General features: G+C 52.1%; 7 protein-coding genes across 17 annotated transcripts in view; 2 read left to right on the top strand and 5 right to left on the bottom strand.

Moving 5' to 3' along the window:
* The window catches only part of SESN3 (sestrin 3), a 21,881-nt gene extending 8,474 nt beyond the window's left edge, over positions 1-13,407 (bottom strand). The window contains exons 1-5 of one of the 3 annotated variants that reach the window (XM_055133458.1): positions 13,188-13,407; positions 5,225-5,337; positions 3,419-3,616; positions 2,083-2,265; positions 295-531 (exon numbers count right to left, since the gene is read on the bottom strand). In XM_055133458.1, the coding sequence (XP_054989433.1) occupies positions 295-531; positions 2,083-2,265; positions 3,419-3,526 (528 nt within the window). In that variant the 5' untranslated portion in view covers positions 3,527-3,616; positions 5,225-5,337; positions 13,188-13,407. The other 2 variants (XM_055133457.1, XM_055133459.1) reach the window with 2 other exon arrangements.
* A 76,436-nt stretch (positions 13,408-89,843) lies between these two features.
* On the bottom strand, positions 89,844-107,474 carry FAM76B (family with sequence similarity 76 member B). 2 transcript variants are annotated; one of them, XM_004604820.2, is made up of 10 exons: positions 107,258-107,474; positions 106,871-106,935; positions 105,739-105,793; positions 104,351-104,506; positions 102,677-102,873; positions 100,246-100,293; positions 99,815-99,895; positions 99,036-99,171; positions 96,378-96,479; positions 89,844-91,132 (listed from the first exon to the last, which is right to left on the bottom strand). In XM_004604820.2, exons 1-10 carry the CDS (start codon positions 107,342-107,344, stop codon positions 91,043-91,045), a joined length of 1,017 nt encoding a protein of 338 aa, XP_004604877.1. In that variant the 5' UTR covers positions 107,345-107,474; the 3' UTR covers positions 89,844-91,042. The 2 variants fall into 2 exon arrangements, with proteins under 2 accessions (XP_004604877.1, XP_054989439.1); XM_055133464.1 differs by having other exon boundaries at positions 99,036-99,168.
* A 448-nt stretch (positions 107,475-107,922) lies between these two features.
* On the top strand, positions 107,923-127,717 carry CEP57 (centrosomal protein 57). The gene is made up of 11 exons (XM_012931945.2): positions 107,923-108,215; positions 112,452-112,608; positions 116,171-116,350; positions 116,670-116,791; positions 118,567-118,683; positions 119,247-119,324; positions 120,508-120,615; positions 121,034-121,111; positions 123,924-124,162; positions 124,918-125,062; positions 126,147-127,717. The coding sequence occupies exons 1-11, from the start codon at positions 108,192-108,194 to the stop codon at positions 126,375-126,377; spliced, it is 1,479 nt and encodes a 492-aa protein (XP_012787399.2). The 5' UTR covers positions 107,923-108,191; the 3' UTR covers positions 126,378-127,717.
* On the bottom strand, positions 126,147-157,343 carry MTMR2 (myotubularin related protein 2). Of its 3 annotated transcripts, XR_008629354.1 has the most exons (17): positions 157,146-157,343; positions 147,988-148,093; positions 145,366-145,441; positions 142,472-142,566; positions 142,022-142,132; positions 140,241-140,342; positions 139,758-139,841; positions 137,357-137,506; positions 136,280-136,468; positions 135,665-135,850; positions 134,624-134,830; positions 133,679-133,771; positions 131,603-131,716; positions 130,839-131,015; positions 129,690-130,594; positions 128,946-129,163; positions 126,147-126,282 (listed from the first exon to the last, which is right to left on the bottom strand). XR_008629354.1 is itself a non-coding variant. In XM_055133455.1 (16 exons), exons 4-16 carry the CDS (start codon positions 145,409-145,411, stop codon positions 130,433-130,435), a joined length of 1,716 nt encoding a protein of 571 aa, XP_054989430.1. In that variant the 5' UTR covers positions 145,412-145,441; positions 147,988-148,093; positions 154,801-154,878; positions 157,146-157,285; the 3' UTR covers positions 129,648-130,432. The 3 variants fall into 3 exon arrangements, 2 of the variants coding, with proteins under 2 accessions (XP_054989430.1, XP_054989429.1); XM_055133455.1 differs by lacking the exons at positions 126,147-126,282; positions 128,946-129,163 and adding an exon at positions 154,801-154,878 and having other exon boundaries at positions 129,648-130,594; positions 157,146-157,285; XM_055133454.1 differs by lacking the exons at positions 126,147-126,282; positions 128,946-129,163 and having other exon boundaries at positions 129,648-130,594.
* Positions 157,344-167,066: 9,723 nt separating this feature from the next.
* On the bottom strand, positions 167,067-256,264 carry MAML2 (mastermind like transcriptional coactivator 2). Its single transcript, XM_055133763.1, has 5 exons — positions 255,205-256,264; positions 184,382-185,680; positions 172,774-172,935; positions 170,704-170,815; positions 167,067-170,100 (listed from the first exon to the last, which is right to left on the bottom strand). The coding sequence occupies exons 1-5, from the start codon at positions 255,472-255,474 to the stop codon at positions 169,064-169,066; spliced, it is 2,880 nt and encodes a 959-aa protein (XP_054989738.1). The 5' UTR covers positions 255,475-256,264; the 3' UTR covers positions 167,067-169,063.
* Positions 256,265-259,953: 3,689 nt separating this feature from the next.
* On the bottom strand, positions 259,954-275,885 carry CCDC82 (coiled-coil domain containing 82). 6 transcript variants are annotated; one of them, XM_055132952.1, is made up of 9 exons: positions 275,826-275,870; positions 274,427-274,637; positions 270,801-271,465; positions 270,056-270,281; positions 266,662-266,754; positions 266,089-266,213; positions 264,199-264,369; positions 263,395-263,580; positions 259,954-261,543 (listed from the first exon to the last, which is right to left on the bottom strand). In XM_055132952.1, exons 3-9 carry the CDS (start codon positions 271,449-271,451, stop codon positions 261,475-261,477), a joined length of 1,521 nt encoding a protein of 506 aa, XP_054988927.1. In that variant the 5' UTR covers positions 271,452-271,465; positions 274,427-274,637; positions 275,826-275,870; the 3' UTR covers positions 259,954-261,474. The 6 variants fall into 6 exon arrangements, with proteins under 6 accessions (XP_054988927.1, XP_054988929.1, XP_054988928.1 ...); XM_055132954.1 differs by lacking the exon at positions 275,826-275,870 and adding an exon at positions 275,714-275,781; XM_055132953.1 differs by lacking the exon at positions 275,826-275,870 and adding an exon at positions 275,439-275,637.
* A 49-nt stretch (positions 275,886-275,934) lies between these two features.
* Positions 275,935-278,995, top strand: JRKL (JRK like). The gene has a single exon (XM_004604818.2). It carries the CDS (start codon positions 276,490-276,492, stop codon positions 278,047-278,049), a length of 1,560 nt encoding a protein of 519 aa, XP_004604875.2. The 5' UTR covers positions 275,935-276,489; the 3' UTR covers positions 278,050-278,995.
* The last annotated feature ends 5,445 nt before the right edge of the window (positions 278,996-284,440 follow it).

Genomic DNA, 284,440 nt, shown 5'->3' with positions numbered 1-284,440 from the left:
ACGGTTAGTTCGTGGGGGCAGCCCTGGCTGAGAGGCCAAAGGGCACCAGGCCTGGAGCCATCCTCTTGGGCGCCCAGCCCTCGGAGCTGTTGTCTTGGCCCCAGGTCTTTCTGCTTCCAAAGCCCCTGGGCACTCATTCTACACTGCAAGGGCAGGCTGCACTGGAACAGACTCCTGTTCTCACGGCCGCCAAAGCCTCTGACCCGCCTCAGAGGTGATGGAGTAGCTTTCCTCTCGGCCCCTGGGCCCCGGGAGTTGGGGCAAACATGCTGGGAAGTACGTGCAGACACGGACCCCGAAGCTGGTGCCGCTCAAGGACGCGTTCTCAATGCTGTTGTCATTTGCCAAGTCGCAGTCACAGAAGCTGTTCACAGAGATGAGCCGGAAGCCGCCGGTGATCTCGGGATCCCGCTCGGGGTTGATGCCGCTGCCAAAGACAAAGCTGGCCAGGGCGTGGTAGTGGGCCAGCAGGACCACGGCGTGGACCAGCTCCGGCAGGGACCAGTTGTTCTCCCCTGTCCTGACGAGGTTCTGAGACAAGGAAGGAAACAAGGTGAAGATGCAGGGGGCATCAGCCGCCTACCCGGTGTCTCTCCTGGGCAACACATCAAAAACGCCTTCCAAGGGCCCTGGACTGCAGCGCTGGCTGGGGGCAGACAAGGGGGCAGTGCGAGGAGCCCCAGCCCTCCACACACCCCCAGAACCACGGCTCTGATCCCTGCCCTGCACGCTCGCCCCTGAGGCTGCTTCCACCAGAGCCCTGAGGACGGGAGTCTGGGAACCCCAGGGAGCAGCATACAGAGGCCGAGGCTCCTTCAAAACCATCAAAGCCAGTCCATGGGCAGCTACCTCGGCGAGGCCACTGCAAGGAAGGCAAAACCCGGCTCACACCTGCACGAGATGTCCACACGCCTCTCACACCTGGCATGTATGGAGTCTGTGTGCCCATGTGTCTATGCATGTATATGTGTGTGCATGTCTATAAATGTTTATACATGTGTGTGCATGGATGTCCATATGTTCATGTGTGCATGTCTATATATGTTTATACCTGTGTGTGCATGGGTGTCCATATGTCTGCATGCCTATGTGTGCATCTGTGTGCCTGCGTGTCTATGCATGTATGTGTGCATGTGATTGTGTATGTCTGTGCCTGCATGCCTATGTATGTGTCCATATGTGTGTGCATATATCTGCGTGTGTATGCATGTGTCTGTGAGCATGTGTGTCCACGCCTGTAATAGCACTACACCCGTGTTGCAGATATGTCCCCTAACCAACACGGCCCTGGCTCAGGCCTCCTTTGTGGGTAATCAGGGACACCCTAGGCCATGGGTCTGCTCTCCATGCAGGGAACTAACTTGTTTACTAAACTAAAATAAACCCTTTTCCATTTGTGTTCGGGGTTTGGGCCATACTGGGAGTTGCTAGGGGTACTGGTGGTCTGGGGTAGAAGCCAACCCCTGTGTGTGGATGCCACGGACACCTCTTGGGGCAGGACTCCAAATACCCGGTTCCCCATGGGTGCTCATCTGTCATTGTGTCTCTCCAGGTCAGGGCTGCAGCTTAGCCCAGCCCTGCCCAGCCCTGCCCAGCCCTGCCCTGCCCAGCCCTGCCCTGCCCAGCCCTGACCAGTCCAGTCCAGCCCAGTCCAGCCCAGCTCTGCCCAGCCCTGCCCTGCCCTGCCTAGGCCTGCCCAGTCCAGTCCAGTCCAGTCCAGCCTTGCCCTGCCCAGTCTAGGCCTGCCCAGCCCAGCCCAGCCCAGCCCAGCCCTGCCCTGCCCTGCCCAGCCCTGCCAAGTCCAGTCCAGCCCAGCCCAGCCCTGTCCAGCCCAGCCCAGCCCTGCCCAGCCCAGCCCAGCCCAGCCCAGCCCAGCCCAGCCCAGCCCTGCCCAGCTCCTGCTCCTCGAGCATTCGAGCACCCACACAGTCCCCTGCAGAGGGACTTTTTCCAGGTCCCCGAGCTGAGCAGTATGGGCAGCTAGGAGCCTTGGGGCGACCTCATAGGATCTGCGCCCTGACCTGGGAGAGGGGCCACTGAGGTGTTCCTGCACGCAGGGCACAGGGGTGTGTGGCCTCGTACCTGGATGTGCTCCTTGCTGAGCAGCCAGGGCCGGTGTGCCAACAGCTTGTTGACCTCGCTGAGGTTGCGCAGCCTCTGCGGCGCGTACTCCAGCCCGTCTAGCCACTGGGCGCTGCCGCCCGTCTTGAGAAACTCGTCCACGTGCACGTTGATCAGGTAAGAGCACTGGTGGCGCGCTGCAGCCTGGGATGAGGGCACAGGGCCAATGAGTTGGGCTGCATGCACGTCACGACCGACAGCTCGCCTGTGCTGTCCCCTTTCTGCATCAAGCCCCTTCCTCCCAGGCCGGCAGCACTGCCGTGTCCCCTTAGACAGGTTCAGTGATGCCGGCTGGACTGGGCCACCATGCAGAGACCACGTTTGGCCCCCACAAACGGGATTATCCTGTTCAACAGCTCAGCTCTCTCCTGGCCAGTGAGTGCCTCAGGCTGTGGGTGGCCGCCGAGCATCCTGGAGAAGGACACAAGGACGCTGCTGGACAGGGGACTCTGGAGGGGCTTGGCCTGAGCTGGGGTGCTCCAGGGGGAGCAGGACCTACCGCTCTGGGCTAGGGCTGCGCTCTGCAGGCACTGTCCAGGGCTCTCTGGGGTCCCCGGGTGGGTGACACGTATCAGCTCAGTGACACGCTTCATGCACTAGAGTGGCAGATTAAATGCCACAATGCCCAACCTGTACTGCCAGTGAAATAGGGCAGAATCCCCTCTCTGATACAGACACCCCAAGGGCAGAACTGACTGGAGACTTGGGGGCTGTGGGGCCTGGCCCCTACGCACCCAAAGGCCCTGAGCAGACTTGGGCTCAGCTCTTATCTTTGTGGGCCCCAGCCTCATTCTGGTGTGTGCAGATCCTGTACACGCATGCACTCCGGAGTACACGCACACACATAGCACACACAGAAGCATGTGTGGACACAGCACAGACAGGAACATATGTATGAACATGCAGAAGACACAGGAGCACAAATGTGCACACACAATGCACGCAGGAGCACACGTATGCACAAAAAGCACACATATGCGCACACAGCACATGCGGGAGCACACATACACACAATACATATGGGAGCACACATGCACACACAATGAACATGGGAGCACATCTATGCACAAAGAGCACATGGGAGCACATGTGTGCACATATAGCACACATATGCACACAGTGCATGCAGGGGCATTCATATGCACACACAGCACATGCAGGCACACATATATGCACACAAATAGTGCACATGGGAGCATATGTATGAACACAGCACATGTATGCATACACAGTGCATGCAAGAGCACACATATGCACACAGTGCATACAGGCACACACGTATGCACACACAGCGTACCATGATAGCGATGTAGTGGCGCTGCGGCAGTGGCAGGGGCCCATCCATGCGCAGCAGGTAGAACTGGCTCCGCAGGAAGGACTCCAGGTACTGCGTGTGCAGGCCCATGACCTGCGTGATGTTGTCTAGGCGGCCGGAGGTCGAATATTCCTCCACCAGGAAGCTGGTGCGCTCGTCCGTGGGGTGCGCGGGGACGACCTGGCGGCAGACAGGGGGCAGCCACATCACTGAAGGGACACAGGCCAGTCACTGCTCCACATTGGCCACACCCAAGGGATGCACCAGGGTCTCACGCCACACCCCAAATGGCAACCCCTGCTGGGGGGGGCATGGCTTCTTCCAGGTCAGGGGAGAGACTCACCCGGCCGGCACAGCCAACGGCCAGACAGATAGCCAGACAGATGGCCGGACAGTGGCCAGCTGGGGCAGGGAAGGGCACACAATCCTGCCTCTGGGCAAACATCACAGCCACTGATTTCAACTGAGACACTCGCTGACTCTTTAGGGAACAGAGGTGAACAGCATGCACAGAGAAGTATAGGCAGAGACCTCCCCAGACAGCCTCTCTGTATGGGTCTCACTGGGGTCATTCAAGCAGACGCCCTCCCTGAGCAGCAGAGGGCTCAAAAGGGCTCTGTCTAGCTCACGGGGGGCACTCCTCGGGCCTGGCCAGTGCAGGGGACACCAGGGGTGACGAGCACCTAGAGGTGATTCCTGCCCCCCTCACATTGTCTGCATTTCCTCCTTCAGAGCAGCCAGGGCTAGGTGAGGCGGGAGCACTGGTCTGATCCACGAGGTCCTCCCAGGCCACTCCGCCCTGGGCTGGCCTCAGAAGCACCATAAAGGGTCTGGTGAGGGAGGAAGAATCATTCCCTGGTGGCGGCAGCGTCTCCCCAGAGAGACCCCAAACGTGTCTCTTCGAGCCCGTTCCCCTTCATCCAGTAACCAGTGAACAAGTACCCGGGGCCTGTGGTCGTATCTAAGGGACGCCTCTGATCTGAACAGACCATACCGGCAGCCCTGAGTGGGGTACACAGGAGCTTCTTTGTGGCTGGCACTGAGGCTGCTCGCTCGGGGCCCTGAGAAGGGGCTGGAGACGCTGGGAGCTGGCTGGGCTGTCTGAGGTGCTGGAAGCCCACAGCTGCATTCACCCGGACAGACGCCCCAGAGCGGCACAGTCCAGCTGCCTTCCTGTCCTCTGTGCCGAACTGCACCTGCTCTCCCCAGACCTGGGTCACCCAGTGGCGGGTCATGGTATCTGGCCACTGCCAGGCCCCCACTGGCCAAAGCCACAAGCACACAGCTGGGAAAATTCCAGCTTCATTTCAGACACCATAGCCTGATGCCTGGGCCATGCACCAGCACACAGAGCAGGAGCCGATTTGTTTGATTTTGTTCTGGTTTGGGGCCACACCTGGCACTGCTCAGGGCTTCCTCTTGGCTCTGCACTCAGGGATCACTCCCAGTGGTGCTTAGGGGACCAGGTGGGATGCCAGGGACCAAACGTGGGTTGGCCGCATTCAAGGCAAATGCCCTCCCCACTGTCCTATCGCTCCCCTCCCTGCAATGGCCATTTTAAAACTGAAAATCTTCAGGCTGTTACTGTCTCCCCGCTGGCTTTTCAGAAGTAACATTTGAAATCAAATATGATAAAGCTTAAGACTTTTTCTGACCTCCAAGTGTGCCCTGACTTTAACACAGGGGCGGGTGGAAGAGAAAAATCATTCGGCGGCCTTGGGATAGTCTTCAGGGCCCATGTCAGGAGCAGAGGGTCTGGGGGACAGGTGGCCGAGAGGCGGGGCTCACCTCCTTCTCCGGAATGAAGGCACTAGGTCCTCTGGTCAAGGGCGGAGACACTTGGATCCGTGCATCCTGGCAAGGAAGGAGAGTTTCCTGTAGGAACGGCAGCTGGCGGCTTCCTAGGGGAGGTGGGTTGGCGCACGCTCATTGCCCAGGTGCCAAAGCAGAGTGAAACAGCATGAACGAAGCTGCTGGGGCTAGAGGGACCCCATTGGCCCGCAGTGTGGAGACAAGGCACAGGTGGTCCCCAGAGGGGTGGAGCCCAGCGCTTGCCCTGGCTGGCCACAAGAAGGCTCTTTGCATTTCCCTCTCGGGAGATCCCATGGGCACTTGCCTGCCAGTGCACAGGAGGGTGGGAGCAGACACAGGGCAGTGCTCACTCCAGGTGGAGCCCTGGGCTGTGCTAGAGAGGCAGGAGGAGTCCCAGACCCTTGCCCTGAGAGGTGACGCCCAGTCAGTGCCCCGTGCAGCCCCACACCCAGGATTCCTTTCCAACCTCAATGCAGTGCCTTCCAGGCACTGGACATTCAGGCTCTGGTGTGACTTTCTGACACCCCTGTCACCCCTCTTCCAGTTTCCAAGAGAACAAGGAAACCCTTTATTTAGATTGTATTTAAGAGACTCAACTTAGTAAAACAAAACAACCAAAATGAAACAAACCAAAGCAGAAACAACTTATTGCCCTAACCTGTTCTTAGAACAAATAGTATCTTGTCTCTTTCCATTGAAGAAACAAAGGGTCCAAGAGAACTTTCTCCTGGACCAGAGTGGGGAGGGGGACACCAGTCTTCCTGGAAATGGTCACTTGAGGGAAGGTGGACAATGGTACAGGCACGGGTCAGGGCCTGGCCCTGCCTGCAGCTGAACCAAGTTCCACCCCCGGCATCCCATGTGGCCTGTAAACCCCACCAAAAGAGATCCCCAAGTACAGAGCCAGGAGCAAGCCCCAAGTATCGACAGGTGTGCCCCCCCCAAACTAAAATCCAAGAGGGGTGATGCTAACTTACTGATATCTGCACGAAAACACTCTAATTTCATGTGACCTAATAGCCCCAACAGACACGGTCACTTCCCACACCCAGTTCTCTCTTTAATTCTCTAAAGTTCCAAATGTAGCAACATTAAAATAAGACAGGATATTCTGTCTTATTTTAAGACCAAATAATAAAAGGCCCTGCCCAGGAGGACCCCTGTGGAGGCCCCTGTCGGAGATCAGCCCGAGGGCAGGCTGGGAGGTTGGTTCCACCCACTGCAGGGGTGCTCTCCGGCACCACCACCAGGACCACACATGCAGCCCGGGGAACCGTCCTTCCCTGCAGTGGGAGACACCAGTCCTGACCAGGACGAGCGCCTGGAACGCAACACAAGCTTCAGTTCTGGGCTGGGAGGGTGGCTCGACCAGGACCGAGGTCCCTCCTGGAGCCACAGCTGAGGGATGCTGTGAGTCATGGGTCTCAGTGAATGTCCATGGATACAGCTGGAGGATAGATGAGCATCCGTGATGGGACACTGGGAACCAGCATGAGTTCACGGGGCTGTGGGGAGGGCTGCCTTGTTCCCCAGGGCTGCCTTTCACAGGCTCCCTGCCCCCTTGACCGGTCTGTGCTGACGGCCCAGAGCCCAGTGAGCTGTTGAGCCTGAGTCCCCACCCACACGAGGGTGCCAGAGGTGCTACCTTGCTGAATGACCTTGCGTCCCCTCCTCATGCCTGGTCCTGGAACTGCAGGCGGAGACTTCACTTCTGAGCCATCACAGTTGTACAGAGCATCACGGGGCACTCATGGGAGGGCCCAGAGCATGTTTCTTACCTGCTGCACTTTGGGGGAGCCATAGGGCCATGTGCAGCACTGCTTGGGGCTCCTGACTTGGCTCAGGGGATCATATGTGGTGTGAGGGATGGAATTGGGTCACCACAGCAACCACATGCAAGGCAAGTGCCCACCCTCAGCACAAGTTCTCAGGTGCCCTCACTGCTTTCCTCCAACGCCCCCGAAACTAAGCAGGTTCCTCCTCAGGGTCCCCTGTAACTACCAATTCTTTCGTTTTGCCACCATGTCAGGTCTATTCCCCACAATCTAATAAAGGAGATAAAGGGAAAAACAGTTTAAGGGTTAAAGCCAAAGGTTTTTTGTTTCTAGCTGCTCACCCAACAGGAAAGATTTTTTTTTTTTTTTTTACAGCCAAGCGTGTCTAATCAGTGATGGCTTCACACAGGTGGACAAGAATACCTATCCCCATGGAATGGCAGGTTACAGGTCACTGTCCCACACTGTCACCAGGGCACCCAGCTACACCAGGAGCTGACCCGAGATGGCTCCGTCAACTCATGGATGGCACATGACCCATCAGGGGCCTCAGGGCCGCTCCCAAGCTTCTTGGTCTGTGCAATGCCCTGCCCTCTCCTCTCAAGAAGAACCCTTCAAACTGGCCGGGACACTGAGCTCCTGCCCGCAGCCCTGTCCATTAGGGCTCAGGACATACCAGGCTCCACAAGGCTCCCTGGGTGTGTGGGGGGGCAAGGGGCACAAACTCGAAACTGCCTGTCCTATAGTTATGGAGGCCTCCTGTCGCATCTAGCTGTCACTCCCCATGAGGTAAACATGACCTTCCTTCGGATCAGCTGGGCTCTTCCAGGCCCCAGATGGGCAGGAATCAAACACATGCCCAGATGTGAGACTGTCCACCTCTGTCCCAAGTGGCCTTGGAGGAGCCGAGAGAGAGGTTCAACTTGAGAAATAGCCCACCCAGGCTCGACTTGAGAAATCCCTGCAGCAGGGAGAAAACGGAGCTGGAGGGTCAGCCGCCCCAGTCTGCTGCCCTCCTCAGGGGGTCGCTTCCAGTGTTCACTGCTCAGCACGGGCAGCAGGAGCAAGGCCTCCCATGGCCTCCCAGTCTTCAGGGCAGTCTCCTCCCTGTAATGCCCAGGGTAGCCATGGTCCATCCTGATCCACTAGGAGGTTTCATCCCTGCAATGTCTGGCGCAGCTGTGCTCCATCCTGGTCCCTAGGGCAGTCTCATCCCCATAGCACCAGGGGCAGCTGTGGTCCATGCCCAGCGCTGCCACATGTACCTACTTGGTGCTGAGCACCCACATCCAGTGTCCAGGTGCAACAGGCCTGGGAGAGGCCCGGCCTGCTCAGGGGCTGAAAGCATAGGGTGGCTACCCTGGCACCTGACACCCAGGAGAGGCGGCAACAGAGGTGCCCACTGGCGAGGGGTTTCCGAGGGAAGGCACTGGACAGGCTCCCAGGGGGAAGGACACTGTGAGTCCATGTCTCCCTGCAGGCAAGCCCCAGCACCCTACAAGGGGATGAGAGTCATGCTCTAGTCAGTCCTTGTCCCCGGGCACAAAGACAGGCAGAAAAGCCTTGGCCGCTGGGCACCCGAGTCCTCCTGCAGGTCCGTGGGGTCAGCTGTGAGTACACCTTGCTCTGCACCCCCACCCAAACTCCACAGGCCTCTCCACCCTTCGAGAGACAGCACGGACACTCAGATGGCCGGTGTCCCCTCTGCACAGAAGCCACTGGGTGCCACCCAAAACTACCTTTCCCCACGACCCTCGCCTAGGTGCTGCTGTTACACAGGGTACACAGGCTGCCCACTCTGGACGCTCTGCTACCCAGCATTCCCTCAGAGCCTGGAAACTCATGACAACCCATGGCCAGGATGGGGGAGGGGCTGGGGCAGAGCGGAGAGGGACACTGCACCTGGCCCCTCACCTCAGGGACAGCACCGGTCACCAGCCTATAGGACGGTGAGAACAGCCCCTGGAACGGGCCTGGGGCCCACAGGCTCTGAGATCCCACCCAGTCCGGCTGCCCTCTCTAACTGGGTCAAAGGTCCAGGGACTCTTTGCCCCCCTCCCACCGCCCCACCCCCCACCCCCGGCTCACCCAGCTCCTACAATGTGGGCTCAGTCAGGTTTTGAGTTTTTGTTTGTTTGTTTGGGGGCTGCATCTGGTGGTGCTCAGGGCTTACTCCTGGCTCTGGGCTCAAGGATGACTCCCAGCAGGCTGGGGGAATCACGTGGGGACCGATTCTGGGTCTGCTGTGAGCAAGGCAAGTGCTGTCACTTGGGCCCTTGAGCAGTCTCAATCCGCCAGCAGCTTCTCATGAGTTAGAGATTAAGAGTTGGTGGCAGTGTGTGGGCAAACGGGAGGGGAGGGGACTGCAGCAGCCATCACGCTGGTACCCTCTGCAGGAGCCCGCATGCAGCCACATACGGGGAGCACAAGCCACTTTCATTCAAGGCCACAGGGATGGTCTTGGAACTAAAGAAAGGGAAAAATAATTTGGAGACAGCCACTATAGTAAAGCCGTATATCTGAGTGGTAATTTGAAAGCGATTTAAAATTTACCTAAGGGGCTGGAGCGATAGCACAGCGGGTAGGGCATTTGCCTTGCACGTGGCTCGACCCGGGTTCGATTCCCAGCATCCCATATGGTCCCCTGAGCACCGCCAGGAGTCATTCCTGAGTGCAAAGCCAGGAGTGACCCCTGTGCATCGCCAGGTGTGACCCAAAAAACAAACAAACAAAAAAATTTACCTAAAACTTTAATGCAATGCAAGCATTTTGTCACTAAGACATCTTAAGTGTCCAGAAGAAAGCTGTTAAAAACCATGGCAGAACACTATGGTCCAAATCCAGATCTCTGCTGAAATCATTTAAGGCAAAGCAAAATGGTCTGGAAAATCCAAAATATGAATATGCGAACCCTGATGAGCCAAAGTAGGAAAACGCTTATCAAAGCCCAGCGAAGGCAATTCTGTTGAGGATCACAGAGAACTGTTAGAATTAGCAATTTTGTCTGTAGAAGTGGTTAATTTGGACTCCATCTAATAGTTTCCATTTTCTCTGTCTCTTCACTTACAGAATCATAAAAAAAAAGTTGTCAAAAATAAGTGACTTTGTAAGTGAAGCCCAGAAGTTTGGTGATTCACAAGAACATCCCCTGAAATACCTACACTTGGAAGGCCCTGTAAAGGTCCATCCTGGTCCTCAGAGCAGTCCCTCTCCTGCAATGTCCAGGGCAGCCATGGTCTATCCCAGTCTTCAGGGCAGTCTCCTCCCTGTAATGCCCAGGGTAGCCATGGTCCATCCTGATCCACTAGGAGGTTTCATCCCTGCAATGTCTGGCGCAGCTGTGCTCCATCCTGGTCCCTAGGGCAGTCTCATCCCCATAGCACCAGGGGCAGCTGTGGTCCATGCCCAGCGCTGCCACATGTACCTACTTGGTGCTGAGCACCCACATCCAGTGTCCAGGTGCAACAGGCCTGGGAGAGGCCCGGCCTGCTCCCCACGACTCCCTGACAGAGCTGCTGCCACTAAGATTTATTCATGTGAGATGGATGGTGGTTCAGAGCACATTGAGGTTCCAGAGAAAACAGAAGCATTTCCTTTTGCTAAACACTTTATCGCATTATTCCAGCAGTCACAGTCGCTGAACCGGGAGCTGGAGAGCCACAGTGAGCTTTGCTGGTCAGCTGCTCTCCCTGTGCGGCTCGCATCTTGATTCCATTCTGTGACCACAATTGACCAAATGGGGGCTGCTCTGCAGGGGCTCCCTTGGCAGGCACGGAAGCTAAGTGGAGATAGCACTTCTCCGAGTTGGTTTGTACAGTTCTGCAGGGCAAATCAAGCTATTTCATTGGCAGCTGTACTCCATTTCTTTGGAAGGTCCCCCTGCATTTCACAGGTCACAACTAACAGCCCCCAGAGAGAGAATCTGGCTGCAGGACCTAGAGAAGGGACACTTGGTCACTAAGGAGGGTGACAGAGCGCCTCCCTCTGGCAGGCAGGCACCTTCAGCAGTGACATCAGATTTCACCTGCTACCAGGACTCCATTCCCAGGGACTTTTACTAAGTGGAGGTCATGAGATAAATGCAGAGAAACACTGAGTTACAGAGGAACTCTCCTTGCAGTCAGACACTTTTTTTTTTATTATTCTAAAAAGAATGTCTCCTGGTGAGAAGCAAAGCTTCCAGAATGAGGAAGACAGTGAGATGCCCAGCATCTGCTATGTCCTAAGAAGCTCCATGTGATTCCAGGTCAGACAGGCCCACGCCCACGGCAACTTTTCCCGGGTGCAGCACCAATCCATAGGAAACTCCTCAAAGTTACTCAAATCCAGTTACTCAAATCCAGAAAGCATGAAAATGGGAATATCCGGTTTTCCCATATACCTCTTGCATTCAGTTGGGGATGGGAATAAGGATGTTCTTTCCATGTAGAGTTAGAGCCAAGACAAAGACTGATGCTCTCCACACTAGTGGGGCCCTGGGCCTCACCAGAGGAAAAGGAAGCAGATACAGGAACCTGAGCATCACCTCCAAAGATTTTATTAGCCTGCCAAATTGCCAGTTATTAAAAAAAAAAATCAGCCAATAGTTCTCCACCCCTGTTATTCAGAAAAAAAAAAATAAGACACACTAGCTTATTTTAACAAGACTCAAATTAACTCCATGAAGTCTCAAAAGACACCTTTTGTTTTTTCTTTCCATGCTCCAGCCCTGAGTTCTCCCTTCTAACGCTGTGAAATGCCAGGCGGAGGTAAGTTCTGGCCCTGGAGGGAAAGAGTTAAAGCTTCACTGGCTGATCTGCCTTGTGGTCCATTCCTTCTCACCAGCAGCCCTGCACCAACTGAGCAAGTATCAACTGTAATTTGATCCCACAGTTTATGGGGGAAAAATAACTGCACATACTCCACACGCACACTTAATAAAAATGGTTTCAAGAGAAACATAGCCAATAAACACAAATTTAAGGCATATTTAACTGTTCGATTAACCTTGCATCGGCAGTCACTCGGCTTTCTGTTCTCAAAGCAGGAGAGGAAAAAAAAAAAAAGCGCGCAGACCTACTGCAAGAAAAAGAGGCTTGAAAAACAACTTTGATTGGCACTTGGCCTGACCCGCAGAGGAAGAAAAACAGATTTTGGACAAAGAGCGCAAATATTTGAGCTTGCTTCTTAGATGCTTGCTTTCTTCCTTAAAAAAAAAAAAAAAAATACATGACGAACAATCCCAGCTGAATTGTGTTTGGAGAAACTGACCAAAACCGGGCCTTTATTCAGCTTAAACTCTCGGTCCTGACGCGTCCGCCCAGCTCAGCGTTTTTAATTCATTGGTCCTGGACCAACAGAAGCATCTCGGCTAATGTTTCGACTTAATGAAATGTAAAGGCAGAGCTGGGAGAAGAATGACCGGATCAGGGTACGACCCGGCGGCAGCTGCTAAACTCCGAGGGGAGTGTTTCTGAATCCAAAGCGTCCCCCCACCCTGTACCCACCTCCCCCACTCCCCGGAGCACCTAAGAGCTGAGCGCGAGACAATCCCGGGACACTCTGCGGCCACCCCTGCTGACTCCGTGCACCGACGCGGGCCGGGGGTCCCAGGGAGGGCGCGCACCGGTCCAGGACTGCACCGGGGCGCTTGACCACCCACACCCGGAGGCAGGCACCAGGAGCCGGGGAGGGCGCGCACCCGTCCAGGACTGCACCGGGGACGCAGGACCATCCACCAGGAGCCCCGGGGAGGGCGCGCACCGGTCCAGGACTGCACGGGGGCGCACGACCACCCACCCCCGGGGGCAAGCACCAGGAGCCGGGGAGGGCGCGCACGACCACCCACCCCGGGGGCGGGCACCAGGAGCCGGGGGTGGGGGTCGCGCGCGAGTCCAGGACTGCACGGGGACGCACGACCACCCCCGGGGCTGGCACCAGGAGCCGGGGAGGGCGCGCACGGGCCCAGGACTGCACGGGGGCACACGACCACCCACCCCCGGAGCTGGCACCGGGAGCCCAGGAGGGGCGGCGGAGGCGGGGGTCGCGGCAACCATGCGACAGCTCTGCGGAGGGGGCCCCGACGAGACGCCAGCGGGGCGGGGGCGGAGAAGCGGGCCACGGAGACCGCCCTCCCCCACCCCGACACACACGTCCCCGGCGTGGGGGCCCGCGGCCCGCCCTACCTTGCGCAGCACTTTGCGGCAGTTGGTGCAGAGCAGGTAGCCGGCCGCGGCGCCCGGGCTGCTCATGGTGCTGCTGTCACGGCGCAGCGCCCCCCGCGGCGGGGCCCACCCGGCGGCCGCGGCTCTCACCGGCCCGACGCGCAGCCCGCGCGCATCCCCGGCCCGCGCGCCGCCAGGCTCCGACCCTCAGCCGCAGCCGTCGCTGCCGCTGCTGCAGCCGCCGCCGCCGCCGCGCGCGCGCAGGCCCCGCCTCCGGCCAATCGCGCCGCCGCGACCCGCCCCCGGCCTGGGCCCTCAGTCAATGAGAGGAGCCGGCCCCCGCGCCGGCCTATCACGGAGGCCGAGGAGGCCCCGAATCTCCGGGCAAGTTAAGTTTGTCTCCGGGGCTCGGGGGCCGGGGGGCGGGTCCCGGGGCGGGGCCAGCGCTGCCGCCGGCCAATATAAAGGGGGGGCGTGTCGCAGCCCGCACGAAGCCCCGCCCTGACCCCGTGGTTCTCTGCCGGCTCTCGTCTGCGCCCCAGACCCAGCAGCCGGGGTCCGCGCTTCTCGCGGAGGCCCCGGGCCGCCAGGGCAGTGGGCCAGTTTTCTCGCTGGGAATTTGAGCCTCGCTGCCCAGGAGACGCTGCAGCCGTAGAGCGCTTTGCATCCAAAGCTAAACCTCGGGAGCTTTCTGCACCCTGTATCATGTTTACACCAAAGCCAGCTCACCTGGGGCCCGGGCACGGGGCAGGGGCGCGGGAAGCGGGGGCAGGGGCGCGGGGAGCGAATGCAGGAGCTTCACAGCAGAGAACGCATGAGTGGGGGCCGGGCACAGCGGCGCCAAGCAGCTTCTTCCCTCGCCACAACCACCTCTCGCACGCAGCGCGCGCACACACGGCCCTCAGTCTTATCCATCACGGGAAGGCTTGGGGCACCTCTGCCGATGGCCCTTTCTGAGGCCGCTGGGGCCGGCTCTGGCAGAGCTGAAAACGGTGAGTCAGGGTTCTGGCGTGCACACACGGGGAGAGAAGGCAGCTGGGATGGGGCACGGGCCAGTAGGGGCAGCCCGGGTTCCCGAGCCGGACGCACGAAGCCTGCTCCCCAGTCAGAACCGAGACCAGAGACCGGGCACAAGCTGATCTGTGCCCAACCCCCGCGGACAGGCCCCCAACTGTCCCCCGCCCCCTCCCACACACACACACTAGTCCCCTGGCTCCCTGCACTCCACCCTCCTCTCCACTGGGCACACAGCCCCCTATTCCCTCCACCCCCCTCGCCCGGCTTGAACTGCACGTGGGCAGGGTGGCTTCACCCACATGCACCCCATTTTACATCAGCAGCATTTCCCAGTGCCCCCTGGCTCCAGGCTGGTTTAAGGCAAGCCTCCCGTGGCTGGCTTTGCTTCCTTCTGTTCTTCATGCCCAAACAGCAGGCCTTCCTGACCTGCTGGTGGGGAGAGGGGTGCAGAATCAGCTGCATAGATGGGCTTTGTGGCATACCCAAAGGGCCTGGGCCTCTTACACTGTGTTAGGGACCAGCATCGGGAAAACCAGCCCAAGTCAGAAACAAAGGAAGTGGGGCCCTGCCTGAGTCAGGTTCCAGACAGGACATTACTCTCCCACTAAATCCTGAGGGATCCCCAGAACCTGCGGTAAAGGCAGCTGACACTGTGTAGATACCACAGTCCGGGGCAGCGGCATGGGGGCAAACAGGCAGCAAGAGAGCCCCATGGGGTACCAACGCTTCTGCCTCATGCAGAGCCAGGAGCTAAGACTCTTCACCCAGAGCTAGCTGAGGGTCTGCTCTCATCTTCACACGCAGCTCATTTCACCCAGAGTAAGGGAGAAGGATGCATCTGGGATGGAAGGCATCATGCCTGGGCTGGTTTTCTCAGTATTTCCATTGCCAATCCCAGCCCCACCCACCCATATTTGTCTAACCTTGCTTAGACTGGTAGTGGAAGTCCTTCCACCATGAAGTTAAGCTCTTCAGTAACTGACTCCCCGACAAAGTGCAGCCAGCCGGGTGCAGCCATCTCTGGCTGAGTCTGTAGAGGGGAGTAACTGGGACCCACCAGCTCATAGCTCACAGCTCAGATGAGCTCACATGCCATTCAGTAGGCAACTAACTGTGAGATTTTTTCTTCTCCTGATTTTGGCTCCTGCCCCCCAGAGGTGCTCAGTAGCTGATCCTGCCTCAGTGCTCATGGCTGGCTCCCAACAGTGCTGGGTGGTGGGAACCATCGGGTGCTGGGGGCAAACTCAGAGCTCCTGCATACAAAGCCTGTGCTGTATCCAACTGAGCATCTCCCAGCCACTTCTTACATTGTCATGTGTGCTACACTCCTGTGGTCTTATTCCTGCCACCCATTTGAAGAACATGACCACCAGCCCTTCTGGCTCTGAAACCCTCACACCCACAAACGCGTACTCCATTCTCGTTCCTCATGACAACATCAAACTTCTAGATGCCTCCATTAAACTTGCTCCAGCCTCCCTCCCTCCCTGTACCCATCCTCCTTCCCTAGCCAGACTGGATGCCAGAAAGAGAAGGTGGGATAGAGAACAGAACAAATCCTCAATCGCAGCTGGGGGTGGGGGGGAGGGGGGGAGGAAGAAAAGCCCATCCTTTTGATTTAACATGGAGCAAGGAGTAATTCTACCCTTTTTGTTGTCTGCTGTGTCTAAACAAACTTCAGAAAAGTACACTATGGTGACTTGTGTTGAACACTGCGGTTTTTTTTTTTTTTTTTGCTTTTTGGGTCACACCTGGCGATGCACAGGGGTTACTCCTGGCTCTGCACTCAGGAATTACCCCTGGCGGTGCTCGGAGGACCATATGGGATGCTGGGATTCGAACCCGGGTCGGCCGCATGCAAGGCAAACATCCTACCCGCTGTGCTATCACTCCAGCCCCTGAACACTGCTTTTTGAAATTCATCATTTACGAAATTGGGACAAGGGAACTTTAAACCTTTTACATTGTTTTTTGAAATAATTTTTGTTAAATTCTTTAAAATCTGATTCTTAAATAAATTCTGCATAAAACCACATCTTGGATGTACCATGACTCTTAGGCCACTGTTCTGCTGTTAAATGCAGACTGCCTTTCTGCTGTTGGACATGGACCATCGTTCTGCTTTTGATCACAATTTCACAGGCTTCCTCAGAGGCAAACTGGCAGCATCTTTGATTCTATACATGAGATTTCTGAGCAAGTGGTATGGATATGTTTTAAGGCTCTTGATGCAATCTTCTAATAAGTTGTGCAAAGACTTAGCCAGTTTGTTCTTATTCCAATGGCTGAGAGCACAGGAGACACTGGGAAGCACAAACTCGGCCTCTTCCAGACACCCAGGCGAGGCCACCATCTGCCGTTTGCCATCCCCGTGGCTGTGTGTCTCCCCTGGCCACAGGCCTCCTTCCACACAGTGACAGGAGGCCTCATCACTGACCTCCTCTTCCTCAGCATCCAGCCCAGCACTTAAATTCTCCCCTCCCACTAGGCAGTGACAAGGTCCTGCTGCTTTACATTCTCAACTCTGAGCTCAGCCCTAGAAAGGACTTAGAAGACTTGGAAGAAGTAATGAGTTTCTTCCTCTCCTAAATCCTCCACTTTCTGTCCACTCCGTCACTTTTATTATTATTTTTTGGTTTTGTTTTGGGGGTTGGGGTCAAACAGCTCCAGGGGCTTATAAGTAAATGGTTCACGAGCTCTATTGTCACAGGGCGGGGAGGGGCCTCAAAGGGCTGGAGCACAGGCTTTGTAGCCAGAGTTCTGGTGCTACGAATTTATGACCTCCAGGCACAACTGGTGCAGCCAAAAACACCACCGAAGATCGAAGATCGGGTTCCTGTGAGTGACCATGACTGCCGCAGGCTGGGTGTCCTCTGAGCTCTGCATGTGGGCTCCTGCACTCCAGGGCTTTGAAGCAGCCCCTGACAGGTGTTTTCCTGTGTCAGGACCCTTCTGCCCCCACTCTTGCCTCTAACTGAGCCTTGCTGTGGTGCGAGGAAGCTCCTGCATAGCCGAGGGTGTGGGAGGCAGGGCCTGGCGGACAGCATGTGGGGACAGCTGACTTGGAACTGCTTAAATGTCTGGATATTCTCACCCAAAGGGTCCCCTTAGGGCTCCCAAGTAAGGGTGCATAGGAATAACAAGACCTAAAGGTATCTGTAGGTTCCAGTTCTTGAGACAGTAGGTTCTTTCTCAAGCTTGCTTTCTTGCCTTGTCTTTCATTTTCTCTATGGTGGGGTTGGAGTGTCAATAACAAGCTTTAGATGGGGCAGGGGTGGGGTGGGAGGGAGGTTCATTAGTGACATATTTGTGAATCCTAATTTGCTTCTTGCACAAAGGATTTGCACTTCGTACATTTGTAAACCGACCGCCTGCTTTGAGTTGTTCCTTGGGTTCCTAGTACCCCACTCCCCAAGATCCTACTCCTGGGAAGGAGAAAGAGTAAGACCTCTGACTCCCGTATCCTGTTGCACCCCTCTGTCAGCTTCCTCCGTCCGTTGCACCCCCTCCATTGGCTTCCTCCACCTATCCCAGTTCCCCCACTGAGGAGAGACTCAGATTGGGCTGGGAAGCTCTTATCGGATGCTGATTGATTGCCAGATAAGTGGGGACGATTTATGGCTTAAACACTTTTTATTCTGGGCACATTGGTGTATACATGGCAGCCCTACATCTGTGGGTACTAGGTGATGTGCACCCCTCCCACCACTGTCTCCCTTGCCCCTTCACCTATTTAATGCATATTTAAAATTGGTAATGAGAACAATCTCTAAAGATAGAAGCTGAAGAGATCACAAACATCACCAAATCCAAAAAGACAGGTTTTGACTCTGACCCGATAGCACCACATCACCCCCAGAAAAGGGGACTGAAATGAATTCCTCTGGACACAGACTTCTGCAGAGAGAACAGAGGAAACACTGGCGCAGATCAGAGCAGCACTGGCTGGAGCTGCCAGATCAGTCTGTGTCCACACAGGAATCTGTCCCTTCATTCGCCTTGACACCCACCGGCCCCTCTGAGGCCTGGCAGCAAGTGGCAGGTGGGCGAGCATGTCAGCCATGGAACTTGGAAGCTGGCAGGGGTGAATGATGTGTGGGCCCCAGTGGGTCCTCCCAGGACACCCCAGGACCGGATGCACCTCGGCAGAACCAACCTGCCTGGCGTCTGGTGGCCCTCTGCCCCCTGCGTCACCGCCTGGTTTCAGTTCCCCCTTGGTGAACGGCTCCAGCTGCGGTTCCAAGCTGAGTCATGGCTTTCTGCCCACTGTGGGCAGGCTCAGGCGCCTTCCTTCTCAAAGAGGCTGGTCCTTGGCCCAGACTGACGAGAACTTTAACCCGTCTTCCCTGACTGAGTCTTGCTCCTTGCACAGTGCTCACTCCATCCTAGGGACAGTGACTGGCGGGCACGTGCCAGACCTGCAGCTGGGTGGCCTCTTGGGTCATGGGGGCAGAGGTAATCTGTCTTGGGGGACTGTGGTGGTGGGGACAGTGCAGGGAACAAGCTTGTGCCCTGCCCTGGGCCATGACTCGGTCCTTCCGTAGCCTCTAGCCTGTGTTGGCTTTTTATTAATTTTTTGTTTGGGGGGCACCTCCAATGATGCTCGGGGATCACTAGTGGGGGGACTATATGGGGCGTGGCAATCCAACCCAAGTCGGCTATGCACAGGGCAAGCTCCCTACCTCTATACTCTCTGCCCTGGCCTGTGGTGTTGCTGGGTATCGCCAAAGCCTTGTGAAGTGTCCCTCTGAGACTGGTCATCTATGGGGACTCAGGCTTGGGTCAGAGTTGCCCGGGTTCTGAGGTCATAAGGGCTGTGGCCAGGCCTTGTTCCCTGCCAGCACTCATACCACATGCTTTCCTAGATGATCACTGTCCAAGTCCTCTACTAGACGGTCACTGTCCAAGTCCTCTCCTAGACGGTCACTATTGGAGTCTTCTCCTAGGTGGTCACTGTCGAAGTCCTTCCCTAGACTGTCACTGTCGGAGTTCTCCCCTAGACGGTCACTATCTGAGTCCTCTCCTAGATGGTCACTATTAGAGTCCTCTCCTAGACGGTCACTATTAGAGTCCTCCCCTAGATGGTCACTGTAGGAGTCCTCTCCTAGACGGTCACTGTAGGAGTCCTAGACGGTCACTGTCCTAGTCCTCTTACGGCAGCCTTTGCTGGACTTCGGGGCAGGAGAGGCAAGGGCTGTGGCCACTCTTCTGGGACCAAAGCTGGCCGGGCCTTGTGCTCCTGTGAGAGCAGTGGACCATGTCCTTCTCTAAGGAGGCCTGTTGGTGGCCATATAGTCTAGACCATTCTGTGTCCCTGACAGAAGGCCTGGACTCGGGGACAGTCCTGTGACCTAAGGACGGTCATTCTGTGATCTGGCCAGGTCAGCTCGGGCACCGAGAATCCATCAGCTGCCTTGTGCAATGCTGGGTCTTCCTGGACGTGCACGGGACAGTCCCTGGCCGGCCTGGTCTCACAGTGGCCCCGTGCAGGGAGGGACCTCTGCAGGCCCAGGAGAGCCAAGACCCCCGCGCCGTCCCACTCCAGGGCACCTGCGGGGACTCAGGCAGCCCAGCTTCCGCCCAGCAACAGAATGACGTCAGCATCCCGGCAGCCAATGGGCGGGCTGTGTGGGCGGGGCGAGCCGGGCCGGGCCTGGAGCTGGGCCAGCGCAGCTGTCTGTGCGGGCTGGGCCGGGGCGAGCTGGGCTAGACCTGCGCCTGCAAGGTCCCCCTGGGGCTGAGGCAGCGAGGCTATTTGCGTCCACGGGGCCATCCCGTAGACACTGACTCAGGGCTGGGCCCTGCCTGCAGCCTGTTTTGCAATAAGCGATTCAGCACGAATAAATATTTTAAAGGTCCGATTTACAGGTTGCGTTTTGCCTGGGCCCTGTTCTGGGTGCTCACAGGCCGCCCAGCAAAGCCCACGCTGGACCCAGCAGAGTGGACTAGCCTCTGCCCCGGCCTCCCCTGCACGCCCAGAGCGCTCTCATCTCATGCTGGGTCCCAGCTCTCCTCCAAGCCCACTCAGGGGCTGCAGCAAGCCGGGAAGGGGGAGGTGCAGCAAGGCCAAGGTGCTCCTGTAACCGGCACCCGGGGTCTCACCGGCCAGACAGAGTGAACCTCTGAATGGCAAAGAGCTGCCCCCACCCTGGCAGCTGCATGTCTTGTTGCCCAGGTCATGTCTGCACCTTAGGGGAGCATCTCTAGGGGAGGGGATGACTCTCCCCCACGGCAGATTTCTCAGCCTCTTGGGGCACTCAGGAAGCCCGGCCACGCCCCATCACCACAGTCTGCTTCTTGGCAGAAAGCCGCATTTCTCTTTTCACTGAAATGAAAAGACAGTGAGTGTGGCTAGGACACAGGCTGTTCGAAACCACCAAGAAGTTGGGGTTGGGGACCAAGTGAGGGCTCAGCTGATTCTGCTCAAGGGCCGGGCATATGCCGGGTGCTGCCACAGACTATGGGCGCTGGCATCTGGCTTCCCTGCAGCTGGGGGCATTGTCACCCCAGGGGACAGAGGGGGCAAAGCCTAGTGTCACTAAGCCATGAGGACAGCCTGCCTGTCCCTATGCCCAGTCACCTAAGATCCCCAGCCCATGCCAGCCTGCCTTGGGGTCCCCAGTGACTCTACCTGCCCCCTTGCCACAGGATGCCCAGCCTCACTCTGCCTTGGGTACCAGCACTTTCCTCACTGCGGGACACCCTGCAGGACTCACAGGAGCTTCATCCACAGGGCCCTGGACCCAGGTCCCCACACCCACGTGTCCTGGATGCCATGCGGCCCCGAGGAGGAGCTGGGGCAGATAGGGTGTGGTGTAAGGGGCAGGAAACCCTTGACCCCTTGTTCCTGTGTCTGTTGGGGGCTCCAAGTGCCATGAAGCCTGGCTTCCAAGTCCCCTGGACCTCAGCCAGTCATGTCCAGCAGCCTCCCAGCCTAGGGCCATTAACCAGAGGCCAGCCTGGCCACTCCACACCCAAGGGTCACCAGTACCCAGGTGTGGACACCCCGGGGCCACAGCAGGGGTGGCACTCGCTTGCTGCCAGGAGGGTAGGAGCTGAGCAGGGGTCAGGGGCTGGCCAGTAAGTGGCATCACACAGTGGCCATGAGGATTCCTGTCCTGGCTCAGAGGGACAGCGGTCCTAGAGGTGGGAGGTGGTCATGCATTCTGCTGTGCATCAGCAGGTAGCTGTGGTGGCTTGGCAGGACTCGGAGTTTGGGCTGAGGATGGCCGGAGCCTCACGGATGGATAGTCAGGGTGAGTGCCAGGCACGTGGTGGGACCATGTGCCTCCCTGCACTGGCCTCGGGGAACACAGTTGGGACCTGCTCTCGACCATGCAGCATGGGGCAGCCCCCACCCTGTGCCACCTGCCAGAGCTGCCAGGAGAGGATGTGGGCATGTGGGCAGTGTTCTCTGAGAGCCAGATCAGTGCCGGTGATGGAGGGTGGTGAGAGCAGAGCTGGTGCAGAGAGGGCACAGACCTCAGCCTGGGGCCCCCATTCCCTCTGTGTGATGCTGTCTGGAAGCCAGAGCGAGTGACTCATATGTGGGAGAGGGTGGCCGGGGTGCAGGGAGGTCAGTGGGTACAGAGCCTGCCGTGAGCCATCTCATTCCCACAGCCCCGGCGGGCAAGTCAGCCTTGGAGAGAGACAGGGCTCACGAGCACTTTGCACACTGAAGAAAGCCAGGGAGGGTTCTGTGTCCTTGCGCCCCGGGCCCCAGCACTGTTGTGCCCAGTTTTGGTTTACGTGTGTGCCCCACTGAATCCCAGCACCAGTTCACGCAAAACCTATTTTGATGTTCTCCAATAACCCAGGTTTCTGAGAGTGAGGCAGATTAAAGTCTGACCATGACTTTTACGGGCGCTGAGAGGTATCATTAAGGCTTTCAGAGAGGATTTTTGATATGCATGTTCTCAAGCTATAAAGAAGTATGAAACGGACAATTCTTCCATTAGATGAGGCCTTGAGTAAGAGCGGAAGCACGGAGCATTTAGGGCCGGCCAGCGGCTGTGGTCTGGCTGTGTTCTTGGGGTCCCAGCTCCATGTATGAGACGCAGGGCTGACAGGTGCACACGGGCCACCCACGTGTCCACACTCTGCTCTCGCAGAGCTGTCCACATTGAGCCCCGAGGCTAAGCCATTAGGTCATGAGACGTCAGCCAGAGAGAAGAGGGCAGAGACAGAGAGGAGCATGGTGGGGGGAGGGCAGGGGAGACCCCTGTGCTTGGCTCCTGTGTCCACTACCTCCTCCCTGCCCTGGTGTGTCCTCACACAGGAGCCAGGAGCCACATGCTCACAGTCCCTCTGTGACTTCCTGGGCCCAGCAGCTTAAAGCCACTTCCTGGGCTGCAGTGACAGCTCTACTAATGGGAGTGAAAACGAGGCCCAATCATTCGAGAATGTGTTTGTGGAAAGTCACCGATCCTGAGTCCGAGAAGACCTCGGAAAGCGGGACAGTCAAGGACTAGAGACAGGCCAGGAGTGACCCCTGAGAGCTGAGCAGAACTAAGCCCTCAGCACTGCCAGGAATAGCCTAAAAGAAACCCAAACCCCCCAATAAAACCCTGGGTTTTTCATTTCCCAGTTTTCATTTTCCAGCAAGTCCCTAACTCATTGTCAGATTGAGAATTGTGACTGATTTCTGCTGCTGGCTGGTATCTCCCAGCCTCTCTGGACGCCCTGACTAGCCTGGGCATTCCTGGGACTTTTTACACAGTCCTTTGCAATTTCATGTTTTCGTAAATAAGGAGAGTTTTGTAGCAAATGACTGTGAATAAAAACACATGGGGGGATGGCTCACCTCCCAGCAGGTACAATAATCCAAACTGTAGTGTGGAGGGAGGGAAAGACACTCTTGAATGTCTTTCGAGAGAGCAGGACCAGGGTCACACAAGGACGTTACCATCTGTGGTGTGGCGAGAGTGCAAGGGGACAGACTTCACAGTGGGGTTAGAGTAGCTGGCCCTCTCGAGGCAAGGGAATGAGCCTGAGCTCTCTCCTCTACCTTGTGAAGATGCCTCAGTGGGTGAGACATACTCAGGGCAAAGCAGAGCAGTGTCACAGCCGAGATATTCTGATTGATGGGCACTGGACTCTAGGTGGATGGGACCCCTGTTATTTTTTTGCAAGTGACGTGATAACCACCTCAAAGGAAGACGCTGGCCCACAGATTAGAGCTTCATCTGCATTCAAAATGGTCTGTCAGTTCCACAAGGCCCTGGCAGCACAGCTAGCAGTGGGCCAGCCTGACGCGGGGCAGCTGTCCCCTGCAGCTGAGCCTGTCCCACAATTGGGGTCACTTGGGAGTGGGCTGACTTGACAGTGCCCACTGAGAGTCTGCTTCCACCCCATGGTGGCCCCTCGAGGACCCTGCCCTGCTCACGGTCCTGCCTTACACCCAAAGGCCCAGCATCTGCAAAGACAAGGTCTTCGGGGTCCCCTCTGCCAACTGCGATTCTCTTTAAACCCAAGGCCCCTACACCACTGTTCTCACCCATCTTGGTGTCTGGACATGGGCTCATTCTCGGACACTCGCAGCAAAGCAGCCCTGCCTTCATCCCTGGGCTTCCCACCTGGCAATTTTTGTCTTTAATTCACTTCTCAGGATGGACCCGATGCTGCATCGCTGCAACCTGGTGACTGCAGACAATGAATGGAGTCAGGGACTCGGCCCCAGATTTGCATCGAACCCAATCTCCCCCAGAGACCCTGTGGTCTGAGTTTATAGTTAGTTCTTGTTCCTGTCTCTTGTCCCAGGCAGTCACTGGTTTGCATTCCACTCAGTTAATTTGCTTTTTCTAGAATTGCACATAAAAGGCACCTTAATATTGAGCCTCTGTCTCCTTCCTTCTATCCTGTGTCTCATGAGGCTCACGTGATCCTCTTTAGATGCATCTCTTAAGTGCAGCAGAACCTACCCTCAGCTCAGCACTGCATGGCTATCTGCAAGATGAGCAGTTCGGACAGCCCCACACATGCTTTTGTGTGGACATGTTTGATGTCAGAGAAATCCACGGCAGTGGAAATGATGGATTCTATTGCAACTGCTTATGTTTAACTTTCAAAGACATTGTCAATGACTTTCCAAAGATTCTATTTAAAATAATTAATATTTCGTTGCCAGGGAGATAGTAAGGTGCTTGCCATGCACACAGCAGACCCAGGGTCAATTTCTGGCATCTCGTAGCACCATGAGGAGTGATTGATGAGTGCAGAGCCAGGAGTAACCCTTGGACATTGGCAGGTGTGGCCAGCAAACAAAACAAAATTCCAAAAAGCTACACAACTTTCTCAATGATAACACTTATGAAGTCTCATTGACTTTTGGTTCGAAAGAAATATGTACATAATCACTGGTAACAACTGTCTATCTTTTCAGAAACAATTCCTTCAAGTACTGTATTACATACTTTGGCTATGAGTTGAGTGACTGAAAGGCCATACTCATTGTTTTGCAACTGCTCAGTTTCCAGTAAATTTCCAGTACATTTTCTGATATATGTAGATATAGTCCCAGCCTGCAGAAGCCCCGCTCTTCTCCCAGCAGCTGACGTGGTTTACTTGACACACGGGGAGCCGAGCAGACTGACTGTCTGGCTCCCCCAAAAAGCCAGTATGCGGTCAGGCTCATGAACCATCATCACCCATTTCCTTGGCCCCTTCTCACTCTTTATTTCCCTTCCCTGTGCGAGGCATCTGCTCCCCCCACAGACCCCTCCAGTACCGCACTCCTGCCTGCAGTGTTCTGTAACCCACGACACGCTCGGCTTTGCTTTCCATTAGATGGCTTTACCAAGAAGAATCATTCTGAAAGTCATCAAGGCACATCAATGGCTCATTCCTCTCATTGCCTACAGTCCCTGCTCCATGATGTGGCTCAGCGCTGTCCTCCGCTCCCCTGCTGATGGACAGTTGGCGGCAGTTTCCAGGTTCCGACTGGGACCAGCAAAGCTGCTCTGGTGTCTGTGAACGCGCCTTTGGATGGGAGGGACCCAGGAGGAGAGCAGGGGACCATGTGTTGGCACATAGTTACTTTTTACAGAGCTGCCAAACTATTTCCCAAAGCATGTATCATTTTACATTGCCACTGGCAAAGTCTGAGTCCCAGGGCTTATTTCCTGCTTGTATCTCTAAAAGTTTGATTTGGTTCTTTTTACTATTTCCAAGGTCCTTAACATGCTGGATTCGTGAAAGGCGGTGACTGTTTCCAATGGTCTCGCCTCTTCCAATTCTGGGTTTGTTTCAGTGGTTGGTCCCTGCCCCCCGCTGCTTCCCTCCCCTTTTGCTTTTTAGGTCACACCTGTTGATGCTCAGGGGTTACTCCTGGGTCTGCACTCAGGAGTTACTCCTGATGGTACTTGGGAGACCATATGGGGTGCTGGGGATCAAACCTGGGTCGACGACATGCAAGGCAAATGCCGTCCCCGCTGGACTATCACTCTGGCCCTGCAGCTGGTCTTTCTCTTGGCACCATCTCTGCACTCCTAAGGATCTTTCATTGAGGACCCATCCTACCTGTCTTACCCCAACATTCCCGTCTTACCCCAATAGATGGTGTATGTTTTGTATTTCTGTGGATACTTGTGAGTTTTGTTCTGGGATTAGTTAATTTTCTTAGAGACCTTCTGGTCCATCTGAATCTTGATTCTGAGATGGTCACGTGAGGGATGAGCGTTTAGGTGGGCATCTGGCTCAGCTGTGTGTGAGACTGACTGTTCATCTCCTCCTTCGAGAAGAATCTCCCTTGAAGTGTTTCTTTACCCACGTGTGCTGATGAATACTTGGCGAAGTGTTGGAGGGGCACTTCTGTGAATCTCCAGCTTCCTCCTTCTCCCCCAGCTGTCTTGAGCTCTCTGGGTGCCTCACTAACCAATATTATGGCTGTGCTCTAATCTATTCCACCAGCTCTCTATGGAGAGATTTGATTCTATCGTTCCTCTCCTCTAAGAATGTTCACGTGGAGAGCTACTGAGAAACCTGGAAATGAGCCTCATCCGGGCCCCACACGACATGCTCATTCCCAGCAGGACAAACACTGGCTGGCTTTGTGGAGCGAGTCCGGCCTTGCCACGATGCAGGCTGCATGAATGTGCATGTCAGGGAAAGTGCATGGACGTGGCCTGGTGCTCGTCCTGCCAGAAAGGGTCATTACTCCTAGACCCGAGTCCTCTCTGCCCACCTCCTAGCTGTGGGAAAGGTCTCTCATGTTTTCATTTGCGTTTCTTGGTCCCAAGAGGAGCTTGTTGTCGCTTACCCTGTGTGCTGGCTGGTTTCCTCACTTCCTCACGGACAGGGCTATAGACAGATGGCTCAGTGCACTGTGGATAGATGGACAGCTCCGGGCACTTCAGATAGACAGACAGTTCAGAGCACTGTGAACATATGGCTCAGGGCGCTGCAGACAGACAGCTCAGGGTATTGCAGACAGATAGATAGCTCAGGGCACTGCAGACAGACAGGCTCCCCTCTTCCTGGCAGCTCCTCCTCCCCCTCGGCCACATGCATCCAAGCTACCCAGATGTCCTTGTTGTTCTGTGGCCTCCCCTGGGAACAACACGTGACTCTGCAGCCACAGTCAAGCATGCATGGCTGCGTACTCACCTTCCAGGGCTGCGGGGAAATGGACATTATCCGTGGCCACCTTGAGACAGACCCTCCTGCCCCCCACCCAGCAGCCTGCCCGCCTTCTGAGTCCAGAGGGCTTAGAGATTCAGCCTCAATCTTGTCAAGTTCTTGTCCAGTGACTGAAGGGGTCCAGGAAAGACTCTGCAGCTTTCTCAGTCAGGACCCAGGGCAGATTGTGGCCTGGGAAGAGTCCTTGATGGACAATGTGCTTAGCTCTGACAGCTTCTGCCCAACACCCCTCCAATACACACACACACACACACACACACACACACACACATGCCAGTAGCTGCCTCCCCCCCCACAGCCCCTCGTCCTCCCTGCCCTGCACCCCCTTCCCAGCCTTATCCCAGCACTAAGTCCCCGGAGCCTCTTTGTCAGCAATGGTGCCTGGCGGTGTGTTCCAGGCTATGGCCTGTGGAGATGATGCCGTCAGCTCCAGCCTCAGCGCAGGCCACGGCCGGCTCGTGGCACAGGCAGCTCCTGACATGCCCAAGGGGGCACGGAAAGCAGAACTTTTTGATCGGTGCCCTCCTCCCCAGCCACCGCGTGCATGAGATGGAGTGCAGCACGCTTTGCTACCCGGTGGATATGATGGCACCCAGCAGCCCACCTCATTAGTCACTGCAGGTTCCTGTCACATCAAAATTCCCTTCAGTTACAGTAATAAAATAAGCCCTGAGCAACTGCTCAAGCCCAGAGGGGATCACCTGGCCGAGACCCAGGAGCGTGGCCCGAAGATCAGGGACATACCATTCCCTTCTTAGAGTTGGGTGTTACTGTTTCCTCCAAACCCAAGAGAGACAGGAGATGGAATTTTTTGTGAAATTAAACCAAAATTAAGTTGTGCCAGGCCCAGCGCCTTCAAGGGGGCCGGCAGGAAGGAGAGTTGGCATGGGCAATGAGACGCCTCCCCCATCCCTTCCCTGCCCAGCGTTGGGGTGCCGGGCACTGGCCTCCTGTGGCTAGAGGAAGCTGGTCTTGTTCCGAAGAATGGGAAGTCCCCTACCCAGGACACATGCAATAGACATTCTGGACAGTCCCCACACTAGCCTGACTCATTACCGACCACTCAGCGGTTCTCTCACACCGGGGGCTGGCCCTGCCCACCTGCCTGGCATTTCCAGTTAAACATAAAGCCATGAAGATGCCTACTCAGTCCCTGGAGCAGAGAAGGGTCTTGACGAGCTGCATTCCTGCACCGTTCATGTCTTGCTCTGGCCACAGAGCACGGATATGAACCGTAGAACAAGTTGGCAAAGGAAATGGTTCTGCTCCTGGGGATCAGGTTTCATGAAGAACTCAGGAAAGCACCTTTCCAGATGCCCCCATGAATATCTTTCTGATGAGTCTGCTGATCTCGGTTCCATCTGGTTCCAAGAAAGTGCCCCCCAGAACTCCCCTCTGCAATACCCTGTCCTCCCTGTCCCGGGCCTGAGCAGCGGCTAGAAGGCGATTTGCTGAGGCGACTCCGATGCCCCTCTCACACTGACCTGGGCTTGAAGCTACAGCCCCCTTCCATGCCAGCCACCGTTCCTTACGCCTTCCCTTGTGGGCTCTAGCCGGACCCTCCAGGCAGGACAGTGAGACCATAAGCTTTGGATACTTTGTTGCTTGCTTCTAATGTCCCATGGTAATGACAGTGAGGGGAGTGATGCTTTCCTCATGAGCACATTTCTGTGGTGAAGAAGCCAAGATCGTTGCTTCCTGCCATGCGTTTGGGACCTGACAGTGGTGCACTGGGCTTTTGTGCCTGTCCCTGAGAGTCTGAGGGCCCGGCACTTGTCCCCTCCCTGGGTCCCTGCTGGGCCACAGCACTGCCCTGCATTCGTGGCCCTCAGTGCATGGGGGTATCACTGAACAAGGACGGCACCCCTGGGAACCAAGTCCCTGGCTTTCTAACATGCAAGAATCAGCGGCTCTGAGGGAGGGCAGGCGGGCGTGTCCTGCTTTGCATGCTCACCGGTGTGGCCCTTTCTTTAGCACACTGGAGTGGGGCATCTATTTTGAGTTTCCAGGGACATTTTGGTCTCTGACTTGGTAGTGACTCTGGTCTGAAACCATTAAAGAAACCTGTGGTGATAGGGGGCAAGGGGGGTAAATGGTCAGGTGCAAGTGGCCAGCATGGTCAGTCAGCTGCAGGGTGGGAGGGAAATGCCAGGCCTGTGTCCGGCTGCAGTGAGGAGGCCAAGGGCTTCACCAGAGTTGAGATGAAGGCACGTCTTAGGCAGGTTTCTCCACCCTGCTCCATCTGACCTGCTCTCAGGGCCTCACACCCCAGATATGTGTGCGCCGGGCACTGTCCTGGAGCAGAGGCAGGGCAGCCGGGCACATGCATGTGGATCCTAGCAGGACACACTCGTGGTCCCCTGTGGAATGTTCTGGAATCAGGGCAAGCAGAAGCATGGTGTGGGGCAGCTCAGTGTCAGTGGTGCCCAAAGACCAGAAAGAAAGGGTCAGACAAACAGCCCAGAGGGTGTCTGGGGGAGGCGCCAGCCCAGGGCACAGCCAAGGCCCGAAGCCAAGGCGCCAGGGAGAGGAACTGAGAGAAGGGAGAGGCAGGGTCTCGAGGGAGGGGAGAGGAAGTCAGCAAGACCCAGCTCACAGGGCAGGGGCAGCTCTGAACCCCAGGTCCAGCTCACAGGGAGCCCTGAACCCCAACTCCAGCTCACAGGGGTCCCTGAACCCTGACTCCAGCTCATGGGGGGCTTTGAACCCCAACTCCAGCTCACAGGGGCCCTGAACCTCAAATTCAGCTCAGAGAGGGGGTGCAGCCCCCCAGCTCCACAGGCAGAGGAGAAGGATCTGCTGTGGGTCCCTGGTGGAACAGAAAGGCACTGAGGCGTGTGTGTGTGAATGAGTCACACTCACCCAAGACAGCCCACCACTGTGTGCAGAGGGGTCAGAGGGCAGTGGAGGCAGAGAAGGAGGAGCTGAGATGGGGTGGCTGGGTTGTGCAGGGAGGGCAGAGGAGGCCATGCAGGGGGAGGGGAGGCTTGAGGTGGGGTGGGGAAGGGAGGCTGTGCAAGGGGGAGGGGAGGCTGTGCGGGGGGGAGGGGAGGCTGTGCGGGGGGGAGGTGAGACTGTGCAGGGGGAGGCAGTGCCATGCAGGGGGGAGATGAGACTGTTCGGGGGCCGTGAGCTGTGCAGGGGGAGATGAGGCTGCCCGTTGCCAAGCCCCCATGCAAGACGCCTGCCCCATGTGTGAGGTGCTGCTTGGACAGACCCTCTTGCAGCTGGGCGGGCTTGGCCGGGTTCCCTCTTCCAACAGCCCTGCTCACTGGCCTGCCAGTTGCTTTTTTTTTTTAATAACCACTAGCAAATTTATGTTAACTTTATGTGGTTTCAAAAAGAACGTGGGACCAGGAATCAGAAGGAACTTTCCCCTCCCCCTGCAAAACTGTTTCTGTCTGTGCCCTTCCCTTCCCCATTGCCCGAAATCTCCCAGGGAAGTGTGGGGGTCAGAGCTGCCCCAGCGAGCTGACTCCTCTTCTCCAGCTGGTAAGCCTGTGTTGGTGTCTGTCTGTCTTCCTTGGGTGGAGCCAGGAAGTGGCTATCAGGACAAACTTGCCATGTCCCGTACTCACTGGCTGGACCAGTGGGTCACTGCCTTCCTCCTGTGCTCACAGGGAGGAGTCCAGTGTGGGCTGTCAGGGGGTCCTGGCCACCTGCTCTCTGTGCCTGGCCGGCTAGCTCCATCATTTCCCTTCACCTATGCAGATCCTCACAGCTGTTTTCGGCACCCCCCTCGTGGGTTCTCCTCACACACGCTTCCCCGCGCCGGGATGCTAGAGGACAATTATTCGCCCTGGGCCTATTCCTTCTGCCCTGCACATGGCTGAGCACAGTCGGAACCTGGGTTTCCTTAGTGGTCTTCGAGGGTTCCCTTGAAAGAAAGACCAGGACTTTCTCCTTGGCCATCCCATGATGAGTCTTTCCATTGCTCTCTGCACAGACAAGTTAGGAGCACCTTTTCTTCAGGGGTGGACTCACCGGCCAGAGGCCTGGGGGTTTGGAAGAACTTTCCCCCAGTGGCTGAACGTGCCCTCACTCGCAGGGCACTGGACATGCGCATCCGTGGCTCTTCTCTCTGTCTGCAGTGTTGCGGGGAAGCCCTGAACCAGTAAACCCCAATTTCCTGGCCAGCCCCAGGTCTCTGCTGTCTTAGGTTCCCAGCCCTCCCCCACTCCAATGGGACTGTCTGCCTTTCCTCAAAGGCACTGTAGGGTCTTGCTCTGTACCCTGATGTCAGGTTGTCACAGAGAGACGGTGACAAATAGTGTTGAGCAGTGTGTGACTCTTGCCTCTGGATTTTCCTGGTGATATTATTAGAGGAAATAACCTTTTAATATTCAGGAAATCTAATATGAATTATTCTGGTCACAGATTTTTGCTCCTACTTGATATCTCACTACCCTAAAATATAATTTGTCACTTAACTTTTATGGATGGAAAATTGTAAAGATTTGATTTTAATCTTTCACTTTGTGTTTATTTAGAATCTATTTCTACATGTGGTATAAGAGAGGAGTTGAGGTTTATTCACTTCTTTTCTCCCACATCTTCATCCAATTGTTAAAGCATGATTTATTTAAAAGACTTTCCTCTCTCTGCTGAACTACTCATGGATCTTGTCAAAGGTCAGTAGGCTGCTCACACTGGGGTCTGTTCAAACATGGTGTTCATTTTTATGCAAGTTTCTCATCAGTTGCTGCTTTCATTCCCACCCCACTGGCTCAGGAATCTAGCCAAGTTCCTCTAACCTTATATAACTTTCTATTTCTGCTATCAAATTTCACAAATCGCTGGGTTGGGAGAAGTTGGGAGAACTCTGGAATTCCCCTCTACTTCTCATAAACAAGAATACTTCAAGGCTCTGGGCTTAGAAAATAATAAAAGAGAAAATGAGCAAAGCCCCAGTTCTTGTCATTCTCTTGGGTAACTCACTTCCCTTTTTTCTGCCCATCTCATGCCCTCATTCATCACTATTTCAGATTTCAAGGTAAACCATATGTCATGAGCAAACACCAACCACGCGTTGTAATGGCATGTCTATTTTCAAACTCTGGATGCTTGCAGAGGTCCTGACATGCTGCCTCTCGGCAATTGCAACATGTTTATATTAAAAGTTCGAGGTATTTTTACTGCTTTTATGCTGCCAAGGGAGGAAGGATGTGCACATGATCCCCCAGTCTGCTTGCAGCTCTGGAGAGCACTCTGGCGTGAGTTAGCTCAGAATCAACCCTCTTCACAGAGCCCTATTCTGCAGGCTGAGTGGCCACATCTGGCTGACTGGAAGGGGAGGGCACGGGGAGGGGTCAGTCGCTCCCGTCCCTTTCACTTTGAACACCCCCCCTCCAGAGGTCGAGTGGTGTGTGAAGGGGGAGGACCTCAGGTGCCCAGCTGGATCCTTGATGCATCCTGTCTTCCCCAGTGGGTCCCACTCACCGTGCTGCCCCCGCATCATGGCTGAGTGCAAATGAGTGATGGCCATAGCGCCAAGCTGCTGAAGCCTCACATCAAACTTTCATGGAATCACAATATTTTCAAGGGAGAGACCAACTAAGAGCTTCCTAGATGCCAAACACCATGTTGGAAGACTTTCTGTGGGTGATATCACGGACACTGTATGCCTCAAAGCATGATGTCATGCGAGTATTGTGTAGTAGAGGACAGGCCCAGAGTGATGGATGCAGACAGGTGGGTCCCCTGCTCCGATCAATGACCTCACCTCGCAAGTCCCCGGCAGTCTGGGCAGGAGGCCAGCAGCCCTGAGGCCCGCCCTCCCCTGCCTCTTTATAATCTGCCCAGCTGGACCCACAGCACTGGACACAACTTCCAGAGTGAGGCTTGATGCTGAGTGTGACCGGGCCCATCCTCCTAGACCTGTCTCAGTGCTGAGAGGTGAGTGCGGCAAACGAAGGGGGTGGAGACAGACGCAGAAGAGACTCTGGCCATGGAGTTCCTGTGTTTCCTCAGGAAATCCCTCAGGACCCGTTCTTCTGTTTTGTCCAGGCACAGCAGCAGGGCTCAGAAACTACAGAGATCTTCCCTACCTCTCAATCCTCCGGGAGGCACTGTAGCCTGAGACAGCTGTGCTGAGGGTTATTTCGAGGGACCCTGAAAGATATGACGGCTCCCAGGGCACAGGGCGGCGAGAAGCAGAGCTGCCCTGAGGGTTGGACAGGAGGTCGAAGGACCTGCTGGTTGCTGTAGGTCTATTAAACTCTGGGCCAGGCCTGACTCCCTACCTCCTCAAGGACAAGCTCCAGGTGAGGTCATCTCAGCCTACCTGCTCTGATGCCTTTTTCTCCTTTGCTCCATCTAAGAGTCTCTGGGCCACACCTTCAACTCAGTGCTAAGGTTGATGTTGGGGACCAGTCATATTGGTACCCTCTGCCTAGCACATGATAATGTTCCAGATCCTAGAAGGAAAGCATGTGTTAGCATGAATCAGGGGGCCCTTAAACACCTTCACAGTTAGAGAATGGAGAGAATACTCAGTTAAAGTTTCCAGAGGCCAGCTGAGGTCCAGCACTGTGAATAGGACTTCTAAGGCTAGAAATCTCGGCCTGCCACATGGACTCTCTGCGCCTAGCACTGCTGGCCGTCTTGGTAACTAACTGCTTCCCTTTTCCTGTGAAACTGTTTTCCAAAGTGACTGCACCGTTTTCATTTCTACCAGCATAGTGTGAGGGTTCCAGTTTCTCCACACCCCACAACACTTGTTCACACCCATTCTTCGTTTCTTTGTGGGCTTCCTAAGTGGTCCTCACACCCTGAGGTTCCATCAGTGATTCTCTGCAAGCCTGGTCAGTGGTTCAGTAAGTAGGGCCTGAGGATGTGGAGCTGGTTATTAGAATGTAGCTTCTATGTCTGCAGAAATCCCGAGACCCAGGGCAAGACGAACACGGGTTCTTCCTCTGAGGGTAGGTCTGGCTTGAAAACAGTTCTGTGTCCCTGAGAATGGGTCAGCGTCATCTCAGCCCTTCCCATGCCCCTCCCTGCATCTTTCACCAGCCCCAGGTACAGATCTAGGAGCATTTGGTGTGAGCACAAGTGCACGCTTATTGAGTCCCTTTTTTGTTACTTAGTAAAAAAATCAGTTCCTTGGTCAATATTGATTAGAATTTGCTCACTATTATTTTCTTGTACCTACTTGTCAGTCACTGTAAAGAAACTCTTTCACTAATAGATTTTGAAATCACTGGCCTGATACTTTTAACAGGCTTCAGCTAATTGCTGCGTATGGAAGGAGCACCCAGTGAGCCCGGGGCTGACAGGGGCAGCGACGCTGTGGGTGAGGGTGACAGCCTGCCTGAGTCAGGGGTGAACCCCACACTGGGGATTAGCTGTGGGAGGGGATGCCCACCCCAAACTCAGCCGGAGCGTGCTCCGGGCACTCAGTGCAAGTTGCTTCTTGCAGAAAGAAGAGGCTCAGCAGAGAACTTTCTTATGACTCACTTATTCCTGAAGCACCTCTGGCTGCAGCCCTGGGCACGGGAAGCAGTGTGTGGGGGCAGGATGAGCAAAGGTCGGGCACCAAGAGGGCACGTAACCTTGACCCTCCCTTTACTTTGTTTCCTGAGGCTGATGACATCAGCCCGAGATGCCTGAGGAGGCCAGTGGGTCTGAACAAGGTGAATATTATCCCCCTTGGGCTGGAGCAAGGATTGGCATTCACTGGGCAACATAGCACACCTGGCACCCAGGACACAATAAGCAATAAGCCCCCCACCACACACATTGGATGGGGATCCTGGGTAAGACCAGACAGGCTTAGACTGCACCAGAAGTGGGGGTCAGATTTGGGCCTTGCTGTGAACCCCTTGTGGGTGGCCGCAGCGTCCAGTGACAGTGAGCCCCACCTGGGTAGCCAGCCGGCCAGCTGGTGCTCCTGGCTACCCGGGCTCAGTGAGGAACTTGACCTTCCACTTCTTGGCTGAGGCAGATGAGGTTTAAATAAAACACGCAACTTCATCACAAAATACTCAAGATGTTCAGGCTTCAATGAACACATCATCCATCATGTGAAAGCCAGGGAAATCTCTGGAAGGAGAAAGAGTGGGCAAAATGCTACACTTTACACTACCCAGTGTGAGAGGTGTCCAGGAAGAGCTGCACAGCGACACCTCGAAGACGCTCTGGAGATCACTGATGTCTGAAGCAGATGGAGAGCCTGGAGTGTTCAGCTAAGGAATTGACCATGTAGACAGGACAACCAACAGACGTGTGTAACAGCAAAATACCAAAACCAAAATAGAAATCAGAAAATGGGCAGAGCCACAGAGCAGGGCGGACAACAGGAAGGAGCCTCAGGGTTGGATGAGAGAAATGACCCCAAGCAAAACTCAGGTAGAACAGGGACCCCTGGGACCAATAGCAGGAAGACGAGGTAGACCGTTGTCAGGATCAGACACAGCAGGGCAGGAAGGAGGAGGATGAGAAAGTGTTTACAGATGAGACAGCTGGACTTGGAGGTGATCATTTGCAAAATCACTTAAATTTTGCAAAATATAGGTGAATTGAGTCAATCTATTTATTGTAAGCTTCATGTACACACCTCCATGATCTCTCAATAAAATTGGAAAAGACTAATCTGGACTCAAAGGAAACAAAACACGGGGTAAGCTTAGCAAAATTAGGCCCTTTAAAAAGAAATAATGATTGGAAATCCTCTCAATTTGCAAAAGACACATACAGACCCCAGAACTCCAAACAGGATAGATAGAAAGAAATGAATGCCAAGAAATGCCACACTTAAAACTTCTGAAGCTAAAGCCAGGAAAGCATATGAAAAGCTTCCTGAGAGAAGGACATCAGCTACAGGGAACATTCCACGGACTTGGGATTCACATCAAACGCCACTGGGAAGGGGACCGGCACATTCTTCAGGGGCTGGAAGAAAAGGCTTCCCAGCCCAGGACTTTGCATCCGCTGAAACAAAATGGAATTCTTGACTTCTGCAGAGCAGGGAAGTCTAGAAGGAGTTTTCAAAAGGTTTAAAATATGGGTAAATTCAGTTTCATGAGTTTCCCAAATTGAAGATCAAAGCAAAAAATCCTAACACTTTTCCCAAGATTTTCAGCAGTGTAAAGAAAATATTTAACACAGTTAGATTGCAAATCAGAGAATATAAAAGGCTTTGGTAGGAGGTAAGATTTCTCTATATTCCAATTAGTGAAATGTTAACATCGGTTGGAGGTGTCAAAGTCATATGAATAACACTTAAAGCCACCACAAAAATCTGTACAAACAGATACGTCAGAAAGCACCAGAGACAACTCAAAATGCTATTTTAGAATCTGTTCAAGTCACCACAGGATGGCAGGAGAAAAAAATGGAAATGAAAAGCAGAGGTAACGAACAATAAAACAGCAGGCAAGCCCCAACACAGCGATAATTATATGAAATGGAAATAGTCGATGATCCCATTCAGGGACATCCTCGAAACAACAAGAATAGATGATGGGTATCACATTCGAGGAAGGGGGGCCTGTGAGGGAGGCCCCAGGGAGACTTTGTGAGATAGAGGAGCTCTATGTGGGGGTCAGAGAGGTGACCAGGCCATACACATGTGCAGCCAGCAGGAACCACACACACTCATGCACAGAAACACAGAAACACACAGACACACACTCATACACTGACATATATTCTCTGACATTCTCACAGTGTATCTCTCTCATACACACACAAACTCACACACTGACACTCTCTGACACACACACTCTCACACACTGACATACATACTCTTACAAATACATGCTCTCTCACACACTCACACTCACAGTGACATACACTCTCACACACTCGGTCTCATACACTCTGACACACACTAACATACATTCCCTGACACACTCTGACACACACACTGACCTTTCACATGCTCTCACATGCACACTGACACACATACTCTCTGGCACATTCGCACACATTCTCTGACACACTCACACACATACTCTCTCACATAATCACACCCACATACACTCTCTGACACTTTCACACTATCTCACACACTCTGACACACACTGACATACACCCTGACACACACACTCTGACATTCACACTATCTCTTACACACATACCCTCTCTCACACACATCTGCTCACACACTCACACATTCTCTCTTACGCGTGCACACATACGTGCACACACACACAGTCATGTAAAATGTGATGGGGAAGCAGGTGAAGGATACAAGGACCCCCATACTATCTTACTGTGGAAGTATTTTAAAATCCCAGAGTCTGTTGTCCTGCTGATGTAGAGCAGAGCCTGGCATGGGAGGGGCAGTGCTGGTGCCCGTCTCCCATCCACAGACTGGCGGGGCGGGAGGAAGCCTGGCCCACTGTCATTCTCCCTCTGGGGCTCACTTGGTTTATTTTTAAGAACTTGCCTGGAAGGGGGTGGTCTGTACCGTCTGCTGACTGCGACGCTTTGAGGTCACTTGGAGTGAAAAACAAAAATCTGGCAGAGATCACGAAAGGGCCTCTAGACGCAGCCAGACTAAGCCTCAGACATGATCCTGCTCAAAGACGGCGCCGCTGACAAATGTTCCATCCCTGCTCTCCCTGCCACCATGCCAGGGCAGGGCCAAGGGACACACTTGTTGAATGAGCAGGGCCGAGGCTGGTGTTCAGCATCTGAGATGGGCTGGGCGGCTCAGACCCAAGGTGCTGCCCCAAGGGGCTTGTTCCCTCACAAGAACTCGGTCTTGCGACCAAGAAACTGGGATGAGGCCAGAGTACTGCAGGGCAGGTGTGGGCCTGTGGGTGGCAAGGGAGGGTGGAACGATTCCAGGCAGGATGGATGTCAGTGCTGGTGAGACCCCCTCTCAGAGGGGCCCGGCTTACACCCCAGTCTGTGAGGATCCAGGTGTGACACCCTCAGATGCTGGTCAACTCAGGCTCAAAGGAGTGCTAGCGCCACAGACACCGGGGAGGGCATGCCAGTCCATGCCCAAGCCCCCATGGAACACACTCACATGCACGCTCTCTCACACACACTCTCTCTCACACACCTACTCTCATACACTCATATACACTCTCACACATTCACACTTTAACACACAGACACATTTACTCTCTCACACACTCTCACACACTCATACTCTATCTCCTTTCACACACACTGACACACCTATTCTCTCACACACACTCTGACACACTCACTCTCACACACTGACACACTGACTTTCTTACACACTCACACACTCTCTGACAGACTCACACTGACACACCTATTTTTTCACATACCACACACACTCTCTGACACATCACACTCCCTCTCACACACATTGGTACACCTATTCTCTCATACACTCACATATAACTCTGACACACTCACACTCTCTCTCACACACACTGACACACTTACTCTCTCACACACACTCACATCGACATACTCCCTGACACCCTCACATGCTCTGTTTCACACAGCTCTCTGACACACACTGACATATACCCTGACACACACATACTCTGATACACACACTCTGACACTCTCATACTCATATGCTCTCTCACACTCACACATACTCTCTCTCATACACACTCACACAGACACACGTACTCTCTTCCACTCATATACTCTCATACACTCACAATCTCTGACAGAGACATACTCTCTGACACCCTCACACAACTATCTCACACACTCTGACACACACTGACATATACTCTCACACACACACTCTGACACTCTCACACACACATACATTCTCACATACATCCTCTCACACTCACACTCTATCTATCACACACATTCTCTCTTTTGCACACATGCACACAACACACAGTAGTCATGTAAGATGTGATGGGGAAGCGAGTGGAGGATATAAGACCCCCCCCTCGTATGATGTTACTGTGAAACTATTTAAAAAATAGAGCAGCCCTGCTTTCCTCAGCCTCCAGGAATCCATCAGGCAGGTCCCTGTGTCTAGCAGGGCAGCTTGTGTGCCATGGACACAGAGAGAAAGGGAAGGTAGGGGTAGGGCTTCAGCCCTGAGGGAGAAGAGGGACCCAGTGTCTTCCGTATGGCCCTCAGTGCTGTGTGAGCACCTGGGGTTCTGAGAGGCTGGGGGACAGCTTCTGTCTGGGTGGCAGCAGGCAGAGATGGGCAGAGGCTTGGGACCAAGGCATCAACCAGGTAGGCAACTAGGAGGTGCTAGCGTCAGCCGTGCCCGATGGTGAGAGGCAGAGCAGCAGTGCTCTGCAGCTAACGTCATTTCCGCCCTCAGCGGAGGCTTCAAGAGGCAGCAGGCGACAGAGGGAGACAAGGGCTACTTGGGAGGGGTGTGAGAGGTGCAGGAAGAAAAGGAGCTGCTCAGGAACTCATGCTCTGGCCAGTTTTCCCCACATGTTTCTCCGGGGCCTTGGAAGCAGCATCAGAGCCGAGGCTAAGCGAAATCTCTGGAAGGCCCAGCAGGAAATGGCCCTGAACCTTGGTGCTCACTTGTACCCCAGAGGAACACCTGGACCTGCGCCCCCGGAGGATATAGACATTGACCCTCAGACCCTCTCCAAGTGCACCTGATTATTAATTCCCTCCATTTTGCATGGATTTCTGACAAAGGTTAAATAGGAGTTTTATTTCTTGATTTTTTTCCCCTTCCAGACCTCTGTCATATGTTTTCCTGACTTTATATGGAAATCCCAGGTGGACATTCAAGACCCTACTGAGGGCCTTGTCGTGGCTTCTGTTTTCCTCATGAACTCAGTCATCCTCCTGCTCCAAGGCCGCTGTCTGTTGCGCTGGTGAGAGAAAAACATCTGAGCATGCTGGACCCGGCCTGCTGGCCCTGACCTCCCCTGCCCTGCTGCCTCACAGAAGGGGCTCATTTTCTGTCCTTTACTCTGTGTGTGGGCGGGGGATGGGAGTTCTCCTTCCTCCAGGAGGTTCTTGTCAGCTGGACCAATGGTTTGGTGGACAGATGCCAGGAAGTGGTTCTGGGGAGAAAAGGGACCCTGTGCAGGGACTGGGCCTCTGCCACATCCCCATGTTACTTGACATTTTCCGAGGAAGGAGAACTCCCAAGTAACCCTTCATACAGCTTTCCTGGACATGTGATAACCAGCACAGCATCTTACCTCACACATCACAACCACGCAAACCGTTCCCCCTCATTCTTGTATGGAAGCTGCTTTTATCACCCAAATCCTCACGGTGAGGAAATAGGGTTGGGAACTCACCTCAGTGATATTGTCAAACTCTAGCCCCCCTCACTGTGAATCGCGCCCCTGAAATAATGTGTCCCCCACGTCGCTTGCGTTTGGTTTCCAGAGCTTGACTCCATGTCACAGAAGGCCTGTGGCTCCCACCCTCCCACCAGCTGTCCAGGGACCCAAGGACTGTGTCCAGGCCGGGTCTGTGAGCCGAGCGGCAGCACTGCCAGCAGACGCGGTGATAAGGTGGGCGTGGCGGGGCCAGCAGCAGTGTTGGCATCCAGAAGAGCTGAGTCAGGCTTCTCCAACGCTGCCAGATAAGGAGCAGTGAGGCTGGATTTGTCTCCAGCTCTGGGCTCTGAATCTGCCCTGTGCCTCCCCGGCCGCCCTCTCTCCCCACTACACTCACAGAATGCTGACGAGGAGAGGGCAGAATGCTGACAAGGAGAAGGCAGGCAGAAAGGCGACTCTATGACCCAGAACCCACCAGGGGCAGGACCCAGCCCCTCACGCCTCACCCCTACTTGTAGCTGGCTGTCTAGAACGAAGTCAGGGGTGACCAGGAGGAGGAAGCGCTAATCCTTTGGAAGATCTAGAAGATTCTTCTCTCAGGGCTGCTGGAGGAGGCTCTCTCTGCCGGCAGATGCAGAGGGAGCCTTTGTTTTCCACCAGACACAGTCCCAGGAGGAGGGCATGAGAGATGGGGACCCCAAGCAGGGAAGGACATATCCCAGCAGGGGTCTCTGCAAGGGCTCCCTACTTGGAGACCCCCAGAGGGAAGGGCATATACAAGCAGAGGTCTCTGCAGGTGCTCCTGCACTGGAGACCCCTGCAGGAAAGGGTTTGTCCTAGCGGGGAGGTCTCTGCAGGTTCTCCTGCACTGGAGACCCCCCAGAAGAAAGGGCATGTAGGAGGTAATGAGTGTGTGTGGGGGTTGTCTCTGCAGGGGCTCCTGCCCTGAGTCCTGCTCTTTGTTCCTCTACAGCCAGTGCTGAGGATGGGGACATGGCCAGGAGGAGGGATACAAGGAAGCGACTGGCCGGGGGGCAGTGGGAAGGGGTTCAGAGAGAGGCATGGCTGTTCCCGCCACACTCTGGGAATCACTTTATCACTGGAGGGGGCACAAAGGCTCTCCTGCACTGGCTGCTGAGTCCCGGGGCGTTTCCATGTGTGGTGCACACGCATTGCCGTGGCTGAAGGGGCTGACAAGGGGCCACATGGCTCTGCTCATCAGCCTTTCCTGGTGTGGGGTCTGAGGCAGGGCTGAGCCCCACTGAGCCTCGGAAGGGGGCCACTGCCTGAGAGAACAGCCCAGCTTCCACCGGGAATCCCCTCTCCCGAGAAGCATTTGTGGGAAGTGCCCGGTGCCGAGGACGGAGAGCTTTTTGCTCTGGGGTTTCAACTGAGGTTTGTATTTTTTCTTATTATGACTTAAAGGGGGAATAAAATCCCAAATCTAAAATTTGTACTTGTTTTTTTCAACTGAGACTTGGTAAACACGCAGCCATGGTGTGTGCACTGCAATATGCAACTTTATCATTTCTTCATATTCTCATTGCTGTTTCTGGACGTCTTTCATTAGGCTTCAAAGATTTCTCTGAGAAGAGAGAAGGAGGCTGGAAAGTGAGCTCAGTGGAGAGGGCATTTGCCTTGCACCCGTGCATCCTCCGAGCCCTGCCAGGAGTGATCCCTGAGGGTGCTCTGGACCCGGAGCTGGTCTTAGGGAATGTATGTCTCAGTGCATGTGACTGTGCAGAGCAGGCACCGGACCCTGTGGGGGAGGGGCCCCTCCAGCCAAGAACACAGGGGGTGGGGTGGTGCCAGGGACTGCAGCACCAGGAGCGAGGCCATGTGCTGAGTCTGGCAGCCCCGGAGCCGGGTACTCATTTGAAGCCCGTTTTCCAGATGAGAGTTGGGTGAGACCAAACTTGACCTGGCGGTCTGAAGGCAAATCCATCCTGGGTGGCACAAACCAGGGGTCCTGCAGGGCAGGGGTGCCTGTGAGCAGCCTGAGCAGGAAGGACAGGCTGTGGATGGAATGGAGGCGGCTGCAGGGCCCCAGGGAGTCCAGGAGGCATCCAGCAGCAGCCCAGGTGGCCGCAGAAGCCCAGCAAGTGCCCCGGGCTGAGCCCCATCCCACGGAGCCAAGAGTGGCCCTTGAGCAATGCCAAGTGTGACCCCAAGTATCAGCAACCAAATAAATAAACTCAATCTTCTCCATCCCTCAGGCTCATGAGCAGCTGGCTCCTGCCCGAACCCCAGGGCGGGGGTGACCACTTGCCCTGTCAAGCGTGAGTCCCTGTCCCTCTCCCCAAGCCTCCCTGAGCTGCTGTGTTGGCCGAAAAGCAGCAGGCAGGGGTGGCTTGCCCAGGGCCACAAGTCGGGATGACCCATAAGCAAGAGACACGCAGGCGCTCAGTAGACATGAGCTGCTGGTCAGGGCTGGTCAGAGAGAAGCCCCTCTGTGGGATGTGGCTCCCCCTCCCAGCTGCTGCCCCAGCCCCGGGCTCTGCTCTAGCACCCCACATTCTTCTCTGTCTGTTCCCATGGCAACGGGCTCCTTGCATCTCTGCAGTGGCCATGCTGGATGGGTTTCCTAGGGAACAGTGACGCGCGGCGGCCACCTTGCTGGGCGCTAATAGTCTGGGGATCAAGTGTTCCCGGATGACGTCTGTGGGAGCGAGGGGACGGCAGCCCAGGTGGTGGGCGGTGGGCTGTGCTCCTCTCTGCTGGTCTTCTCAGCTGGCACCTCTGTGTCTGGTACCAGCACAGGCTGTGTCTGTGGGAAATGCCCCTCCCTTGGCCACAGCGTGAGGACCCCTGGCCAGTGGGACGCTAGAGCTTCTCGCTGGCTGGTGGTCAGGGAGAGCCTGGGCCAGGCTTTATGTGGGGATGGTGCAGATTCCACCAGAGGCCACCTCCCTGTTCAGTAGCCCCAGAGACCTGAGGTGCCGAGTCCCACCTTGGACTCACATGTGGAGCATCCCGGATGGGCATTCAGGGTGTGAGCTCGCAAGTTTCCAGAATGCAGCTGGGCCTGTCCAGCCGGCCTGTCAGAGGCCAGGTTGACAACCAGGTCTGAGGGAAACACAGGGCCCAGGGGCAGCCTGAAGACTGGGTGCAGAGCTGGCTGAACGGGGGTTGGGTTGGCCAGGCTGGCTTCCCTCTGGCCGGCCATTCTCCTTGCGCTTACCCCGGCAGGGGTTGAGCCCATCCTTCTCTCACAGGGCACCCTGGGGTCAGCATTGGCACCCTTCTCAAACTTCTCATTCTCATTTCTCTCAGACCCATATGGGAGGCACAGTCCTCCTGGAGAGGCTTGAGGCTCTCAGCTGAGTCTCCTGGGGGCGTCCCCATGAGCTGGCCAGGGTGAATACAAGGGGGCAGCAGCCGCTCCCTGGGGAGCAGAAGAATTGCTGGACGTGGGGCATGAGCATCAGGCACGCATGTCTTTGCCCATTCCCTCCTCACTACACAAAGTTACTCAGTACTCCGCCGCACACAAAACGGCCCCTCTGCTCCTTAAAGACTATGATCCGGGAGGTCTTCTAACCCATTTTGGCACCCAGCAGCTTCTTATAGAAATGCATCTAGACTGTGAACTGAGCTAAATATCAGAAATCCAAAACGGCGGCTGTGACAGCTCATATAATCTTCATTCTCAGCAATGGAAAACAAATTATCAAATGATGCCTTCTCAGCAGGTTTGATTGTTGGGGGAAAATTCCAAATAACAATAGTGAGTTCTCTGTTGAAATATTGAACGTATTCAAAGTATATAGAGAGTAAAGTGAAGATCATTAGCCACTCAGGTGGGGGGGTGGGCATGGGAGGGGTGTATATTGGGATTCTTGGTAGTGAAACATGTGCACTGGTGAAGGGATGGGGGTTTAACCATTATATGACTGAGACTTAAACCTGATAGCTTCATAACTATTTTTTTCACGGTGATTCAATAAAATAAAATTTTTAAAAAAGAATAAAGAGATAAGGATTCTATTAAAAAAACAAAGTTACTCAGTGCTCATCCCCCTCCCATAGACAGAGAAACTGAGTCACAAACCTGAATGGTCCTAAGTAGCCAGGAGACCCCAGTGATCTCAGGAGCAGTCATGCATGCAGGCATCCCTCAGGAGAAACAAGCCCCAAAGACACGGGAGTTCCTGGAATTCAGAAAACTTGGAGCACTCCACGCTGTGAGATTTCTACTCTGAGCATTTACTGAATACAGCTGGCAACTAATGCTACATATGCTAGCGGGTTCAGCATGGGACCAATGGGCATATACTTTGGGAAGTGGCTGCATCTGCCAGCCTGTCAGTCACTTGAATTGCATGCTTGGAGGAGCTCTTGCTCATGCACAGCCCAGCAGAGACCATGTCCATGGCCTGCTCTGGCTCCTCGAGCCTGGTGCATCCCACACCTACAGTCTCACACCTTTGGACCAGAGCCTGGTTCGTGCCACACCTACAGTTTCACACACTGGACCAGAGCTTGGTCCGTGCCATATCTACAATCTCACACTTTGGACCAGAACCTGGTCCATCCCACACTTACAGTCTCACACCTTTGGACCAGAGCCTGGTTCGTGCCACACCTACAGTTTCACACACTGGACCAGAGTTTGGTCCGTGCCATATCTACAATCTCACACCTTAGACCAGAACCTGGTCCATCCCATACCTACAGTCTCATACCTTGGACCAGAACCTGGTCCATCCTATACCTACAGTCTCACACCTTGGACCAGAACCTGGTCCGTGCCATACCTACAGTTTTGTGCCTTGGACCCAGCTCTCTCATTTTCAGTTCCTGATATCAACTCACCTCTCGACACTGTTGCCCAGTTGGGTCATGGATTTTTGTCTCTGACTCTACATGGAAGAAACCCAGACAGGCTCTGCCCCTCTCTATCTGTCTCACCGTGTGGGTCAGTTGCCCTCCACATCACCGTGCCACAACAGCAGGTTCCCTGAGCTGGAGAGAGGGTGCCACCTCTGTAGAGGGATTTACAGACATCACGTTTCACTTGCCCATTCTTCCATCCACAGACACGTGGGATGTTTCCATATAAAGCTTATATATCTTTAAACCTCCATTCATTATTGTTACTGAAAGAATCTTACTGTTGCTGGCTAAAATTGTGTATCTTGCAACTGAAGCCCATCAGAAAAGGGGGAGAGCACATGAATAAACAATTTCTCAAAGATGGCATCAAGATGGGGAACAGGCATATAAAACATGGTCACCTTCATTTGCTATCAGGGAAATGAAAATCAAGTGACAGTGAGAGACCACGTCGTGACAGTGAGAAGGTCTAAACCCAGAAGCTTGGAAACAAGAGCCAGCAAGTAGAAGCTTCCTCCAGTGCTGTCTCCATTGGGTTGCTTTGGAAAATCATTTGGAGTCTTTGCAACAACAATAAAAATCACTCATAAAGCCTCCCACGGATCCCAAGATTCCTCTCCAGGCATCTACCCCCAGGACACAATCTCCCAAGAAGCAGAGACCAGCATTGCTCCTCGAGACATTTTGTAGTGCCCCAGGACCAAAGAGAGATAGATGCCCCCTCTGGCACAACACACACTGCACTGCCTGGCTGCATGGAAAGATGGAATCAGGCATTTGGCAGAAGTCCTGTGCGGGGACGTGAGTGTGAGGGTGAAGGACACAAGGCCAGGTGGTCTTGCTCGGAGGCAGCGTGCAAAGAAACATGCGGGGGATAAGGAAGTCACCCACAAGGAAACAGCCATGAGGTGTGGTCAGTAAAACAGGTCTGGGGTGCCTTGGGACAAGTACGAGGCCATCCTGGCACACAGAAACACTGTGGATATCAAGCAGTAACATTAGGGTGACTGTAAAATAAATATAGGACAAAAACGGTGCATTTTTATCTGTTCGCTTTGTAAAAATAAAGACGAATATGGAACAACTCTCAGACTTCAGGAGGGTAAGAGACTGGATGAGATCAAGGCAGACAGAAAGTTCCAGCATGTGAGAGAAGCGGGGAACAGCGAGGGCTCCGATAAGGAAGCAGCAGGTGCCCTGGAAAAGCAGCAGCTGGTCTGTGTCAGGGCAGTTCTTCCCTCAGCATCGAGCCCGACTGCCAGTGCATGCTCAGCCGTGTTTGCCCAGTGGGGAACACTCAGCCGTAAAGCTGGGGGGGGGAGTCAGCTGGACAGAGAAGAAAGTTCTGGAGGGTGGGCTTGGGCAGTGGCACACAGAGGATACATGGCAAGTACAGGAATTTTCTGGCATGCAAGAGAGAAGCCGGAATCAGTGTGTGACTGCAGACACATGGTAGCTGTGGAGGAGAATGAGTCAAGATGTAAGTGGAGGCATGGGCCTGCACAGCAGCCAAGACCCACACAAGAAATAGCATTGGTTCAGTGTGATCCAATGTGGCCCAATGCAGCCAGCGTGATCTAGTGTGGTTTAGTGAGATTCAGTGTGGTCCAGTGTATTCCAGTGTGATCCAGTGCAATTCAGTGCAATCCAATGTGGTCCAGCGCAATTCAGTGTGGTCCCATGTATTCCAGTGTGATCCAGTGCAATCCAGTGTGGTTCATTGTGGCCCAATGTGGTCCAGTGCAATCCGGTGCCACCAGAAATGAGCTAAGAGAATGCTGCCGGCCCGGGCTGCCTCAATCCAGGGCAGAGCTGGGTGATGGGGCAGGTCTGGCTCCCGAGCAGGATTTGGGCCAGAGCCTTGGCACCGGCACTGGCCCAGAGCGTGTGCAGACAGGGAGCTGAGCCCAGAACGTGTAAGAACTCTTCCTGCGTCTCCCCTTTGTCAGTGAACCATGGAGCGGGGTCAGCCCAGGAGGGGAGATGAGACCTGCTGAAGGCTGCATGGCTGGGAGGGAGAGGCAGGGAGCCAGCACTGAGGGCTGAGGGTGTGAGTCTTTGAGTCTGACACCCCGGGGAGCACTGGGGAAGGGGTGCAGAGCTGCATCTGTAGCGAGCACTCAGCAGAAAGCGTAGCCTGATGGCCGGGACTGCGGCCACCCTCGTGGTCTCCACACACAAGCACATCCTGCCCCTCCCTTTCTCAAAGGAGCTTCTTGAGAGCTCACCTGTGTGGCTCCTCTCCTCTCCTGCAGCCATTCTCCATGCTGCTCTGTGTCTCCCTGTGTCCCCGCTGGTCCTGGGCCTCTGCCTACCCTGCATCCCCCTGGCTCTTACTCCACACGCACAGCTGACTCAGAGATCTGTGGGTCCAATTGGGAAGCATCCACTCACCTGGTCCAGTGTCCCCCACTCCTTACTGGGCCTAAGCCAGTGGCAGCAGCTCCCGCACACCAGCTCCAGCTCCTGTCACTGCCACTTCAGCCTGCGGCTCCTCTCTCCCCAGCCCTGCTGCCCAGCTGTGCTGACGAGAGCCTTCTCTCTGCTCCCAATAATCAGCCATGCTCAGCTCTGCCTCTTTACATCACTCTGAATGTCCCCACTTATTGGCAGTGAATGTGTAGCCAGAAAAGAAAAAAAAAGATTTAATTAAAAGAGACTTTTTATTTATTTATTTATTTTATGTCACATTGGGTCTGGAGCATTCCCCCTATGCTCTGGAGAAACACATGCCCAACATTTGCCAGACTGTGTGTGTCACTGTAGACAGACCGGCAACTGTTGGTGTCTGCAGGAAGGGGAGGAAAGAACCCTGACTTTCTCATTGTGTGGGAGCAAAGACCCCACCGCCGACCAGCCCTGCCGTGTAGCATCCTTTCACGGAATCCTGACCATGGCCACATTTGACTGGGCTGGACGTCCATGGCCCTGGCATAAGGGCACATCTCATCCCACGCTCCAAAGTCACCAGGGCTGAGATCCTGGCAAACCCCGAGTAGCAAGGGTGAATCCAGAAGAATCTGGGTGGCTTCTGCGGTTTGAAATTTTCAGGGAAAAACTGCCTTCTGGTTGTTTTTGGAGACTGGTTCAGAGTTGAGAAGGAAGGAGAGATAGCCCCCCTCCCAAGGCACCCCCGTTTTGTTTGCCCCCTTGGATGTCCCTCATTGTTTCTTGTGAACACAGGAGTGTGACCCTCCACACTCGGGGGTGGCCTGTGGCATGAGGAAACCAGGTCAGCTCATGTTGGGTTTGGACACGCCAGGCCATGAGAACACGTGGAGCCCCTCACTGGTACCCCGAGGCTCACTGATGCAGTTCCCAAGCTAGCCTGAAGGAAGTCAGCTCAGGGACCGGACCCAGAGTTTCCCACAGCTGTGGAGAAGTCCATCCCCCGCCAGCTCCCCTCTGTGGGGTCCCGGCCCACCCGCCCTCCTGTCTGCCCTCTGAGCCAGGCAGTTGGTCCTTGTGCCTTCTTGCCTCCCCTACGCTGTGGTACCTTTTTCTACTCCTTATCATCCCATCGGGATTCAGGGGGAGAATATACAGGTGCCTTGGCCCTGTGTCATAGCCAAAGCTCATAACTATTTCTGTATTTACGCTAAATCTCAGGGCTGAGTGTAATAAAGACATTACTGGTGCCCACTCGAGTAAATTGATAAACAACTGGATGACACTATTTACGCTAATGCCACTTAAGCCTGATTCCTTCAGGTAGAACAGGGCTGACTAATTTCTCTCTCGACCACCTTGGGTAACACTTAGTGCTTTTAGAAACGCCTCCTGGAAGCACAAAAGGACAGAAGCACAAAAGAACTGCATGTAGAAGTTCAGGTAAAGATGGTTCCAAGGCAGGTGATGGTGTTAGAAATTGGGTCAAATACACTTTGGGACCTGCAGAGCCGCCAACATGCATTTCCCCGTAACTTGTGCTGTCAAAGCCGCACTGTGTGTTTTTGCTGCGTGAGTGTCCGGGTCTTCACAGAGGCCTGGTCTGTGCAGGAGCCTGTTCCCCCTCACTGCCCATCCTCTTCCTCTGCCACCTGCCCTGGTTAAGAAACGTCTTCTCGGACGCATCCCTGGCGTGCACTGCCCCCTTTGGCCCTGGCAGCTGTTGCTCAATGGGAGAAGAGGTGGGCGGCTTGGTAATTCCCTTTTTGCAGGCTTGATTTACGTTGTCTCCTTCTCACCAAATGGGAGCTTTCAGCTCTAGCAGGAGACCTGCAAACGCTTTTGTCTCTGCCTTTCAAGCTGCAAAGACGCCCTTCACCAGATCAAAAGCTTACGGCTCCTTCCACAATTCCAGACCAGCTGGTTCTGAGCATATTAAACATGCCCCCAAAGGCATCTGTTCTTTCCACGTTCCTGGCCTCATCCCTTTCTCTGCAGCACCTCTTCTCTACTCTCTGCTAAGGCGGACCCTTAGCGGTGGGCCTGAAGATTGGAGCCGTAAGAGGAGCCCGGGACCTGTCTCACCATGTCAGGTCCATGAAGATGAACTCCTGACAGGAATCCAGCCTGCCACACTCAGTGCCCTCCTTCGCAGGGTAGGGCCTGGCTGTGACACAGAACTTGGCCATACAAGACTCCGAGAGTGCGTGAGGCTGGCAGAGCTGGTGTCCTGAAAGCTCCCAGTGCCTCAGGAGGATGCAGTTCCCTCAGCCCGTGGGTCTGGGTTGGGAAGGTGCCAGGAGGAGAGGTCAAATGCAGTGCACACTCACCCATAATGCACATCAGCTTAATAAGCGTCTCTCAGGCTGCACTTCCTTCACGCCTTCCCCGTAAAACTGCATGGGCCACAGGCACCCAGTAGCATTTTGTTTTAAAGGCAACAGAAGGAAATGTTAAACCTCTTACAAACTGAATTGCTCCAAGGAAGAAAAATGTCCTTATGCAGCTGCTGCACAGGAGAAATACACAGCCATGGCAGTAATCCTTCCCAAGATTAGATAAACTCAAGCTCCAGCAATTCACAGTCAGCCCGGGAGATGGTACGCTCGTTTTCCACTGACGATGGTGGCGAGAGTGACCGCCTGGGCACTAGAGCAAAAGTTCAGAGACGTAGTTTGAGTAAACTAGTTTTGGGAAAGCGTTTCCAGGTCGATTTTGCTCTATTGCTATTTCACAGAATCAAGGAATATCAGTTGAGTGGATCTCAAAGACTCTCTGGAGTTCTTTGCAACGGTCTCTGTATGGTCGAGGCCCATCCTGGGCTGTCTCCTCCATCCTTGGCTGTTCAGAACCCTTGTTCCCCTTACCCCAGCCCCAACAGGAGGCATGCCCATCTTGGTGTGGGGCTAAGGTAGGGCGAGGGGAGCACTGGAGCTCTCTTGTTGGGGCTCTGAGTAAATATACTTCACGCAGAGCCCACATCATCCAGTTCCAGGATCCTCTGTGGGAAAGGAAGCTCCGAGAGAGTGTTCTGTTCTTTGTCCGCTCCGACGGCCAGGATCAGCTCCTCTCCCAGAAGCTGAGCTTTAGCCATGGCTCTGCATCAGCCTGGCCCAGCCATGCATCCATGGGGCAAAGAAAGCAGTGCCTGAATCATGGGTTGACCCCCACACTCCACACATGGATCTGCTGAGGGCTGCTGTCCGGCCACACCTTGGTGGTACCATCTGACATGGGATCGAAGTCAGCCAGGTACATGCAGGGCACACATCTCCCCAGGCCCTAGAGCCCACAGCCCAGCCCTGTCACACCCAGCCGCTCTTTCCTGGGCCTGTGTAGGGGCACTGGGAGCTTCCTTTCGTGCATTTCCGGTGGAATCAAGTGGACCAGTGTCCATCGGGATGGTCAGTGTGCCATGCACCCAGAGAGATGAATAAGCCACACTCCGTGCTCAGTTCACTCCCAGATTCCAAGGGCAGGGGACACAGGACAACCACTAAGATGGGGAGCACAGCAGGGCCGGAGACAGCATGCTGTGTGGGGCACACCCGGAACCTTCTCCCAGTCTCTGAGGCACGAGGCTGCAGGAGGCAGAGCCCGGCCTGCGGCCCAGTAGGTTGCCCTCTCCGCCTGGGGTTGGTGTGCGGGGACAAGGCAGAGGGCTGCGGGCGCTTCTCTCAGATTAGGGTGCCCTGGGCCCTCCCTCTACCCACCACTGCCTCGTCAGCTCTTTTCTGGCCTCTTTGCTGGCCCTCGGCCTCCTTCTGACTCCCCCTGAGCCCACAAGGCTTCCAAGTCTTTTCCTTTTCCCCACAACTTTTTCTATTCCTGCTTGCAGACAAAGAAGTGTTTGCTTTCTAATACATACGATTCACTGGCTCAGCTTGCCAAGATCTCTCTGGGCACACTCACTCGACAGTTTTACCTTCCCCTTCAGTTCCGTGTCCCTGGCAAACGCTGTGGCTCTAACCGTTAGGAGAGTAAATGAGATTTCAGAGACGTGCAGGCACACGCTGTCCTCGAATCAGAAGGAAGAGAAAGCACAGCTCAGGAGCAGCAGCCCACAAAGCTGCTGCGAGTTTCCGCAAAGCTAGAAAACAAGCCACTGAACAGGGGTTCGAGGACACTGAGCAGAGAAAGCCCTGATGCCTGAGAGCAGCTGGAGCTGACCAAGGAAGACAACACAAAATGGACAGGATGTGGACGCTGCTCCTCTGGCGTCTCGGCTGTGCCAGCACAGAGGACCCTCCTGCATGGGGATGTCAGAGTCACCCCAGACTCTGCCTGTCTGGGACCTTCCCTGGTTGCCCCAGTGTCCCACCAGAGCCCTCAGTCTACTCCAGCCCTAGAGGTCGGCTCAGAGAGCAAAAGGATTCCACTGACCCAGAAAGAGGGTTCTGAGCACCTCGGGCTGGATGTGGTGCAGCCCAGCCCAGATGTTGGGGTTTACCCCCAAAGGCCAGCTGGCTCCCCCACTCAGCCTTGCTGCTGCAGTGCCTGTCATCCCAGTCAGAGACACAGCCTCCTTTGGACTGAGGGTCATGCGCGTCCACCCGCTGGGCAAGCTCTTGGGGTGATCTCTCTCGTCACAGCAGAAGAGGGTGATGCACTGTGGGATCTTCAGCTGCTATGAAAATCAAGCCTCATTGGTACTGCTTTAGTCTGTTGAGTTTAATTTGCTTCTGTGTTCCTTTCCCATCTGACCCCATGTGCTCCTGCTGGGAAGTCAGTGCTGTGGAAACTGGAGGTGTTGCACAGCCACAGACGTGACCACAGGAACTGGGAAAGTCAGAACCTGTAGAACTGGGCTGGTGGGCTAGTTGAGTGGCAGCAGCTGAAGGATGCAAGTATTGCTGCCAGGAGGTTCGTTGGGGGAGGCTGAGGTGGAATCATTTCCACCAATTTCTTTCACTGAAGCATTCTTGATAATTCCATTAGCCATTTAGTTGTTGCAAACCATGTAAAATAAATGATTGTGTGTCTGCTGAGGGGGCAGGCTTGTGGGATGGTTGGGGAAACGGGGGGGAGCAGGGAGGGAAGGTCAGCTGGGTGGTGGGATTGGTGCGGGAACAACTGCCCGTAACAACGGTGCTGAGAAAACTGTGGACCACAGTGTGTAAACAAAACAAAACCAAGCAAAACTGAGGTCTCAGATACTATCGACGCTGAAGAGGCATGGTTCTTATCATCACAACTTTGGGATAGAAAGTAACATGGTAACACCGTAATACTGTCATCCTGTTGTTCATTGATTTGCTTGAAAGGGTACCAGTAACATCTCCATTGTGAGACTTGTTACTGTTTTTGGCATATTGAATACGCCATGGGTAGCTTGCCAGGCTTTGCCATGTGAGCTGGATATTCTCGGTAGCTTGTTGGACTCTCTGAGAGGGACGGAGGAATTGAACCCGGGTCAGCCGCATGCAAGGCAAACACCCTACATGCTGTGCTATTGCTCCAGTCCAGGACTGGGATAAAAAATAGGGAAGCAAATTAGAAGTGCTCAAATACTGCCAGTGCCAGCCTAGTGGAATTACAGGGAATTTACTGTTTATTGTCCTATAGTCCACAACCCCTTCCTCAGGGATGGTTGACCCTGTGCCGTCCCTAAAGACCCTGCTGAGGTTGGGAGGGTCTGAACCCGGGGCAGTAGGAAGCGGACTAGACTCCTGGTTCCTTAATGCCCATCAGACAACGCGGAGAATGTTTCCGTCTCAGCTGTCTGCTTCACTCTCAGAACCAGTGGTGGCGTTACCTGCCCAAATGGCTCCTCTGAGGACCAAGGCAAGGACGAATGAGAAACTTCAGCTCCATGGCAGGTGGTATGCAGTCTTGGAAGGAAACTGTCTGCACAGAGCCTGAGGCACACAGCCCAGGCACAAGGCTCTGGGAGGCAGATCCTCCTGGGCTCACATGTCTTCTCTATCATCTTCTCATTCTGTGAACAGCTTCCCTTCTCTCAGCTGGGGCCCAGAGACATCTGCCTTGCGACTTGGTTGTGAAGATGGTGTGTATGTAATAAACGTCCAGTATCTAGGAATATGTTTCCTGCTATTTTGCGATTATTATTAGGGTGGCATTAAGAAGCTAGAGCGGAAGCGCCTTGAAGCAGAAACAAAATTAAAATGGGAAACCGCAAAACGTAAAAGGCTCTTCCAGTTTCCTTTGCTCCCACAGTCCATCCCCAAATAGAGTTCCAGGCTGCGGTAGCGAGCGAGGCCTTTCCCATCCTTCGCCCAGCGAGGGGCGGGGCGGGGGGCGGCGGGGGAGCAGGCCCAAGTCAAACAGAGCTGCAGGAACAGCACGGAGCAGGACACAGGGTTTGTCTTGGCATCGAGAGACTTCTGCTTGTTTGGTTTCCTACTCTTGCAGCAGTCGGCACCTGGCCTGTGATGTTTGGGATGGTCCCAGATGGCCGATATTTTCCTAGTGGTCACAGCTTTGCAACCCGGTCCCCCACCCTCACCCCTGGGATTTAAGAACAGGGTATCTGGGAGTCCCCTCTCAAGGAGTGACCCCTGTATAGCCGAGGAGATGTGGGTCATCATTCTGGGAGTGTGGACAGGCCAAGGCAGAAGGTGAAGTCGCACACAGGCAAGCGGGCAGGTCACGAACTCAGGGAAAACAAACAGGACTCAGCCATTTCGCCCCTCACACATGCTGCCAAAGGCTGGCTTGGCTCCCTCCCATCACAGAAAAAGAAAGAAAAACGCTCAGCCCGGTAACTTTCCAGGCAACGGTGGTGGCCACGGTGCTGAGGCTCCTTCCTGCCCCTCTGCTGGACGCCTGCACTCGCGGACTCTGGCGGGACCCTGAGTGGCCTGAGGCCTTGCCTTCCCATAGGGAGAAAGAGGCTCAGAGAGCTGACAGCACAGCTGGGGGGTGGTGGGGGACAGCCGGGACTCAAGCCTGGTGGCTCAGCCTGCCCAGGCAGGACTCAGCGATGATTCAGGGAAACGAGCGTTTCCGAAAGTGGCAGCTCTGGGGTGGGTGACGGAACAGTGGGGTTGCCGGGGGCACAGGGAACAACAAGTCTCTCGGCGCTGTTTTCCATCCTGGAAAAATCTTGGACCTATAAATCCATCACAGCAAAGTCCGCGTATCTGGATGGGATTGTTGAGATGTGCAAACCCAGGGGTGTTTGAGGTTTGGCTACACATTCTGTTCTATTGTTCAAAGGTTCTGGGAGAGGCAAAACTCAAAACATGTTTCTGCACAGTAATTACCCACTTTGCTTCCAAATCCATGTGCTCTGCTGGAGAAAGCAGCGGGCCCAGACCTGCTTCTCATTTTCCTGGGCGCCCTCCGGTAAATGCCACGGAGAGAGCAGGCCTGCGGCACACGTGGTGGGCCCTGCTCAGCCACGAGACTGAGCCACAGCAGAACCTTGTTAGGGAAGTGGCTGCGGGGGCCATGGGGAGGGACAGTTATGCCCCACCTGGATCTGGGCCACTGTGCTCTCCAGCTCTCCTGGCCAGGAGAGGGTGCAGCCCCCCCCCCATCTGCCCCAGGAGGGGCTGAGCATGGCCACCTGTGAGGTCCCTGTCTCTGTGCTGGCCTGGACTCTGACCAGAGCAGTCCCGTCAGACATGTGGGGTGTCTCCTCTTGGTGGGAAAGCTCCAGGCGGTGGCAGTTGAGGGTGCAGACCACGGGGCTTGGGCTGTCCCGGGCTATACACTGTAGTGGCAGGAAGGTACCAAAAGCTCCTGGTGTTCCAATAGGAGATGGGGAGTTCTTGGATAGAGATGATGGGGGTGGCCAGAAGGAGATGTTAGGGGCCTGGGGGTTGGCTGGGGGGTGCTGAGTACAACGGGTGGGAAACGGGGGCCCAGCACATCTGAGACAGTGTGTGGGCTGAAGTACAGGGAGCCAAGGAGAGGAGCTGCTCCAGAGTGCTCCTGGTGAAGGGATGGAGTCCTGGCAAGTGGTCCGGGGGGAGTGGCACTGGGGAGGTGGGACTGCAGCCGGGGGGACGGGGCACTGGTGGGGGGGTACTACAGGTGGGGAACGGGGACACCGGGGGGAACTGCAGTGATAGCATTTCTTTGGAAGCCTAACAGAGATGCTGGTGGGAGGAAGAGGAGGAAGAACCACGCTCGGCAACTGAATGCTGGCACACAGGGCCATGTGCATTGTGCCTTGGAGCTGTTTAAATGTCTGTGTCTATGTGTGTGCATCTGTGAGGGTCTGTGTGTATGTGCATGGGAGCATGCGCACATACAGCATGTGTGTTTGTGTGTGTGCATGTGTGCATGTTGTGTGTGTGCGTATGTGTGCATGCGTGTATAAATGTGTACATGTGTTATATGATGTGTGTTTGTGTGTGCATGTGTGTATGCATGCGCTTCTGTGTGTGTGTGTGTGTGTGTGTGTGTGTGTGTGTGAGAGAGAGAGAGAGAGAGAGAGAGAGAGAGACTCTGGGCTCTATCCAGAGAAGTCTGGTTGCCCTGCATAGCCGTTTCCTTCCAGTCGGCTCCCAGGAATCTCTATACGGCATCTCTGACCTCCCTCGGATGAAGAGCTTTAGTCCCTCATCACCAGCCTCTCTTCTCTAGCAGGAAGGCCCAGCTGTGGCCCTGACCAGTGCAAAGGCACCAACCCCTCCCTCCAGAGAGGAGGCCAGTACTGGTTCTGGCTGTCCGGAACTCGACAGGTCTATGCCCAGGCTTGGTGGGGGCAGGGTGGGCAGAGGCCAGAAGCCAGCTGGATTCAGGCCCAGGAGTCCTTGGGAGGCGCCTGCACCTCACACCCAGGTATCCTCCCACCTCATGCTGCCTCTGGGCTGCTAGGAACCACCAGGCCTCAACCTATGGTATTGCCACCTAAACGCAGACAGCAGGACACATCCACTCAACTGTCTCACTCTCAATGTTATTGGGGAACTGGGAGAAGGGGAAAAAGAGCTGACACACAGAAGACATGAGGCTCGGGAAGGTGTGGGTGAAGGATGGTGGAGAAAGGGTGCACATGTGGGCAAATGCTTATGTTTTTGTTTGGGGGCGTATGTATTTTGGCCTTAGATCCTAACTGAAACCTTTGACAATGTGTGCGTGGAACCACATAAGGAACATACCCGAGTCACGGTCCCCAGCCCGGCTGCAGCCCCCGGGTACAGCGCTGGGGCCCGAGGGTCTCCCTCGCCTTGCTTTCTCATTTGCTGTGATTCCGAGGCCAGTCCAACAGCACAAGGACACTCCCTGAGCAGCACCCACCTGGTGTGGCCAGCTGCTCCTCTTAAGGCCCAACACACTGGCCTCATGCCTACACTTAGGAGAGTGACCACAGTCAGGACTCGTGTGAAGCCAAGACCCACTTACCATCCTTGTCGAGGACCCCGTGGGGGGGGTGTCAGATATGTCCTCCCCCAACTTCCTAGTGGGGAGCAGTTAGTTCAAAGACCTGATTAATACTCTGGATAACATATTGCAAAATACCTTAGAATTCACATTGTAAAGAAGAAACAAGGGACTTTTTTAAAAAACAATTTTTTTTAGGCCATTTATCCCCCGGGCCACTTTTCTTAGACTTGTGTGGAACCCAGTTTTCTTAGACTGGGAACCACCGTCCACTTCCTCAGTAGGCCGGAAAGTGGCCCCTGGGCACGGAACTGGAAGCATTTCCCAAGGATGACCAGTAATAACCCCCCAATGTGTACCCACTCTGGTCGCCCCATGTGAAAATGAAAGGGGCTCATCTGGCCTGAAACCCTCTCAGACCCTAGAACACGGCGGGTGCATCTGTCCTGCACAGGCTTGGCCGGGACCCCCACCAGTAGCCACAGCCCTGCTGCTCGTGAGGGGAACCAAGGAGGCATAGGCGGCTGCCCCAGGTCACTTCTCACCTGCAGCAGGAAGCCCAACCTGGGGAAGTTAGGATCAGGGTGGGATGAGCTGAGTGCACCAGGGGGACCGGCCAGCCCTTCTGGAGGAAAGGTTTTGCTCCCCTGAAACACGAGCCAGTCCAAGGAACTCCCTCCTGACGTCCTAAAGGAAACCCATCACGCCGCCCCAGCACAAACTGGGCTCAGGCCTTGCTTGGACAAGTTTGACTGTTGACTAGCACTTGTGGCCAGAGGCTGCATCTGCACTCTCTCCTGTCCAGCAGCAGCACTGCCCCCTGCACACCCACAGCCTGGCAGAGGGGCTCAGGCCAGGATTCCAGAACCCATTCTGGGCACCATGGCTCTTCCTGCCAATGGTCACAAGGGCCTCTTGGCATACATACTGGGAGGTCACCTCACAGGGCCCTGGGGGGGACAGCATAGCCAGTGTTTTTGGCAGTGGAATTGACATTGACCCTGGGCTGGGCAGGACAGAGACAGATGGGCTGGCCAGAGGGAGAGGAGGGTGTGCGGGCAGAGAGGAGGGTATGGGGTCAGGGCAGAGAGGAGGGTGTGCAGGCAGAGCAAAGAGGAGGGTATGCAAGCAGAGAGAAGGGTGTGGGGCAGAGAGGAGGGTGTTGGGTAGGGAGGAGGGTGTGTTTTTTCTTCTCTTCAGCTTATGATTATTCATCCCTGTTCTGTAAAGCTGTGTTTTCTGCCTTTGCCTTCAGAGTGATTTCCTTCATTTTCTGATGTGAACCATTTGGCAACAGATGCATGTGTGGTGGCTTTGTATTCTCCTTACTGGAGGTTTGCCAAGGCTCTGGGATCAAGAGCTTTATTCCCCTCCCCCCGAATTTTATAAGCTTTTGTTTGTGTTTTTGGACCACCCCTGGCAGGGCTCAGGGCTTCTTCCTGGGCTGCTCAGGGACCACTCCTGGCAGTGCTGGGGATTTAAGCCCAGCCAGTGGCATGCAAGGTAAGTGTCTAAAGCTCTGCACCACTGCTGGGCCCTGTTCCATGTACTTTTCATTATGATTTTGATCATGTCAGGTTTCCCTCCCATCCCCTCTTCAGGCCTCTAGACCAGCGGGCATGTCTCAGTGTTAGCGATATTCTGCTTTTCTCTGATATTTTTTCCTTTTCCTCAGCTTATGATTTTGATGATCTCTTCAGCTTGCTGGCATGTGTTCTGGGGCTACTATCCTCTCCCAGCCAGCTCCTCCTTGAGTTTCTGTTTCTGTCCTCACTTCATGCCCTCTGACTCAGTGGGACTCTGTGTTAAGTGGTCTTAGATGTTTGTCATGCTGGTGTAGAGTCCTCCCCTGCAATTTCCCTAGCTCAGGCTGGCATTCCCCCCAACTCTTCCCTTCTTTTCCTGCATGTCTGCATTGTCACTGCCAATGAGACCTATCAGCGCGGCCTTTTGGAGACTCTGGGTGCTGTTGGCTTTGCTCTGGGGCTTGCTTACTTACTGGGCTGCAGAGACCTCCATGACACCCTCTCTGGTGAGCAGCGTTAGAACCTGGGCTCAACCCCTTCAGTCTACATCATTACACTCTGCTAGGACCCTTCCAGAGTGAACCAAACTAATGGTACCAGGCACCGCTCTGACAGCAGAGCTAATGGCCTGCCACCTCTGCCCATCCCCATGGTGCCTTCTGGACATGAGGAAAGGGCGCCAAGGCCTCTGCAGGGAGCAGACTTGCCATCTTCATGGACAGATGCCTCTCCCTTCTGTCTGTGTGTACACACTTGCACACTAACCGTACAGGTGTGTGTGAGTGTGCTTGTGGGGGTTGGTCCCACCCGGTCACACTCTCACAGCCCGAGGCCAGATCTCCAGAGTGCTCCTCAGAAGTCCTTGGACATTTTCTGTCTGCGTCATCTTCTCTATTCCTGTCACTGAAATTGCCTGATCTGGTCTCTTGGCCACAGTATTGAGATTTTAGAGGCCACCCAACATGAACGCATATTGTCCACCTATAATTTCTGAGTAGTAATTCTCTGGAGATTCCATTTCAACAATACACAGGAATCTGGTTAGTAGAAGCTGAAATGTGTGCTTTGCCTTGGTTCTGGTTGTTGATGGGAAAAGTGGGCTGACTCATCTCCCTCAATGGACAGAATCTTGGAAGCCCTGTGTGCCTGGACCAGCCATCCCTCATTCTACCCCACTCTGCTGGGAGTGAGTTCTGCAGAACGCATGCAGCAAACCCCACGCGACACAACCAGCGAGACAGAAGGTCAGGGGCGTGTTCCCAGAAGATGGAAGCACCATTGCAAGAAGGCTTTGATTATTTCAGTCTCTCATCATTCAAGCAATGAGCTTAAAATCACAAGTCAGGCACAAATAAGATAGGAGAGAAGGGTCGGTCTCGAAAGAAAGTTGGGAACGCCATGCAATGGTTTTGTTTTCAGACCACAAAACCACTGTCCCTCGCTAACCCTAGCCATGGAAATATCCCTTTGCTTGCTATCAGCAGCCCATGCCAGGCTTACAAAACTTCCCAGAATGAGCCACTTCTCTGGTTTTCCCTTTGAGGGAGTCGCTTTTCTTTCCATGACAGACAGAATTGTCAGGGGCAAGGTGGGAGTGTCTCAAGCAAAGGAAGAAAAGAGCTGCAAGGACCTGGACCCGGAGCATGAGGCAGGCCCTCCAAAAAACGAGCCTTTCTTATCTTTAACCTCTTTTTGCCATTGGCAAGAACACACAGCGCCTCTGGGGGCCCGTGGGCAGCGCTGCGGTGGTGGCCACTGCTCGTCAGCAGGCCAGTCAATGGGAGCACTCAGGCTTTGCCAAGCCCCAGCAGACAGAATGAGGGGTCGTTCCAGGGTGAAGCTGGGTCAGGTGCAAGGGATTTTTTTTTTCCCCTCCCCTTGAGAGAACAAGAAACCAGTGCTGGCCTCCCTCTGAATAACAGCTCAGCAAGTTCTTCAGCACACGCGATAAATAGGTCTCTATCCGGCTTTGTTTTCACTGAACAAAGTCATCCGGCTCCTGTCTTTCCCACTGGGGCAGTGGAAGGGCAGGGCAGGGAGATGTGGGCAGCCGGACACGCCTAGGTACTGGCTCCACGGGCTGGCCTGCAGACAAGCACCGATATCCTCCTATGAGAGGAGGAAAATCAGAGCGTTGGGACAGCCCAGTCCCCCCCTCCCCCAGGCTGTAGGAGGTGCTGGCTAATGATTTTACATTTCTTAATCAGAACACAATCTTACAAGATAAGGGCCATTTGCATTTCTTAGATGATGAAAGAGAGACTTGAAAGTAGCTTGTTTGCTGACAAAACGATAGTGACAAAGCCAGATTGGAAACTAGTCTTGTCCAAGTCCAGTGCCTGTCTCCACATTATGAAAAGTTCTCCCGAAGGACGCGAAGCGGCGTCTCTCCCAAAGTAACATCTTTCTAGCTCAGCTGGTCGTAGCAGTCAGACTGGGGTGTCCACCTCAGATCCTGCCAGACCTCGCCAAAGCTGGGATCTTCCTGTTTCCTGCATCCTCTTCCCTGCCAGCACCTGCTGAGCACCTTGGCCGCAGGGACCAGCCTTCCTTGACTCCAAGGCCATGCTCCATGGGTGGCTGCGGGCAGAGCCCCGAGTGCCGTGGCTGCCCGCCAGGGAGGGTGTGAGTCACTGCCTGACCCCAGCACAGACCTGGGGGGATGCGCTGAGCTCATTCCGTTAGCAGGGGCTGATGGGGTCACAGGGAGCCCCCCAGGCACACCTATGTGGAGGCTCAGGGTCAGGACCAGCCGCTCTAAAGCAAGCAAATATAGCCGTGCCAGAAGGGCAGACTTGTTCGTCTTGCTTCAAACTGCAGGGCTCAGAGGAACTTGTCTGGGCAGCAGCCAAGCACATCTGCCCTGAGCGTCCCCACTGCGCCTCCTCCCCACCTTCTGTGGCAGTAGGTAAGGACTTGAGTGGGGCCCAGCATCTCCTTCTGTTTACTTCTGGAAGTGAGAGAGATGAGGCATAGGTATACTCCCAGGCCCTCTGAGGGTCTCTTCACAGTCTTGCTCAGAACTTTCCCCTGCCAGGGCCTGATGTCTGGCCTCCAGCATGGCCTGTGCACTTCCCGGGAGCCCACAGACCATCGCAGAGGCACGAAGCATGCAGAAGCCAAGGGAAAGTTCTGAAGTGTCCACTGCCCCTGTGCCCACCTGTAGCAGCAGAGAACCGGGGATCCTGATGGTCAGAGGGAGGTGGTGTCTGTGTGTAGACACAGAGCAGCCTGGGGTGGTCTGGATCTATGGGACGCCTGGAAGCAGGGGATGGGAGGGGGTCCACTCTGCAGGGGACACAGTCCCAGCATGAAGCCCCACAGAAGGACGAGCTAGTCACACAGTCATTTCTGCACTCAGGAAAGAACCAGGCCTGGGCTTCTGGCCTTTAGGGGCCAGATTCCCTCGTGCTAAACCCTGACTTCATGAGTGGGCACTTCAGACTAATCGGCCCCTAAATCTCGCAGACACACAATCGGAACCCATTGATGGCAACTTCCAGCATGGCTAATGCACAGTCTCAGACGGGGAAGTTCTTCATGGCTGTGAGGCAGCTGTCTGAGGGCCATAAGGAGGAGCAGGAAGAGTCCGAGGAGGAAGAAGAGAGAAGTGCTGGGGCAGCTCAGCCATGGACTGCTCTCCACAGGCACTTCCGCCACCTGAGGCTCTTTCCCTACTGCAGCACAGACCCAAGCCCAGAGCCCCTCCTGCCCTCACCCCCCACTGTGTCAGACTCTAACCTCAGACCCTACCCCCACCCCGTGCCAACACAGACCACAGACCTCACTTCACTGATCTCACTTCACTGCCAGGCTCCAGTTTTCTTCTCTTCCTCATTCCCCAGTGCCTTTACAAGGCTCAACACAAAAGATACTCATGATGACCTAACTTGATTTCAAAGACTCCTAGAGTGAAATATTTTATCTTAAACTAGGTCCCTGAGGCCAGAGTCTCACAGATCAGTGATTTATTGACCAAACTCAAAGCAAAAAAAAAAAAAATGATACAAAACTTGAAAATAAAGCAAGAAACCCTGTGCCAGATCTTCTGTGGTAACATCAGAGCATTTTCTTAGAAACCCGCTGTGCGTCTTGAGGGCTGACTTCAGTTTCACTGAGTATTTATTACTTATCAGGGCTCAGATTATGCCATGCCAGCATAACTTGGGTGGAATCTCCACATGGTGGAGATAAAGATACTGAATGCCCAGGAAAAAGATGCCCTCAAACTTCCCCAGTGTCTGTGGTGGGACGCTAGCTGCAGCATGTCACTGGGCCACTGGCTGACCACTCAGTGCCTGCTTCCCGGCCCGCCCTGGCTCGTGGCACAGACTTCATGCTCTATCCCCACCTCCATGCTTTTCAAAAGACCACATCACACTTCATACCACTAGGACCGTGCCACGTGCCCAGCCAGCTCTGACTCCGGGCAGTGTTCTGTGCCTAGAGCTCTGAGCGTCACCCCACCCTCATGACAGCCCGGTGAGGCTGGAGAGGGCCTGGGTAGAGCATGCTGGGCAGTACGTGGGCTCTGGGCACCCCATCCCACCCTTGAGGTCTCCACAACCAGCGCACTGCAGGCCCGAGAAGCACTGTGTGCCCAGCCTTACTGATGGAGCGGCAGCCCTGCTGACCCTGCCATGGGCACTGCCTGGAGGTCTCCCTCTCTGAGCACAGTGAAGAGTGAGAAGGGATAAGCTCCCCGGGAGCAGAGGCAGAGAGAGCAACCCCTTTTTCAGGCATTTGGAGCTTTGTGAGGAAGTGAAGGCTACAAGGCCCTGCCCAACACAGCTGGGCAGCAGGAAGTTGACGGGGCACCCACTCAGTCCCAAATAAGGCAGGCAGCTGCCCCTCGTTCCCGTTGTCTGGGATCTGCCTGGCACGTCCCTATCTTCCTGCTTTTGTCTTTGATATAAGGATCAGGCAATGTTTCATTTATTTTGAGGGCAGTAGGTCCAGAGATGACTCAAAGACATGACACAGTCTATAGAGAACCAAGGCCCATGTTTCAGCCGGTGGCACCCTCGCCCTTGCCTGTGTTTTCTCTCTCCAGCCATTGTGGGCAGCCTGAAGATCCACCGTCCTGGCTCGCCACTCCCTTGCTTGCACCACATCCACACCCCAAGCCGGGACGCTCCCAGGAAGGACGAGCCAGATGAGCTGCATGAGAACATTCCCTAGCCCCCAAATTTAAAGCCGTATTTGTCACGCCAAAACTCATGTACTTTTAAAACAAGTTGTAGTGCATTGAGGCACCTCCAGTTTATGAGATTATAAATGTTTTCAAGTTTTAGGTGTCCAGCGTAAGCATCTTGTTCCCTTTCAGTACCACCCCTGCCCCCATGTGCCCACAGTCACTGTTGCTGTCCCCTCTCTTGGCTTCTTTTGCCCTATGCAAGAGCCTGGCACTTGGCATTTTCCCCTGGACTATGACCCTTCCAGTTCCTGCCACGTGGTGAAAGGCAAGATCTCCTATTTCCTGGTAGTCAATGAGACTGGGGTGCCACTGAGCATGTCCACCATCTTCTGCTCCTGCCCTCCCTGGGCATTTGGGTCATGCCCAGATCTCCCTATCACAGACGGTTGCAATAAGCAGACCCCCATGCTTCTTTGCAAGTGGGAGGTTTGTGTTCCTATTGAGACACGGGTGGGGTGGTGTTGTTGGTGTCATGGGAGATGCATGGCTCATGCTTCCATTAATCTAGTGCTTTCTAGAGGGCGGAGACAGTCCACGTTTCTGCCAGGAGTGTGTGAGAGACCCTCTCTGGCAAGGGCCACTCTCTCACTGCTCTCCTAGCGTCTCCATCTGACTGCTGACATCAGCAGCTCCCCGTGCTGAGGTGTCTCTTGCTCTTCTCCCCATCTAGGGTGGAGAGAGGGAACTGCAAACAGTGCTCAGGGGCCACGAGGGCTGCTCCCAGAGTCTCCTTCAGCCCAACGTGCACCCGCCAGTGCAGTGCTCTTCAGCCCTCATCCTGCGGTACACATAAACTGTGCAGAACTGGGGACTTAATTGGTCTCCACAGCAAGGCACGTGCTTCAGTCCTTGGAGATCTCCCCCAGCTCCGCTGCCCATTTGTAGGGACCGTTTCTACTGCCCATGACTGTTGTAAGCTCTTCATAGAGCCTGGTTATTAGCCCTTCACAGATGCATAGTCTGTGAATAATCGCCCCCATTCAACACCATATCTTTTTATGTGTTAGAGGGCACACCAGGCGGTGCTCAGAAATCTCTCCGGGCTCTGTGCTCAAAGATCGCTCCTGGGAGGGCTCAGGGAAGCATATGGGGTGCCAGAGATGGAGCCAGGTTAGCTGCGTGCAAGGCCAGCATCTCGCCTGCTGTACTTCCTCACTGCCCTCCCCACCCCCGCCCGACTCATTCGCTTCTACCTAGAAAATGAATATTTTGACACTTACACAGATGCTAGCCTTAGCTTAACAGCCAACTGGATAGTATATAGGGAAAAAAACCACTTTTATGAAAAATAGCTATGAAAGCTTCCCTGGGGCCTAACAGTCTCCCTCAGTGAGTCAGATGGCCTCATAGCTTTCAGAGTGATTTTTCATGTGGTTTTCTCTCTTTCTTCCTTTTCCATAGCAGTTTGTGAGCTAACGCTGATGCAATGAATGAGCCATGCTATGGGCTCATTCAAGAGAGCCATGTGAGAGACCCCTTGTCAGCCGAGCACGCCCTCAGACACAACCTCTGCATGCCCAGAGTGTCCAAGGACTGTGCCTCCGTGAAGCATCTATATCCATCCGGAGCTCTGGCATAGCTCCAACCCTGTTTCTTCACGCACAATGGCCTGGATGCCATTCCTTATTTCCCCCTTGCTTTCATTTTCATGCTCTTAGTAATTTCTCGGAACCAATTTCATCCTTCAGATCTTGATATTTTTGCTATTTCTAAGAATCTTTCCTTTTTCTTTTTAAGGACTCTCCTGCCTGAACTGGTTGGTAAAGCTTACTCATTCTCCACCTTCACCCCATCATTTCCTTCATTCACTTCCTCAGAAAATAATTCATCCGAATTTTCTGTGTCATTAGTAAGTGGTTTGTTCTTTCACTCTGTGCAACCATTTGTCCTCTTAGATGCAGGCTCAAGTGAGGAAAGAATTCCCAAAAAGAATAATCACAGAATTTCGAAAAGAAGGACTATAGGATGAATGGCTAGCTGCCAAAAGCGGACAGGAAGAGACTCCGGAAGTTCTTGACTCTGGGATACCTCAGGGGGGAGCTGAGAGTACCCTAAGAGTCCTGTGCAAACCTGGCCAGGAGTTTGCCTTGCTTTGTTGGGGTTATATCAGTTTGAAGTGGGGCAGTCCCAGAGCAAAGAGCAATGAGCTTTAATAAAAGCATGGGACTGAGAAAGCTCAGGGAGAGAAACATGCATGTTGTTATTTTTTGTCAAGTGTTGTTGGTTATATTTTAATGCTGGGCTGGAGTGATAGCACAGAGGGTAGGGCATTTGCCTTGCATGTGGCCGACCCGGATTTGATTTCTCCGTTCCTCTCAGAGAGCCTGGCAAGTTACCGAGAGTATCCCGCCCACACGACAGAACCTGGCAAGCTACCCGTGGCGTATTCTATATGGCAAAAAACAGTAGTAAGTCTCACAATGAAGATGTTATTGGTGCCCACTTGAGCAAATCAATGAACAATGGGACGACAGTGCTATAGTGCTTATTTTAATGCCATTTGGGACAAGCATTTACAGTTTCTCCTTTCCTTCTAATTTTTGTTTGTTTTAGTTTTTTGCTTTTTGGGCCCACCTATCAAGGTAGTCAAGGATTACTCATGGCTCTGCACTCAGGACTCACTCTGGGTGGGTTTGGGGGAGCACATGGGGCGCCAAGAATTGAACTAGGGTTAACCGTGTGCAAGGCAAGCATCCTACCCGCTGTGAAAGCACTCTGGCCCCACTTTATTTTATTTCTAATGACCAGTTCTATAGGCTATATTTGTGCATGTAATATAAAACACTCTTTTGATGTTTTTATTCCCACTGGTCTCTTAGAACTAAGTAAAAATATTCTCATGAAAATCTTTTTTTGTGTGTGTGGAAAAAAATCACACGATCATGTGATCGTGATCATGTGATTTAAAAAAAATTTTTTATTAGAGGATCACTGTGATGTACAGTTACAAACTTATGAACTTTTGTGTTTGCGTTTTACTCATACAGTGATTGTTCACCCATCCCTCCACCAGTGCCCATTCACCTCCACCAATGATCCCGTATCCCTCTCACCACCCCCACCCCATCCCCCACCACCCCACCCTGCCTCTGTGGAAGGGCATTCCCCTTTGTTCTCTCTCCTTTTGGGTGTTGTAGTTTGCAATAGAGGTATTGAGTGGCCATCATGTTTGGTCTATAATCTACTTTCAGTTTGCATCTTCCAACCTGAATGGGCCTTCCCAACATCCTCTACTTGGTGTTCCCTTCTCTATCTGAGCTGCCTTTTCCCCCAGCCTGGGAGGCCAGTTTCCAAGCTGTGGGGCAGACCTCCTAATCCTTATCTCTACAACTCTTGGGTGTTAGTCTCCCACTATGTTATTTTATATTCCACAGATGAGTGCAATCTTTCTATGTCTGCCCTCTCTTTCTGACTCATTTCACTTAACATGATACTTTCCATGTAGATCCACTTATATACAAATTTCATGACTTCATCTTTTCTAACAGCTGCATAGTATTCCATTGTGTAGATGTACCAAAGTTTCTTTAACCAGTCATCTGTTTTTGGGCACTCTGTTTTTTCCAGATTTTGGCTATTATAAACAGTGCTGCAATGAACATAGAAATGCAGATATCATTTATCCTATACCTTTTTGCCTCTACAGGATATATTCCCAAGAGTGGTTATTGCTGGGTCAAATAGGAGCTCAATTTCTAATTTTTTGAGAATCGTCCATATTGTTTTCCAAAAGGGTTGAAACTAGTCGCTTGGAAATCTTAATGATTACAAACTAGTTAGTCCTCAAAGGAACCTAAAGATGATGAAATTACTATACACGACTGAGGTACCAAGAGTGGCACACCACATTTGACGGGTGTAAAGTAGAAGGCAACCAATCTTGGGGAAAAAGTACATATTAGCACACAAGGCTCAATCTTTAACAACATGTTGGTAATCTCCTGATATACAACAAGCTTAACATACTTTCCTCTAAGGAACCTTTTTTTGATAATTTTTAACAGATTATTCATAACAAGCAATACAAAATAAATTATTTAGGTTCTGCTTTGAGGGCAGTCTTTGGGGGGTCAGGATAGAAACATTAGAAATATGGTGGTGAGGTGTAATGGTGGTGGAATTGGAGTAGGAAAATTAAGTGTAATAGGTTATTATGAACAACTTTATAAAAAAATAAAATAAATTTTAAAACCTTGAAAAATAAAACATTCACACAATTGGTTTTAAAAAAAGGTGGGAACTGGAGCAATAGCACAGTGGGTAGGGAATTTGCCTTGCACACTGCCGACCTGGGTTTGATTCCCAGCATCCTATATGGTCCCCCGAGCACCGCCAGGAGTGATTCCTGAGTGCATGAACCAGGAGTGACCCCTGTGTATCGCTGGGTGTGACCCAAAAAGAAAAAAAAAGATAATGAAGTAACTTCAGTTACTAGAATTCAAAAAATGATTTTATACTGGGTAACTAAAAATTCACAATAGAACTTTGGGAGAAAAAGGTAAGTGTTACTTACTACCCTCATATTTTACAATTTGTAATTATAATTCATATAGGAATAAGTAAAAGGTAATCACAGAAGCTATTGGCGATACAATCCATGATGTAGCACTGCACTGTAGCACTGTCTTCCGGTTGTTCATTGATTTGCTCGAGCGGGCACCAGTAACGTCTCCATCGTGAGATTTGTTGTTACTGTTTTTGGCATATTGAATATGCCACGGGTAGCTTGTCAGGCTTTGCCGTGCAGGCAGGATACTCTCGGTAGCTTGTCTTCTATAGAAAATCTGCAGCTAATGACGGCCTTGTTACAAGGGGCTTAGAGCAACCAGCTGCTGTTGTAAGCACCCAAATAGTGCCTTAGGCGGGTGGCACAGGCCTGAGAAATTAGTCTGCAGGCCTGGCACAGACTGGTAACGGCTCATTAGAGTGTTGAAGGAGACCCTTTAAGAATCGAGCATGGGCTCTCGGGCCACACTCATAGCGCTATCACTGTGGGCCTGAGCCTGCGGAACTGAGGAACTCACTCAGAATTGAGGCAGAGGCCTGGGAACAGCAGGAAACACCACCTGAGTCATGCAGGTCATTGGAAATGCAATGCCAGGCTCTTGTACAACCTCCAGGAAGGAATTAGTCAGATGTGCTACTCCCCAGTTTGGCTGACATGATAACAAAAGGGCTCAGGGTCCACTGTTCTTTGCGGTGTGTACGTGAGGGGAGTGGGCCAATGCACCTGTAGATGTAGACTGTCTCCTTCCACGCCCACAGTCACTCCAACACCTTTGACTGAGGATTTTAATCTATTTATATTTCATTATTGATGTAAAAGTCTTCCTATCACTTTCTTGTTAATTTTCCCCCATCGTCTTGTAGTTCTGTTATTCCTCTTTAACCTCTCTTGCTGTCTTCCTCTGTGTTTTTATTGATTTTCTGTAGTGATATATTTTGAATTCCTTCCACTTTTTCTATCAGATACCTTCTAGACTGGAAGATGCAGCTCTTTTTCCTCATGTGAAGATATCAGAACAAAGATAAATGAAAAAAATAATGGAAGCAAGCCTCCAACAAAGGCTTAAGATAAAGTGCCATAAACTTATCCCAGCGAACTCACCCAGAATTTGAAATCTTAAAGAGTCTCAATAAATTCTAAAGGAAACTTTATAAACAAGGTAAGAATTTCACTGAAGAGAAGATATAAAACCATTAAAAAGCCAATAAGAAATCTTGACAAAGATGACTACAATAACTGAACCGAGAAAGTTCAGGAGCAACTGAAGAAAGAGTGAGCAAATCTGAAGGTAAGGCTTTTCCGATTATCCAGTCAGAGAAACAGAAAGAAAAAGAAAGAATGAAAGGGACTTTCTGAAAGGCCAAGGAAGCAGAGAGCATCTTAGAGGGAGAAAAGGATCAGAAAACTTTATAGGAACTGGCACAGCAAAATAAAATGATGAAAAGTCAAGAGGGGAAAAATATGCAAGGAAAAAAAGCAACTTGTGTTGGAGAGAAGAGCCCCCAAGACTCACGCCAGCACCAGGGCTGTAGGGTGCCCCCTCACCTCTCAGCAGTCAGGTCCGGCGCTACAACAGGTGACCAGTGCAAGGCAGAGGCCTGGTGGGGTGAGGGGGATGGGCAAGAGGGGAAAAGAATGCCAGCCAAGAAAACTATTCCCATCCAAACTGTCCTTCAAAAATGAAGAAGACAGAAAGACTTTCCCAAACAGAAGCCAGGGACTTGCCAAGTGCCAAGGGAAGTTCGTCACGTTGAAAAAAAGGACTCCAAACAGAAGGATATGAAATCATGAAACTCACCAGTAATGGAAAATATATATTCAGATAACGGATGCTGAAACACTGTTAAGAATGTATATAAGTAAGTTTTAATTCTGATGTATAAAAGTCAGATTTATGTAAAGTAGTATAATGTTGAAATATGTTACTGACTGTACATATGAAAATATAGAAATTGCAACATTAATACACAGGGGGAAGAGTAACAGTGCAGGGTTACTTTAACCAATTGAAGTTGTGACTAACTTAAAATAGGTTGTTATAGCTAGGATTGTTTTGTAAGCACATGGCAACTAAGAAAATACTTGCTTTTAGATGTTTGTACTTAATAACGTAAAACTATAGTTTGCTACCTTTGGATCCATCTACCATTTTCTACCTACACTTAAAACTTGGCCCTTAGGATCTAGCATTCTTCACTCCTTGTCCTCTTTTACTAATAACACGTCAGCCCAGCCTTCTTCTGAGCTTACCCATAGGGGATTGTGTTTTATGTTTCCACAGACCTCAGCTTCATGCCTACTATCATTTGTTTCATAGGCATTTGCCTGAGTTAGACCCTATAGGTCCAAAGCTATTACATTTTCCTCAAAGCAATTTTGAAGAAAATACAGGCATAGTGATACATGCATCTTGGTGCTGGAAACTGTTAGAATCCTCCTACAGGGTCTTTTCACATATTTTGATCAATAGTTTGAAACATCCACTGACATTTCTCAGAATTGTTCTGACTTATCCATAAGGTATGACATGAAAAATGAAACATTCTCTAGCGAATGTTTCTTGAACTGCAAGGGCAACTAGCTCTCCCACAGTACCCGTGTACTTCCTTTCTGGGCACTAAAGACTGTTTTTAATTGAGCCCCTTTCCCCAGGGCTCCATTGCATCTCACTGCGCTGAGCCCGTGCTCACACCTGCACAACTGCTTTCCTGAGCAGAACAGTTTGCTCTCCGGTGCCCACCATCTCCCCTCCCTCTCTGCAGCGCCACTGAATACAGAGGGCCTGATGCTTCATGGCACCTGAGTTTGCCAGTCGTGATGTGTCTATTCTTACAAAACCCCAGTCCCCACAGCCCTGACCCTTTTCCCTAAGGACCCTCTTCTTATCACACCAGCTCGGGGGCCCAATTCTAAAACTCATCCAAGGCAAATTCCAGATGGGAAAATGGGGTGGGCATGCCCTGTTTACATTCCCAGTGAGTGTCAGACTCTGTAGGTGCTCTCCAGCGAATGGTGGCAGGAGGTGGAGTCCATCCCACTTAGCGTGGTACTCCAAATGCTCTCATCAACAGGAAGCATCTTTTCTTAAAAAGCACTGCTGGAGTGGCAGCCACCATGACAGAAATATTGCTTAATTATGAGAAAGAAATATACTCTTATTGTTTGGTTTAACATACATGAAATGAGGATATGTTCTCCTGATCTCAAGATCAAAGGTGCCTTCTTTTGGAGATCTGAGGAAGCTGCTCTTGCAGTCTGACCACCTCACTGACCATGACACCAGCATCAGGAGGCTTCTGGCCATGGGAGGGTGTTCATACTGCACCCCTTCCAGCTGGGCCTCTCCCCAGACTCTGGCAGTCTTCCCCTGCCCCCACCTCTTAATACCCAGAATAATCACAGGGGCCTCAGGAGAGCCAGGAACTGTGCACGGAGCTAAGACTCCTGCGAGTTCTGCTAGAAATGTCCATGGTTAGCCTCAGTTCACAGGATTCCATCCTTCTCACTCTGTATTTTCCCAGCAACCAATATCCCAGGCTAAAGAGAGTGGGTAAAATCCTTTTGCGTTTATTTTCCTGTGGCCCGTGAAGAGTGTTTCTAGGAGCTGCTGTGGAGACAGTGATGCCAGAAGCTCCACAATGAAACCCCAGAGCATTGAAGTTTAGCTTTCGAAGTTATTGAATGATAGTGCAATGCCAGTCAAACACTATCTCCAAGTTTCAAGACATATTCAACGCCTCACAACAGAAGCCTTGATCCCTTTAAACCAACATTCCCTGTCTTCTCTCCTCTGCCTCCCTCAACCGGTAATCTTCCTTGCTTCTACATGTTTCTACGTGTAATACACAACATATTGTGTATAGTTTGCATAAATGGAAACAGTAGATAAGATTTTGAATCTGGAGTCTTTGACATGCCATAATGTATTCAAGATTCATTTTTATCATCGCAGTTATCAAACCTTTATGTAGCGGAATGATATTTTACTGTATGTTTAAGTCACCACTCATTTACTCATTCGCCCACTGGTCACTATGTGGGGTGTTTGCATTTTGGCTACTGTAAACTGTGCTTCTCTGAACATTCATGTACTAGGATTTAAGGACCTATTTCCAATTCGATTGGATATATGCCTAGAAATGAAATTGCTGGCTCATATAAGTCTATACTTAAATTTCTAAGAAATTGCCAAGCTGGTTAACAGTGATGGAACCATTTTAACTTCTCTACAGCCTGCAGTTCCCTCTAGAACCAACGCTTTCACTTCCCCATCACTCAGAAGTGTGCCTCGTGCCTCCAGTCCTCTCCAAGCAGGGAGGGGGCCGCACCACTCGAGGGGCAGGAAGCAGCCAGCTCCTAGCCAGTGAAGGCCTAGTTCCGTCTTGGGGCTGCACTGTAAGCCCTGCCCCCGGCACCTTCTGGTCCGGACACGCCCCACTGCATTTGGTTTTGATGTGAACACCATTGAATCTCGGTGCTGACGTTAACAGGGCAAACTTCTTCACCAACAGTAAGGTCACAAAGGTCAGAGAACCAAAAGTTATTTCCCCCAAGTGCAGAACTCTTGCCAGCCAGTGAGACTGACATCTGCTGCTCTGTGTTCTCTCCTGGCCCAGCTCATCACGCAAGGAGCAGACGACAGGAGACCGCTCAGCTGGGAGATGACGGGAAGGAAGCAAGGAAGGAAAACTCCCAACTGGGCATATCGTTCATGTCCTCATTCTCAAGAGTTACTGGCAGGGCAGAGGTGAGGGCGTCTATAGGCGTGTTTGCAGTTTGGGGAGTTTTTTTTCCGTTGAATGCCTTGATGAACACCAGATGTTCTATGGTCTGGGCTGGCAGAGGCTTTTGTTTTTTTCTTCCTGCTGTTTCCAGTTTGTCTGCAGTTCCCAGGGAGCCATGTTCTGCTGCTTCAATGTCTTCACTGAGTGTGAAGAGCCAGGTTATGTGTGCGTGAGGCTTTTCATAGAGCCCTAGAGTCCAGAAACGCAGACCAGGGCCAGAGAGCCAGGACAGGCCTAGGGCGCTTGCCTCACAAAACATCACCTGGGTTTGATCGCTGGCACTGCATATGGTCCCTTGAGCACTGCCTGAGAAAGGACCAGGAGGAAACCCCGAATGCTATTGAGACAGACAGAAGCTTCCACCAGCCAGGTCAAAGGAAGCCTTCCTACTGTTCCCACCTCTGTCCTGCACTGGTGTCCAGCTGTGGGGCTCGGCACACAGCTGCAGCTGGACACAGACTGGTCTCTGTGCTGCTCTGGCCAGGTGGGAACCCAGGGGGAGTGGGAGGGCAGTGTCTGACCCTCAGCTGTGTTCCATGCTCTGCCAGACATCATCCACCACTCCACATGTCAGTCACATCAACCGTGTGCTGCTGGCGGCCAATGCTGGTCCTTCCTGCTCCTCAGCTGCCATGGCCAGCACTGAACCCTGCCCCAGAACCCAGCCTGCCCGGCTCAGCTGGCCTCCGCCCCCCTGCACAGTGCCCTCCACCCCCACCACCCACCACACACACGGTGACGGAAGGCTGGTCCCGCCAGGTACATGGACACCGGCCACACGGCGGGCAGAGTTCCCTGATAGCATTGCAGTTGAGGATGTGACTTGAAGTCTTTGTCGCTGCTGGATTCAGGCCTGAGGCCAGCATCTTCATTGCTTCAGTTTAGGACATGACTTATCTCCTGATTCCAGGGTCCCCGGGCTGCTGCATGGTGTCACACTCAACTCCAGGTGTGTTCTGTGGTGCTTTGGTTCCTAACCCCGGAGTCTGCATGATTCTGCATTTGGGCTTCTGGATCCTTCGCTCTGTGCCCTGCAGCACCCTGAAAGAAGTGCCACTTCCACTCTAGAACCCCATGGGCTGCACCGGGCATGCGGACCCCCCTCCTCTGGAAGCTGGGGTTGTCCCTAAATGGGGGGATGCCACCTCTGGGGACCACTGGAAGCATGGGGCAGGAGTAACTTGGGGCGCAGTGGGGAACCTTCATGAGTGTTCAAAGAAAACAGGGATCCAGGGGGTCTGGGTTGTTTTTTCTTCAAGGCAAGGGTGGTGGGTGAGGCAGATTTTGACCCCTCTGATTTGGGAGTGGGCACATCTAACCAGGCGGGAAGAACCCATCACATAGGACCCATCCAGGACAGGGCAGGAAGGTTCAAAGAGGGGCTTGGCCAGAGCAGAACTGGACGGACATTCTCCTGCAGGCAGCGGGGGTGGTGCTGAGTAACGAGTGGAAGAAAGAGTCTCTCTGCCGACATCTGGCAGCCTGCAGATGCCAGGCTTCCTGTCCAAGGCTCCCGTGGGCTTGGCCTGTCAGGCACCTTGTCTTCAGGCTGCTGACACGGAGACCATGATCAGGGCCCCTATGGTCCCTGCAGGGGGCCAGCGCACTGTGACTGCTCTACAGAGGTGACAGTGAAAGGAGCCACAAGGTTGTGGGGAGGCTGGGGTGACTTGGATACCCCCGGGCTGCTGTCTGAGGGAGGAACATGGCCCATGTTTTCCACAAGATACTTCATAAGACGCAAATTCTATGACCATGAATCCAGTCCAGGCCCTCGGGGGTTTCCAGAGCTGGACTGTTGTGGACAGGACTGCAATGGACAAAGGAGAACAAATGCTTTTCAGGACAGCTTTGGACCCTCAGGGAAGAAGCCCAGGATCTGATGGATCATTTGGAGGCTCAATTCCCATGTTTTATTTGAGGACTGTTAAGTGGACACTGGTGGAAGGTGTGGCAGTGTTTGTATGAAACTCTGTCATCAACATGACTGGAACTTACTGACTGAAATAAAATTAAAAAAGCACTTTGCAAGTGAAGGATCAGGAAGAGGAAAGTACATGATTTCTGTAATGGAAACACATACACACACGCCCCACACATGAAAAAGAACCCCCAGACATATCATCTGTGCTGTCACTTAGTGTATTTTAGAGAGAATGTAAGCCTTCAGGATAGGAGTCCAGGGCATGGAGACACAGTACAGCAGGGGCACTTGCCTTGTGTCAGCTAACTGGAGATGATCTCCAGCATCCCAGGTGGTTCCCTGAGCCCCACCAGGAGTGATTCCTGAGTAGAGAGCCAGGAGCATGAGGAGGGGGGAGGAGGAGGAGCAGGAGGAGCAGGAGGAGAAGAGCAGAGAAAGAGGAGGAAGAGAGAAAGTAAAGAAAAAGAGAACGACAAGAAGGGAAGGAAGAAGAGAAAAAAGGGACAAAGAAGAAGGAAGAGAAAGGAGAAAGAAAAGAAAGAAGAGAAAGGAGAAAAAAGAAAGAAGAGAAAGGAGAAAAAAGAAAGAGAAAAGAGAAAAAGAAGAAGAAGAAGAGGAAACAAAAGAAGAAAGAAGAAGAAGAAGAAGAAGAAAAAGAAGAAGAAGAAGAAGAGGAGGAGGAGGAGGAGGAAGAAGAAGAAGAGGAGGAGGAGGAGGAGGAGGAAGAGGAAGAAGAAAAAGAAGAAACAAAAGAAGAAAGAAGAAGAAGAGGAGGAGGAGGAAGAGGAAGAAGAAGAAGAAGAAGAAGAAGAAGAAGAAGAAGAAGAAGAAGAAGAAGAAGAAGAAGAAGAAGAAGAAGAAGAAGAAGAAGAAGAAACAAAAGAAGAAAGAAGAAGAGGAAGAGGAGGAGGAGGAGGAGGTGGAGGAGAAAGAGGAAAAGAAGAGGAAGAAGAAGGAGGAGGAGGAGAAAAAGAAGGAGGAGGAGAAAGAGATGGAGAAGGAAGTAGAGCAGGAGGAGGGAGAGGAGGAGGGGGAGGGGGTAGAGAAGGAAGAAGAGAGCCACATAGAGGTCCTGCCCTGGGTGTGACAGGAAGCTTGTGCACCCACTAGAATCCCTGCATGTTTCCTCTGCTGAAGAGCGGGTATCCCTCTGCATCTGTCAGCTGGTGGGTGGGCCCAGCTCCCCCAGTCCCCTCCAGTTTGGGGACCTACTGGGGGAGTGCCTGGCTTCCTGAGGGGGATCTGGCCCTTTGGGAGAGGACTCCTGCTCATTTCCAGACACCGTGGCCAGGGCTCGGAAGCGGCCTCACCTCCAGGAACAGACCGCAGCCCAGGTCTGCTCTCAGGCCTCATTGCCCGGCCCTGGTGGGGGCAGGCCCAGGGGCGCCTGTCCTGGCTTCTCGCGCGGCTGCCAAGGGCTCCTCAGCTGAGAACCATGACTTTCACGATTGGGCCTGACCGAACCATTTTCCCTTGCGGCCCTTTGATCTCAGCTGTCTGTTTCCTAGGGAAAGACCCTGTCTGACCCTGGGGGCCCCCGGTGCACCGCACAGGCTGCACTTCCCTGCATTGTGGTCTGTGGGGGCCAGCATCAGTTCAGGCCTCTGTCCCCGGGAAGTTCTTTTATATCCTCTGGAAGTTTCCTCTCTGCTTAGCCTGCAGTGGTCAGCTCTGGGTCACACCCGGGGGCCCTGGCCGAGGTCACCTGGGCACTTCCGGCTCTTCAAAGCTTTGAGGCACAGCCCTGACAATGGTCCCACCTCTGCTCTTTCCTTCTCATGGAAAACACACTTTGAAGTTCCAGGAAATCGACTCAATGACACGCCAGGCAAACAGTGGGTGGAATCTAAGCCAGGCGCCAGGGACTGCGGACTTGCCTATGCATTTTCATTCCTCTGGTGCTCAACCTTCTCCCAACTCCCTTCCCAGCCATGAGCAAGGCCCACAGGCACTGTGTTCAGGGATGTCGGAAGCTTCAGACACAGCATCTGCTCACACATGCCCTGGTAGCCACCAAAGTGTTCCCCCCAGGATTCATTTCTTCCTCACATCAAACTTTAACCCTGAAATCACTTTGCACTAGATCTGTGTTCAGAAGCTCCAGCTCTATACTGGACAGACAGAACAGAACGTGTCCTTCCAGGGCCTTAGTCCTGCTTCCGGGATGAGATGCTCTGAAGGAAGCTGGAGGGACCTGAGGTGCCACCCAAGAATGGCGAGGGAAGCCTGGCTGCCCCAGTGGTAATGCTCTGGCTCACTCAGCAGTGGGAACTGCTCCAGGAACAAAGCGCCTGGAAGCTTGGAACAAAATAGAGTGAAAAACTCAGGGCTCTTGAGAAGCAACCTCTGAGAAGCCCAGCATGGAGCAAAGGGGTTCCCGAGCCCCAGGGCATCAGGGCTTCCGAGTCAGCAAACGCAAGGAGAAGCCTCGACACAGGCGATGCCTGCATGTCTCACCCATCACACGGTCTGGGTTGGCAGGGACAAGAAGGAAGAGAGAGACAAGAGGGCCGAGAGGGTAAAGAGGGATGAGAGGGATGAGAGGGATGTGGGCAGCAAGCAGCACGTGCTTGGCTGGGGACTCAGAAGAGCCGAGGCAGGGTCTGCGGGCAGAACAAAGGGCAGAGGCAGGCTGGGCACCTGGTGGGGAGAGGCGAGGTCCTCTGAACCTGGCTCACTGTGCCCAGGTGGCAGAAGTCGCCAGAGATTCATGGGAAGAGCACTGCAGCAAGCAGCGTCCTGATCCGATGGGTATGTGTGTGTATGTGTGTGTGTGTGTCTTTGTGTGTGTCTGTGTGTGTCTGTGTGTATCTCTCTGTATGTGTCTGTGTGTTGTTGTGTGTGTGTTTGTTCTGTGTGTGTCTGTGTGTGTGTTTAATTCCGGACCTCACACGTGCCGTGGAAGACAAGTACACATAGAGCAAACATATGGAGACTCTCAGGGAGGCACACAGCCCTGGGGACCTCTTCCCTGCTGAAGCTCATGTTGTTTGCTGGCCACCGGGAAGCCTCCTTAGCCCCCAGTCAGGCAGAGAAGGACCCACGAGGACAGCATCCATGCGGGGCAAGAGGCCCCTCGCTCCCACCCTGGTGCCCCCAGACCACAGCTCAGGGGAAGGGAAGGGACAAGAGGTCACACCTTCTAAGGTGGCAGAGATACCCAGAGCACGCTGGCCAGAGTGACCAGCAGAGGGGACCACTTCCAACAGGACGGATTTTTGACATGTGCAGCAAACATCCTTGGGGAATCCTCCTGTATAGGCTGGCAGGGGCGTGAGATGATCCTCTCAGTGCTTGGGGCAAGCACAGCTGAGTGTCCGGGCGCTAAGAACAAGGAAGCATTACAGGCTGGCGAATGGAAGTCTGTAACCTTTACAAAGGAAAGTGAGGGCAGAGCTGACAAACACAAGTTAACAAGAACGGATGGTACCCCCGGGGTTCCAGATGTGCACAGGAGACTTTCAAGAGCCCCGAGCACCCTGCATGGAAGTGGTGCCCAGCCCCTGCCTCCACCAGTGCCCCCACCACACACCAGGGCTCTATTCCCGGCTCAAGGTGCAATGAAAAATCATCGTGTTCTAGGAATTGCTGATGCTGAAAGGCTAATTATGGCATTTTAAACTAAGCACAGCATCAGAAAGGCTAAATATAGTTGGGAGAAAAAGAATCATTGCATCACACTTCAAGAAAAACTGCAAGTGGAAAGAATATTTTGAGGAACTTTTCACAGTGACAGAAAAAAAAAAGTTCATGCCACATGAGAAAACAACTCTGCCTAATCCAGTGAAGCACCTGGAAGTTCCAGCGTCTGAACCTCACTAAGTTCAGATTTAGGAGATGTTGGTGGCTCGGAAAGTGGGTGGCAAGTGGCCTCTGATGGTCATGGTGTCCTTCCAACAGCAATTTGCAAAGGGAAGAGGTGAGTTTGGAAATGGAATCTGGAGCAAGTCTGCAGCCTTGCAGGGTGTGTGTGCATGGGAGACACCAGGATAACCCAGACTATCAATAGCAGATAAAACCTGGAAGCAAAATTTCCTTAAGTGGTATGCACTAGAGGACTGAGCCCTGAGCTTTTTAAATGTCCCCAGAGAATGGTCACACCTTGGAAGGTGCTGGAGCTTTGGAGTTGAAGCGATATTTCTCCTCCTGAGAAGCCCAAGAGCTTTACTTTAGGACAGGGAGAGAGAGTAGTGAGTAGGGCTCTGGAAGAAAAAACTAGGTGGAATGGAGACAGAAGGAGAGAAGGAAATTGGGGGTTCTTGAAGGCAGAAAGAGGCAGGTGGGATTGGAAGGCAGCAAGAGAAGAGGAGCAAGAGAAACTGAGGGGGTCGGAGATGATACAGCGGGGAGGGTGTTTGCCTCACATGCAGCTGACCCAAATTCAAATCCCCAGCATCCCATATGGTCCCCGAGCCCAGCAGGAGTGATCCCTGAGCCCCATCATGTGTTCTGAGATCATAGAGGCATTCAGAGGCCTCATCAAGGAGCTGAGGATTTGGAGATCACTTTAGAGCAGGGAGAAGACATGAATGGACAGCTGTTGGCAGGGCTGGTTGGAGTCTGCAGTGAGAGCAGAAAGCACAACTCAGCCCATTACTGTATTCGGGGAAGAGATAATGGCACTGTGTTTCTCTTCCCCATACTGAGAATTCCCTTCCCATGGACTGAGACACAGCTATCATGTGGAAGAGCCTCGTGCCTTGCTGACTGAGCACGATGAATCAATCAGGAGCCGACTAGCCGCTCGGATTCCATTTTCAGGGCCTCTGGAGGGGTCAGATGCAGGAAGAGGAGGGGAACAGGGTTAGAGAGGCTGAGGGTGGATGGTGGTTACAGGGGTGCAGGGGATGGGGATGGTGGTTACAGGGGTGAGGGGGGTAGGGGTTGGTGGTTACAGGGATGTGAGAGGATGGGGATGGTTGTTACAGGGGTCCCAGGGGATGGGGACAGCAGTTATAGGGCTCTGAAAGCTGGGTGTCAGCTAGTGTGGGCAGATAGAGACAGAGGCTGGAGTTGGCAGGAACCAGGGCAGAGGGGCAGAGATGGCGATTGCCAGGGCAGAGGGGAGCAATCAGTGGTGGTTCCCTATTTCCCTACCTCCTCCCCTCTCCAGCCACAGTTACCCTAACATCCTGCTGAGTGGGCCGGGTTTCCCCCACTCCCGTCTGATGGTGCAGGGCATTCCTGCTGGGGTCCTGGCAGCATCGAGTTCTGCAGGGCATGTGGGTCTACTCACAGGTTCTTGTTAGCATGAACATGATAGCCAGTGGCTGCCCAGGGGATGCCTCCAGGCCCATGTCTCAGTTCACTGCCCCTTGGGCCTGCAGTGCTGACAGAGCACCTGTACCAGGACCGCCCTCAGGGCAGGAGTGCACACATAGGGATGGGGAGGGAGCCACGGAGAGTGACCCCGAGGGTCCACGCACCATCTGGGGGGACTGACCGGGACACAGTGCACCCTCAGATTCAAGACTGGTGAGGTTAGGGGGTGGGCACAGGGGTGAATTGTCCAAATGCCGAGTTGGGTTGCCCAGAGCAGAGGGATGGCACAGGACTCCCCTGAACAAGTGCGTGTGGCAGTGAGGGGTGACTATCACCGGGCACTGCAGAGTGGGCACTCCCAGTGCTGCCCCCCGTGTCTCAGAGCACAGCAGGGGAGCTGACCCTTGGACAAGCTCGAGGGCCCAGGACTGGCGGAAAGCCATTGGGCAGAGGGAGGGATTCCCAAGGCCACTGATGGCCGCCCTGAACTGCGTTTGGAACAAAGGAGAGTGAAATGCAGTTCTGCTTAGATTTCCTGGGGAATCTGCTCCTGGTATTGGGTTCTGCAAGGGTCTTACTCAGAACAAAGATGACCCTGGATTTTGGCAGGCACCAAGACAAAATGTCCAGGTCAAAGGGAAAAAAGCAATGAATCAACGAAACAGACGGAGCTGATGGGTCTCTCTGTCTCTGGAACACACGTCATCCACTCTTGGATCCATTCCCAACAAATTACTTTTAGGACTTGGTGACCTCATGCTTGGAGTCTATAATAGCCATCGAAAATCAGGCCCACTTGGCAGTTTTGTTAATCAGTGCTTTTATTCAATATGTGCGTTGGATCAGGTGTAGCCTGCAGTACGAAGAGTCCAGAGGCAGGAGGCTGACCTGAGTGCAGGCCCTGGGCTGGACACACCTGCCCTGTCTCTGAATAGGAGAAGGAATGTGGCCCGGCCAGCCCAGTAGAGGACAGGCTGCAGAAAATAGCCCCACTGCAGCTTCTGAGGTGCCCCTAAGCACAGCTCCTCCTCCTCAGAAAAACCACAGAAGCTGCATTTCCCTGCCGTTCACATGGGCAATTCTTAAGTCTCTGCTTTGAGAAGTGTGTGTGTTCCTTCTGGGTGCCCATGGCCTCACCACCCTACACATGGCTCTGCACAGGATTCCCTCCCGTGCCCACCCTAGCAGCTGAAACATCCAGACCAGCCCAGGGGCTTTAGACAGGTCAGCCAAGCACCTCCCTCTCTGTGCCACCTTCTCCTCACGCTTCACGCCTCACAAAACACTACTTACCCTCCCAGCAGCCTCCAGCATGCTCTGCTTTGGCCTTGGCCTGGAGGCAGCACTGCAGTCAGGCATCCGGGATGTGGGCAGCAGTGACACACACACACACACACACACACACACACTACACACATACATATACTCACAGATGTATACACAATACATACACACATGCATATACATGCATACATACACACATATACACACATGCAGAGAATCTCTTGCCCCCGCGCCCTGCTGTCTTCTCCGGTGTCCCTCGGCGGGGGTGGGCTCTGGAGCCTAGTCACAGCCATGCTCAAGGCCCCTCTCCACACATTTGGATGAGCCTCACACATGAAGGAACCGGCAGAGGAACCCAGGTATGTGGGACCCAGGGCTGAGACCTCCAAGCCTGCTCGGATCGGGACTGGGCCTCTTCCACCCAGATTCCCCATTTCCCAGTAGCTAGGCGGTCACACCCAGGGACTGCCCCAGTGCTGTGAAATCCCACCAATGGCCAACATCCAGAGACTATAAAACCAACATCTCATAGCCTAGTTCTCCCTCTGGGAGAACTTGGCAAGCTACCGAGTTTCCTGCCCACATGGGAGAGCCTCGCAAACTCCCGATGGCGTATTCATATGCCAAAACCAGTAACAATGATGGGTCTCATTCCCCTGACCCTGAAAGAGCCTCCAATGCGGCACCATTGGAAAGGACAAGTAAAGAGAAGATTCTAAAATCTCAGGACTAGGACGAATAGAGACGTTACTGAGACCACTTGAGAAATTCGATGATCAATGGGATAATGATGATGATGATGATGATGATGATGATACACACACATACATAAATACACAGACACACACTTTGCTCACCTTTGGGCAGCAATGCATTAGTGGTCCCTCCCCCCACACATTTAATTTTTTTTTTTAATTTATGAGATTAGTATTTTAGCCTATTAACTGCTTAAAGTAAAAAAATTTTAAGTTCCTACTGCATGAAACAAAAAATGAGATATATGATCTCTTTATTCCATCCTTTCATTGCTTATGAAAATCTGCTGTCCAGTCCAACACTCATCCAGGACACAAACCTGTTTTGAGAATATTAAAGAACCTATTAAATGCTTTTTATCTTCCATTGGGAAGGGACTCTATGATTCCCCAAAATCTTATTCTTGATTATTTTACTAGGCCTTTCAATTTTTGCTGGAAATGGCAGTGAATTCCACCAGCCCATCTTAGATGTTGTTCCCGCTATTATTCACACTGCTGCCATGAAGTATTAGTTGCTGTAAGATTCAATATTTCTGTATTTGCTGTAGTAAAATAGGCCTCGCACATCCCCCAAAACAACACATTTCAATGATAGGATTTTTTTTCCTTTTTGGGTGACACCTGGCAATGCACAGGGGTTACTCCTGGCTCTGCAATCAGGAATTACTTCTGGCAGTGCTCAGGGGACCATATGGGATGCTGGGAATCGAACCCGGGGTCAGCCGTGTGCAAAGCAAACATCCTACCTGCTGTACTATCACTCCAGACCCATCAACGGTAGGATTTTTCCCACAAAGGAAATTAGACTAAATTTGGCAGAGAGGGTGAAATCTCTAATGTGCATTTGACAACCTTAGCTGAATCTATACTAGTGTGGAAAAATGATAGGAATCATTTCAGGAACACCTGTCATTACGTTTCCGGGAAGACAGTGCATTGGAGGCTTAAAGGGCCTGAACCTGAGCTGGGAGGACTCTCTCCTCAGTGCTGGTAAGACTCACCCCTCAGTGCTGGGAGCACTCTCTCCTCAGTGCTGGGAGGACTCTCTCCTCCGTGACGGGAGGACTGTCTCCTCAGTGCTGGGAAGACTTGCCCCTCAGTGCTGGGAGTGCTGTGCCAAGCAGATCTGTCCATCTACTTGTTTCCACATGGAATAGTTTTATTTTTAGATTCCCATCTAACCTCAGTTAAGCAGGTGTCTGCATAATCTGAAATTTCATTGGTATGCTTATTCTGTATGTAGATAGAAATTATTCCTTATTATCGGTAATACTTAGCTGAGAAGCAGAATCTTAAAATGATTTTGTAACTGCATGTAAAAAACTCTTTCATTTCCATGTAACTCAGATGGTCAAGTTCTATTATCACAAACATACTTTCAAGGGGAAAAGAAAATCACAGTGTAGCAAAACAACGGCTTTGTCTCAGTCAATAACTGCCACGGGTCCTCAGGGTTTCAGACCAAGGGATAGAATCTGAGATTCGCAAGTGACTGTGTAGATGCTGAGACAGCCCAGTGCCTTCTTTTTCCGGAGGACCAATGACGGATGACATCGGGCTTGAATGTAGGTTGCAATGATGTGGTGGTGTTTCTATCTGTCAAGGTTGGTTACCGCAACAGTTCACGGTAACTCGGGTTCACAAAGCTGCTGTCTTAGCCTCCCCTGGTTTCCCACTTCTTTCTGGGGGAAGTGCTTGCTTGCAGCAGTGCTGGGGACACAGCTACAAAACCCAGGGTGGAGGCGGGGCTGGGTGTGGGGCAGGGCAGGTAGGCTGCTTCACCACATGTGTCATGTCCCCAAACCTCCAAAAATCAGCTTTTTTTTTTTTTTTACTTACATCCACATGACACGTATTTGGTTATTACTATTTTTTGTTGAGGTAACATCACATTATACAACTGTGTTGTAGGGGAACAATTTTACCCCTTTTCAAAGCATATGACACCAAACCATGATGATGTCTGAGAAATCTCTAGGTGGGTCTCAATCCCCATATAGGCCAACATGTAAGCAGAGAAATACGATTTACCCAAGTATCAAGAACGGAGAATTGTCTTCTAGAGAGTTGGTGGTACAGGTGATTAAGGAGTAGAGGCAGACAGGAAAGAGGAAATCCAGAGAGAGCAGGCCCAGGAAACCACTTCCCAGATGAGAGATAAAGGCAGGGAGCACAGTCACTTTGCCCAGGGCACAGCCAGCCAGCACATGGTGGGATGGCACCATGCAACACACACAGCTCCACTTCTCGCTCTGCTGCAGGACACTGCCCAAGCACTCTGAGGCAGAAGCCAGTGACTCAGGGTACCTGGGGATGGCCTTCAGCCTTCACCATCCGAGGTTGCCACTGAATCCGGGCACAGCACCATGCTCGGCCAAAGCTACAACAGAGACGGCAGCATTTGGGAAATGGTCTCTATCACAGCAAATAATGCTGTATGGTACAGCTTCAAAACACTAGAGTGTGTGTGTTGACTTAAGCACGGACAAACGGCTTTTGCTTGCTGAGTCTCCAAGAAAGACACTACCTAGTGGGGAACCATTCTAACCAAATCAACACTCAAGAAGAGCTTGAGGGGCTGGAGTGATAGCACAGTGGGTAGGGTGTTTGCTTTGCCTGTGGCTGACCCGGGTTCGATTCCCAACATCCCATATGATATCCCAGCACTGCCAGGTGTAATTCCTGAGTGTAGAGCCAGGAGTAAACCCTGTGCATCACTGGGTGTGACCAAAAAGAAAAAAAAAAGAAAAGAAGAAGAAGAAGAGCTTGAAAGCAGAGGTCCTGGTGGCTTCTATTACTGCCCCCCATAAAACTATCTTATGCCCCACTGTGGCATAGACAGGTGCCAGTGAAGCCACGTTTTGTTTCTTAGTTTCTGCTTTGGAACTAGATGGGAGGTTTCTGGGTGGTACTGATAACAGCATGGGAATAAGAGAGCAATAGAGGAGCTTCAGTTCTCCTCCTAGTGGCCCTCCTGGGGCTGGCGAGCAGACAAAGGAAAGGAAAGGTTAAGAGTCCATTTACTGAAGTCTAGGCCTGACTAGGCAGCATGTCACTGGCAGACTAGCAGTAGACTTCCTGACAGAAGGCTGTAAGTTGTGAGAACAGCAGGCCTGTCAGTATGAATGTCAGGACCCCATGAGAACAGCTGGGGCAGCTGCTGGCGATGTGTCTCTGGGAAAAAACAAAACAAAACAAACAAAAAAACAAAACAAAAACACTTGACCACTCTGAGCCTTGGGTCACTTGAAATTAAGTTTCTGTCCCAAGCACACACTCCAGGGTCACTGTGATGGATAATGAAATAAAAGCTGGAAATTATTGCAGCATTACCTTGGCTTGTGTTTTCCCTTTTCCTTTGGGGACCCAAGAATGTCTTTTTATTAAGTGTGTGTGTGGGGGGGCGCGAACCCAGAAAATACAAATTTTATGTGGGGAGAAGCAACCCAAAATAGCCCATCGTCTCCTGGGAAATGCCAAGGTTAGAGGTGGGGTCATTGCCTTCTCTGCTGTCATTGCCTTCTCTGCAGCTGCTGCCGACACTGGCTGACCCCTCAGCACCTTCACAGGCCCCAGCAGGCCACACTGGAGGTTTACCTGCAGCTGACGAGGCATTCGACCACTGATCGATGGCTTCCCATAGTGGCAGAAGGCTGTCTGGATGACTTGGCCTTAAAATAACCAATAGCTGGACCAGAGAGCTAGTACAGCAGTGAGGCACCTGTCTGGAATGTTGTGGACCCCATTAGATCCTCAATATTCCATACAGCCCTGAGCTCACCAGGAGTGAGCTCTCACTGCAGAGCCTGGATGCAGCCCCGAGTGTGGCCCCAAATCAGGAAAGAAATAGCCATGGGCAGTGGAGGTAGGAGAGATGTGTCTTGCAGGCCATGTGTATCACAGGGGTAGCAGCCTTGTTCCCCAGGCGTGTGGGGAAGAGCCCACCCTGCACCCGGCCCCTCCCGCTGTCCTTGCTCAGGACTCCCACAGTCTGGGTGCAGGCCTGTGGGGTGGGCCCTGAGACAGTGGCCCCGGGCCACCTGCCCACGAGTGACTCTGCCTGGTCCAGCAGCTCTGGGAGAAGGGAGAGCACCTGGCGTCCCGGCCCCCAGTAGGTTCTGGGGCCATACTCCTGGGCTCCGTCGTGAGGTCATTCCAACATGGCCAGTCTCATTCTGTTCGCCAAATCGGAATGTGTGCCAGGCATTGCTCTAGGGACGGTGCGAGTGTCCTTCGCACTGTCAGAGCATGAAGGTGCTGTGGGCGCTCCTCTGGGACGCCCTGTCAGAGCTCTCGACTAGGGCCTGACTCATGCTGAGGCTGTGTCTGTCCAGGACTTCCTTGCCGAAGGCTACATGAACTCCTCTGTGAGGGCCTTACAAGTATTCTTAACCCCAAAATGCTGGACACTGGGCGGACCTGCTGGGCAGAGGACTGCTCACAGCCCAAACGCTCCCCTGGACAAGATTTGTGCCAGGAATCTCCGCCTTGGAGTCTTCTCTCAGGCCGAAAACCAGAGTGCCCCGCTGCCTTCCCATGGCCAGTGCTGGGTTGGGGCCTCAGCTAACCGAACATGCAAGGCACCAGCCGTGGGTAGGGATCTCAGTGGAGGTCTGATTCACTCTCTGATGGAATTACAGATGAGAGCAACAGCTAATGTCCGAGAAGACAGCCCTGCAGAGGAATCTGGTCCCAGGTGATCGCGGTCAGCTCCCCGCGTGTTATCCTCCATGTCCAAGCTGGGTGAAAGCCCCGGTTAGAGCATTCCTCCTGAGAGCTGCTGCTGGCTTGTGCCAGGGCTGTGGACTGTGGGACAGGAAGGGACCTGGGTGCATTTGACTTGCACATGTCTGGTGATCAGTGGTGATGTAACACTTTTTTTTAATTTTATATGGAAGGAAAGCATTTTAAACCACGTTGTGGAGATAGGATAAGTTGGAATTGTGCAGACGCCAATGTTCTGGGCAAAAAAGGTCACTGTCTCTCACCTAAGCAACATACCTGAGCAGTGAAAACACGTGGCAGGGGCGCCCCCTGGTGGAAATTAGTAGGGACCGATGCAACCACAAAGGTGCTGTTTGAGCAGGTTCCCCCTTGGGAAGGTGGAACTGAGCCCATCCGGGAGAGCTGTGTGCGAGCCACAACCTGTGGGTCATCTGCGGGCACGAGATGCTGGGATTGTGCTGAGCACCTGAGGCTGTTCTGCAGGGTCCCAGGTCTCGGCTGATCTCTGAAGCACGCTCCTGCTCCTGTGGCAACTGAGATGGGCACAGATGCCTCACTGGGCGCAAACGACTGGGCTGCATATGCATGAGGGGAGGCCCAGGGGGTCTGGAAGTCTGAAGCGTGATTGCTGGCAGCACTTAGTAAGCTGATTTAGGGAGCAGTTGTAAGGGACACACACATATAGATGGGGAGATTCAGGAGGAGCACGGGACAACTGCAGGCACGGGGAGACAAGAGGCAAGCACAGGGCAGCTGCAGCCATGTTTTGGTGAGAGATACAGCAGAAAGGAGCAGCAAAAGAACTGGGAAGTGAAAATCTGGGAGAGATGGAACAGTCTTCACAGCACGCAGCTGAGCAAGGCCCCTGGCACTGTGGCTCAGGACCGCCTTGCACTGTACCCAACTTCAGCTGGCTGCCGGGCAGTCCTCTCCCCTTCCGGCAGGGCAGTGGGCTGTGTGCTGCTCTCGGTGTGGTAGGTGCATCTGTTTTGAGTCCTTTTCATCCTGTCTCTCCTCAGCAGCGCCATGGCTCATGTGAGGGTTCCAGCCCACCCCCTGCCCATGTCTGCGCTGCTCCTTAGTGTGACTTGCTCCACGTTGGTTTTTGGCCGCTGCAGCCCTGGATTCTGTCCCTGCCTTGCTGGCAGCCATGGTGGTTCTGTAGCCCTAGGCTCCTGACCCAAGGCCTTGTCCACTCATGCCTCCCTGCCAGCTGCTCTCCAACCCTGCCATCCCTTCCCGTCGAAGGTGTCTGTTCCTTCTGAGAGTTGCTAGCACCTGGCTACAGACAGGTGGCACAGACTGCTAACCTTCTATTTTCTTCCTTCATAGCCAAGTCTCAGAAGGATCAATCAGTGAATCATGTGATTATCCACTTAATCCTACTCCACCAGCTAAGAGTAACAATATGACTTCATGGGCGTTGGGGGACAATTTCTGCACTGTACTGACCCAGTAAGGAGACGCACATTTCCTCTTCCCTACCACTTGTTCTGTTCATTCCCCAGGCCAGCCCAGGGGTGCTCAGAGCACCCCATGAGGCCAGGATGGAGCCAGTTCAGCTGCCTGCAAGGCACCCTCCTGTGTACTATCCAGACCTCCCTTAGTTCTTATAAAGATCATTTCCTAGATTTGTAAAAGTAATGACTCCAGTGCCATCAGCAGCCCATGATATATGGAGAACACCCCCCCCCCCCCGCCCCAACAGCTTCCTCCCTGCTTCTAACTGGTGACCATTTATTTTTTATGAAACCTTAATATAGTTCTACTGCTTGTTTATTGCTGCTTGGAAATAGCTCAAGGTTTTCTTTTTTTTTTTTTTTTAAGATTTCTCCCCCCTCAGGAAAACAATTAACTTCCAAAATGGAAGAGATAAGAAAACTGTTTGCCGGGTCTGAACCCCATTCTCTTAAGCCTGTGGTTTTGAGTCTCATGCTCTAAGAGCTGTAGGATGAACACCGGCCCCCTAAAACCTCCCCAATGCTGGAATTTGTCGTGTTACTTGGCATGGCAAGAAGAGCCTGCGCTGTCCCGGCAGACTCAGGAGTGGACACTGGCCTGGCCTCCAGGAGAAGTGTTGGTGCGGGAGATGGGCTCCGGAGGTGGAGACAGTGTGCAGCTCCACAGCCGGCTCTTCGAGGGGCAGTGGCCAAGGTGCCCTGGCCAGCCTCTGGCTCCCAGGCCCGGGGCTCCCTCACTGAGCCTGGGGCAGCAACAGAAACTGGTACAAACCTTTTGATGAGTTTTTATTGCGAAATATTGAATGTAGAAAAAAAGTACAAAATGCCAACAGTCAGATGTGTACACGTACAGTATTTTGACAGTCTACAGGCAAACAGGCTCACCGCAGAATGCATCTTTAGACCAGAACAACCGAGAATGGACTGCGATATTCACAGGCTATTCATACATAAGTAACTAGAGCCCGAATGACCCCCCCATCGGCAAACGCTGGCAGCTGGAGACGGCTGACAAGCACAGGACTGCAGACCGAGCACCTCCTCACAGGGCCACGTGAGAGGACACTGGTTCCGTCAGCCAGGACACGAGACGCAGGACAGGGACTCAAGGACAGTTCCACAGCTGTGGAAACTCGAGTTCTAAGAGGAGGTCGTGGAAGGACGACAGGGCGTCTGATGAGCACTACAACTGCAGCCCCCTCGGGGAAGCCACCTCCGGTGCACTCGAGGTAGAAGAAGCACCTGGGCAGCAGCTCCGGGCCATAGGCAGGGCCGTGACATGCTTCACGACAACATTACAATGACCGCCGTGGAGCAGAGCCAGAATATAAGATGTTAAAAATGTGACAACCACTTAGGGGTTCAGCGACGTCTGCAAACACCAACATCTGCTGGGCGGCAGCAACGTCTGAACTGGGGAAGAGCACTGTGCCAGGAGCTCAGGAACTCACTGGTTCAGATTCCTCCAGCAGGGCGGATTCGATAGTCTGCACTGCTTGGAAATACCCAAGATCACACGGTCTCAAATTTGACGAAAGATCGTTGCCCTTATGAACAGTCATGACAGGAAGGAGCTGCTGCGCCCCGTCTCCTGGAGTGACCGCCACAGCCACGTGGCTTCTTAGGGCCTCCTTCAAAGCAGCTCAACACGGGCAGCTGGGCAGCTGGCAGCCAATCCTCACCCATGAGCCCCGTAGGGTAGGGAACCTTCACACTTGGGCCAGCCAATGACGCGGCCAACTGCTTTGTGCACTGGCACCGCCAAGTGAGAGGCGAGTCGCACCGCCTGCTAAGAAGTGCTGGCTCGGACAGGCGATGCCTACATGGATCCTTCCCCACCCGACAAGGACCCTTACAGACAGCTTTAAAGACTGTAATGAAGTTTTCTTATAAAACATTTAAGCATCTGAATATAACAGTAGATTTTAATTTATTCAAAGCTCAGATTAAAACTTTTTTTTCCAGATTTGCTTTAAACTTACAAATTAAGTACAGGATATATAAATATTAACTTAGATAATCACACATTGGAAAGGAGATATATGGACCATTGCAGAAAAAAATACAGATTTCTAAAAAATTTTATAAAAGAAAAATGAAGCAAACTTGATTCATAAAGTATGACCATGAAGCCATAGAATGTAAAAAACCCAAACTACCAGAAGTTTTAAAAATGAAATCTCGGGGGAAGTTCTGTGATGTAATTCAGTGATTTCTATGGCCAACAGCTTCCCGTATCACAGGCTGACCCCGGGACCACCTAAAGTCTATTTCCATGATCAGTTCTTAATGCAACTTCAAACATTTTTCTAGTCACTCTGATTTCCTTTTGAAATAGGCTCCTGTACATATGCATTTATATACAAACATTTATTAAACATGACTTTAAAACAAACTATGTACAAAAGATTAGCATTCCTATAAATAAAAACATTAGGTGGCAAAGAGGCACTTGTAAGTAAAAATCTACAGTAGTTTGTACAAAACAGACACATCTTACCTCAGATACTGTACAATAGACATTAATTCCTATACCAATAATGAAAATACTACTTTACTAACTAATGTCAATGATGTAGGTTTAAAAACATATTTACATAGTATAGTCTAAAGTTCATTTAATAAAAGCACCATGATTCTCTCTTAATTCATGTTAATGCAAAGTAAAAACACAATTACCAAAAAATGGTCACCATTTTCCTTATTTAAAAGTCTTGTATTTCTAAATTCGAAACTGCTCATCTGAAATTAGCATACTGTGAAACCAAAGGTAGAGTCCACCCCCCACTTTCTGCCTTCTGAACCCACACTTCCCTTATTGCATGTTGCACTGGCAGAGAGCGCTGTCCTTTACAACTGCTAATACTATTGCTGGCAAAATAGTTCCTGGGTATCAAATAATTAAAAAGTTACTTCAAACCAGCTGAAGTTTTATTTGAATGTTTTACAACTTAAAAAATGCTGTATATTAGTTACAAAAGTGAATAGGAAACACACCAATTCATTTGGTGTGTAAAAATATTTTCCACTATGCAGAATTTAGGGACTTCACGAGTCTTTTCAAATTGACATTTTCAGCAGAAACACTAAATCAATCGCTATTCTCTCAAGGGGATGTTAGAATGCTTCCACTTTTGTCAAACTTTTTACCCTTTGACAATGCTGCAACCTGTTTGAGAAGTTCTCTGTTTTTGGCCTGTGGGAGATAAAAACATTAAATGTTAAAATGGAAGCACTTTGACATTTATGCTGCAGAATGATGTTTTAAATGTTACTCTTTCCACACAAATAAGATTTCTTTGAAACACAGAGCAAATGAAAGTTTACATGTTTAAGTTTGTCTCTTTGTTGCTGTTTTTGGATCAGACCTGATGATGCTCAGGGCCGACTCCTGCCTCAGATCCCTCCTGGGGTGCGGGGGGGACCATATGGAACCAAGCTGGGCGACCTGTGCCGCGTGCAAGGCAAGTGGATGCCCTGCTGTCCTCTCTCTCCAACCAAGGTTCATTTTTTAATGTGGGATATGTAGAAGGAAAATTCTAAATTGGTTTATCAGTATCATTTTTGCCTAAAGACCTGAGTGATTCAATGTAGAAGAGTTCGAATTTTAGGGGCCGGAGCGATAGCACAGCGGGTAGGGCGTTTGCCTTGCACGCGGCTGACCCGGGTTTGATCTCCGGCATCCCATATGGTCCCCCAAGCACTGCCAGGAGTAATTCCTGAGTGCAAAGCCAGGAGTAACCCCTGAGCATCGCTGGGTGTGACCCAAAAAGAAAAAAAAAAAGAGTTCGAATTTTAAAGAGAGAATAAAGAAGTGTTGGATCTTTATCTTAAAAGTATGAAAACTCTGACAATGTTTCGTTTTATAAGTAATAAGACTAAGTGACTTCAGTGATATTCTGGGAAGAATATTTACCAACCAAGCTTTTCATTTGAGACTTCTGATTTACAAGAACTAGCCCAACTTTCTCACACTGCAGAGGGATGTGGCAGTACTGCACAGGCCTGCCCAGAGGCAGAAGGCCGGTCTCCCACTACTGGCCTTGGGCTGGTTTCAGCAGCCACAGCTAATCACTGCCGGAGAGCTGGACATTTCAGGAAAGGCTAAGCTTGCTCCTATGCAGCTGATCGTCACTATCAATGACCGAAGACACCTGCATTTCCCTCAAACAGAATCTGCGACTAAGCCGGTCCCCCAGTCCCTGGGCTCGGGGATGGTTTTGCTTTTTCCTAAGGGCCACGCCCATCGATGCTCAGACTTGCTTCTGGCTCTGCAGTCAGAGCACCCTCCTGAAGGCTTAGGGGCCATGTGGAAGTGCCCTCCCCCGGCCTATTGCTCTGGTCCCGCTGGCTCAGTGAATGGTTTCCGACCGTGGTGCCTTGGTGCCCATCAAATACCACAAGAGCCTCCACACACCCAGACATACTCATAAACACTTGGACTTTGGGACCCTAACTAGAAGTGCTGCCACAGTTAGGAATCTTAGCTCTGCTCTGAAAGTAAAAAGTCGAAAAGATCCTCTGGGCTGGTGCTTAGAAACCACTTTCCTTCATAGAAACCAAGATTCCTGAGTATCTCAGTGGGTGCTTCTGGCCACACCCTGTGTGCATCTGCCACGGACTCCAACTGCCTCATGCAGACGATGCCCTGGGGCCTTTCTGCCAGGCACACTCCTCCAGCTAACCTTGACATGCATGCAGAATTAGGGGCACTTCTCATTTCAGTGGTTAAGGTGGCAACTAAGAGTTTCTATTTCAAATCCAATTTCAAGTCTAGAAAGCCAAAACTTTAAAAGGATTCTTATTTTCCTTTAAAGTCTTGCAGTGTGAGAAACTCAAAGGACAAATCAAATGCAAACAGTGGTAGTGAGTGAAAAAGGCGACCCTGCTCGCTTGGCTGGCCAGGCCTAGTTCTCCAGTTTTCAGACACTGCCTACACACAACTAAATCTACAGCTGCCACGGCCTGCTGGCTAATCACGGGACTGGACTAGATGCCTAGATCAAATCAGTTGTGGGCACAGGAAGATGGTGCGGACACCTAAAACTTCCCCAGAGTTCTGCCATATCTGTTAGTCACATTTATGTTGTCACATACCAACCAATTAAAAACTTGATCTTGGGCTGAAGAGAAAGTGCAGGGGTTGAGGCATCTGCCTTGCCCACGGCCGCCCGGGGTCAATCTCTAGCACCACATATTGATTCCAAATGTCGGCAGGAGTGATCTCTAAGCCAGAGCTGGGAGTAAACCCTGAGCAATGAGCCAGGGGTAAGCCCCTGAGCACTGCTGCTGTGGCCCCACAGAAAATAAAACCTTCATCTTCAAGTTATTAAAAGTCACTTGTCAAATCACCTTTTTCCAATCCCCAGTAAAGCTAGTGAACATATAATGCTGGTTAGGATCCCGAGCTGGCATGGCAATGATCCACAGTACAGCCGACACTAATTCTTGAGAGCAGTGTTCTCACACCACACCCCCACCCTGCCCCAGTGCCCCCTCCCCACTGGCTCTGGGGGTTTCTCACTACCCAAGGTCCAAGAACTCAGAGGCAAGATGCCTAGAGCAGCTTTTCCCTTTACATTTCTGCATTTATACTTTCATGCTACTAGTCACTAACTTATTTGTAGCTGAAGGGAAAACTGTCCGATTCTGCCCTCTCTGAACATGGTCTACCAACATCGCTTTAAGATATTTAGGCAGGGACGGGTTCTGAGGCGCAGGGCTCGCTTGGGCTGGCAGCTCCAAGGATGCTGCTTGGCCCAGTGGTGCCCTTGGTGGGGCTGGGGGCCTCCAGGGCTGACCTGGCAGTGCTCAGGAACTTCACGGGCTGTATCTGGAGAGGCCTGGGTGAACACAGAGTGCTAGGAATGGAACTGATGTCAGCCCAGTGCCTGACCTCTTACTATCTCCTGCCCCCAAACACACATAGACTTAAAGTTCTTCTATCTTTGTGACTCCTAGGAAAATCAATTCAGCTATTTAGGAACATTTGGAATGCTGCCCCTGAAAAAAGACCACCCAGACAGGCACTCCCAGTGGGCCTTCAGGAGGCCTTGGCTCTGCACGCACTGACTCCGTCCCGGGGTGCGCCAGCCCCAGTGCCCCCAGAAGCACCAGCACCCTGACCGAGCCTGGCAGACTGGCATGCAGTGCGCACTCCAATAGCAGTTTTCTTTATTCTTCATCAGTGTAGCTCCTAAGAGTTCAATGATACTCCATATAGTTTACTAACTTGGATTTTTTAAATATTGTGTTTACTTCCCAGATGTCAGGGATAACTACATTCTGGAAGGTCTCAGGGTTCAAGTCCTTACTACAGCAATGGACAAGAAAGCTCAAAAGTGGGGCTGGAGCAATAGCACAGCAGGTAGGGCGTTTGCCTTGCACGCGGCCGACCCGGGTTCGATCCCCAGCATCCCATATGGTCCCCTGAGCACCGCCATGAGTAACTCCTGAGTGCAAAGCCAGGAGTAACCCCTGTGCATCGCTGGGTGAGACCCAAAAAGAAAAAAAAAAAAAAGAAAGCTCAAAAGTGCCCGCTGACCCCAGAGGCACAGGCTTGGGCTCTGCCAGTGAGGAGGGTATCTGCAGCTGCCTACATGTAGCAGCCGGGTGATGAAAGCAGGGTCAGGGGTGTGTCACTTCTGGCTCAGGATGTGAGCACAGTTCACCTGGAAAGTGTGGCCACCGCAAGCCCGGTCACAGGAGAAGATCAGCCTCTGTGAGAGTAAGAGGAAATGGCAGGCTCCCACAGAAAGGTGAGTCACGACTGATTTAGGGACGACTTTAGTTACTTCAACAGATTCAGCTCAAAGGTACGAGTCAGGCTGAAATGTCAGGAAACATTTCCCTGTTCTCAGAGCTACAACAGAGTAGCAGTCACGCTGCTCATTCCTGCAGTGCCAAGTCGAGGGCTGCTTCACATTTAGGTGCTGTTCAGTTCTGTTTTTAGTGCTGGGCATACCCTGAGCTCCGGCTATGTCACACGGGATGAGAGATAACACAGGGGTGAGGCACAGGCCCGCACTGGACCCCTGGCACCTCAGGCCTGCTATCCCTGGAGGCCCCTGCGTACTGCCAGAATGGCCCAGGTAACCCTGGACTTCACGGTCCTCGAAGCCAGCGAGCTGCGGCCCAGCTGATGGACACCTGCCAGGAGGGCCCACAGTCTCCCCAAACAAACATGAAGATTTTATTTTGAGGTTATCATTGAGCATTAATAATTGAAAGAGGAGGGGCCGGAGCGATAGCACAGCGGGTAGGGCGTTTGCCTTGCACGTGGCCGACCCGGGTTCGATCCCCAGCATCCCATATGGTCCCCCAAGCACTGCCAGGAGTAATTCCTGAGTGCAAAGCCAGGAGTAACCCCTGAGCATCGCTGGGTGTGACCCAAAAAGAAAAAAAAAATGAAAGAGGAAAGTAAAATCATGAAACTAATCCTTGCTGCTGGGTAAAGCCAGCCAGTACCAACAAATGGTCCTGCCTATGTCACAGTGCTCAGTGTGGGCAGAATCAGACTGGCACACACCATCTATACAGTGTCTGGGTACCACGTCCCACACAACCCCTCTCCAGGTCTACGGAGCAGTGACAAGCAGGATGGTCTGAATTCCATAGGCTCCTAACTCCACTCTGCATCTGAGTCTTCACTGCTTGTACAGAGAACAGGACAGTGGGAGACAGGGAGAGCACACATCTCTCCTCACACCCAGAGACAGAGAGAGCGCACACCTCCCTTTACAGAGACAAGGAGAGTGCACACCGCCCTTCACACCCAGAGACTGGGAGAGCGCACAGCTCTCCTCACACCCAGAGACAGGGAGAGTGCACACCTCCCTTCACACCCAGAGACTGGGAGAGCGCACAGCTCTCCTCACACCCAGAGACAGGGAGAGCGCATACCTCCCTTTACAGAGACAAGGAGAGCGCACACCTCTCCTCACAGAGATAGGGAGAGCACGTATCTCCATGGCAGTGCTGTCTATGCCCAGTACCTCAGTGCTCCCCACTCTGCCTTGGGGGACTCTAGGTATACTGAAAGCCTCCCGAGGCCGCTGCTGGGCAGAAGACCCCTTTGCCATCTTTCGCTTCAGGCAGCCTCAATGGTCCTCAACTGAGATCCCAGAAGTGGCTCTGAACACTTACTCAGCTGTACCTCTCCACCTCTCACTTGGGGAGAACAATAAGAATGACGTGGAACACACTAAACAATCTGCTTTTTATACCTTGATTATGACACTAATCTTTGATTTGTTTATAGCCACCATGACCAACTCAGCTTGTGGCAATGATACCTCTCTTGGAAAGCTGCTTGACATTGAGGCAAAGCTTCTCAGAATATACTGAACCCCCTTTTGACTGACTTCAGGATCAGGATTAAATACTATGAAGTTAGAACCGCTGCCTCTGTAGTGGGCTGTCCGGGCACCCCATCTCCTCACCTGAAGCTGCTCCACAGTTTCTTTGTGAGCCTTTTCCATACTGTTCATCTTGGTTCTTAAGTTTGACTCCTGGTACTGAAAGTCTGCCTTTAGCTCTGTTAGCTGGGAAATGGAAACAGAAGACATATGTGTACACGGATGTCTATTACAGAACACACATATGCAAGCACACACACAACCATGCCAGTTTAAATGTTATTCTTAATAAACTCATAGTATCTAAGAGGCAGATGTTAGGAACAGTTGTCTGAATGTTGTAACATCTAATTTTTGTCAACTGGTGTAGTCAACTTTATTATTAATTACGGTATAATTGTACTGTAAAAATATTTAATCATCACTAGAACTTTTTAAAAGTTGCCTTTCTTCTTTCTTTTTAAGAGTAACTTCATGGGACAGAGTGTGGTAACTAATACACAGATAGAACACATAAGCCTAACTCCTTCGAAAATGTTCCCCATTAAATATATAAATGTTATATGTAACTATTGAGGCCAGAGGCACTTTCACTGATCCTCAGCTGAGATTCCCCAGAAGTGGCTCTGAACACTTACTCGTCTGTACCTCTCATATACATTGATATATGTATAAACACTGTTACAGTAAATACTGTTACATGTAAACATTAAAGCAAGAGTATGTCAGCAGCAAACATTAAAACTAGTTTCTGGGGCAGGATCAACAGGACCCATTTGTTGCCCGGCACCCTGTATGGTACACTGGGGCACTGCCAAGGTGATCTCTGAGTGCAGAATCAGGAAGAAGCCCCGAGCAACTCCAGTTGTGGTCTAAAAACCAAACAAATGAATGAATAAATCAAACTGGCCCCAGGTTAATCATTCTGTGGCAATGGGCCCAAACTGAGAATCTGAAGGCAAGTGCCCCACAGGGAGACACAGCCCCAGTGCCTGAGGGGCTGGATTCCATCTCTAGCAGTACCAGCTACAATTTAAAAATGAAGAATGGAAGACAAAAATGGAGAACAAACCATATAAATACAGCAAACATTAAATGAGAAGAGGAAGGGGATCTTTTTTTTTCCCCTCTCTGGATTTTGGGTCACACCCAGCAGTGCTCAGGGCTTACTTCTGGCTCTGCACTCAGGAATCATTCCTGGTAGTGCTCAGGGGACCATATGGGACACCAGGGATTGAACCCAGGTTGACTGCATGCAAGGCAAGTATCTTACCAGTTATACTATCTCTCCAGCCCTAAGGGAAGAGTATCACTTTAAAACTGAGCTAACTCATACAAATATTTAGAGAAAATCAGTGTGCAGAAGAAACAAAGAAACCTTCATGAGTTTTTCATTTATACAAAATCTTTGAACTTCAAACCGACAAGTTGACATTCTACAAACTTTATCAGAACCAGAGTGAAACTTGTGATATTGTTACTTGTGGTTTTTTTTTTTTTTTTTGGTTGTTTGTCTTACACACCAGCAAGTGCTCCAGCTTACTCCTGGCTCTGTGTTCAGAGATTCATTCCTGGTAAGACTCCAAGCACCAGACGGGATGATGGAGGATGGAACCTGAGTCAGCTGCATGCAAGGTAAGTGCCCTATGTGCTATACCATCTCTCCAGCCCTGGTATTTTGTTTTGTTTTGTTTCTGGGCCACACCCAGCAATGCTCAGGGCTTACTCATGGCTCTGGGCTCAGGAATCACTCCTGGTAGGCTCAGGGGACCATATATGGTGCTGGGGATCAAACCCAGACTGGTGCAACACAAATGCTATATCTGCTGTACTATCACTCAGGCCCCAAAGCCTGAAATTTAAAAAATTTTAATGTGGCAACCCTTTAACTTTGTAACAGAAGTTTTTTAAAAAAAATCAATAGTGTCAGTAATATTTTAGGGGGAGAATCACAATTTGGTTTGGTTCCTCTATGTTTATGTTTTACTCTACTCTGGTTAATGTTTGGTTTCAATCATAAATCCTTTGCAAAATAAAACTCCAAAGAAAAAGTCCAAATTGAAACCTCATATAAGAAGACATGAATACTAATAAAAGATAGTATATTAAAAAGATCTGGGATTAATAAAAGATAATACAAGGTGTCCTACAGTTCATATACTGAATTTGCTTAATGGCAAACTACATGAAAAATAAATTCTAGTCTACTGATTTCTGAGGCAGGAAGAATGTGTGACCAAAGCTGATGCCGCCAGAGGGAAAGTCAGCTCACTTCAGCACACTGAGGATATTCATATCAGTCCCACTTTCATACTCGGGTTGTATTTACAACTGTTTTCTAATTACTTTCTAACAGGATCTACGCTCAGCAGTGCTCAGGGACCCAGGGCAATCCCCAATTTGATATACTTTGGTTAGTACATCAGAGATTACAATAAGCTAAGACTCATTTTCTTAAATCACAAAACTTCACAAACTATTCCATTTCTATTTCATTTTTAAACCAAGACATTAGATCAATTTTAAAAGGCCAGGTTTACTGGAAACTGATGTTCAGAAATTATCTTAATTTAGAGTTGGTTCTCAAGTACAACTGAAATTCTCAAAGATCGTTTTACGTATCTTCCATACAGAAGAGAGCTCAGAACCCGACTGGACCCTCATGGCCTTATAGAATCACACACAGCAAATGGTACCAATGGGGAAAGTTGACGGAGCGAGGCATGTCAGTGAGGGCCTCACCTTCTTGTCCTTCTCCAGGATGGTCTGGTCACGCTGTTGCAGGAGGCGCTTTAGGGACAGCACCTCCTCCTTCAGCTGGCTGATGAGGACAAAATTGTCCGTTCCCCCACTATCTGCTGACTGATTTATAGAGCTACTAGAAAGAAAAGAGTAAAACACAATTAACTGAAGTAGAAGAAAGATTAGCGTATGTTCAAATTGCATAAATTAGACAATTCCACAAACATCCTTAGAGCTAATGCAAAAAAATATGTACCTGACAGAAATGGATGCAACTGGCAAATTACCTTACTAATGGCACACATAAATACACCTGCAGAAATATAATTCAGTATTAGCTTTTAGGGGGTCAATACTTCTAGTGTAAAGCAATAGGCAGCCAATTTGTACAGTAACATCAGCAAACTTTTGGCTAATGAACTAAAACAAAGTCACTCTTATAATAGTTGCAATCTAAAAACATTTTTCCGAGGTCAATTTAAAAATATCACATTAAGATTTGTGTTTCATTGAGTTTAAGAGAATGTTCTGAAAGCAGATTTGTTTTCCTTTTTTAAAAACCCAAATTTATTTCCCAAATAAACATAATTCAGTGCCACTTTCTTATTGCCAAAATTAAATTTTAAAATTTTAACTGACGGTTTACTCTTCTCTTTATTCTTCTCAGAGAAGTCAATTTAGAAGATACGTGTTTTTATTCTGTTACCATGTAATAATTGGCAATCAATAAATGTTCAACCACATTGAATTTTCATAGCGCTTAAGAAATTTGTTTTTACCTATCTCCATTAGATGGCTTAGATTCCAATTTGGGCTTTTTCTTTGGAGTTTCATTCTGAATTGCAGCAGAAGATTTATGGCTGAAACCAAACATTAACAAGAATAATTAGAGTAGATAGAGACAACAAAGCATTATTATTCCCTAAAGTACTACTGATTGTTATTGACTTTTAAAAATCCCACATAGCAAAGTTAAAGAGAAGCCACAGTAAGTGCCCGCGCGCGCACACACACACACACACCCACCTCCCCCCCACGCGCATGCGCTCTGCATGCAGCTAACCAGAGTTCAATGCCCAATACTGTATATGGTTGTGGATACTGCCTGGAATGATCCCTGAGCACAGTTCAGTGTGACCCCAAAAACCAAAACCAAATCCAACAAAGGCACATTTCAAAGGCCTTCAGGAAAATGTGTCCACATAGTTACCTCTGTTTCCATAGCCCCTGGTCTTGTTCTGGACTCAAATTGCTGATTCTGAAAAATACATAAATGACATCATATAACATTTGTTAACTATAGCTACAATTAATATTCGTCCCAGTGGAGTCTAGTTGTATACGTTCAAATCTCTGTTCAGAGGCATAAAAAGGCATTAAAAAAAGGATATACCCAATATTTAGGCTGAGCTACTATTTACCGAATAAATCATGTCCTAATAGAGATACATTTCTAATAAAATGATTATGAATTATAAAGAGAATTCTTTAAGAAAGATGCAATGATAGAAATTAAATTTTCTCTAAGATCAGGACTTCTTACAAAATGAACAGCTCACTGAGAATATGCTAAGTAGATTATCATTCAGATCTGAAAGAAAAGAGCTTCATGGGCAGGCAACAGCTTAGGGAATTCATGGCCTTGAAACTAGTTTTACAAGAAGCAGTAAGAGAAAGACAGGAAAACTTCCCATCATGCGGCAATGAGTATGGTGCTCACTGATGGCACATATGGCTGTCCTATACTAGATTAAGAAAGGCTAAAAACACATCGCAATTAGCTATCACAAACTGACTTTCATTGGTTTATTTTCTGATAATTCTATTTGCTATTTCTTTAAGTTTACTGGACCAAGTAATATGAAATAAATTTGTTATTTGCCTGCCAAGGGGGTCTGCTGGGGGCGGGAAGGAAGCTGGGGACACTGGTAGTGGGATTGCTGTTGGGGTGTTTCATGCTGGAAACAACTCTATTATGAACAATCCTGTAAGTCATGGTGCTCAATAAACACTCCTGTGAAAATAAAAAGGGACAATGACAGAATTGAAATTTTCTCTAAAACCGGGACTGCCATGACTCAATTTTATGTCGTCAAAGGGAGAGGCGAGGTGAAAGCCACAGCTTGGTTCCAGGTGCCAAGACTCTTCCTGGCCAGGCTGCGCTCAGAACAGCTGAGGGAACGGGGGGCTGACTCAACCTCCAGCTGCTTTCCTGGCTTTCCTAAGGACTCTCTCAGAGTCTCTTGATCTTTTTATTTATTTATTTATTTATTTATTTTTGCTTTTTGGGCCACACCCGGCGATGCACAGGGGTCACTCCTGGCTCATGCACTCAGGAATCACCCCTGGCGGTGCTCAGGGGACCATATGGGAAGCTGGGATTTGAACCCGGGTCGGCTGCGTGCAAGGCAAAAGCCCTACCCACTGTGCTATCGCTCCAGCCCCCAGTCTCTTGATCTTGCTTGAGTTCATATTCTGAAGAAGCTACTCTGGGAAATTTCATAATAACAAAAATGATTTTAAAATGGAAACTACAATACTGCTTCCTTTGCATTCTGCCCTATTGCTCGCCAAGTGCTACTTCACTGTGACCCCTTCAGCTTTCTCCCATCCCTGCACACAAGCCAACCTCCCTAGCTGCTATACTGCGCTCTTTCAGTCTGGGCAGCTCTAACCTACCAAACACCATCCACGAGAACTCTGATATGTCACCTTGACATTGTTCAAAGCTGAGTCAGGTGTAGCCCCCAAATAAACAGAATTACAAAAAGGAAATAAAGCTAGTAGGGCTTCTGATAAATCAAGCATTGATTTGAAATGTTTGATATGAAACATTCAATATTGTCACTGTCACTGTCACCTTGTTGCTCATCTGAGATCTACTTGAGCGGGCACCAGTAACGTCTCCATCTTGAGACTTGTTATTGCTTTTGGCATATCGAAAATACCACGGATAGCTTGCCAGGCTCTGCCATGTGGGCGAGATACTCTTGGTAGTTTGCCAGGCTCTCTGAGAGTGGCAGAGGAATCAAACCCGGGTCGGCTGCGTGCAAGGCAAATGCCCTGCAACTGTGCTACCGCTCCAGCCCATGAAACATTCAGTATTACCCACATTTATTCTTTGGGAGGTGTCCCAAGAAGTGCTGAGAGGACCTGAGCTCCTCCAGGTGATTCTTGGCCAACCATGCCGGCCAGACCCTGCAGTGCCAGAACTTACACTGGTCACCCCAGCAGCAAGAACCCGGTGATGCTCAGGGCACCATGGGATACGGGGATCAAAGCATGGCCAGGCGCATGCACCATAATCCCAATACTATCTCCTCTGGCCCCCAAGGGTGAAAGGTTACACCCAATGATGCTAAGGGGTTACGCCTGACTCTACCCTAACTCCTGGCATTGCTTGGGGATCCCATATGGGATGCCCGGGCTTGAACCTCGGTCAGCCACATGAAAGGCAAATGCCCTACCTGTTGCACTTTTGTTCCGGCCAAGTGTGTAATTTTAAACACTAATTCAAGTTGAGAATCAGTCTCCGATGGTCAAGCGTATCATGCCATGGCCAGACTGTACAAGAAGTCGGACAGCAGTGGAAGGCATTCGACCCCAAGGTGGGTTCTAGAAACTTCTGTCAAGGGACCTACTTGTGTTGGCCGCTGCCATGCCGGTGGTGGTGATGGTGGTGGTGGTGGTGGTGCTTTGAGTGATGCTGGTCTTTCTCAGGAAGGGACGAGGAGGAGTTGGAATGGGAGGCACCCAGGCTCTTCCTCTGCTCCTTTGTCTTCTGTAAGACTCTTTTGTACGACAGAGTACAAAGCCAGCAGAGTAACTTTCCATCAACCTTTGGAAAGGAAAACATTTGCATTTGATTTAAAACACATGCACACTGGCCACAAGTGAAGCTAGGTGGGATGAAGTGACCAACTTCTAACTGTATAACCCCGAACCGTCACCTCTCTCCCTTAAACCGAGTAAGATGACCTGGTCACCTTCCGACTTCATACCCCCTAGCAATCACCTCCTCTCCTTTAGATACATGTAGGCTCTTTGCAAAATGGAAGTAAAACTAAGACTTCTTTAAAACTTGGCAAAATGCTACTTTGGAAGATAATAAAAATTGGTGATTTATGAATTTTTATTAAAGTTATTTAAAAAGTATTTAACTTATTTTGCCTTGGGGCCATACCTGGCGAGGCTCAGGGGTTACTCCTGGCTCTGTACTCAAGGATCATTCCTGGTGGTGCTTGGGAGACCACACAAGAAGCAAGGTAAGCACCTTACCCTGTACTGTCTCCAAAGTTCCAGACCTTTTATTAAAAATTGATAGCCCATTACAAAGCTGCTCATGATTGGGCTTCAGTCATACACTGCTCCAACACCCGTCCCTCCACCAGTGTATATTTCCTTCCACCAGTGTCCCAGGTTCCTTCCCACTACTCCTCAATTCCCACCTACCCCTCCCCTGCCTGCCTTTATGTCGGGCACCTTTCTTTTCCTCCTCCCACCCTCCCTCTCTTTTTCTCTCTCCCCTCCTCCTCTTTCTCTCTCTTGCTCTCTCTCTCTCCCCTCCACCCCTCACCTTCCTCCCGAGTTCTCCAGTCCCACTCTTAAGTTATTTTTAATTTGGAGGAAAAAATTTATCTTATTACTAGAAAGAGAACCAGATTAATATACTGCAAAGACCCACTGTGAAGGAATTTTGTCTAAGCACTAGTCTGAATCTTGAATTATTAAATCACTAATTATTTAAAAATGTTAAACTGTCCTTTACTTGCATTACCATAAAAACTTCATTTATCGGGGAAAAAAAAAGTAAAGCCTGAATGATATATATAAAAACAATTCCCATGTGTAGGTTTTATTTGTTTAGGGTTTTGTTTTGTCTCTACTTCAGTGGGTAGGGCACTTGCCTTGCAGACGGCTGACCCGGGTTCAATCGCCGACATCACATGTGGTCCCCTGAGCACCACCAGGAGTAATTCCTGAGTGCAGAACCAGGAGTAACCCCTGGGCATCGCTGGGTGTGACCCCCCGCCCCCCCCAAAAAAAAAACAGGCACAAGATTAGCTTTGAACTACAAGCCAATATTCAACCATGAGGATTTCTGTACTGGCTCCATCAAGGAACCAGAAAAGTCCAAGCAGTCACACGGCCTAAAAGCCTCGTCTCCTGGACCCAACATCCAGGACAGTTGCCAGAGGGTCAGCTCAGTGTCCAGACTCGCCACTCAACAGCACCTTTCAGGGCCCCAGAATGCAGGTGTTCTATGGGGTGCTGATTGCCACCACTTATACCTTGTTGACTGCCCGGGCACATACCTTCCTCCTGCCCTCCTCCTTCCGGTCAAAAGCACACTGCTGCTTGCACTGCTCACAGGTCTGAGGTGCCCCGTACTTCTTTTCGGAATTTGTGCAACGCTGACACTTGGTGCCAATAAATGCGGCTATTATGTTACAGTACTGACAAGGCTTGGGCTGAAAAACACACACTCTCTTTAGTTGAGATACTTAAAAATATTAAAAACTTGCTGCGTAAGACATGCTTGCAGTACATGCTATGCATCTCTGGAATTAAGGAAGCTAAAACAGTTCTCCCTGTTGCCCAATCACAGCCAATCACACCTATCATGCTTCTATTCATTTGATTCTATTTCTGGACCAGGAAGCTCACTGTTATACCATGAACAGCTAAAAGACACGAGAAAACAATGTTCTCACATGAAAACCATTTCAAAAGATGGAAACAAAGGTGTACTTTGATAGAAAAGGTTTGTATATCCAGGATCTGGGGGAATGAATCTCTACTCCAAAATCCCGATGAGATTTATTCTATCACTTATTCAAAGGCATGACTTACTGTCATATACAAAGAGAGGTGACACAGGAATACAAACTACTGAAGAGACCTGTAACACACTCAACGTGAATGAAAACACGCCCCTTTTTTGACACTCACAGTAGAGTTCAGGGTGCTTTAGGTGCTGAGGCTGCAGTGACTACGCAGTGTCTGTGGTACCCAGGCATGGATCTGTACCAGTACACAAGGTTTCTATGAAGTGAATGTTTAGCTGCCCATACTGCCATGCCAATACTGCTTGTGAACAAAGTTCTTTGTCATTAAGTCTTTCTATATTTAAACCTTTGCTTTTCAGTGATTTAAAGTGGGATGCAGAGACCATGAGACCAGGGTGGCAGGGATCAAACTGAGGCAGTTGCTCTCTCACCCGAGTTATGATCCAGTATATGAATCTTTTAAGAATATGCTAGTAGTGGGTAGGGCGTTTGCCTTCTATATGTCAAACCCGGGTTCAATTCCCAGCATCCCATACGGTTCCCTGAGCACCAGGAGTGATTCCTGAGTGCAGAGCCAGGAGTAACCTCTGAGCATTGCAGGGTGTGACCCAAAAAGACCCCCCCCCCAAAAAAGCTGGTAAATTTCACAATGTAATCCAATTAAGTATCCACACGTAATGACAATTTTATTATCGGCTAAACCCAAGTCCTTGCACATACAGGACCAATGCTCTACTACTGAGCTGTATCCCTGACCCATGTAAAGAGGCATTTGAAAATGTCTTCCCATCAGCCTTGGTATTTTTTCCTGAAACATTTTTATAAGTTATTTAAGCACATGGTAATAACTATCTTTTAAAAGTTCCATCTTTGACAAAAACATCTCGAATATAAAGTGAAAACGGAAGACATACCGTGCCAAACTGTTTCACATTTTGAGCACACTTCTTACAAATTGTGTTAGTTTTGCTGAAAAGGAAATTGTACAGATTATCAAATTTATGCAGCTCTCTGAGGAAATTAGCATAGCGATGAATAAAAAGCAGATTAGTTGATTGTGTGCTTAATACTTTTTACATAGGGCAAGCAATTTAAACACACACACACACACACACACATATACATGGTATCTTTTTAGGTTGTACATTACCAACCCAATTGTAAGTACCTTACAAAGGAATGCTTTTAGACATTTTGCTGTGTATTTCTGGGTAAACAAGGTGTCCCCAAGATTCCTCTGAGTTTCCCAAACTTCATACATGTCGCTGTCACCAATTAGTGCCACTGGTGACACCCGCACTCCCGCACCCTGGAGATGCCTGGGGGGGATATCATGACTTTATGTCCTTTTTAAAGGCAGCCCTCTACAATATCAGACAGCGCTCGGTTAGAATGGGAATAGATGGGTCGAGGGAGACCAACACCTCACCTTTTCCACATCTGGAAAATCTGCACTCTTAAGGGAGAGTAATGTCTATGGGTGAAGGTGCCCGCCAGGCACTGTGGGTGACTATAGCTAACGACCTTACAGTGTGGGGAAGAGTCTCACCTCAGGGGAAAAGACAAGCCACTGGTTACAGTAACCACTAGACTCTGTGGTTACTTTCTAATAAAAAGTAGCAAATTTTTGTAACTCTTTTTATACTTTCCCATTAAGATACTAAGTGTCAAATTCCTGCAATAAAACAGCAACAGACTCACTTCCAAATTCTTTCACTAGTAACAAAATAACTCTTCACATTTGGTTACACTGCTAATGTTACAGACCCACAGGTCCAAGTCTTTGCTACCCCCCCTTTTTTTTCGTAACTGCACTTTCATTAACGACTCTTCATTATCCTATTCATTTATTTTGTTTTCCCAGATGTAAAATGACGAACGGTCACCGTGATTTAGTTGACATTCTTGCCCAGTACATAGTACAGGTGTACAGTTTACAGTTTGCCAAGGGAACCACCAAATGCTCTCATGCAAATATGGGCTTCACCTCCGGGACCCGAACAACATTCCGTCTTTCAGCCATCCAAACGGACTCGGCATACAAACCTCTCTTGCTGAAATTCGGATCTGCAGTAAGTACATTTTACAATAGGATGTGCAATCCGACATTCCTGCAATAAGAGAACATATCAGTCGCCGGCCGGAAGTCCCACTTTCCTGCTAGGAAACGCGGCGGCCCAGGGCCTCGGACACCCCTGAAACCTGCCCTCCACCGCCCCCCCCACACTCGCGTGCCGTGCCCAGGCTGGGGGGCGGCCAGGGGGGGTGGTCTTTGTCCTTCCTGCACGCCGCGGGCCGGCAACGGGCGCACCCGGCCCTCTGTCAGGGCAGAGCGGACGGCCAGGGGCGCGTACCCGGGGCCCCGCGGCTGGACAGCCGGCCGCTGTCCCGGCCCCACCCCCGGGCGCCCACCCGGCCCTGCTGCCCGCGGACCTTGCAGAGCTGCTGTCCCTGCGAGAGCTCCTCGAACGGGTAGCGCTGCGTGCACTTGGTGCAGGCATACAGCGCCGAAGCCGCCATCCCGCCGCCGCCCCCGCTCCCGGCCAGGACCGCCCGGGCCGCTGGCACCGCCGCTCCCGCCTAGGCCCCGCGCGCGGCGGAGGGACACGCAGCCCGAGCCCGCTGCGCCCCAGCTGCGCGGCGGCGGCGGATCCGCTTCCTCCTCTGCCGCCCTTCGCCGCCGCCCATTGGCCGTGGGGCCGCCCGCGTCATCGCGCCGCGCCGAGGGGCGCTCCCACAAAGGGCGGGCGGCGCCGGCCAATCCGCGGGCGGCGCCCCGGTGGGTCCTGCCCACGCGCTTCCCGCCCGGCGCCTGCCGGCCTCTGCGCGCCCCGACGCCATCCCCGCGCGCACCTTGGGGTGGGGGCGGCCGGGCCCGTGGCGGCGGCGCGGTCCCCGGCTCTCGTACTCCCCAGTGCCCGGCCTCCGGAAGCCGACTTGAAGCCCGGCGCCGCAGGCCCGCCGGCCGGTGGCCACGGCCCCGGGCAAGCTAATCCGTCCGTCCGCGCCCTCAGGCCGCCCCGCCCCCGGCCGCGTCCTCCCGCGGCCTCGGGCGCGCGCCGCCTTATGACGTCATTGGCAGGGGCGGGTCTTCCCGGCGCCCGGGAGCACTCGGCTCTTTGATTGGCCGTGCGGGACGTCTGTCCGGGCGGCGCGGTCCATTCTCCGAGTTTCCAGCGGCGCGTCTGCGTCCCTAAGGCGGCAGCGCGGTGGGCAGCGGGGGCCTGGGCTAGGCCGAGCGGCCGCCGGCAGCACTGCCCCGTCCACCTGGGGTGCCGGCTCGGGCTCGCTCCCCGCGCGGCGGCTGCCGAGTCTCCGAGCGGGGGCTCGCGCCCCGCGTCTCCCCGAGCGACCCGGCGGCGGGAAGATGGCGTCGGCGTCGGCTTTCTCGGTGAGGAGACGGGCGACCCCTCAGCGGGACCCCCTCAGCTGCTACCCCCTCAGCGTGGGACCCCCTTAGCCGGGACTCGCTCAGCGGGGACCCCTTCTCAGCCGGAACCCCTTAGCGTGAGGTCCCCTCAGGCGGGACCCCTCATCATGAGACTTCCCTCAGCGAGGACCCCCCCCTCACCCCTCAGCAGGGACCCTCTTCAGCGTGGGACTTCCTTAGCGGGACCCCGTCAGCGTGAGACCCCCTTAGCGGGACTCCCTCAGCGTGGAACCCCCTTAGGAGGAACCCGAGCTGGGTTCTGTAACACACCCTGTCATCCCAGGGTCTTACTTACTCCCCCACCCCCACCCCAGTCATCCCGGGGTTTATTCCCCTCACCCCGCCCTCTACCCCCAGTGGATGGCGCCTACCCAGTCACTCCAGGATGTGCCCCCCTGAGTGGACGTCTCGTCTGCAGATTCCGGGCCGAGGGTGCATTTGAATAGCGGTGGCCAGTACTTGTGTGCGACAGTAGCGGCGGTAGCCCCTGTAGCTAGCCATCTCTGTGGATCTCTCTGTATGGACTCCCTACAGAGGGCCCCCGAAGCTCCCTGGGATTGATTGGATCACCAGAATCAGGCGGTTAGTTGTCGGCCCGGTTCAGAAGTCTTTGATGGCATCCCGATGCCCAGGAGCTATGAGTAAAGGAACTCAGGTTCATTTCAAGCCCGAGATCTAACTGACCTCCTGGCCATAAAGCAGGCTTTTAAACGGCCTGCTGCATAGTTACCTGATTTTTTTTTTTGTTTTAATGAAGGTCTGGGGTTATGGCTCAGTGATAGAACCTTGCAGGAGTGACACTCAGGGTTCAGTTCCTGTCGCTGCATGGTTCCACTAATAAAATGAATAGCTTCATACTCCTTTTTTTTTTTTTGCATCTTTCTGCTTCTCTCACTATTATCACCAAACATTTAGAGGTCTAATGATAGTGATTATATGGTGCTACCTTGCAGTCAGTGTTTTAAATTTTGTGTCTGCATGAGCAAAATGAGACTCACAGGGGTTAGGTTAAAGTTATACAAATAAAAATGGCAGAGTGTCATATCTTCATATAATGTTATATCTTGAAAGGTGGGAGAATTTGTTCATTGGTTTTCATGCTCCCTGTACTGCATGCGCAAACGTTTCTCTGAGAAGCTGAGTTCTCAGTGATCTGAAGTCCTCGGACCAGGTGGGAGTCCCTTAGCTTTTCTCACAGAAATGTGCTGTGTCCTGCCTTACCTTGTGACTTCCTGGGACATCAGATTTTCTTCATAGACATCAACCAAAGCTGTATATCCAACACTGGAGGCGGGGGTGGGGGGGGACTAAGAATCCAAAATGGTATTGGATCCAAGCAGTTGTACAGAGGGTAGGTAGGGTCCTTGCACTCAGCTGACTCAGGTCCAACCCCATGCACTCCATATGCTCCACTATGGTCCCCTGAGCCCTACCAGGAGTCAGCTCTGAGTACTGCCAGGTGTAGCCCCCAAACCAAAAAAAGTATGTGAGTGGGAGAAATAGCACAAAGGTATGGGTGACTTGTAGTGGGAGACCCCTAGTTATTCTCCGGTGACATTAATGGAGTCGCCCATCTTTTACATAGGGTTCTTTAACAGGGATTTATAAAAAGCAGTCTTTAAAAGACAATATCCCATAATGGTGCATTTTGAAAGATATAAACATTTTATACACTGCCAAAGGTTTAATAGGGAACTCTGATTATAATATTTTGCTTGTTTTGGGGCCATGTCCAAGGGTGCTTGGGGAACTGTGGTGGCAGGGATTGAACCGAGACCATCCACATTGTATGACTCCCCCCAATGAAGATTACGTGTGATTGCCAACTTCCATCAAGCAGGGAGGTCTCATCACCGGTATGCACAGCCCCGATTGACTCATGGTTCCCCAAGAACAGGTTTACATTGAGCACACAATAAGCAAGCAAAGGAGAGAAGACAAGTGAAAGAAACTAGTATCTAGTTCAGGGTTAAAGTGTCTCAAGAAGAGATCGATAGACATGCCTGCAAGTGCAGGTAGTGGGGGTCCAAAGAAGAAGGTCGGCTTCGTCCTGCTTAACCGGTTTTTTTTTTTTTTAATGGCTTCACTTGTCCTGTCTTATCAGTTCCCTCAAACTCTTCCATGTGGGTGGAATGCCAGGAGTCTGAGGTTCTCACCGTATTTGGTCATGTTCATGGGTTGTCATGGTAACTAAATGGACATGATGTCTGGGCTTGATTTTAATACATCGAGTATTAAATGATCATAGAAGAGCTGGTGGTCACCTCATACTGGCCTATGTTTGCTTCCCTTGGTTCTAACAAAGGGAGGGCCTGGGAAGAGAGTTCTGGAATTAAGGCACTTGTCTGCAGCTGGTCATGTTTACATTCCCACCAGCCCTGAAAGAAGTAAAGGCTCCTTTATATCCCCTCTTCTTAGTAGCATATGCCATTTTACTGCCATGGGGTATGGGGTGTTATAATGTTTGGAGAACTGCCTTACTGGGATCTGGATGAGAGTGGTCTGGGGACAAGAGACAGCTCAAAGGTCTGGAACACTGCCTGGGGTGCTCTCTGAGCTATTACTTGCTTTAGTCCCAAGAACAAATGAAAAAAAAAAGGCGATTATGATGCTGTTACAGTAGTTCAGGCATAAGTTTATGATTGTGACAAATACTTTGAAATATGTTTCTGGATAGATTTTGAAAACAAAGCGCCAGCAGGGTTTACTGGAAAAAGGATGGATGTAGGCTATGTGACAGATTAGCCTCTCTAAAGGTTTTGACTGAGCTCCTGGTGTCAGGTTATTGTAAGCCTGGAGAGGAGTAGATTTGGGAGTAGGTTTAGGAATTGGGTGGGTAGGGAAAGGTTTGAGATGTCCATACTAACGTGCAAGTGGAGATAATGAGTAGAAAGCGCTGGCCTAGGCAGTCTTTTCATACAGTTTACAAAACAGTTTCGTTAAGGAACAAATTCCTAAGCAGTGAATATAATGAAGATGGTTTATCTTGGACTTTTTAAGGTATGGACTTTTTGTGTGTGTGTGTGTGTGTGTGTGAATTTACAAAGTCATAACATTTCTACAATATTAAATAATTCTAAATGTTCCTAAAAGTTGTAAGTAGATTTGAGGTGGTTTATGTTCATAAATATATGGATAAGTAATTTTTCCTTGTGGCCAGAGAAGAGTACCCAGGGCTGAGGTGCTTGCCTGGCATGTAGGTGACTGCATCCCCAGCACTGCCTGGAGGGATCGCTGAGCACAACTGGCTGTGGCTCTAAAATAACTTCCTGTTCCTTTTGATGGTTAATGACAAGATACTAATGGGTTATATAAAATCTCCATAATTAGCATTAATTTTACCATAAAGTAAGCATGTGGAACAATTCCAAACTAGAATCCTGCTTATGTCAGAATGATGCATGTGGAAATAATTGTGTCTTATCTCTTTGATAAGCCTTGATATTTCTTTTTTTTTTTTTTTGCCTTTTGGGTCACACCTGGTGATGTACAGGGATCACTCCTGGCTCTGCACTCAGGAATTACTCCTGGTGGTGCTCAGGGGACCATATGGGATGCTGGGAATAGAACCCGGGTTGGCCGTGTGCAAGGCAAACACCCTACCCACTGTGCTATCACTCCAGCCCCAAGCCTTGATATTTCTTATTTTTTGCCCTTGCTATAAATGTTTGAAACCAACAGGACCATGCCATATTTTCCTTTTGTGTATCTTACAAGTAGGAAATATATGTTTGTTTGAAGTGGATTAATTCAGTCATTTTGTAGCAGTTTCTAATGTGGTAAAAAGATATTTTATCCCTGGCTATATTTTACAGTATGATCAAAATGCTATATAATAAAATTGTGAATACTATGTTTTAATTATCTTCAGCAATTGTATTCAAACTGAGCATTATTTTATTTTTTTGATGGTGTATGTTACACTTTAGTCAAACATGAGCACTGAAGGGACCCATGGATATGACTCAATGGTAGAGCTCATCTTACATTGTTCTTGACACCACCCACCATCCACATAGGAACCACAGTGATAAAGGTTCTATTACAGTCTTATAATTGAGTTCTCGATTATGAACAATTGACTTTTCTCTGTTGTTTTTATTAGTTAATAGAAAATGGTCCTGTGGTCACTTAATTACTTATGAGCTATTTGCAATTTAATTTTTGAAAAGTAATTGCTGTATTTTTATTTTTCAGAAAAGTATAGCCGAAACATCAAAGTCCAGTGGAAATATGGTTCGCCATTCTTCCTCTCCATACGTAGTGTACCCTCCCGATAAGCCTTTCCTGAACAGTGACCTGCGACGCTCCCCCAGCAAGCCTACAGTCGCCTACCCCGAGAGCAACAGCAGAGGTAACAGCCACTGCAGGCGGATGTGGCCTGTTCTTACGCATTGAATTCTTCATTGTGTCTTCCCTTCAAAAGTTAAGGAAGAGGATATACTTACCTTCCCTCTTTTGAGCCTCCTAAAATAGAATCCCCTTGTTTTAATTTTTAAGTTGGTGGGGTCTTATCTAGGGATGCCTCGTGGTGGGTGTGCTGCATTCCTCTACGCCCTCTGGGGACTGAGCCCACCACTCCTATGGATAAAACCTATGCTTCAGCCCTTTGACGCCAGCCCCAAACTCATTAGTGTTCTGAATCATGTGAGTTCTGAAAATGGTTCATAGCACCATTTTCTTAGGGACAAAGAAGCTTTCTGCCTGGAGAGGTAGTACAGTGGGTAAGGCCTTTGCCTTGCATGCAGCCAACCTGGGTTTAATCCCTGGTTGCATCATAGATGGTCCTCAGCACCATAGATGGTCCTCCTGGCAGTGCCAGGAGTGATCCCTAAGTAGAGCCCTGAGTAAGCAATGGGCACTGCTGGGTGTGGCCCCCAAACAAAACAAAACAAAAAAGGTGAAATGTGATTGCTTTCCATAAAATGTACTTCATCTGTTATCAGATTGTACAATGTAGGTATCAGGTTCTACAGACAAACATCTGAAAGATGATGAGCATATGAAGTATCAAAAGCATTTTCTCTTAACATTTCCCCAATTACATCGCCTCAAATATTTTTTTAATAATGAAGTCTCGTGGGGTAGATAGGTAGTCTGTGATGAGCTTTTCTTGTTTACTAGTGCTTTAATTGTCACTAGTATGTTGGTGGGGGGAAACCCTTGTTATTAGTGTAATTGTGATTTTATGTATTTATTGGTAGATTACCATTTCACTTTACTGTTTTATAAATACCTTGAAAATATACAGTGCACAGGGAATTTAAGCTGTTTTTCCCCATCAGGTTTCCCGAAACTCATTTTGAGCTTTAGTAGAGAAATGATCTGGACAATAGGTTTTCAAAAAGTTTACCTTAGGCTCTTACATAAAAATGTAAACCAGTATCATTCCAGTGACACATCACTTTTTTTTGGACATTTGAAGTGAGATAATTAGCTGTGAGGCAATTTTGTAGGCCAGTACTTCCTGCTTTTTACTTGTCCTAGAACCTGCAGCTAATGAGGTGATGAGACACTGCACACAAATGAATCAGTGGGGCTGCTGCCACCTGTCTGGGCTGTTGACTGTCCCTCCCCCCCACGGGCCCCTGGGATAGAGTGAAAGCATGGTGGGTGTCTCCGGCAGGAACACTCAATTCCTGTGACTAGGAGGAGGGGCAGGTTGGAGCTCCTATGTGTGGTAGTGATAACAGTTTATTGACTGCCCATCTGTGCTTTTTTTCCTGCCATCTGTTCTTCTGTAGCATCTTAATTATTTTGAGGACCCATTACATGTGTTTTATTTTGATGAAGAAAAACTATTTCTCAAATTTAAAAAATATGTAGAAGAAAGATGTGTTATTTTCTCTCGTAAATCTCATTTGTGGCGTAATAGAAGACAGCTTGATTCTAATCTACTCTTGCATTCCATTTGTGGTAATAAATTTTAAAGTATGTGAAAAAAGTTTTGTTTTGGAAAGATTAGTTAGAAAAGTAGTAATATTATCTAGCCACCCCATCAATTTGATAATATTATTAGCCTATACAACAAGATTTTGAAATGGTAGTTACTTAAAATGTTGCAGCATAGAATCTAAAAACCTGATTGGTTTTTTAAAAGCTCTGATTGGATTTTTAAGTGCTCTGACATTGAAACCTTTAGGTCTCCTACATGATTGGAGGTTCATTAGAAATACAAGATTCAGAAGTGGTTGTCATGGAATCTGTGGTTTATTTTAGTGAAAGGTTACAAGGAAATAACAGCTAGAAGGAAAGCCATCAGGTGGCATCTGGAGAAACCCAGCTGCAGGCTTCCAGAGCTGCTCATAGCTTTCAGGCAGAGCATGCCCCTAGCAGTGAGCTGCATGTGTGTGCAGTAATATGCTCACAATTATGACTCCGAGAAACCAGGTCTGTGGCAGAGAGCCTCTGTGTACTTTGTGCCTGTTCAGCCAATTACAAGCTTCATTGTAAAGCATATGGTGTGCACAAACTTTGTAGGCACACATCAGTAGGGTTCTTGCCCTTAGGATACATGAAAACTGATCAGTAACTTGGGGAAATTCCAAAAACCAGGTTTCCAGGAGTTGACTCAAGTTCAGGCCTGCTCTGTAACCCTTTTCTCAGAGGCTGCTACCATTGATGTCCCTTAATGCTGTTTTATTTTTGAAAGATTACTTTACCGGTATATCCTTTATATTGATAGATTGACTCACACCAATGTATTTTTTTTACATACTATTAATAAATCAGAGTTAATACGACCAGTCTAAATATGGCACGTTTCCTTGAGTCATCTTTATTTGGACTAGTTTTATTTTCTAACTTGTCCCTTTCATTTCTCCACCGTAAAATATCTTAAAATTAAGATATGTTTATTTTTGTTTGATTTGGGATCACAACTAGCTGTGCTCTGGGACGACGGGTGTGTTATTTCAATAGTTGCTCATGGGACAACGTGGTGCTTGGGAGCAAACCCAAGCCTTCAGCATGCAGAGCTTGTATCTAGCCCCTACAGCTTTCTCCGTCCTGGTATGTTCATATTTAGATATAGTGTTATTACATGCTTTAGCCTACTGTTGAATGTGAACCTGCCTTCTGAATACACGGGGAAACTAAAAATTCATCTGATTTGCTTTATTGGGTAGTCTGGAACCACACCTACAGTATCTCCGAGATATTCCTGTAGAAGAAATTCTTTTGGTTGGGAAGCTATAAAGTTAAGGTAACTCTTTTTAGAATTTGATTTTTCACTTGAATCTTATCACTGGCACAAGTTACAGTTAGATCCTTGAAGTGATAGGTTCATATAATTTTTGAGAAAATGGCTGTTAGATAACCTAAGTCAGACCTATAATTGGTCAGAAGTTCTTTTAGATAAAAGTGGTATTCTCTGGAGAAAATGGGTCTCAGCCCGGTTCTTTGCTCATCCCTTTTCTGTACAGGAAATGTGTTCCCTACAACTATCTTTGCTTATGTGAGCACAGGAATAGAGTTTTCAATTGCTCATTTCTACTTGGATCATTTTTCACTAAAAATATTTTCTAGGTAGTGTTATAACTTGAACATAAATGGCACGGTGCTGCCTGGGATATGAAGGCAATATAAGAAGAAAAGGCAAGAGTTCACTCATATAATCTCAGGAAAAAATATTTAAGGCCTGTCACTTACTAATGTCAGTTGATAAAAGCTTACTGAGGTTATGACTGGGAATGTTTTTACCAGAGTAATGTTATTTTTTTTTCACTTGAGTACTCCACATTTCAGTGACTGAAAAGAGATCTTTTTGAAAAATGAAGGTGATCCTGTATTGTTTCCGGTAGTGTGATCCTCCTTCACTGCACCTACCTAGTGGTTTAAATTTTTATTGAGGCGAGTCTCTTCTTTAGTGAACTTCCCACACATATATTATCAGAATATTTGTTTATATTTGGCAGCAATTTTTTCTGCTCTGAGGAATCTTCAAGATAAGATTCGACGCTTGGAACTTGAAAGGATTCAGGCAGAAGAAAGCGTGAAAACCTTGTCTAGAGAAACAACTGAATATAAGAAAGTACTCGATGAGCAGATACAGGAAAGGGAGAACTCGAAGAATGAGGAATCGAGGCATAATCAAGGTTTGTTTCATTACGACAAATGAAATGCTCTGTAAATATTGCAGAATGATTAAAAAATTTTCATGTTAGCCTTTTTGTGTGTCATTGTTTTTAAACATTAAAAAATAGTCTTTGACTCATTGAGGATCAAATGTTAACACACATTCTGTTTACAGACACTGGGCAGGTGGGAAGTGAATGGCTTAGCTCTCTGGAAAATATTTCTGGGATTCTCAGAAGTTATTTTGTCTACATAGTAGCTTCAGCTTCTGTTAAACTTCTTTTGAACTATCAGATGAGTTGACTAATCTGCTTTTTTTTTTTAATGTGTTCTCTTTAGAACTGGCATCTCAGTTACTGGCTGCAGAAAATAAATGTAATCTTTTAGAAAAGCAGTTGGAATATATGCGGAATATGATAAAACACGCTGAAATGGAGAGGACATCTGTCTTAGAGAAACAGGTGTGTGGCAATGAACACTCCATATCAGCGAGAGTCGAAAAGACTTTTCTTCTTAGTAAGGATTAATAGTGCTGTTAGAATTCTTTCATCTTCAAGTAACCGTTGGTTGAACCGACCAGTGAACCAACAGTTCATTTGGATGATCTAGCACTGTAGAGCTTTGAAGGATGTGTTACTTGCTCTGAAGCAGTGTTCCTTCTTTGGATGCCTTTATGTACTTTGCATATGGTTCTTAAATATCTTCCCTTTTGGACAGGCTATGAGCCCAGGACAGAAATCGTGTTCATTTGTGGTTCTGCTCATTCTCACATGAGAACTGTGTCTCCATTTCCTCCGTGGAACACACAGGATCGTGGGTCATGTTGTGGGCTGTGTTTTGTGTTCACTGTGATGCTGAACTATACAGTAAAAGCAGAATTGCTGGGGCCAGAGAGATAGTACAGTGGGTAGGGCATTTGCCTTGCACACGGCCGACCCGGGTTCAATCCCTGGCACCCCATATGGTCCCCCAAGCACCACCAGGGGTAATTTCTGAGTGCAGAGCCAGGAGTAACCCCTGAGCATTGCTGGGTGTGACCCAAAAAGCAAAAATAAAATAAAAGCAGAATTGCTAACACAGAATCTTATTAAAAATTATAGTTATCTTGCTAAGTCAGTTATTAATAATGATAAGATGCCTTGAGTAGCATGTCAAGGTAGACATATATAATAATGCCTTTGAGTTATAGTCCTGTTCAGCAAATTTTCAGTAATATTTTTAATAAGAATAGTTCCAATGTTGGAATTAATATGATTTGTGCCTTTTTACCTTCCTATAGTTTTGGGGATCAAATTCATGGTTTTTGTGAGGCATATAATTTGTCACTGAACTACATCCCTATATAACTGGTGCCAATTTTTTACCTAAGAGCTGTAACTGTCTATCCACCAGGGAGATAGAAAAGAATAATTCACACAAATTCATGGGAAAGTCTTTGTTTTATGTTATTTTATCATTTTCAAATTTTTGTATTAAAGTATTGCTTATAGGGGCTGCAGCGATAGCACAGCGGGTAGGGTGTTTGCCTTGCATGTGGCCGACCTGGGTTCAATTCCTAGCATCCCATCCATATGGTCCCCTGAGCACCTCTAGGGGTGATTCCTGAGTGCAGAGCCAGGAGTAACCTCTGTGCATCGCTGGGTGTGACCCAAAAAGCAAAAATAAATAAATGAATAAAAAGTATTGCTACAGATTTGACTTCCACAGATGCACTGTTTAAGATTCAGTTCTGTACTTTATAAATAGTACCCAAATTATTCACTACTAAGTTTGTATTTTACACTTCTTAGTTTATCTTTACCCAATGACTGTCCTTAAAATCTTTGAGGACTTCAGACCCTTAACTTTGATAGAGAAAAGGAATATTTTAAATGAGGGAATCCTGAAGGAGAGTAAATTATAGATACCAGAATCATAGTTATTACTTTAGAGACAGGGAGAATCAGACCTAACTCCGTGTGTGTGTGTGTGTGTGTGTGTGTGTGTGTGTGTGTGTGTGTGTGTGTGTGTGTGTGTGTGTGTGTGTGTGTGTGTGTGTGTGTGTGTGTGTGAGAATCAGACCTAACTCCGTGTGTGTGTGTGTGTGTGTGTGTGTGTGTGTGTGAATTCCCCTGCCAGTATCTAATAAATGCTATGAAAGCCCAAGTACTACACATTGTATGTAAGATTCCCTCAGTGTTAGTTGTTTAACTTTTTATTGTCAAGTTGTCATGCTCTATTTACTGTTTTTTCCCAGGTTTCCCTAGAGAGAGAACGACAGCATGATCAAACACATGTTCAGAACCAGCTTGAAAAACTGGATCTTCTTGAGCAGGAGTACAACAAGCTTACCACGATGCAAGTTCTTGCAGAAGTCAGTGAATGTCTTCCTCATCCATGTGGAGTTGTGCCATTATTTTGTAAAGATGGTTGTTTAGTGATATGGGATATTTATGGGAAGAAAAAGATCTTGTAGCCCAGAAGTACTTAAGAATTTTTAAATGAAGAAGTGTGAATGTGGAGACATTTCAGTCGAGCAGTATCAAGAAAGATTTCTTCTTGAAATTGTTGAAAGGAAATGCATTTGAGCATTTAAGACTGCATTGCTTGGTTTAGTTTTCTGAAAGTTTTTTAGTTTTAATTGATTTACTTCGGAAATGAATTGATACTGGATTCAGCTTCCATGCAGCTAATGTATCTTCCTATGAAGCTATTCCTTGCTGGAGATTTTACTCGTAATTCTTTTCAGATACCTCGTGATAGCCTGACAAGTTTTAATATTGGGTCAGATAGATAAGGATCCTGAGTGCTGGCTAGCCTGGGCTAGTATGACAGTATAATAAACTAAACTTCGACAACTTTTGTTGTTCTGTTAAACCTAATCTTTTTATATTAAGATTTTGCAAATAGATCTCAAATTCTTTGCTCTTTTACTAGAAAAAGATGCAAGAGTTGGAAGCAAAACTCCATGAAGAGGAAAAGGAAAGGAAACGCATGCAAGCTAAGGCAGATCAGGTTCGTTGACATGTTAATTCATGGTAAAATGATACATGTTTGGTCATATTAGCACAGGGCTAGAGCCATTGGAGGGCCAGAGCTGATTGGACAGCTGGGAGGGCGTCTGCCTGGCACACGGCTGACCTTGGTTTGATCCTTGGCATCCTATCTGGCTCCACCAATAAGGATTCCAGTGCAGAGCCCTGAAGACTGCTGGGTGTGACCCCAAAATCAAAATATGAATAAAAAATGAAACCATTTGGAGTTCTTGAGTGAAGAGTGATAAAACATGTCATTCATAATAACCCCTTTTAAGTCATACTTGAGTGGCTTTGAAAGCATCTACAGGTGGGAAATCCAACCATGTGACGAGAGAAACACACCTTCATTCCCAGTCCATGTCCACCAGGGAGGGGAGAGAGACTGGCTTTGGGTCCATCACAAGTGGGTTATATCAGGCATACCTAGAAACCCATACCAAAGGGATCTGCAAGCTCCCAGATTGGGGCACCTGGGGCCAGGTGAGAGTGGTTCCGCTGGATAGCATGTGGACGATCTGTCCTCTTTCCTGGACATCAACCGTGCAAGGCTTCCTCACTTTGATAAAAAACTGGTGATCTAGTAAGTGGAGTTCTGTGAATCACTAGCAGATTAATGTAGCTCAAGTGGTGGGGATAGAGACACCTCTGGCTTATAGCCAGTCAGAAGAACAGGCAACAGTCTGGACTTCCATTGGTGTCTGAAGGGGCAGGGAGGGACCAGTGCCAGGGAACCATCTTCATAGGTCATTAAACCAGTCCCCAGGGAGGGTGTGGGGACTGGCAGTTGAGAGCTGGTCATTAAGCAGGGGCAACCTTACCTTGTCACTGACCTGTGAGGCAGAAGGCAGTCTTGTAGATCCAAGCCTGGTACCTGTGATCCTGACACACACCACCTCACTCCCCAGAGTTGATCGACAGACTTGCATATATACATACATAATTATTTTAAAAGGAAAATTCAGTTTTTAATAATTCTTGCAGATAAAATTGCATTAATTTAAATAATTGCAAGTGTTGACAGTTGGTTTAAAGCCGTTGCCCAGCTGACAATGATTTGTCATACTACTAAAGGTCTTATAGCCCTTTGAGTAGCAGATCCAAGTGGGAGTCATAACTTTTCATTTCTACAGCTTTACATTTAGGCTCTCAATTTTTACTAGTTGCAGACGGGCCTTGAAGCAAATAGACTTATCCTTGAAGATAAGACAGTCCCCTGTGTTCCCAGTGTAAGAAGAATGAAAAAAAAGAAGCCAAAACCACCAGAAAAGGTATGAAAACAAAAATAAGCCAAAGTGATGATTATGATTCATCTGAGAACACTCCTGAGACACGGTGCTGCCATTCTGGGTGAATCTGGAGAGGAAAGAAAAGTTTAACACCTCTTAAAATTTTTCCCTTGTTATTAGATAATTTATTTAAAAGCACTTTGAAACTGTATTGTTGAGTTAAAATACCTTTCCGCTTAAAGTACATGCAGATGCAGTTTTTCTGACTGTGGCTCCTGCATTTACTGTTCAGTCTCTCCTAAGGTAGGTGCATATTGATGAGTATTCATAGGCACTGAGGTTCACAGGGCCAGTATGAATCAGACAAATAATCGACGAGCAGTAGGCTGGCTGACGTTTTGCGTTAGCCTTAGATAGCTTTTACTGACATGCATGTTTTTTTTTTTTCCCCTTCATTTAGAAAGGGCCCAGGAACTACTTTTCTGCGCAGCCACATTATAGATTGTGCTTGGGCGACATGCCATTTGTGGCTGGGAAGGTGAGTTGGTTACTCTCTGAGTTTTTGGTGAGATATAAATGTGGAGAAAATTTTTCTGAGATTGGGAGAGTAGGGAGAAGAAATTTTAAAGCAGATAAATTTATATTCAGGAGAAAAGTTATGAACCAGAAAAGACCCTGGTATGGAGAAGTATGGCTGCATACAGTGGTCAAGAGAATAGTTCATCCCATTTTGTTGTATATTTAGAAATAGGAATCTGTCTGTCCTCACAGTTCGTATATTCTCCAAGTTACACATAAACTTCGGTCTTCCATGTCTTTACTCTTGTAGAGATGTTGATTTTGTTGACTACTGTTTGCTAAGGAGTACTTAATACTGTCTTAGTTTATACTACTTTATCACTAGCAGTTTTGCTGGTTTGATTAATGTCTTTGAATATCCAATCAAATTATGAGTTTGGAGTTTTAGTTTTATTTTAATCTCACAGTAAATCTGCCTTAGAAGCTTGAGGAGTGAGTCATTTTCTAGTTTTGCTGCTGCTGCTTTTTAGAGTTCTGTGTCTTGATAAATGACTTTAAAAAGTGTTCCCACTGGTTCTGTACTCTCCTGTAGCCTGCATTCATTTCCTGTTGGATTGAAGACCTGTCTCTTGACTGTGCTACTTTATCTCTTAGCCCTACCTCACTTCCTTTGCTTCACTATAGAATCATAGGTTAGAAACTGGTTCTTTTGGGGAGCTCCCACCCAGCGATGCTCAGGGGTTACTCCTGGCTCTGATTTCAGAATCACTCCTGGCAGTGCTCAGGGAACCACATGGGATGCAGGGGATTGAATCCAGGTGGGCCGAATGCAAGGCAAGTGCCCTACCTCCTTTAGTGTCTTTCCTGCTTCTTAAGGCTTCGCCAACTGATCACAATCCCTCTTCCTTCCCTTCATTGTGGAAATGACTTGTGCACATGCTTGGTCCTGGTGCTCATTTAGGTGGTTGGAGTGCCCACGAATGTTGCATATCTACTGAGTTTTACTTGGTTTTGATAACAACTCATATGATCATTACTAGTGTATTTTGGTTTACATTTTGTGGACTTAGTGAATTCACTTGCTAGCTCTAGGGATTTTGGTGGTGGGTTCCTTAGGTTTTCATACATAGAGAATCATATGTGTAAATAGGGAGAGGCAGTTTTATTTCATTTTGAGGTTTATTTAAGTATAATACTACCTGTGAGGTCATCAACTTGGAGGTGCCCTCTGTTCTGATTCTGCTTTGGAATCACACCCTGCGATGCTCGGGAGTTAGTTCTAGCTCTGCACTTAGGATTCACTCCTGGCATTGAGTCCATGGGGATATATGACCATATGTGATGCTGGGGATTGAATCCAGGTCAGCCTCATGCAAGACAAGTGCCCTCCTTGCTATACTATCATTCCATCCCCTCAGTTCTGGTATTTTCTGAGTATTTATGCCCTGGATGTGTTTTGGATTTTTGTTCAGTGCTCCTCTTTTTTAATTGATGTGGTTAGTCATTTGATACAACTTTGATTTTTTTATCAGTTGATATGGACAGTCATGTGATACTTCTTCCTTACTATTTATTGTGGGATTCAGTTTGCTCTTATGATTGAAATGAAGATACTCATCTATCTAGCTTAGCACAGTAATTATTAATACCTAACTGATAACAATCAACTCACAGACTTAAAAACATTTCCAAGCCCAGACCCTATAGTAGAGTACTGCCTAGCCATCTATATTTGTTCAGAGCTCTCTTGGTAATGCTTATGGACCCAAGTTATCCCTGCTATGTGTAGGGACAAACAGCATCCTGATATTATATTTATAGCTCAAAACAAAATTCTTGAGACGTCTATGGGGTTTTCCTGACCTAGTGTGTCCTTCTTTTAAAGACCCATCAAATGACTTTAGTAGGCACTACCACTTGGAAGTGGTTGTCAGTGTGTGACAGGAGGAATAAAAGTGGAAGTACATAATTATTTTGATAAATGCTGTACGTAACCTGAGAATTGACTGGGGATGCTGGGGATTGAACCCAGGTCAGCCTCATGCAAGACAAGTGCCCTCCTTGCTGTACTATCATTCCATTCCCTCTGTTTTGATATATTCTGAGTATTTATACCCTGGATGTGTTTTGGATTTTTGTCCGGTGCTCCTCTTTTTTAATTGATGTGGAAATTTTAAGGAATTCTTTCTTGGTTTTGTTTTGGAGCCACACACGGCATTGCTTACTCCTGGCCCTGCACTCCCGAATCACTCTTGGCTGGATGGGGGGAGCATTTGGGATGCCGGGATTTGAACCTGGGTCAGCTGCATCCAAGGCAAATACTCTGCCGTCTGTACTATCACTATATCCCCCTTACAGGACTCTAAAAAGTTATGTATTTGAACTGGGTTCAAAGAATGATATAAAAATTTCCCCACAAAAGAAATGGCATATACAAATATGGTTTGTGCCAATGATCAAGAGAAATTAGTTGGTAAGAGAAAAAGGCCCAGCATGTAAGAAGAGTTCAGTTGTGCCTTATTTTCCACGTTGAGTTTGGGCATTAGTGTCAGTGGATTCGGGGAGGACAGCATGCTTGGAATCAGTTTTTGGGAGGGCAGTGGTAGTGTTGTAGAGGAAGCAGCTGGGAGCAGATAGACCAACTGGAACACCCTTCCTTTAGCCAAAGAAACCCAAGAGAAGGGCGGTGTAAGGTGAGAGTGAAAGGTAGATTTGAGACGCTTGATCTTTGGCTATTGTCATGGTGTTTCCATGGCATGGGGGAGGATGTCGTTTATTCTGGGAGAGGGAACACATTATGTACCATAAGTACCCATATGCTCTCCCTTCAGTCCACCAGTCCCAGCCATGCTGTGGTAGCCAACGTCCAGCATGTCTTGCACCTGATGAAGCAGCACAGTAAAGTCTTGTGCAATGATCGAGTGGTCAACAGTGTTCCTTTAGCCAAGCAGATTTCTTTGCGAAGTGTTCGGAGCAAGAAATCGGGGACTCCTGCATCCTCTAGCAGCATTAATGAAGAGCTGTCTGAGGTCTTACAGACCCTGCAGGATGAATTTGGGCAAATGAGCTGGTGAGTCTTGATTTGTTTTGTGGTTATATTTAATTCTAAGACGTTTTAAGTTGTGGTTGTATTGATCCTGTATTGCCCATACGCTTTCCTGAGCAGAGTTATCAACAATTGCTCAGTAAGTTATCAAAACCTTAACAAGTACTGGATTAAGTTTTTTCCTTTTTAACATTGTTAAGTGTTTATTGACCAGGGTTTACATCTGTATTTCTCAAAGTGGGCAGTACCTTCCACCACTAGTGGATGCTAGAATGATGAAAGGAGGCAGGGAGTGATTGTAACCATTGGTACAGTGGAAGGGCCTGGGGGAGCACTTGAATGATTTCCCCTACTCCCTTAAGGTGGTCATCAGGCAAATAAAGTTGGAAATTTCTGGTTTAGGTTTTGGGTTTTGTTGTTGAGCGTGGTGGTAAGACATTAAATTCAGCTGACCTGAACTGATCCAGCATAATGAGTGTGGTAGGGAGGGCGATTCATAAAAGACAAGACCTCTTTATGCCTTTGCCTCCAGTGCTTTCCTGAACTGTCAAACCATTATCAGAGGATTTAGGTATAAGGTGCTCATTAGAGAAAAGGCAATTTCTGTTTAAGTGGTGGTGGCAGGGCAGTGCCTGGGAGTGGTCGGGCAGTGCAGAGAAGGCAGTGCTTGTGGCTGGTGCTCACAGAGCTATCTCTCGGGCCATGTGATCCAAAGCAGCCATCTTGCAATGAGTGAAATGAGGTGGACCTAATCAAATCCTGCTTTTGCTTGGACATAGTGACCATCATCAGCTTTCAAAACTTATCCAGGAGTCACCAACGGTTGAATTGAGAGATAACTTAGAGTGTGAACTGGAAGCGTTAGTGGGAAAGATGGAAGCGAAAGCGGCTCAGATAACTAAAGTTCGGAAATACCAAGCTCAGGTAACTTCGGAGTTTGTTTTTTATTCTTTTCTAATCTAACTTCTATGTTTCTATTTATCCGAATAAAATTTTAATTAAAAAAAAAACTAAATTCATTTTCTAACAGAACTCCAGGCATTAGTCTACTTGTATCTATGAAAACTAATTTTTATTTATGAAGCAATCAGCAGAAGCCCCATGGTAGTTTCTCCCTGTGTAGGGGAGTCAGTGCCAGGGTTTTTGTGTGGAGAAGTCTCCTGAGTCGCATGACAGTTGCAGAACAATGTTGCATCCGCGTCAGAGGGACTGGGGCAATCCAGCACTCTTAGCCCACCAGAATGGACACTGCAGTGCCAGGGCCCAAGGACATGCTACTGCTTGGCTTCTCTGGAGCCAGAACACCTGCTCCTTGGGCGGGCGTCTGGTCGCCCACACCCCGCCAGGAACGATCCTGAGCACAAAGCCAGGAATAAGCCCTGGGCAGCCAGGTGTGGCTTAAAAAACAAACAAGTTTTTAATAAAGTTTAGAATTTTTCCATAGTATAAATATATTGTACTTCATTTTTTTTTGAGATTCGTTTCTAGCATGCCTTTCTCCTCTTCACATCTATTAAAATTTTTCTTGCTATTGTCAGTTTTTTTTGTTGTTGTGATCTTCATGAACCATGACCAAGGTCACTTTTCACTTATCCCACCTCGTACTTTGGTAGCACAGCCTTGACTTTTTTTTTTTTTTTTCTTTTTGGGTCACACCCAGCGATGCTCAGTGGTTACTCCTGGCTTTGCACTCAGGAATTACTCCTGGCGGTGCTTGGGGGACCATATGGGATGCCGGGGATTGAACTCGGGTCGGCCGCGCGCAAGGCGAACGCTCTACCCGCTATGCTATCGCTCCGGCCCAGCCTTGACTTTTTGACTGTAGAGCAGAATGGATGTGTGTGTCTTAGTGCACGATCAGTGTGTTGTATAATAGATCATTGGGGACTTTGAAAACATAAACCCCCAATAACTTTTTTTTTGTTTTACAATTGAAAGAATTAAATATATTCATTAACAGAAGAGATTGTTTTCATTAACTTCTCCTTGCCTGGGTTTTTGGGTGTAGTTTGAGAAGCAGAAGACAGAGAAGCAGAAGAAGGACTTAAGAACCAGCAAAAAGACTTTTGAGGAAGAAGGAAACAGCAGCCGTTGCTCTGGGATCTTAGGGACCACAAACAAGAAGGACATTGCCAAAGTGAGACCTGGAGAAAAAAGCAGGAAGAATCTTCAGTTACTGAAAGAAATGCAAACCATTCAGAATTCATTACAAAGCAGTAGTTTGTGTTGGGATTACTAACTGGTACCAGGTCATAAATTTTATTCTGAATAATCTGTACCTCATCAATCAGATGTTGCCAATTTACTTTGCAGCCTTACACTCTGTGGTGTTGAGGCCACTCAGGTGTTAAGGGCCCAGGCTGCACTACAGCATCAGACATACATTTCTTCTGCATCACCTCAAGTGTCCAGTGACCTAAATGGAAACCAGGCAGCTCTGGAGGCTAGGGAGTCCCACACTCTGTTTCAGGGGAATTTGCTGTTCATATATATTGCACTTTGTAAACAAGTTAGCAATTTTTTAATTTGTGGGTGTGATTTTTTTCTTTTTTTTACAATAGACCTTTATACATCTAAATAAAATTAGGTTTGAATGATCAAACTATGAGGCTGTATCAGAGGCAGTGCTTGCTTGGAAAGTCTCATTTATAAATCTCCCCTGGTGTGAATTCCCCAGTTCTCCTTTCTAGTTTAACCATTACAGGTACTTGTTTCAGCTGTTGGTGGTTTTCTATATTTAAGTATTTATATGTATTTAAGAGAATTGTTTGCTTTTTCACATTTCAAACATTGATCAGTATTAGATATACCTATATTGATTTTAATGTTAAAATATTTAGAAGCACCTAATCATTTTAAGCCAATTAACTGTGAAAGTTATAAAAATATTTTTAAAAGTATAAACAAAATGAAGTAAATGAGATTTTGGAATGAAGAGAGAAGGGTATTGTAAAACATACATTTACTATTTTTTAAATCTGTAATCATGCTATTCAGTTCACGCAATTATGGTTTTAAATTTTAAAACTTTGAAGAACCTCTTGGATATTTACTTTTATTGATATTAAGTATGAGTGTACTTTTTTCTGTACATCTTCTATTGTCATCATTTTGTGTCAAAACTCTGACTAGATCCACGTGTCAACTTTTTATTTGCCACTTACAAGTCAATAAAGCAATTTTTATAAGGTAACACTGCAATTTTCCTTAGACAGCCTGTTACTAATGGCTTTATTTGTTGTAACCTAAAAATAAATTAATTTACAAGTAGCACATTAAGATTATGAGGAATAATTAGAACTTTTGGAATGTAGTACATAATTGTATTTATTTTGCTTAAGCAAGTCCAATAAGATTGAATTATTTCATGGTATACAGTAAAGTATTTTTAAAACTGTTCATGAATATGTTAACCAGTATGAAATTATTTCTTTATGCTTCTTCTGGGGTTGGTTCCGAGTTAAATTTTAGCTCCAGTTCTCTTTTTAATTTTTCCAGTCAAATTTCCTAATTTCAGTTCCTTAGTTTGAGAGTATTCAGAATATCCTGAAATTGTGAGTAAACTGCTTCTCCCGTAAATTCTGGTGAGCAGATTTATAGCATCATCGAATTCCCAACAGTGAATCTCCAGACCTTTGGAGTCGGTGGCTTGGGTGGATGGTGAGTACCTCTTGTGTCTAATCACCATCTCAGTTGTTAGGCGCACCTTTGGTCCTGTCATTCTTGTGACCTTTTTCATTGATTCTCATTTACTTAAAGTTCATTTTTTCTGATACTAGTATGGCTATCCTTCATTTCCATGTGCTTTGAATATTGTTCTTTTCTTCGAACCTGTGTTTTTAAGAGCTCAAGTAAGTTTTCTGTAAGTTCATGTATTGTTGTATCTTATTTTACCCATCCAGCCACTGTCTTTCCATTATTAAATGCAGTTCACTTACTGATGACAGGTAAGGATTTACTACAAAAGTGCAAAGACTTTTTGCCACCTGGTTATTTTGTATCCATTGAGGTTTTTATTAGGCCACTCCTGGCAGTGCTTAGGATCATATAAGGTGCTGGGGATTGAGCCCAGGTTGGCTGTGTGCAAGGTAGACACCCTTGTACTATCTCTCAAGCCCCATTTTTCCTTTTTCTAAGTTCTTTAGGCAATCTGCTGTGTCAGTTTTTGGCTTCTAGTTTGCATTTCTGGTATGCGATTACAGCTAGATTTACCAGTCCTTTTGTCTTCATTTGTCTGTAAAGGCTGCATCCTTTTAGTTTTTAATGGCATACATTCTCCATATGCTGCAACTCCTCTACCACTTTGTATTTATTCTTTTTTAACCTTTATGTTCAAGTTGTCTAAAAACTTGTTACAATATTGTATTAATTAGACTTGTGTACTTTTCCTCTTGCAGCTTGAAGAGCTCCCAAGTGCGGCCTTGAGGTGGTGAACTCCCTTGCCTTTGCGTCTGAGTAAGCCTTTATTTCTTTTTCCTACTTGAAAGAAAACATTGCCAGAGAAAGACTTTTTTTTGTTTTTTGTCTTTCCAAACAGCATGTAGAGTTTCTGGTTTGATTCCTCCGCCCCTCTCATAGAGCCCAGTAAGCTATCCATGTTGTGTTCAGTATGCCAAAAACAGTAACAACAAGTCTCACAATGGAGACGTTACTGGTGCCCGCTCGAGCAAATCGATGAGCAGTGGGATGACAGTGACAGTGACAGCCAAAAAGAGTGTCTTTATAGTTTACTGTGCATCTTATTCATCATAATGAACACTGACAGCTCTGATGCAGATATCATGGAGAAATACGTCTTTGAGCTCACCTGCTGGGAAATTGTTTTCTTGTGGTTCCCTGTCATTATGGTCCATCCTGGTGATTGATGCAAGTGTCTGAAGTGTGAGCACATCTCTTACCAGTTGAGGCTGTGGACCTCCAGCAGTTCCCTGGTAGTCGATGCCTTTTGGTGTCCACTATTTCCCAGGAGGTGGCAGTATAGACCAGGGTTTGGTTTCTTTCAGTGTTCACAGGCTCTGCTAAAAGCTGTGGGAGAGCATAAGAATGAGAAAGGAAAGGAAAAGGGAGGGTGTTTCTGGAGTTACGGGGACGCCCCAGTGGGCCCTACAGCAGGTGCCAGCAACCTTTCCTCTGCCTTTCCTCTGTCCCCAGTCATCAATGCTCCTCAGAGCCATTCATCTCTCCTGATACTACAAGCCTGGTTGGCCAGACCCTTCTTGTGCCCTGGCTTCCCTCTATCATCCTTTGTGACATGCCCCGGTACTGCTATTGGCCTTTTGTTACGGGTGATGCCAAGTGACAGATTAGAATTTGCTATATTGGATGAACTTTTAGGAGTCTTAGATCCTTACTAGAAGAGCAAGATTATAGTTTAACAAGTATGTGGGGGGAAATACTTGAGTCTTGTTTAATTCAGAGTGAATACTTAAGAGTTACCCCTCCCCCTTAAAGTTTCCAAATAATATAACTGCAGAAGAAAATCATAGGACAAATAACGTTGGACAAAGTCTTCAAAGTCAATTGGAATTTTCTTTTAATTGTAATTACAAACCTAGGAGACACTTTCTCATTATAGTACATGACCAGGACCTTCTGTCGAGTCAGCAGCCAGCCGGGAGCATACTGCTACTGGGCAGCACAGATTCTTCCAGGGAGGGCAGTGAGATGGTAACACCCACTGGCAGGAAGTTCTTTGGTAGATCGAATCATTCCATGGAATGACATCATGGACAAAGGAAGAAGTAGGAAAAAGAAGCATCATAAAACATAAGCTGTATTAAACAGACTTCAGTAAAAAAGTCAACAGAAAGTGGGTTTGTTAGTTTGAAATCTTCCATGGTGTTTCTAGTAATTGAACAAAGGGAAACTATGAAGGATGTGGAATTCTCTGAATTCTTAGAAAGCTAGCACCTACTGATCCATCTTAAATAAGTACATAAATAGTGACAATTAACTCCAACTCCTGTTCTATGTAGTGTCTCAAGGCTCTGCCTTTTGTAATCTGGACACAGGTGTGGGGAGCATGCTCCAGGTGTCTTCCTGCTCGCCTCCCCTCTACAGAAGAGGTGTGTTTCTGAGTGGTTTCTCTTTTCAGTTTATCAGACAGCATTTCCTCTTGGTCCCAGGATTTTAATAATCATTGGGGCGGAGGGGGGGAAGGGGGAAATGACTTCGATGTTTCCTATTCAGGTTCACATGGGGCACTGCTAGAGTTCTAAACATATAGATGGTCAGAAATAAATAGGCATGAAACTGCCACTGCAGTCCAGTCTGTGGCAGTATCTTCAGTGTCCTTCAGACCACAGTCTGCACAGGTGTGACACACTGGGCGGGGGGACTGGCCCTCTCGGAGGACGAGGTGGATCGGTTGGAGATCTCTCTCTGTAGTTCCTCGACCTTCTTCTGGAGCTCTGCTCGCTTAGCCAGAAGTTCTTTATATCTGTTGTGAATGGGCTCCTACGAGAGCAGAACAGGACAAAGTTCAGCTAGGGAATCATAAAACCCGTTGATACTGCCCAGTACCCCTAACAGTTATGTCTGTAGATATTTGGAGACATTTGAAAGATCCTCTGAGGGCAGAGAAGAGACAAAACATTGAAAGATTCTCTGAGGGCAGAGAAGAGACAAAACATCCAGTCAACCAAGTTTTCGAGAGGCAGGGAATTTATCAGACTGCATGGGGGAACAGAGTGGAACATACCTGTGGTTTCATCCGTGGATTCCACCTCACATAATAGCCCACCCAGAGCTCCAGGTGGCGCATGCTGGCTACTGGGTAAAGGACGTGATTGGAGTAGCTGCCATAGAGAGGGTTGCTGAAATCTTCCGGCTGGCTGTTCACATATGACCACAGCGACACAGTCCTTTTGGGGAGATTCTGTAAGGAAGAAATTGCCTTGACCATCTGACTTTAGCAGATCTTAGTAACCTGTGAGAGAATCTGTGCCCAGTGGGGCCACAGAAAGGACCGAAAGAGCGGTGGAGGATTCCAGTGAGATATCCTAGAGAGCAAGTGCACTGACAGGATAAACAGGTGCAGGATTCGATCTGTTCTAAACTTAAAATAAGGTGGTGACAGTTGTATGCAGAGTGTCAGACTAAGACACTGGGCCTTTCAAGAGACATCCACGATGATCTGAACTCAGTAGGATGCTCCTACCCACCCTGTAATAGTGATCACTGCCTCTGGGACAAGCTGACTTGATAGAAACTCTCTTCAGGGCTATTTTGTGTAACGCAGACTTATACAAACATATACATACAATTCTTTTGGGATGTTGTAGAGACATTTTGAAGGTTTCCTTGCTGTAGTCAGAGCTACCTCCAGATGGACCAGGTTCAGATGGATAGAAAGAAATGACTATATCACAACACATAAAATATACTTCCCTAAAAGAACTAGTTAATTGAAATCCATCTCTATAGGCAAATTAGTTTTTAGAGGGGGCAGGTCTTGTATTTTACCTCCTTTCCTCTCTGCTGTTCACTGTTACAGAGAAATGTTCCAAACAAACAGCTATACAGGTGGTCCAAAATAGTGATGAGGAAATATTCATTGAACTCAAATGCGGTGGGAAACTGAAAGTGAAACAAAAGACATATTAAGAGTTTCCGAGTATAATTCTCCCTGTATTTGTACATACATTAGGTCCTCATAGTAGCATATACCTGGCTTTTTATTTATTTTTTATTTTTTAGGGATACCCTATGCAGCAGATTTTAAGGAAAATTCACTACATAACAAAAATAATTCTCTATGTTTTTTAAAGAGACATGAATCATTTGAATTGCAGTTTTTGTCTCTTAGAATTCTGAGTTGTATGCAGTGATAGGGCATGAACTGAAAGGAGAAAGAACTCTTGAAGCTTCCTGAATTAGATGAGGCAACTGCTATCCTTAAATAATTTTTGTGGCTGTGAAATTGAGTGAATAAAGTAATTAGCACATGCCAACAACAAAAAGCCAGTTAATACCGTCAAATTTCATTATTTCATCTCCTATATTGTTACATGCTAACCGCTGCTCAGAGAAACCCTGGTCAGATTATTCTTACATATTTTGGTTTCCAGGACTATAAACTAATTACAACATAATGATTCTCATCTTGAGAAATGTGCTATTTAATGCTGTTTGGAATACACAGAAAACTATAACAAAATGTCTAAATTCAGATATGCAACATATAAAAAGTTAACACAATTCTTGAGGAAATATTTTGTCTTTATTCCTCACATGCAAACAACTGGTAAATGGTTAGACATTTTCCCCTAAGAAACATACCAGAGGACTGGAGGGACTGTACAGTGGGTAGGGTACTTGCCTTGCACATGCCAACCTGGGGTTTGATCCCAGATTCCACTACCAGAAGTGAACCCCTGAACCATCACCAGATGTGGCCCAAAACAGAAGGCGGGGGTAGGGGGAGAAGGGGACCCATCAGAGCTAGTATTAGTCCATACACACTGGCTGCCTGTTTGAGGAGCACATTTTCCTGAAAAGCTGTCTGCCCTGTTTCAAATAAGCAATTATTGGTAAATTTCTGTAGTGTTGGTAATCTCTAATGTTATTCCAAAGGAAATAATCCACATCTGTTCTAGGAAGGAGCACTTACCTACACAGTATCTTCCTTTCCCAAACATACCAAGAGGTTAACCTGTGAAGTCAGAACTGGATCATCTACATAATTCCAGCAACCATAGTCATCGCCTACTACAGCATTTCCTTGAACCTTTCTCGCTCTTTTCAAAATGACCAGCCACGTTGAAATGGTTGAAGGGGTGTCTCTATTGTTTCTTTTATTGAATTAACTAGTATTTTTATTTTGTTTTGTGGGCACTCCTAGCAGTGCACGGGGGGGAGCAGAGAGTATGTGGATTGACCTATGTCAGCCACATGTAAGGCAGATGCCCTACCCACTGTGCTCTTGTTCCAGCTCCAGGATGTGACAGTATCATGAAAATCAGAGTTTAGAGTGGTCTGAAGTATATATCCAATAACCCCTTGGATAAACCCCAATCAACTATGTCTAACTAATAAGGATTTAAATGATTTTTCTTGTAATGTTCTCATAGTAAACATGGTTTGCAATCTTTACTGCATTCTTTCTGAAAAGGTCCATTTGTATTATTTTAAATAAACCAGAAAATTGCTACTTCTGAAAGACAAAACCCCAGACAAGAACTGAATGTATTTCATATTGTCTTTTCATTTGAACACATTTTTTCACTAGAATTATCTAAACAGAACTTTACTTGTCTTGATTGACCATATCAAGTAAAACTAAGTGATTTAGGTATTTCTTTACCTCCCTCTACATGAGCTGGATGAATATACTGCCACTCATTAAGGTTTCCCAAAGCAAAGGAAGAATTTCTAGACTCATGGATCAAGCTGTCATGCTGATACTACTTCCAAATACAACTTAATTTATTGTGTAGTAATAAAGAGGAGGCAATCACACTATATCTAGAAACCCTACACACATCTTAATTTTATATGAAGCAAAATAATCACTGACTAAATTTCAGAACTCCAAGTTACCTGTCTTGTCATCTGCCAGACACAGTCGATGAACTGAAGGAAGACTGGTGACCGGTCTGCATCTGCATGGTTCTTGTCTCCATGGCCAAGTCTCTGAAGCCAGAGAATGAAATATGTGACATAAGCTTTGTGGAAATTATCACTTTTTAAAAATTTAACTACTTTCCAATAAACAGCAATTGCTCACTGAGCACGTCTTTTTTGAAGAACCCTGCACAGAAAGTAGAAATGGTACCCAGCAGAAACTGACAACCTGACAGGTGATAGGACCTGAAGTGGCTCTGGGAATGAAACTTAGAGTTTCATTTCATTTCATTGAGTTGAGCGCTGCCATCAAGTGACAGAGACAGACCCCAGCAACTGCAGGGCTCCTTGTTCTGACACCCCAGCTCCTTATGTCTGAGACAGAGCCTCTTCACTCCAAATGGGCTCTGGAGAGTGAAGCAGGTCTCTAGTCAGAGCTGTTTTCCTGACAGCACTGACATGCACTGAAGGTGTGAGTGAGATGAGGTGACAACTCCCGGGCCACTCATTGGTATTGGTTTCTGCCCTGGTGAGCTCGTGTCCCTGAAGCTACTTTCCTTTGATGAAGCAGGCAGAATGAAGTCTATGGCATCAGTCTCCTCAAAATGATTTTGTATCCTAACACGATGATCTGTCCTTTTGTGCTCCTGCCTGTTTACGCAGGGTAGGAGACACCGTTTTCTTCTATTTCAATAGAAGAAAATGCTAGAGGTGTCCTTGGGCTGATACTAATACAGCCTGTCATCTGGAAATCAGCATACAGACCAAGAGGAGGCCAGGCCAGTTCTCCCTGTCAGCCCTTACTCGAGTGCAGTGCCCAGTAAGATCTGAAGCTCCCGAGTCAATCAGTGCAGACAGGTTGCCCCTAGTGCTGACCTTAAGGAGAGGCTCACCGGACCAAAGGCCCAGGTTTTTACTCACAAGCTGAAAGCGATGCCCGAAGCTGAGCCATTCCTTCTCCACGAGGACTTGGAAGCCCCGGAGGGTCCGGTAGTAGCCATCCAGCATGAGCATGGCCAGGGATGTGAGCTGTGCTGTGCGGTCCCAGCCATCACTGCAGTGTACCACCACTGATGTCTTCCCTGATTCTACCCTGTCTGCGATCCGAAGTGCCCCCGCGAGGATCAGCTGCAATGGGTTTTTGACATTTGTGAAAAAAACAGAGCTAACCTTGTTAAGAGGAATAGTCTTAGTACATTTTGTAGGAATCCAGTTAGCATCTCTCCCTTTTTAGAAGGACCAGGGTCAATGGCAGAAGAGATAAATAAGTTGTTTAAAATGAGAGTAGTGGGGAGGATGATTGCCTTGCATGTGGCTGACCCAGATTTAATTCCTGGGACTCCATGTGGTCCCAGAAGCCCTGCCAAGAGTGAAAAGCCATGAATAACCCCTGAGCACCACTGGGTATCCCCCACTCCTCTCTACCCCCTAAAGATTTCTCAAATGCAGATTCCTAGTCATTTGTCCAAAAGTAGCTAAAGAGCTATCTGGGGGTCCAGCAGGGAGGGTGCCTGACTTCTACACCGCTGACCTGGGTTCAACCCCAACACCCCAGACGGTTCCCTGAGTGATCACTTCGCACTGCTGGGTGTGGTCCCCTAAACAAAACTAAATGATCAGCATAAGTTAGAAGAAATTTTTAAAAGAAAGTACAAACGTTTACCATTAGACCTGACTGGAAAGATAGGACAGAAGATGTAAATATGGCTTGCATGAACTCTAGCTGAGCTCCACCAGGAATGATCTCTGAGCACCACTGGATATGACCTCAAAAAACCCAAACATCTACTATCTTCCCAAGCATAAGCTTATACCCCGGTTCTGCACGGGTCCTCAGGGAGGACCAGCAGGCTTGTGTGACCCCTGTCATCATAGCAGAGAAGTGGTGTCCACAAAGGCCATTGTCTGGAAGAGAAAAGTCCCTTCATCCTGGCCCCATGCACATTGATGGGGCAGGCTCACCTTGATATGTTCCAGCCAGTGGGTAGATTCCAAGTTGGACAACCAGTGGGTTTCTTCAATGTTGGGGTACACGATCTCCTTGAGCTTACGTAAGGACTCTCTCATTACATGGATATTGTGGATGTCCAGAAACACCAGCTCTGCATTTTGGTACGCGTCCTCGCTTTCATATCCTCCGCCTTTGGCCTGAAGATGGAGGCCCAGTACAGGCCATGATGAGTGAACACACAATGGTGGCCCCTCACTGGGAAGTGGGTGCACCTACTCCACCCCCCATCCCTGGGATAGTGGGGAGATAAAGCCACAATGGCATCCCGGACTCTAGGAAACCTCACAGCCTCCAAAGGCACAGCAAAGGGTGTGAGTCACCCCACACAGGCTGCATGCCCTGTGGCCTACAGAACACGCCCTAACACTGATGCTCTGTGACAGAAGGCAAACAGAAGGACTAGTGTGAAGAAATTAGGACCCAGAACAAGGGAACATTCCAGAGAGTGAGAACACACCAGAAATGAAGCAACAGGTGGCACAAAAGCAGAGTACCGAGTCACTGAAAAGAAATGGACAGGATTTCCCTCTTGTGAACAAGACAGGGAGGCCACATAGGGCCCTCACCTTGTTGGCCACGGCATTGACACTAGGCCTTGCATCGAAGATGAAGATCTTGTGGGACTGGGCATTGGAATCCATGATGGCCTGCAGGTACTTCTCATCATCTTTGCTCCGCTTGCCGCTCACACCCACCAGTGGCTGGCTGCAGCGTGTGATGGTGGCTTGGCTCTCAGGGTGGATCCAAGACAGAACCTTCCAGAAAATAACACTTCCTGTTCTACTTCCCCAGGTAGTGACACTTCCCGACCTAACTCTTACATCTGGCTCTTGGTTGGCCTCCCACGGTGGCCAGGACCGGAGCTCAGGCAGCCTGAACACATACTTTCTTCAGAGCTTGTTCAGAACCTTCCATCAGCTGTGGGGGGGGCCCCGGTCACTGGGTGAGGAAGAAAGCATGGAGGGGAGCCCAGAGGCCCCACTGCACATTCTCTCCCCAGCACCGAGTCACTATCTGACCCTAAGTCCGTCAAGGTCTGTCTCTAGGGTTCCAAGGAAAAGAACATTTGTTAGCATGGCTGAAGAGCCTCAGAGAGCAGGAAACAGCAACTGCACTTTGGAGTCAGGGGTTGTGCCATTCTGCACAGTCCCCTAGAATCCATGGAACTCTCTAGAAATCTCTAACTTAATCAAAGCATGTTCTCCAGTTTAAATTTACAGAAGAACTCAAGTCTTTACCACTGCATATAAGACCTGCTGCTGGGGGCCAGAGTGAGGACAGGTCTTACAGCACAGCCAATCCCAAGTCAGTGTATGGTGCCCTCCCTCCTGAGCACCACGAGGTCAACCCAAGGTGGATGACCTTCCACCCCCTGCAAGTATTGCTGGGGACAGAGAGAGTACAGGGGTGAAGGCACATGCTGCCAGTTTGCTCCCTGGTACCATATGGGAAGGCCAGGTAAGTCTGGCCCTTCTGTGTCCATGATCACTGCCATATACCGAACCACTGGCGAGGTGGACACTCCCAGCAGAAGCAACCCCTGGGTTCCCTAGGCAGTGCTTGGGACCCTCCCCTCAGAGCAGAACAAAGGCCTAAATGCAGCCTGGAAGCAGCAGCCGCTCTGCCTGCTTGCATACACTCACCGGGATCCGGCCCCGGGACCGGAAGGCTGCCACTCTCTTCAGCTCTTCATCAGGAATATTGGCTGGGACGACCAGGAGGGCAGGGTACGTATCACAGAGCTCGTAGCGCTCGTTTATCCTTGTGACCCTCCAGCTCTCATTTGGAATTCCCTGTGTGGGACATCAAACACAAGACAAACGTTATATAACCTACAAAAGAAAGTCCTGCTTTCTCTTAGGTTGCTGGAAGCAGTCCTGAGGTGAGTGGCTGTCAGGCTCAGGCGATCTGGGACATCAGCATGTCCCTGCAGCTGACAGATACACAGAAATCCTGCATAAGCAGTGGGAATGTCAGCCACAGGATGCCACATCCCACCTTGACCAAGAATTCTGTAAGTTTGAATTTATACCTTGGAAAAAATTTCAGCAGAAACCAAGTGTCTACCGAAACGTATAAACTTAAGTGTACTGTCTTGCCCGTGGGGCAAACCTAACTGACCTGAGCTCACTGAAAACATGGCAGCCAGGGGTTAGAATAGAGGCAAGGAGATGAAATAGTCAAAACAATTTTTTTTTAAAAATAATGAAGAGCTCTGAAGCTGTCACTTTCCTCAAGACTGCTCGTGTATGACTTCACCGAAAGGATTCGGCTTGAAGCCCCTGAAATGCTGATCTGCACCAGGAAAGAAAACCCTGAGAATAAGGGGTTGGAGTGAAGCACAGGCACATTTGTACGCGTGTGCATATACATTCGTGCACACAGGGTCTGAGACCCACTGACCGGGAATTTACCCTGTGGGTGCAGCACCTGCACAGCCTCTCACCCACTCACACACACACGGGGTCATAGACCCACTGACCGGGGACCTACCCTGCGGGCACAGTACCTCCACAGCCTCCCACCCACACAGGCATGCACTTCTGTGTACTAAGTTTCTTCACTTTACAAGTGGCCCAAATGGAGGCGGACATGGCACAGGGAACCTTGGGCCCCTGCCATGGCTGTCACCCCTCTCAAAGGCCTGTGCTCAGCAGCAGGCATCTGCCACACTCGGTGCCTGCCGTAGTCATTCTGAATTTGGGTTTTTGTATTAGAAAACCCCTCGATGGTCCCTACAGACACTTGACTTTTAGCTCTGTCCTGTAGTCAGCCTCTGCCAGAATATTTAATCATACTCAATACAACTACTGAGCAATAGCTCAGTTTGGGGGCCAGGGCAGGGAATATGCCTGGCATGCAGCCAACCTACGCTGGGTCCCAGCATACCACATACTTCCTCGAGCTCGCCAGGAATGACCCCTGAGTGCAGAGCGAGGAATAGCCCCCAAAGCAAAAATAGATAGCATTCTAGTCGTAGTATTCTACTTTTCTTGGCTTTGTGGAACAAAGCTAAGCAGATTAGCTTTGTCATTACAATGTTAGATTTGAAACCTAAATGTTAAAATAATGACAATGATTTTAAGACTTGAATTCTAGAAAACCCAGATATCAGATACATTAATTACTAAGAATAGGAGTGAAATTCTCAAGAAAGCACAGTCAATTGTGCAGCCTGGACAGGGGAGGCTGGGGAGGATCGTGCCGGGAAGGGATGGAGCTGTGGCTGTTTACAAGACCAGGTCTGCTCTCATCCCGCTTCGAAGTGATGAACCCCCTTAAACTTCTAGAACAATCCAGCCCACACGATCCAGAGCAGTATTGCCTCTGGACACAGACTGAGCATTTCCTATGTGAGTGCCATCTGTGAAGTAGAAGGTGACCTAGGTTTTACATGGAACTAAGTTCTAAGCAGTAGTATTAGGAAGATTTTTTCAAAATTAAGTATCAAAATTAAATAAAGACCCTCAAAGAAAAAACCTGAATTTTTATTTAGATGACTTACACAAATACTAAAACATTAAGATACCAATCATTTTGAGGGGGATAGGGATGCCAGGAATCAAATTGGGCCTCACAAGTAAGGCCTGAGCTTTGTCACTGACCTATATCCCATTTTATTATCATTATCATTTTAGTTGAATCACCATGAGACCATCACAAAGCTACTCATGTTGGGGGCTTAGTCATATAATGAATGATCTGACACCAATCCCTCTACCAGTTTCCCACCACCAATGTTGCCAGTTTCCATCCCACCACTCTTATACCACTCCGATTTTATTATCTTTTTTTTAAACTAAGCAGTTTTTAAAATAAGCTGACTTGTACATAAACTTAGAAAAGATTCATAAAAGATAGCTGGCATAGTTTGAAAGTCTGCTTAAAGTGAAAGGCAGGCAAAAAAATTTAATAATCAAAATTAAGTTTCATTCAAACACCGAAAGCTCACGGCAGCATAAAGCTGCCTCCTTCCACCCATGAAGTGTCTGCTGGGACAAAAGGGACACAGAGCATTAAAGCTGGATGGACAGAGGTACATACCTGCCTTTTGTACTCTAAAAGGGGGTCGTAGAGCTTCCACCCATTTTCAGGAAACTCCTCTTTGTATTCAAACGCAAACAGAGGCTACAAAAAAGAAAAAGGTTAGAAACTAGAAACAAAGCTGAGGCCCAGCCAGGAAAGAAGCCTCTTTCCCAGGATGCACTGGCGTTGCTTCAGGATTTTGAGAACACTTTTTTCCTATCATTGAAAGCACGAAAGGCTCCCCTAGCCCGAGGGAACCCATCACATTTCTGGGGGCCTGGGGAGCACACAGAGGGAGCCTGCTGCCCTAAAGCCCCTGTTCCCATGGAGACTCGGTGCCCAGCTGAGGAGTGTCTAAGCATGCTCAGACATGAGCAGCCCGAATGCCTCCCTCTCCACTGCATCCGGTTCCATGGCAAGGCAGAAACAAATGTGGAATCTGAGGGGCCAGATAAGACTCCACCGTGCCGGTAAGTCACACGGAGTTTTCAAACATCTTACCAGGTTATTAGAGACAGGGAATGCATATTTCATGAGATTCTCAAAAATGGATCTTCTCGTTCGTCCTTCAGGCTTATGAGCAAACCGTAAATTCCGAATATCCTGTTAGAGATTGAGGATCCAAGTCATCGATCAGTGTCTGTCTGCTTTTATCTATGAATGAACTTAGAATGAGCCTGTATGTACTGAGCGGCTAGTGCTGGGCACAGAAAGGCAGTGGGCACCCGCTCATGGGAGACTGAGCACAACCTAAAGCTTGGTACCCTGAGGGGTGCACTTCCTTTCCTTGGACGCTCTGGGTGTATCCTAGCTCCTGTCTGGGAAATCATTCTCACTCCTGTGCTTCCCCAGGCTCCTGGCCACTGGCCCTTTCCTCTGTGCTGCCAGGCCTCCCCATGGCAGTTGCTGGCAGATGGACTGAGTGGCCTGGCTGACCTGGGATCGCACACAGATCCAAATACTCGTTCCCTTCCGTTATTTACTCTCAGCCACTTTCCTGTATGAGGGCTGGCTGTAGACAGCTTCTGGAATGACTGAGAGCTTAACAAGAGTAAGAAAAACTGGAATTAAGAACAATTTCTGAGGCCGGAGAGTACAGGAGTAAGGTGCTTGCCTTGCCCATGGCCACCCAGGTGCGATCCTTCAGGCTGCACAGGGAGCGCTGAGACTGGCGGGTGACCCCTGGGCATCAGCAGGTGTGTACAGTGAAGCTCGGGGGAGGAGGTAGCCACTGGGAGCCACAGCAGCAGAACGTGCTGAGCACCTTGGGGTTGACCCTGCTGGCTCCCATTGGCCTTGAGAAGCCCGGGTCCTTATGCCCAACTCTGCTGTCATGGGTGTCCAGTTCCATAGGGAAGGGTCCTGATGTTAAGTGGAATTCAAAATGGTTCTAAAACTCTCCATCCTGCCCGATGGCTCTGAAACACCCCACCCTGCTCAAAGAAACAGGCCTTGGCCGTGTCCTGACCCTGAGGGCGCCCAGTTCACTAAGCCAATCAGCAGTGGGCTTCCAATCCCAAGCACAATGGAGTACCAGAGGTCCGCACAAATGTCTGGTTTACTGATGTGGGGCTCATTTCATGGGGAATAAAGCTTTAAAATGATTAGATCAAGACAGGCTGGAGTGACAGGACAGCGGGCCTTGCACTTGGCTGAGCCGGGTTTGGTCCCCGGAACCCAATCCATTCCCCCAAGAACTTCCAGGAGTACTTCCAGAGTGCAGAGCCAGGAATAAGCCCTGAGTACCACCAGGTGTGGTCCCCTCCCACCAAACAAAAACTTTTTAAAAACTTTTTTGACATGTCAGGGTCCTTCTGGCTGTACTAGAAGACAAACTCTGAAGACAGGCCTAAGAAAATGGCCTCCAAGCTGCCAGGAGGGCAGAGGGAGGGAAAGGGGCTCAGGACGGAGCTGAGCAGGTTCATGAACAGCCAGGAGAGGTGTGACAGCTGTGGAACTATGAGCATGTCCCCTCACACATCACATCTGGGTGCTTTAGCAGTAGGACCTTGCTAGTGACCAGAGAAGCACCAGCTTGGCTACAGAGACACCTGCACCTCTACCCCTCGGGAAAGCAGTAGGAACCACCGCCACCCACCATGGGCTTATGGGTGCCACCTGGGAACATGGGTCCCAGAGCACTGGGCACCACTAGGCACCATAGCAGGATGGAAGGTGGCAGTAGCTGTCTGCTTCCTGTCCTGCCACCTTTCCTGCCTGTCTTGGGCCCAACGTTTCCGGGGTGAGACAGGGCATGGAGAGTGCCGTGAGGCAGCACTCACCTTGCAGGCAGTCTCTAGACCGTATGAGTTCTCGCCGCGACTAGAGGCGCCACCGATTTTCTCTACTCGACTTATCACCCCAAGGGAAGCATCTAGAACAAATGGGGGATCCTAAGGAAGGGAGGGAGAAAAAAAAGTTACAACTGTGCAATTCAAACGACAGCACTAGCCCCCTTCGATTTTTGTGAATTTAAAAAATTACTTTTGTTTCCGTTTGGGGGCCACACCCAGTGGTGGTCAGGGGCTATTCCCAGCTCTGGGCTCAGGGACTGTATGTCCTGCTGGAGATTCAAACTAGGATCACAGCCCTGCAGCGACATGCAAGGCAAGCGAGGTCTTGCTGCACTCTCGGGGCCAGCCTCAAGATGTGACAGGGCTGTGTCCAGGGAAACTCTTGAGATGGGGGCAGAGGGCAGAGGACATCAGCACAGGGGCCTGGGCAGGCCTTACCCGGTCCACGCTCTTGAAGTAAAGCCTGTAATTGGTGACAGTCAGAGTCCCTCGCACGGCCCCCGTGAATGGACAGATGTATGTGACATCTTTGGCTAGAAAGGCAAACGGTACAGTTGGACTGGGCATTTCTGACAACGCCACCTGCTCTCCCAAGACAGATAAGCCACAACATGGATTCCTGCCTCACTCCAAAACCACAGACCAGACACTCAGAGACAGAAGCCCAAGGCCAGCTTCTGCCGCAGTTCCCAGGAGGCTGGCCAAGAGGGACCCCGCAGGCCTGAGCTAGGGGCCAAGTGGGATGGCAGGTCCAGAATGAAGGATAGAGGAAGGCGGTGATGTAGCTGAGCAAAGGGGATTAGAATGCGAGGAGCGGTGGTGGGGTGACGGGAGCCACTGGGGGCAGTATGGTGATGGGTACATAATGACAGGCACAGTGTAGTTAAGAGTACACAGTGATGGCACACACAGTGATGGGCACATACAGTGACAGCACACACAGTGATGGAGGGGGCTGTTACAATGGTTAAGGTAGAGGGTGGTGACAGAATGGCGACAGCACTAATAAATGCCCCAAGTCTCAGTCTCCAGTGATTTTATCAGCGACTCTACACCACACCCATCTGCGGGCAGCTTCTGGCCAACATCTAGTTTGTCCACATTCCACTAATGATAACGAACCATGAAATACTCCTGGCCTGGTTATATTTATGGAGAAAATACCGTAAGGAAATGTATAAGAAATACAATTTAGGAAACTACTAGTGTAAGAAAGTATCTTCTTCCTGTCCAAACAAGTGATGCCAAACTAACTCTGAAGTGAAATAATCCAGCATTGCTTTACTAAACAACAGACATGTAGGTTATGTGTTTTTTAGAAATCAAATAGGGTCAACTATACTAGCACTCATGATATTTAATATGGTAAAGCTCATAATGTGCAACGCAAAGGGTTATTTAAAATATTCATCAATTCTGTTACATCATTATTGCGGTAAGTCAGCAGATAGAGGAACATCATCATTCTGTGGAAGTGAGAAGCAATTTGGAGCAGGAAACTTCTAAGACACTTTTGAGGGGCTTCTGGGAAAACATGGAGAAATGAAATGTGCTTCATAAGGTCTTACAAGTCCCTGAATGCTTCTAAACACCACTCTGAAGGGCTGGTTGCTTTGTATGGAATTTGAAATGAGACGAATCTTTTAACAGGCATTTCTCACCTTCAAAATGATTCCCTTGGGAATGTTCAAGCATGAGCCACATGTTTAAAGTGGTTTCCAGTGCATATTTCATTTAGAGGGGTTTTTTAATTAAATAAACCCATCATTATGGAGAGACTCATAAGCTTGCCTGACATACATTTTTGGGTCCAGGAGTTCTTTCCTCCCACCAAGGACAGCTCTAGCCCACACGCTCAAATCACGTCAGGGTCCTCCCCTAACTGGTTCCCTCTCCCATAAGAGCCCCCTTGAAGACCGTGTCCTCCAGAACTGCCAAGACCCACAGGGGAGGGGAGACCCAGAGAGCTGTGCTGATGGCAGGGGCACAGCGCACCCATTCCTGCAGCCATAAAGCCCACTCTCAAGAGCAGCACAAAGTCCCCAGGCTCAGGGCAGCAGGTGCAGGCGGGGTGAAGGGAGCTGCATGGCGGCCACTGGCACTGCTCAACACCAAAGGCCGCCGCATCCCACAGCCTGGGTCCTCGGTGCCCCACGCACCCTCTGGGATGCCCCGTCAATCAGACTCTGCTTCTGTGCACTGGATTCTCACAGGTTCCTGGAACTTGTTCCAAATGCAACATACCAGGGGCAAGTGCATGTGAGCAAGAAAGGTCATAGCAGAGACCTCTCAGAGCTCTAGGTGCCTGGGTTGGATCACTGGAGAAGACCATGGTCTCCTGTAGAGAGCAGGCAAGAGCAGGAGAGGTTTGCCCGGCACAGCCCAGGTGCAGCGTGCTGACCCCCTCACACAGGGGCAGGATGCCCTGAGTGTAGACTCAGCAGTAAATCCACGGCAGATGAAGCTGCTAATCCAGTCACCAGAAAGAGCTTGTGAGAGGCCAGAAGAAGGCCCAAAGGGAGGCTAGCCCTCGAGCATGGAGCCCATCCTGTATCACTGCTTGGGCCCACAGAGGCGGTGATGGTGCCAGATTCTGAGCCTGTATGAGGGAGGCAGCTCTTGCACTGACGTATCAGCCCCACCAAGTCGGGCCGCACACAGGCTTGCCTAGAGTGCCCGGGCATTGCCAAGAGTGGCCCCGAGCCCCAGTCCCCGAGTCAGGACTGGCCACCTGGGATGGCCCCTCCAAAGCACACAACAAACAGGGGGCCAGAGGGACAGTTCAAGAGTCGGGGCGCTGCCCCTACCCAGCAGGACCCCAGGATCACTCCTGAGCACAGCACCCTGAGCAGTGTGGGGAATAGCCCAAGGGCCAGAAATGGCCGCAAACCACCTGCCACCATCTGCAGAATGTGTGGGAGGCAAGAGCATGGAGTGCTTCTCCTGGGGCCTGAGGGGGGGCAAAGGGTGGAGTCCCCCAGAAGCCTGAGGAGGAAGGTGAGGGCGTGAGGCCGGCCAGTGAGGATGACACTGGCTCCTTTCCACAGGGACAGCCCATGGAGGGAAACATTTCCTCCGCCACGGCACTGGCGCTATGTCCCAACACACCATGAACGAAAATCTCTGGGTATTCAGATTACCGGAAAATAAAGGGTAAAATAACCGAAACCTTGTTTCTGATCCCTACAGTCTCTCTGACCTGGTTCCTGAGTCCCACAGGGGCCCCCTCCACGCACAGATCCCATGAGCAGGTGGGATGAACTCGTTCGCCTAGGACGGGCCTGCATTTATTCCGAGTGGGGGGAGGAGACAGCGAGAGTCCCGGTACCCACCCATGTCCTTAAGGCTCTCTCCCGGGAGCAAGGGCGGCTCTTCCATCTCCGCTAACTTGTTAGACTCTCGCAGGACCTGGTTGGAGAGGGCAAGAGAAGCAGCACATTAGTCAAAGCGAGTGAACACCTCCCCCTGCCCATAAGACTCCCAGGCAGCTTGGCCTAGGCCCGAGGCCTGGGTGCTCACAGCCAACAAGACAGCGGCTCAACATCCCAGCGCTGAACGGCCACGCCTTCCTGCTGTCACAAACACCCCCATGCCAGCGGAACCGGGAACAGAGACTCTGGAACGCTGCTAAGGAACCCGGGGGTGGGGCATGGGAGGGTCAGCTCCGCAGGCCTCAGGGTCCCACTGTCCTGTGCTTACAGACCCGGCACCAAACCCTCCTGGGCTCTGCACAGAAGCATTTGTGGCAGGACCACTGGCACGGCACCCCCTTTCCTTCCCTCTCCTCTGTCACATTACAGCGCACACCAGAGCAGGTCACCGCATGGAAGGCCAGTGCCCTGGCCATGGACTCTCTCCACTGGGGCTCTTAAACGTTTTCCATCCGGGACCCCATGTTTGCTTGAGAACTTCTGACCCCAGCATATGAAATAAACCTTTAAGAGCTTTTCTGCGAACAGATCATACACTGACGGGCAGGGGTGTGGCCACCCAGCAACGCCCACTTGTGACCCCCAGACCCATACCTGTCACTTCACTCCTAAGGCCCCATGGGCTCCGGCTCTAATCTACTCCCTTCCAGCCCTATCACATGCTTTCCAAGCACTCATTACTGTCCGTGTGGGTCTAACCCGCTCTGTCTCTCGGGAAGGAAACCTAGACGCCGAATGACGCGTCCCACATGGAAAGCCAGATGGCAGAAAAGCAGGAAAGAACATCGCTGGAACCTGCAGAACCCTCAATAATATCACCTTAAACAGAGAGTGCAGGACTCAGAAGATCCTTCACAGCTACTGACTGGCCCAGAGATGCTTCTCACACGCCTCCCCCTACACCTCACGTGCCTCTTACACCTCACACACCTCAGCCTAAATCTCACACGCCTCATCCTGTCTCTCACACGCCTCCATCCTACCCCTCACACGCCTCCCCCTACACCTCACATGCCTCCTCCTGCCCCTCACACACCTCATCCTGATTCTCACAACGCCTTACCCTAGACCTAACAGGCCTCCTCCTGCCCCTTGCATACTCTGTCCTGCATTGCTATGGGACTGCCTGGTGAAGCACAGTGGGGAGTGAGGCAGGCAGATAGGCTACCGGGCCCAGCTCTCCAGGGCCCCAGCTTCCTGCAAAGCAGAGCCCTTTCTCCCTAGAGACTGTAAGGCCACTGGCCTGGCGGCCTGGGCTGGGCAGGTAACTGACACCAGAGCTGGAGGCTGGGCCCACCTCGGGGGTTCAGTGGTCTGGGCAGTGTGGCCCTGTTCCGGGTTGAGCTGTGCCCCGGGAGGGCAGGTGCAAGCAGGGCTGAGGGGATGGGCGGACCACAGGAGCAGGCGGGGGTGACGCCAGGACAGTGAGGACACCTCCTCCACAGCTGTGAGAGGGGGGCACTCCTGCCTGGAGGCTTCTGGCCCCCCAGAGAAACGGCCATTTCTAAACCCTCCTCTGGGTCTTCCCACACCGGTCCTTTGGGTCTCCCCCCTGCCCACCCCCCGACTGTCGGCACCAATGGGCAGGTCCAGCTCAGGATTCCACACCCGCAGTAGCACAGCTGGGTCTAGACAGAATGACCCAGCATCCATGGAGGAGACCCTTCAGGTCATCCATGGCACAATGCAAACCACCCTTTGGCAGGTCTCCCCGTCCCTCACATTCCCTAGACTGTTCTGAAGGCAAAGAAACACATGGCAAAGATGCATTCTCAAACTCTGGCCTCAAGTGGCCTGACCGCTGAGTTAAAGGAGACTCAGGGTCTGCAGGTGGGAGATGGGAGTGAGCCAACCCCCTGTTCATGGACAAGCAGGGGAGGCCAGAAACAAAGGTGCCAAGAGCCCTAGGCCTCACTGCTGTGCTAACTTCACAGTGGCAGAACTTCCCTGCCAGGAAAAACGATGGCCAACCGGGAGCCACGTAGCAGCTCTGGGTGTTGGGCTGGGGCGGGTCTCTGAAAGAGGCTGACCCTGGGCTCTGGGATCTGGACAGGAGCAGATCCCTAGGAGGGGCTGACCCCAGGCTCTGGGATCTGGGCGCTGGACAGGGCGGGTCCTCGGGAGAGGCTGGGCCAAGCTCTAGGATCTGGATGTTGGACAGGGGTGGGTCTCCGGGAAAGGCTGGGTCCGAGGAATGGAGACAACAGTGCTCCACCAGGACAGCGAAAGATGCAGCCTGGACAAGCCACGGACCTGTCTGGCTCTGTTCTCAGGAGTGAGCCGGCATCCGGGGTCAGCTGCATGCAAGGCCAGCACTGTCCTCCCTACACACTCTCTCCGGCCCCAAGGAACTTTTTTGTTCACAAACTAAAAGATGAATTCCACAATTTCCCTGTGCAAATAAATCAGGATTCCCAATGTGCTGGGCTGTTCTGGAGTGATCCAAGACAGAGATCTTACCACTATCTTCTGCTTACCCAGTGTCACAGATCATGCTAGTGAGAGAGAGGCTGGAGCACTTACCCTCAGGTCAGGAGAGAAGTTATCCGCAGAGGTGGCGACGGAATCTGAAGAGGCCACGGAAGCCGACTGGGCGTGCCCGGAGCCCTCGGAGTGCGAAGTGGAAGCGCTGCGGCATAAGCACAGCGGGTGTGAGGCTCCCGCCCTTAAGAAAACCCTCAGCACACCCAGGAGCAGCCACAGCCCGAAGCAGAGACCAGGGTGGGAGAGAAGAGGGGCCCCAGGAGGCAGCTGTCCCCGAGCCTGGGGTTGGGGCAGCTGCACGAGGCACTGGATCAACGGACAACGGCCCAAGAGAGGGGGAGCCACGGGGTGAGGGGCCGTCCAGTCACACACAGAGAGACCCGTGAAAAAGCCAGGCAACGCAGAGGATCAAAGCCCATGCCCGGTCCCTCCCTACAGGACGAGAAGGGGCATGGGCTGACCTGCGGCCGGCGTGCTCTGCTGGACCCTGGCAGCTCCGGACCTGGCAGCACTGACCCATCTGGCCTCACAAGGGGCGGCCTCTGGGCTCCCCAAAACTGCCAGGGCAGTCTCCCCCACCAAGAGAAGATAAAACACAGCATATAGGGATTCACGGGTCCAAGATCACGTTTTGAAATGGCCCTGAGTTTTGTGACACTTTTATAGACTTCAGTCACATTTCAAGGAGCTGTAGGAATTACAGTTTCACAGCTCAGCTATGAAAGTATGGCCATCGCACAGGCCACTCCATCACCCAGTGCCCCCAACACATGTGGCCCAAGACACACTGCACTGACAACCATTTATCCCATGAACCACCCTCTCTAGTGTCTATGTGCCCCTTCATGCCAAGCTAAGCCCGAGACCTCTGCCAGTCCTGGGCAACAGTGCTACACAGGGTGACCGTCAGTGGCCTCACAAGGACATTGATGTGCAGGGAGGATGGCCAGGCCTGCAGTGCCAGGACCCTGCGGTCAGAGGACTTGGCTTCAGGGCACAGCCTGGCATTCCAGCGTCACAGACAAGCTGGAAAGTGAGATTCTGTAACGGTTGCACTGGGAACCGTCCTTTTATCATCTCGAGAGCCAGGAAGCCCCGCCTCTAAACGCCTCCTCTACTCACTCACAAATGAAGGACAATGATCTATGTCCTCTTTAGACACGCATTGCTCTGCCTGGACACTCAGTGTCACACCTGGGCAGATCCAAACTGTCTCCAGAGTAACACCTCCCAGAGCTGCCAGCCCACTAACTGTGCCTCGGTGTTCCATCTGTGTGCATCTTATCCCGTCAAAACCCGTCATCAAAAACTTATGATTAAACTATAAGTAAAGTCTTTTCTGTGACCCAAGTTCTTCAAGGAAGGTACAAAAAAGTCTGAAGCGGACCAGTTCAAGTGCAGAGGGCAGAGAGATGTTCACCTTCAGTCCTTGGGTCACGCACAGATTAGTAAGCGCCGTGCTGAAGGAGAGGTGAGTGTACACTGGGACCAACAAGGATAAATAAACACAATCCACTCCCAGACAGCAATGATGTCTTTAGTCAGGTGTGTCAAGTGTGCTGGGTTTTAGAAGATTATAAAGAAAGCGCACAGTTTAGAAAATAAAATTGTCACAGAGATCATTTTTTCCCCTCAAAATCAGTAAAACCAACCAAAATCTAAGCAGCACACTCTGGAAACCCCTGTTAACAGCAATCATTCTTTACACCTATCCACACATTCCTTTCCCCAAATTGCCTCCTAGAATGAAGTATTTTTCTCCTAGAATATACTGGAATGTGCTGGGCTGTGATCACCCTCAGGAAGGACAGCTGCAGATTCCTGATTATGGGATGCTGGGACCTTTTGCTGACCTCCTTAACCCTCTACTTGGGGTCCTGAACAGTGCCCCTCCAGCACAGAAGTCTTAACTTTGTCCACTCATTACCCCTTCTGCCTGGGGAACTGTCACATGGCCCTTCATGTACAGGCAATGAAATAGGTTTTCTGACCAAATATTTACTGATAAATCACAAAGAAATGTACTTAAACATACTGGGGTGGCCGCACCTGGAAGTACTCAGGGATCACTCCTGGCACCTGACGGGACCATAGATGGCATCAGGGATTGAACTGGGGTCCTATGCAAGGCAAGTGCCCTCCTGCTGTACTCTTGCTCCAGCCACAGGATGTGCTGCAAAGCAAACTCGGGAACAGTTCTGCCACCCTCGCTGACTTGTGCTTTAGACTGATCAACTTCTACCCTTTCTCACAAAGCAATAAGTAGAATTTCCTTTTCCCTGGGCCAGAGAGCAAGGGCTGGAGCTCATGCATGCAGGAGGATGGTTAATCCCCAGGCACAACACAGCTCCCTGAACCACCAGAAGTAACCTAAGGAACAGAGCAAGGATTCCCAGCACCACTGGTATAGCCCCCAAAATTAAAAACTAATTAAAAAAAAAACAACCAAACAATTTCCCTTCCCCACTGGCGTTTTTCTAAGCAGGTAATGGGGGATATAGGGACAGAGAAGTGGTCAGATTAATCAATTCACATTTTAGGTAAAAATCCCAAACTATTCCCAATCCAAGAGGGTGTTCAGAAGGTACAATGGGTAGGATGCTTGCACACAGCCCAGCCAGCACAGTGCACACCCCCTGCAACCTACAGGACTAACCCTAGTAGACAAAAGTAAGGCCTAACTGCAGAGCATACCTGGATGGCCTCAACACTAGAAATTCAAGAGTGTCCTCCTTTCGAAGAGAAAACAGGATAGAAAGGGACTCCTTTGAAGAATAAAGTCATTAATGAAATTCAAATGAAGCAAAGTACTTTACCCAATAATTAGTACTTTTCATATAGGTATATATGGAAGTGTGTTCTCTATTGCAAATAAACCACTAAAAACACAGATCAGGGGAAATGTATGTGCACATATGTATGGCTACTAAAGGAATATCAGGAGCTGTGGAGTACACATATACCTGGAAACTACACACGTTTAAGCAGAGAGCTAGCCCATTGTACTTAACAAAACCAACCAAACACACCACCTCCTTCCAGCGTTTTCAAAGCACTGACACTCTTGGGCTCTGCCGAACTGGAATGGAATCACCAACACTAAAAGGAATTCGACAATAATGAACAGAAAAATGAAACCCAAGCACTAACAGATGTCACGTATATAAATGACAGGCGAAACATTCCCACAAGTGGAAAATCTTTCTGAAAAGGGAAGATGTGAATAGATGCCGCCATTCCAAACCTGCAGGCACCAGCCACCACTTCCGCACCCGAGGCACAGAGGCCTGGGAGAAACTGCTTGTCCTGACGCCCCGCCTTCCCGAGGGTCCTCCTGGGAGGCTCAAGATCACTTGCCTGAGTCAAGCCGCTTCGCCCCTGCTAGCGGAACTGGTCTTCAGCCTTGCAGAGAGAAAGGGTTCTCCCCCGAGCTCCCTCTGCCAAATGCCCCGTGCACACACAGAGCAGAAGACACGGGCTTCTCTGTCTGGGGACACAGCTGCTGCTCACAGGATCGCCACAATGGACGCCAGTGTCCCAGCACTGTCATGCCGAATCAGTCATTCTGCTGAACATTTATTACAAAAACTAAGAAAAGGCCTGCAGTGTGTATAAACATTTGGGATACAAAAGACTTACTGTCCGAATATCTGCAAGATCCCCAAAAGAGAAAAACAAACCCTCAAACAAACCAACTTACAACTTCTAATCATTTTCTGAGCTGTTGCCACTTTAAATATCTGAACCCAGTTGAGAGCAGGCAGGCCAGGGGCTCTACTGTCCCTCCAAGACAGAGGGGCCTGGAGCCAGGGGTGGTGGGCGGCCCGACAGCACAGAGCACCCGAGATGAGATGCAGCTCCAGCAGAAGCATTTTATTTTCAATATATTTCCACCCAGGGCAGACTACCTGGCAACATCATCGCAAGTCTGAAGCCCAGGCTGCGGAGAAACGGTTAATAGGGAACCTGAGGGTGAATAATCCTGGAGCACATGAGGGTCCTGTGGGCAGGTGGGAAAGGAGGCACAACCCCAAGCCCCATCCCCTCAAAGTGCCCAGCAAGTTTCTCAGAACAAAACTTCCCCTTCCAACTGGGACTAACGGTGAGTCTCCAGGGACTCCCTCCTGGGCACCTGGGGGGAAGTGATCTCACCTCAGTGCAGCTGAACTGAACAGTGGCTACTGCTGACCCTGCAGAAGCACAGATGTGGAGACAGGAGGGGTGTCACTCACTATGGCACCCCACATAGAGTAAAGACCAGCCTGACAGGTGCCCCCTGCACTCTGCACTCTCTATTAACAGGACACCACCCTGGGCAGAGGCAGGAAGCAGGGGGCACCTGGGGCAGAGGGGGGGGAGCAGGGGGCAAAAGAACAGAGGGAGTAGGGGGTACTGCAGGACAGAGGAAGAGTGCAGGGAGCACTGCAGGGCAGAGGGAGGGTGCAGGGGGCACTGCAGGGTAGAGGGAGGGTGCAGGGGGCACTGCAGGGCAGAGGGAGGGTGCAGGGGGCACTGCAGGGTAGAGGGAGGGTGCAGGGGGCACTGCAGGGCAGAGGGAGGGTGCAGGGGGCACTGCAGGGCAAGGGAGGGAACAGGGAACACTGCAGGGCAGAGGGAGGGTACAGGGGGCACTGCAGGGCAGAGGGAGGGCGCAGAGGGCACTGCAGGGCAGAGGGAGGGAACAGAGAACACTGCAGGGCAGAGGGAGGGTGCAGGGGGCACTGCAGGGCAGAGGAAGGGAACAGGGAACACTGCAGGGCAGGAGAGGACAGGGCTAAGGTACCTGCTACCCACGGCAATGGTTTGCATCCTGGTAAAACAGAGGGAGCCGGGCAATGCCAGGTATGTGCCACCTCGACAAACCACTGCCAACAAATGACACCACAGAGCCAGTTGAGGGACTCCCTAGACACATACTTAGGTTTTTCCAAGAAAATGGTTTCATGGATCTACAGCCTTTGGGCATGAGACACAACCTCTGTACAACATCAATACAGAGAAGTGGCATCTGAATCTCCAGGAACTCAGTGGACAAGACATCCACTTGTCCATGGCAGGAAAGGGCACACAAAGCTTTCTCTTTCTACCCTGCAAAGGGGAAAATTCAGATCTGAGGTAGGACGCTGGGTCACACCTTCAGAGACTGTACTAGTTCTACAGGTACCCGATGAGGGGGTTGGTAAACCCCAAGCCAGAAAACTAAGACTCCTTTTTTTTTGTTTGTTTCTATCTTTTTCTTCTGTCCATATGAGGAGGCATAAAATGTCTCTTTTTCACGTGAACTTTTTAAGTGACAGACCCTTACAACTAGCACCCTTTTTGCGCGTCAAAGTCTCTTCGACACATCTCTGTGGCATTAGTGAGCAGCTCTGTGCTGGAGTCTGGGGCCCTGAATTCTGCTTCTACTGCTGTGTGGCCACGTCAGACCCTAAGGCTGCAGAGCTGCACTTCCCTCAGCTACAAAGTGGGGGAGACTGTTTCTTTAATTTAGCCTTGGCTCACTCTAGTTCTCTCTGGTTATTTTAACTGCTACAAATTTCAGAGAGATAGCTGAGCCCCTAGGCTGTGTGAACACTCGCTGAGGTGCGGGTGACCAAGGAACACCTTCACCCTGTCCTCCCCAGGACACGCCTACCTTCTGGTAAACCACCATCGCTTCCATGGAGTCAACAAGTTAGTTTTGCTGTTTCTCTGCTTCAATTCCTTCAGCTATTTATATTGCATGAACAAAACTATCCTATAATTATCTTCTACTTCCTGACTTAAAATGGCAATTCTTATGCCTCAAGAAATCATTTCCTGAGAATAGGAGCTAATATATAAGCCAAGATAATGTCTGCTGCATGCGCGAGAAACACGGGTATCTGCTGTCTCTCATGGGTCCCATTGCCATCGACTGTTATATCCAGGTCCCGACCATCGTGCAGTGAGGACAGCAGACACCATTTTATTCCTGCTCTGGATCACGGATTCTGGCCAGAAAGATCAGACAGCTCATCCAGAATCCAGAAGTATAATGAGACGGCCAGATATCGGAGGCTAAGAGTGCCTGCTGGCCAACTGTGGCCCTGAGCTCCATCTATGGAACTCCTTGCACGCACAGCTCTGCTTTCTTCAAGCCCCGGCACCACAGGCTGCTTCTGGCTATCTTGCAGTCAGCTGTATCCAAGCGCCACAACCAAAGGGCACGGTCTCCAGCAAGCAGCATGGAGCAATGCCCAGACAGCACCCCTGCTGACTGCAAGCAGGCGGCAGGTCCCAGGCCCAAGGGAGCACCCAGAGGTCACTGTGTGATCATGGCAGTCTGCTCTGAGCTCACGTACTCAAATGTGTCACTACAGAGGTGGCGGCCCAGTGCACAAAGCACACACAGGCCGCACTGAGCAGGGTTCATCCAGGAACTGCTCACGCCTCAAAGGTGAGCAGAAATGCAGGCACCACACAGCGACTGCAGGGCTGTGGGGCAGCTTCCTGCTTCCCGATCTGAGATCTTGGCGGCTGGTCAGAGCTGCCCTCCTCTCAGCAGGAACTATGGAACCCCACTGAGCCGTGGCAGCGGATGGCCCTTTGTCCACCCATTCATTCGTCATTCCTGTCCACACAACAACCGACCAAAGCGCTGTGTGATCATGTGAGGTGGCTGGATCCACAAACCACCAGCACACACGTGAGGGAGACTTGGATGAAGCACGCCCAGAATCTGCGCCTGCACACCCGGGGATGGAGCACCGAGAAGGTAGAGGACAAAGGGAGAGAGGAGCCGGGCCAAGGCACAGGATGGATAGTAAGCCACGCATGTGGGCTTGGCACGACACTCACTGAGTCCATGGGACTATTCCCCCACTCACTTACATTAAAATTTTTGAGATGTTTTATCTTTTATCTTCACTTCTGATGATCTTCAAATGTCAGTGGCTCTTACCACATTAACTGCAAACAAACACAAAGGCACTTAGGGTGGGCCGACACTCCCAGGCACACAGGAAGGGTTTCAGATGACTCGCACAGCATGGGGGAGGGAAGCCTCGCTACATGCCTCTGCTTTGCTTGATTCACGCGTTATCTGATGGCCAAAAACGTGGAGCCCGTCCTGAACAAAAATGGAGCTTTCCTCTTCAACGCATTGAAAAAAAAAGTCATTTTAAGTTGGAGGAAATTCTTCCCAGTGCAGAACCTCTGAGTCTCCTTGTCCCACCCTGTGTGCCTATGCCGGGGCTTCCCTGAGCCCCAGGCAGAGCCCAGAGCACTTGGGCCAAGCATGCCTGCAAGACCAGAACCCAGGGCTCTGAAGTGAATTTTCTCAGGAGCGATGGCGGGACACAAGCGGTTCTCAACAGAGGCACCACTGCAGAAAAGCACCTGCCGTGCGGGATGGAACTGAGCAAGGCCTGGTGTCTGTTTCTGGCCAGCGGCCCAGCAGCCTGAACCTGTGCTGACCTCAGAGGCAAAACGTGGAGCAGCCCCACGTCTGAGCTGACATAGTGTCAGAGCAAGACTGGCAGAGCGAGGCCACAGAAGTGGACAGTCATGCAGCCTGCCCAGCTGCAGCAATGGTGGGAAACGGCGGGAATCAGACCACCGAGGCGGAGCCACAGGAAGCCTTACACTGACAAATCGACACCTGCAGTTCTAAATCTGAAGTCTTGCTGAAGAGCAGTGACAGAGGCTAGAGCTATAATTGTACATCAGGCAGGTCTGCCCTGCACGCTCCCACTTGGGTTCAACCCCTGGCACCCCATATGGTCACAAAACATCTAGTTGGGATCCCTGCCCGCAGAACCAGGAGAAATCCCTCAACGCAACCGGACGCGGCCCTCCAACCAAAACAAAACAGGAGTAGTTACAAAGTTAGCTACAAAGTAGCTACCGAAGTACTTACAAAGAAAGCTTAGCAACAAAGTCTTGTTCCCTAAAGTGCAGGGACAGAACCTATCCAGGGACCCTATTCCCCGGAGTTATGCTCAGCAGAAATTTGTCATTCTGACACCTTACAGGCCAACTACTCCGCACCGCATGGTATTCCTCACCGCTGCGCGGGGACGCCAGAGGCACCCCGTGGCCCTCTCCTAGTTGGATGCTGCGACCGCACGGACAGGACGCAGGAAACCAGAACAAATTCCCTTCAAGCGCCCGTGAGCGCCGGAAGTTCCCAGGGAAGCTCCAGCTCCGATTCTCCAGGCCCTAATCAGGTAGAATTAGTGAGGGCGCAACAACCACTGGGCGTGACCACAGAGAAAGGGGCCACCGGGAGAGCGGACTCTATGGAGTGACCGTTGGGGGAATGCGCCCACTACCTTTGGGGGAGATACCAGGCTCGGGCAGAGCAGGCCAGGGCAGCTGCAGGGACATCCTCCCCAGACCCCTCCGCCGAGTCCCACCCAAAGCCCTCCCCGGAACCCTCCCAGAATCACCCTCCCCACCCACGCCCCTGCCCGGGCCCAGGGGCCTGGGAAGAAGCAGAACCACAGGGCCTTGGGGTGCCAAGCGGGGCGCGCAGGGCCACAACGGACACTGCTTGTCTGTAATCTCCAGAACACTGCCAGGTCGCTTGAGAGGGCCCCTTGGACTATCGGGAGGAGCCAGCAGACACCTCGACCACTAATTCCATCTGTGACACCCGCCGGAAGGTAGCGCCCACGGGCCCCGGGCCTGCGGCCAGCTCGCCCCCCACGGTTCCGACCAGCGGGCAGCGATCACCCCGCGAGGCTCCCAGAACCGGGCTGCGGGACACGCCCAGAACCCCACCCCAACCCGACCCGAACCCGGCGTCCGCACACGCCGCCTCCTCTCCCAGACGCGGCCACCGACGGCCCAAAAGGCGCGAGCACCAGGGGACAGTGGCCACGGCCAGCCCCGGGGTCGCGGGGCCGAGGGGGCAACCGAGGGTCGCGGGGCTGAGGTGGCAGCCGGGAGTCGCGGGGGGCAAGAGGTCAGCCGGGGGTCGCAGGGTCGAGTGGACAGCCGGGGGGCAGCGGGGGCAGCAGGGGGTCGCGGGGCCGAGGGGGCGGCCGGAGGTCGCGGGGGCGAGGGGCCTCGGGGGTCGCGGGGACGACCGGGGATCGCGGGGCGAAGGGGCCAGCCAGGGGTCGCGAGGTCGCGGGGGCAGCCGGGGGTCGCGCGGGAGAGGCCCTCGGGGCTCGCCGCGCCCCTGCCCGGTCTGCCCGCAGCGACGTGGCGCCCCCCGTCCCGGCGCAGACCTGGACAGGGAGTCGGCGCTGGGCGGCCGCGCGGCGGCCAGCGGGGGGCCGAGGCTCTCGCAGCTCGAGCTCTTGTCCATGGCCGCGTCAGGGGGCCCGGCGGGCAGGCGCGGGCGGCGGCCTCAGGCCCGGGGCGGCCCGGCCCGCGCGCCGGAAGCGGCCATGTCCTCCCGGCATGCTCTGCGCGCGCCCGGCGCCGGCCCGGAGACACGCCCAGCGCCCAAAGACACGCCCCTAAACTCTAGAGGACACGCCTCCCGTGCTCGAGGACACGCCCCCCAAGAGGGGAGGACACGCCCCCAAGAGGAGAGGACACGCCCCCGCGCTCGAGAGGACATGCCCCTCGCGCGCGCCCCCGACGCCGGCACGAGGACACGCCCCCTCGCGGCGAGAACACGCCACCCACCCGCGCCCTTGTGCCCGCGCCTGCTCCTGTGACCGGGAAGGAGGCGCGCGGCCGGCGGGGCAGATCCTGGGCGGCGTCCGTCGCTCACTATGTGCCCGGGAGGGCTGCGAAGGGGACAAATGACTAGGACCAGGAGGGCTGGGGAGGGGCCAAGGATCCACGGGATAGGAAGGGAGGCGCGGGCTGGGAGTGGGCGGGGAGCCGCGGTGACTTTCCCGGAGGACGGGAAGGACAGAGGACTTGGTGCAGGAACTTTGCTGATGGCTGGGAGTCAGGGCACTTCGGGCACGGGGCCTAAAATGTATGCAGAGGCTATTTTGTAAAAAAAAGAAAGAAAGAGAAAGAGAGAGAGAGAGAGAGAGAGAGAGAGAGAGAGAGAGAGAGAGAGAGAGAGAGAGAGAGAGGGGGGGGGGGGGGGGGGGGGAGAGAGAGAGGAAAAGAAAGCACGCAGCCAACCGGTTTCAATTCCTTCGTCCCTCAGAGAGCCGGCAAGCTGCCAAGAGTATCCTGCCCAGCGGCAGAACCTAGCAAGCTACCGTGGCATATTCCATATGCCAAAAACAGTAACAAGGCTCACAATGGAGACGTTACTGGTGCCCGTTGAGCAAATGGATGAACAACGTTAGGACAGTGCTACAGTTCTAGTTTTATTTATTTATTTATTGGCATTCTGGGTCACACCGGAGGTGCTCAGGCGTTTCTCCTGGGTCTGCAGTCAGGAATCTCTCCTGGCGGTGCTCGGGGACCCTATGGGACTCCGGGGATTGAACCCGGGTCTATCCATGCAAAGCAAACACCCTCCCTGCTCGACTTATCACTCAGGCCCCGACAATTACCTTTTGAAAAATGTTTGATAGGATAGAATATGAATTCAAGCCACATTTAATCTGCTCTGGGAATTTATGTTTTTAGAAAAATCTTCTAGAAGAACCAGGGATTGAGTGATTTCCTGGATGTGATTGCAAATGGGACTGCATGGGGGAGTTGAGAGATAGGCTTCACAAAAGGCACGGGAGTGTCAACACTAGTAGGAGAGATCCCATGCAAGTCACTTATCTTTTAATTTAATTCGTATTAGTAGATTATATTTAATTTATGTTTAATAAATTATATTTAATAAATCATTTATCTTATAAGGATAGCCAGCATACAAAAAGAACACTTAGACATCAACTCCTGGAAGAGTCAACTGGCCCTATGGGCAATGGACTTGACCAGACATTTCTCCAAAGATGCTGGACTGATGGCTTCAGAGCAGCAAAAAGATCAAAGTTACTGATGGACATAAAGTTGCAAATGGAAACACTAAAAGGTTCTCACATCCACTAGCATGACTGCATCAAAACTCCTGGACAGAAGATGAAGGATCCACAGGGAAACCCTGGGTGCTGCTGGGGGGAGGGGACGGGAATAAGATGGTGGGAAACAGTATGGTTTCCTTTCAACAATGGGAAATAGAACAACCATATGATCCAGGAATCCCACCTGAGAGATATCTGTGAAAGAAATTGAAGTGCGATTCACAGGCTCATGGTGCTTCAGAGTAGTTGAGAGAGGCCAGTGCCCATATGCACTATGTACATGCAGTAGACATGTGTCCACGTGCACACACACCTCTAAGAGAAGTCTGATGGGCCTCGGGTTGGTGCCAGGCACAGAGCAAGTACTGCATCGTTTCTCTAACGCCAAAGCCACCAGACTCCTAGGAACAGGAACTGAACCTACCAGTGTGATACTGGACACCATCTATGAGCAGTATCTCTCCATCGGATCCACAAGAGGTAGAGCCAGACTCGGGCATTGTTGGACTCTGGAAGGTCCGAGAAGACCCCCAACACGAAATGTTTTCTTGAGGACCTGTCAAACAACATCAATAGATTGACTGCTCTGAAATACAGGAAGCAATATCCATTTAAATCTACTCATCTCTTATGTTCTTAGAATGTGATCTCTGATTGTGATTTAACCTAGCAGCTGCCGCTCTGACATTGAGTCAGTTACACTGTCTCCAGTGGGTCACAGTCGCTAAGCCACACCATGGAGGACTGACTGCAGCTTTGCTCCTTTGATTCATTGACCTTGTTTTCACATGCATGGCTCTTTCAGGCAGCTTGATGGATTGCTCTGAGTGGTATGGAGCAGATAGCAGGTTTCCAGCATCTTCGGAAAGATGGATTTATTTACATCCTGATGGATTAGTGCTGTGTGCACTGCCAGGCTCGGACCTACTCCCAGGGCCTGATGTGGGGTGTCTTATGCCATGCTGATGTGTATGGACCTTCTCTTACGCACAAAGCTGTCCCCACATTCCTGCCCCAACCCCCACTACTCACAGCCGGCATGCAGCCGCCTTTCCTTGACCTCATGAGGAGGGTATGTTTTGAGCACTCACCAACACCCATTTGTCCTCACTTAGAAACACTCAGAACTGGAAGTAAAATTGAGTGGAAATGACCTGAAGTTCTCTCCTTCTTGTCATAGTCATATCTTTGCTAACAACTTTTTAAACCTAATATCAATGCTGTCCTGCCTCCACAGCTTTGCTCATGACCTCTCCTTGAATTGTTGCACAAATGTTCACCTTTCACGTGCTTCTTATTTTTGCCTAAACCATTTCTCACCTTCCGCTTGTCATATTCCTTGATTTAATTTTTTTCCATTATGATTTTGGCCCCTCGAGCTAGGAATGCTTGTTTGTCTGGCCACATCCCAGACACCCAGCACAGTGTGTGGGGTAAAGTGAGCACTGAGTAAACAAATTGAGGAATGAATTCTCATAGGTGTCTCCAAGAAAATTCTTTTTTTTAATTAATTAATTTATTTATTTATTTTTATCCCCACCATAATTCCAAGAAAATTCTTGATCTGGTTGGGCACTGCTCCTGAGAACACCATCTGATCACAAGGAAAAATGGTACTTACCATAGCAACATAGCACCAATAGCTTCTAGAAGGCTGCCCCTTACTGGTTAGATCCAAAATGGATATTTATTTCTCTACAGTGCTTCCACTTTATTCATTATTTACCATCCCCTATATGTATCATCTGTGAAACACAACAGGTGAAAATCTCACAGTTGAGGCATGAGCTATTACAGTACTATTATTATTATTATTATTGTAACTATTATTATTATTATATTATAACTATTATTATAGCCAACCCAGGTTCGATCCCCAACATCCCATATGGTTCCCCAAGCCTGCCAGGAGTGAATCCTGAGCATAGAGCCAGGAGTAACCCCTGAGCATTGCTGGATGTGGCCCCAAACCTGAAAACCTCATACTTTCTGTTCTCCACATAGATCCCAGGATCTCTGTGTCTGAAACCCAAAGCTTGGCTTCATCATCCCAACGCCTTCTTGTTAAACATCATTCATACAGGCTGAAGGAATCCATGCAAATTGAATACTAATCAAAAAGAAACTCTGGGGATGTAATCGGGGTAAAGACAGACGGAGAAGAATTCCCTTGGTGCAGGGCCCCTATCCACCTCAGGCCTCCTGCCTCCAGCACAGGGAATTCACGTATGTATGTGAGGCAGCATGGAGGGGAATGGAGAGCAAAGCAACAGGCCACATGGACCGTGAGGATGCTCTGGTGAGGGGAGCAAAGGCCGGGACCACAATTCCAGCTTCGATAAATTCATCTCTTACTGAGACCAGGTTCTTTAGGAAATCTCAAACAGGTCTAAACAGAGAGAATCAACTTTAAAAAAAAATAGGTAAAAAGAAAGTAGGAATTTGGACTAAATCCATCTTTTCTCTAGAATAAAGGAATCTACAACCCTCTTTGGCTACATTTTCTTTTTATAAATATTTATCCAATGCTCTACCTTTCCCTTATAGGTCTCGAGATGGTTTCTAACAAGAGTCACTCAAGATTAAAGTACACTAAGGACATTCAAGGATTGAGAACAAAGATTTAACAAATATGCCAAAGGTTAAAAAATTTCAGATTTGGCCCCGAGCAGCCATCATCAAACACTGTGCAATGCCCAGGGGCTCTGTCACTGTCAGAAAGCAGAAACAGGCTTTCCAGGAGACACGAGCTTTCCAGAGTGCTGGGTTACATATGAAACATCCCCCAAAGCTTTACAGCAAGGACGTCTCTTCAGACCCATTCAGGCAAGCCTGTCCCTGGCAGAGATACCCCCAGGATATCCCCTTCATGGATTATGTCCCTGATGGCAAGGCCTGGATCTGTTTAAATGGAATCAAGGCACTCTGAGGGCAAAGCTCCCAACTGTGCTCCCTTTATTACTCCCCGTTCTGCCTTTAAATGCACACTTTGATTGCATTTGAAAATAATTTGTTGGGGCTGGATCAATGCAGCCAACCTAGGTTCAATTCCTGGCACCAGGGATTGAATGTACGGCCCCATGAGGCCATCAGTAGTTAACCTGAGTACAGAGCCAGGAGTAATCCCTGAGTCTGACTCCCCCAAAACCAAAAAGATTTGTTATGCTTTGCACACATGAGACGGGTTCTATATATTTATATATGGATGTATATACTTATGTATGAAAGAGAGAAAGCCACAAAAAGACACCTATCTTAGAAACTCTTGAGCTCATTCGCCAATGTGGTTTGGCACAGGCCTCAGGCAATCACAAGCTAACATCCAAGCTTGCAAAGCTGTGCAGAGAAGTGATAAATGAAGACCTCAAAGAGAGAAAAGCAGCAGTGTTGGCCAATGCGGCAGAAGCCAGGGAAAGTATTCGCAATACCTGCCTGTCCTCCGCCAACTATAAGACCAAGATGACTGCCCTCCGACGTCCTGATGGATCTATCACATCTTCCAGAAGGGCAATGGTAAAGGTTATCTATGACTTCTACTCAGATCTCTTCAATAGCCACATCCATCTGCCCACATACCAAATTCCATAGGATGGATATGTCATTCCCAGGGTTCTCCCTTCCAAAATCCGACATGCCATTTTGTCGGTAAAGGAGTGTACAGCACCCGGTCCAGACAAGGTGAGACCTGAACACTTGAAGAATATGCCGCCAGTACTTGTAAATACATTGGCTCAGCTCTTCACAACCTACCTGTTTGAATGCAAGGTTCTGTCCCAGTGGAAAACCAGCAGGACTGTTCTGTTGTACAAGAAGGGAGATATCCACAACATTGGCAACTATCGCCCGATCTGCCTGTTGTTCATCATCTACAAGTTGTTCATTCAAATCATCCTGAACAGGATTGGCATAAAACTAGATGAAGGACAACCATGCAAGCAAGCTGGGTTCTGAAAAGGATTCAGCATGATTGACCATATCCACACGGTGCCCAAGCTCATTGAGGTTTTGCAAGAGTTCAAGATGCCGCTTTGTCTAACGTTCATTGATTTAAAGAAGTCCTTTGATTCTGTTGAGACTGAAGTGGTCATTAAAGCCCTAGCCAAACAGGGCATTCAAACTCAGTACATCAGGATCCTCCGTGAGCTGTATTACGGATTCACCACCAGGATCTCACCATTCTACAAGGAAGTGATCATCGACGTAAAGGTTCGGCAGGGTGATGCCATTTCACTGAAACTCTTCAGTGCCACCCTTGAAACCATCATGTGACGATTGGAATGGGAAAGAATGGGAGTGAAGATAGACGGTCATCAACTACACCACCTCCACTTCACTGATGACATCGTTCTAATAACCCCAAACATTAGCCAAGTGACATGAATGCTGGCCGACTTTGACCATGATTGTGGAAAGATTGGACTGCAGCTGAATCTCATGAAGACTATGTTCATGAGAAACGGACTAGTTCCTGATGTTCTATTTGCTCTCAATGGAATGAACATCTCCGAATAGTTATGTGTGCCTAGGTTGAGAACTAAACATGATGAATGACCTGGCACCTGAGCTGTGCAGGAGGAAGAGAACGGCGTGGAATGCCTTCAAGAGTTTCAAAGAAGTTGTTAAGAGGATGAAGAACCTGCAACTCCAGGCATATCGTTTTGACTCCACCATTCTTCCTGCACTAACATATGTCTCAGAGACCTCGGCCCTACAAAAACAGGATAAGAACGCTATTCGGGTATCCCAAAGAGGAATTGAAAGAGCTATGCTTGTCATATCACGCTTCACTCAAGTGAGAGAGTTCCAACTTCCATCGACAATCAAGAATCAGAGACACTGTCTCATTTGCCAAGGCGTCGAAAATCAGATGGGCCGGACATGTAATGCAATTTGGAGATGACCGCTGGACTAGAGCTGTTACTGACTGGATTCCACGGGACATCAAAAGAATGTGTGACTGCCCACCTATGAGATTGTTATCAGGATCCTGAATGAATGTTTTGAGGCTCTTCATGTTCCCGGAGCGAGAAGATGCCATTGTGATACACTAGCATGCAACAGGGACAAATGGAGACGTTACTGGCACCCGCTCGAGCAAATCGATGAGCAACGGGTTGACAAGTGATACAAGTGATATTTATATACTTGTATATTTGTATATATGTCACTGTCATCCTGTTGCTCATTGATTTGCTTGAGCAGGCACCAGTAACATCTCCATTGTGAGAATTGTTGTTACTGTTTTTGGCATATCGAATACGCCACGGGTAGCTTGCCAGGTTCTGCCGTGTGGGTGAGATATTCTCGGTAGCTTGCTGGGCTCTCTAAAAGGGGCGGAGGAATCAAACCCGGGTCGGCCGAGTGCAAGGCAAACACCCTACCCGCTGTGTTATCGCTCCAGTCATTGTGCTATCACTCTAGTCCTATGGGATCCCAGTCTATAGAAATACTCACTTCATTTTTTAATCAATCAGATAAAGTTTGTAGTCTCCACTCCTTAGTTGCCTATCATTAAATCTGAACTGACTATACAAGTCATACAACTATCCACCAATAACCTCAACTTACTTGAGATAACCTGAACCTGGTTTCTGAGTTTAATTAAATTTGTGATAAATCTGCTTATTTTACTGAATAAATAAGTTCCCACTATGAAGTAGGTAACAGAAACCCACTATGAAGTAGGTAATACATGTGGCATATGTTAATGTATTAATATTGTTGTTAATATATTAACAACATGTTGTTAATGTATTAATTAACATTAATCCATCTATGTTCAGTAATAACTTGTTTAAGATAGTCAGTTAAAGTACTTGTAATGCTTGAAATGATTTGACATATAATTATATGTGGTCAAATGGTAGAACTGAATGCATGGTTTTAGTAAATCTGATTCTGATATTTCTTCATTGAATTACTTAATGTCCTGCTTTAGTATTATCATCTGAAAAATTGTATTAATAATCACCCCACTTCACAAATTAATTCTATGGAATAAATGACCTTATTCTGCAAATGTGTATAGAGCAAGCTGCTGGACTGAATTTGTAAAACTAAGCAATTAATCATAAAGTTGTATTTTAATTTCAAACTAAGTTTTAAGTTTGCTTAGCTATAAATGGAACTGATTAAGGGTATATACTTATATATTTGTATATGCTGTATAAGGGCTGGAGTGATAGCACAGCAGTAGGGCATTTGCCTTGCACGAGGCTGACCCGGTTTCAATTCCTCCGCCCATCTTGGAGAGGCTGGCAAACTACCCAGAGTATCTTGCCTGCACGGCAGAGCCTGGCAAGCTACCCGTGGCGTATTCAATATGCCAAAAACAGTAACAAATCTCAAAACGGAGACGTTACTGGTGCCCACTCGAGCAAATCAATGAGCAACAGGATGACAGTGACAGTGATATAGTGATACTGTATAAATACACACACTGCTTTGTTGGGCTGGACAGACGATACAGTGGGTAGTGCACTTGCCTTGCACACGGCCGACCCAGATTCAGTCCCCTGCACCACATATGGTCCTCCAAGCACTGTGAGGATGATTCCTGAGCACTGCCGGGGGTGAACCCCTCCTCCCCCTGCACACAACTGCTTGGTACAGCAAGTAAGGTGCTTGCCTTGCATGCAGCCCACCCAGGTTCAATTTCTGGCACCACAGATTGAGCCATCAGTAGTTAACCCTGAGCATAGAGCCAGGAGTAATCCCTGTGCCTGACTGACTGACTGACTAAATGCGGCCTTACTTTCTCTACATGATCTATCCAGTGCACCCACTGTTGGGTGAAATATACGCAGTCCACCGAAACAAACACCACCATGCAGGTAGCCGGGCCAGAGCCAATGTCATGAGTACCTAAAGCTCCCTGTTAGCTCAGCTGGGAAGAACTTGTGCTGCTGCTGTGAGGCCAGGCCTCCTCCCTCACACCCACCCCAGGAAGAAACTCCTGTCTGTCCCACACATCACTGACAGCCATGAAGTCACCTCCTGAGACAGCCACTCTCTGACTGTTCTTTGCCACTTCGCTGTCATCTTTCCAGGGCATTCTAGGTTTGTTGACACAAGACCTACCTGGGTCTTCTGTGACCCATGTGGGTGCTGGGTCCTGTCTCCTGAGCTTACGTCTCTGCTGCTGAGACCCTGAGCTTTGCTTGAGTCTCCCCAAGTCAGTGCCCGGGTGTGGGCAGGATGGCAAGGTGCAGGTGGGGGGGAGGGGGCATGTAACCCCCAGGTGCCCATCATGGCTCCTTCCTGCAGGGACTTGTAGAGCCTGGCTGGTGGCATGCGCATCTCCAGGAAGGCATGAGAATGTGAGGTCTGTGATTCAAAAGCTCGGCCTGGAATGAGTGCAGGCCACCCCAGGCTGAGAGGGGCCCGTCTCCCAGGAACCAATCTCCTAGAACAGTGCTCCTGGGGAGGCCCGGAGAGGAGCTTGAGGCACACCCACTGTCCCATCACTGATGTACCTGCATGCCAGGCTAGTTCCCTGGGCGGGAGAAGCCAAAAGGGCCGAGTAAGAGCTGGGTGACCAGAGGAAGCACTGGCCTGGCCCTCTGCTCTGAGAGCTCTCCTTACTGCTGGGCGGGGGGATGATGGGGGACCCCAGCCTGTGTCTTGGAGAGAATGGCATCCCCACAGCACTTTCCCCGAACAGACCAGGTCACTGCAGCAGCCCACCAGCTGTATGGTCAGTCCACTTCCACGCCAGTGTCCTCTTGGGCCAACTCTTCTCTTCATCCTGCTTTGTCTTGAGTCCCCCGGCTTCTTCCCTAGACAAGCTCCCAGACGGGCCCAGGAGAAGGCTGATGAATGCCAACAGGAGGGGGGTGGGCAGGAAGGTCCCTTCAGGGCCCGAGCCCTCTGCATCCCTACAGCCCACAGCAACTGCCCAGAGGCCGTGCTCACCTGGCCTGAGCAGGCCGGGAGCGTCCCTGGGCTGAGGCCCGGCAGGGTTTCTTTAAAGGAAGCAGCTGCACGCGTACTGCAGCAAGGGACATGAGCCTGCATTCGGCCTGAGCTCCCCGGGAACCAGCCAGCCCTCCCCCACGGCGGCTCGGGATGCAGCCACACAGTGGCCGGAGGCCGGAAGCAGGATTTCCTGCAAGAGAACCGCTGCTGAGCTTGTGAAACTATTTTTAACAATTCCACACGACACACAGTGAGCCCTGATGAGAACCTCAGGTACAGCACTGAGAGGAACAGAAGCACATTCACGTGGAGAAGCGATTTATTTTCATTCCGCTTAGCACAGAGCCAAGAGTGATTTATTTGTCCAAACTGCTTTCTAGCCTTTGATTTTTTTTTTAAAAAAAAAAAAAAGAAAAATTCCTTCCACCTCCTGGAGAATATGTCAGAGTGATAAACTGACAATGAAGAGGTCTGCTGTTTGGACAGAGGGCAGAGTGGACTCCAGCCACCTGTAAGTCGTAAATCCTAAAGTTTGGGCTTAAATGTGTCTATCAATTGTCATTATCTCAGCTTTTAGGATATGACATCATCTTTGGCCAGAGGCAACCGAGAAACAGAAATTAAACACCATTTCCCCAAAGAATTCTGCGTTTTAATGAATAGCTGAATAAATAAACATTAATTATGAAATTTCACATTACGACAGAAGGAGGCCCAGACAATTTCGACTGCCTTATCTCTGGCACTGGAGAGGGACCAAATGTCCAGGGATGGCAGAAGACATGTCAGACCCTGAAGGGCCAGGAAGGCAGTATTTGCATGTACGTACGTCTTCCAAATGGTTGACACAGGAACACAGGTGAGCACACATACAGGGACCAATCGATGTGGTGTGCGTAGTAGGAGAATCAGATGAGACACCGATTATGGGAATGAAAAATAAACGGGAGTGGAGAGAGGGCAGGAACGACGGAAACCTGGAATGTTTCTTACAGAAGGTCTCAGCAAATAAATCTCACAAGCCTCTTGATAGTTTCAAAGTTCCCACTTACTGGTGTTCAGTATAGAGCTAAAAATAAACCATCATCTTATACAAAACTTTGTTAGCATACAAAAGGTATTGATTTACTTCTCGTATAAAATAAAACCTTTTGATAGTATATTTATTTCACATATAGTATAAATATAACCCAAATAATATGGTTTATGTATTTCTACCAAAATATTCTTTACAAAAGTTTACAAAACAACTATTTTATTTATATTTACAGGCTAGTATGGGAGAGAGTCCGGGCCAGTGATGTTGGCTGTGGGCGTGGGGGGTGGGGAGGAGGTCTGCAGGGGGCTCCAAAGACGTCCCAGTGTGTGGTCTGGGAAAGATTCCTAATGACCTCGGTTGTCCTCTGAATACAGCACTGTGGGCCTCTACATGATGGAAGGTGGGCACCACATCCCCTCAGTCTGCAGGACGGTGAGAGGGACTCACTCTGCTGCTATCCCCCAGCACAAACCTCCTCCACCTTGCACACGAGCTCACACACCAAAACCCCACCCACAGTGCTCGGTCTCGACAGAAGGAAGAGCCAGGAGGATGGTCCAGCTGGCAGGGGCCCCAGTGTGTGGAGGGTGAAGAAGCTGCGTCTGCTGGTCACACTTGGCTTGGTCAGCCACTTGCACTCCCACACCTGCTCCAGGACACACAGACTGTCCCCTCTCGGCCCTGCTGTCCTGTAAAGATCTGACCCAGCCAAGAACCTGGCCAGCCCTGGTGCTCCGCGTCTGATCTGCTTATCCCCTGTCCAGCTGGGCAGGAAGGACCAGACTTGGGGGTATCAGCTGACAGCTCTTGGACAGCCTCGGCCAGAGGGCCTAGACGCCTCCTTTCCAGCAGCCCTCATGGTGTTGCTGGGGCTTTGCAGGGTGGAGCTGAGGCATCCAGGAACGTGCCTATACCACAATGGGTAAGGACGGGCTGCAGAGATAAATCCCACATGGGAGTGTGCCAATGCCGGAGACGGGGACCCAGGGCTTGGGGTCTCCACCACTGAGCCTCGGGGTCCCTCAGCCAGCCCTGGCGGTGTCAGGAGAAGCAATGGCCGAGGGCAAAGTGTCATCCACAGTGGCGAGCTCAGAGTGCAGAAGGGCAGCAGGATCTGCCATGGCCCACAAGGGCTCAGACACCCAATGGTTTGCCTCGCTTCAGGGAAAGCGGGGACTCAGAGGCCGTTTCACACAGCAACACTGTGTGGGGGCTCGACTGGCCCCGCACAGCTGCCCCTGGCCCTCCCGCACCCTCACGAGGGGCCGCCCAGGATCTCATCCAGGTTGATATCCCGCATCCAGTCGCTGTTTCCAGGCTCCGTCTTCAGCAGGGAGTCAATGAAGTCGGCGTCGCTGTTCAGCGCCGGCCCCATGCCATCCGTCTGCGGGCTGAGGAAGTCAAAGGCCAGCTCGGGGCTGCCGTGCTCGGGGCCCTGGCAAGGCCGGGAACTCTGGCCGGGTGCCAGGAAGCTGCCGGCACTCAGGGCCTGAGGGGGCGCCTGGCCCAGGGCTGCAGCAGACGGATTCAACGCGGGCAACGCTGTAGCACCCAGCGGGCTGGGCCCGAGACTCAGACTCCGGAGGGGCCCCAGACCTGGCCCATTCAGCGTCTGGCTCACCTGGCTCAGGGGTCTCGCCTGTACCACTGGTGCCAAAGTGTTGGGGGGTGCCGCTGCTGTCGAGGGAAACTGCTGACCCCCCGAGACCTGCGGCAGGGACCGACTTGGGGTATAAGCCGCAGGCGTGACTGCAGGGAAGCAGATGCTCGCAGGCTTCGGGGCATCCTGTGGTTTGGCTGGGGTTCCGGGTGAGGCCCAGCTGGGCGGGGCTGTCGCGGGGGGTCTCAGCATTTCGGGTGTCGCCCGCTGGGGGGCCAGGCCAGCCGTGCCATGGGGAAGACTCAGTCTTGGCTGCGGTGAAGTGCCCAGAGACACTTGGCTGCAAGTGGCTGCAAACAAGGCACTGCTGCCGCTGGTGCTCGGGGCCAAGGTGGGGGGCCGGGGGGCCAGGGGTCCACCAGGGCCCACCCCCAGTTGCGGGAGGTTCCTCTGCGGTATCAACCGACCCATCCCTGCCTCGGTGCTGTACTGGCCCGGCTGGCTGCAGGGCGGGCTGGCAAAGGCACCCATGTTCTGGTTCTGGTTCTGGTTCTGAATAGCTGCGGAGCCAGGCTGCAGGCGGGCGCCGAGGGCCGGGGTCAGCAGGCTGGGGCTGGGGGTCCCGAGGGCCTGTGTGGAGACTGGGTTTGCCAAGGCCTGGCTGGAGTTTGAGCTCACGGTGGGCGAGGGCCCTGGGGAGAGGAGAAGCTCGTGAGTCCCTAACTGTGTCCTCTCTCGGACACAGCCCGGGCCAGGGGTGGCAGGGCACTTGCCACAGCCACACACCTGCTCCCAGACACATGAAACCAGCTGGGGACTTGTGATGCCCATCATGAAGGACATGCTGGGGAAGAGCTGCTGAGGCAGGCACAGAGGGATGGGTCACAGCAAAGGTGCTGTCCATGCAGATGTGGCCCCGAGGGACCCAGGGAGGGGCTGCTGCAGGACGCTGTGCCCATGTGGTCAGAGGGAAGTGGGGGAGCAAACACTTTGCTCTGGCCTTAGCTGATCGGCTCTTGCCCTGGTGGGAGGGGGTGCTGTCCCCAGTATCTGGGAGGAGGTGGCCACCAAGGGAGGTGGTCCCTGCAGGGCCACCCCCACCCACTGAGATGGTGTGGAAGGCCTACCTGGAGCCTGCAGGTGGCCTACAGTGGTGACCATCCAGAACAGGCGCCACAGTGAGTGGACAGAGGAGGGTCTGCCTGGCCCGGAGCTGGCCCAACCTGGTTCTGGGGGGCTCTGGAAGGGTGCGGGGGGTTTTTCTCTCTCCCTACACTGTGTCTGGGGACACTCACCGGGGTAGGGGGCTCCTGATGACATGTTGCCTGTGTTTCTCCTTTGGTCTTTGTAGTCGGGGGGCGGCCTGGACAGATGTCTGCTCATCTGGTCCTGGGCAACGAGCTTCTCCTGAGAACACAAGGACACTCAGCAGGGGGTTCTGGGGGGAGAGGGGGCGGGGGAGGCAGAGGGGGGCGGGGTGGGGGCAGAGGGGGGCAGAGAGGGGAGCGCATGGCCAGGGGGCAGTCCTGGTGAGCCCAGAGCTGGGCCTGTGCCCCTCCCCACCCCTAAGGCCGGGCTCTAGGCCTGCACACGACCCCACTCATCCCCTCTCCCTTGTACTTAGGCTCAGTGGGAACCAAAGTCTGTGGCCTCTGTGTGTGTGGGGGGGGATCTGTGTTTATTCTGTAGTACCCCCACCACCCTGCCAATGGACCTCAGGGAAAGCCAGAGTGGGGTGATCCGTGTTTGCATTTGCCAAGTCAGACCCCTCAACCCCCGCACTGGAGGGGTCAGGGGAGTCTGTGGTGCAGGGGTACCTTCCCCTGGAGAGAGACGTCTCTGAGCGCCCAGCGCAGCACTTCCTTGCCCTATACCAGCACCTCTGGTTTTACATCTCTGCACCCAAGACACCTTGTGGTCCCCGACTTCGGCGATTCTTTCGGGTTTTTAGAACACATGGGCATGGGAGCTCAGAGAGGAGATGGGACATTCCTGCTTTGTTTTATGGCCCTGGGGTCACGCTGCTGACACTGGGGCTTAGTCCAGGCTCAGGGCTCGGGAGTTGCCCCTGGCAGTGCCTGAGGGAGCACGGACCCAGGGGTCAAACCTTGAGGCTTCCGCTCCTGCAGGGGATGTTCTCCTGTCAGGGTCTGCAGCCACATCTGCCCAGTACAGGGACCTGGGGGCAGCAGGACCTGGGTGCAGATTTTGGGGGTCACTGGGGGATGGAGTGAGGCACACGTTGGACCTGAAGAGGGGACTGGGATGTCTACAGCAGGGGGATGGTGGGGGCACAGGGGTTGGGTGATGGGACTGGGCATATAGTGCTGGGGGACAAGACTAGGCATATGGGGCTGGGGGACAGGGGCTGGGGACACAGGAGCTAGGGGACAGGGGCCTGCCCTGTCTGGGAGTGTGTGAGTGTGTGAGTGCCTGTGTGTGTGGCCTCACCTGGAGTGAATCACAGCATCACAGGGGCTCTGGCTAGGCTAGCCACTGGCCCCACTGTTCCAATCCCAGGCCCTGTGTGTGTTGGGCTCAGGGAGCCACTTCCCTGTGATCCCACAGCAGCCTCTGTTTAGGGCTGAAGTTTATCAACATGGAAGGTGGAAGACAGGGTGATCCCAGGAGAGCCGCTTCTGAGGGCTGGTGGGGCGGGGCGGGACAGGGTGGGGTCGGGCTCCATAAGTCTCAGGACCCTCCATTTCCCATCACAGTTTGGACCTTTCAAGTGGAGCAGACATGGGAGAGAGTGGCCTTAAAACAGCAGCAAATGGACTCAAATTCCCGATTCCATGTGAAAATACAAACTTGAAAGACTCCCGGGCTTCCAGGGAACCAAGTAACTCACATGAAACACAGTTCTGGGAGCCCCGCGTGAAGGAGTCGGGAGCTGACGCATGGCCTGCTATGAAGCACTGGTTTACAAAGGGAAAAGTGGCTCAAGAAACCCTCTCTGGTTTGACCCAAGCCCTAAAATCTCAGATCTCTCCAAAAACACCCCAGTTCAGAGAGGCCGTGCTCCGAAAGGCCAGTCTTGGTTCTGAAACTTCATGCTGACTCTGAAAACCCTTTCATCCATCGGGTTGGCTTGGACAAGCACTGGCTAGAGCCCACCCCTCATGCCGTGGAGAGACACTGGCACCTTGTGCCACATGGGCAGTCCAGGACATTCCTTCACTGGGTGCAGGCGGGAGAGGACAGGCCAGCTGTCCAGCAGCTGGTGACTCCTGGACTTTCCTGTACCTCCTGATCCTCATGCTCTTCACAGGGAGCAGTTAGAGAAGTGGCAGGGAAATACCGGCAGGAAGTGGGGTGGAAGGAGGGACTGCGGGGGTCCCGGGATGGGGAGGGAGAGTGCTGACCGTGTCCACCAGCATCTGCGTGGGGAGGAGCAGCTTCTGCTCAGCCAGCGGCCTCTGTGCGGTTTGCTTCTTGCCCACCAGCTGCTGCATCAGCTGGGAGCTCAGGAAGCTGCCAGCAGGGCCAGGGCCGGAGCTCGGGGTAATGGCAGAGGTCTGCTGCTCCTGGGAAGAGAAAGAGGCCACGTGAGCATGGGCCATATGCCATGGAGCCCGAGCAGAGGCCGACACCCTGTATCCTGTTGGGGCAAACCCAGGGAGGCGTCACCACGGACAGGACACAGCTCCTGGGCACAATGCCACAAAGCTGCCACGAGACTGGGGATGGCAGCTCCGCTTTCCAAGTAGCACATATGGAGCCCAGGAGGGGACAGCCGTGGCTGCCTGTGGCCAAGTTCTCCGGGCTCAGAAGCAAGCGGCTCTGCCCTGCTGTCCCAGGAGATTGCCTGCAGGCCTGGGGATGGCCCGGACCCCACTGTCTCGGGCTTGGAGTGGAAGGAGCGAGAGAATTGAGCCAGAGTCGACCCAGCACCTTGACTGCAGGATGTCTCAGACCCTGTGGAGTGAGACCAGGTGGCCCCCTTCTGAGAGTGGAGCCCGGCTAGCTCAAGGCTATCACAGCCAGGAGCCGAGGGTCACTGGCCAGTGTCTCCTGCTCACTGGCCCCTGGGAACGCCATAATGTGGGAGGCACAGGGATGCTGTTGGGCAGGAGACAGGCACAGTGTGCCAGTTGGGTGGACACTAGCCCCCCTCTCCCACCTGGGCGCCTGCATGGGAGCAGGCTCAGCTGGTCCCTGCCTCGCTCACTGCCACGATTTCTCGGGGCAGTGGCACATCACTGGGGACCACACCGGTGACCGACAGGCCTAAGGAGCCAGGACTGATCCCCTTCACTTCTTTCTGCTTCCCTGTCTGCGACAGCCAGGCTAGCCACAGAGGAGGCGTTTGCCATGTGAACTAAGTGACCGCCACTCCCCCCTGGCTCCAGTGGGCACGTGAGGTCCAGGTCACAGCTCAGCTCTCATACAGCCACATGCCCTCCTGCTCATGGGCAATAGTCGGTGTGTGCTGCTGCCTCCCTGCCTCCCGTGAGCATGTCTGAGGCCCACCAGGCCCCACGCCTGGTGCCAGCACCTGCACCCACACCCACTCGGGACTCAGGGCAGTCAACAGGGCCCAGGGCTCAGTGTATGAGGCCCCGGGTGTCAGTGCCTCACTCAGGGGATCCGCCTTCGCTGCAGCGGCCCCCACATGCACAGAGGCAGAGCCGGCCTCGGACCCATGCCTGGCATGCACATTCTTTCAGCTCATGACTGAGGCGCCCTTATGTTAGCAGGAAGCATGACACCTCTTTCCCCAGGCCGGCTGTCACTGCCAAGATGTTGTGCAAACTTCATACATCAAATATTTTGAAAGAAAAATATGCTCTGCTGTGATGGCTTGGCTGTGCTGAGCCTCTCTCTGCTGACATGCAGCGTGCGTGCGGCTCGCCTTAACGGAGTCACCTATTCTCCCTCCACAGACTCTCCCTGGAAGGACAACAGGGTGGTGGGAAGGTGGGACAAACTCAAGCCCAGTGTGTGTGTGTATGTGCTGAGATGTGTGTGCTGTGATGTGTGTGTGTTGTGGTGTTTGCTGTAATATCTGTGCATGCTGTGACATACATAATGTGCAGACTGTGATGTGTGCATGCATGTTGAGATGTGTGTACCATGCTGTGTGTGCATTCTGTGGTGTGTGTGCCATGCTGTGTGTGCATGCTGAGACGTGTGTGTGCATGTGCTGTGACATGTTGCTACTGTGATGTGGACATGCCATGCTATGTGCGTGCCGTGCTGTGTATGCATGCTGAGATGTGTGTGTGTGCATGGTGTGATGTGAGTGTGCTGTGATGTTTGTGCATGCTGTGACATGTGCATACTGGGATGTGTGCACGCCATGCTGTATGCATCCGTGCTGTGTGTGTGTGCTGAAATGTGTGTGTGCCATGTTGTGTGCATGCTGTGACATGTGTGCATGCTGACATGTGAGCTCAGCAGACTTTCCCGGGGTGCCACTTTACTTCCTCAGTGCCTGTCCAGGAAAAACTAAGACTTCCTTACAGGGTCCCCATCAGCCAACAAGCCCCTATCAAGAAAGGGAGCCAAGGGTCAAGGTTCATGCCCCCTGCGTGAAACCCTTCCCTCAAAGCCAGTCTGGGTGGCCTTCTGAAAAGTGTCCAGTTTCACAAACAGAATCGGCCCTCCCCCAGTGCTGGTGCCGAGCTGATAGTAGCCGAGCAAGGCACTAACTAGTTTGCTTGAGTGCATGGAAAAGCAGCTGCCCACGGAAGGTGCCAATCTCAGCAGCCAATGGCAGAGTGCAGGCTCGGCCGGAGTGTCTGTCTGGGATACACCATCTCAGAGGCCCTTAAAGACATGGCAAATATGGGAGCTCAATGCTTAATGCTGTGGGAAGTCGCCATCCTGCTCTCCACAGAGGCTGGACCAGGCAACATCCCCCCATAGTGAGTGACGATCCCCTCACTGTGAGTGATGATCTCCCCACAGTGAATGATGATTCCCCACAGTGAGTACCGATTCCCTCACAGTGAGTGGTAATCTCCTCACAGTGAGTGGTGATCCTCCACAGTGAGTGATGACCCCCCAGTGAGTAACGATCCCCTTACAGTGAGTGACGACCACCCACAGTGAGTGACAACACCCCAGTGAGTGACGATCCTCTCACAGTGAGTGATGATCCCCCAGTGAGTGATGATCCCCTTACAGTGAGTGACGACCACCCACAGTGAGTGACAACACTCCAGTGAGTGATGATCCTCTCACAGTGAGTGATGATCCCCCAGTGAGTGATGATCCCCTTACAGTGAGTGACGACCACCCACAGTGAGTGACAACACTCCAGTGAGTGACGATCCCCTCACAGTGAGTGATGATCCCCCAGTGAGTGATGATCCCCTTACAGTGAGTGACGACCACCCACAGTGAGTGACAACACTCCAGTGAGTGATGATCCTCTCACAGTGAGTGATGATCCCCCAGTGAGTGATGATCCCCTTACAGTGAGTGATGACCACCCACAGTGAGTGACAACACCCCAGTGAGTGACGATCCCTTCACAGTGAGTGATGATTCCCCCACTGTGAATGATGATCCCCCACAGTGACTGTTGACCCCCCACAATGAGTGATGATCCCCTGCAGTGAGTGACAATCCCACACAGTGATTATCCCCCGAAGTGAGTGACGATCCCCCACAGTGAGTGACAACACCCCGGTGAGTGACGATCCCCTTATAGTGAGTGAAGATCCCCCACAGTGAGTGATGATCTCCTAGTGAGTAATGATGCCCCCACAGTCAGTGACAATCCCCCACAGTGAGTGACGACCTTCCACAGTGATGGATGATCCTCCACAGTGAGTGATGATGATCCCTTCACGGTGAGTGATGATGCCTCTACAGTGAGTGGCGTGTCCCCCACAGTTTGTGAGTCTCCTTCACTCCCACATCCCGCCGGCAGCCACTGCTCCCAGTCTTGTCATGTGCCGGGCTCAGGGGTGTGAAGCAACAGCTCAATGATGCTCGAGTTTCCCTGACGATGGGCGATGAAGGGTATTTTTCATACGCCTGTTGGCCATTTGTGTGTCTTCTCTGAATAAGTGTCTGTTCAGCTCCTTTCTCCATTTGTGTTGAGGTAGTTTCTTGGCCGCTAAGCACCATGAGTGCTTTATAAATCTTGGATATGAGCGTTTCCTCCCACTCCACAGGGTGTCTTTATTCTCTTTATTCGTCATCATTTCTTTCACAGCGGAGAAACTTTTCTGTCTGAGATCCCATGTGTTTGATTTGGCTCCTGTTCTCTTTGCCAACATCACTGAATCACTTAAGATCAGTGGGCCATGAGGCATTCTGCCTCAGTTTCACCTACACACCTCAGGAGTTCCATTTCTTGCTGTGTCCCCAAGAGCAGAAAGTGTTAATTCGGAAGGATTTCCTTTCCTGTGTCGTTGGAGCACCATTCACAAGAGCCTGGCCTGGACACAGCAGCTCGAAGATCTAGCAGTCTCCAGGGACTGCGGATGGAGCGGGTGGAGAAGCACAGTGGGACGGGAGAAATAACAGCCACTGGCCATGGACTGACAGAGTCTCTCAGGACCAAGTCTGCTTAGTGGGAGCTGGGGGGTGTGGTGCGAGGGGCCTAGCCTGGGGACAGAGGGGTTACCGCAGATCTGGTGAAGTATGTGGAGTTGGAACAGTCTGCCTGGAACATATTGTGAGCCATAAGTCAAGTCAAGGCACCTAAGAAAATATTCAAATGAATAAGGTGCCGATCACAGCCTTCAGAGACAGGAACCGTTTCAGCAGAAGGCAGGGAGAGGCCTAGGCGCGTGTGCTAAGTGTCCACTGAGGGCAGCCAGAGTGTGCGCTTTGCTGGGATGAAGGCCACTTGGTGGCAGAAGGCAGCCGGATGGGCTCCATGGTGACAGGGTCCCACAAGGCAGAGGGTCGGGCACTGGCAGAGGAGACACTCGGACATTCACCTTGGCCTGGACACCTAGTGAAAGTCTGTATCTCCTCTCAGGAGAAGTGGGACCCGCGGATTCCTGCCCTCTCAGGATGGCTGGGGACGCTGGCTGGTGTTTCTAGCAGGTCGAGTGCGCCGCTGTGGAAGGCAGAGCTGCTCAGCTGCTCCTGAAGGCCAAGGAGCCATCGGTGCTCCCTGAGTCTGGGGATTAGCAGAGCAGCCTCTGCATTCTTCAGTGGCACCTCAGAGCAGCGGAGTCTTCCCTAGCATCATGGCGAGAGGCGCACCCAGAGGTGGGGCTGGGCTCAAATCCCAGAAAATCAGGTGATTTCCCACATTTATTTATGCAAACTACAAACACATCTTGATGTGTTGAGCACCAAAGTAATGTTTGAGGAAAATGAGAGCCTTCAACAAGGCATCTCCCACAGAGAGGGGACGGGAAAGCCGGCCTCCTCCATCCAATCACCTGCCTGTCCACGCTATCCAGTCAGCCGCTGATGCTGCACCACTAGGGGCGAGGAGGAGGTGCCTACCTCTTTCCTCAGTAAGAACAGGGAGATCGTGCACACCCAGGCATCTGATCTCACAGATCTGTTTAGAATTAGAAGAGAGAATCGAGAAGTTACGCTCTCTGAAATGTCAACCACTTTTTAAGACAATGTTTGTTTTTACATACAAGGATTTTTAGCAATGGGTTCACAACTGTTTAGATTGCTCTATTTCAGTAGAGAATGAGGAGTAGCTGGGCCAGTCTAGCTTGGCACGAAGTCCAACAGAGATACTGAGACGGTGTGTTCTATCTTTGCATTGTACCGAAGGAGACAAACATACACGACTTATTTATTCGTGAGTATGCTCCATTTTTTTGAGGTGCTGGACCCTCTGCATGCAGATACACACTTTTACACCGTGCCACATCCTTGCCCCAAATAAATGCTTGTTTTTAAAACAGTGCCAAGGGTCAAACTGGGGGGGAGGTGAGTGCTCTCACACCGGCTCATGCATTATGAGGCTGAGGGGTCTCTGGCAGGGCTCACCCAAGCTTCGTTCAGGGGCGGGGGTGGGGGTGAGAAGTGGAATGTGTGTCTGCGTGTGTATGTGTGTGTGTGCACGTGTACAATTTCTTCTGGTTTAAAATGCTGGTATAACTTGTTATCCATTAAACCATATAGTTAAACGTCATTCCAGTAAGGGCCCAGCACACCTCTGGTCACCAGGGAAATGTCACTGCATCAACTTACTATGAACCTTCCCCTTTGATGCAAAAGGACATGGAGAAGCATTAAGAAAGGTCCAGAAGCCCCTCAAGTCCTGCCCAATGACAGCGATGGGGCCAGGTGTGCTGTGAAGACCTGGATGGTTGGATGGTGGACTCAGGAGATTGGAGGAAGCAGCGTCAGTGTCCGTAAAACCGGGAGCCGGAGTCAGGCAGAGACGGGGACCCCAGCTGGTTCGGATCACAGACAGACAGCTGGAACTGCGGGCCCACACCACGCTCTGGGAAAGCCCGGCAGTGATCAGGAGTGAGCCACCATGAAGGGGGTAGAGATAAGCTCCACCAGACCCATCTCATGCTCTGCTGGACACTGGGGTTGGGGGGCTTCTGGGGCCGCCTGCGTCAAGGAGGCCTTTCAGAGCTGGGGAGGGGAGACTGGGGGCTACCTGGAGCTGGAGGGCTTCTGGACTCAGGGGCGTCTCCATCCCTAAAGCTCTAGGCCGGTTGGTAGTAGTGGCTGATGGAGAAGCAGGATCAGGTCCAGGACTGGTCTCTACTGGCAGAGGTGCTGGGGGATGGTGGGTATTGGGGGATGGGGGTGCTGGGGGATAGTGGGTGCTGGGGGACAGTGAGTGCTGGGGGATGGTGGGTGGGTTAGATGACAGTTGCAGGGGAAAGGAGCCTGGGGGTCTTGGTGGATGGGGGTGTGTGTGTGCTGACTCAGGAGGTGGGGGAGCATGAGGCTGGTAAGACAGAGAAGGGACCAATGTGACATAATGCCACCCCCATCTCAGCTCCTCCCAGCCCACTTGGAGCAATGGCTGGTTCTGGCTCCTTCCATGGGGATTCCTTGGGGAGCAGTTGAGGGCTCCGGGGCCCAGGGGCAGGTCTAACCTGACAAAACCCCAAGTCTGAGCCCTGCACGCATGGGCCCCAGCATGGCTGGGGGAGTGGCCCTGGCCTCCCAGCAGCGCTGGGAGCACTGTCCACAGGAACCCTCCGCTTTCTTCCTCACTGAGCCTGGAACCCCCTAGCCCTGTGTGGGTGTGGCCTGCACCCTGTGGCAGTACAGTGTGTGCAGAACTCAATGCTCCTGGGGAAACAATGACGTAGACACAGCAAGGCCCCTGGGAACAAGGAGCCGCATGCCAGGGTCCATGCAAACGCTGCACATGTCCTGACCCCCAGTGTCAGGGCTGAGGCAGTTCAGTGAGTCCCCAGGCCCCGTGCTCAGCGGGGAGGAGCTTTAAATAGGTGTGGATTCCAATGGTGCACAGAGCTATTAGGAAAATGAAGTCATGGGATTTGCCTATAAATGGACGGACATGGAGAGTCTCATGCTGAGTGAAATGGGTCAGGAGGAGGGGACAGATACAGAATGACTGCACTCATTTTTGGGGTATAAAAAAACTACAGAATGAGGGGGCTGGAGCAATAGCACAGTGAGCAGGGCATTTGCCTTGCACTCGGCCGACCCGGGTTCGATTCCCAGCATCCCATATGGTCCCCTGAGCACTGCCAGGAGTAACTCCTGAGTGCAAAGCCAGGAGATAATTCTTGTGCATTGCCAGGTGTGACCCAAAAAGAAAAAAAAACTACAGAATGAGACTAATATCCAAGGCTGGAGAAAACAAGAACCAGGAGAACTGGCCAATGGTTAGAATCTATAGCAAGTGTGTGTGGGATATAGTGTAGGTAAGAGAGAGAAGGGACCACTATGATAGTAATAGTTGGGAATTATAATGCTGGACAAGAACTGAGTGTTGAAAGAGGTAAGAGGATATGCCTGATAACCTTTCAGCATCTGTATTGCAAACCACAATGTTCAAAATGAGAGAGAGAGGGAGAGGGAGAGGGAGAGGGAGAGGGAGAGGGAGAGGGAGAGAGAGAGAGGGAGAGGGAGAGGGAGAGGGAGAGAGAGGGAGAGGGAGAGGGAGAGGGAGAGAGAGAGAGAGAGAGAGAGAGAGAGGGAGGGAGGGAGGGAGAAAAGGTAGGGGGAGAGAGGTGTCTACCATAGAGAAAGGCTGGGTGGGGGGAGTTGGGGTGATGGCAGGGAAACTGGGGATACTGGTGCTGGGAAATTACGCTGGTGGAGGGACAGGTGTTGGGACACTGTACAACTGAAACACAATCATGAACAGCTTTGTGAGGGTCTATCTCACAATGATTCAATGAAAAAATAATAAAATAAATAAAAACATAAGAAAGTTTGTGAATTCTTTTTTAAGGGTAGGTTGTTCCTTCATTCCACTGGCAAGTATTTTTTTTTAAAGATAAAACGTTTGTTTCCTCAAGAGAAGTGGAAGATCAGTCAGCTAAAACAGCGGCTGAACAAATAGCAATACTCCTACATTTAAAAAAGAAAAAAGAAGAAGAAGGAAATTGATTGTAAGGTCTGATCAATTCACGTCCAGTACAAATGGAACAATGAAGGTTCTTCGTTACGCCAAGGCAACAGCTCGTCTGCGCTTCCAAGGCCACGTCTTTCTGGCCCTGCACCCATGCCAACAGAAGGACAGGTAGATGGGCCACCCACGGGGAGGACACCCACCCTGGGGCTCTCCCCAGTTCCCACGCAAGTCTGACAACGGGGCAGTTGCTCAGGTGCTCGGGTTAGAACTTCCCGGGCCAGCTGCAAGTGCCCCGGTGGTGGCGAACTGTGAGTTCCTGGGAACCAAGTCTCATGCAGGAACAGGGGACTCCGGCAGACACTGGGGATGCTCGTGTCACAAGCAGAGATGCTGCCAGCGCCTGGGACGGGGCTGATGGCTGGGCCGGGCACCCAGCTCCCAGGTGAGCCCCCCAGGGACCCCTCCCTGAGTGCTGCTCATGCACTCGGAACTTGAGGGGCTGTAGGCAGGCTTCACCCCCTCCCTGGTGCCCCTTGGCTGCGTCTGCAGCACCTGCTCGCACTGGACGAGGCAACGATGAGAAATTCAGGAACTCAGACACCTTCCTTCCTCTCTCCGTGCGTCCTGCTGACCCTCCTCCAACCACATGCCCTTTCTCCTGACAAAAGGCGGCACGAGCCCCCCTAAAAGCATCCGCAAGTCTCTTCCTGCCGCATGTATAGATTGGCTAATGGACACGGTGCATAATTCATAAGGCACAGCCACAAAGACAGGCCCGGCTTGGCCCTGCGCACAGCGCAGCAGCCCCTGGAGGCGCCGTGTTTCTCTCTCTGCCATCAGTGATGCTGGCGGGGGAATGGGGCGTGTCAGGAAGGCACCCACATCCCCGCACTCCTGCAGGAAAGCCGCTAGGGCCCGGCCATCTGCGCCCCCACTCAGAGGCCCGACCTGTCCCCACCTAGCCCGGGATTCGGGGAGGCCTGAACCTGCAGCTTGGCCCTGGGCTCAGAATCCGCCAACTCCCAAAGCCAGTCCCACCACAGCCTGTGTCCCTGGGCCCACCCTTTTTACCTGAGACCTCACCTCAGCCTCACAGCTACCACGCAAGGCTGGATAGACCTCTGCGGGCCTGCGTGGTCAGCAGGGGACACCATGGCGGAGACACCAGTCCTAAAGGGGTCCCTCAGGCCCTCCTGGGCTAATGGGGGGCCCAGGGGTGCCGGGAGACAGCAGGTCCCCAAGTGTGCTGGGGTACAGGAAGGAGGTGGGTGGGGGTGTCCACATCAGAGCTGGGGGGACAGGAGGGGACAAAGCAGGTGCTCAGTCTGGCTCCCAGTGATGCTTCCAGGGCGTGGGCAAAAAAGTCAACAAAAGCTCCTTCCCCCGCTTGAGAATCTGACCTTTGGTTAACTTTTGCTTGGTTTCCCTGGAGACAGATAAAGATGGTATGTGTCCACTCTGTTTCCAGGCAACGGTGCCCACGGCAAAGCTGACCTCTGGCCAGCCAGGATGGGCAGGGGCTGGAGCCCGACTGGGGCCCGAGGAAGGGTCAGCAAGACCCCGCAGGCGAAGGCGTCCCCCCCAACCCCCGAGAGAAGTGAGCAGTCAGCCATGCTCTGGCCAGGCGGCTCAAGGGCTTGTCCCAGAGCACCAGGCACTGCTCCCCAGTGACCTCAGGGTGTCTCAGGTGGGTCTGAGAACCGGCCCAGTGGACGCTGGATCAGGACTGCCCAGATGGGCTGCAACTAACCAGTCATGGCTGCAGTCCGGAGGCTGTCCAGCAGGTGGCATCTGCAGCCACTGCAACTCCTGGGTCCTGCTTCCAGGACACGCACATTCAGCGTCCAGAAGGGCGGCCACTGGCATCCTCCAGGCCAGACGCTGCCATCCCTCAGCTGAGGGAGTCTGTGCCCAGCCCCCTCCTGTGCTCACGAGGACGGGTGGGGGCAGTGGGCTGGAGTCTCATCCACAGAGCAGGGGAACAGTCAGAGGGACAGCACGGGGCATGGGACAGCTGTCCTGAATGAGCTCAGAACTTCCCAGGCAGCCACATGCTCGCTCCACATGCCGCTTGGACACACAGGGACCACAGAGCCTGCCACAGCCATGCCCCAGTCTCAGCATGGTTCCTGCCTCTAGGTACCCCCCACCCGCCCAGAGTGACGCAGGCAGAGGCTGCTGCACACGCACACGAGACACGCAGGGGCACACGCACATGTGTGCACAACAGATACACGTGTGTGCACAGACACTGAACATAGGGGAGGCTGTACACTTAAGCCACAATAGAGGTCAGAGCCTAGAGACACACACACACACAGACACGTTTACACAGAGACACACAGAATCACATGCACACATATGCACACACAGGCATACACAGAGGCACATACACAGGCACACAGATGTGCACACAGACGTATACACATGGGCACACACAGAGACATGCGCACACACATGCACACAGGCATGCACACAGGGTCAGGCACATACATGAACGTACTTGCTCACACACACACACGTTTGTATAGGACTGTGTCGGGAATGGCATGTCCCAGGGCGTCGACATCTGGGCTCGGCAGACACTCCAGTTCTCAGCAAAGTCGGGGCCGCCTGCTCCTGCCTAGGCACTGAGGTGGCCCTCAATGCCCCCAGCTGCTACAGCACCGCAGCACTGCCACTCACAGGGCTCACTCCCCGCCCACCCTCCGCTGTGCCTCAGGACAGCTTGGCCCGGCCCAGGCCATGTCTCCTCTAGGGTCCCTCTCACTGCCCAGCCTACAGCTCTGCTCCAGACAGCCTGACGGAACCACTCCGGGAAAGTGGCTACAATGAGCCCAGGTGTCTGTCCTGGAGTCCTGCTGTGACCCACAACCTTCTGTGTCTGTGCCTGGACATGAATGCAGGCCACGTTCGAATCACATTCAGATGATCTCTGTCCCGCCCTCCCCTGCTCTCCCTCCTCCTTACCCTGCCCTCCCTCCCCCCACCCCTGCACTCCCTTCTCCCTCCCCTGCTCTCACTTTTTTCCTCCTCCCTCACTCCCTCCCTCCCCATTGCTTTCTCCCTCCCTCCTCCCTTCCATCCCCTCCCTGAAACTTCCTCTTTCAGTTCCCCACTCCCCGGGCTCTGGCACACAGACTTCTCCAGCATTTTCAGGTGGGCACAGCAGGTCCTGTGCGTAACAGAACAGATTGGGCACTGCGCACGCGCTTCTCTCCTTGTTGCTCACTGGGACCCTTTCACAGGCCCTTCATCCAGTAACCTGGAGCCTATCCCATGTTCTGGCAGGTCAGCTGGCTGGCTCCTGGCCCCTATGGCCCTGCCTTGGCACCGAGTAAGAGCATGGGGTGCTGGCACCCATGGTGGAAGATGCGAACATGCAGGCATCCAAGGAGTGAGTGGTGGATGCCCCCATGACCCCCACGCTGCAGAGACAGGCACAGACTGCAGAGCAGAGTAGGCCTGGCGCATGAGGGCTCCTGGGCACGCAGGCGGGGCGCATGGACACTTACCTGTCGGTGCTGAGGGGACAGCTGGTAGCCCAGTCCGGTGAGGGCCGGGCCCTGCATCTTCTGCATCAGGGCTTTCTGCTGGGCGGGCAGCGCTGACCTCAACAGGGGCTGGCCGGCAGGAGGCTGGGCGGGCTGGGCGGGCTGGGCAGGCAGAGATGTGGGGTACTGTGGCAGGCAAGGTTGGCCAGGGGATGCCAGGGCAGGCGGCGGCTGCTGGCCACCAGGCTCAGGACCGAAGTGGAACAGGAGCTTGGTGCCACTGTGGGCACTGCCCACAAGGCCTCGTGGAGGCTCCTGCCGTGTGGATGGTGGGGTGTTGGCCTTCAGCAGGTAGCTGCCCAGGGCTTTGGACTGACCACTGCTCCCAGTGCCCCCGGGCATGGAGGAGCTCTGGGGGACGAATGACTGCTGGGTGAAAGAGGGGCTGGGGGTCTTCTCCTGTGAGAATGCGGGGGCCGTGGCACCCGGCCAGGTTGTGGGCTGTGATGGTGGCGGCAGGTGGCCATGGTGCTGGCGGTTGGCTGCGATCTGCTTCAGCTGCTGGGCATGGGACACCTCTTGCCAGCCGGGCAGGACCCGGCCCGTGCCGGGTACAGGCTGGGGCTGGCCCTGAGGGACCGAGGACAAGGGAGAGGAGACGGGGAGGGCAGGCGCGGCCACGGAGAAGGCAGGGCTGGCTGACGGGGGCCGCAGCTGAGGGGAGCCCGAGGCAGCCGGGCCCCGGCCTGGGGAGTACTCGCTCTTGACCAGGGGCTTGTCCGGGGCCAGGGCGGGCCCCGGTGGGCTCCTCTGGCTCGGTGGTTGGCCCAGGTCCAGGCTGAAGGGGTCACCCTGCTTGATGGTGGCGCTGATCATGTTGTCCAGCTCCAGGTCACTCAGGGGCGGCACGGAGATGCTGGACAGCTCGTTGAACAGCTCCTGCAGCTCGGGGTCCAGCTCGGCTGGCTCCTCACCCAGCCGCTGGCCAAAGGCTCCGTCTAGCTGCCGGCTGCAGGACATGGCCTCCCCCGGCTCCTTCTTCACCGGCTTCAAGCCCAGGCTGGACAGACCCTCGGTGGGTGGCGGGGCAGTCAGTGGGGCTGTGGGCTTCCGGGGAGGCGCCTGGTTGAGGGGCAAGGCCCCGGGCGCCATTGGGCTCTGTCCACTGTTGGCCTGGAAGGGCCCCTGGCCCGGCCCTGGGACCTCCCCGACGCAGATCTTCTTGATGTCCAGGAAGTTGCCGTCAAGGAAGCCGTTGGGCCTGCTGCCATGGGCGGGGTCCGGGGGAGGGGGCTGTTTTCTCTTCAGGGGTCCCTGGAGCTGGAAGACAGGGGAGGAGGGGAAGGTGAGTCCAGGTCTGGGACAGCTCAGCGCAGCCCCACTAGTCCCCAGACACCACGAGCACGCCACGGGAGGTGTCCCTGCACCCAAGGACAAGGGGTTCACGGAGACGCCTGGGTGCACTGCAGACCCCGTTTCCCCACCCCCCCACCCCCCACCATACTCAACCAAGGCTGTGAAGAAGCAGGAACTGCTGGCTCTAAGGATGGGTCCTGGCCAGCACATGGTGGGACGGAGCCACATCTGCCATGCTCTGGGGCTGCCCACCATCTTTCACATGTGGCACAGCCAGGCCAGGCTGTCACAGGCCCCTGCATGCACTGGGACATGGGCACGGCCGAGCAGGACAAGTGACTGTGCCCAGGCCTGGGGCTCTCACCCCAGCTCTGTGGGGCCAAGGGAGGCAGGAGATGCTAGTTCTCCAGCCTGAGGGCTTGGGCCTGTCAGGCAGGCGCTTAGGCCAGACTCTGCCCATAGGCATGTTCGTCTGGGGAAGGGGGAAGGAGACAGACCAGCAGAGGGGCCCCGGCGTTCTTGCTGGGAGGGCTGGGCTGGGACAGACCCTCTTTAGCGGCCACCAGTGCCCACTGCCTTCTCGACCGACCCAGCCACACGCTCAGACAGACAGACAGACAGCTGGGAGATGCACAGTCAGGGGCGAAGGCAGGGAATGACCTTCCTGGGGGCCTGGAGGTGGGCGAGGGGCCCATCTGCCGTGGCTGCCCGGCTCAGCTGACCAGTCCACATCTGCTCAGTGCAGAGCCCTCTCCCCCCTCTAGAGAAAACTCCCCCTACCACCCCCTCACTGTTCTGCTGAAGGTGCAAGCACTGCAGGGAGAGTCCAACCAGCACCTTGGCCGGGAGGTGCCAGGGATTTACATCTAGTTCTACTGCTGGGTCCTGAGCCACACCCAGAGAAGCTCCCTGTGTGCTTCTTGGGCTTGTTTTCGGTTTGAATTTTTGTTTCCTTTTTTTGGGGGGCCACCTTCAGCGGTTCTCAGGACTTACTCCTGGCTTGGGGATGGAATGGGGGTAGGTCACCGGTACGGCATGGTGAGGCTCCACAGCGGAGAGGGGATCAGAGCCTCTGCCTACAGCCGCCAGGGCTCAGAACGCTGCCGGGGTTGGGAGGGGCCCGTGGGTGCGTCCCACAGTCTCCTGCACCTCCCCAAAGTCCCCTTCCCTGTGCAACCCAGGTAGGGTCCAGCCCCTGCAGGACAATGGGCGAGCCCACGCTGGCCCTCGCCACTGCCGTTCAGGGCCCAGGACGGGGCTGGGGTGGCTCAACCAAGAGCCGTGTTGTTGGTTCTCTCCTGAAGGCCTCGGCACACGGGCATCTCTGGGATGCAGCCCTGCTCCAGCTGCCGCCACTGCTGGGGCCTCTCGGTCTTCCCTCCTGGAGCCATGCCCCACAGTACTGATTCAGCGCCTGAGTGCCACAAACAAGGACATGGAAACTGCCCCGGGTTTCCCCTTCATGGAAGGGGCCCAGTGCCCCAAACTCTGCAGCCCAGGTCCCGCTGCTCGGGGAGGACGGGGAGGCCCTCGGTGCCCAGCGCACAAAGGACCCAGGGCAGCCACCGGAGAGCTGAAGGCACCAAGTTCAGTCCCCTGCACCCCACCAGGAGTGAGGCCGAGCACAGAGCCTGGAGTCAGTCTGAGCACTGCTGGCTATGGCCCCAAACCCTTCAGAAACTTCCGTGAAGCTCGAACCCATAATTTCCCAATGATGAGGCCAGTTCCAGGCAGGCCGGTGTCTGGGGTCAGAAATGTTTAATGCACAGTATCAGCCCTCTGGGCCAGAAGAGACAGGAAGTAGACAGCAAATCTCTAGCACAAAGTTTCCGGTGCCCATCGGGGATATAGGTACAGAGTCTCCATTTCTGCCCTTAGAGAACCAGATACAGAAGGAGTAAAGGGCCCCAGTGGGCCCATGGGGGATGGGAAGGGGCAACATTTTAGCAGTCAGCCTGAGGGTGGAGCGTCACAGCTGTAAGAGCTACAAACTGCCAAGAACCTGGGCGCAGGCCAGTGAGAACCTGGTGAGCGAGAGGCCAGGAGCCCACAGCACCTTCACGGCCCTGAGGACCAGCAGGAGCCAAGATCAGTGAGTACCCGCCACCCCCGCCCCGTACCCTGAAACCCACTGGCAGCCACAACAACCTCAGCCAATGCGGCAGGTAGGGCGCACAGGCACATCTCCGCGGGCACAGCCCACCGCCAGGTTCCGGTTAGATGGGACGAAGCCTGGCCTGGTGGCTTTACAGAGGCAGAATGGAGACTGGGGGTAGCAGGATCCAGGGAAAGGGGTGACCGGGGCACGGCAGCCATAAAACCAGGAAGGGAAGCGGAGTGGAATAAGAGAGAGTACAAGAGAGAAGATGCCAAATCCCCCCCGCCGAGGCCCCCCTGCCCTGTGTCCCCCCTGCCAGTGTCCCCCGAGGGCCGTCTATTGGCCACTCGTTGAGTTCTCAGGCCTATGGCCATGGTAGTTATTCATCTGGCTGTCCCAGAGGGAGCAAAGCTGCTTCCCTTTTCCTTACATTCCACCGGGTGGTGCAGGAAATTGATGAAAACTCTCCCAGCGCTCCTGATGGCTGCTAATGGGGTCTGACTTCACGGCTCCCCATCCCCGTGGGAGGTGGGAGGTGGTGCATGGCCACAGCCCAGAGGCCTCTTGGAGAATGAGGGACCCTGGGAGCTGGCGCAGGTGGGTCCATCTCAAACTGCGCTCAGGGGGTCCCAAGCCGCCGGGGAGGCACTGGGTGTTTCCCCAGGCACTTCTTCCAGTGCTTGGAACATGTCACTAAATCCCAGTGCAGCCCTGCCCAATCGGTCACTGCCCTCAGGCCACAAAGGGGATGTTCCCGCACCTCTGCCCACGCTCCCTGGTTCCATTGGTCGCTCTGCTGGCCGGTCACCCAGCACTCTGCAGCCCCTGCACTCAGCCCGTGGACACAGGAGCAACATGAGGCCACGCTGGGGCCTCAGGTCTCCCAGAGCACAGGCTTTGGGTGCAGGCTGGGCCATGTTCGGGGGCCACCCAGGTCCCTCCTTGGCCAACTCACCCATGCTGGTCAGCAGCGCAAATGTTTCCTCAAAGGACAGGGCTCTCCTGCCCCTGCTTTCTGCAGTGGGCTGTGGCCATCACTGGGACCACAGAGGGATGGGGTTCAGCCCTGACCACAAACGCACACTGCCCTGTGCCCCTAACCAGAGACAGAGAGTGGCCACGGTGGTCCACGGGGTAGTGAAGAGCAGCATCGGGCCAATGCCCAGGAGAATGTGTATCTGCTGGGGGCTTGGGGGCTCTGTGACTCCCGGCACTACCCTGAGCTGCTGGGTCCCACAGCCTTCTATGGTGCACCTGAGGGCGTGGGGGGGCTTCGGGCCTGATCCCCACGTGGCTGCAGATGCTCTAGGGCCCCCACCAGCTGGGATAGCCGTGGGCAGCTATGGGCACTCACTGGCTCCCTCTCTCTAGGCCGGAAATCCCTTTCTCTCCAGCCAGCGGAGCGTCTGAGCAGCAGTTTTCTGTGGAGGAAACAACTTTCCCCCATGTTGATTACAGGGACTCTCAGGTTTGTCTGACGAGAACCACAAGCTGATGACCCACCAACCCAACTCTAGCTTTTGGGCGAAAAGGAAACTGCAGCAATGCCGGGGTCTGTCCACATGAGACTTAGAAAGGACGCCGGCTAAACGGAGAAAAAATAGCAATAACCTTTTAAAACATTAATTTAGACTTTTATTGGAGGACAAAGCATCTGGAGAGCTGAAAGCCGGCATTGTCTCTCTCTGCGCTCTCTACAGAGCCCTGGCACGAATGCAGCCGCCTCGGGGGGTGCTGGCCAAGGTCCGGTCATCATCAGAGCGTGGCTGCCTTTGGCCAAGAAGCCTTTATTTGGCAATGTTGAAAACTGCTGACAAATGGGATTCTTCCGGTCTGGGAGAGCAAGATCCCCTATAGATGCAGTCGGGTGGGAAGAGGGGCAAAGTGTGGCGCTCCAGGCGACTCCCCTGGGCTGGCCTGTGCCTCTCTCCTCCGGGCTCTGGGGAAGTCTCTGGAGACCAGCGTGTGGACCCTGGGTGGACACTTCCTTCCACCCCTGTCCAGGTCTGTCCCTCTCAGAGGCAAGGCCGTCAGAGGCCCCGTGACCAACCCCCACCAGGGCAACTGACAGGAAAGGGCGGGGTGCGGCCATGGGCCCCTCCAGCCAGAGCCGACTTCTTCAGTCACAGCTGGGGGTGGGGACTAGGGCCAGGGACCAGGGCCGGGGCTATGGGAGGCAGAGCTGTTGCCGAATACACCTGAGGACTGGGCACACCCCTCTGACAGGACCGCCGGGATGCAGGAAGCTGGGGGCAGACACCTCCTTCCAGGGTCCCTGTTTCCTGCCCAAGGGAGGGTGGGTCCATCCTGAAGGTCCATCATCATGCTGGCCAGAGGAGAGGAAGGACATGAGCATCCCAGGACGGCTGAGAGGTCAGAGGCTGGACCCGGGCCATACCCCGTCCTCTGTGCGGGGCCCAGAGGGAAGGACGCCTGGCCGGTCCCTACCACCTCAGACCCCAACATCACAAGAGGCTTTTCATAGACATTCCCGAGCCCATAGGAGCTGGGGGCCCCGTGAGGCCCTGCTCAGATGAGGAGAAGGACAGCTGGGCAAAACAGGCCCTTCCCAGGGCCAAGGCAGCTTCCTGGTGGGGCCACATTTTCCTAGACCGAGCCCGTCCTTCTCAGCCCTTCATAGCACAGGGTGAGCCCATGTGCCAGGGTCACACACAACAGGGTCAGGGATGGGAGATTCTGACGTGCCCCACCCCCACCCCAACACTTCCTGCCTTCCCTGGAGACTCCAGGGGCCCAACGCTTCACATGCCCTCAGGCTGCCCTGCAAGAACCCGCCCATCTCTGCCAGTCCTAGTACTTCTTCAGCTTCCTCTCCCCTGCCTCTTCTCACTGGAGTCAGATTCTTTTTGGGATGACGACAGGCGGGTGGGCATTTCCTAGGCCTGTGGGAGGGCACAGTGGGCCAGTGTGAGCCAAGCCTCTGCCTAGCACCCTTAAGCCCGCCGGCGCCCTTCACAGTCGCACTGGGCCACAGAGCGGGCTGCTTCCTCCACTCTGGCACAGCCCGTCCATGGCCCCTGGAACCCAGCGTCCTTGGGAGTCAACTCCTGCACAAGCAGAGGGCGTGCGTTTCCAGGGACAAAGCACAGGTCAGAAGCGGCAAGACTGATGCAGCTGGACTTAGCTCTCTCTCTCTCTGCTCTCTAGCCCCTCTGCTTTCTCTCATCGCTATCCAGCCCCTTCTCTCTCTCACTCTCTAGCACTCACCTCCCCTTTCTCTCTCAGCGATCCAGCTCACTCTCCTTGCATCAGTCTCTCCACGGAGAAAACCCCGGAGTTACTAGGGAGGGAATGAGTTGGGAGACGCCCAGGGGATTCTGGGGTCCAAAAGGTTCCCTCCACGCGGGGAAAGGGACATGGCCAGGAAGAGATGGGGTGGGGTGGGGGTGGGGTCCTGCTCTGTGTGCTAGAGGAGGCGGCCAGCTTTGCTCCTGGGCAGAGGGGCGCGCTGAGTGCAGGTACATGGCATGGGGTGCAGACCCCCACGAGGGCTGCTCCATGGAAACATGGGCATGTGTGCTGGCCACAGATACCGCCCTGCCCACGGCAGGCATCTCCTGCGCTCGCTCGGGGCCCATGGCTCACTGCTCAGGCCCAGACACGTTCACAGGAGCCCCCCAGCTCCCTGAACGAGGAACTGCCCGGAGCAAAGCACGGCGGGTCTTGCTTTCTGCAGGTTGGGTTTGTCCGCCCACCTCCCGGACACCAGGAACTGTTCTGTTCGTCTGTTCTTCCTTTGGGGCTGCTCTGGGTGAAACATAAGAGCCGAGGCCGGGAACACAGCGTTGCACCTCTAGGAGTGATGGGGCATGTGATCCGAGGGCAAGAGTTGACCTGCAGCACACCAGGGCTCACACACCAGAAATGGAAGAAGCAGTCCTGTCTCAAGGTCCCAGCTGCCAGGATGCAGGGGTACAGTGTGCCGATGCAGGGGTGCAGTGTGCCTGCCAGCCTGCACTACTGTTTCTTAGGGTTTAATATTCTGCTCTGCTAATTCAGTTTGGTTGGGGGCCACAGTGACAGTGCTCGGGGCTGACTCTCGGCTCAGTGCTCGGGGATCACTCCTGGTTCTGTGCTCGGGGACCATTCCCCAAGGACCCCTCATGGCTGTGCCATCCTCCCTGTCCCAGTGAGTCCAGGAAACACCCTTCAAGGAGACAAAGCTCTAACGGTGCTGACACAGGACAAGTGTCACTACCGCATCACCACACAGCACCAACCATAGCCATGAGTAAAAATGACGCTGGGACACACCCGGCCCACAAACACAGAGTCTCAGGGAGGTGCAGTCCAAGGCACTGTCCAAACGTCCCACTTGGTGTCCCCACTGGGAGTCCCTGGCCACACCCCATACTGCCCCCGCAAGGAGGAGGTGGCTGGGAAGGGATGGGGCAAGACCTTCCCGGCTCCGTGTGCTGAGAACAGGGGAGGGAGGGCACTCCGCAGAGTGCTGAGGGCCGGGAGGGGGATGGGGAGGCGCTCTGTGGACAAAGTACCACTAGGCAGGACAGTGCGTTTGGGATGTGCTGGGCATTCTCACCAAGCGCCCCTGGGGATGACCCCCCAGAGCAGCAGCCAACCTGCCCGTACCCCACACCGGGCAGTGCATGCTCAAGGTCCCTCTCCCCAGGTGGGGGGACTGCAGGCACACAGGGGTTTCCAGACCACAGACCTGCAGGCCTGTCCCACACACTATGACAGGACAAATGTCCGGGCTTTGGGCGTGGCCCGGGACGGCTCCCTCAAGGCTGGAGTCAGCTCCCAGGTCCCCTGGGCAGCATCATGTACCTCTCTGAAACAGGAGGGACTGAGGGCTGGGCCACGGGGACGGGGACAGATGTGCAGGTGCCCAAGGGGGCTCACAGGGTCCCTAGACCAGCCCCACTACAAGTCTGCCTTCTGTGCCACAGCGGAGCCAGCAGACCGAGGCACTGGGCAGCTGTTGCGTGCAGCCCGTCCTGGCACATCCCCCTCACCCCCATGGGGGAGCCCAAACACAACCTGTGTGCACTGGTCCAGGGCCTGGCTTTGCCCAACGAACCCGAGCCTTCCACTGCCTCCCCGCTGCCCACATCGGGGACTGAGAGAGTTCTGACCAAATTGTATTAAGTAATAATTGATGTTTTCTCACTCAAAATTAATTCGACACACAGATAACAGCCACTCCAGGCTTCTCGTCTTCCCAGGCTGCCAGCACCATCTTTCTCATGGCTGCCGTGGAACCAGGGAGTGGGCCCTGGAGCTCCCGTGTCTCCCTTGACTCCCCGAGCCTGGCCCTCCGGAAGTGGGGTGTGGGCACCGTAGCGAGGGCAACCCAGGGCACACGGCAGAAACTTCCCCTTCCTGGCCAGCTGAGCTCAGGCCGCAGCTGTCCCTCTTCTCTGCAGAGGGAAGCCCAGGAGGGGCACCTCCAGGAAGGTGTGTGACTATGAGTGCAGGGCCACGGGGCCCACGGCAACAGACAGGTGGGCTGGGCCCCGGCCACCTCCAGGTGCTGCTCGCACAGCCCTGTGACAGGGGAACTGAGAGGCCAAGATGGGCTTAGGGAGTTCTGAGGAAGGGAGGGGAGGCGACCCTCAGCACCCATCTCCCAGGTACCTCCTGCTAACCTGGGGCACAGGTAACCCCACCCTTCAGATGTGGCACAGGTAACCCCCAGCACTTGGTGACATGGGGTACAGGTAATCCTGCCCTCGGGTGATGTGGGGAACAAGTAACCCCACGCCTCAGGTCACATGTGTTACAGGTAATCCTGCCCTCAGGTGACATGGGGTACAGGTAACCCCACCCTTAGGTGACTCAGGTACAGGTAACCTGGCCCTCAGGTGACTGGGTACAGATAACCCTGCCCTCAGGTGACTGAGGTACAGGAACACTGCCCTCAGGTGAAATGGGGTACAGGCAACCCCATTCTCAGGTGACTTGGGGTACAGGTAACCCCCCTGCCCTCAGGTGACTGGGGTACAGGTAACTCTGCCCCTCAGGTGACTGGGGTACTGGTAACCCCGCCCTCAGATAACATGGGGTATAGATAACCCTACCCTGAATGACTGGGGTATAGGTAACCCTGCCCTCAGGTGACATGGGGTACAGGTAACCCTGCCCTTAGGTGACATGGGGTACAGGTAGCCCTGCTCTCAGGTGACTGAGGTACAGGTAACCCCACCCCCAGGTGACATGGGATATAGGTAACCCTGCCCTCAGGTGACATGGGGTACAGGTAACCCTGCCCTCAGGTGACATGGGGTACAGGTAACCCTGCCCTCAGGTGACTGGAGTACAGGTAACCCTGCCCTCGGGTGACATGGGGCACAGGCACCTGCCTTTCGGGGGACATGCAGGGGTGCCCCAGGTGTTGGCAGGGAGGACAGGTGGGGGGGTAGGGTCATGCCTGGGGCTGTTGTCATGGGAATCAGGAAGAGAGACCAGAGAGTCAGGAAGGCCACAGGAAGGCCCCCAATAGCCCAACTCCACCTGCACCCCAGGTCCACCCAGTGCCGCTACTGCACCCTTGCTTCACTCAGAGGCCCGGCCTGCTGACAGGGCACCGTCTCCTCAGCACTCAGGGAAGCCCAGGCCCAGCCACTACTCCCTCAGGAGACGTCTCCTGCGTGAGGAGGACAGGCTGAACACTCAGAGGAAGCTGGATGCAGCCAAGGCTCGGACGTGCCCTCAGCTGCTCCCTCCAGCACTGGGGCTCAGTCCCCAGGACCCTTGGCCTGGGGTCATTGCTCCCCTCAGCCCCGGGCTCACCATCAGGCATGCAGGGGGAACAGCGGGCTGGGCCGCTCCTTCCACGGATGGTTCATTTCAGGCCTCCTGACCGTGCCTTCATTTCTTTCTCTACTGCTTATTTTGTGACCTAGAAAATTCTACAGAGCTTGCAGGAATCAGAATGTCAGGGCTTCTAGCCTGGAGGGCGGGGGCGGGGGGCTCTTCCTCAGGGGCAGCCGGATGGCCAACTAAACCAGCAGAACTGAACGCAAGTCAAGAGAATATGCCCGCCCCGGGCACCAGAGAAAGGGGGACACACCCCAGCCCACCCTCCCCTAACAGACTTGTCCTCGCACTCTGAGGAAGGGGTCTTGTCTCTAGCCCTCTCCTGCGGGGGACGCCTGATGCCCATGCTGGCCCAGATGAACAGGCCGCCATTTGCTCGTGTACAGACCACCAAAGCAGGGCCGGGTGACATGAGGGTACTGCCCCGCCCAGACCTGCCTTGGGCTTCTCCGGCATCACTGGTGGCAGCCGTGGAAGGCCCAGAGAACCCCAAGTGGTCCAGGTCCCCCTGGTGCCCCAGAGCCACGAGGCCCGACCAGGAACCCAGGCTGCTGGTTTGATGAGCGTCTCCCCAGCAGCACCCTGACCCCCATGAGCTCACTGCAATGAGATGTCCCTGCTGTCTACAGGGAGGACGCGTCCTAGCTCTCCTGTCCTGGAGGAGCAGGAGACAAGAGAGGGGGAGCTAGTGGGGCTGCAGGCGGGCACTCCCCACACCTTCTCGGGAACCTGGTGGCATCTGGGCCTACCGAGCGCAGGGTGGCAGCTCTGGGGCCCCCGTCTAGCCGTGACCTAGGATGAAAGCACCCGGAGTGTGGGTGCAGGCATGCTGCCCATCAATGCCCGGCTCAAAGACCTCTCACTGGGGCACGGAGAGGCCAGCCTGGATCCAGCCTGGTGCACAGAGGCTCCGGGTCCCCTCCACAGCCACTGCAGGACACGAGGGCCTTGACCATCCTCCAGGCCTTTCCATTCTTGCTGCCACCCACGGAAACGAGGTTTGAACGACATGCCCGCTTTGTCCGCTGGGTCTGAGCTCCCTCACGCCCACCTGATCCATCTCCCCGACTGTCCCTAGGGGGCTTGGAGGAGCCGTTTACAAAGGAATGTCTTTGTTCCTCCTGGTGACCTCTTGAATTGGCTTTGCACAGCCATGGGACAAGCCGCAGAGAGGAGACCACGGCCACAGGCAGACACCCAGCCTGGCACAGCAGTACCATGGCCTTCGGGACTCGGGACAGGTAGGGTCAAGTGGCTCAGCTCCCCCTGCTCCTCGACGCCCGCCAGGCTCCCCGCTGTGGCAGCACATGCCCAGCCTGGGCCCAGAACCTCCTGCTCCCATCCTCGCCTGCCGGGAGGTGCACACAGAGGTTCCCTTCTGGAAGGATCCAGGCACGTCTATAGGCAGAGAGACCTTGACTCAGGAAAGAAGACAGCATGTGAGGAAATGGCTGTGAAGGTGGATGGGAGTGTGGGTGTGGAGGGGTCGAGGCAGATACCCTACTTTGGACACCACCTGGCAGGAGAGCGGCCCCTCAGGCCTGGCGATCACCCCAGGTCCCCCCTCCCGGCACTGCCTGGGCGACAGTCAGAGGGTGACTGTGTGTGCTGTGGGGTACGGGAGGGGCATCAAGACAAGGAAATCCCTTCTGAGTTCTGGACCACTGAGTGGATGCGACACTTACTCTAGAACCCCAGTGAGCGAGGAGACGAGAAAGGAGAGAGGGAGTGGCCACTGCCATTTCCTCAGCTTCTCCTTCCCGAGGAAACGGTTTCACCATTGGACACTGAGATGATGAGGAAAACCACTATTTCCCATGATTCTGGGACTTGGCTGAGCTGGAGCGGTTGGGGTGGAAGCATGAGCAGGTGCAAGCATGAGCCTCGCTAGCCCACGCAAGAACCGGGAAACCGCATGGGACAGTGAGCCCTGGCAGGCCTGCCTGGGGCTTCTGGTGAGTTGGTCTAGGGAGGAATGAAACAAGATGTGGCCCGGAGCCCAGTGGCCCCATCTGCTCTGGACATGGCTCGTCCACGGTTCACTGGAATGCAGGTGAGGCACCGTCCCGACACTGGCCCTGGGACCAACGAGCAGGCCCGATGCCCCCGTTCCAGGTGAGAGCACCGGGGACTAAGGACAGCTGAGCTTCCGCCCCCACCTCAGCTTCTCTCCTTCCTCAGGCAGCTGGGGGGGACAGTCCCTGGCTCCTCAGGGCCCAGCACCCTCCGCTGTTGGCCATACTGCTGCAGAGAGACACAAAACACAGGCCTGTCCATGGAAGAGAAAGACAGAGGGCTGGCCTCCAAACAAAGCCACAACAATGAGAGACAGGCCAGCAGGCCAGCGGGTCAGCGGGTCAGCGGGTCAGAGGGACGCACTGTGGCGGCTGGCAAGGGGGTGTGGAGCCAGCCGCGGCAGTTCTCCATGGACCAGCTCGGACCCAGAGCCTGGCCTGCTGATGAGGTGGGCAATTGTGCCTTCTGAAGGGATCTTTTCTCATCTCCCCAAGTCTCACACATGCAGCCACCCGCCTTCTCCTCCTCAGGGAGCAACACAGGCCTTCCCTCCCTATTAGCCACGGCACAAGAGGGAAACGGTGTCCTCAGGAAACACTCCCGAGATGCCCCTTCTTGGGAAGACTCTTGGGAAGAAGCCGGTTGCTCCCTCCCCGGCTTCTCCCACACGCTCCCACATGGCTTTCTACTGAGAATCGTGGTCCTCATGATCCTCATGAGAGAGAAGTCCACGCCTGACAGAAAACAGGCAACTAAACCCACTCACACTCACGAGTTTTCTCTGATAATTTCTATGTAGACATGAAGTAAGAGGAGCTAAATATTCTGAGCAGTGCAGACAGCAAAGCTGTATGAGCCAACCTGGGCACCTCACTCGTCCCTCCATCCACCCGGGCATGTTATGGATCCCTCACACACTGGCGCGATCGGGGACGCGTTCCCCGCCATCTCTTACTGATCATCTACTTACCATCCCCGCATCTGCCGTCCACCCAGTCTTGACCTTCCCATGCGTCCGAGCACCGCTGCCGGACGCCTCCTGGCCTGGCCTGCTTCTGTCAAGTCCACTGCCATGAACGGCCCTGAGAAGCACAGGGCTGCGGGGACCCTGCACAGCACCCTCAGGCCATACCTGTGACACCCGTATGCATGGGACACACCATGGGGAGGGATGTTTGCCCATGCCTGAAGACAGGACTCGACTCGACAGACTGAGGCAGTGGGGTGGTGGGCTGGGGTCTCTGTGTCCTCTGGGTGCTGCCCAGCATGGGGACACAGGACTGTGCCAGGCACACCCACCCCTGGATAAATGGAGCCCATGCTGGCCTCAACCTAGGAAAGAGAATGATCCCAAACTTGTCCTCCTGAACGTGGCCACTGGCCCAGGAAGTGACCACCAGTCTCTCCTGGAGGCCCCAGCTCTACGTGACCCCAGCTCACAGATCCCATGTGCCAAGGCTGGACCAGCAGCCACAGATGGTGCTGGGGACACACCCTCCCCTCCGGGTGGACACTGAGAGGGATGTGTCTGCCACACCCCTCACACTATTGGGCCAGTGGCCTGTTGGGGCTGGATGCCTCAGTGCAGCCCAGACTTAATCCATGCTAGAGCCCTGCTCTTGGCGGGACAGTCCCTGGCAGGGGCAGCCCTGGGGTGGGCTGGTCCCTCTCTAAGATCCAGGGCCACATTCTGTGTGGGAGCCCCCCCAGGAAAGCGGGGGGACGCCAAGGTTCTGGAGCCTGTCCAGCGTGGCTACACCCAGCTCCTCAGTTAGAAGGCGTCTGTGGCTTCCCGCCAGGAAAAACGTCTCCACATTCTCCACAGAAGAGGAACCAGAGAACAAAGGCCAGAGCCTGTCCAGGCGTGTCCATCAGGGAGAGGCCAGAAGGACAATGGCCTCTGGTGGCGGGCCCCAGTGTGGCTCCCAGCTGACACCTGCGGGCACCTGTGGCCAAGAACGGGGCCTTCCCACAGGACAGCGAGAGCCTCGTGTCACAGATGGTCACGGCGACGGACTCCTCTGGGCCGGCACTGCTGGTGTCAGCAGCTGGACACCAAGAGCCTGAAACTCTGCTCCGGACAGCTATGAACTCAGGGAGCTGGGAGTTTCTAAACCACATGAAATGCAAACGCTCCCAAGCACAGAAGCTCCAGACCCACAGAGCTGGTGGGACCCCAGAGCACTATTTAGGAGTCCCTGGATGCAGCACGATCCGACCAGGGGTTTTGCACATGATGGGCCAGGCGGCTCAGCCCGGGGCAGGAAGTGTCCACTGGGCTGGGCTCCTGAGGCCACGCCCCAGGAAACCAGCTTCCCGGCAGCACCGAGCCCAGCTCTCTCTGAGGAATGATTGGAATCTCTCTCGGGAACCAGCTTGTGCCGGGGAGGAAAAGTTCCCACATTTGGAAACGAGGCGCTGACAGGTTTCAGCCCCAGCCCCCCTTGCCACACTCCTGCAATTTGTAACTTGCTGCAGGCCTGGCCCTGTCCCACCGGTTGCTGACCCCCAACAAGGTAGAAGCGGCAGCAGCACTGCGTGTGACCTGTGTGCAAGTGTGTGTGCATGTGTATGCAAGTGTGTCCACTTGTGTGTGTGCACATGTGTGCGAGTATGTGCACATGTACGAGTGTGTGTGCATGTGTGTGAGTGTATGTGTGACTGTGCAAGTATGCATGTATGTGCGTGTGTGTATATACATGTGTGCAAGTGTGGATGTGTGCACATGTGCAAGTATGTACATGTCTGTGTGCATGTGTTTGTGTGCATGTGCTTATGTGCATGTATTTGTGACATGTACATGTGTTCATATTCTATGTGTGATTACATGTTTATAGTTGTGTCACTGTGTGCAGGTGCATGAACGGGAGCCAGGCAGGAACAAGGAGCATGTGACGGAGCACCAATGTACAGAGTGGAAGTAGTAGTGAGCGGGAGACCAGCCCTCCTTGGAGAACAGGGCAGAGGAATAAGAAAACCCAGCCCTGGGCCAGATTCCTGCCCCAAAGCGTGAGCCCAGGCCTAGGGCCACCACCTGCACCCCGTACTGCCCCCTTTAGGGTCCCTGGCCATGCTGTGGTGAGGTAAACACCTCAAAGGCATGTGGTTCCAGGAGTGATGTGCAGGCCCCGCAGGCAGGCTGTGCTGGCCCTGGAGGCCACAGGGACATCGCAGTGACCCTGGACACCACCCAGAGAAAGGGCATGAGACAGTGAAGTGTGTGCCCAGACAGGCACCACCCGCACCCCCGCAGTGGCAGCTGCAGGGAGAGTGACAGGGGATAGGCTGCCTGTCTGCCTCTCTCTGCCCCCTCGCTCCCCCAAGCTCGTGTTCTGGTGAATGGAATTTCCGTCCTCTGCTGCCCCCACATCTCTCTAAGGAAGCTGCATTCAACAAAAACTATCTTGCTTTATTTTTTTTTTTTTTTATTTTTTTTTTTTTTGCTTTTTGGGTCACACCTGGCGATGCACAGGGGTTACTCCTGGCTATGCACTCAGGAATCACCCCTGGCCGTGCTCAGGGGACCATATGGGATGCTGGGATTTGAACCCGGGTCGGCCACGTGCAAGGCAAACGCCCTACCAGCTGTGCTATCTCTCCAGCCCCAAAAAACTATCTTGCTTTAAACAAAAATAAAAAAAAAAGAAAATGAGAGAGAGACATGATGTCACGGGCCATAGCAACCTGCCGTGAATTAATCTTCTGGTCCCAGATTTCACTTCACTCATACTTGTAGGATGGGGCTGCCCAGAATTTCTTGGGAGGTTGGTGATTTGCCACCAACTGGGCCAGAATTTCTATGTGAGACAAGAGGTCAGGGTGCTCCCTGGATAGAATGCTGGGCTGACCTGGGCCCAGCTACTCCCAGGACCGGATGTCACAGAGCTGAGATGGCCAGGCTGGCCATAGTCCCCGCTGCTGTCTTAGTGGAACTCATGTTGATGGAGCAACGATGGTGATTGACCATCTAGAAACAGTTCCCTGATCTTTTCCAAATGGAACCGACTCCATCCTTAAAAACTGGGTGGTTTCGGGGAAGTCAGGGCTTTGCAGGGGCTGCCGGCTCTCCAGGCAGGAGAGGAGCGACTCAGTGCTGGGAAGGGCAGCCAAGGGCGTCAGATGAGCAGTCCTCTCATTGGCCCCTCGAATGGATGGAGAGGAGGCTGCCAACTAGAACCCAGGCACGTCAGCCGCAAGCAACGAGCAGTGTCTGTCTGGGGCTCAGCTTTGACTCCCTAACGCTGTCGGCCAAACGCTCAAAAAATGCCTAGAAGAGTGTGGGATGAACAGGGCCACAGGGAAAACTGACGGTTCCAAAGTGTGCACTGGGTGAGTGAAAGACAAGAGAGGACGCAGGCTGTGAGCATGATAGGCAGGGAGACAGGTGAGAGAGCTGTTCTGCCCCATGGAAGGGCCCTGGGGCCAGGACAGGCAGGAGGCTGCATGCCCATCGGCATAACGTAGACGGACTCGCCTGTGAGCACGGTGAGTCTGAGCTCTATGCCCAGCTCGGGCTGTCGCCCTTTCCCCACTGGACTGCCGCCCTCACATCATATTCAGCCTCCCAGGGCCCACTTTCAGGACTTCAAGGAGGCTCCAGGGCAAGCCATGTTCAGAGTCAGCCAAAACGTCCGCACAGCCAGAAACTCAGGTGTGATAGCCAGGCCTGGCACGGCCAAGGTGTGAGTCTGATCCTCTCAAACAGGTGCCTGAGCACCCGGAGTGTGGCCCGGAGTAAAATCACAGCTAGGGTCGATGGCTCAGGTGTCAGGGCACATGCTCTAGAGGTGGCATGACCTGAGCCCGAGGCTTAGAACACAGCCAGGCACAGCCCAAGGTGGCACCACCCAGCCAGTGCAGCGCCCAGCCCTGCTAGCCCCATCCAGTGGTGATAGGACTCCTGAGCACTGCTCCCCACCCCACAAGTACCAATACAGCCAAGCGTCCAAGACTGTCCAAGACTCAGAGACATGGGTACAGCACTCAGGGCTCACAGCTGCCCTTGCAGGTGAGTTGGGGGCTCCTGGGGATGCTTGAGGCTTCATTTTCAGTGCAGACGGTGGTGAACAAGGGCTGGCCCCAAGGTCCCAGCCACTAGGCTGGAGGCATGTGATGGCCACTGCCTAGCCGCTGGCCCTGCCCGAATTTACGGTGCTCGCCTGCCACCTCCCGGCCACACTGCTCACCCATGGCCCATGGAGACTCTCTGGGCTGCACCTGGCCACCAGCCAGGGACTCCCAGGGTATTTTTTTTTTTTTTTTGCCAGCGTCCCGGATGTGCAAAGATGTGTGGTCATCAGAACAGAAACCCGTCTCCCAGTCAACAAGACTTTCTGAAAAACAGCCTCACTTCCTGCGCAGGAAGCGGTGTGTGTGCAGAGGAAGCGCCTTCCTGTTTGCTGCACGGCGCCCCGCGAGGCTGCTTCCTCTGCTTCCGCGTGCTGCCGCCGTGGGACCAGCTTCTCGCAGCAACTAACTGCGTCTTCAGAAGATCCCTAGCCCTCGGGAGCACCCCTGGGCGGCTGAAAGCCACACAACTTTGCCCGTCTGGAGAGTCGGGCCCGCGTGTCTCTGCAAAGCACATGGGACCTTGCTGACCAACGGGGCACCTGTTCCCATGTCTCCAGCGTCTGCTGAAGATGCACTGCCCCAGGCACTGGCACCCTGGAACGAAGAAGTATTCAAAGACGTCTGGGATATTCCAGCCTAAACCTTACATCTCTCAGCGCTGACTTCCAGGCTGTTTAAAAGAGCCCGCTAGAAGGAACAAACGTTATTCTCCTCTTCTCTTATACCTTTGTGGCCAGTGAGGGAGTTTCTGTTTGTCCCACCCGTGATGCTGAAGCAAGAGGCTGGACAACTGGAGTCGGCTCAGCCTAGATTCGGCAGGACCTTTAAGTGGGTCCCTGGGAACGCGGCACCCTTCCCTTTCTCGTTGCCCTCTTGCTTCTCTCCCTCCAGACTGGTGACCGCTGCACACTTTGCCCTATGCTGCCCACGGAGTTGGGGCCGGACCCTGTGTCCAGTGCACAGAGTGGCTGCAGGGAGCCCTGAGGAGCGGCCTGGCCACCTCTTCCATTCCTCGTCGCAAGCTAACAGGACAAAGGGAGCCTGACACCTTTAAATCTCCATCCTCAGCCTTTTCTCTTTCACAGATTGGGGTGCCCTGCCTGCGGCCCCATGTTCTTCACCAGAGCCCAAGTCCTCCTAGACACAGATGGCAAGAAGCAGCACCTGTGAGCACCAGGGGTTTAGTGTGAGCACAGCTGCCTTCCAAGAAGCAGCATCTGCCTTTGCCCGGGGCAGCGAGAGCGGGTGTCTCACGGTCACGGTCAGGTCACTGCCTGCACAGAGATGGTGTCCGTACTGTGGCTGCTCGGGGCATGCTTATGCCCCATCAGTGTCCACAGAGCGCACCATCAATTATGTTTTAATTACCCATTGGCAGGAAATGCTCCCTCTCACATGGAATTAACACCTCTGAACAGCCTGCTGGGCTTTAAGTAGCTACTCCCAGGGACCGTCCAGTTTCACAGGAACCATTTTTCTTAGATTTCATTTTGGTTTCATTTTGGTTTCCTCTGTGGGGGGTTGCAAGGTCCCAGCAGCCATGCCCCGTCACCCAGGAGGACCCAACGGTTTGCTGCTTGGGCCCGGAGATTCACAGTTGCCCAGGGAACCCGGGGACCACCCACAGGTGCCCACCATGCTCAGGAGCAGCAAGAACTCACGGAGTGGCCACTGTGGGGAAGGAGGGGCCCCGGGAACTTGGGCAGCGCTCGCCTGAGCTCTCACCCTGGGCTGTGAGCGTCGGGCAAAGGTTTCTCATGGACGAGCCACACAGACAAAATTTTGGTTTTGAGAATCATTGCTGGCTGAATGCAGAACACAGATTAGATAAGACAGAGCTCGAGGCCAGAGAGAAGCTACTGCAATCCCACAGGAAGGAAGAGGATGAGCAGGGGAGGGGCCAGAGCAGAGGCAGCTCAAGATAAGACGGCCAGTGACTAGGCCTGAGGGACAGCCATAGCTGGAGGGGGAGTGGGGGAGGCAGAAGGGGAGACTGGGGAGAGGACAGAAAGAGAAGGAGAGAGGGAGAAGAGCAGAGAAAGCTGGGGATAGAGAGATGGGACAGAGGGAGAAGGGAGAGAGGGAGAGAGGGAGGGAGAGAGGAGGGAGGGAAAGAAGGAAGGAGAGAGGTGAGGAGTGAGATGGTCAGTGAGGGCAGAGCCCAGACAGGGGTTGTCTGAGCATGAGATGTCCCTGTCCCGGCTCTGAGCAATGGCTAGGGTCTGCACAGGCCCTCGGGGCATCTGCTGGCGCATGAATGTGGGCGAGTGCCGAGGGTACAGCTCCGTCACCTGGGGAGTCTCCAGGGAGTGTGGATTCCAGCAGTGCAGGTGGGGACGGCTCCTGGGCCAGAAAGGGCTTCTCAATGCCAGCCTGAGTCCCAAGCCGAGCCAATGCCCCAGAGCTCACATCCCAGAGACGACAATAGTTTGGTATCTTAATGTCCCACATGTTCAGGACACCCTGGACACTCCTTCTGCCAGGGGGTGCCGCAGCACCCTGTCATTCATGCTTCCCTGAAGGACAGAACGAAGCGTAAGTGTCAGGACGGCATGGGGCGACAGGGCCAGAGAGACACAAGCTTGTTCCTTGTCCCTATTCTCTCCCGATCCCACATGGGGAGGCCCCCTCGGAGCCCCGAGTCCACCCAGCATCTACAACAACCCCGAGATGTCCCTGAACTGGGCCACACTGCACGCCTTTTGGACAGGAGGACACAGGTGCCCTGCAGGTGCCACCACAGAAACAAGGACCACTAGGAGCCTCAGGGCACAAACTGCAGATCAAGTTCAGGGCCCCTGACCCTGAGGGAGCAAGAACACACCAGGGGCCACTCAAGGTGGGGACCCAGAGACCCCCTCTGGCTACCGAGCACGCCATCACCCACCTGCTCAGCCAGGGGGTCAAGCGGAACCTGCCGCCAGCCAACCCCTTTGCCGGAACTGGCAGGTGCATACGTGCCCTGAAGGCCCCCTAGTCGGGTCCTCGAGTCTGCCCGCATCGACGGCCCAACCTCTAGGGCGCCCCGATGAAGGCTGGCTGGGACTATTCGGTGCCACATGGATGAGGAGTGGGGCAGCATCCACGATGGACCTGGGCTCTGCTGACCATGACAGGTGCTCCTGGACAATGCAGGCCTGATGTTAGCCCTGCACTCCTAGACCAAGGACGGGTCAATGGTGGCAGGGGAGGGGCCCTGGGCTGGGAGGGGCTGCTTGAATCGAGTTGTCTGGCTGCGGTCAGAACAGCCACGGTCAGTGCCGTGATCCTCGGGGATGAGCCTTGAGACACCAAGGAGTTACACCATTAGGAACCCCCCCCCTCCCGGATTAATCTGTTCCCTGGAAAAGCCGCTTAAGAAGAGATGCTCCCCCGACACCTGCCAAATGGCCAAGCATTAATTTGGAAAATTTTCCATTTCGTTCAACGAATTTGAAAAAGGCTCCCTGAGCTGGACTTCTGAGTGCATCTGTCTCCCAGCTCATGTGGCCTGTGGAGACTCTGCCGGACAGCCGAGCCCCGAGCTGGTGAGACGAGATCAGAGCAGCCCGAGCCCCAGTCCCCCAATCTGACGCTGCCATGCAGCACCTACCCACAACCTCAAGTCCACAGGAGCAAGCAGCAAGCCCACAACCTCAAGTCCACAGGAGCAAGCAGCAAGCCCCCTCCGGGTCCATCCCTGCAGGACGGTGCAGGGCAGAGGCTGAGGAGGGGGAGGAGGGCGGAGGAGAGAATGGGAGATAACTGTTCACACACTCTTAGCCGGGGGCTCAGGGACCGGCCAGACCAAGTGCCGCCATCGCTGGGGGCCCCCATGGGATACCTGATATCTCCAGGGTGTCCCGCCATACTGCACTTCTCTCTGGCCTTGGCCTGTGATAGGTCCCGGTGGTCACTCACTCGATGGAAGCGTTCAATGGAGATGGGGCCAATGCAGTCCCCTGTAACACTGGACACTGGACAGTGCTCAGACCAGATGTGCGTGGGTTGGGGCCAGCACCCAGTTGGGGCGCACCTGCTCTGGTTCCAGGGTGACACCCTCTCCGCCCTGTCCCTGACCCCGCCCGATGCTTCAGGCTGCTCCAGCATTCCTGGGGGTCTCCTCCTGGTGCTCAGGGACCCGGAGACACTCGCAGGGGGACTGAAGAGGCCATAGCTTTGTCTGGCCACCCTGATTCCGTGGCTCTGCCTCCGTGAAATGAGCAAGATCCCCACAGACCCTTGAGCAGAGGGCAGTAGGGAAGGACCCAAGCATCCCTGGGGTGAACAAGCTGGTGACTTCTCTGCTCTCAGGCCACCCTGGCCATGTGCCTAGTTCTGGCCACTTGGCAGACCCCCTTCTCTTACTGGGTCCTGCCTCCATCAGAAGGGGGAGCTGTCGGAGGGGGACCCGCCCGAAGGTTCCCCCTCGGCACTGGATGTGGCAGGAGGCAGCCCGGCTTCTGTCCTGGGCACTGTGTGACCCTGACAGCTCAGCGCTGCTAAGTGACCCCACCTGGGGAGCCCCCACCCCTGCTCAATACCACTTCCTCTTTCCTGACTTCCCGACGCCGGCTACGACTCACCCTGCCTTCCTGTCCAAGACCTACCCTGGGTCACATCCTGGATGAGGAAAGGGCAGCCACTGTCACCAGCCCCCTGGTGGCTTGGGATGAGGGCTGGGCTGGCTGCACTCCCTGCCCTCGAACATACCAGGCAGGCCCAGCCCCCGCCCTGCTGCCCTGTGTCCTCCCTGGGCAGCCGCAATCACCATTCCCGAGGCTGCTTGGGCCACCCTGCCACCTCCCAGACAATCGGGACGCTGAATACGGGCGGGCGTGGCTGCCCCCAGCTTCCCTGGCTGGCTCGCACCAGGCCGCCTGCTAACTTGCAAAGGGGTTAAATATCTTCTGAAAGCACGGGGGGGGGGGGGGGGGGGGCGGAGAATTAACAAAGAAAATGTGTTCTTCATGCTCACCTCCAGAGATGCTGCTTTGGGGAACAATCTACAAAAATAGACTGGGTTTTACTGAGTTCAAGGTTTAAACCAGGAAAAAAATAAGAGAGGGAAAAAGCTGTTTCTAAGCAGAAAAATGCAACAAAGACTTTACTTCTTACCCAATAACTCAAGAATGTCTGAAGGAAAACATCCCGACCTGGCGGGTGCCCGACACTGAGATAAGTCAAGAGAGAGAGACACAGGCCCAACCCCAAACCACCCAGAGACCTAAAAATGCCAGAAAGAAAACAAGGCATGGTTGAAAATGTTATTAAATACTTAGAGAAATAAACGAGCTGCCTCTGGGAAAGGGCCTGTGGGTGTCTGCTTCTGGGGAGGGCTGAGGGGGTCCTGCAGGGGTCCCCATTGCTGCTGTGCCCTTTCACAAGCTGAAGGGTACCCTGAAACCAGACCTGCCCAGACGCTCCAGTCCCAGGGACACGCGTGAATCATGAGCTAAAACCGTAACCCCCAGTGCTTAGTTTCTGGAAGGAGACCATAGGCTGAGTATGGACACACACACACACACACACACACACACACACACTCTGACACTGACACAGTGACACACAGACACTGACACACACTGACACACACACTGACACACACACTGACAGATGCACTGACAGACATACGTACTGACACACTGACATGCACACTGACACATATACACACACATATATACGCACACTGATACATATATACACACTGACACACACTGACACACTGACACACACTGACACTGACATACACACTAACACACACTGACACACTGACACACACTGACACTGACATACACAAGCAAACACACATATACTCACACATGATTATACCCCAGACTGATGAGGGCCCTGAACACACATACACTGACACACATACACTAACACATACACACCAACACACACGCACACTGATGCACACATGCATACACATATACTCATAACACACACACACACACACACACACACACACATGATCATAGCCAGTACTGATGCAGACCCTGAGCCCAGGAGGCCTCCCCTGTGAACGGATTCGTTCGTTCACTTATGAATGTTTCTTCCAACCAGCAGAGACTAAGAATCCAAGGCCATCCCATTCCATAGCACCAGAAAGCGAGGAAGAAGAACCTGCCATTTAGAAATGTTCGGTTCTGGGAGTCCTTGGGAGAGCAGCTGTGAGATGCAGCTACTTGTGTTCCTTTTCCTGCAGTGTCAGTCTTGAGGAGTCCCAGCTAGCCGCTATCAGAGGCAGGAAGGCGGGTGTGGCCGTGAAACCGCACATTTATTAACAGTACTTTGGCATCCTGGAACCAGAAAAAACTTTGCTAAGTAGGAAAGTATGACACTGAAGAGTCAAATGGAATTCAAATGGGATTTTTAAAAGCAGTGAATTTTCAGAATTGGACTGAAAGTGCTTTATAAACCCTTTGGGTGAAATATGGGCTGCCGATTGAGAAGTTTCCACAACCTGGCTGGCTGGGTCCTATTTTTTGGGAAAAAAATGTGTGTGTTGCTTAAAACACGGGCCCGATGACAGTATGTGTGCAGGTGGGAGAATACGTGAATCCCCCGACAGTCTCACACAGGTTTATCTACTTGGTCAGAGCATGCCAGTCAGAGCGAGGGTGCAGGCAAACCAGCGAGAGCCCGGGGCAGCATGCCCAGTGAACTCCCAGCTTCAGATCCGGGCAAAGATGAGCCTCCTGTCTATGGTGGATGCCGTGGCCTGGAACCCACCACTGAGGCCAGTGATGGACGGAAGCAGGTCCCCAAGATGGCAACAGGTAACGGTGATGGCCCCCACCCAGGAGCTACACCCCAGTGCCAAGAGACGTGTGCATCTGTCCGAGCCTTCGCAGATCATGCTAACACTCGGCACGAGGGCAAGGGAGACACACACAGACACAGGGGCCGAGGTGGCATGGGACTAACTGGGGGACTGTGGCATGGACCACAGGTGTCACAGAGACACCGAGAGCAGAGGGTTGCTGTGGAGGTGGCCATCCAAGGCACAGTGTCTTTTCTGCCGGAAAGCAGGTGTTTGGGGCCTGATGTGGACGCTGCGTGCCCACGAGCCCACTGGAGTGAAGCAGAGTGCCGTGCTAGCCCAGCCAGCCCAAATGAGCGGCCTCTCCACCTCACTGCCACCATCCCTGCCTCGCCTAGTCCTCCAGCTTCCACGGCAGAGCATCTCCGAGAGGGACAGGCATGTGTGCACCTTCGGCGAATCCCATGCCACAGGTAGCACCCCAGCTGGAGCCAGTTCTGGTGGCGGCCTCTGGGTCCACCCTACATGCGGCATTTACACACCTGCCCTTCTCCAGACCAGCCCAGGCGCCAGCCCCCATCCTGGGTCTGTGTCTGTGTGTCTGTGTATGTCTGTGTGTGTGTCTGTGTGTGTCTGTGTGTGTGTCTGTATGTCTGTGGTCACAGCCCTTCCGTCCTGGCTCCTGACCACACAGCACAGCATCACTCACAACAGCCACCCGACTGCAACAAGGCCTTTGAGTTGTCCTGGTCCTTGGTCATCTTGTCCCTGTCCCTGATTCTTGCCCTCTGACCCTGGGTCCTGCCGACCGCCATCTGCTCTGTGTCTGTGCAGAGGAGACGGGGGCGGGCTTGTTTCCAGCCTCCACACCTTCATCTGATTCTGCATGAACTGCCCCTGAGAGTCGGAATGAACCAGAAACTGCCAATGGGCCAAGCCTTGGGCCGTGTGCTGACGGGCACCATGTAAGGGATTCCGTGTGCTGGTGAGCACCGTGTGAGGGAGCCCGTGTGCTGGCGGGTACCGTGTAAGGGATTCTGTGTGCTGACGGGCCGGTACTGTATAAGAGATTCTGTGTGCTGAAGGGCACCGTGTAAGGGATTCCATGTGCTGGTGGGCGCTGTGTAAGGGATTCCGTGTGTTGACATATGCCACGTAAGGGATTCCGTGAGGGCACGAGGTAGCTCATAGTCCTGAACATGCATCCAGCCCCTGGAAGCCTCTGGGCAGCAGAGGAGTAGGAAGGAAGGACTTGGTGGTAGCCCTGCCTAGAAGTCTGCAGAGGAGGACAGGTGGTGGGGGTGGGCAGGAGGGCATGGCTGCCAGGGGAGGGGACATCCTGGGCTCCATCCCCCCGGGGACCATAGGGAGGACAACCAGGGGGAAGCCCTAGGCCTGAGACGAGGGAGGGGGTGTCCCCCACGTGGATTCCTAGAAACCAGGGCAGGACCCAGAGTGGGGTCTGCCCATCGCTCAGTGTGGATGGCATAGTCTGAGTCCCTTTGACTCACCAGGAAGAAGCAAAGTCCACACCCTGGCCGCCAAGACCAGTGTCCTCCTTGAACCTTCCACATGTGATTTCTGGGGTTGGGGGGACTCTGAGCTGCAACAGGACAAAGTAGAACAACCAGGCGGGCACCTGTGGCCAGCGAGTATCCCCGCCTGCCTGCCCAGGTATCCTTAGTGTTTCTGCCCATGCCCTACTCAGCTCAAACACAGCAAAGCCCCCTGTGTCTGGGGCCTCAAGCAGTAGCGCTCTCCCTCGCTACCCCCAAGGGACACCAGGTCACCGCTGTCCTGCTTAGTGACCTCTCAGTACTTGGGTTTCACGACATGGGAACTTGTTGACAAAGCTTAGGAAAAGCTAAGGGTTGGAGCTTCAGGATGCTAAATCCTGATGAATTAAAAAAACCACTTGGAAAACTCAATTTACATTCAATTTTATACTATGATTGTTCTCTCTCCAGGTTTTGTTCACATACAAAAAGAAGAAAAGAAAAGCTGGTGTGTTTTTCACAGCACTAAGGAAGGCAGATGAACCGCCTGTTATATATTTAGTGGACTTATTATTATTATTGCAACGCTTTGGCACAGCTCAATTTTAAATGCAATTATCACATGATAATCTTGGCAAAACCCACTGTTCTAAATAGTGCTCCGACGTACAAATGAGTCTTCCTTCCAAATGAGAGGTGCCAAGGGAGAGGTACTGCTATATTATATAAAAATGAAAAAGTCTTGCAGAATAACTATGAGTCTCCTTACAAAAGCACACACTAAGTGCATACAAACAAACAAACAAAAGTTATAATTAAGCTGTCTAATGCTCCTGAAATAGCATCGGCCATAGAATGAGGTGCTGGAGGGGACGTGGGCAGCTGGCTCTAGCAGCGGCTTCCTCCAGTGCCAACGAGAAATCCACCGGGCCTGCTTTGTGGGCTGGGTTCTGCCCCCTTCTCCAGAGCCCGTGGCCAGCAGGGAGGGCCTGGGAGCATCCAGGTCGCTACACAAGTGTGCACTCACAAACGTCCTTCATCCCACACTTTATCCCCAACAAAGCCCCTTGTTCAGGCCGGGCTGGCCTTTCCTGCAGACAAGTTCCCCCCTCGCTCTGTGTTGGACACTCTGGGCCCAGCCAGCTTCCAAGGTAGGGGCCCTTAGATCTTTCCCGTCCCGAGCCCTGGAGAGATGCCCAGTGGACAACGGGCAGAGATATGCCATCACCCTACGAGTGGCAGGAGCACTGGGTGTCCTGTCCACACAGGGGGGTGGAAGCCCAGCTCTAGGAGGTGGGGCACGAGCACAGGCCCCTCCTCCCAACACCCCTAGGAGCCACCCAGCCCTCCCCTCCCTGCTGGCGGCCCAGTGACCTCACCGTGGTTCAGCTGAGGCTCCTGACTTGTTTGGATGCTCTGGGTTTGCTTTGTTCACTCATTTTGGAAAACTCTGGTTTCTGGCTTAAACTGGCTCGTGAGGGCTATTTTGGGAGAGCCCTGGCCACCCATGGCTGTGTTCAGTCCAGGGCACTCAGTGCCATCCTGCCTTCTCCGCCCCACGAAATCATCTGCTTTTGGGACTTTTCAGGATGGGGGAGAAGACTCAGGGAGGAACCAGCCCTGCCCACGCTCTGTGCCTGGTGTATGGCCCCAGACTGGCTAAGGAAAGGAACTGATTCCAACGTTTGTGAGTAGGGGTGACCATTCCCCCGCCCCCTGCCCCTGTCCCTTTGAGCATTCCAGAAACTGTTTACTTCAGTGCACTGTGAAGGAAAAGGGGGGAAATGTTCTTAACAATCTCCAGGGATTAAAAAAAAGAATAAACAAAGCTCGTCTTCCTTGTTTTGCAATGGTCCCGGTTGTGAAATCATGGGCCTGAGAGACACTGGAGGTGGGTTGACAGGGGATTTTAATGTCAAGATCTCCTTGCGGCTGTAAACAAATCAAATTCATGAAGAAGGGGGAAAAAAAACCAGAGGTGGCAGGTTGCACCAAAAGTGGGGAGACTGTTTCCCGACTGACTGGAGAGCAGACTGGAATCACTGCCACTATCACTGCCTCCCTGTTTGAAACTCCCGTGTCTGCAGGCTGAAACAGAACATTTCGATTGGCTCCTGGCTCCATGCACAAAAGCCACCAGCACCTGCTCAGGGAACAACTTAAAAGGGAGGAGGCCTGGAATTCCCAGGGATCACGGAGCCACCCTCTGCACACAGCTGCAAGCAGCCCGGGACCAGAACCACTGGAAGCAATCCAATAAGAATCATCGGACATCAGGGGCCGGCCTGCTTCCAGCTGTGCCACCTACGGCCAACACACAAGCCCGCTCTGGGTGGACGGGAAAATGTCAGACAATTAACATTCAATTATGTGGGTTTCTCTTCATGCAGCCCAGGGTTGAATGAATTACTGGCAGGAAACTTTAGCTCATGAATTCAATCAAAAATCCTTTCATTTGTCAGGGCTGCTTCCTGTCCATCTCCTTTAAACATCTGCTTCTCCAGTTCAGGGGAAACACACACACAGACACACACACAGACATGCACACAGACACACACAGACATGAACACAGACACACACATAGACACACACACAGCCAGGCACATAGACACACAGATATGCACACAGACACACAGATACACAGATATGCACACACAGACACACACATATACACAGACACACAGACACACGTATACACACAGACACACAGAGGCAGACACACAGAGACACGCACACAGACACAAAGACACACAGACACAGACACACATATACACAGACACACACATATACACACAGACACACAAAGATACACAGACACATGGTACAGGTAATCAAAACACACACACACGGAAAATAGAAACACAAGGTAATCAAAACACACATACACACATACACACACACACACACTCAGTTAAAATAATAAGCAACTGCCAAAACTTCCTCTGCAGAAGATCTTGATTCTCTCCTAAACACAGGCCTGCTCCCAGTAGAGTTTACTTAATATATATTTAATAGCTTCCTTGTACTCCTCTCCCTTTTTCCGCTTCTAAGCTCTGGGAAAGCTCAAGCTGTCAGGAGGACGTCTCTGCAGAAGCCCTTGGTGCCGGGCAGAGGGTCTGGCCGTTCAGGGCAGGCACTTCCTGCAGGAGACTTCGAGCAAAAGCAGCAGCCAGAAAGGACCAGGAGATGTAAGTTCCAGACCGCCTGTGAGCCCCTGAGGGCATCAGAGTCGCTGGTTCCTGGGCTCGGGTGGGTCTACGGTGTCATCTGAGGGTCCCCGAGTACCTCTATGGGCCTCAGCCTCTGTGTCCCCTACCTCCGGGCACTAAAGGGGAGAGAGCTGAGCCCGGGAGAGGACAGCCCTGCTCGGCACCCATCGACTCTCACAGCATCTGCGTCCGGGGCAGACCCTCAGCTCGTCCCCACACACTTTTGTCCCATTGCTCCCAGCGTGCAGCCAAAGTCAGTGAACCTCAGGGCCATGCTGCCCGGTGGTGTGTCCCGCTCAGATTTAAAGCTTCTTTCCCCTCTGCTGAGCCTCAGGGTCAGCCCAGAGCACGTGTCCCTTCCCAGGAACCAGCCTCATGGGGCCCTCAGCAAACAGGAAGCACCTCTGGGCGCCCTCTGCATGTGGACCCCAGGGGATGGGAGGCAGGAGTGGGTGTCAGGGGAGGCGCTGGCCAAGGGTGAGGCCCCTCGCAGCACTGTCCAGGACACACGTGGCTGCCGCAGCTTTGGTGGGGGGATTGTCCACCGCCCAGCAGCAGGGTGCACAGGCCTGGGGGTGTCTCATGCTTGGTGCTCTTGGCACTCCCTCCCGAGGCCCCTACAAGTCTCTCTGATTTCTGCAGAACCAGGGAAGAGAGCGTGGAGGGCTGGGTCACTCTGCTCAGGGCCACTCAGGTGCCACTCAGAGCCCGGCTTGCTGACAACTCACGCCTTCGCATGCCACCATGTCACTTGAGGCCCCACACGAGCTATGCAGAGCTTGGAGATGCCACAGGAAGAGACACAGGCTTCAACCTTGGCGTGCCAGAGCCCAGAGTCTCAGCCAGCCGCTCCCAGCAGACAGGACCGGCTAGCCCCGCCTTCAGCCAGGCAGCCCAGCCCGAACGCTATTGCCTCAAAGACGCAGCCAAGGAAAGAGGTGACCTACGATGTGAGATGCCCCAACCAGGCCAGGCGAGGCTCCCGCTGACCCACAGTGTGTTCTCCGTAGATGTGCAGCTACTTCAGCAGCTGGAATGTGAGAAATACAAGATACCTTTCAATGCAGCATGTCAGATGGACCCCATGTGCTAGAGAGAGCGAACCAGCACAAGGAAAAAAGGTCCTTCAAAACCTCCACAAAACTGGTGTCAACAGAAAAATCCCAAACCCTTCTGATACACAAAATAGAACCCTCAAGGTATTTCTCAAAAGACCAATTTCCCCCCTATTTTTTCCCCAAAGAATTTGTCAAACTAAATTCAGGGGGCATTTGGGAATACCAAGTTTCCAAAACAAAATGTGCACAGTCAGACTGGGTTGTCAGTTTTACTGTTTTCTCTTCCAGCGGAAAGTTCACTGGACAAATTAAAACCTCACCCTAGGCAGGATACATGAATGTTTTTGTAATTCACAACTTATGGTATATTAATGTCACGTGAAAGTTTGCTTTCCCAAACAAGAACCCACATGAAACTTGCTTACTGAAGTTTAGACAAACCTATTTCTAACATATCTATAAACCTCAAATTGGAATTAATTATAATAAAGTTTTAGATCTCTTGCTACGTTAATTTCCTGTGTATTTTCAAGCGAAATGCTAGATCTTTATGCAAACTTCTCTGGGCTGAAGCTGGTGTGTCCTCACTTTGGGATTCCAGCTGCCTCGTGCTTCCGTGCAGGTTTGTGCGGTGGTCACTCTGGGACCACCATGCTGGGTTCTCTGCTTTCACCTTCAGCCCTGGGGAGGCAAATGGACAGGAAACCGCCCCCTCAGTGGGAAGCAGGTACAAGACCCAGAGAAGACACGGAGTGCAGGGCACTCGGGGTGCAGGACCTCGGCATAGGAGCCCCCACGGGCCAAAGCCAGCAGCTGGGAAACAGGTTTAATATCAGTCAGACACAGGAAGGGGGGAACCATTAGCCATGGGCAGACTAACACCCTGGAAGTAACACTTTGGCATTTTATTTGGGGTGGCTTGGGGGCCACATCTGGTGGTGCTCAGGGCTTGCTCCTGGCTCTGCTCTCTGGGGTCACTCCTGGAGGGACTTGGGGGACCCTATGCGATCAAACTGGGGTTGGCTAATGCCAAGGCAAACACCCTGCCCACTCTTTGATGTCTCTGAACCCGAACACTTTATTTTTAAGGACAGAAGTTGAAGGCGCCTGGGCGCAATCTTGACCGACTGGTTCAGACTGTCTTAGGGTGTGAAGGGAAAATGTATTTACGGCATGGCCGGACCAGGAAAGTGACCCCAGGAGGCCCCACAGGCCAGGGCCCGAGCAGCGCTGCATGGTGAGACCCAGTACTGTCACATCCTGGGCTCCTGAATAACTCAGTGACAAAAGCACCAAGAAAACAGGCTCCTGAGAGTCCCTCAAGATCAAGGCTGACGTGACCTATGCAAATATCAGCCGCACTTTCTAGAAAGATGGTTCCAGCCGGTTGCACAGTGACCGGGAGTGGCATAGAACAGCCTTTGTGGGAGGGCGAGCAGGAGGACACTGGGTGGCTAAGGGCAGAGCAGGAAGGAAGTAGCAGCGGGCAGAGCATGGAGGAGGGGGCTGCCCCTTCGGAGATTCCTGCCCAGCCCCCCGCCCGCCCACATGCCCTCTGGAGACCCCAGTAGAGGTTCAAGCAGGGCACCCGGTCAGGCAGGCCCTGTGCCTCGGCCACACAGTCCCGGGGCACTTCGGAGCCACTGCCCTCCAACCCGTTCCCTGACCAGCAGCCTCTCAGAGGGTCACCCGCCCTGGCCCAGGAGAGGGGGCCCCAGCCCAGGTGTGGGCGCTGGCTGCTCGGCCAGGGCTGGGATGTGGCTGTGCCAGGTCGGGGCTGGGAGACCCCTCATCTGCCAGGCAGAGAATGATGTCAGTCCCAGCTCTCTCGCCATCCCCCCCCCCCCCCCCCGTGAGGTGCTTCCGGCCCATTACAGGGGCTTCCCAGGGTGCTGGCAAGTGCTGACTTCCTTTTTCTATGTATTTTTTTGGGGGGGAGGGACAGACGCAGCGGTGCTCAGGGCTGACTCCTGGCACTGTACTCAGGGGCCGCTTCTGGTGGGCTCGAGGACCACAGTGGGGGTCAGGGATTGAACGTGGATTGGCCACGTGCAAGGCCAGTGCCCTGCCCACTGCTGCAGCCCGGTGAGTGCCGGAGTTCCTGAGGACAGAGCCCAGCATGGCCCCTGGGAGGAGCAGAGCAGACCCCCGGGAGGCCCCTCTCATGCTCTGTGGGTGGATGGCCTTCCCGTGGACACAGCCGGGGCCACATTCTCCCCGGGAGCTGCCCCCTCTCTCCCTCTTTCCGTGGCTGCACAGCACCCCACAAAGGTGCCCTATCCATGTGCTCCGAGACCCACGTCACCCTGCCCACGCCGGCAGTGACCATGATAAGCCAGCGGGGTCAGCTTCCAGCTTCTGAATTCAGCGGCTCCTCACCTGAGTCAATTCTCGGGCAAGAGGAATGGAGCTGGGGACAGGAGCAAGGCAGCCGCATGGTGGCCAGGAACGACAGGAGGACATGCTTTCCCCAGGAGAGCCCCAGAGGCCTGAGTGCAGAGAGGCCACCCTGAAATCAAGGAGAATGGCCGAAGCTCTGGCAACCCTGATATCAAGGAGAATGGCCGAGGGTTCGGCACGGAGACTGGGGTGGACAGAAGCCAAAGCAGGTGGGTACCTGGATGCAGTGCCAACTCCCTCTCCTCGGGGGGTGTTTTTTTTTTTTTTGAGCCACACTCAGCAGTGCTCCGGGTTTACTCCTGGCTCTGTGCTCATGGAGAAGCAGGGTGCCAGGGATGGAACCTGGGCTGGCCACATGCCAGGCATGTGCTCTACCCTGCCACTCTCACTCAGCCCCCTTTGGAGAAATTCAGAACGAGACACTCACAGCAGCCTGTGCCGTGGCTTCAGGCCCCTTCTGCCTGCCCCCACCTCCAGTCACTGATCAGACAATCTGGGCCCTCGTGCCCCAGAGCGGCCCCCGTCAAGGGGAAGGAAGGGGCTGTACAAGGGCCCTGGAGGAGGACACCGGCACTGACCTTCTGAGTTACGAGCTCCAGAAAAAAGGGCAAAAAGGGAACAGGAGCAGCTGACAGGGGCTGAAACCCACATCCTGTACCGGGTCTTCCCACCCACTCAGGGTGGCAGGCCCTGGAGCCTCTCCAAGGGACACCCATTCCCAGGACCCTCTGCACTAAGCCAGACACAGCCACATCAGGCCTGGAAGTTCCTCCCAGCCTCATCCGGCCCCGGCCAGGTTGGGAGCTGCCTGGAGCAGGGGCGGGTGCCCTCGGGGGAAGGGCTGCTGGATTCTAGGGCTGAGGTGGGAGTGGCCGTCCCTGCTGTCCTGGGGGACCGAGGAGCGGTGCTGGGTGCTGTTGCTGGGCTTCTGGGGATTTTCTTGCCTGCTGGACAGGAAGCAGAAGGAGGGGAGGATGGGGCAGCAGGTTCCTCTGTCCGATTCTCTGCAGAGTGGTGGCGACACTGACCAGTGCGTGGCAACTCTCCTCTCCACCCCTCTGCAGCCCCCCCAGCCACACCCGGTTTCAATTCCCACCAAGAGACTCCCCTGCCCCTCCCTGAGGTGTCCACCAGCCCGGACGGTTTTCCTCAGATGTTTCCACTCTGGCTCCTCTCAATGGCATGTTGAGAGGCCGTAGGAGCAGCGGAAGCTTTATTTCACAGATGCGCTTTCCTCTGGCGGTCGGCCCCTCCGAGGGAGGGGAAGCAGGGGCTGAGACACTGTTGGACCCAGGGGAGCAGCAGGAGAGGAGGAGAATGGGGGTCTCCATTAGGAGCCCTGCACCAGGCCCATCTGTCTGGCAGCTCCAGAAGGAGCCACAAGCCTTGGCTGGGCGGGAATGCCCACAACCACTCTGCAAAAGCCTTGTCATGCCACAGTGTAGAGCTGCCTCGCAGCATGAGGTGGCTGCCAGGGCTTCTGCGGCATGCACTGTTCCCCCACACACACCCCAGCCAGGGAGCTACTGACAGGCCCAGGGATCCCCAGCCCTGCCCTCCCTCTGTGGGCTCAGTCCTGGGGTGACCCTGCTCACATCAGGTTCTGAACATAGCCAGCGGGAGGATGTCCTACTGTCCAAGCAGCTCTGGCTCCAGGAAGCCCTCTGGCTGGTCCATACATGGGTTCTTAAACCTGGCGGCATTCTGCACACCCGGAGATGGGCCCCCTCGGCCCCCTGATCCGTGCTGGGGGGCTTCCCAAGGCACCTGAAACCTTCCCATGTTCTAGGGGCAACCCAAGGATACAGGGCAGAGACTCCACCCAGAACCCACTTTTCCTGTGAGCAGTGACCACTTGGACACATGCCGGCCCTTGTGGGTAGAGAGTGGAGGAGGCCATGGGGCCTAGTAGTGTCCCTCATCTCCGAGGCTCGAGGAGGTTCACATGCAACAAGCCCCAGTGAGCCCGACTCTGGCACAGATGAAATTCACATCATCAGAGTGAAGACACTTTTCAGACTTGGTGACCCTGGGTTTATGCTTCTTCCTGGGCTTCCTCTGTGAACTCTTCAGATGTTTACCTCTCATCTCTAGGCCAGCGCCTGGTCTGGACACTCTATTTCACGGACTTCCCCAGAAGGAAACATCGATGTTCCAATTTCAAGCTGACCAGTGTCCACTACACCACCATCCTTAGGTGGTAAACTACTTCTCCAGGAGTGTTGGATAACATTGGTTTGTCCTATCTGCCTTGCCACAGGGAGGTTAGGTTTATTGGGTTACTCCTATCACAGTGCTCCTTGTGGGTTTTTTGGTAACCTCTTTGTGCTTTGTTAACTTGTAAATACTGCTTTTCTTTTCTCCTTAAATCCTTTGAATAGGGGGCTGGAGCGATAGTACAGTGGGTAGGGCGTTCGCCTTGCACGCGGCCGACCCGGGTTTAATCCCCGGCATCCCATATGGTCCCCCAAGCACCACCAGGAGTAATTCCTGAGTGCAAAGCCAGGAGTAACCCCTGAGCATCGCTGGGTGTGACCCAAAAAGCAAAAAAAAAAAAATCCTTTGAATAGTTAATTCAGAGCAATGTCCTTTTTGTACAGACACAGGAAGACAGTTAATGCTATGCCTTTGTAACTTGGGAGTTAATTGATTGAATGATATTCACTCCTGGGCATCTGTTCTCTAGACTTAAAGTCTCAGTTGCCCTTACTTCCTAGCACCCCAAAAGCAGAGTCCCAACAAGGGACTGGATGGACCCAGAGCAAGCTGTGAACTACCCTGGCATCGAAATGGGCCTGGCCAAAGCGCCATAATACTTAACTATAAGTTAAAAGCATGGTCATGGACAAATTCTATCATGATCCAAAAAGTAACATCTAGATTAGGACCCTGCAAGGGTTAGGAAATATTAATCTGGCCTGAGCACTGTAGTTTGAGATCTAGCGAGATGTCTCCAGGAGAGCCATCCTATACACTCAATGTATACTCATACTGTGTCCATACAAAATAACTAATATTGAGAAGTGGAATTAAGATGTTAATGAAGTTATTGGACTAAGGAGAGGAGAAGCACCCCTACTTGGTATTTCCCTCCTTTGAGCCTGAGCATCGATCGGAAGGGCTTTGATATGTTGATTGTGCTATTAATGACAGGGTGTGGTGTCTACCCCCAATGCAGAGAGTTTGGAGAGAGACTTGAGAGAGACCAGGGCAGCAAGATGGAGCCCAGAGAGACTAGCAAGGGGGACAGAGGGAGAAGAATGTAGGAGAAGAATGCAGGAGCAGGCGCGTGGAGAGTGAGAGACATAGCTATGAGAGGGAGCGCAGAGAGATGACAGGAGGAGATGGGAATGAGGGACAGTGTGAGACTAGAATGGGGGGCTTAGTGAGTCTGGAACAGGCGCATGGGGAGAATGGAATAAATGGCAACTGATCACCATCCAGCCTGGCCCTCGTTTCCTCTTTCTCCCGCCCATGGCATCAGCCGACCCCGGTGGGGGAGCTGCCAGAGACCACTGAATACAGGTGTCAAGAGAGAGAGCCGCCCAGAGATTATACACAGGAGCAAAAGAGTATAAGCAGCTCCACAGTCTAGTATACTTGATGGAACACATGGATATTAGAATATCTAAATGGAGCATTTGTTTCTTGAGATTCTGCACTTAGTCCAGGATCACATCTATGACCATCGCATTTATTTATTTATTTATTTATTTATTTATTTATTTATTTATTTATGTTGGCTTTTTGAGTCACACTTGGGCGATGCTCAGAAGTTACTCCTGGCTCTGCACTCAGGACCCACTCCTGGCAGTGTTTGGGGGGCCGACCTGGGAAACTGGGGATCGAACCCAGGTCGGCCGAGTACAAGGCAAATGCCCTACCCACTGTGCTATTGCTCCGGCCCCTACTATCACTTCTTAAATTAATTGCGATTTATTCAGCTTCTCTTTCGTTGCAAGTCAGCAAAAAGTATTTTTCGAATATCAGTGTCAAATGAAGGTGTGTTTTGGGATCTACTTCCTGAGGCTGCTCAGAGCAAGAACAACAACACCTCTAGGAGAGACCAGCATTATTTGCTATATCTCAGGGCCAAAGAGGCCATTGAAAAGGCACGATAAAATGAGCTAAAATAAACACACTGAATCAAAGGTTAAAGCCATTATAGTCCCAGCAATTTAACAGCAATATTAGTCATTGCTATTTCATCACAATAATATGTTCAACATTTTGAAAATGTTTCTCAATCATGAAAATGTTTGTGTATCTTGCAAAAATCAGACTATTAGTGAATCATACACAGCTCCTTAAAAGGATGTTTGATGTCCATTGTGAAGGACAAGGAACCAAGAGGCAGTCCCCTCTGCCCTTGGTCCACCCCTGACCCATGCTAAGGCCCTGTGCTTGCCCGTGATGCTGGACACAGGAAGTGCCAGTGGGGAATGCTCACAGCTGAGCACAGCCTTGCACACACAGAGGCCCCGTTCAATGCCCAGCAGCCCGTGGACCTCGAGCATGGCCAGGAGCTACTCCCCAACTTCATATCCCCAGAGAGTCTTTTGCGTGGGCTTATCCGAGCGGAGACAGCAGGTCAGACCCGGGGACAGTCACCATGGTGGGTGTCCTGGGCTCAGAAAGACCTTCTGTACGTCTCCTCACAGGTCCTTTCCGGGGTAGCTGCCCTCCCTCCTCCTGGGCCCTGGTGGTGGGGACTGAGACCCTGGGAGGGTTCCCGAGGTGTAGGCAGCTGTCCCTACCCTGAGCTGGCTCCTTTTGCTGCCTGCAGGGGCCCAGGTGCCTGTCTCTGCACAGCTCACACTTCTCTGCTGGAAGGGATGCCCCCTCAGAGGCCAGCAGGAGCGGCCTGGCACCAGCCCTTCCTGTCACAAGCCTGCAGAGCCCTGGCTGGGCTCTCGAAACCTGTGCCGGGCACCGTGGAGGAGCCCCAGGTCCAGGGCAGAGCAGGGGGATGCGGGCAGAGCAGGGGGACATGTACAGGGTAGGGGGACAGGGCAGGACAGGGGGACATGGGACACGGGACATGGGGAGAGCAAGAGTACATAGGGTAGGGGGACACAGGCAGGGCAGGGGGACATGGGAAGAGCAGGGGGACACGGGCAGGGGGACATGGGCAGAGCAGAAAGATGTGGCAGGGCAGGGGGACATGAGCAGGGCAAGGGGACATGGGCAGAGCAGGGAGACATGGCAGAGCAAGGGGACATGGGGAGAATAGGGGGACATGGGCAGGGCAGGGGGACATGGGCAGAGCAGGGCGACACGGGCAGGGCAAGGGACACGGGCAAGGCAAGGGACACGGGCAAGGCAGGGGGACATGGAAAGAACAGGGGGATGTGGGCAGGGCAGGGGTCATGGGCAGGGCAGGGGGACATGGGCAGAGAGGGGGATGGAGGGAGAGCAGGGGGACGTGTGCAGGGGGACGTGGACAGGGCAGGGGACAATGGCAGAGCAGGGGGAGGCAGGGAGAGCAGGGGGATGCGAGCAGAGCAGGGTGATGTGGTAGCTGGGATGATGCTGGCAGGGCTCTCCTGTTCTCTGACCGTGTCTTGCTCTTCTGTACTGCCCACACAGACACGTGCTCTCAGCAGCCAGGCTCTCCTAAGCCTCTGAGTCACGCTGGGCACTGCTGGCTCATTCCCCAGCCGTCTCCACACCCCCGCTCCTGCCTCCCCTCAGCTGCACCCCGGCTCTGTCAGCCGGCAGGCAAGCAGCAGGGAGCCCGGCCTCGTGGCGGACTGGGAAGCGGACCTGGGCCTTGGGCAGGGCCATTACGAAGCCTGAGGGGGCTCCCCTCTCGGCATAGGGGGGTACCAGGACCCCTTCTCGCCCTGCGTCCCCTCTCCAGTCTCCACGAGGTGTGAGGTACAGGAGCTGGGCAGTGGGTCCCCTGTGCAGGTGGTGGACAACAGCTACTCGGACTTTTGCCCTAGGCCCCGGTGCTTAGAGCGGCTCTGTGTGAGCTTGAGGGCGCGACAAAAGGGCCCGAGGGACGCCCTTCCCACATGGCCAGGTGGCTCAGTGGGTGTCGAGGAGACCCCCCTCCCCCCCCCCGCCACCTCCCAGAGGCCCCGCAGCAAACAAGTGCCCAGGGAGGACATGCGGGTTCACGGGGTGTGTCCCCAAGCGCTCCTAGGTGCCAGACAAAGCCCGAGCAGTGGACGGGGACAGCAGATGGGGCGCACGGGTAGACGGCAGGCAGCGGCACCCTGTGCTTGACCTAGGGTCCATTTCAGCTTGGAAGAGGCGGATGCCCCCAGCATGGAGTGGGGCTGGGGGGAGGGGTGAGGGGGCTGCTGGGCTGTCCGGGAGCACCGTCTGGAGCCGAAGCACTGCCCCGACAGGCACAGACGCCGGCCCCAGGGACAGCAGCACTGTCCCCCTGCCCAGCTTTCTACTGACCCTCGCCCAAGCCACCCTGAGGCCAAATCCCGAAAAGGAGGAAAACATTCTCTCCCTAGCAGCTTCCCAGAAGCAGGGAAAGTCAGAAACCAACAGGGCCGGGGGTGCTGCACCCCGTGAGTCGGGTGCTGAGTCCTAAGGTGCTGCCCAGAGTGTGGGCTGTGGGGATGCGAGACCCCGGGCAGCTGCCACAGCCATGTTGGTGGCAGCGTCTGGCTGGGCCCGAGGGTCAGCATCTCCTTCCTGTCCTCCTCGCCTTCTGCTGAGCACCCAGATCCCACCCCCAGCCTCTCACTTGCTCCCCCAGCTTCCAATCCGCCTCCTTCTGTGGCCCCTTTGTGGGTCTCTCATGCCCCAGACTCAGCCCTTCCACTGAGTGCTCTGGAGTCCTCCCTGAGCTGTGGGCTGGACTCTGCAGACCTGGAATGCAGCGGTACAGGTTTCCCAAAACAGCTTCATCTACCTAACAGGACTCTCACTGCACAATTAAGCTATTTAAGCCTTGGACTTAGCTCCCTTTGTGCTAGGATCTGGGTCGAAAGCAAAGTGAAAACAACCCAACACCTCGCTGTTTGGCTAACGTTTCTCCTGTCCCATGAAGATGTTTGCCCATGCAAACGCTCTGTACCATTAGCATGCAATCCAGGACCATCCGTCAGACATGGATTCATTCAGCCCCGCCAGGCCAGCAGGCAGGGGCCGGCTTGTTTTTCTCCCTCTGGCCTGTTTCAATTAAAAATGCTTCTACGTAGTGCTGATGGCTTTTACGTTGGTTACCATGGAGACAAGAGGAAAGTCACAATCAACTGGCATCAGGTTGCCCCGAGGGCCAGGAAAACAAGGGGAGCTCTGTGCTGGGGGAAGCCAGCAGCGAGCCCCACGGCCCTCCCGCTCCCCGCAAAGAAGCATGACTGGTTTGGGAAGAATCATCTGTTTACCTCTGGAAAAGTGTGTGTGTGTGTGTGTGTGTGTGTGTGTGTGTGTGCGTGCGTGCGTGCGTGTGTGCTGTGTGTGCGTGCGCGGGGTGTGTGTGTGGGGGGGGGGGAGTGCTCAGCTTAGATTGGAAGAGACAGAATTCACTGGATACAGGACAGACTTGAGAAGAGATGAAAAGCCAACTCCCCACAGCGGTCATTTCAGGAAAACGAAAGTGATTTACTCTCATGCTTAAACAAAGGACAGTTAATATGGGCCTCCCTCCCTCCCTCCTTCCCTCTCCCTGCTCTCTGCCTCTCTCTGACTGTCTCTCTGTCTGTCTCTCTTTCTCTGTCTCTCTCCCTCCCTCCCTTTCTCTGTTTCTGTCTCTCTGTCTCTCTTCCTCTTTCTCTTTCCCCTGTCTCTCTGTCTCTGTCTCTGTCTCTGTCTCTGTCTCTCTCTGTCTCTGTCTCTGTCTCTGTCTCTCTCTCTCTCTCTCTCTCTCTCTCTCTCTCTCTATATATATATATATATATATATATATATATATATATATATATCCTTTTGCCCTCTCCCTTTCCTTCAGAATTCATCCTCTCTCTTTCAAGTTCCTCTCCACATATAGCACGGAGACCAGCCTCAGACGGGATGCTGCCGTCCTCATGCTGAGCCTGGCTAATCCCTGGAGCTGGCAGTTGGCTCAGCTCCCCACATGCAAGATGTGCTCTGGGGAGAGCCTGAGACACGCGTGGCAAGACGAGATGCCACCAGCCGTGAGAACGGTGCTGTGAGCAGGGCCAGGCCGTTCCTGGTGTCATCTCTCACATACAGAATGGGGACCCCACGCTTTCCAGGAGGAGATTCTCCGGCCAGCACGGCTGCCATTGCATAGCCATTTCCTTCCTTTGCTGCTTTCTTGGCATTTCCGCTTCTCGACCCCTTCCACGGCACTTCCCGCCTTTCCTCAGCAGCCTCTCCACAAACACGTCTCTTGCCTACACAGTGCCTGCAGCTGGATGTTTAGGCTTGCTATTAGTTTATTTCTCCTCTCATCCTGTTCTTTACAGATCACTGATTTCCAGAGTGAAGTTGGTGAGACCCCAGGTATGGCCCCTGCTAAACATATTTCTATTGAAAGTGGTAGCAAAGGCTGAACTGCATGAAAATGTGGGTCTAACGCTGGGGAAAGATCCATCTTGGATACCCTGTTCATTCTGACACCTTGACGTCTCTTAAAATCCATTTAAAAAGAGATCTGCTCTGTAAACAGCCAGACTTAGCAAAGGGTCCGAGAGGGCACTCCACAGTGTCTAAATGCAGCCACTAGGGTCTGTGTCACATGGGGATGGACTGCCACCTCCAGCCACACTCCAAGTGTGTACAGACACCCACATGCATGAACACACATGTGCACACACACCACCTGCACTGCACGTGTGCATACATGTAAAACTCATGATCTTGCACTGGAGGGTCCATGTGACACATCCACTCCTACTTCTCATTTTAGAGCTTTAGATTCAGGCCCATGGCCTCCTCAGTGGGGGCGGCTGTGTGATGTTCCCTTAAAGAGATGCATCTGACACGGCCCAGGGGTGGACCCGACGGAACCTCCATCCGTGGACACAAACGATGCTCCAGAAAATATCTCAGACCCGCGAATAAGGACTAACGTGTGGGAACCTGAAGCAAAACACCTGCTCGAGCACCAGCTGCGAGGCTCCTTCCCCTCTGACCAGAAACTAAGATCCTCCTTGAATGGGTCAGGGGAACTGTGAGTTGGGCTGCGGGATGCAGCATGCAAGGAGCCCACCTGCCAATGGTCACGGGAATGAGCATTCAGCACTCGGACAAAAAGACTTCCTGCATGACCAACGTACCAAAGGGGCCGGGCAAGCTCCAGGTGGGAAGGTCGAGTTTCATCCTTGGCACCACACGTGCTCCCAAGCACCACCAGGTGTGGCCCCAGACCAACGATAAAGGCTCCTCATTTTCACACAGGGCCTTTCTGCCCTGCGAGTCTGTGGGTGGGCCTGAGCCCGGGGTAGACAGGGCCACTGTAGAAGGGCTTGGGCAGCTGCGTCTGCAAGGGGCTGCCCAGAGCAGCATAAAGTTACAGTAGCAAGTGGACGGCCATGGGGACACTGAGGTGGAGGCCTGGGAGAGAGGGCAAGGGACACAGGATGGGGGTCACTGCTGGGATGGCATAGCCTGAGGATGGGGCCACAGCAGGCCCCTACTTTGGGGCCGGGCTGAAAGACCCTCCCTGACTGGCATCAAGAACACAGATGTGCTGGAGAGACAGCATGGAGTGTGCCGAGCTGGCCCAGCATAGCCGAGTATGACCCTGGGGGCCCTGAGCCCGGCTGCCCAGGCCGTGTCCACTGCGCAAGAAGCACTGGAGTGGCTATAGGCCCGGAGCACTTCCAGGGAACAAACAAGCAATGGAGAAAGCTGGTGTGCAGGAACTTGGACCAGAACAGATGCGGGTGCGAGTGAGGCCCTGGGCTGCAGAGGCGGTGGGCTCGAGCAGAGGGAAGGGGCTTGAACCCAGGTGCCGGCTTCCCAGGGAGCCACACAGCACTGTGGGCAGGGCCTGTTCGGGCCCGACTGGTCACCTCAGCACTCCTCTCCACCTGCCCTTCGGTTGACCTCCCACTTTGTTCCCACATGCAGCACAGGGCAGGACAAAGGAGATATTATATGTCATAGCCCCGTGCCAGCCAGAGCCTCTGGGTAAGGGAAGACGCACAGGGTAAGGGACAGATGACAGGTTCCTGGGCCCTGCCAAGGCGTCCAGTCTGCTGTTCCCAGCCTGGCTTCCCCACACAGGCGTCCACTGGCGTGGTCACCCATATACACAGTTGCCCTGCACCACCAGATGTGGCAGCCTGGGTCCTAGGGGGCTCTGAAACCACAAGGTGGAGAGAGGACAGATGTCACTAACACATACAAACTCAAGCACGTGTACACACAGACACACACAGTCACACACACATACACACATGCACAGAATCATGCATGTGCACACACAAGCACACACACATACATACATGCACACAATCATGCATGTGCACAGACACACACAAGTACATACACATACACACATGCACACAATCATGCATGTGCACACACATATACACATGCACACATATGTGCACAAATATAGATATATGTACTCACGTACATGCATGCACAAACACACATACACAAATGCACACACATGTACATGCACTCACACATATGCACAGACACATGTACGTGCACATATACAGAAACACACATGCACATACACACAAATACACAGGCATACACACAGGCATGCACGGAGCTCAGGGTTATCCCATGAGAACCGCCTCCTCCTGGGGCACAGACAGAGGCGGGAGCTTGGCCCTCGTTCTCCTCATCTGCCCTCATCTGAGCATTTCCCAGCCATGCTTTGCGCAGCTTTGCCCTGGGACCCACCCACAGCCGAGTGGGCCTGGCAAGCCGGGACGTTTGTCAGTGTCCACCAGCCAGGCTGACGCACTCCCGCATGCCCAGGGCCAGCTGCCCTGCTCGGCGCGTGGCTCGCAGACGGCCGTGGGCCAGCAGCGTGTGACAAGGCAGCTGCAGAGGGGGTGCCCTGGGGACTGGTCGCCCCCGCTCACCGCAGAGGGCAGGCGACTATGAGTAGGTCCTCCAGAACGTCCTGTTCCCCCCATGGCAGGGCACTCCCCAGATCCTGCTCCGGCCCGCCAGCCCTGTGTCCCTCCGCTCTGCCCGCTGAGCTCCACTGCGCGTTCCTGCTGGGGGCCAGGGAGGGTGGGAGGGGCTCGTCCACCCAAAACGCCCCGCCCCTGTGGGGCCCTCATTGCTCCACCCTACCCAGGGTGTGATTTCACCTTTGACCTCATGGGAACATGTGCCTGGCAGAGGAGGGGGCCGCGGGGACCCGTGGACAGCACCTCCCACTGTCCGCACGTCGCACCCTGATGTGACCTCAGCCATACACGGCATCGATTCCATGCTCAGAGAAAGAGCTGGCTGAGAACAGTGAGGAGAGAATGGAGACCCCAAACTGACATGCAGCCCACTCACTAAGAGTAGTCACTAACAGTACTCACCGACAGTACTCACTACTCAGCGCACTCACTGGCAGTACTTACTGACAATAGTCAGTACTCAGTCTGCTCACCGACAGCACTCACGACAGTACTCACTATTCACCACACTCACTGACAGTACTGACAGTACTCACTTATCATACTCATTACTCAGTCCACTCACTGACAGTGCTCATGGACAGTACTCAGTACAGTACTTATTGACTCAGTACACTCACTGACAGTACTCACTACTTAGTACACACTTTTTGTGTCTTAAGATCAGACTAGAAGACAGACTTTGTGCCTCATTTCAGTGCACAGGAAAAAGTAAGGTTTCTTGGTTCAAGTAAGGCAGAAAGCTTTGCCTTGATGCAGTCAAGGGGATAGAGCATTTCCTAAACCATCAAAGATGCTGAACTTTCATCACTGGACTCAGAAAATTTACACTCCGCCTCAGAAGCAACTCTGACGTCCCTCACGAATCAGGAACTCCCCTTCAGAATCTGAACATAAGCATGGTGCTCCCTGAGTTGTGCTCACGCTGACCTCGGCATCACCTTCACGGCCTCCTCCCTTTCTGTTCTCCTTTAAAGGCCGGTCTCTAGCAGCCCATTCAGCCGATGGCTGTATTTTTCCATATATGATGCCAGGGAACAGAAACAAATGAGATAGTTTCTTATATGATATAATTATTTCCACTAAAAACTCAGGAAAGCAGGAGCCAGTCCATCAGCGGGAGCAAACAAAAGATTGTGTAATCTGCAGCTTCAACTTTGGATTGCTCATAAAATCCAGAGTCGTGTAAGCTCTGCATGAAAGAGAGGCTCGCTGTCCGGGGTCAGGGAGCTTCCTCCTTTGCTCTCTACAGAACTGTTCAACGTTGTGCTTTTTCCACCACCCAAATCCTCATGGTCTTCCTCTGTTAATTACTTCTGCCTCAGGTTTGCAACCAGATAGGCAGCCATGACATTTGTTCCTGCAAACTTCTATCTTGGAGATGGGAAGGTTGATGACTGCCTCCCCACGCTCAGGCAGCAGGGGATAGAGAGGGAGCCGCAGGAGGAAGGAGCGTTGGGGACTGTGGGCCACAGTCCTCTCTCAGGGAGGAAATGAACGTAAACCAAAGATTCCTTTTGCTCTCGGAACACTGAGTAACTTTGGAGTTCGAGTCTCAGCGGACGAATCACCGAAACGGGGAGGGAAGGTGGAGGAGGGGAGAGGCCAGAGCCCAGAGCCGCACCCACTCTCCCAGACCAGCGGGGTTCACTAGCCTCCTGGACCTCGGCAGGGGCACTGTACTCCAGGGGTTCAACTCTGCTTCCCGCACCCCAAAACCTCCTCCTCTGCCCAAAAACCAGCATGTACCAGAGGCTGGTTTGTGATGGAGGTGTGCTCTCCGTTGTATATCCACCCGTGTCTGAGTTCTTCACCGTCACATGACCCTGCCAGTGTCGCCGTTTCCTCTGGCCTCACTCTCATCCTCTTTCCACAGCTCAGGTTACCCTGTGGTGACCACATCCACTCTGAAGACTCCGCTCGCCCCTGACCACCAGTGAGGAGGACCCATTTCTCTCCTGTCTTAGCAAGTTCTGTCCTCCGCCACCACGTCACTTCTCCGATATGCGTGGGGAACTTGGACGTTGTTATCCTCATCTGGATGCGTGCCAGAGCCAGGACCCAGGTTCTAAGTGCCCCAGAAACAGCTCTGGCTTGGCTTCCCCCTCGCTCTTCCCACCTCCTTGCCTGGCTTCCCTCCTGCTCCCCACTGCCTGCGTCCTGACGCCAGCCGGGTGCCCAGAGGCATCCTGAGTTCAGTTTTGGAGCTGCAGCTCTGTAGGCTTGAGCCCAGCCAGCTCAAGCTTTCCAGGAACAGAACTGACGGTGGAGCCGCAGGGGTCTGGACTATCTCCTGTCCTCTTTGGCGTGGGGGCACTGTCCGAGAGCCCTGGCCAGGCCCACGAGCACTGAGCAAGGAGTCCACCATGTAAGCTCACCCAGAGGACCGACCCGCCTGTGCTCACGGCCCTCTTGGGGACCAAAGTTTGTCCCCACCCACTCAGCCTGAGCCTCTCAGGGACAACAGTTCATTTATGAAACCCTGACCCTGACTCCTCGTTCATAGAGGGCCGAGAATGTGGCGCGGAGTGGGCAGTCAGTGAAGTACACTGCAGGGCCCAGAGCGACAGGACAGCAGGGAGGCTGCTTGCCTCACACACAACCAGCTCGAGTTGGGTCCTTGGCACCCATATGGGCCCTGATCCCCGTCAGGAGCGATCCCTGAGCATAGAGCCCAGCATAGCCCCTGAGCACTGCTGGTTTGGCCCCCTCTCCACCCAACACCCAGTTATCAAGCAAGCCGTAGCATGCATTTTTATCACTTTTACTACAGATCTGTCACAAAGTAAGAGATCCACCATGCTTACAGACCACGCTCATTTCCCAGTGTGCAACTTAGGCTGGAGAAAGTAAGTACACGCTGACGATGGGCAGTATCCTTCTCTCCATCTAAGCTCCCAGTGGACTCCGGGGCAGACACACGGTTTCAGCATGCAAGGAAGTGACTCGACGTATCTGCCAATCAGTAGGTGATGTCCAGGCAGCCCCGGTTGGGGCCACATACAGAAAGTCAGGTACACATGAGCCCCGAACAATGTGTTCCCCAGAGAAAGTGGCTCCCAGGATAAACATGATTGACAATGCGTGGAAAGACGGTGCCCAGAGATCAGCAGCGAGCACTTCTCTGACCAGAAGAAAGACTGCCTACCAGCTGCTCTTCCCTGGAGAAAGGTCATCGTCATGTTTCATAACCTGCTGCCAGGAGAGCTTGCACCTGGGGGAACCAACAACAATCATACAGGGTCTAATCTGTTAGAATTCCCTTCAGCAAGTCACACAATCAGAAGTGAGTGTGGATGAGAGGAACTATTGGTGGTAAAGAGGTGTGCAGGGGAGATGGACTCAGGGAAGCCCGTGTTGGTGTGAGGGCTGCTGGACCAGGCCAACAAAACAAAGCTCAATGTCTGATCCCTACTTTTGGCTGACACCCTTCTGGGGACTTCTGAGTAGCATGGGTCCCTGAGGTCAAACATCATTAGGAACATTAAATCCAACATTAAATTAAGAATATTATCAGGACCCATTGCTATATTTGGTAGTCTAAAATGTTTCTGAGGGGGCTGGAGTGATAGCCAGAGGGTAGGGTGTTTGCCTAGCACGCAGCCAACTCGGGTTCAATTCCCAGCATTCCATACACTCCCCTGAGCACTGCCAGGAGTAATTCCTGAGTGCGGAGCCAGGAGTAACCCCTGTGCATCGCCAGGTGTGACCCCCCCACAAAAAATAATGATAATAATAATAAAATGTTTCTGGAGAGTGCATACATTCTAAATCCAGTATTCATCTTAGAATCAGAGCACACACTTGCAGCAGGAGTCCTAGCCGTGTAAGGAGATATGACTGAACCAGAGAGTCATTGGTAAGTAAAGCTACTGGCACGGAAGAAAAATCTGATTATTTGTTATCTTCCATTGTCCTCGTCATCATGAGATGGTTTCATTTCTTGTTGAGGACAAAGTGACTGGAAATTTAAAGAGAGCCAACTCCATGCTTTTAAGAGTATCCTGAGCGGCCGAACCATCAAACACACTTTTGTGGTTGTGTGGAGCCATTGGGAACTGTGATTCGGACGTCCTTGACTGAGGTCAGTGCAACGTTACCCTGGCTGCTATAAATCTGAATGGCAGGCCCTGGGAACAACCTGAAAACCACAGGAAATAATTCTGTTCTTGGTTAGTATATGGAAACAGTGGGTGGCAAAGAAAATGTGTTTTTCTTTTTCTTTTTTTTTAAGACAAAGAATTCAGAGTCGAGAGCAAGTGTGCTGCGTCTTTCAGCAGGACGGGGCAGCTGTCGCCGGAGTCTGGGTGCCTGGGAGAGCAGATTCCTCGCCGACCAGTCCCAAACAGCCCGGTACAGTTTCTAGCAGGCCTGGACAATGGAGCCCAAACTGAGCGGCCACAGCAATGCCACTTCTCAGGGCCTGGCCACTGTCAGCTGATGAGGAAGGCCGTGAGGGCATGAGCACTCTGCGCAGTGTGGGCAGACAGACAGACACACATCTGTGTGTGATGGATTTAAACAGGCTTCGCTTCTAGAAAGTTCAGTGGAACAGGGTGTTTTTTGTAGCAGGTGTGGAAATAAAGGTCTTTCTAGATCAGAGGTTCCTTCACACTAGATTTTTTTTTTTAAGTTAAAAAGGAAAGTGTTGGGGCTGGAGTGATAGCATAGCGGGTAGGGCGTTTGCCTTGCACGCGGCCGACCCGGGTTCAAATCCCAGCATCCCATATTGTCCCCTGAGCACCGCCAGGAGTAATTCCTGAGTGCAGAGCTAGGAGTAACCCCTGTGCATCGCCAGGTGTGACCCCAAAACCAAAAAATAAAATAAAAAAATAAAAAGGAAAGTGTTCTGGGGTTTGGGAAGTGGCACAAGAGGAAGATGCTGGCAGGTCCAAAACCCTTTTCTGACTTGGCCCTGAGGTCCCCAGACCCTGCAGAACTGAGGAGTTAGCGGGGGTCCTTGGGCCCCCATGTCTGGCACACCACAGTATCCTGAAAGGAAGGTGTATGCGCACACAGCCACACTCAAAGGTGTTCCAACAGTAAGTCAGGCCACTACATGGCCATCTATCATGGTCTGATAATGAACTTGGTATTTTTCTTCCCTTTTTGTAAACCCATTTTTTTGTTTTTTTTCAGAACACACCCATGTGTGCTCAGGAATCTCTCCTGGCAGGGCTCCAGGCACCTTAAGGGGTCCTCCGCATCAAACCCTGTCGGTCACGTGCAAGGCAAGTGCCTGCCCACTGGCCGATCACTCTGACCCCCGTAGGTTCAATCCTGAGCCCAGTGCTGGGTGCCGGGACAGGGATGGTCCCGCTCTCCCAGGAACCTTCTTAGAGTCAGGGCAGGGACCCCTCTGAGTTCAGACCCTATTGTGTGCTCTTAAGGCCATGGGGACCATCCCATTGCCACTCTCTCAATGACCTCTGGGCCCAAGAGGGCCTTTATGGATAATGCAGTTCCAGAGACACATCACAAACAGCTGAGAAGGCAACGCCCCTTTACTCGGAGATATGATGGTCACATCTCCAAGGTGACCCACCTAAAGACTTTCCCAAGTTATTTAAATTTTTTTAATGTACAACGTGCATTCAAAAGATAAGGTTGTCCATTAACCCCCAAACCACAGGGTGGACTTGGGCTGGAAGTTAAGGGAACACATCAGTGCGAATGGCATTTCCATCCACTGGAGTTTAAGGGTCTTGTAAATGCTCACTGGGCAGGCTGGCACAGGGCGGGGAGCTGTCCTTAGGAGCCCACAGCCCGTCCACCCATCAAGCGTCTTGGCCTCATACTTGTGATGAGAAAACGTCCTTTAGAACACACAGGAGCAGACAGCACGAGCTTCTTTCCCCAGAGCCTGTAGACACCGGCACCAACAGGATTAGCTCCCTTCACAGAAGGGAGCTCAAGGTAGCTATGGCTCAGCCAGCACCGATCACCTCGGTGGATACAGAACCCAGCCAGGCTGATTCCAAGACCCCACATGCTTAGCCCAAAGGCAAATTTACTCAGAACTGAGATATTCAAATACAGATTGATGTTATTCCCTTTAGCCACGAAGATGGGATTCTGCAGTGTCCACAGTATGAACCGATAAGGGCGCATGCTTTGGAATTGTTCTAGAAACACATTTCCAAATATTTCTGTCCAACCCCAAATTTATCCAGGCGGCCCACCCACGCCAAGGCCACTCCAAGTGAATGAAGGCTTTTTGCTGTATGAAATCAACTTTGAAACATGCAGACTTAGTTTCTATTACTAATTCACTTGTACAGGGTCAGAATTTTTCTGAGAAGGCCAATATTTTAAGAGTTTAATAGAAAAGTCACAGGTGAATAAACGTTCAACGCTCACAGAGAGGACAGGTTCAAGTGGCTGACTAGGTCTGGAAACAGGGTAAAACAACTGGCCTTCTTCGAGAGTCACTAAGCCCAGAGGCCCCCAACTATTGCAGGACTGCTTCCTGCAGGGGTACGGGGGCCGGGGCCCCTGGAAGTCCTGGAATTTTCTGGAACCCACTGCCCCTCCAGCCTCAGAAACCTGTCCAGCAGGGATGTAACTGTGCAGCCATGGAACTGAGTAAGATCTCAGTGGAGTATTGAACTGCACTTTTTTCATGTGATTGGATTAATCCCACTATCTTGCTGTGAAAATGTTTGAGGACACACATGCATGCACACAGACACACACGCGAGCATACATGCACACACATGTGCATGTGCATGCACACACATGTGCACACACACGTGCACACGCACATGTGCACGCCAACACACAGCTCCACATGACTCATACCAGGAGCATCTGACAGTGGTGTGAGAGGGAAACAGCTCAGGTCCAGCCTTCACTGGCCCCACAGTCTTCACTGCAGGTTCCAGTCTGCTAATGCCTGTCCCGTCCATCGCTCTGACTCTATCTCTAGGAAGAGACACCCCAGGGAACACATCTCTTTGGCATCACAGCATGATGCTCCTACTATCTGCCTTGCCATATTCTATTTCTCAACTTGAAATGTTGGTCAGATACAATTGCATTACCTATGCATGCTCAGCTGAAAAACAGTGAATGAAAAACTGCCATGACCCTAACATGGGTGTAAACAGAGCCAGGTAAGGGGTAGAATGAGCATGAGCCAAAGAGGAGAGATGACTAGGTGAGCTGGCAGAGCAGCTGCAGAGCCGCAATAACTGCCTTGGGCTGTGCTGGGCAGAGGGGCAGGAGGGAGACCGAGACCTTTACACGGGCCCTTGATGGAAGATAGCAAAGCTGCCTGCGTGCCCGGATCGAGCAGAGAACTGAGGGCAGAGGAGAAAGGGCACTTAGTTACTGGGATTACGGGATGTGGCCCAGAAGTGACACCATGCCAGGGTCTTCTGTAACTGAACATAACCAACATGACCCTTGTCTGTGGGCTGGTCCCCCGGGTAGGACTGGTCTCTGGAGTGTGGGGGGAGGTCAAGGCTGGGTTTTGGGGGCTGCATCTCTCTCGGTACTAACCTGTTAGCATCTTTGGTTAACACAGAGAACTGGGGCTGGATTTTTGACCATTTACTTTCATGGAGACTCTAGCGGAAAATTTCAAACACACAAAAATGAGGAACCTGGCCAAATAAATCCCCACGTGCCCAGCACACAGCCCTGTGGACAGTCCAGGCTGAGTCGGGCTCGCTCTGGTTCCTGCTCTGCCCTCCTGCAGTCATAGTGCTGGGGAAACCCCCAGACAGCACCTTACCCCAACTCAGCATGCAGCTCGCAAAATATTCTTTCTATAACTATGATGTCATGATTGTCCCTAAAAATTAGCATTCCCTGGGGTCCTCTCACTCAAACAGATCAGATCATCTGGGAAGTGGTTTTGTATTAGCTGGTTTCCTAGGCTGGGGGCATAAAGGAAGTTTGCATACATTTGGCTAGAATGTGTCATACATCTCGTCATCTGTGGCGACACGCTATAATCTTTATTTTCTTGAATACATTTGACTTACTGAGGAAATCAGATCAGTGTCCTTGTAAGGGGGGTCCACATTTCAGATACACCTGTTTAATTCCTCAGCATTTCTCAATCAGGAACCCTGGGCTGTGTTCGCCCTAGGAGTCCCTAGGATGCCCCAAAGGGACCACAGCTGAAAACGGCATAAATGAGGGACATGGTACCAGAATGGGGAGCCCAACCCGCAGGACAGGGGCAGAGGAAGGAAACAACGCCACAGAAAAACTTTGAGAATCACGATGCAGCCATCTCCGTGCCAAAGGCTAGACTTTATCTTCACGTGCTCCACCTGATCCAAATCCAACTTGTTCAACTGGCAAGAATCTTTCCGAAGCCAGCTGCTGCCTTTCCACATCATGTCAGGAAATGGACATCACTGGGGTGGCCAGTGTCCGGGTGTGTGAGGGCCCGTCTGGTGCCGGGCTTTGGAAAATTACCAAGCGTTCATCTAATGGACGAGTTCACCAGTCCATTGTTTTGTAATGATTTGCAAAATGGTGATTTTTCTAATGATTCCTGCCACATGATCCAGCTCAATTTTTTTCCCAGCTAGATTTCTTGGGTGCTACAAAATATGGCATGAAAATCAGGTAGGACAAGGATGAAGCTCTTTTGCTTTAATTGTCAAGTTTCTGCTTAACAATTTGGAAAGCAGTGAGTTTTGAGAGTTTTGTTTCAAATGTGTGGGTTTCTATGTATCACACACTTGCCTTGCACTTTTTCAACCATAGTTCTGGAGTGACCCACTTTCTGGAAACCACAAATACCTTTTATTGCAAAAGGTCTGATCACTTTCAGTGAAACGTGAGACAGAGACAGGGCGCCCACATCATGTGGGAATTGGGAGACGCTTTGTTCCCCTCCTCTGTGAAGCCTGTGTGGTGTCAGAGCCTGGTTCTGGGCCACATGGTGGGGTAGCTCTGCCACTGCGGCACCTCTGGGACGACCCACGTGTTCTCGCAAAGCACGTGGCTCCATCTTTCCATCCCCCCGACCTCCAAAGTTCATTCTGAACAGCAAACTCCTGAATTTCAATGTAGCATTCCAGGATTTTCTGACCTGAGCTTCTGCTGGAAACATGGTCCCTATAAATGTGAACCCAGAGACTGGCATTATAGACACCAATAATTTTATGTAATAGCAAGGCTCTAACAAAAAGGGAACTGGGGGGGGAATTCGAAACCTCTACTGTTTCGAAATTCAAAAGCTCTGCTGGTTGTGTCCCACTGTGACAGTCCCCTGAGCCCTCCCTGTGCTCCACCTTCCATTCTGGAACCAAAGATGGGCTTCTCCCCGCTGAACATGCCAGGCGCACGGCTGTGACATGATGACTGGGCAGTGTGGCCAAGACTGGGATGAGAAAATGCCTCATTCCCTGCCAGGAGGAGACACTCAATCTGACCTCACCTCTCGCTTCACAAGGACCCCCAATTCTCTACCCCACAGCCCCATGTCCAGAAAAATAAATCACCCACCGCTCCCCTGGAAACCCACCGATCAGCCAACAGAAAGCGTCTGCCCACTGTCCCCTGGCAGCGTCCACTCTGGGAAGCATAGACAGAGGGCAGCAAAGAAGCCACTTTCCTGGACAGTGCTCACTCACACTGTCCACGGTCGTCCATGAGCCACAGCCTGACACTGAGCCTGTTTCCCCCAGGCCCTGTGCCATGGGCCGTGGTGAGAACAGCCAGGTGACTGCAGAGCAGTAATGGCCTGGCCGGTGACTCATGCTTTCTCAGCACGTGTCTCCCCGACTCCCTCAACCTCGTCATGCCTGTAGCTTAGTTTGTGGTGCCAGAGATAGAACCCAGGGACTCATACATACAAGGCCAGTGCCGACCCCTGGGCCTCACCCCTGCCCACTCCCGATGGGCTGTTACACCGGCAGTCCAGGGCACAGTGTGAGCATGCGGCCTAGACAGAGCCCCCTCCCCACAGATGGGGAGGGGCGTGGGCAGGGCACCCCCAGCTGTCAGCCCCTGCACCGTGAGAACCCCCGTAGAGCATCCAGACACCCTCCAGAGGAACACTCTACAAAATTCTCTCATTCTGTTTCTGTTGTCCAGAGGGATGTTTCCCCACATTTATTTTTAATTATTATTCTTATAAATAGCCCAACCATGGTTATTTTCATGCATATCAGTTTTCCCATATTTCAGAGTCTTTCCTCCGAGATTCCCAGAAGTGAAATGTTGGAGTCAAAGGGCGCTTCTATCAGAGTTCTGGAAAGATATTGCCAAGATGCTTTCTGCCAATTTATAATGAAGTATGTTTTTATCTAGTTTCTGGTGACCTCTGACCACCTCGAGGTTCCAACGCTCTGCAGCCAGTGTTTCTGACAATTCACGTGCTCGGCAGGTGTGAGAAAGCAGAAGCGCCCTGGCTCTCCTGCATGGAACTGGCCCATCTGTGACTTTCTTGGAAGGACCAGGAACATGCCAAGACAGACACGGCTACACTGTCAGAATATTCAGTAATCTCCAAGTGTCACCACGACTGCTTCCTCTGCTGATCTTGCTGGTCTGCGGTTATCTGCCTCCGAGATACCCGCCTCCCCAAGGAACGGCCCGAGTAAGGAACAGTCAAAGCAGTTTCCATATGTTCTGAGGAAGAGCCTGCAGATCTGAGAATGGGGAGGTAGACCTGGTACTGATCTCCACCGGCTGTCAGGATTGCTACAAAAGGGAAGGTGAGGCCTGGTGGCCTGGGCCCCTCTGCGCAAGTGAATCTAAGGGGCAATGACAATGTACAAGAGAGATGGTAGATGAGACAGGATGAGAATGAAGTAAGGGTCCAGGAGCTGCAGAGAGGGCACAGCAGGGAGGGCAACTCGCCTTACACGCGGCCAACCCCAGCTGATCCTTGGCACTGCATGTGGTCCCCCAATTTCTGAGCACGGAGGCAGAGCAAGCCCTGGGCATCCCCCAGAAGTGGCCCCCACTGGAACAGCAGCAGTAGGATGCATGTCCTGAGAGAGTGGACAGAAAATGAGGCAGGAGATTTTAGTCTCGGCTCAGCTTCTGGAATCATGAGGAGGAGGAAAAGCCAACGGCAGGTCCGGGAGCCAGGCTGGCTCTGAGCACGACCTCCTGCGGCAGACGGGGCTGTCCAGGGCCCGTCTGGACCCCCTTCCCAGCCTCACCCTCACTTTCTCAGGACCTGACTCAGGCATCCAGGGGCCTGTCCCCAAGGCCCAACACCACTAAGCCTCCGGGTGGGCTGGATGCTTACCAAACCCGCCAGGCACCATAACTGAAGCAGCCCAGCTGGTCTGAGGGCTGATCTCGGCAGCTGCTGGATATTCCAGCAGAGCTTAACCGGAAGGAGCTTCAGCTCGGGATGAGAGTGACCGAGGGGGTCAGTTGGCTGAGAGCAGCTGGGGAGGATGGACACCCCAAGTCCAGGACGCTCTCGGCTCCATGGTCCAGGCCAGCCCTGCAGAATTCCTCTGTGCCAACAAGCCACCCCTGCCACCCACCCTGCTCCCAAACACACCATCACAGCTTGACAGCCAAGCACCCAGCTCCTGTCACCAAGCTGCTCCCTATAGCGAGCTCCGACGGGCCAGACCAGGGCACTACCGCCATGGCTCAGGCTTCTGTCAAGGATCCCCGGAACCCTTGAAGGCCTTGGCCCGAGAGAGGGACTTTGGAAGGCTGCCCCATCAGCCAAGATTCTTGGGGGAAGGGGAGAGTCTTCACACAGAAACCACTGCTGCTGTAAACCCAACTCAGCATGTCGAAGGGATTCCTGGGAAATGCTGTAACACAGAAGTTCTACATCTCTATGGGACAGGAACAGAACTGTGGACATGGTATCAGGTGTTGTGAGGGGGCCAGGGGACAAGCACTGGCCACATCCATCTGCCAGAATCTAGGGCTGGAGGGACAACGGGAAGGACACCCACCTCGCATGCAGCTGACCCCAGTTCCACCCCCAGCACTGCAGAGGGGCCCCTGAACATGGGGCTGGGAGTCAGCCCCGAGCAGTGCCGGGGGCAGTCCCAGAAAAAAATGACAAAAAAAAAACCAAAACAGCACAGAAGCCTCAGAATGCCCAGGGTGACCTTGGCAGAAACATGGACTCCTGTGGCGGGGATGCTGAGATGTCCATGTGGCCACAGCCCAGGCTCCATGTTGGGGTGGACAATCTCCGTAGGAGGTCATGTGGGCACCAGAGAGGCCTCGAGACATCGTGCGCCTTCCCCTCAGTTTGGGCTTTGCTCCTAACTCAGAACTGTCACTCCCACCCCAAATTAAGTCTACTGGGCTGGACGGTGGCTGAAGTGGCAAAACACTTGGGCCCAGGCACCTCCAGTGTGACCCACACACCAAACCACCGAAGTGTAGGTGAGGAATGGAGTCAGAATGACATTGAGGAGAAGGTGCAGCTCCTGGGCAACCCCCACAACCTCCCCTCCCCCCGCCGGCTTTCCTGCAAACCATCACGAGGCCAGGGGCTGCTCCCATGTCAGAAGCGTTCCTGGCCACTTGCATAAAAAAAAAATACTCTCCCCATTTCCAGAACTTGAAAACAGTCATTGAAAATGAAGACAGACAACAACATCTGCCCTGTTGCAAGTAAGTTCCCCTGAGGTCAGTCTGGGGGGACAACAAACAGCTGACACGGCAGCTAAGCGGGATGACAGAACCACCAGCCCATGTGAAGGCAGGCTGGGAAGCGGCCGCAAAGGCGGAGAAGCCTCCCTGGCCTGCTCGTGCAAGTCTTCTGCTCTGGAGCAGAGGAGGTGCCAACACGTGCGCTGGGAAGATTCATGTGTATTCAGGGTACGGGAAACCCCTCACCTCACCTGGGGAGGGCTGCGTGTCTGCAGGCCTCACACACCCAGCAGCCCTGCCTCTTGGCGCACTGCAAGCTGTGGACCCGGGAACAAACAAATTGACATCTGTTTTAGGCTAAAAATGGAAGTTGTAGAGCTGCTCTCTCCCCTTCCCAGGTTTGCTCCCTGGCATGGAACAAAGGCTCCCCCAAATCTGGCACCAAGGGGATTCCAGGTAATGTTGAGGCACCAGTCCCCTACCTGCAGGGTAGTTGCAGGGTGGGGGGCGTGCAGGAAAGGGCGTGGCAGCCAGCTCTCCAGGGCCTAACAGATCAGGCTCCTACACAAATTCCTTCCCCTTGCTCACTCATGCAGCCCAAGTCCTCTCTGTCCACTCCATGCCAAGGTGCCTGCTGGCGCCAGGCCACATGGCACCAGCTTCCATCAACCTAGCCTGTGGGTACTGGGAGGGAGCAGGGCCCTCTGTAAGTGCTCCACAGAGAAGGTGCAGACAGCTGCTGTGGCCTTTGGGGGGGGGCGGACAGTGGGGGGAGTGTGAGGAGAGTTGGAATCCAGCGTGATGTGGACACTGGCGCCCTGTGTCCCTGATGCCCGCGCCCCTGCCTTTGAGTCCAGCCTAGCACGCTGCCCTGTGCAATAAGCCGGCACCTCGCCCGACACCGCGCGGACCCCATGGCAACCTCCTCCGTCCCGCGCCAAGGCAGACAATCGCTCCAGTCCCCGCCGGCTGGCGCGCCCCTTTCCCTGGCCCCCAGAACCCGGCTAATTATCCTCACGGAAGGGGACAGTCCGGCAGATCAAGTTGCCTTCCGCACTGAACTTCAAGTGAGATCAAAGCGGCCGCGGGGGGAGTCCAGCCCATACTTTCACTTTCAAAGAAGAGAGAGGGGCTGTGTGCAAAGTATATTCCGCAGGATTAATGTGCCTCACTGCCCTGATTACCCGGCGGCTGGGCTCACCCCAAACCTCCCGACAAGACTCCCATTCACCAGGACGGGCCGCTGGGGGTGGGGCAGAGCCGCCGCAGCCTGCAGGAAGCCGAACCGTCAGCCCTCTCGGTGGAAAGCGGCTCGGCCTCCCCCCCACCCCCCCCACCCCGGCACATGAAAGCTGCGCCTTTAGGGGCCTCTTTTCAGATTCAAATAACATCCTGGGGAGTGCGGGGCGGGGGTATCTCATAAAAAACGAGTCTGGGTGGGGGAGGCTTCCCCAGAGGGCCTAGAGGGGGAGTTCTCTTGGGTGCTGATTTGATTTTCAGCCCGTGCAGGGCCCGTGAGAGCTGGGGGGGGGGCGGGGGGGACTATGGTTTCCTGTCCCTTTCTCAGGGACCCGGGGTGGGGAGGAGGGCGCCCCGGCGAGGAAGAGAGCCCATGTCACCGGGTCACAGGGGTCTGAATGAGCTCTGGTTGTTCTGTGGGGGAATTACGATGAGGCCCCATACACACACATGGAACATTTCACAGTTCAAAGCTCCCGAGTCTCAGAGTTAGAATTAGGACTTCAGAGGGACTTTTACTTCAGCCCAGCTATGACGGGTGGGGTGGGGGTGGGCAGGCAAGTCCTTAGTAGAATCGAGAATAAGAAATTCTAATGACAAAGTATGGAAGCAATTACAAAGAGATAGTTAAATGATATTCTAAACCAGCAGGGGAAAAAAAATCAGTAATTAGTTGGGTAATAGAAGAATTCTGAAATGAAAGGCTTCTTACCGTACTTACAGGGTGAGTGGCATGTCATTCAAGGCTCCCTGTCTTGAAATTCCAACCCCCCAACTCTACCCTAGAGTCTATTTGAATATTTACGGCGCTACTTTATATTCTGGCATCAGTTTTTTCCTTAGTGCATGCTGGATTCTGACTTACTCCCCAATATCCGATCATTTACCAGCCCCACAATGTAATCATGCTATTTTTACCGGTAAGAAGCCTATCAGAGGCCTAAGGCATGGAGCTCAGAAACACATGGGTTAGGGCTTCTCTGGCATCCTGGAATGCATTCACTCATTTCCATTATTACTCGCCACTTCATGTCCTGAAAGATGTATTCAAGTAGACTCAGAAGCACACTTCTTGCTCTTTTCAAAAATCAACTAATGGAATATCTGAACTTGGAAAAGTGCTATCCAGGGTTTTGCTAACCCTAAAAGTTGTGCTCTTCGGTGAAAATTGACTTGCTTCTCAGATGCTTGTGAGAGGCTTGCTGGGCCCGAGTTTAGCTCTCTGTGAACAGTTTCAAGTCCTTAAGGTCTGGCAGCAGGGATGTGACTTGCTGTCTTGGGCGCAGCAGACAGAGGGTCCACTGAGTCAATTAACCCTTTCTTATAAGAAGTGAACAACACTTGTGTTCTATACTCCCTATTCTGCCTAGGGCTGACAAAAAAAAAGTAAAAATGCTCCAACATAAAGGGATAAAACAGGGCAACAGTAATAAGATAGGTTCCGTAAAACACCAACCTGAGAGAGAGAGAGAGAGAGAGAGAGAGAGAGAGAGAGAGAGAGAGAGAGAGAGAGAGAGAGAGGGAGAGGGAGAGAGAGGGAGGGAGGGAGAGAGAGAGAGAGAGTGCCCTCAGCCGAGTGAGCGGGCAACAGTGGTCATTCAATAAGTCTTGAAATTTTGAGAGGGATGTTTTTGGGTTTGGGGGAGAATGAGCTCACACTTAAGTGAGTAATGTGTGGTGCCTGACTGAGCCCCAGTGATGGAGATGCTGCTGTACTTATTTCACAGCATGGTGCCTGTCTCACTGAGGCCAAGTTTCCCGGACTGCCCTTTCCTTTAGGCTGGGAGACAGACGGTTTCGTGGAAAACACAAATCCCTGTGTGACCGCAGCTTCTCACATGCCGTTCTGCTTCTAATGACAATCTTGAGCTGGAGCCAATGGGGCACAAGAGTCCAGAGCCCATGAGGGCCACTGCCACTGCTGCAGGGGACACTAATAGCAGGGCAGTGACAGGGAGGGTGATGCTAGAGAAGGAGAAAGTGTCTGAATCCTGCTGGGCATGCTACCTGCACTTCCTCAGGCAACCCTCCCACCAACCCAAGAGGTCAGTTCTCTTGCAGGGCCACTCCATGGCGGGTGAGGGAAGGCCATCCTGATCCCTGCAGCTGGCCGGGACAGAAGCGGCGTATCTGAGAGCCCAGCGCCCTCCCAATTGATCTTTTGCCTCCTGAAAGACAATTTTCAAGGCTCTGCCATCTCTGAGAGCCCTGTGAAGGCAGACAGGATGAACATGTGAGTTTCTCTTCTCAAAACTGAGTCTTGCTTGGAGCCTACAAATTGTATGTAACAAGGGCTCAGCTTATGCAGTGATTAGAGGCAGAAGAGCTGGAATGCAAAGACCCAAGAGCAATGGAGACCTCTGCAGAGCGGTCAGCCCGTGCTTGGAACATGGGGCCAGAATTTTCCAAGGTTTTCTTTAAAGTCAGTAATACAGCGATCGGCATGTACAGAGTTGGAGTCACTTTGAAGGGATAAAAATAATGCAGCAACCTTGAAGGGCGTATGGTGTTTCCACACCTCAGTGTGAGTGTGACTGCTGTGGGCACGTCTACGGCCTGCCCAGGACACCTGGAAGGACGTGTCGGGGTTCCCACACTTGGTCAGCATGACCACACAGGGCACATCTAGGGCGTTTCCAGTTTCACTGGAGTGCTGGGTTGCCAGGACTCAGCACCCAGGTTTGGGGCAAGGCCTTTGGTCCCCCAAGTGAATTCAAACCAAGCTCCTTCACCTTTCCTTGTCTGTAAAAGAAAGGAAGTAGCTTCTGCTCTTCTGATAACACAAGACTATGGATAAAAAGAGAAACTGCCCAGTAATGGGGCAGACTTGCTATGCAAATGTGCGAAGTGCTTGGAACACTGGGATGTTTGGGCCTTTCCGAAAGGCCGGTGAAGCTGCTTTCACTGTCACAGCAATCAACAGCCCTCAGGGACATGGCTCACTTTTATGGGGCCATAATTGCATCCAGGCACCAGTTGAGCATGTTACATGCATCATCTCTTGTACTTCCTACTTTTAATACCCCTTCATGAGTCACCCATTTTGAGACACGTGGCTTCTATAGTTCAGAGAGGGTAGGACACTTGCTCAAGAGGTCACAGCAAGAGGAAGGCCACAATCTCAGCCACGGCCAAGAGCCTCTCCAGGCCTCTGCACACACACTGATTCCTTCCACTGGGAGGAATCTGAGAAGTCCTAAATCTACACACCCATCCCACAGCAGGACGAGAATCAAGAAGAAAGACAGAGGGAGCGGGAAGAAATGCCAGGATCATAGTCACACCAGCTGCACACTGGTTCTTTCCAGATCACCTGAGCTGGTTCTCCCCTGTCTCTTTTAAAGAAACCAAACGGCAAGTTCTGGACTATTGTCACCCTAAACCTCAGCCACTGACGGAAACTCGCAACTTGCTCCCCGAGGTCGGCATGGGGGTACCAGGTGAAGCCACAACCCAGGGTGCGAGCCGCAAATTAGTGATCTGCCCCCCCCCCCACCTCACCCTTGCATGCCAGCAGGGTGTGGGCCGTCCCTGGCCCCGTCCGGGTTCAGAATAGTCTCGTAGAAGTCGAGCCACTGAAACACTCTTTTGTGCAGGCCACACAACACCCTTAGCCCTTGTGGAATCAACTTGCTTATGTGACACTCAGTTTTCACTGAGCTGGGAGATTCACTACCTGCATTCGTTTCTCAAAATAATTTTCCCCTCAAGCTTTAGATCAGGAGGCCTTTGACCCCATTGGGACAGTGTTTGATTTGAGGAACCTGGGTGTCCTTTCCTGACCCGCCAGGGGTGTGTCTAGACAGCAGATAAAGGCCCGTGTCCCTCAGATGTGAGAAAAACAGCCCAGGCTCCTTCCTCAAGCTCATCACCCCAAGGGAAGGTTCTGAGGGAGAGACAGGCTATGCCAGGGCCCATCCACAAGTGCGTTGGCCTTTTCCATTATCCAGCGTGAAGCCAGAAAGGGAGCTGAGGCGAGAAGCACCTGCAGCATTTCAAAATGGACCTGTTGCATGTGACAGGCTGGCCCAGCAGTCTGCCGGGGGATCACACAGCCCTGAACAGCCTCAGCCTCGCTCCTCCAGCTCGGGGCTCATGCCAACACGGGATGAACGGAGGGGTCCTGAAGAAGGAGCGAGAGCAGGACATGCAGGGACGTCCAGCAGATGTTACCAGGTCATCAGGTCATCTGCTCAGCGCACAGTCCCATGGGCACCGCGGCCCTGCTGGGCTGGCACATGGACCTAATCGCGCTGGACAGCAGCTCTGGAGTCCTTCCTACTGGCTCTCCAGCCCAGCGGGGAGAGACTGTGCCAGGAAGTGGCTATACAGGGCCAGGTAGCCCTGGGGCCTGACCAGCCCATCCCTGAAAAAACTGGACGCCTAAGCGAGGAAGCCTGTCCCCACTCCAGGAAGAAGAGCAGCAAGCGAGGGTGCATTCTCGACTCCAGGGAGGACGCACAGGGTCACCTGGTTTCACTACTCTGGAGTGTAGTGGCACAAGGCTGCCATGACCCACGGGCTCAGGAAGCATCCGTGCCACATGCTCAGCCAGGCTGGCACACCTGTCAGGGCCACATATCCCGCTCTGGTGGCTGAGACCCCAGACCAACTCCAGGGGGCTCTGAGCGCATCTGCAGCTGTGAGACCCCACGGGCCGACCATAGTGGGCACAGGGGCAGAGGTGGGTGGGTGGAGGTTGTGGGATGCAGCATGGCCGGAACCCGACAAGGAATGGGGCTATAAACACAGTGCCGCAAATGAGGCTTTTTTAAAAAGAGAAAGAGAAACGCCAAAAGCCCAGCCTGTCACGTGCATGGTCGTGCCCACAAGGGTCTCTGTCAGAGGAAATTGAAAGGGCAGTGTTGCTGTGGCCTCCCGGCCTGTGGCCGTCCACTCCAGCCCCTGACCTCTGCTCTGATGACCCCATCCACTGGTGAGGTTGCGTTCGCTCGCACTGCTTCAGACCCCAGATTTCTCCCCGCAGCCTCACCAGCCCCAACAATGGAGCACTGGGGGACTGCTGGGGGTGCCGGGCCCCTCCCTCCCTTTTCCAGCAAGGGGACACTGCGACAGGCTCTTCTCTCTCCCCGCCTGAAGTTCACTCTCCACCCGCCTCTGCCGTTATTGTGTGCAGGTGCCTGGAGCCTCGCTGCTCCGTGAGCTGTGGGGGGCACGGACTGGGGGTGGGGGGCCAGGCGGGTGGGAGCCGGCCAGGGCAGGTGAAGCCAGCAATGCCAGAGGGAGGCCATGTCCTGGGGAAGAGGCGAGAACCGGGCTCAGACACTCCTGGGGACCTAAGCCCCAGTCCGGCCGGCATCCCCACACACAGGGGCCAGTCAGGCTCGTTCCACAGGAGCACTGACTGCAGAGTGAGACTCAGCGGGGCTGCGGGACCTCAGGGGCGGGAGGGGGCCCTGCAGACACCACGTGGGAGGGGATGGCCCCAACCAGTCCTCAAGGGGCCTGTGTGAGGACATTTATGTATCCCCTCCTCTTTTCCTTCTTTCATTGGGCCTCCTGAGCATGCAGAGGGTCTGGGAACTCCCACGGGAGGCTCGGGCAGCTGGATTGCAGGTCTGTACAGGGGGGCAGTGCTGGGATCCAGCCAGGGCCCAGCTCAGGGCTGCCCACTACCTCCCCGCGCCTGGGAGTGCTCTCAGGGATGCCTGAGGCAAACCCCACAGTTCAGTGCTCAGGCTGGACAGGGCAGAGCTCCAGGCCCAGTGGAGTTGGGGTCCAGGTGACAGTCAGCAGCAGTGTCTAGCACTGCTCCCTTTGAGAGTGGACACCCCTGAGTGGCTGCCCCTCCAGTGGACGGGATGAGGGGGCCATCACTTAGTCACTGGCGCCAGACTTTCCTTCTGGGGGTTGTGCAGTTTTGAATTGAGTTGTGGAAAGTCTGGGTTGCCTTTTCTTTTCCCTTTTCTCACAACATCTTTCCAACAGCTGAGCGGCTTCTGGGGGTGTGAGTAGAGAGAGTGAGCGCCCGGTCCAGCAGCGCCTGTTTACGATGCAGGCAGAGATGCTTACACAGAGGGTGTTGGATGGTCCATTGCCGGTCCGAGCCATCTGTGGCAATACGGAGGCCGGACGAAGGTCCCAGCACACGGGGATGCTCACCCATGGGCCACAGTGACACAGAGACAGGAAAGTGGAGAGAGGTGAGGCTGGGGCAGAACTTGGGAGAACAGCAGGAGTGAGGCCTGAGGCCTGGGGGTCTGGGTGCAGCTCGGGAGAGGCTCACACAGGTCAAGGCTGTGGGAGCCTGACAAAATCTGTGCTCAGACCCCAGGGCCCAGTGCAGGAAATGACTGTTCCCACCCCCAGCCCCAGCCTTGGTTTCTGCTTCCTGGGCCCCTGGGGGCCTTGGGGAAGGAGGTGGCTCCCAGACACGGCTCCTGTTCCCCCCACACGGGCGCTGCCAGTCTCCTGGGAAGGAGGCACTTTCAGTGGGGAGCACACCCAGGGGTGCTCAGGGCCCACTCCTGATTCTGTACTCAGGGATCATTCCTGGTGGGGCTCAGGGGATTACCTGCTGTGTGAGGATGGAACTGGGGCTGACCATGTCAAGGCAAGTGCCCCACCCCATGCTAGCCCTCTGGCCTCAAGGACAAGGCGTGTGTGTGTGTGTGTGTGTGTGTGTGTGTGTGTGTGTGTGAGCACCTGGCGATGCTCAGGGCTTCCTCCTGGCTCTACACTCAGGATCCACCCCTGGTGGTGCTCAGGGACCATCCGTGGTGCCTGGGATGGAACCTGGGCCGGCGCCCTGCCTGCTGTGTGGCCACTGGCCCCCAGAGGCACTGAGAGAGCAGGGACTGCTCCTCGCTGCTTCACCCCTGGTACAGAAAGGGGGTTCATGCACAGGCACTGAACATGCACGGGCTAAACCTTCTGGACTATGGTAGTTTCGTGTCATGCCTAGTCGTGCTGCCTGGGGAGGGGCCGGGCTGTGTCAGAGGCCTCCATGAGGCTCCCCCCAGCGTCCACCTCCATTCCTGATAAATGGGGTTTTATTGTTGGTTTGTTTTTTGGGGGGTGGTTACACCTGGTGGTGCTCCAGGGTCATTCCCAGTGGGAGAGAGGACGAGGTGGGGCGCCAGCTGAGACGCCCTACTGCTATTGCCGCTCGGGCCCACAAACATTTATTCAAGGAGGACTTTTCAAGAAAGTTCTGCCGGCCACTTTAAGTTTGGGACATTGTTCGTCTACTTTGGCTTAATCTCTCCATCTCCCCGCCAGCCCCCCAAACAGACTTGCTTTCTGATCAGGATCCTGAGTCTCGGCTGACCTCAAACGCCCAGCTATGGGCACTGTGTGTATGGGGGCAACACCGCTGCCCCTACACTTTCCACACGACCAGAAGCAGGAAGCCCTGTCCATGTGGAACTGACCAGCACCTGATACGCCACATCCAGGTCACAAGGTCACTTCACCCAAACTCCCATGTGAATGGATAGAGGCCCAGGCAGTACACGGACCTCAGATGGCTCAGAGCCGCAGCAAGGGGACCCGGCTGACTTCCCAGTGACCACTCAGCATCAGTACCCAAGTGACAGTGACCACTCAGCATCAGTACCTGAGTGACTGATTATGATGACACAGTGTCAGTATCCAAATGACTCAGCAGTGTGCCACAGGTTACATCCTTAGCAAACGTGAATTTTTTAAATGATGGACCGAGAGAACTGCTTGAACACAAACCAAGGGCAAAACTCCATGCTACCTGCATTTGGTCCAAGAACCATTTATGGAGTAAGAGCTCACTAGACATCTGCCATCACAGCGTGACCGGGAAATACAATGCTGGCTAAGGCATCGCTCTACCTTGCAACAAAAAATCCCCAGCTCATGACCCCTGGCATTTCCTCCCGTGAGAAAATGGCCATCTGTATTAAAACACACTCAGCTTGAAGGGATTCAAAGTCATTTCTCAGCAAAAGCTGAGGTCTCTGTCTTAAATTCCAACTAACATATTTACTCCAAAATCAGCAACGGCCAGAGACAAACTTTCGAGCAGCATTCTGAGTTTCCAGACAAAGCTGCTTCCAGGGGTCAAGGTCCCATTTCTCTTCCTAACAACCGAGGCCCTCTCATCCCCGCTTTCTGGACTCTGGAGAAATGCAGGCGGCGCGAGCATGGACTCTGGAAATGAAGCAGTTTTCTCACCTTGCCCGGCACACTCATAAATCAAGAACAAAGGCAAAAGCAAAGAGCTTCCCTTCCGCGGCTCCCTGGCCTTCCATGGGGGCTGGCCCCGACATCCTCATTCCGTTCATGACTGCCATTCTTTCCAGGACAGTCACCGCAGGGCTGTGCGCGGGCGTGCTGCTAACCAGGACCCTTGGGGCTGCAGCTCTGGCTGCACGGGGCTGTGGACACTCCCAGGATGGAGGACTTGGAGGCGTCCCTGGGCTCATGGACAGTCCCGCAGGAAGGATGCTCAGCCAGCTCACAGCAGAGGGACGTGGCCCGCAGAGCACTCAGGCCTGGGATCCGGACTCTGAGCAGGAGGGAGGACGGGGAGCCTGTCTGGCGGCCAGGGAGAGGCTACTCGTCCTCTCTGGGGCTGCTGGACCGGCCCCTCTCCCTGCTGACTCCACAGTAAGGAAAGCTGCGCTTCCCTGCATCCTTTTATGGAGGGACAGCCATGGGGACACCAGTCCACGCTCCCCAGCTTCCTCCTGCTGATATAATTGTTTTTATCATAACCACTGTCCATGTGTGTGTGTGTGTAGCCACTGTCCACGTGTGTATAGCCACTGTCCATGTGTGTGTAGCCACTGTCCACGTGTGTGTAGCCACTATCCACGTGTGTATGTGTGTGTGTGTGTGTAGCCACTGTCCACGTGTGTGTGTGTGAGTGCATGTGTACACACACCTGTGTGGCATTAGATCAGCCCTGGCAGTGCTGTGCCCTGCAGGGTCTCACTGAGTCAGTCCTGGAGGCAAGCATGGGGTTTCCATCACACACAGCTTAAAACAAGTCATGAGGTCACTCAAGATAAGGAGTCTGGGCAGGGGTGCCCATTCTGCCAGGGGCACGTGGGGGCAACCAACATGGCCACAGGGGCATGCGACGGTCAAGTAATCTCTCTCAGCCTCCCTCTTGCTCTTCTCTCTCTTCCTCTCTCTCTCCCTTTCCCTCCCTGTCTCTCTCTCTCCCTCTCACTTTCACTCTCTTGGTCTCTCTTCCCCTCTCTCTCCATCTCTTTTCCTCTTCCTCTCTCTCCTTACTCCCTCTCCCCCCTCTCGCTCTTCTCCCTCTTGCTCTCTATGTCCATCCCATTCTCTCTCCCTCTCTCCCCTCCCTCTCTCTCCCTCCCACACTCTCTCCCTCTTTCTCCCTCTCTCTCCCTCCCTCTCTCTCCCTCTTGCTCTCTCTTTCCCTCTCTCTCCCCCCTCCCTCTCCCTCTTGCTCTCTCCCTCTTGCTCTCTCCCTCTTGCGCTCGCTCTCTCTCTGTCTCTCACTCTTCCCCACTCCCAGCACCCAACTCTGTATAACCCAGAGCAGGCATCAGGAAACGTGGGCCAGCTCTCTGCCTCCTGACAGGTGTCTCTGCCTTCCTCGGACCTAAGTGTCTCCTGTCCAGGAGGAGGGCCCAGCTCCTCTCTCCACCGACTGACTCCTGCCCTATTTTCAGACCAATCTGAGCTGGCCCCATGGGGGTGGGCCCTGAGCATAAAGGGGATGCTTCCCCTCACAGGCTCCCCTGGCCTGGTGGGGAGCACACCCAGGTGACAGACACACAGCATCGCCCTCCACGGGCAGGACAGGTGCTGCCCTTGTCCTCGCTCTAGTCCCTGCTCAGCCACCAGGACGCCACCAGCACAGACGTCCTTGCTCTGGGCGCTTCCAGACCTGGGTAGACAAAACAATTCCCAGCAACTACTCGCAGTCACGAGGCCAAGAGCAGAGGGATGGGCCCAGCTGCCTGCACCTTGTCTAGTAGAGAAGTCCAGAAAAATCTCCACAGTTGAGGGAACCGCCTCCCCGGGGAGCTCTGGAGATCACTGTGCGTGGCCTGGCAGGGTCACTCTGAGGGCCCACAGGGGCACGAGGGGAAGAGTGGGGGCAGCGCCGAGGACTGTGCGTGGTGCCAGGACCTGGCGAACCCTGCTCTGCCATCTGCATTTCACACTTTTTTCACACTCGGCAGAACAAACTTGAAGGGCCAGCCAGAAGCCCCTGCTCTCATGGAGATGCCCAATGTCACGGTGTGGCTGGCACACACACACACACACACATACACACACACACATACACACACACACACACACGCACACACACACATGCATGCACATACGCATGCACACACCATGTCACCTGCTCCAGCAAGGAACACGGGGTCCCACACAGCAGTCACGCCCCGGAACCAGTGCTGCTGTTACTCCTACCTGACGCAGCCTTTGGGAATCCCTGAAATGGGCAAGGCCAGGGAGCAAACGTGCAGGCAGCACACGCCCCAGCAGGCACAACAAACTATCACCTTAAGAACCCGGTTCTGAGAGCAGTCAGGGACCCAGAGGCACAGTTATCCTCCTGTTCAGCCCTCTGGGAGTACTGAGCAGTCATACACACACACAGACACACAGACACTCAAAGACATATACACAGACATGCACACGCACAGACGCAGATATACGCACAGACACACAGGCACACACATACACACATACAGACACAGACACACAGACACACACATATACACAGACACTCAAAGACATACACACAGACATGCACACACAGACACAGACACACACAGACACACAGGCAAACACATGTGCGCACACACACACTCACACACACACACACTATTGTGTGGACAGCTTGCTGGGGCAAGGCAAGAATGACAGGGCAGAGGCTCTGTGTCCAGTGCTCTCCCTGAACTATGTGAAGGTGAGTGTCAACTTCCTTGCTGCGGAGCAGAGCAGAGACCGCTCACTGTCTGTGGCCCCCTCTGCTAGCCCGCCCCTCATCAAGTCCAGCCTCGGCTGCAGGCTGCTCCATGGGGATGAGCTCACTGAGTGCCTGGCACATGGAAATGGTCGCACTGTCCACCAAACTGCTCCTGCCTGGCACTGCCCCAGGGAAGGAGGGGCAGAGCCCCCACGAGAGACTTGGCGGAGTGGACAGCGGAACTGGAGCTGTTGATTTTCAAATTTCCTTCGGGGCTTTTTGATACCTACAGCAGAGCTTAAAAACCCACAAACAACAACAAAACAGCCCACGATGGCCACTCACAGCCTCCGACGTCACGGTCCTTCCTGGGGACACTGCGGGCCTGGCTCTGTCTGGGCTCAAGCCCTTCAACGTAAAGGGTGACGTAAAGGGTGGAAAACGTGCCACCCGCGGCCGAGCATAGACATGACTCCGAGGTGGCAGAGCCTCTGCAAGCAAATGCTGCTGATGGCAGGCAGGCCCGGCCTGGCTCACGCAGCGGCTCCCTGAGGCCCTGCTGCGGCTCTCTCCAGGGAGCTCGGGCTGTGTCCCGAAAGGAGCGGGGAGGCCTGGTGGGACAGGCCTCTCCCTTTATGGTCCTCCTCTGGAAACCGGAGCAAAACCAGGCCCATCCTGCAGGGAGCAGCTGCCCCAGACACAGCGAGCACCTCGGCGGAGTCTGGCCAGGGTGTTGCACGCTGTGCCAGGGCCTGGCGCCCACACCCACAGTTCCCCTCAACGTCTGAACTGTCGATGGGAAACTTGATTATTATCAGTTAAAAATAACCAGGGCACCCTGGCAATGATTTAACTTGTTTGACTTTCCTTAAGCTAACAAGTAACATTTTCGACTATTGCTGGCCTGTATTTAACTTCCCCATGCCATCTGTGCAAACGCTTTTCTAATCCTTCTTGGAGTCTCTGTTTCCAGCCTGCTCAGGCCCACGCAAGCCCCCAGGGACCCTCCACACTGCCCCTATGTCGCTCCTTTTACTCAAGATTTCCTGGGACTGTGGGGAACACTGAAGGACACCAATGTCTTACCTTGACAGAGCTGAGTTGGAAACACCCTTCCTTCTGTTTACAATAGAAGTTATTTCACCATTTAAAACCAGCAGCTGAAAGCTTAAATACACATTTAATCCCTGGAAAAACTGGTACTATGGTCTGCGGTTGAGCAGTTTACTATGAGTAATTCTAGAATAAAGACTTGCATTTTTGTCGGGCTTTGTTTCCCCCACCCCACCCCCAAAGTCTGTTCAGAAACATTCTCTCTCCTCTACAGCATGACTATTGTCCACTTGGAGACTTGTTCTAGTTCACTACTGGTTAATGACCAGACTCGGAGCGGCAGACACAGCACCCTATCTGCTCTCCTCGCACTGTGTGAGAGACAGTCCCTCTCTCTGCCAGAGATGGCTCGGAGCCACTCACCAACTCCCCCAGCAACAAGTCTATGCAACAGAACGGGAGCTAGTGTCTGGCAACCGGGAAAGAAGAATCCCAAATGTGGAAGCTCTAACTCTCTCAGCCCATGGCCCAGCCAAGCACTCAGATTCATGGTTTACTCAAACAAACTTCACAGGAGAACGACTTAGCACCAAGACGAAGACGCACTCACAGATGCAGATTCTGCCCCTTGGGAAGGCCCCAGACTATCTCAGCCACCCCTGGGGCTGCCCCTAAACTTGGACCTGAGTTAAGTCAGCACCTGCCATGGAGACTTGAAGCTCGATTCTCACTGGGCCCAGAATTAGAACGGGCTTGAAGGTTATTCCTGCGCAGCTCCTGGATCTCAGGCACTGGACCTTCCTGCAGCCTCATGCCCCTCCCTTTCACCCTCAGACAGCAGCGCTGAGACTGTGGCAGAGAATGGAATTGGTCCCTGGGGCTATGAGGGCCCAGAGCGTCCACTGTAGATGACCAAGGTAGCCAGGGCCATTCTGGAACCCACCTGAGCAGGTGAGACAGACTGTCCATCACACCCACAACACGTGGACATGCCTCTGGGGGCAGCAGCCACGTAGCTCCTCAGGCCCTCAGCTGGGAAATTCTTGCGTTTCTGGGCGTGAGCTGCGGATCACGTCTGCGCTCCACCCTCCCACACCTACCCAACACTATGAGGTCGGTGCCGGGCTGGTACCTCGCCTTTGTATTGGGTGAGCAGCTGGGACGCCCCTGGCCCTTGCAAATAGGAGTTCCAGGGCACAACTCTCGTCAGCCACGTCCTCCTTCGGGATATAAGCAAAGGGGCTGACCTGGAGGGAAGGCGTGTGGGATAGTGGGTGTCTGGGAGGAGGACAATGGGTGCGCACCCAGCCAGGGTGGGCCAGGACAGTGCTTTGGGACACTGGCCAGCCTGGGAGGCGGGGCAGCACAGGCCAGGTTCTGGGGAGAGCCATAGGCAGACTCTAAATTCACTGGGGCAATCCAGGCATTTTGCTCCTCAAGGCCGGGAGGCGGGGCCGCATGAGTCCATGCATCTCGTCTCCCTCCACCCCTGTGCCTCGGGGTGCCCAGCACCCAACACCGCCCAATGCGGAGCTGGCTCTGGGGCCTCCGCCCCGATCAGGGCCCGGTGAGCTGACCAGCCGGCCGCACACCACGCTGGGCCCTGTGGCTTCTGCAGCCCATGGCACACGCCGGGGCTCTGCATTCCCAAGCGTCCCGTCTCCAGCCCCGGGGGAGGAGGGTCCTGGGCGTCTCGGGCACTCGGGGGTCTATAGGCCCTTCCAGCAGGCCTGTCCCGGACGCTCCGGGCGGCTCTGCGGGGCGGGACCCGTGGGAAGGGCGGCCAGCCGCGGCGGGGGAGCGCGCGCTTACCGGGAGCAGGGCCGTGGGTCGCGGGTCTCCAGGCGCCGGGGGCGCCGGGGGCGCCGGGGGCGCGGCGCGGGCGGGCCTGGCGGCCTTGCGCGCGGCCTGGCCGTGCTGCACGAGGCTCAGCAGCGTCCGCGTGCTCTGGCGCTCCCTGTCCGAGCTCTCAGCGCGTCCGCGCTCGTAGCGGCCCTCGCAGCTGCGGTGGTGGCGGCGGCACACGGCGATGCGCGCGCGGAGACGCTCCACGACGGCGCTGCGCGGGGCCGCGTCCCCCATGCCGCGGTCGGGGCAGGCGCGTCCGGGTCGGGTCGGGTCGGGTCCGTGCGGGCTCCGGCTCCGGGTCGGGTCGGGTCTGGGTCGGGCTCCGGCTTCGGGTCGGGTCCGGGTCCGCTCGGGGTCGGGGTCCGGCTTCGGGTCGGGTCCCGGTCCGGTTCGGGCGGGCTCCGGGTCCGGGTCGGGTCGGGTCGGGGTCGGATCCGGCTCAGGGGCCGGGGCCGGGCGCGGGGGACATGCGCCGGGAAACGCTCCGGACCGGGTCGGGGTCTGAGTCGAAGTCGGAGTCGGGGTCCGGGTCGGGGTCGGGGTCGGAGTCCGGGTCCGGGTCCGGGTCCGGGTCCGGGACGGGGTCCGGGTAGGCTCCGGGGCGAGGTCCCGGGTCCGGGTCGGGGTCCAGGTCGGGGTCCGGCTCCGGCTCTGGATCGGGTTTCAGGTCGGGGTCCGGGTCCTCTCCGGGTCGGAGTCTGGGTCGGGGTCAGGTCCGGCTCCGGCTCCGGGTTGGGTTTCGGGTCGAGGTCCGAGTCGGCTTCGGGTCGGGGTCCGGCTCCGGGCCGGGGTTCGGGTCGGAGTCCGGGTAGGGGTCCGGCTCCGGGTTGGGGTCCGGGTCGGGTTTCGGGTCGGAGTCCCGGCCGGCTCGGCTCCGGGTCGGTCCGGAGGCAGGTCCGGGTAGGTCCGGGGCGGTCCCGTCGGGCGCGCGCGGCCCGGGCCGACTCAGGGGTCCGGTGCGCGCGCGCCGCGGGTTCGAGCGGCCGTGCGGGGCTCGGGGGGCCGCATGGCGCGGCGGGCGCGGGGCTCGGGCCGGCGGGGCTCGGGGCCACTGCGCGCTGCCCGCTGCCCGCCGCACAGGCTCGCATTGTGCCCGCCGGGCCGGGGCGGGGCGGCCGGCGCCCCCTGCCGGACGCGGGGCGCACTGCGGGGCGCGGGGCGCGGTGGGGCGCGGGGGCCGCCCAGTGGTCGGGGGCGCGGGTCCCGGGCAGAGCCTATTTTGCTGACCCCAGCCCTCCCATGGGCTCTCGGCATTGGGCCTGGAAGAGCCTGGACCCGGGAGCGCCAGCGGTCCCAACCGGGATGTCGCCTGTCCCGACAGGGGGTGATGCCTGTCCCCATTGCGATGTTGCATGTCCCAACTGGGATGTCCGTGTCCCAACCGGGATTTCTCCTGTCCTGACCGCGATATTGCCTGTTCCCGTAGGGCTGTCACCCGTCTGTCCCCACCTGCAGAGTCGCCTGCCTGTCCCGGTCAGGAGCAGCTTCTGTCCCCACCGGGAGAGTCATCTGTTCCGACAGGAAAGGTTGCCTGCCTGTCCCGTCTGTCCCTACCGGGAGGGTCACCCTTCACAATCGGGAGACTCTTCTATCCCACGGGGAGCAGTGCTCATCCCGGGAGCAAAACTGGACGCGTGTGCAGGGCGGAGCAGGCCGGCTACCGGAGCCAAGGCAGTTGAGCTCGCTTGGAGGTGCTTGTGGTTGGGAATGTTTTTGCACGAAACTCCACCTTCACTGTCACTCGCAGTGCCCTGGGAAGCCTGAGTCCATCACCTCGAACTTTCTGGTGAAGCCTCCTTCCTGCGAGCTCAGAGCAGGTGTGACCTTTAGAAGCCTCAATGCCGCAGAGGACCCCTAGAGAAGACCCCCACACACACCCCGCCCGAGCCACTGCCGGTGAGGCCCATGCTGATCTCACAGGGTCTCCAATTTTCACAGGGAGAAGCAGAGTCCACGGCTTCTGATGAGGCCTTCCAAGGCAGAGTTGCCCCAAGACAAGGAATGACCCTTGGGGGCAGAGATTAGATTTGCCAGGAAACTCCCCAGGGCAAGGGCAAGGTGGGCCCTGGGTTGGTTCTGCAGAGCCCTGCTGGGTGTCCCCAAGGAAACAAACACTCCCCAGTGTTGACTGCTACACACTAAGTCATCCTCCTCCTTAGCCAGCGGCCAAGACACAGACCTTGCCTTGGGGGGCAGAGCTTTCCAGTCCTTTAGAGCAACTCTGCCCCCTCCCCCAAGCAGGCCCTGGCTACCCTCCAGCATGGAGCCTCTTACTGGCCCCCGTGATCCACTGCACTCCCCATGGAGCCTGCAGGTAGTGGATACCCCACCCTGGGCTGTCCCAGCAAGCTGGTGATGGCGCTGCGTCCTCAGCTCCCACACCTGCCCACTCTTGGGACAGGTGTCCCTTCCGGTCACAAAACCTCACAGATACCACTCAGCCTCCTGCAGTTGTGAGGGACTTAGCCTCTAGATAAAGAAACTGGTACACAGACACAATGGAATATTACTCGGCTGTGAGGAAAGAGGAAATCATGCAATTTGTGACCATGATCTGGAGAGTACCATGAGGAGTGAAGGCAGAGAGAGAGGGAGAGATACAGAATGATCTCTCACATGTGGGATATAAGGTAACAAAGTAAAGGAAAAATGGATACCAAAGGCAGCAGAAGCAGAACTGGTCTTTAACAGGAAGCATATTGGAGGGGGCATGTAGCTGGGATAAGGGGATAGGAATTGGGAGCACACTGGGACACTAGTCACCTGCTCTTGGACACTTGGGCTATTTCCAAATTTGGGCTACTGTGAATAGTTCTGCAGTGAACATAGGAGGGGAAATGTCCTTTCTGAGGAGAGATTTTACATTTTTACCCCTGGACTATTTACAATGTAGTGCCCTGTAGGCTCGCCTATTTTAATGCATTTGGAATGTTCTTTTGGAGAGTGGAAAAAGTACATTTGGGGGCCACCTGCTCTTGGAAAATCCTTCCACCTTTTCCTTCCAGGGCTTCGTCCCTTCCCACTGCCGAGGACGGTTGAGTGTATCTTTGAGGTTTGTAAATCTAGATGGAGAACTCGTGAGAACTCCATTCATGAGTGGAGGACTTTTGATGCTTTTGGAGTGTTTAGACAGTTGTGCTCACTAAATATCTTCTATGGGCCTATTACGTTCATTAAACAGTCCTGATTAAGAAGAAATGCAATATTTGAATTAGTTCACAGCCCTGCAGATGTGAGTTTCCATTAATAATATAGAGCCCTTGCCCAAGTAATCTATTCTGATATAGAGACACTTTGATTTTTGTACAGGACAGGAACACCTTAGACATTTGTCAAAATGATAATCTAATAAATGGTCACAATATATTCCAGTGGTGTCTGGCACTTCTGCTGAGTCTTTTGTCCACATTTATTCAGTGTAGCTGCCTAATTTTAAACCAATTTATCATCTGCATCATTTCCACCCACGGGTACAAACCATTTCTTTATAACAGTTGCTGGGGGTGGGGTGGGGGGATATTTTCTATGTATCCCATTTAGCTAGGGGAAAGTTTTAATCCCACTTATAAATGAGGAAACTGAGACATCAAAATTAAGTAAGTTTCTGCCTTTAATACTCTGGAGCTTTTTGTGGTTATGTCGCATGAAATCCTGACTTTCTACCTCAGGGATATGGGCATTTCCACCTGAGTGTCTGATTCCGCCTTTTCCATAACTCTGGGATATAGATCCGTGAGCTAGTGGTTTCCTGTTGGTGTAAGAGCAGGCCCATAAGAAGTGATGCATTTGTCACGGTGCCTGGCAGGTGAATGCCCCATGACTTTTTTCTTTGGCTGCTTTCCCTGGGTCCTGGACCTCGCTCAGATTCATTCCCACAGCCCCCTCCCTCTCTGCTGTTCTGTTGGTGTCACCATCTCCCTAAAATGCCTCCTGTGTTCCCCAACATCTGGGCAGTGACGTCTGTGGAGGTCCTGACAAATGGGCATGGGGAGCCTCTAATGGGAAAATGCTTCCAGCTGAGAAGACCCCAAGCTGGGTGGGGGTGTGGGGTGCAGAGAGTCTGCAGGAGGCTGAGTGCAGCCTGTCTGAGTGTCCCGTATCTGGGCCACCATAACAGCCCTGTCACTCTCCACTGCCTCTGCCTCCACCTTTCCCAGGGCCCCATCTTGGCCTTCCATCACCTCACCTTTCACCTCAGACTTCACCTGAAGGGTTATTTCCATGGGTCAGGGGGAAGAGGAGAGCTGAGAAGCGACTGACGCTTCTGTGCCACCTGTGTCACACAAAGTGGGCAGGGGCTCCGCTTCTACAATTTTTCTTGACGTTGAGATTTGGGTAGGAATTGCATGAAGCTCCAGAGGACACTCAGTAGTGTCCATGTCAGGACTGCATGAAAACGTGACTCTGCAGGTCCAGGCCCTGATGCATGGCACAAACCAAACCACAGGCGATGCCAGATCCAACCGGGGCCGCAGTAAGTGACAGGACTTTCAGTGTCCTCAGGAAAACAGACTCTCTGGATCACATGAAAGAAGCAAATGAATCAGGGACCAGAGAGATAATTCAGTGGGTTAGGACACCTGCCTTGCATGAGGCTGATCCCTGGCATACCATATGGTTCCTGAACAAACAAAAACAAACAGAAAGAATTAAAGACACAGAACAGACAGGGCCCACTGGTTCACTCACAACACTTTGCTTTATTGTGGGGCAAGTGAGTTGTGTAAAGCTATGCACAGACTAAGAAACTATTCTTTCCTTTTCATTCGCATCTGTGATTTCCAACAGTGTTCAATGAGTGTCATGCCTACATCATGCCAACACCACAGTGCCTACTTACCCTGGTAACATTCCAAGGACCCTCCCGCCCTCCTCTCCTTTCACTCCAAGTAAGCTCAGATCTGGAGATTGACTCAATCGGTGACGCTTTTGACCATTTGCTGTTCCCTCCCTGTGTCTCTTTACATCTGCCAGGTGGGAGATGGTTCTGCACCTGTGCCTCTCCTTCTCTCTAGTTCCATCCACTTAGTGCCAATCTGCGCAATTTCATTTTCCTTATTGCTGAATAGTATTCCATTAGGTGAGACATGCCACACTTTCTGTATCCACTCATCTGTTCTGGGGTACTTGGGTTGTTTCCCGATCTTGGCTACTGTGAATAGTGTTGCAATGAACACAGGAATGCAGAATTTTTGTTCTAAATGATGCTTTCAGCCTTTGGATAGATACCTAGAAGTGGAATTGCCGGGTTGTGCTCAGCAGCACAATTCTGAGTTTAAATTGTTTTTAACTGTGTTTCAAGCCTAACAGGAATACTGTAGCACTGTAGCACTGTCATCCCACTGTTCATCAATTTCCTCAAGCAGGCACCAGTAAAGTCTCCATTGTGAGACTTCTTGTTACTGTTTTTGGCATATTGAATATGCCACAGGGAGCTTGCCAGTCTCTGCCATATGGGCGGGATACTCTCGGTAGCTTGCCCGGCTCTCTGAGAGGGATAGAGGAATCAAACCCGGTTCGGCCACATGCAAGGCAAATGCCCTGCTGGCTGAGCTATTGCTCCAGTCCACAATAGGAATTAAATATAAAAATGAATAAGCATTCAAAACACAAGACATATCTCATGTGGAGGGTCCTGAGTGAGGCTGGAATGCTGATAGCCCACACCCAGCTCTACGGGAAACCCAGAGAAGCTGTAGGAGCCTCAGGGTGGACATGTGGGGCACAGTCTGCTGCTGGGGCCAAGGTCTGTCAAGGAAGGAAAAGCCACAGCCTCCCCCATGGCCACTGGTTTAGGTGATGATAGTAAAAAGTCAGCGAGTGAAGATCGTTTAGTGTTGCGAAAGAGTAATGCACAGACCCGGGCAGGGATTCAGCCGTAAATGCAGGGAGATTTTAGTCTGCATTTTAAAAATAGTCTTTTCTCTACTGAACAGAGCACGAGCAGCTCGAGTGCCGAACAAGAGTGTGATGGATCCACACACACAGGCAGAGCTGCAGACAACACGGGTTTAAAAATTAATCAGATTGTGTTTTACATGCATTGCAGATTAAAGTTTTATTAGATTGCAGAGTGCCTTTTTATGGAGATAAAGATGAACATATGCTTAGATGAGATATTCTGCCACAAAGATACGCATAAAATGTACAGGTATGTTACAGGGGACAGAGAAACAAGATTGATCATCATTGTATTTACAGGAATTCATAAAGGCTTCTCTGGAGGAAACGTAGTCACAATTCAAACTTCTCATCTTGAAAGTAATCTGCAGAGTTGAGATAGTCTTGAAGTTGGCTGTATTTCTGGGTGTGCAATAGAAAAGCAAGTTACTGAGGGTAGCACAGACAGGACAACTCGACAGCTACTGACAAGGTGGAAACAAGTTCCCTTCGTGGCATCGTGAGAAAAAAAGTCATTTTTGTTTTAGCCATACACAGGGACTTGGTTTCAAATAAGTGTTTCTGGGAAGAGACAGACCTTCACCTGAAACATGCCTCTCTTGGCATCAGACGCTGTTCTACAACCTCTTCGCCGTGGAAGTAGAACAGCTTTGGGGACCAGCTCTACAGAAATACGGTTCCTCACAGTCCAGAATAGCAGGGCCAGAGCCAGCAGGGCCATGCCAGATCCAGAGCCCAGCATGGTGACCGCCAAGGCACAGACCTGACAGAAGGGGTGTTCTGGCAGGTGGGGCCGCAAGAGTGGCCTGTGCACCCCACGGGGACAGCATTTAGTGGGCAGAGATGTGGGGGGCAGCGGCTTCTGTGGATGCCAGTACACACCCTCTAGGGGAACAAGCCGGGAAAGCGAGGGGGACTGACCACAGCAGTTGGCCCCCAAACAGGAAAGCAAACAAAATATATACGTGCATGGAATCTCCACAAACATTTTTCAAAATAGTTAACATATAATTAACTATGCAAAATCCAGAATTCCAGAAAAGGGCCAGGCAGACCCCTCATACTTTAGGATTCTTTCTGTGATGCATCTGAAATGCAATTACAAGAGCAAAACAGAGACTGCCCTTGGATGCTCTCTCCACTCAACTCCTGGCCTATGTCTCCTCTCTCCTTCCCTGGCGCCCTGTTGACCGCTGAGTGCCCAGGTGGGCATCATGCCCTGTTCTTTTTTTTTTTAACTTTTTTTTTGGGTCATACCCAGCAATGCACAGGAATTACTCCTTGACTCTGCACTCAGGAATTACTCCTGGTGGTGCTCGGGGACCATATGGGATGCTGGGAATCAAACCTGGGTGGGCCGTATGCAAGGCAGACACCCTATCCGCTGTGCTATCGCTCCAGCCTCTGTGCCCTGTTCTTATCCTTTGCTTGCCCCTGAGCTTTACCAGTGAGGGTCACACAAAGAGCCTCCAAGGGTGGTGGGGAGAGCCCCATCTGTGTGTTTGCAGGCCTTTGGCGAGGTCTGGAGTCAGGCGGGGGAAGCAAGATGCTCTGGCAAGGCAGTGGGCGGTGAGGGCATGGGCTGATGTGTGGCAGGACTAAGCAATGGGACAGGCACAGGAGTGAGAGGAGAGGGGGAAGCTGGAGGGTACAGGGGGAGGCCCTGGGCTGGGGGCTGACTGGCTGGAGGACTTAGCGCTCAGCTCATTTTCCTCGGTCCCTGAGACGGAAAGCAGGCGTTGGGCCTGCCGTCAGCGTTCAAGCTCTGCTTTGTTGATTCAGAGTCAGAGATTGATCTGGGCTGTCTGGGGACCCCCAGGCAGTTCTCCTGGTGACTCCCAGCCCTGGACTCACCTTGAAGGATGCCAAATTGCATCCTAAGGGATAGTGGGGGGCTGCCAGCAGATGGCTGGGGCCCAGGGCAGCCTCGATGACCCCACTTTAGCCCTGACATCCATGTCAGTGTCCAACAGCATGGGGGCATCAGCATCGGGGCCTCACAGCGCCATACCCCGACTCTGTCCAGTGTGAGCTGCTAGCGAGGCCCCGCGTGCATAAGGGCAAGGGCAATCTCGGGGCTGGGCGGCCCTGGGAGCACCAGCCTGGGATGTGGGGGCCAGGCAGAGGAGCCAAGAACAAAGGTAGGGAGGAGAGAGTCTAGGCCTCATGCAGCTGGTCTAACCTTCTCTGCCCCCTTGACAATCGCGACTTAGCCCAAAGGAGGACGAAATGCTTCTTTCCCATTCCCCTTACCTCCTTAATCCAGCCACTTTCTTTGGACTGATTGAAAATTCTTTCCACTGTCTCTTTAACCTGCTCATTCTCCACCTCTTCTGTCTTCACGATGGAGCAACATTCCTGGTACAGTTTGAACTTAAAGTGCTTCAGTGCATGATAGATTTGGGTGCGGTTGGCACAAATCCTGCCAACAGTAAACACCTACAGGGAGAGACAAGCCTGACCCCACGGCAGGCAGGAAGGCACAGCGGCGGACACACAGCCTCAACTTGGCTCTGTGCTCCGTGGGGTTTGAGAAATGGACCCTGATGCATAGTCCCAGTCCCAAATGGAGCAAGCATGGGCTGGGTGCTGGGACTCACGAGAGAAGCCCCCAGACACAGTTCATCCACGCCCTGGAGGGGTCTTAGGAGAAGGGGCCTTAGGTGGGGATCTGGAGCGGGGTTCCCCAAAGCAGGGTGAACCCTGGCCGGCTGGGTGTAGAGGGCGCATGATGGCCATGCCCAGGCCCCTCTGGGGGTGGGAATGACAGAGAAGTGACTGCAAGGCCACAGCACAGACCGCTCCGGCTGACGACAATCAAGCCTTATTCTGAAACTAATGAGTGTCAATTTATTGCTGAATTATTTATCCCTGACACTCCCCCTGCTCCCAATTCTGTGTGTCATTTTGCATTTGGTCGTATTTTCTTCCTTGATGTCTGGGACAGGCCAATGGCCCTCCTGGGTCAGGTTCAGAAACTGCCCCTTGCCTGCCCTCTCCCTCCCGGCCTCCCGCTGCCCGTGAACACAGAGGGCATCTGTGAGCGTGTGGACGTGCCTGCTTGTCGTGCGACATAAAGTCGTCGGTCTCCATGGTCTTGGTATTGTAGAGCCTCCCAGACAGGTGCACCGAGTAGCGGCAGAGGCGCTGCAGCCCGCATGCCTGGCAGCCGCACGTCTCCGGGCTCCTCAGGTGGATGGCGACATGGGAGTAGTTCTCCACCCGCTCCTAGAAGCCACAGAACGGGCATGGGCAGAGGTGGCCCAGACACGTGTGTGTTCCCATGAGGTGTTTCAGTAAAGCAGCTCAGGGGGTGGGAGGGAGGGAGGGAGGGGAGGACCCGAAAGAAAAGGACGTCAGTGCTCTTTCTTTGAGTGCTGAAAAGTGGAGGGCAGGTTAGCACCCAGAGTCTGGATGTGGAGGACCCCAAAGAGGAAAGCCTGGATAAGATATTTGTAGAAAATTTAAAAAAAATAAATCTATCATTTAGGTCAGTGAAAGAAAAGAGCCTGACTCAGGGAACATTGATGTCACAGCTCCCACACTTACAAGCCACAACTTGGAATTCTTATAGATTTTAATTCACATCCTTTCTTCTTTTTCTTCTTCTTTTTTTTTCTTTTCTATTTTGGGTCACACCTGGGGATGCACAGGGGTTACTCCTGGCTCATACACTCAGGAATTCAGGAATTACTCCTGGCAGTGCTCAGGGGACCATATGGGATGCTAGAATTGAACCCAGGTTGGCTGTGTGCAAGGCAAATGCCCTACCCCTATTGCTCCAGCCCCACATCCTTTTTTTCTTGCCATCTCTAGTTAGTGTCTATCAACTAGGTAAAAATAGAAAAAAAAATGAGCAGGGGACAGCCTGGCACCTGTTAGCAGTTAGCAATGGGAGAGCAGGAAGGACTGGGCACATGCTGGTGAGCTTGGGGAGGTGGCAGGGTTATGCCTGGGGCATTTTTGTGCCTGCCCTGGGCTGACTTCAGATGCTGAGCAACTTGCTCGGGCTGATGAGGGCACCTCAGTGAGGTATCACACAGTTTCCTCAAAGGCAGAAGTCCTCAGCATGGCACCATTCACAGACCATAAAACAGTTCTCTCCTGTCCAAGCAGAGGTCTTGGAGCACCTTCCCACACTCTATGATACACTTCAGTTTGCCTGTAATAAATATACATAAATATATGCATCCCTCCTAGTAGATAAAGCTATCTTATGATCGACTTATGGATTGTGCCAGGCACTTTATCTTCAAAATCAGTCGACATTTCCCTGTAAATGAGCAGGCAAACCCCAGGACCTGTGCTTCAGAGAGTTTCACCAGGGTGGGTGGAGGCCTTGAAATGCAGCCTGATGAGGTGCAGTCTCTGTCTCAGACCCTCACTGGGCCCGGGCCCTGTCCTGGGGGACTTATTGGTCACGGGAGCATTCAGAGCCTTGGGGGAACCTGATCTCGGAACAGAGACCAGCTAGCTCTGGATTCAGCCCCCCCACTTCCCCTCCCCCCTCCATTCTTGTGCTGTTCTTCCTTTTGCTAATCCTCAGGACATGGAAGAGAAGCACAGCAGGAAACCAAGCACAGAGAGAGAGGAAAGGGCACCTCGAAAGCCACACAGAGTGGCCTCTCCTCTGGAACTGTGAACTGGAGAGCAAGAGGGTGGTGGTGGCCCTGGCCTGCTCCTCAGGGACTGCTCCAGGCCTCTGATCTGTTTCCCAACCTGGGGGGACCACCTCCCTGTGTGAACAGGCAGGCAAACCCTGAGAGAAACACACAGAGTGCTTCATTCCCGGAAGATGTAGTTACAGCCAAAGCATCACTGCCGTAACCTCCTTAATGAGAGGTCAGTGGTAGAGGCCAGTTAAACCAATTTTGGGTCTGTAGTCTGTCAGGACATCAGGGTACCCTGCCCCAGCACGAACCCCAGAGACTGTGACCTAAGCAGTACCTTGTATTGCTCTTTCCAGCGGCTTCTAGAAACCAAGCTCTCCAGACGGGGCTGGACGAAGCGGTTGTCCAGATAATGGAGCGATGTCAGCATGTCTTGCGCATAGGTCTTCTGCCTGGTGCCATCTGCTCGGGGTGTAACAACAAAGCATCACTTTGCCCTTAGGATATTGGAAAGATAGGGGAGGGGTTACACCGCCCCCCACGAACCAAGTGGAGACCAGTTTACTCCGAGAGCGGCCAAGCAGAGCAAGTCTGAGGGCATGAAACAGCCTGAGCTGTCTTGGCGAGATCTGAGGTGCTGAGAGAGGCCGGGAGGTGCTGGGAGAACTGCCGGCTGTTTGGGGAGAGCCAGTCAGTCTCCTGGGCCGGGACCCCGAAGAGTGCAGAGAAGACACTCGCAGGCTTTAGCCATCAGCAGGGTCCTTCTGAGGGACAGTGAGGATCTGACCTTCCTCTGGATACATGCAGAGGCACACGCAATGCTGCTGTTTCTCACCCTCACTATGCTTTAGATCAACACACACAAGGAAAAGCAGCAGGCCTGGTGGTTCCGCTCCTATGACTGACTTACCATACAGCGAGCCCAGAAAGGAGGCATCCAGAGCATTGATGAGCAGGGCCTTCACCACGCGCTCAAAATGGGTGTAGTGGTCACTAAAGGAATCTGAAATCAGTTTAACATTGGTATTAGGACACAGCAGACAAAGCGATTCCCTCCCCACAATAGCCCCTTTCTCCAAGGTGAGACTCCATTGCTATGATCACTGTATCACTGTCATTTCATTGCTCAAGCAGGCACTAGTAATGTCTCTATTGTGAGACTTGTTACTGTTTTTGATATATCGAATACGCCACGGGTAGCTTGCCAGGCTCTGCCATGTGGGAGAGATACTCTAGGTAGCTTGCTGGGTTCTCCTCGAACCCGAAAAAGGACTCACCAGCCAGGATGGCTGAGAACCTTTGTTCAGTAGAAACACCTAATCACAAGTGAACTTAAATATATAGTATTTTCCTTCAGTAGAAAAAGTTAATATTTAGCTAGAGAGATAGTATAGCACATGTCCTACACACAGCAGACGTGGGTTCAATCCTGAGCAACATATATGACCCCTGGATTGCCACCAGGAGTAAGCCCTGAGCATAGCTGATTTCGTCTCCACCCACAGCCCCCTTCCCCCCCACAAAAAAATGTGATTTAAAAGTTTGGACTGGCGAGGTAAGGTGCTTGCCTTGCATGTAGCAGACACAGGCTATAAATAGGAGCAAAAGCTGTAATTGTCCTAATTTTACGGAGTTGTCTTGGCAAATTAGTTGGCCACTGAGCAAACCTCATTTTTCAGAAGAAGTAACTCTAATTCCAAACATCTGTCATGCTAAATGATCTTCATTCACCTCCTAAACAGAGGAACCTGCCCAGGAACGCTGGGAAGGTAGGTCATCCAGAGACCAGACCACTGCCCAGAGCAGGACGGAAGCCTCTGAAGGGAGCCTGGCAGCACACCCATGACCTGTCTCACTGCTTCTCTCATGAGATCACCTGGGAGTCACCACAGTAGCCAGCAGAGCCCAAATGGTGCCACACCAGCTGCCCATTTTCTGCAGTGGTACCGCACCCTCTGCCCATTTTCTGTAGAGCCCCAGTGATACTTTATCCTCTGCCTGTTTTCTGTTTTGCCAGATTCAGATTGTCCTTGCGCCAATGCTAAAGAACATTCTACCTGCTCTGTGGGCCTGTGAAAACGTGTGAAGAACCTGAACATGGTATGAAATGTGGGACATGCTTGCAATGGCTGAAGCAAAATAAGGGAACATGCTTGAATGGCAGTTGAATCAAAATAAGACCACTTATTAATATCCACCAGTGGATTGGGTGGGTAGATGGAGGCTGGGGTTACACCAGGCAGTGCTCACAGATCACTCCTGGTGGTGCTCAGGGGACCATATAAAGTGCCAACAATAGAGCTGGGGTCGAACATGTGCTAGGCACATCCCCTGCCCTCTGTAAGTCTTCTCTCTCCCCCACCAGTAACACATAGGTCACCTAACAGCCACCAGGAGTGACCCCTGAGCACAAAGCTAGGAGCAAGCTCTGAGCTCCACCAAGTGTGACCCCAAAACGAAACAGATTTTGAAGTAGGAATTAAAACTTTTGTTTGCTATTCTATGCTTAACATCTTCCCCAAATCTAAGGAATTTCTGGTGAGACTGAGTTACGTTTAGAGGCATGATTTTGGGGGCTGTGGAGGTAACTTGACTGGGGGGAGTCAAATTCTGGCATGAGCATTGCAAGGCCCTAAGTCTACCCACTGCCTCACATCCCCACTCCCCAGCCAGCAACACAGCCCCAAGCACGGCCTAGTCCAGAGATGTTAGCACGTGGGTCCTCTGGAATATTCCAAATATGGGGGCCAGAGTGATCAGACAGAGGCAGGTGCTTGCCTTGCACACAGATGACCCGGCTGTGTGACCCTAGCATCCCATTTGGGTTTCCCAAGCCCTGCAGAGAGTTATCCCTTAGCACAGAGCCAGGAGTCAGCCCCAAGAACCACTAAGTTTGGCCCAAATCCAAATAAACATTCTTTTAGAAAAAGACAACCAAAGTGAGCTTTAAAACTTAAAATTAGGGGCTGGAGCAACAGCACAGCGGGTAGGCCTCCTGCTTTGCATGGCCGACACGGGTTCGATTCCCAGCATCCCATATGGTCCCCTGAGCACTGCCAAGAGTAATTCCTGAGTGCATGAGCCAGGAGTAACCACTGTGCATCGCCTGGTGTGACTCAAAAAGAAAAAAACCCTAAAAATTATTGGGTCCAAAGAGTGCAGTATGTAAGGCACTTGCCTTGCATACCATCTACCCCAGCTCCATCCTCCGCATCCCATAGGGGCCCCACAGCACCTCCAGGAGCGATTCCTGAGTGCAGGGTCAGGAATAAGCACTGAGCATCGCTAGGAATGGCCCAAAAAACAAACCAAAAAAACTTTTAAAATATTATATAAACTATTTTACACTATGCAAACATTTGGGAGATTTGCATAACCCAGGCAACCAATATTTTTTTGATGCCCAATGCATAATATTACAAAGCTGTGCATGTAGTAAGATAACCATATCTAGACAAAGAAATGGATTACAATGTAAGGAGAGATTAAATACATGGTTACAGATTCCATTCTGCAATTAACCTTATCAAATTTTGGTATAGTGTAAAACGAGAATATTTATATATTTATAAGGTTTTTTTTTTTTTGCTTTTTGGGTCACACCCAATGATTCTCAGGGCTTACTACTGGCTCTGCACTCAGGAATTACTCCAGAGATGTTCAGGGGACCATATGGAACCCTGAGGATTGAACCTGGGTTGGCTGTGTGCAAGGCAAATGACCTACCAGCTGTAGTATCTCTCCAACACTACAAGTACTTTTTAAAATTTACTTGAGACCATCCCTCCCTTTTTCATTATTTTTTTAATTTATATGAATGAAGCAAATTTGTTTTCACTGGCTTCAACAACAAAAAATACAACAAACATAAAAGAAAATATTAAAAAATTACTGCCTTATATTGAGATAGATGTTAATCATATTTAATGAAGTGCAAAACAAAGCATTTTTTTCCTGTAGGAAAAACTAATAAAATAATTACTTTTCATAAATTATGCCATTTATGTGAACATATAATAGTAACGCCATTTTGTCAATTATATATATTATAAATCCCTGTTTTGCATTTCTATAATGGCAAATGTTAATAATATTCATAAACTCAAACTTGTCTTGCACGAGGCTAACCTGGGCTCATCCCCAGAACCCCTGAGCTCTGCCGGGAGTGACCCCTGAGCACAAAGTCAGGAGTAAGTCTGTGAACTGCCAGTTGTGGTTCCAAAGCAAACAAATAAATAGAGATGAGATGTTAAACAGATGGTGTTCAGAACAAGCCACCAGGTGCTTCTTGTGTGTGAACTTACAAAGGGAATTCTGCTTCACTAATTTCAGCTGTGATGTGGTCAGGTTTTCTCCTTGCTGGCTTTTATTTTCTTCTTCACCCTCCTCATCTTGCACTACAAAGTCATCAATAATGTAATCATCCCCGTCGTCACCATATTCTAAATTTTCCTCTTCCTCGTTGTCCTCTTCCTCGTTGTCCTCCTCCCCATTCTCATCACTGCTCTGGCGTGATTCCTTTTCAGAGTCCTAATGAAATCCGAACAGAGTGGTCGGTCAGTAAGTGGTCCCTTTAATCATGACAACCAGGTCACAATGAGGAATGACTGTGAAGTACAAAGATCAACTGTGAAACAGACCCAAATAAATAAATAACCCTACACATCAATTTTTCTATTTTCAGGTTTCGAACGTTAAAATGCAAAACGTCGACATCAGGAAGATGACAACATACCTGGGGGAGCGATGGAAAAATTTCAAATGAACGTTAGGGTTACAAACAGAAATTAAAAGCAGGGGAGACTCTCCAAGACAAGTCACCTCTCAGTTTGAAAAAGAAAAAAAAAGTGTTGCCCAGAGAGAGGCACGCTCAGACAACAGGGTGGGCACTGCCCGCCCTAGGGCGCGCTCAGGAATGCCTGGCTCCTGAGCGGGTTCCTCGGAAATAAACCCTCAAGTGGCCTGTGCGCAGGAGGAACTCTGCACTGGTGGCCTGAAAGCCACAGCCAGGGGAAGAGAAGAGCAGCGGGCGAGCATGGGCACACACACCTGCGCGTCGCGGCTCCCAAGACGTCCCCGGCGGGCCCTTTGCCTGGACAACTCCTGCAGCCTCTGCAGCTGCGCGCGCCTCCTGGCCGCCAGGGCCTGGCCCGGGCTGCCCGCCTCGTCCTCCACCACTCTCCGCGGGCGCTTCCCGCCCGCCTTCCGCACCAGGATGTCGCTGCCATCGCTGTCGTCGCTGTCATCCATCACCAAGGATGCCCGTTTCCTCCTCCCGCACCGGATGTGCTCTTCCTCATCTAGATCCTCGTCCAGGGTGCCTCCTGCTGTCCCGTGTTCAGAGGGCTGTTGGGGGTTGCAGGCGTCTACTTTGCTCTCCTCCTGGCCCATGGCACTGCTGTGGGTGTCTGTGTTTCTCTCACTTTCCACGGTGGCAGATTCCAAGTCACTTCCCAGGGCTGACTCCTTGTCCCGCCCCTTGTCACTGCAGAGCTCTGTGTCATGATCGCTGCCAGTGCTGTGGTCACTGTCCAGCTCTTCGCCACTGTCCAGGTCTTCATCGCTGTCCAGGTCTTCATCACTGTCCAGTAACTGGGAGAGGCTATTTCTTTTGGTCCGCCTCCAGTCCACTCGTGATATCTGCTCCGGCTCTTGCGTCTTAGAACTTTTCCTCGTTTCGTGTCTTCTAACAAGTACCATGGCCACTTCAGCTCCTACAAGATAATTAGTGGGGCCATAATCACGACAACCAGGTCACAATGAGGAATGCATTCATGATACAGAAATGGTTTTCAAAGGAAAAACACATGAAGTTATGTGAGGGCAGGTGGCAGAACAGTCATCACAATGCACTGAGCATCCGAGAGTCGTATGAGCATCTTTATAGCATAGCAATCCTGCACTGAAGAAGACTTTCCATGCACAGAATAAAAGCACACACACATCTACTAAAGAAAATCCCAGGCAGTTTTCACTAAGTAGTACCAAGATAAGGGAAAGAAGTTGTGATTAAAGTACAGTCAGGAAAATCAGTATAGCAACCGCTTCACTGAAGATTTTGTTCAAGAGATGTGATCTTAGTCTCCTGAGAATTGGTTATACAGCAACAGAAAGAATGAATCAAAAGGGGGTTTTAGGAGTTAAAATGATAAGATCAAAACTCTGGCACTGAAAAAGAATATGGTAATTTTAGTAAATGTGACTTAGAAGCTGTGATAAAGGCTTTGTGTTGGAAATAGAGAAGTGTAGAGAAGGATGGATTATAGAATGATTCATGCAGTGTGTGCTTAGGATTCTGAATAGAGAAATGAAATGAAATTGAATATAAAGGAAGCTCTAAAGTATTAATTGACCTTAAACATAAGTACAAACTGTATTCAAAAAAACTATTAATTGAACTCTTAGGCACTATATATTTGAGCAAAGTTGCACTGGATTTAAAAATCTAATAGTCAACAATATAATACAATCCAATAGAAAACTTACTAACAATCCAATAATGCAGTCAGGTGGAAAAAAAGTTTCCCATTCAGAAGAAGGGGAACTCCATTAAAATGATCACAAGCATATAGTAAAGGAATAGACAGGAAGCTGGATCACTGGGACACACATGCTTCTGAGGTTGCCAAGGCAAAAGACACAGGATCACAATGTAATGCGAGTGACCTCACAATGCATATGTAAGAGCTTGTGCATTCAACTGCCTCCAAAAAAAAATCAACAGCTGAAGTTGATTGTCCAATACTTCTACCACATCATGAATGTTCCTGAAGATGAACTATCATATAAGAAAATAAAATAATATGAAAATAACCATAATTAATTGATGCCAAAGAATTGTTTAAATGTCCACTTTATTAAGCAACCTACCAGATAAAGAAACTTTTATAAGCTTCTAGAAATAAAATAATAAATAGTATTAAAGATAGTTTTAAATGTGTGCAAACCCTGAAGGTAATTACAAAAACAAAATGCCAAAACTTCCTGAGCACTGGGAATATGACGAGTAAGTGTATAACTTCTCAGGATGGTTACTTTTTCTGAAGGGATAGGGTTCATTCTCCCAGGTTTCAGAGACAGTGGGACTGTCTCTGTGGTGGTAGCACAGCATCTGAGATCAGAATGAGTAGGGAGATACACTGAAAGTTACAGTGTAGATGGAACGCAACAAAGGAAGTAACCCTATCACCTAAACACTGATGGGATAACCCCACAAGGCCTGGTCAAGAAGCCAAACATTCTGCTGTGTGAGACTCATGTGAACTGTTTTACATTTATATTAAGTTCAGGAAAGATGAGATCAGGTGTGGTCGAAGTCACTCTTTCAAGAAACCTGTCACTCCTCACAGCACATGATATCCAGCCTATCGCTCCCCCAGAGCGTCACTAGATTAGGGGAGCTTGTTTTGAAGACCCCACAAAGGAAGCAGCTTCTATCATGAAGACAGAGAGTACAACAAAGCAGGTGTTAGATGTCTGGGTTACACCCCCAGCCCTCCGAAGGGCATCTTGCTGCACTAGGAAGGCTCTCTGAACTTTCTCATCAATCCTTCACATTGGGAGGAATAATGAAAAGACACTTGGGAAAATCACCAAATGTGGCTTCCTAATATGGACAGGAGAAACGATACAGTAAAAGATGACTCTGTCTATTCATAACAGGAGTTTTTATATGCATTAGATGATTATCCTGTACAATGAAACTCTACCCACAGGAGAGCATTTATCATATCAGCAGGTGACTCCTGAGACCGAAGCAGAGATGCTAAGAGTGGACAGTATCAAAACACAGTCAAAACTTGTTAATAGCACACAGTTTTAAAAAACAAACAAAAAAAAGAAAGAAAAAAATTCCTTCTGTACAATTATTTTTCAGTGCGTTCACATTGTAAAAAACTCTGAAAAGATACTTAAGGAAAGTTATTATCTACACATATAAAAATCATAGTTATAGGCAGAGAGTTGAAAAGATTTACCAAAGATTACACACCTGGTTAGTGTGAGATAAGCAGCGATTTGAAATCTGGTTCCTGGTTTCCTGTCTATACAAAAATTTTCTACCAAAGTTCCATTTGTATAAGGTAGGAAAAAACCATGTCTTAAAAAAAATCATCATTTTATCTCTCATTCATGCACAATTTGGTTTCAGAAAATCATTAGAAAATAACTTAAGAGAATAGAGTTTGCAAACTTGCTTTTAAAATCATGTCACTAAGTTGTGGTGCACATAGGTTAGACCAGAAACTTCTGGAAGTAATTTATCCAAGAAGCAAGAAAAGAATGTGTAAAGGAGATGAAAATCTGCAGACTTCCTTCTACCGCCTCACGATGCCACTGGTGGCAGGATTGCAGGAATCCCACAGTGAGTCAGAGTGAAGATTCCAACAAAGGCAGTTTCTTATGAGAAGGACACCTCCTTTGGAAAACTGCAGTCTTAAACATTTAAAGAGGCAAATTTTATTTAAATAAAAACCAAGTTCAAATGGTCACATGTCAAATTTCCAGAATTTCTTCAAGAATTCAAAATTGCCAATTACAGCAAAAAAATAAAAAAAAATGCTGTCATTAAAAGAGAAGAGTGTTATATAATAAAGCTGTCTTTTTTTAAAAAAAATTATGGGTATTTACAAACTTAGCTAGGGATGGAAGAATGACAGAATGAAAAGTGAACCAACCTTGAGAAAAATGAGATGGCAAAGCTAAGTTGATGGAATGACATTTCTAATCAAGATGTTAGAATTTGGGGCTGGAGCAATAGCACAGCAGGTAGGACGTTTGCCTTGCATGCAGCCGATCCGGATTCAATCCCCAGCATCCCATGTGGTTCCCCAAGCATCGCCAGGAGTGATTCCCGAGTGCAGAGCCAGGAGCAACCCCTGAGCATCACTGGGCGTGACCCAAAAAGCCAAAAAAAAATGTTAGAATTCACTCAAATGAGAATTTGTGCAAATAGATGTAATTTATACATGTGCAGAGGAAACACTGGGTTTCTGGAAAGGAGATCAAGTTTCTTGAATAATGCTGTACCTTTAGGGAGAGAAAAGCAGAGACTGAACAGAAGCATTAAGTAAGTAAATGGAGACCACCAGTGGACCCATCTGTGTGCCTCATGCCCACAGAGGTAGGCTGGCTGTGAAGTAATGTCTATTGAAGCTGATCATCCATCCTGCTTTCTCTCAAATAGTAACTGCACGATTTTCACCATGTCCCTTAAATATCTCATCAGAAGCTGTATGCCTTCTCTAAGACTTTGGTGCTAATGCATCATCAGAAAAAAACAAAACAAAACAAAATCATCCTGGGATAGGAATCAACCACCTGCCCTATAAAGGAGGTAATGTGGATAGCTCACATTGAAATTAAAAAAAAAAACTTTTTATTAGTGAATCACCGTGAGGTACAGTAACAGACTTACAAATTTTCGCACTTGCGTTTCAGTCATATAATGATCGAGTGCCAATCCCTCCACCTGTGCCCATTTTCTACCACCAATGGTCCCAGCACCCCTCCCACCATCCCCACCCCTCCCACCATCCCCACCCCACCCCGCCTCTGTGGCAGGGCATTCCCTTTTCTTCTCTCTCTCCTTTTGGTGTGGTTTGCAATAGGTTTTTTTTAGGTCCAGGGAGCTCCAAGCATCACTTGAAATTCAACCCAAAGACATGCAATTTGCTTGCAAAACATCACCCTTCTTCATGCGTCCTTTCAACACCGTGCAACAGCGCCGCAAATCAATCTTCAGTAGCCAAAGAAATAACACAGATTGTCCACTTAGGTGCGGTTGGGCAACCTGCAAGGCTGCAGAGCGGGGCGGTGAGCTGCAGCCCTCTTGGGCAGCAGTCGGAGGGGACAGTCCCCGGGCCCAGGGTCAGGTGCATACCCCCCTACTCCTCCTCCCCAGGTGTAGGCGCGGGCGGGCGCGGCCTGGGCTGGGCGGGCAGCTCGAACACTGGACAGCTCACCGCTAGCTGCGGCGCTGGCTCTTTTCCTACGCTTGCCCCGGCCCCTTCTTCCCAGTGCACGGAGCGGCGCCGCGGGCCCAGCCCTCAGCGCCCCGGGCACCAGCCGTCTCACCTGTCACAGATCCTCCGCTCCCGCCGGCAACGCCCCCTTCCGGACCCCAGGGGAAGTCCCGCCCCGGGGGCGGGCCGCGGGCGGGGCGGGGCGGGGCGCGCGGCGGCGTCTTCCGGGAGCGCGCGGCTGGGCGGAGCGCGGCCCGTTTGGAGACTGAGGTGGGCGCCGGCCGGGCGGCCCCCGCCCTTCCGCTCTCCCGGCCCGGGGCTGCGGGGCGTCTAGGGGCATGAGCCGCTGGAGTGGGGTCCGGGCGGGCAGTGGAGCGGCGGGGCCTGCACGCCCGGCGGAGTCGGGGTGAGGCGCGGCCCTCAGCCCGCGAGCGTGCTCCCGGTCGCCGGCCGAGGCACGGCTGAAGCGCCGCTAAGGGGATCCTTGCGGGGGTCCCTGAGGGGGTCGCTGAGGCGCGACTGAGGAGGCCGCTGAAGGGGCTTCTGAGGCACCTCTGAGAGGGTCGCTGAGGGGGCCGCTGAGGCGCGGCTGAGAGGGTCTCTGAGGGCACCGCTGAGGTGCCGCTGAGGAGGTCGCTGAGGGAGTCTCTGAGGCACCTCTGAAAGGGTCGCAGAGAGAGTCTGAGGAGGTTTCTGACATACCTTTGAGGGGGTCGCTGAAAGAGCCTCTGAGCACTACTGAGAGGGCTGCGCAGTACCACTCTTCCGGCTGCGCCATGGCAGGCAAGCGGAAGCGAGTGGTCCTGACCATCAAGGACAAACTGGACATCATCAAGAAGCTGGAGGATGGCGGCTCATCCAAGCAGCTGGCGGGTGTGTACGGCATCGGTGAGACAACGGTACGTGACATCCGCAAGAACAAGGAGAAGCTCATCACCTATGCCAGTAGCTCCGACTCGAGCAGCCTGCTGGCCAAGCGCAAGTCCATGAAGCCATCCATGTATGAGGAGCTGGACCGCGCCATGCTCGAGTGGTTCAACCAGCAGCGCGCACGGGGCAGGCCCGTGTCGGGCCCGCTGTGTGCCAAGCGCGCGGAGTTCTTCTTTTACGCGCTGGGCCTGGATGGCGACTTCAACCCTTCGGCTGGCTGGCTCACTCGCTTCAAGCAGCGTCACAGCATCCGCGAGCTGAGCGCACGACGCCCGCGCCCCCGCGGCCTGGCAGGTGACCAGGCGGCGGTGGACAACTTCTGTGGCAGCTTTGGCGACTTTCTGCGACGCGAGAACCTGCAGCCAGAGCAGGTGTACCACGCCGGTGAGACGGGGCTCTTCTGGCGCTGTCTCCCGGCGCGAGCCCGGGGCGCCCCGCGGCCGTCAGAGGATCGTGTCACTGTGCTGTGCTGTGCCAATGCCACCGGTGCACACAAGCTCAAGCTCTGTGTGGTGGGCAAGGCCAGGCGGCCGCGCTCCTGCAAGGCCGCTGACACCACCAACCTCCCCGTGTCCTACTTCAGCCAGAGAGGCGCCTGGATGGACCTGTCCATCTTCCGCCAGTGGTTTGATAAGATCTTTGTGCCCCAGGTCCGAGAGTACCTGCGCTCCAAGGGCCTGCAGGAGAAGGCTGTGCTTCTGCTCGACAACTCCCCGACTCACCCCAACGAGAACGTTCTGCGCTCCGACGACGGCCAGATTTTCGCCAAGTACCTGCCACCCAATGTGGCTGCCCTAGTTCAGCCCTCAGGTCAGGGTGTCATTGCCACCATGAAGAGGAACTACCGCCTGGGCCTTCTCCAGAACAACCTGGAAGAAGGCAATGACCTGTGCTCCTACTGGAAGAGGCTGACCCTGCTGGACGCACTGTATGAGATAGCCATGTCGTGGAACTTGGTGAAGCCGGTTACCATCACCAGAGCATGGAAGAAGATTCTCCCGGCCATAGACGAGAAGGAAGGTCTGGACCTGGATGGAGAAGATATCTCAGTGGCCACCGTAGCCACCGTTTTACAGCACACCAAAGGACTGGAAAATGTGACTACTGACAACATCGAAAAGTGGCTGGAAGTGGACAGTACAGAGCCAGGCTATGAAGTGTTAAGTGATAGTGAAATTATCAGGCGAGCACAGGGCCAGACAGATGAGTCCAGTGAAAATGAGGAGGAAGAAATAGAGCTGGTTCCAGAGAAACACATTAATCATGCTGCTGCTCTACAGTGGACGGAGAATTTATTAGCTTATCTTGAACAACAAGGGGATATGATTCTGCCTGATAGACTGGTGATACGTAAACTTCGAGCTACTATCAGAAATAAGCATAAGATGTCAAACTCAAGTCAATAATGGCATTTCAATGTTCTTATTTGATCATTGTAACTTTTAATCTCTTGGCAATATGGCTCAATGTCTTTTGTTTTCTGAATTCACAGACACAGTCTTGTGAAATACAGATACAAGATGTATCTAAGTGGTTTGAGCATTGTTTCCCATCATCTGTTTGTGTCTCTTGTCCCCTTATTTGTGCAGCTATTCAAGAAGCTGATTCTGTATAAATAACAAATGTCATGGACACATGTATTCACTTTTGTACATCTTCAGTTAGCATTTCCCTAATAGCATTTCCTAATTTTTTCCTAGGAGTTACAGATAACAATGAGATTGAACACTTTCCTGAAATCTTTTCTGTCCTTTGTCAGCACTGCTACAGCACTCTCTGTGCTATTCATCTTAAATAGCTACCAGTTTGGTAAATCTATGTGCCTGAATGGAATGAAATACTTTGGTTGTAGATTTCAGGGTGATTTATAATAATTCAAAATAAAGCCCAACAAAAAAACGAGTCTATAAATTATAAAATCTTAGGAATCACATTTCTGTTAATTTTGGGTTGGTATCAGGATGGGGATAATTTTTGAGAAATGAAGTATATGTGGGAAGTGATTGATAAATGAAGCTGATAAAAGATGTTTTGATTTATTTGTATAAAACGAGTTGAATATTTAGGGAATTTTAGGTTATTTATATAAAGCGAATCAGTAGGATTGTCTTCATTGGGTCTCATAGATAGCAGTATAGGTTTGTTATTTATTCATCTAATTATAACACAGGCTTAGTAATGTTATATGTGGTAATATGGATTCCTATGTTATATATGGGAGAGCTTTTTGGGGATTTAAAAGTTTTTTTTCAACTGTGTACTTGAAAATGTAATTTGAAAAAATTTGTCATAGCTTTCCTTCCCTTTAATTTGATAAGAAGAAAAGAATAAAGTTTTATTATTTTAATAAGCCATAGGTTGTGCTCTATTTTATAAGGGCAGAAATAATTATGTTAAGTGTCAGATTCTAAAGGATTATTATTATTATTTATTATTTGACACTTCTGAAAGACATTCTAGAATTTGCGTTGATAAACTTTCCAGGTAAGCGCCATATATTTATTCAATACATTGAAAACATTTTACCTATTTGTATACTCTAACTTCAAAGTGTCCTTATTTTGTGTTTCAGTGTTAAAAAACAAAGCAGAACTCTTCTCTATTAGTCTTTTTTTTAACAGGTTTAACTTTTATTGGAATACTTTATATTTTATAGTGCCTTCTTTCGACTTGTATAACTTAACAAGGATTTAAGCTTTCCATAATTACTGTTATCCTTATGATACGTCTAATTTTTTTAAAAAGATGTTTCTGATGATAACTTTAAAAATTGTGTGGCATGAATTGCCTTAATGCAAAAGAAAAGAGCATCAGAAGTTATGTAATATTAAATAAGGTAATTACATGTTTTGTTACCAATAACCTATGAATAATTGTTCACTTTTCTAAAATGAAAGTTTGTATTATAAAGCTTTTTGGATTTGTGTGGATTTACTCACCGCTTCAAAAATTTACCTTGTCCGTGCATTTCAGCACTCTCATTGCCACCTAGTGGTAAAATTACATCATTGTTTAGGTGTGTGGTTTTAAACTTTAATATCTAGTAAAGGTTCACTCTTTGGTGACCTTGAGTTTGAATCTTAATTCTCTAGGCTGTTTAGACTGCTCTTGGTCCTTTTCTTGATAGCTATTTGCTCTTTTCTGAAAGCTGCCAACACTGGTAAGCTACAGTTCTGTTTTGAATGTGAAGGTTACAGTTTCATTCTTAAATATTATCATTAGAGGAGCTGGAGTGATAGCACAGAGGGTAGGGTATTTGCCTTGCATGCGGTTGACCCGGGTTCGATTCCCAGCATCCCATATGGTCCCCTGAGCACCACCAGGGGTAATTCCTGAGTGCAGAGCCAGGAGTGACCCCTGTGCATCGCCGGGTGTGACCTAAAAAGCCAAAAAAAAAAAATCATTAGAGCCACCCATTACCGAAGACTATGTTACATCCCAAGTCATGAATTAGGTAGAGCTGCTGCATGGCTCACACTCTTAATTGCTGATGATCATTTGCTGCAGGTAAGAGTTTAAATTTAGGGGGCTGGAGCGATAGCACAGTGGGTAGAGTGAACTTGTATCCGGTTCAATTCCCAGCATCCCACATGGTCCCCTGAGCATTGTCAGGAGTAATTCCTGAGTGCAGAGCCAGGAGTAACCCCTGTGCATCTCTGGGTGTGACCCAAAAAGAAAAAGAAAAGTTTAAATTTAGGTAATTATCCCTATCACTTATACAACCTCTTAACCTCCTATTTTCAACACTATTCTTTAATATACCATCTACCATGTATCAGATACTTTTCTGCTTCTCATTGCCCTTGTGGCAACAACCTCCTCTTAATTACCCTATTACAAGTTTATGAAGAGTTAATCTTTCAACCTAATAGAAACTTGGATCACCCACTTTCTGATTTCTGGTTAGTCATGCTCAATGAGACATTCCCACTCCAACAGTTTAAAACCCATGACTAAGAAAATAAAATGTGCAAACATTTTGAGTTCATGAAGCATTCTCAAAGGAAAAACCAACAAATTTGAAATAAGCGAAACTATCTGGTTCAATTGTAAACTTCCTACATAATAGTTACCCTTGTGTAAAGAGACCCTTGTGATTTCCTTTGCTTATTCATACTTTCTTAGTCTTCTGTCTTCTGTATTTACACTTGTATTTGCCCTCTGTTTTTACCAAATGACTTAATCCATTGCCATTACCTGCACGCTTGTGTTCACAACTCTAAGCAAGCCCTCCTTGGAAGTCTGGATTTCTATCTTCAACAGCCTGTAAAGCAGGATTTAAGTCTAGACGGCAAATTTAGACGGCCACTTTGCCATCTACAATAAACCTTAAGAGGCACCTCAAAATAACTGACTAAATGCTCATTTAAGCTAAGCTCTATTCACCTGATTATTTTGTTGCTGAACAACCAATGGAATCACCTAGTTTCTTACCTATAACTTCTCCTTAGCTTTTCTGAAGTACTCAAAATGCCCTTTAAGCATTTCACATGGCATCAATTTTATTTCATTTATTAAAATAGCTATAATTCACATAATCAAAATAAGCCAGTCCTAAACACTTTTTGAAAATAGAAAATAATGGTGGTGTTTGACTATATGTTTTTAATTGTCATGGCACCCTCTGCATTTTTCAGCTATAGAAAAATACACTTCATATCAACTACAAGAATACTATAAGAAGCAAGCCTCATCTCCTGATCAGGATGCAATTAAGCATTAAGCATTGGCCATTAAGCAATCCCTGTCATACATAATAAGTCTGTTTTGGGGCACCTTCATTGTTGTTACAGTACAAAAATGTCTGTTTTAACCTCAATCATCAAAAGAGCATCGAATCATTAAAACAATATTCCATAGAAATAGACTCTTAACCTGTTTACCTTTCTAAGGCAACAGGCAACTTTACGCAGTCTGATGTAATCCTGGGCGATTAGAATTTGGGAGTAAAAGAATGCCCATAGGGTAGAGCCAGGGGAGATAGCCTAAGGCTATGCAAAGCCTAAGGTCTCAAGTTCTGTCAGACTTATTCCACTGGGAAAGGGTTTCAGGGCTATGGTTCTCAATGGGATCATGAATATCTTCCAGTCAAAGACCAGGATCAGTGGTGTTAGAGTAGTACCCGCTCTGAAGCTTGGGACTCAACAGACATGAACTGTATACTTTTTCTCTGTTAGACACGTTCTAGGCAATGTGTAGGATACATGGAAAATTACAATGGACAGGAGACAAGTGCTCAAAAAGGGAGAATGAATGAAGTGGCATTGTCTGCTGACCATGCAAATAACTAATTCATTCTGATGATATAAATCTTAACTAAGGAGAAGAACCCTAACATTTAAGTTGGTCTGAAAATGTAACTACACTTGCTGGTATATTGTCTTGGTTACTGCCAGCCATACCCCTGGGGTAAAAGCAATCCCCAGTCGGAGGACAAGTGCTTTGGAAATACACATGCACAGGCCTGCTCCCTGAGCTCAGTTATCAAGTTTTGTCACCACTCTTCCACCTTTGGCAGTCACTTCCCTTGAGCTGCTTCCTGAGTGCTAATTCAGCACCACATACTTGAGGTTTTTATCACAACAGCATGCACTGGTCTAGGTAATTCTAGCTGACAGGGCAAACCGCAGAATGTTAGAAATTTAGGATACATTTTTTTTTCTTCCTGTAGTCTTAGGATCATCTAAGACTCACAGAACAGGAGTTTTTGTCAAGTCGCCATTCTCGAGTCCCTGCTCCGTCCTTGGCCAGCAGACCCACTGAGTCTTCCACACCCAAGCGCGACTGAAGAGAACATGCAGGAGTGGTGCCACTATCCTCTCAGGACTGATGTGCTGTTTCAGTTTGCATCCTGATGGGGAGATTATTCTCCCCTTTGAAATTTTGACATAAGTATACTGTGAGGAAATAATTTCACTTCATATAAATCAGTCTGTTCCTCGCCAAACTCTTACCTGTACTAAATAGCTGTGATGTTCATGGGTGGTTGTCCTACACAGTTATTAGGCTGCCAATTACTAAGTGGCAATTTTCTAATTCTGTCATTTCTTACATTTATTAGATGGCCTTCTGCTCTATAGATGAGCTTCCTTTCTGTTCCCTTTATTAGTTAATAGCAGTATAGAAGCAGGGTATCTTTTTTAATTCTATCTATAAGTATACCGTTGCTAATCATAACTGTTACTATTATTATTAATTTTGAATGCTCAGTTTATCTTGTGCTGACCCTTGAGAGCTGTTTTAAGCTAGCTTCTGTGAACTTCTGATGACTCCCATAATTCTGGGAGTACTGATTTTGCTTTCTGACACAGGAAGCTTTTTCAGGCTCACCTTGATACTTTTCCAGCTGTAGCTGTAGAGTCAGCTATTTATCCTAGGAAGTCGGGTTCATTTTAGTCGAGTATTTCTAACCAGCTGATGACTCTGTGCCAGGCTGTTTTCATGTGGGGCGCCCCAGAGGGTACCTCCCTACCCAAGAGACCCAGCCCTGGCAGCCGACCTCCAGTACCCAACCCCGCCGCCACACTCCAGGCCGCTTTCTGGACCACGCATTATAAGACACTTCCTACCCATTTTCCATAATTACCACACCATATTTGATGGAGTTCAGACAGTAGGCAACAAATCATAGATATATATATATAGATATATATACACATACATACACACATGTATATATACATGCACACATATATATACATATATACACACACATACACACACACACACACACACACACACATATATATATATATACCTCTCAGAGAGCCTGGCAAGCTACCGAGAGTATCTAGCCTACATGGGCAGAACCTGGCAAGCTACCCATGGCGTATTCAATATGCCAAAAACAGTAACGATTGGTCTCATTCCCCTGACCCTGAATATAGTTTATAGTAGCTAAAACAACTGAAGAACCGGAGTGCTTGCTTAGGAGGCTAAAGTACATGCTTTCCATATTGGAGGTCTGTTAGATCTCTGGCACTGCATGTTCCCCTTAATCCTGCCAGGAATGAGCCCTGAGCATGGTTGAGTGTGGGCTCAAAACAAACTGAGTAATATCAACCAATAATTAATGCAGTGAACAAATTACTGAACATTAGTAACTGAACAAGTAAGAGGTCTGTACTAGGTACTTCAAGTTCTCTACAGGACAGCCTTGGGTCCAGGATAACATACAGCAAATTCTTTTACTGACCTATTGTTAAGCTACCAACAGGAAATCGGTTTGGCTTAAAAAATTGGTTTGTGGGGCTGGAGCGATAGCACAGCAGGTAGGGCGTTTGCCTTGCACGCAGCCGACCTAGGTTCGATTCCCAGCATCCCATATGGTCCTCTGAGCACCACCAGGAGTAATTCCTAAGTGCAGAGCCAGGAGTAACCCCTGTGCATCGCCAGGTGTGACTCAAAAAGCAAAAAAAAAAAATTGGTTTGAGACTGACATGGTCTGGGAGTTGTTTCCAGACCCCAGGAGCTTCAGAAGCAGGGTGTTACCATCACTAACAGAGGTCAAGGCCGGACCTAGCAGGTAGTCTGCTAACTTGTTAGAAGTTCAGCTCCCATGTTGGTTGTGAGGCTTGATGCTTTTCTCAATGGTGAGATTCACGATGAAAGGTTGTGGAAGGAGCACTGCTCAGACAAGCAAGCAGCGGAAAAATACCTTCAGGAGCTTTCAGACATGTGTTTTTTAGGCACCAACCTAGCCCCTCCCAGACACCAGGCATGGTTCTAATGTCAGGAATTTTTTTTTCTTTGATCATTGCAGTGATTTTGCAATGTAAGCTTTTTACTTCACTTCTG

This window comes from Sorex araneus, chromosome 3 (assembly GCF_027595985.1).
Source record: "Sorex araneus isolate mSorAra2 chromosome 3, mSorAra2.pri, whole genome shotgun sequence".
Taxonomy (NCBI): Eukaryota; Metazoa; Chordata; class Mammalia; order Eulipotyphla; family Soricidae; genus Sorex; species Sorex araneus.
The sequence above is the reverse complement of the archived record's forward strand: the minus strand, read 5'-3'. Positions and strand labels throughout refer to the sequence as shown.

Coding starts and splice junctions, on each gene's coding strand:
- JRKL (XM_004604818.2), top strand. CDS start 276,490: ATGGCAGGCAAGCGGAAGCGAGTGGTCCTGACCATCAAGGACAAACTG.
- CCDC82 (XM_055132950.1), bottom strand. Junction 266,755..270,055: donor AGTGAAGCAGAATTCCCTTT/GTAAGTTCACAC, acceptor AACTGATTTCAG/ATTCCTTTAGTGACCACTAC. Junction 263,581..264,198: donor TTATGTCGCACGACAAGCAG/GCACGTCCACAC, acceptor CTCTCCCTGTAG/GTGTTTACTGTTGGCAGGAT.
- MTMR2 (XM_055133454.1), bottom strand. CDS start 157,225: ATGGACAAGAGCTCGAGCTGCGAGAGCCTCGGCCCCCCGCTGGCCGCC. Junction 140,343..142,021: donor GTCTAGAGACTGCCTGCAAG/GTGAGTGCTGCC, acceptor AATCTCTAACAG/GATATTCGGAATTTACGGTT. Junction 133,772..134,623: donor TCGGGCATCGCTTTCAGCTT/GTGAGTAAAAAC, acceptor CTCTGGCTTCAG/AGACTTGGCCATGGAGACAA.
- CEP57 (XM_012931945.2), top strand. CDS start 108,192: ATGGCGTCGGCGTCGGCTTTCTCG. Junction 108,216..112,451: donor CGTCGGCGTCGGCTTTCTCG/GTGAGGAGACGG, acceptor TTTATTTTTCAG/AAAAGTATAGCCGAAACATC. Junction 124,163..124,917: donor GAATTTGGGCAAATGAGCTG/GTGAGTCTTGAT, acceptor GCTTGGACATAG/TGACCATCATCAGCTTTCAA.
- MAML2 (XM_055133763.1), bottom strand. CDS start 255,474: ATGGGGGACGCGGCCCCGCGCAGCGCCGTCGTGGAGCGTCTCCGCGCG. Junction 172,936..184,381: donor TGTCCCCTCAGCACCGACAG/GTAAGTGTCCAT, acceptor TTCTCTTCCCAG/GAGCAGCAGACCTCTGCCAT. Junction 170,816..172,773: donor CGCAGATGCTGGTGGACACG/GTCAGCACTCTC, acceptor TTGTGTTCTCAG/GAGAAGCTCGTTGCCCAGGA.
- FAM76B (XM_004604820.2), bottom strand. CDS start 107,344: ATGGCGGCTTCGGCGCTGTATGCCTGCACCAAGTGCACGCAGCGCTAC. Junction 106,936..107,257: donor AGGGACAGCAGCTCTGCAAG/GTCCGCGGGCAG, acceptor CTCTTATTGCAG/GAATGTCGGATTGCACATCC. Junction 96,480..99,035: donor TCCTGGAGAAGGACAAGAAG/GTGAGGCCCTCA, acceptor TCCATTTCCCAG/CTAACAGAGCTAAAGGCAGA.